Source organism: Drosophila subpulchrella, chromosome X (assembly GCF_014743375.2).
Source record: "Drosophila subpulchrella strain 33 F10 #4 breed RU33 chromosome X, RU_Dsub_v1.1 Primary Assembly, whole genome shotgun sequence".
Classification (NCBI taxonomy): Eukaryota; Metazoa; Arthropoda; class Insecta; order Diptera; family Drosophilidae; genus Drosophila; species Drosophila subpulchrella.
In genome coordinates, this window is record NC_050613.1 from 15520000 (window position 1) to 15742464 (window position 222465).

General features: G+C 39.0%; 16 protein-coding genes and 2 long non-coding RNA genes across 31 annotated transcripts; 8 read left to right on the plus strand and 10 right to left on the minus strand.

Moving 5' to 3' along the window:
* Positions 1-1482: 1482 nt before the first annotated feature.
* LOC119557593 lies at positions 1483-1971 on the minus strand. Its single transcript, XR_005220111.1, has 2 exons — positions 1818-1971; positions 1483-1741 (listed from the first exon to the last, which is right to left on the minus strand). It is a non-coding gene; the product is annotated as an uncharacterized LOC119557593 (long non-coding RNA).
* A 1232-nt stretch (positions 1972-3203) lies between these two features.
* LOC119557604 (proton-coupled amino acid transporter 1) lies at positions 3204-9799 on the minus strand. The gene is made up of 6 exons (XM_037870407.1): positions 9515-9799; positions 5922-6061; positions 4764-5124; positions 4245-4696; positions 4003-4175; positions 3204-3942 (listed from the first exon to the last, which is right to left on the minus strand). Exons 1-6 carry the CDS (start codon positions 9524-9526, stop codon positions 3686-3688), a joined length of 1395 nt encoding a protein of 464 aa, XP_037726335.1. The 5' UTR covers positions 9527-9799; the 3' UTR covers positions 3204-3685.
* Positions 9800-15669: 5870 nt separating this feature from the next.
* LOC119557643 lies at positions 15670-23784 on the plus strand. Its single transcript, XM_037870493.1, has 6 exons — positions 15670-18333; positions 19025-19475; positions 19605-20119; positions 22675-23036; positions 23109-23298; positions 23456-23784. The coding sequence occupies exons 1-6, from the start codon at positions 15687-15689 to the stop codon at positions 23617-23619; spliced, it is 4329 nt and encodes a 1442-aa protein (XP_037726421.1). The 5' UTR covers positions 15670-15686; the 3' UTR covers positions 23620-23784.
* Positions 20428-22511, minus strand: LOC119557644. Its single transcript, XM_037870494.1, has 2 exons — positions 21269-22511; positions 20428-21092 (listed from the first exon to the last, which is right to left on the minus strand). The coding sequence occupies exons 1-2, from the start codon at positions 22363-22365 to the stop codon at positions 20564-20566; spliced, it is 1626 nt and encodes a 541-aa protein (XP_037726422.1). The 5' UTR covers positions 22366-22511; the 3' UTR covers positions 20428-20563.
* On the minus strand, positions 23775-25301 carry LOC119557645. The gene is made up of 2 exons (XM_037870496.1): positions 25096-25301; positions 23775-25019 (listed from the first exon to the last, which is right to left on the minus strand). The coding sequence occupies exons 1-2, from the start codon at positions 25168-25170 to the stop codon at positions 24501-24503; spliced, it is 594 nt and encodes a 197-aa protein (XP_037726424.1). The 5' UTR covers positions 25171-25301; the 3' UTR covers positions 23775-24500.
* A 615-nt stretch (positions 25302-25916) lies between these two features.
* LOC119556352 (WW domain-containing adapter protein with coiled-coil homolog) lies at positions 25917-35588 on the plus strand. Of its 4 annotated transcripts, none has more exons than XM_037868457.1 (16): positions 25917-26108; positions 26309-26777; positions 27834-27870; positions 28259-29120; positions 30547-30913; positions 30984-31274; positions 31337-31411; positions 31480-31555; positions 31657-31742; positions 31812-31907; positions 32018-32445; positions 32507-32736; positions 32803-33278; positions 33364-33533; positions 33635-33762; positions 33828-35588. In XM_037868457.1, exons 4-16 carry the CDS (start codon positions 28908-28910, stop codon positions 33904-33906), a joined length of 2715 nt encoding a protein of 904 aa, XP_037724385.1. In that variant the 5' UTR covers positions 25917-26108; positions 26309-26777; positions 27834-27870; positions 28259-28907; the 3' UTR covers positions 33907-35588. The 4 variants fall into 4 exon arrangements, with proteins under 4 accessions (XP_037724385.1, XP_037724384.1, XP_037724387.1 ...); XM_037868456.1 differs by having other exon boundaries at positions 25917-26103; XM_037868459.1 differs by lacking the exon at positions 28259-29120 and having other exon boundaries at positions 25918-26103; positions 33641-33762.
* Positions 35589-36237: 649 nt separating this feature from the next.
* On the plus strand, positions 36238-38968 carry LOC119557027 (alpha-amylase 4-like). 3 transcript variants are annotated; one of them, XM_037869570.1, is made up of 4 exons: positions 36238-36426; positions 36875-36965; positions 37040-37288; positions 37423-38968. In XM_037869570.1, the coding sequence occupies exons 2-4, from the start codon at positions 36897-36899 to the stop codon at positions 38902-38904; spliced, it is 1800 nt and encodes a 599-aa protein (XP_037725498.1). In that variant the 5' UTR covers positions 36238-36426; positions 36875-36896; the 3' UTR covers positions 38905-38968. The 3 variants fall into 3 exon arrangements, with proteins under 3 accessions (XP_037725498.1, XP_037725496.1, XP_037725499.1); XM_037869568.1 differs by lacking the exon at positions 36238-36426 and having other exon boundaries at positions 36841-36965; XM_037869571.1 differs by lacking the exons at positions 36238-36426; positions 36875-36965; positions 37040-37288 and adding an exon at positions 37325-37340.
* Positions 38969-39627: 659 nt separating this feature from the next.
* Positions 39628-155376, plus strand: LOC119556381 (inactive dipeptidyl peptidase 10). 3 transcript variants are annotated; one of them, XM_037868555.1, is made up of 10 exons: positions 39628-39735; positions 60285-60384; positions 146983-147196; positions 147257-147351; positions 147462-147547; positions 148095-148649; positions 149338-150507; positions 150572-150766; positions 150830-150990; positions 151832-155376. In XM_037868555.1, the coding sequence occupies exons 2-10, from the start codon at positions 60298-60300 to the stop codon at positions 152176-152178; spliced, it is 2910 nt and encodes a 969-aa protein (XP_037724483.1). In that variant the 5' UTR covers positions 39628-39735; positions 60285-60297; the 3' UTR covers positions 152179-155376. The 3 variants fall into 3 exon arrangements, with proteins under 3 accessions (XP_037724483.1, XP_037724482.1, XP_037724481.1); XM_037868554.1 differs by lacking the exons at positions 39628-39735; positions 60285-60384 and adding an exon at positions 79818-80270; XM_037868553.1 differs by lacking the exons at positions 39628-39735; positions 60285-60384 and adding an exon at positions 138625-138765.
* On the minus strand, positions 90300-90879 carry LOC119556384. The gene has a single exon (XM_037868558.1). It carries the CDS (start codon positions 90855-90857, stop codon positions 90465-90467), a length of 393 nt encoding a protein of 130 aa, XP_037724486.1. The 5' UTR covers positions 90858-90879; the 3' UTR covers positions 90300-90464.
* On the minus strand, positions 91346-92357 carry LOC119556383 (protein bfr2). The gene has a single exon (XM_037868557.1). It carries the CDS (start codon positions 92339-92341, stop codon positions 91346-91348), a length of 996 nt encoding a protein of 331 aa, XP_037724485.1. The 5' UTR covers positions 92342-92357.
* Positions 155377-155994: 618 nt separating the features above from the next.
* On the minus strand, positions 155995-156801 carry LOC119557394 (protamine-like protein 99C). Its single transcript, XM_037870139.1, has 3 exons — positions 156555-156801; positions 156154-156497; positions 155995-156095 (listed from the first exon to the last, which is right to left on the minus strand). Coding segments are annotated over exons 1-3 (519 nt in total). The 5' UTR covers positions 156729-156801; the 3' UTR covers positions 155995-156094.
* A 2094-nt stretch (positions 156802-158895) lies between these two features.
* Positions 158896-173863, plus strand: LOC119557147 (E3 ubiquitin-protein ligase UBR1). Of its 4 annotated transcripts, none has more exons than XM_037869731.1 (11): positions 158896-159028; positions 159672-160105; positions 165964-165981; positions 166559-166893; positions 167374-167706; positions 167776-168463; positions 168532-169690; positions 169747-169858; positions 169921-170049; positions 170114-171512; positions 171575-173863. In XM_037869731.1, the coding sequence occupies exons 2-11, from the start codon at positions 159928-159930 to the stop codon at positions 172717-172719; spliced, it is 5496 nt and encodes a 1831-aa protein (XP_037725659.1). In that variant the 5' UTR covers positions 158896-159028; positions 159672-159927; the 3' UTR covers positions 172720-173863. The 4 variants fall into 4 exon arrangements, with proteins under 4 accessions (XP_037725659.1, XP_037725661.1, XP_037725662.1 ...); XM_037869733.1 differs by having other exon boundaries at positions 158913-159016; XM_037869734.1 differs by having other exon boundaries at positions 158923-159028; positions 159859-160105.
* Positions 164189-165124, minus strand: LOC119557150. The gene is made up of 3 exons (XR_005220048.1): positions 164869-165124; positions 164732-164812; positions 164189-164677 (listed from the first exon to the last, which is right to left on the minus strand). It is a non-coding gene; the product is annotated as an uncharacterized LOC119557150 (long non-coding RNA).
* A 314-nt stretch (positions 173864-174177) lies between the features above and the next one.
* Positions 174178-190417, minus strand: LOC119557148. Of its 3 annotated transcripts, none has more exons than XM_037869739.1 (9): positions 189895-190417; positions 181567-182284; positions 177304-179581; positions 177116-177242; positions 176407-177047; positions 175681-175776; positions 175483-175617; positions 174889-175412; positions 174178-174831 (listed from the first exon to the last, which is right to left on the minus strand). In XM_037869739.1, the coding sequence occupies exons 2-9, from the start codon at positions 182274-182276 to the stop codon at positions 174696-174698; spliced, it is 4647 nt and encodes a 1548-aa protein (XP_037725667.1). In that variant the 5' UTR covers positions 182277-182284; positions 189895-190417; the 3' UTR covers positions 174178-174695. The 3 variants fall into 3 exon arrangements, with proteins under 3 accessions (XP_037725667.1, XP_037725664.1, XP_037725668.1); XM_037869736.1 differs by lacking the exon at positions 189895-190417 and adding an exon at positions 182925-183053; XM_037869740.1 differs by lacking the exon at positions 189895-190417 and adding an exon at positions 182925-182945 and having other exon boundaries at positions 181690-182284.
* LOC119557149 lies at positions 182942-183271 on the plus strand. Its single transcript, XM_037869741.1, has one exon. The coding sequence runs from the start codon at positions 182945-182947 to the stop codon at positions 183269-183271; it is 327 nt and encodes a 108-aa protein (XP_037725669.1). The 5' UTR covers positions 182942-182944.
* Positions 190418-191546: 1129 nt separating the features above from the next.
* Positions 191547-193310, plus strand: LOC119557944 (zinc finger C4H2 domain-containing protein). Its single transcript, XM_037870964.1, has one exon. It carries the CDS (start codon positions 191822-191824, stop codon positions 192833-192835), a length of 1014 nt encoding a protein of 337 aa, XP_037726892.1. The 5' UTR covers positions 191547-191821; the 3' UTR covers positions 192836-193310.
* Positions 193311-193594: 284 nt separating this feature from the next.
* LOC119555894 (dnaJ homolog subfamily C member 22) lies at positions 193595-196093 on the plus strand. Its single transcript, XM_037867560.1, has 2 exons — positions 193595-193932; positions 194469-196093. The coding sequence occupies exon 2, from the start codon at positions 194487-194489 to the stop codon at positions 195705-195707; it is 1221 nt and encodes a 406-aa protein (XP_037723488.1). The 5' UTR covers positions 193595-193932; positions 194469-194486; the 3' UTR covers positions 195708-196093.
* A 343-nt stretch (positions 196094-196436) lies between these two features.
* Positions 196437-221773, minus strand: LOC119555893 (UNC93-like protein). Of its 2 annotated transcripts, none has more exons than XM_037867558.1 (6): positions 220756-221773; positions 205787-205912; positions 200604-200738; positions 199887-200292; positions 198645-199498; positions 196437-198005 (listed from the first exon to the last, which is right to left on the minus strand). In XM_037867558.1, exons 2-6 carry the CDS (start codon positions 205832-205834, stop codon positions 197829-197831), a joined length of 1620 nt encoding a protein of 539 aa, XP_037723486.1. In that variant the 5' UTR covers positions 205835-205912; positions 220756-221773; the 3' UTR covers positions 196437-197828. The 2 variants fall into 2 exon arrangements, with proteins under 2 accessions (XP_037723486.1, XP_037723487.1); XM_037867559.1 differs by lacking the exon at positions 220756-221773 and adding an exon at positions 209182-209351.
* Positions 221774-222465: the final 692 nt, after the last annotated feature.

Sequence of the window (222465 nt, forward strand, 5' to 3'; positions counted from 1 at the left end):
CTTGTTGCTTAAAAACGAGATTTTTACCATGGCGGTACTGCTGGAACTAAATTTTAATTTTAATTTAAACTAAAATATATATATTTAAAAAGAATTCCTTACCCTTTTAAAAAATATACGAAGTATCACAACAAGTTCTTCACAAATAATGAAATAAGCGAATTCCGCAGCACACAAGGGGTTAAGATGCGTGGGAAACTGAGGGAGTGTGAGATCTATTCCGATCCTATTATTGATAAATGTTTTGAAAGCCTTATTTGCAACTGGTCTGGCTGACTCAACGTGATTTCGAATTCACTTTCCCTCGAGGACTTGTCACTTGTGAGTGGAAAATTACCGTGGAAATGCATTGAACCGAAGGGAGGTGGAAAATAGCAGGTAGCCACTCATCGATAAAAGATCGTCATGGATCACTGAATAATTCTAATCCCTACCTAAAGCACTTGATTTAATAGCTAAGACTATTAACAGGCAAAATAAAACATCAAAACCAATCGAGAGCTTAATGAACATTTAGTATTCCGAGCTCAACAGAAGTAAAGTACAGAAAAACCCCCTTGAAAGCTTTTTAATTCCAGAGGAATACTTCGTAAAGTTAAAGATCAGACTAGTAAGGCAAACAAAAAAACTTATTTAATAGGGTTTTTATCTTTTTTAAAGCAAATTAATTGAATTTAGTTTCTAACCAATTCAAATTAATTTTATTAATTGTTTACCCAAGAAAAATATGAATTTTCGTTCTAAGCAAGTTAAAGTGGTTTATTCTATTGTCAAATCAATTATTTTTTAAACTTCTATCACTGCAAAAGTCTTTGATATAAATATGCTAATTGTTGAAGCAATTAATGCGGCATGTTACACAGAGCTTACCGGAAAAATCTGCTTTCAACTTACCTTTCTGTTCTTTATAAAGTTAGTACCTTGGCTAGACAGAAATGCAGTCAATCATTTCATATAAAGCAAATAAATATCGTGATATTGTACATTCACTGATGTACTTAAAACGCTTAACTGATCTATAAGAAAATACATTGTCCCAAAGTATATATATCTAAACATGGTTATTGTAATCATTACTAGAAACCACGAAACATACTGCTCTACTTTTAATATCTATGGTCGTCATGCAATGTTAGTTTATTTATTTATTATTTACATTCGGAAATTATATAAAACGTAATTGGAATTTGTATAGAAATTAATTTTATATTGTTTTGTGGCACGTGATCTACCAGAAGTAATTAGTGTGTAGTAAGTCTATTTATAAAAAGAAAAGTAATATATACTTATAATAAGATTACAAGCGAACGAGCTTTTAGATAGTTATTATTATTTAAAATGTGGCCCAGAAGCCGAGTATTTAAAATTTATCCATTTATTTTCCCAAATAAATAGGTTTTGTAAAAAAAACCTAAACAATCTCTAGTTATTTATAGGTACGACTTCTCCGTACATTTATGGGCAGTAAAAATGTTGTCATTCATCATTCAAAGATAGTTAATTTATTTATTTTCTCTCTGTCGGCTATTCAAGTGTATTTTAAGAGTACAATGTTGGATTCGTAACGCTGATTGCGTCATGACAATGGGTACTGATATACATGTGTATTATAAAGAAAAGGGTTGTGGTCGGGGGTTTCCACCGGCAGGAAGTGGTTCGATCAGGTTCAAGGATCCGTCCGTGTTCCGGAATTCGGTTTTCGACTTGATTTTAAACCCGCACGTGCCCATCGCATCGAATTCTTAAGCGTAGCATGAATATTACAAATACTATATGTATCGTTGAGCGCACCGCATTCGTGATCGTTACACCTTTACCTTAACCCCCAGCAGCCCCCTGGGGCCATCCAATCGAAGACGCACGGAAATTTACCGCCTTGATTGAAGAAGCGCCGGTTAAATGAATTGCACGGAATCAAAGTTCTCCGATATGCTGCTGCATCTCACTTTTACCAATCAACCGGTCGATCGATCGATCGATCGATGTTTACGGAATTCAGCAATTGGATTATATAAGGGGTACTAAAAACAAATGCATAACGAACGGCAGGGACGCCGCCCAGGGTTAATATATCTTTTAGATTATAACAAGATAGTTAAAATATTATTTCGGTCGTAGATCTTCAAAGGTATTCCAACAAAATATTTAAAATTAATCAAAAATATATTTTTAAAATTACTTATTTATTATTTTACGCTTATTTATGTATATATAATCTATGATTTTAATATTTTATTGGTACCCCTATTTTCGGACGCCCCTGACTTCCGCTATGCATATCCAACGACATTGCCCGCAGTTCCATTCATCGTCTGAGTTGAAGGTCGTTGGCAAAACGGTTTCGATTAGATTGATTTGGTTCGGATCGGATTAGATTAGTGTAATTCCCATACAGGGAGATAGAACCCGAGATATGATTCCCGGTATGGCTCTTAACCAGTTTCCTCCAGATGAAAGCGAAAGTTGAAATACGATATACTTCGAAATACAATTTATGGATTCTTTCGAAACGAGGTCAATGTCAAAACTAATTTGAAGCATTGGAGCGAAATTATAATCGCTGCCAGCTTAATACTTCTCAAAGAACCCGTTCCGCAACTTTTTTTGTATTCATCTTATTTATTTTATAACTATTATTCGCACGATTTTTCTTGGCGAAAACCTGCATTCGATTTGAGATTCAGTATTATAACGTGGTTAAGAATGATTAAGCATGTTTTAGCATGATTAAGCATAATTTGACTACCACAACGCGTATGGTTCGAATTGACCTATGTGGATTCCTTGAGAAGCGCAGAGAAGGGGTTAGTATATTTATTTCAGTATTTTATGAATACTTAACATATTTTTTCCTTATTTCTATTCTCTTGATATTTTCTTTCCCCAATAAATTCAACAATAATCCAAAGCATTGTTTTTTCAAGTACTTGAAACCCCAAAAATCATATCTGTCAATTTTTTGTCATTTTGCGATGACGTCAAAACGAACGTCGCATCGTTTATTCTCACTTAATATCTATAAAAAAAATAATCAATTATAATAAGTAAAATGCGCTGCACGCTTACTAAAAAATAGGCACTTAGATATGTATTTATGTATATAAATGGGTATTTTTTTTGATAATAAATTCGCAAACATGTTATGTTTTTATGTATGTAAGTAATTAAGGTAGGTACTTATTATATCGCTCCATAATGTTTTCAATTGTGATGCTGATTTTTGTTTTTTGGTGATTCTGTTTACATTATTTGTTATGGCTTGCGGTTCGATTTTTCATTAACTTTAACTAAAGCTTTGATATTGAGGTTTGATCGACTATCGACTATATACTGATGATCTTGTGCTTCTTATTCCTGTATTGTTCGTCTCAGGCGTCTTAACTGTTTCCTCATCTTTTTTACTTAAAATTTGGAACTCTGACGTTCAATTAGATTCCTTGGCAAGGGGGGTGAATAATCGTTGATGATCCTTTGTTGATTATTGTTGATCGTCAGCTCTTTTATGATGATAGTATTGTGAAGACGATCTCTGGGTAGTTCGAAACTAAATTTGGAAGATTCTCTAGTATTTAATGTTCGATATAATAATGATTGTCTTCAGCGAGGTTCAGGTCCACTCTCCACTCGTGAGGTCGTTGATGGGGATCCCAAGCTTTCGAAAATTCCTCTAAAATGATGTATCTCCTCAGTGCACCTCTTCCTCCCCGAAGTGCTTAACAATTTGCTTGAGACTCTCGTAGGAGCCAGTGAAGAAGCCCAGTAATGCCAACACCAGGATGACGAGGTTCTTTACGCAAATCCAGACGCCCGGTCCTTTGTTGAGCTCACTCCTAGCGATCAGCTCGATGACGGGTGGAAAGACCAAGGCCAGAGCCGTTGAGCATAGTGCTCCGATTAGCGAGATAAAAAGTCCCAGGGCCGGAACCATTTCCGCGATGGCAACTGCAGGAGAACCTTGTGAGTTTCCCCATTTTAAAATGGTCCCTCAAGGCGGATACTTACGAGTCACCAGGACCATAAAGGTGCGGAAGCCCAGCTCTCCGATCAGCGATCGTCCTTCAATGCCGCACATTTGCTTGGCACTGGGCCACATAATCTGAATGGCCACAAAGAATTGCAGTGGATAACCAAGAAGAACTCCAGCGGAGACCATCAGTTTGACGGACTGAGCCAGTCTGTGGATGACCAAAAGTTCCATGGATTCGGATGATCTAAGTAGCAAACCCCAGAGGCCCCTCACTCACATGGTATCACCCAGATTAAGGGTCAAACTGCCTCCGACCTGCTCACCCCACTTCATATAGCCCACGGATCCGGCGAACATGAACATGACGGAGACGAGGAACATGCCCACATTGAGCACACCCAGGGGTCGCTCGAACTGGTGTGGCTTTCGCATGGCGTTCTTCAGCGGCATCACCAGGGCAATGCCCTCGAAGGCAAAGATGGCGGTGCCGAAGAAGAGGGCCAGCTGGGAGCCGTTCGTCCAGAGGGCGCGTTCCTCCACCTCCGGCAGTCCGTCCTTTAGAGCATAGTACAGGGTAATGGCCAGTCCCAGGATCATACAAACATTTGCGAACATCGAGACGGGGGTAAGCCACTTCAGGTTCGTGATCAGTGAACTGAGGAGCACGGGCACAAAGGCCAGCAGCATCACCAGATGGACGTTCATGTCAATGTCGTAGGCTTGCAGGATCTTCGAAAATGTAACCCATCTTCAGTTTCCTCTCATCTCATCCACTGTTTCCATAACCACAACTCACCTGCTTCAGATTCGTGCTAATGAACACAAAGTAGATACAACAGAAGCCCAACTGGGTCACACAGATGAATATGTCCACCAGACGTCCCATCGTTCGGGACCAGCCCCTTAACTTGGGTGGACCATTCTCGAAACACTGCTCCACCGTCTGCGCGTAATCCGCACACACAGTATCTCCCTTGAGATCCCGCATCTTCTTGGAGCAGGTCACCAGGACATGTTGACAGTGGATGGACACCACCGCTATCACAATGGTTAGAAGTGGGGCCACCAGTAGACCTCCGTTCTTGAAGGCATCCCCCATGGCGAACAGACCGGGTCCAATGTTGCCCTTGAACAGGTGCACAATCGTCTCCAGGTAGCTTGAATTATAGGAACACAGATCATCTTTGGATTTTGGGTTCTTTGTTGGGGGAATTGGGTTAGGTGTTGTTCACTGCCGGGTTGATATAGTAAATCCATTAGTCATGGCATTTCGCAGGGTTATCGTTGGGATCAATGTTAGTAGGTTACAACTGGTGAAGACTTCGCATGGGATTCAAGACCTTAGCAAAGGTTACGTGCAAGGACGAATGAGAATAGGATCAGATGGGTTATAGGATTTCTTTCATTGATCATCTTGGGTTTAGGAGTGGTTGTTTGGATTCAATAGGTATTCCGTGGGGAGAGATATTGTTGGGATCAAAGGTAATGGGTTGCAATCGGTGATATTTTCATTATATATTGATGAAATAGTTTAAAGCTGGGATTAATCGGGTTAAATTTTTGGGTAAAGGATTGCTCGATGTCGTTTTTCATTACAGGAACGTGGTTAATTTCTTTTTCTTTTGCTGGTTGTCAGTATTAATATTAGTTGGTTTATAGCTGGGAGGCGGGATCGATTTAGGCAGCACTATTTTCGGTAGCAAGGTTAGTTGGTTAAAGCAGAAATTCAGGATTAGCTTAGGAGTTGGCAGGTGAGTAAGGTTCTTAGATGGTTATTTTATCTTAAGCTAAAGCATGTGGTTAAGCTTAGATCAAAGGTTAGTACAGGTGAGGCTTCTGTTAGTTGTGATGAATTTTGCAGGTTTTTGGTTGGGTAGGTTTATAAATTCGTTTACGATGAGCAAGCAGTTGAAGTAGCAAAGTTAAATCGAGCATTTTCCACAAGCAGCCATACCTTGTAGGCGGATGGTAGTCCACATCGTGATCCTCTTTCTCGGCGACCTTGGCTGCTCCACCTCCACCTGCTGTTTCACCTGCCGCTCCTTCAACCACAGTTTCCTGTTTTGGAACTGTCACAGTCTGATTTTTTGGCGCCTTTAAAGTTATATTTTTGATTGATGAGAAGGGACGACAATTAATATAAAAAACAAAGGCCTTAAAATTAAGTTAAAATGCATAGAGAGGGAAACACCATTTAGGGATAATATTTCTCGATTTGACTGTTGATGGTTTTCAATTGACCGATAAAAACGCAAGCCTCTCAAGTGTTTCCGCCTGTCAGTCTCCATGATCAAGTTCATAGACGGAGATCTTATCCGGGAATCACAGATCAACTCGTGCACATATTTAATTCCACATGACTGGACAATTAAGTATACTGTAATAAATTTAATCGGGGCTTTTCCATCACTGCGACAGATGGAAAAGTTCTCCCTACATCAGTGATAAGAATGCCTATGTTTCGGGATAGTTAGGGCCATAAATAAGGCCACAAACTAAATCAAAGGCAATTAAACGGATTCATAAAAGCCAAATACAAAGCAAATTAAATGCTATCTATATCTTCATCTATATATAGTGTCGGCTAGATAAGTGGCCTTTCGATGACACCCGAACGTTTGCCAACAGACCAACCGATATCTATATCTACGTATATAGCACGTGCCTGCCTCGAACATCGAAGCTCAGTGGGTCTAATTGAAATTTTCCGATAATCTCGAAAATGCGTTAACATTGTCATAAAACATTGACACCTGCTAACTGCGTTGTCAGAACTCCGATGATGAGTAAGAAATAAAAATGATACAACTAAAAAAAACCCTAGAAATTCAAAACAAAAGCATTAATACATTTTTTGAACGCCTTTATTTGACTATAAAGAAAGAAACCTGCTTGTAAATATGCCTCATTTATAAAATGTTCTTGAAATTCGTGCCATGTAATTGAATCCTGTCACGTTCTTTCGATACTTATTTCATAAGTCACTTGTAACTGTCATAGGAAAAACCCACGTTCATTCACAATATTTAAATCACCGTCAATAAGTTGTTATCAACGAATTATGACTGCAATATTGAACATATGATGCATTAATTGAGATAGATGGCTAGTGATTTACTGCCACTTTGTCAGTTGGACTACAAATTAAGTTGTAGAAAGTGTTTTTCAATCCCTGTTGCCAGCTACCTAATATATCTATATCTATGAAGGTGTCTAAGTGCATCTTAAGTGTCGTAAATAACGAGTTACTTATCAAACTGATTTTGCTTTCGCTGCGTATCACCTGCCTCTCGTCTCCCCTCTCAAAAGCACGTTTAGATTATCGTCCCACAAGTGGTATACGCAATCAACTGGAGGACATGGCGCCCCTGACGTATACGTGATATTTAAAAGGGTACTCATAGTTCACCTGAAACCTTGTGTAAATCTAGACAATTAATTCTTATCGGCAGTTAAAGTAGTTAAGACAAAGTAACTATAAATTGTTATGATCCTACACTGCCCACTAGGCATTGGGATTGTAATAGGAATTTTGAGTGATTGGGGATTATTGTTGGTAATATATTTCGAATAGCCTAGTTCTGCTTTACACTTCTTAATGTTAATCTAATTCAATATCCTATGTCTTAACATGAAATAAATTTGAGAAGTATTGTGTATATATATTATATATTATATTATATACTATATATTATAATTTAGATGGCTGTTTTAGGGTATAAAAAGAGTCGACCTTCGAGAGAAGGTTTTTGTGTTCAGTCACTAATTAAATAGGAAACAACTATAGAGGTAGGCCATGGGCGTGGGCAGGGGTATGGGGGGAAAGGGGGGCCACTAGCATACCCTTGAACAGCTTCAACTTTAATCTAGACCAGACTTCTGCCGTGGACAAGCAGACTGGCATGCCGTCAATTGATGACAGATAACACCAGATAGAACAATCTTCAAGTGCGTGGTGTGGTCCACCCCTGACACCCTCTTAAACACCCCCTCTTGGCCCATGGGCAGCCCCCATTGGCAGACTGTCAACAGGGCCGCACTGATATTATTTATGTGCGGTCTCATTTCCTTTCTTTTTTTGTATTTTTTGTACTTTTTTGCTTCTTGAATTGAGCAATATCTTTGAGTGGAAAATTTTCCACGGGGCCTGTATTGGTCGGTCTGTCTGTCGAGGGTTCACTGCACTTGGGAGCAACACAAAAATGTTTAATTTCTCTTTTATTAATGTTGCCGGAAATCTGGCAAGCTCAAAGGGAACCTTGATTGGCCTTTATTGGCAAAGCTTTTGTCCGCCACACGAATGCATTTGGAAAAAAATTCCATAAAAAGAGATATTTGCTTTGATTTTTCTTATATTTAATAAGTTAAATTAAGGAAAGAGGCTTTTTAATTTAATATCTTAATAACAAGACTTTCTTTAAATATATTCTATAACATTTGGTTTTCCTTAAAATGTTTAGCTGAGTGTACAAGCGTATAGATAGAGATAAATGTAAAATAGTGCTTGGTGTCTGGTCCAGAACAAGTTCTGACCTTGATCAGGCAAATGCATAAAAGTGTGTGAATTTTCATTTTCCATTATTTGCATATTCAAGCGGCAAAAAAGACTAAGCACCTCAGGCGTAACTACACAAAATTCAGGGGTATGAGCTAAAAGGGGTTTTTTGTTCGAAGCCATAAATCATTGGTAATCTTCCATCGACGATAAGTGACAGCACCTCCATAAATCCAAGCCATCAGATAAGCAGGAATTTCGCACTAATCAAAGGGTTCATTTAACGGAAGTTGATGTCAAAATTAAAGGCTTACGGTGATAGCAAAAATTAAGTCCTATATGGTCTTTTGCTTACTGGATTTTACTTTATATATAAGGTCTTTAATTAATTGGATTTTAATTTATACAGTTAAACTCCATTCAGAATTTTAGGAACGGTTTGATTGAACAGAAACACTCATAAGACCCTTTCGAAATATCTAGAAAATGTATTTGTATATTTATTTGAAATGATTGAAGATATTGTTATAATATTATATGTCATTAGTTGTTATCCCCTTTAAAAACCAAACTTCTAATCATCATTCTTCATTCCCATGTTTATACAATTGTTTGCATACCTAATGAGTTTCCATTAATATTATTTTACCACATTCCATTTACAAATTGCTGTTATTAAACTGGCTTATCGCTATTAAATACCCCCCTGAAAAAACTCTGCCCGCCCCTCAGTTTTTGACCAAGAAAAATGCAACAGCTGTCTAAAAACATTTGTTGATTTTTTCCTTTTCTGACTTTGCACTTCAATTTGTTTGTTTTTACCAAAAGAAGTTGTCTGTGCTTTTGGTTTTTAATTTTTTGATTTCTGACTTTGAGTTTTTGTTGTTGTTCGACAACCGGCAAAATTAACTCGTTTTGTTGTGTGTCGTAATTTTTGTCAGCTTTTTGTTGGCTCTTTTTCGGTTTTTTATTTGGGTTTCACTTTTGCGTTTTGGGTTTTCGTTTTTTTAGGCATGTGTCTTAAATTTAACGATTGCAGTTTAATTACACACCTCGGCATGCATGTTGTGGCTCTTCGATTTTCCTGTAGTGGTTCTGGTCCCCGAAGTCGGTCAAAAATTAGGCAAGACAAACGGAAAAAAAAAGTAAAGAAAGCACACACGTAATTTGCCTGTTCTTGATCTTAATGATTTATTTTCGTAGCCAGCATTGGGCCACCGATTTGTGCTGTCTGTCTTTTATTTATTTATTTTTTGCTGAGGATGCGGATGCGGTCGGATTCTGGGCCTTTTAGCCTTTGGCGATCTGTGTTCACTGTGTGTTAATCGCTCCACGAAAAATTCAAGACTGACGACCGGCAAATCGGCGACAATCGTTTGGTTATTCGGACTGGCAGCGAGTGGGAGTGAGATAGGTGGCGCTACACTCGCCGAAATATCACCAGCTTTTTGGGGATTGCTGTCAAAATTAAAAAAGAGTTATTAATTAAATAAGAAAGCATCTAGCAAAGGGAATTTTGTTTTGAATGCCTTAACATTGAAAACATTAAGATTGGTTTTTATTATTTGTTAATATATTTTGTACAATTTCTTTAAGTGTCGAAAAACAATGCTTAATTATATTCCTTACTCAAAAATATTTTATTTTTAAAAATACATAAAATATATAGTCAAATAATAATTAAAATACAAAAATACCTAGGGTATTTAAAAGATTAGATACTTAGACTTTAATAACAAGTGATTCCGAAACATCATTTTTCCAAATCAAATTTAATTCTCAGTGCTACAAACTATAATTAATTTAAAAGCATAATTAATAATTTAATAAAAATTATGATAAACCTTTTGTGCAAAATAACATATTTACAATTTTTTCATATAGCTACCAAATATTTTTTTTTGGGATTACTAATTTAGAAACAAATGATAGTGTTCGAATTTTCTGCTAGTGTACAAGTTAAAGAGCGCATCTACCCATTTCACCTCTTTTTCTCTCTCTCGCTCACTCCTTTGCTGGCTTATTATAAAAAATTTCGACAGATGGGAGTGCGAAAGAGAGGGCTGCTAACAGGTTGTCGATCAGCTGGTATAATTAAATTACATAGTTCCCATAGCTAGCCACAGGTGGCGCCGCCACAAGTGAATGAAGTCAATGAATGAATGGAATAAATAAGTAACAAAAAGATAACGAACTAAGAGCTTAGCTACTTACTAATTAAGCAATTCGAATAAGAACATACCAGGAGAGACTTTAACTTAATTTTATGAATAATTATTTTTATACTATTCGTTTACGCTAAAATAAAAAACAATACTTTCATCTTAGTTTACAAGCTAAAGAATAAAGTTAAATCATCAACATTTTACATTATGGTAATTAAGAACCCCAATCGAACTGGGATGATATTTAATAAAATTAGAATTACTTTAAGAAATAATCCACAATGATGTTCCGTTCAAACTGTGCTCTATTATTATTGATTTATATAAAAATCATTTAAAGCAAAAGGCAGAGGCGGTGGGAGACGAAGAATTCCATTAATAAATGTGCACATCAAAAAATATTGCCTTATTTAACAAAAATATAAGATAAATATTATGGATTTAAAATTGCAAGAAAACGCTTTTGCATAGTTTGAAAATACAAACATGAAAATATCAACAGACTTAAATAAGAAGTTTAACATTTATGAAAGAACTTTTTAAAATCACTGAATATTTTTCCACTTTAAAATTTAAAGTACAAGTTAATAAAAAGTAAAATTTAAATATAATATTTTAATTAGGAATTCTGGTTGCGTTGTAAGTCAGAGTTGGCACTTTCGCTTTTCTTCCAGTGCATTTCTCCTCCATGGGGTTCTATTGCGGGACACACGACAACTATTTGAGCAGATCGCTCAATTGACGGGCGGCAGCCTCGGAACACAAAAAAGCGACAGATCAACCCTGAGACCCTGTCCCTGGCCTTGAAAATGGATGGACACACCATAAACCCATAGATATACGCCTAGCCACCTCACAAGATCGAACATTGTCCTCTGATTTGGCATGATTCGCCTTTTCTTCGGATGATGGGTGGAATTGACTATAAAAAGAATAGCACTTTGGGTCAGCCGACCCAATGATAAATACAATCTAGCCAGAACGCATTTGGATCGAAAATGTATATACGTAATACTCTCACGAAAGATAAACACATTTGACAAAAGATGAGGCTATAAAATATAAGACTGTGCATTAAGTATTTCAACAAAATTTAGTTTCAGAGATCTATTTTTATTAAATCGTTAATTTTAAATAACTTAAGACATCTTTATGTGTATGTAAAAATTCTGCAAAATTGTAAACCAATGTGTTAAGCAAAACTTCCTATATTCATAGGGTATTCAATGTTCAGCAGCAATTCAATACTTTTTGCAATTCTCAATTCTTTCAAAACAAAACATGACAAAATAATAAAATGGAATGAAATGTGCTAGCTGGTAAATTATATATGTATTGTTTTCATTTAAATGTCGATGAACTTCTACTGATGGATTTCGAATATATTCAGAATTAGCTGCAAAAATATTTTATCTATTCAATATTTGTATCATTTTAAGCAGGATTATCTTTTGTGGGTTGAACATTCCATTAGCTGTGTATAAATAAATATATAGTTCTCTTAAGACAGCTAAATTTATGAGAGCACGTGAAAATTTTCCACTATCGCGTGCCAATATTTTAGAAACATAAAACACATAATTTTATTTGTTGTGCGTTCTGTTGCTGAAACAGCATTTTATGGAATGTGGTACAAAAAAGGTTAAATTAAATTTAAAACAATATTATGAGTCAAATGATAGTCTGTATTACAAACAGCTTTGAATAATGGTATAGTGAAAGATTAATTAGAATCGAAAGGTATTCTTTTCCTCTTTGAATACCCCCCAAGTAATGTAACCACCATTCAAATTCCTGGTGACTTTCGCTTTTAGCGTCGCACTAAGTCTTGCAACTTCTTAACTCATCCAAAACAGGTAGTTCTGCTTCTGCTATACCTACATATATAGGAAGTACTGTGTCTCGATATCTAGACATCTATGTGGAACCCCTGACATGCTTGGCTTCTGTTTAGATCGCCGACCAAAAAGAAAACTTGCAATTAAAAATGTTTTGCTTTTATTTCGTTGTCTTTCCCCAGCGAGTGCGGCTTTTGTTTATATTATTCACTGGATTATTGTTATTAAAAGTCATACGGACAGTCCCCCTTTTATTCGCTTGAGGCGTTTTCGAAGCGTTTTCGTCAATTGCCGTTGTCTTGAAACGTTAAACGTTTTTTTAGTAACGCTCCAGTAGGTACGAATAACCAGAGAATATTATTGTCTTAGTGCTGGTAATTACCCAGCGACAGATAGACATACCTGATTTTTAGGGCGGGGTCACCGCCCCTTTGGGGAAAGTCACCAACAACAAGCCAAAAAAGAAGTCGGCAGAAAATTATGAAAACAAAAAATATGATATTTAATTGCAGAATGCGTAGAAAGTGAAAGATCTAAAGAGTCGGCTGTGGATTAAGACATTGTCGCCGTATCCGAAACGGAAATCTCGATCTCTTAACTCATTCTGCTACTGTTCCAAGTCACTTCCCGCCATTGTCACCCTATCTGAAAGGGAAATTATATGCCAGGCGGTTTAAATACACCAAAATTAAGGTGGTATCTATAGAAACCATCTAAGAATACCAAATTCTAAGATTTTCAATTTTGAAATTGCATGCTGTGTCATCAGATAAACTATCTTACAAAAAACACCAGAAGATATATTATAATTAAAATCATATATCATATCATATCATATTGTATTCAAAGTATTAATTTTATTCAAAGTACAGGATCTTAATATCTAAGCTATTTACTAACATTTTGTTTTAATTTAATACCAATAAATTAATTTGTACTATGCTTCATTGCTTATGCTTGCGAACAGGGACTTGTACCCCCGATGGACCAATGTACTACAACCGATAATTGTTTCCCACATACTAATGACAATTTTCCTTTAATTTATTGCCTTGTCCAGCCATTCCATTCCAGTCCAAAGACAGCTGGGTGATCGGATGAGCCATCGGATTGAATTGTCGTCATCGCCAGCAATTTAATGTTGGCTCTTAGAGCCTGAGCCCGAACCCCTCCCCCACAGCCACCCACCGCCGGACAAGTCCGACCTGTTGGCCCCACCTCCACCGCCTGATCCTCCAGAAAGGCAAAAAGCGGTGCCACCTAAGTGGGTCACAAATGCCACGGCCACACCACACAAAAAAAAACAAGAAGGAACTCTATGGTCGATTGACTCGACTTTTAGATACCCATTATGCAGTTCACGAAATTCAAAATTTAGAATTAAACCTTCTAGAATACTTCATAATCCTACTTTTTCAATAACTTTTGAAATAATTGTTCGATTGAGAAATTTTTTTCTTTATAAATGAACACATATATGTATAGATATATATGTCTCTACAGAGTTTCGATATCGATTTCTATGATTTGCATGCTTAGTCCCAAATGCTAGCTCATTTAGTTTCCGATATTTAAGTGTTCATACAGACGGACAGAAATCGTGAACATTTTCTTCTGCCTTTATCAAACTTTGTCAAGAACACAATATACCCTTTTACTCTATGAGTAACGAGTATTCAAACTAGATTTAATTAATATCTATTTGATAATAAAAAAAGTCGATTATTATATTATCAAGTTGATATTGATAAATTTGACACTTTGTTTGACAGATAAAAATATCTGTCACTCGAACTTAATGACTGAATCTGTAGCTCTTTTTTCTGGCTAGCACAGAAATGGAGAATGTTTAGTAATATTAAAAATGAGTCTTATAAGATCGCTATAATATTATGAAATTGACATTGCATTTTTTTTGCGTGCACATACTATATACTATTCACATAGTTTAAACCATAAACAAATGACCTGACCGAGATTGCCACCACATGCTGGCTTATCCGATCTGCTGCGTTGCGTGCCTCCATAAAGCCGAATTACCTGGCGCACACTCAAGATCACACAGAAGAACACTGAGCGAAAAAAAGAGGTAGTGTTGGATTTTGCAATAAATTTAATAAATATTTTCATTATAAATTTTGGAAATTTGTATTTAATTTTAGAATCCAATTTTCATTATATAAGTTTATGGTTTAAGTTAAACTTGATTAGCTAAACTACTCATTATCAAATAGAAAGATTGCCCTTATAAGCCATTTTTATAACAAGCTAATCTATTTGTATATTTTGGTGATAGGAAATGTAAAAAATTGGTATGTAACCATATATATAACCAAATATACTATACAACTAATTTTCTTGAAATTATAATATTTTGGAAACATAAAAATTAAATATGTAAAGTATTGTGGAATTTTAGTTGGTCAGAAATATTCATATATTTTGTGGGCTTGCTGACACTGCCATAACAATTTCCTTTTTTAATTTTGATTAATATGGCAGTATTTCCTGTGCAAGCATTATTTTTTGATAAAAAGTTCACAAGTAAAAAATTATTTATTTTTATTTAATTTTATAGGAATTCAATTGTTTCGAATTTAGAAATATTTTTTATTATATATTTCGAATAAAATTTTTTTATATATATTGCTTATGATTTTTTGTTTACAAAAAATTAGGATATTTTTACTAAAATGTTATCCAAATCCAAATCTTGTCTTGTTAAACTGGATATTTCGCATAGATAATTTGTAGTTTTGAGTGTTTATGGTAAGCAATATAAATTGGCCACCTATATAGGATACAACGAAGACTTGCCCATATTTTCTGGTACTATTTCTTGTTGTACTTTCGATTCCATAATTTTTCCAGCACTTAACCCTTGTTTGGCCCATTGGCGATTAGATCGGCCATTTGGCATGCCTCGATAACTGTCGCAAGGCCAGTTAAGAAGATAGTTGGTGGTTGGGAGTTGGCAAGTGAACTGCGCCCAGAACGTTCGACAGGTTGAGGGGTTAGGGGCTTAGAGATGGAGGTGGCGGCAGCGTTACGGGCCAAAAGCCAAGTGGCCGGAACTGTGATGGCGAAGGGGCCCGACGACGGGGCTTTCTCCGACCGGCTGAGTTGGGCCTGCGACTTGGGGCTCGTTTCATTTGCCAACCAGCCGCGCAGCCAAACAGTCATCGTCTTGGTCGTCGTGGTGAATCGTCAGATCGTCGAGAATGTTAACCGGGCTGCCCGTTTTTCTCTCGATCGTTTTCGCGGTCAATGTCTGGGTCTTGGGCCATCAAACCGGCGCCATCGATTTTGGCTACCATCCGAGTGCCGAGGAGTTCGACAGCCTAGTGCGCCAGAGCTGGAGTCGCGATCTCCTCCAGCGTCGCGTCCAAGATCGCCGATTCGTCCCGCGCTACCAGCACCAGACCTCCATTCGATTCGCACCACCCGAGTTGGAATTCCAGCTGTTCGATCAGGATTACGATCGGGATCAGCAGCACTCGCAGCCGTATGTGTTTGAGTCCGTGGAGGATAGTCAACCGGGATCCTCCATTTCCGATCAATTCCATGTGCAGAGCGAACTGTTGGAGATCAAGGAGCCGAGTCCGAGTCCCAGGCCCAAACCAAAGCCACAAGCCCCGGGAAACGGCACCACATTTCCCATATACTTCACCCATCCAACCACCGGGATTGTCTACGCCATCAGCCAAGTGGGAGTGGGTCAGAATCCTAGTGTTACACCCACTCAAAGTCGCAACGATAGCAATGGCATTGCCATTTATGTGACCAAGGCGCAATACGATGCCGATCTGGAGAATCTGCGCAGGCAGTATGAACAGCATTGCCAATCTATACCGCCTGGCACGGTTATATCCACTCTGAATGCAGTGCATAATGGGGGGACCACCGCTAGACCTCAGATCATACGATTGAAGAAGCCTCAAGACCCAGCGACCAAACCCAATAATAAGTTACCCAAGCCCAGTCATCGACCACCACCTGTGATGGTAACCAGTGGACCCATCGATCACGTCAACGATCAGCTGCTCAAGCTGCCCCACCGCGGCAGCAGCACCACCACCAGCATCAGCACCACTTCAAGGCCAAATACGCGGAGAAAGAAGCGCAAGAAGAAACCAAAGAATAAGACTAAGGTGACCAAAAAGAGGCCGGGTTATGGGGGTAATAATACCAGAAATCCCCAGGGTCCCCTGCCCATTGTCTTGGGTAAGAGGCCCAGCACCACCAGCACAACCACGCGACCACCACCGGCTTATACCCAATTGGAGAAACCACATATGCCACAGGCCACGTTGCCCACGTCGAATGTCTTTAGCCAGCATCTACTTAGAACTGGCGAAGAGTCACCGGAAGAAAGTGTTTCACTGGAAGAACAGGAACCCCATGAGGTGGTCGAACCACTAAATCTTAGAAGACGGCGTTCGTCGGAAGATTTGGCAGGGAGAATCGAAGAAGTAGAGGGTGGCAATAGAGCAGAACTAGTGGAACCACTTTATCTCAAAATACCATCCTCTTTAAAGACACTGACTAAAACCCAAATGCCTAAAAGTGTTTTTAAAATGTCAAGGAATAGAGGATCATCAAAAAACTCTAAGCGACAAGGTTCTGCGAAGAATCTGGAAACAAATGAGTACCTAGAAGAAACTGAAACTGAAACTCTTCACCCTAGACATCGTCGCTCTTTGGATAAGCCTTATAATTTGGAAATTAGAAAATCTTTAAAACAAGAAACTGATGAAGCTTCAAAAGGATTACAAAAGGTAGTATCAAAGAAGTCACAAAATATATTATCAACGGGTCCCCAAAATGAAGGGGCAGCACGACGAGTGAGTACGCCTAGAAGACGATCCCCCAAGGGAAGCTCCAAAAAACGAAAGACCAAACAGGAACCACCACAAACCAGCCCTCAGAAAGATATGAACTCAGGTGGTGGGATCCACCTACCCATCGCTTTGCATCTGCTCCATAAAAATCACAGCCGAGATGAAACCCCCAAAGTAAACCTAAGTACCAACCAGAAAAATAAAACTAAAACTAAAACAAAAACAAAAGAACGCAAGGGTGGTCGACCCGAGCTGCCCAGTTTCGATATATTCCAACTCATGTCCAATGGGGACTACGAGGATGAGGAGGAGGAGGACGATGATGACTACTATTTCGAGGATGGGGAGAAAAACAAGGACGGCCCAGCCCCCAATCAAAGTGGCAGCACAGAGTCCCAGAGTGATCTTAAGGAAGACAGCAGTTCCGCGGAGGAAGGTGCTGATTTTGGAGCGATGGTCGAGGAGGAAACAACAACCACATCGACCATATCGAGCAGCGAGGAGGAGGAGGATACCACCTCGAGCACCAAGAACTCTATGGCCAAGAAGAAGATTCGCATCAAGAGGCGACCAGTGGATTCCGATGAGGACTACGACGATGAGGAGGAATCCGGAATAGGTGGCTTCTTTCGCATGATCTTCTACCCCGTCCAAATGGCCATGTCGCGACTCATGGATGGCTTCGGCAGTCCCGATGAGGAGGATGACAAGGAGCCAGTCAGTCCACCCGTTTCGAAGTATCCCAGCTATACCCTCTATCACAGTGCCCACAGCAATGAAGCCTATGCCGAGCCAGAGGATGAGGATGCGGATGATGACGAGGGCGACGACTCCTCGTCGCTGGGCAGCTGGTTTAGCTCCTGGTTTGGCCTGCAGCGACGCACCAAGAAGATTGGCAGCACCACGACCACCACCACGATGCCAGTGCCCTTGCCACCACCCACCAAGGAGCCACCCGGCTGGCTGGGGTCCTGGTTCGGATTCGGAGGGACCACCACGGAGGCGGACGCCGAGGATGACTATGACAGTGAGTACCACCAAGTAGAGGTCAAAACACAGAAAACACCGAAAAAATAAATCTTAGAAATGGTGAATTAGGATCACAATCATAACAAGTACGATAAAAAAAGTTTGGAACTGAATAAAATGCTTAAGAAATGAAAACCAATGAAGTTAATGAGATTGACTTCCACAAAAATAGAGTACGAAGCAGATCTATCTACAAATTCAATTTTTATGAGGATAGTATTCCATTTAAAAGGTATCTAAGTAAGTCATCGATTGATTATTAGATATAACACTACATGCAATATTCATAGGGTAACCTTATGTTAATAGATAAACCTAAAAAACAAATTCTCATGTCTCACTTCCGATTGAAATATAGTAACGATGATTTGACAATTTAGCTATATTTATTTCTATATATAGAATTTCCGTTTTATTTACCAACATCGTTTTTCTAATGTTCGCTTTATCATCTAATTACCGTGCAATTAAAAGTAAACTCTACAAAGTTCTTGTTATTTGAGTGGTTCCGTTAATAGCGAGATTGGCTGAATGAGCAGGGAGATAAAAGGGACAACCCAGAACCCCATTAATTGGCTAACGGTGTGGGCCTCGTGAGTGGGTTCTCGTTTACCTTCACGCTTTCTGCACCGCAAAGAAAAACGAAAGAAAAACAGCCCAAGCCAATATACGACTTTTCCCCTCAACAGAATGGTTTTCCAGCTGGTTCGATTCGGGGCCGAAGCGAAAGGTCAGGCGTCGTTCCACCACCTCCACATCGACCACCTCAACCACAACGACCACCCACACACCATCGCCGGCTGCCCAGGTGCCCATCCTGACCATTGTGGATCCACTGAGGAATCCACAAAACTGGATTGGCATACTGGCCCATCATATTGTCAATTCTACTGGCAATGCCATCTCCACAACCACCAGTAATCCGCTGCTCCAGGCGCTGGCCACTCGGATGACCACCAGGGGAACCACTAGCACCACAACCACTACATCGAGACCGGAGGGTCCCAGGCGCATCAGCTATGATAAGTACCAGATTTGGAGATTAAAGCCGCAGGATGAAGAGCAGGTTCGAGCGCTGGAGGAGTTCAAAAAGGGCGAGGACGGGGTAAAGATGCACTGGCTCAAGGGGCCAAGTCTCAGGTGAGTTGCTGCATAAACATATATATAATGCTAAAGAATCCACCTCTGTAAAAAAGCTTCACTTGGAAACCAATTTAATGAGCATAGTTTAATTTACACGAAATCTTTCTACCCCTCTCATCCTTTTAGAGGTCTCACAGATGTCCTTGTGCCGCCCAAGATGCTCGTAGACTTCCAGGGCACCCTGAACTACGAGGGCATCGTCCACGAAGTGCTTATGTTCGATGTGGGCAAGGCCATTGCCTACGAGCTGACCAAAGAGGATTATCTCCACACCACTCGTCCCTCAAAGCCGCGGCCCACTGTTCCGCCGCCCATGACCTGGAATCGCTACCACAACCACGATGAGATCATCAAGTATCTGGAAACGGTGCGCATGCGTCACCCGCAACTTGTTGAGCTTATCCACATCGGTCGCTCCTACGAGGGCCGCCCCTTGATTGTGGTGAAGATCGAGTCCAAACAATCGGCGGCGGCGGCGAATAGCGATGGTCTTCACACCATCAAGCGACCCAAGCGGAAGCGGAAGTCGGGCCAGGCTAACGCCGTGTTCGTCGAGGCCGGAGCTCAGGGATTGGCTTGGATCGGACCAGCGACGGCCACCTGGATGATAGCAGAGCTGCTACGCCTGATGAAGACAAACAGTGAGTAATAGCCATTTGTATTCCCAAAGGTGCACTACTAGAGTCCATTACTTCACCAATAGACCGATATTATTGCTCCAAAATTCTGCTTTCAAATTATTAGCTTTAATGATATTAAATTTTTTGACTCACTTGTATGAAATCATATTGTAAGTTGGCGATGTATTGCGAAAGGTGACACGAAAATGCATTGGTAGAGCTCATGACTTGACCAATTGGATACCGATTACAAAGTGGCGTACCTTTTAAAGCGTGAGGGTCATTTTTGAAACAATCTAATGTTGCGTATTCAGTTATAGAAAATTTATTGAACCTGCAATTTTGAAACAAATTTTCGAATATGTACCGTGTAGCTTGTAGAAAATACACCCAGTCAGTCTGCAGTAATTTGTACTTAGGTGTTCTGTTTCTGGCGCCCAACGTGGGGCAGTGGATCCTTGATGGTTATCGCATCATTTGGGCCACCGCGTCACGCAGCCAAAGCACAATGGTGGGCGGCTGCTTCATCTCTGTAGGTATCGCATATCGCCTGGAGCTCAGGAAAATGGCCCGTCCTTCGCAGTCGGTGTAGCGAGTCTTTCGGTGCGAGTGGAAATCCATTTTGGCTCCGCAAGTGCTCGCCCTCCTGCTGCCACCTCCATCGTTTGGCGCCTTCTTGTTCTTTGGCTTGTAAGCACAACTTTTGGTTCTTGAGCCACAACTCTTGGGCTTGGCCTTCGCCTTGGTCTTGGTGGACCTGTGGAACGGGCAAATGCCACCGCCCTTGGATCTGGAACGGGCTCGATCCCGTGAATGACAGCAGGCACCACTGCGGTTGGTCACCTGCGAAATGGCGAACGCGATGAGCAGCAGCCCGAATACAATGGCCACCGCTACTTGAACGTTGCGATCGGCGTTCTTCAGGTCCACCAGCAACTGGACGACATGGTAGCCCAGAGTGATCCAGAATGTAATGGTGCAGATGGCAAAGAATCTGGGGGTGGAAGGTTTTCACGAGTTATAAAGGGGGTAAGGTGGATCTATCTTAAGTCGGATAAGATGGATAAAATTGTTGTAAGCAGTGCATCAGCTGCAAAGGTCTTAAATGTCTAAGCCTTTGGTCACTCGCTTTTGAGACAGGGTGTATCCAATCGTTGTAAGAATACTCACACTAGAACGCCGAGGACCTCCAGCAGGAAGGTAATAAAGAAGTTCAACTGATCAGTGCCGAAATCTGACCCCATGGATCCCCGCTGTCCAGGGGGTCCCGGCTTATAGCCTCCTCCAGCGGGATATCCTCCAGCAGGACCCACTGCTGGTCCATGAGCACCACGCAGGGCGCTGTTTACAGGTGGACCTCCCGGTCCCTGTGACATTACCAACGTCGGGCCGGGATCTGTCGGTCTTGGTACGGCGAAGCTTCCGGGATCGATGCCATGGGCGTCACTGCATCCAGCATCGCACCCTGTCCCATAGCCGCATTCCTCATCACAATTAACTCCCAAACTGCATCGATTGTGACCCATAGTGGCGGTGCCCAGATGGATGGCAAACCCCAAAGTGTCCCGGCCGCCGTGTCCTGAGGCGGGCTGCAGTTGCTGCTGCGTCCAGCCATGGCTGCAGGCTCCTAGGCTCGGGGTACTGTCTGCCCGGTTGCCATTGGACTCATTGGACTCCATGCTACTATGCCTGTTCTCTTCGTAGTACGAATTCGGTGCGAAATTGATATTGCCCATAGTGGATTCATCACGAGCATCTGGAGTGGAATCGAAGCGCAGATTGCCCGTTCCCACCACGGATACAGAGCGCTGGGAGGAGGTTCTGAAGACCTCCTCCACCTCCTCCGATATCCGGGGACTTTCCGAATTTCTTGCATTGCTGCCGAACGCCACACCTACCAGTGGCCCGTGCACAGCCGATCCCCGGGGACTTGCCGACGCTGGAGCGACCATCACTCCGGGATTCACATCCGAGCCCTCCGATTGCTCGGAATCTCTAATCGGTGCGACTGCCACACCACCTTCATCGGGATTTTCGGTCACATGCATGCCCCGCGGAGCTCTGGTGATGCGGGAAACTCGCTTTAGACGTCCGCCGAGGAGGGATGTGATGGTGGGGGTTCCATTGCCATCTGGCTGTTGGGAACTCACTCTAGAGGTGGCTGATGACGGACCACCTCCTCCGCCTCCTCCTCCCCCGCCAACAGATGGATTCGATTTGGAGCGCAAGAAATGGCGCGAGGATTTTCGGGGCCTTCGCCTCTCCATCGCCACTTGATCCTGATCCTGGCCCGGATCTGACTGGCGGACAAGTGGCGAGCTGTTGATGCCTAAAGTTCTTACACAGCACTCTCCGACTTTCGGTGCTCCAAATGTATTGACTACCGGACTGAAAAGGGTTGACTAATATAAACTGAGTTGAGGGAATGGGGCTACGTGGATCGAATCAAAAATATGAACTCAACTAAGTAGAGAAATTTATCGTTTTAAGTCTTATAGAACTTTTCACATTGCTTTATATTATTTTATTATGTTATTACAAATATTAATAATTATTTTTGAAACCCAACTCCACAGAGACCAACGAGGAAGTGGAGTTCATACGGAACACCACGTGGTACGTAATGCCGGTTCTGAATCCAGACGGATACGCGTACAGCCACGAGTACGATCGGTTCTGGAAGAAGTCGCGATCGCAGCACCAGGCTCCGCCACCCAGTGGTCTCCTCGACTCGGCGATGACGTGGCTCCAGCAGAAGCGGGATCCCGACAAGGTATGTTTCGGTGTGGATCTGGACAGGAACTGGCTGTACCATTGGGGCAAGCGGGGCAGCTCCAAGGCGCCCTGCAACGAGTTCTATGCAGGTCCTGCGCCATTTTCCGAACCGGAAACCAAAGCTGTCTCCGAATTCCTCATGGACTATAGAACGCAGATTAAGGTATGTCTGGAAAATATGTAATCTGTAGTATCTGAGAATTTCCTAAATCTTTTATAATTATGAATCTTTCAGCTGTATATATCCCTACAGGCCTATGGCCAGGTGATTTCCTATCCGGTCAAGGCCAATTCCACATTCAATTCAGAAAGATTGGATGATTTTCTGGATGTGGCAATGGTGGGGACTGATGGATTGCGCAAGAAGGGCAGTAAATCCCGATATAAGGTCGACGCATCCAACGATCTGATTGAGCAGCGTTCGGGTGCGTATAAGAAAGTTTTTCTCCAAAAGATTATTTTTTTGGAAGGAATTTTAAGTTTTTAAGTATATTAGGACCTATTATCATAAGTTTTTATTTTATGTAAGTGAATTCCAGTGTTCTTTTCCACCTAATCCTTTGCTATCCTGGTTTTTTCTAGGCTGTGCGGATGCCTTTGCCGCCTACGAAATCGGAATTCCCTTCAGCTACACACTTCAGCTGGCGGACAATGGAGTGCATGGCTATCTGCTGCCCAGCAGCGCCATCGAGCCCACGGCTCGGGATGCCTTCGAGATCATAAGCGGCATGCTGGATTATATTTGAGACTCCATTTTGGATGGGGGTACCAACAGCGGGAGCCTTGGGGATTCTGGTTGGGGGCTACATGTGAAAAAGTTTTAGTTCCTTTTTAACGGGCTTTGGCGGCTTGTGTTCCGGAGATCCCTCGCCACATTTCCGGAATACATTCTCCAATAATATTACCTGCATTTATGTATTTTATTCATTTCTGAATTCCGCTTTCTTTTTTACACAATTTTCTTATTTTAAGATTTCTTTTATCATAATAATATTCTTGTTATGTGTATGTGTATTGTAATTAAATATTACCGGTTTTTTTTTTGTAGTTGTAAACCTGTTAAGAATAAATAGTATACCTAAAATAAAGTCTATATTTAATCGAGCACTCGATCTCTTGGTTTTCGTATACGTTTTGCATGGATGCCATGTAAGGGAATATGTTCACCGTTTAGTCTTTCGTTAGTTCTGTCGAAAGACTCGCACTGCCGCAGTATTATATTTTAGTATAATAAGGGTACAATATCTTTCAACATGTTTACAATTGCTTGTTCCTGATCTTTAGCCTAACAACAATTCCGTATGGTATCTTTTCTTTATTGGAAAGTGGTTTTTTCATAGCACTGAAGCATTTTCAGTGGAACTGCAGTTCGAACAACTGCTTGTTTTTACATAAATAACTTAAAGATTCGTCAATTCTTATGCGCAGGTGTTTCAATATCTTTGAAGCCGCGCAAATATTTGTCTGGCAGGGATGTTGACCAACTTATTGACTAAAATGCGTGAGAGCATACAACCAAATTTGAGTAAATAACAAAGATCATTGCCCATTGAGGATCTCGGGAAATGGAATACTTAGTTGAGAGCTCTGTAAGGCACGCTGGTGGTGGCAAAATGGTGTTCCAAGGCTAGTCGAATCCGTGGGACAGCAAAATCCTCGAAGAGAGCTGGGCAAAGTTCGTGTGACACTCGTTGCCATGGAAATAGAGGCCGATGAGCAGCTTGAACTGGGCCGGTGACATGGGATACGGTTCCTGCGACATGACCACAATGGTGTCGATGGGTTTCGCCGCCTTTTGGAGCTCCGAGCTGGCCAGGATTTCGCGGTAATTGACAAAGGAGGCCGAGCATTTGGCGATGTGGCGAACCATTTGGGACGTGGAGCACTGCTGCATCACGGGACGCAGAATGGACTCCAGGACCAGGGACTGCATGTCGAAGACTATGAGATCGGGGCAGCGCAGGGACTCGGCCTGGTCCTGCAGCTCCAGCATTCGGTTGGGGGTGCTCTCGACGTCCAGCACCTGCAAAATGGCCAAGTACTTGCTGCTGCTCTGCGAATTCAAGGCAAAACGCTTCGCCATTTCCCGCTGGCGACTGGTGATGAGGAAAACGCGCTTTTCCTTCAAAACAAAGCGTTCGCATAGCTATTTAAGGGGGAAAAAAAAACAAAACCAATTTATTCCTTTGAAAGCCGACTTAAGTCCAAGGCTCTCCACTCACCTTTGCCAGGTTAAGCGCGTAATCCTCGCTGCCCGTCAGGTAAATAAAGTTATTCACGCAGTCGCCCAAACTCATTCCTTGCAAAAATGCTTAATAATCAAAAATGTAATACTGAAGGAATTTCCAGGAAGCAGCCTGCCGCTCGAAGTGTTGCCAGTTCAGCTGTTTTGTGGCCAGATCTAGCTGTTTTCGGAGTACGACGCCGGCTTTTTTGTAGCTGAATTGGCTAATGTTTTAGCTTTTTCGGTTAATTGGGGATTTCATTAGGCGGCTAAATTGATAAATTGTTTTATTTAAATGTTCAAAATCTCCGAATTTGTTTATATTATTATTATTAACTTGTTTTTGTATTTACAACGGTTCTGTTATAGACTATCGATTGTGAATCTGTGATTATGCGATACTATCGGTGTTTTTACTGTTTTGGTTGCTTAAAAACCCAATTAAAAATAACATATACCAATTTTAGAATTACCATTCGCTATAGCTAACTAATATGACAGGATTGCTATATAATTTCTAAATCGTTTTCACTAATATAATAATTCAAATAAGAACGAAAATTCTGGACGAGTTGGCAGCCCCTGCCTGCTGTGAGACCGTTTGTCATAGTCGTCCAACGCCTACCACCGGAATATACTAAAAAATCTCACAAAACGGCGCGCCACCTGGAGTCCACCACACCAACTAAGCACACTAGCCATGTAGCCGGACTCTTCGCACGCCCGCCAAGCGGCCAGCGAAAAAGGGACAAACGCTGACACCGCTCCGAAAATGTGCGAGCAGGACGGCAACAGTGACCGATGGCTGTCAAACTCAACACAGCCGTGCCGACGAACAGACCGCACAAAGCGTAATGCGAAAGAATTGAAAAAAATCATCAAGTATAGAGGCCAAAAAGCGAACGCAGCAAGTCGGCGTATAATTAACCATATTGTCGTTCGATGCGGAGCAACTAAATGCGGCGATTACAGCGCAGCGAAGAAGGCGAGCGGCAAACGAATTGCGGTAAGGTACGAAGTAAAGGCGAAGCGAAGAAAAAAGTAAAAAAGTCAAACGAAATACGAATGAAGCGACACCACTCTCACACGCACACACACACGCGTGTGTGTGGCTAACGTGAAAAATTAAAGGCATTTCGTATGCTAATTGCATTAAGGAGATCGAAGAGAGGAAGCTGCTAAAGGATTGCCTTGAATGTTTGTACTTTTAGGAGGCAGCGAAATAAGCCGATAAAACGGCGACCGCAATTTGGGCAAACACTCATACAACACACACACAGAGTCACGGACCCCCACACACACACGCACACATGCCACTGAGAGCCTCCCATACAAGCAGACCACAACACACACACACACATACAAGCGCGCGTGCCTTGGCAGGTGAGAAGAAGAAGAAGTGGTGGTGGACGGAGGAGGAGGAGCAGAAGGAGCAAAAAGGAGGCGCCAATTGCCCCACAAAATTGGATAAAATCGGAATAAGGCTGCATTATCTGCACGAGGAGAGGAAGCAGCGGCAGCAGCAGCAGCAGCAGCAGCGGAAGAAGAAGCAGCAGCAGCCGAAGAAGGAGGAGCAAGAGGAAGAGGAGGAAAACCCAACAGAAGCAGCAGCAGCGTATTTGGCGAAAAACTTGCATTGATGGTAATGCATGCTAGAAAACCGCAGCGTATGAACGATGGGTAATATATATGCATATAATATAAAGGATAATGTACCGTAGTATCGGCAATAACAGTGATCCCCAACACACACACACTCGCACACACACACACACACACACCCGTAATCGTATATTTTTTTGTTTACGTTCTGCTCTATCGCCATCTCGCTCGAACTCGCAGCCTAGGCCACTGCCCGCTTTTCGTTTTTGGTCCTCAATTCCCTTAATTTACCCTTATTTAATGTTTTTCTTAAATATTTTGGTCTCCCCAAATTACGTGGCTTTGAGTTTTCCCCCTTTGCTTTTGACAAAATCGCAATATTTGTGTTTTCCAGCTTTTCCACCACACACTACTTGCCTCTCGCTCGCACGCGCTCAGCTGGCAAAAGGCAAAAAAAAAAATTCTTGCCACAATTACCGTTTGCTTTTTGAACTGCAAAATAAGTCCATATCCATTGTTTATCACTCGAATTTCCCTTAGTTTGTTTATTTACCATCGGTTTTTAGCCGGCCATCGGTTGTCCGTTGAACCCAAGGCAACTGAAAATAATCACTGTCAACAAATCGATGCCGGCATTGATAAGCGCTTTTATTGATAAAAGAAAACTCAATAGGAAAGGGAAATCGATTTAAATTGGGGTTTTCTGTTTGTGATTGTGTGTGATATTACTGCTGTTTATTTTTTAATAACCCTGAACCATTTTGGAAGACTGTAACTAATGGTGTTTTATCACAGAGCCCACCTTAAAAATTGTGTTGTGTTTTGTCTTGTTATTTGAAATAATAGATTATCAGTAATCCTGGTTAACTTTTTACTCATTTTAAATATAATCCGTACCATTTTCCAAGATGTGAAAGACTTTAAAATGTGAATAATTAAGTTTATTAAATCTGATTAATTTCTTAAACGAATGTCACCGTATTTGTTAGCTTAGAAAATCACTTAAAAATCTATTTGACATTAGACGAGCTTAAAAGATCTCGGTTTAAAATGCTTTTTACAGTACGTTTTCTATTTACACCTCAATGACAACCAAAACTAATGTTCTCATTTATGTTTCCCCTCTCCATTCAGGTACTTTGAGAAGCATACCAGCCACACATCATACCAGGTGAGCAGACCGATCCCAGATCCCTCCTCTAACCGCAATTAATCACGTTTTGTATGCCAGCTTTTAGTCTACATATTTTGTTTCGTAGTGCACCCATGAGCCAAAAAAAAAAAAGCATAAAAGCCAATGTAAATCGTAGATTCTTGAACCATCGATTTCCCCTTTGTCATTTGCTGATATTTTAGTACGTAGTTGTATCACTGAAAAATCAACAAAATTTCAATTGTATTGTCTGGATTTTTGGATTTTTTCTGTTCACATTTCTCTTACTTTCTCAATCGCTCTGTTTGTTGTGCATCCCAGATCTTACTTTTCCCGTAACCTCATCCATTTTTGAACTGACCAAATCGTGTTTCATTTTAACCCATTCAAAAACGCGGCATTGCAGCCTGAACTGATCTTAAATTGAGAAACGAATATTTACGCACCAACGCCAAAAAGACAAAAAACCAGAATAACCTAAACAAATTCGATTAATAGCTTAATAGGTCGGTATACAACAAAGCGAGAAGTAGTTATCAACAAATATCCTATTTAGAAAGAAATTATTCAATTACAATCTTTAACCGAACAGCACAAATATATATGCTTTAAATCGGAATATATATATTAATTGACTAACGAAAGCGAAGGTATATAAACATTTATCAAACTATTTTAAATAGAAATCAAATTCATAACCAATTTATAAGCGCTGCCTAACAAATAAAAACTTAATCAAATTAAAATAGCCTTACAAAACGACGTAGTAAACAATTATACACCAATATAAAAACAAAAAAACTTATGTGCAACCAAAAAACATAAATATTTTTCAAGAATATTTAACGAAAATATCAACGACAACAACAAAAACACAAATGTGCCTCAAACAAAAAGCAACAACAATCAATTAAGCCAAAACAAATAAATAAAATGGGAAGTAAATAAACAAAAAATAGCGATGAACTCTTATTAAAGTTGTGCCCACTGAAAAACGACCAATTGGATTACTAAAACAAGCAAAAGTAATTTAATAATTAATTAAACAAATATCTATGAGGAGCAACAACACTTCTTCCAGCAGCAGCAGCAACAACAACAACAAAATGGCTGTTGATCTCTCCCTATCAACAACAACAATTGCCAATTGCAATAGCAACATAAGCAACCACAATAATAATAACAATATCAACAACAATGCGAACAGCAAAAGCGGCGCAGCGGCAGCGACGTCGACGCCTTCAGCAGTGGGCCTCTGTCGCCTAGAAGTAAGTAAAATAAATAAACAAAATCCATTTTCAAATAATGGTTTAAAAATAAACAATAAAATATCCTGACAAAAAACACCCAAAAACCATTCAAACCCATCGCAAAACGCTTCAAACCAAAGCAAATAATCTGGCAAGAAATAAACCAAAATCAATATTATCGATACAAAATGAATACAACATCAAGTAATAAATAAACGTATCATAAAGGAATAAAAACCGAAGAAAATCGTAAGAAAACGGAGCCGCAATAAATCGTAATACAAATTTTTATTTTATAAACAAAAATCTGCAAAAACAACACGAGAATCGCCGATGAAAATTCTGATTAATTATTTTAAATTTAAATGCGAACATTACAATCCATGAAAAAGTACTGATTATTTTTACAACTATTTAAAACGAGAAAGTCCAATCTTAAATCAGTGAAATATAAAGGATTATAATTTTTTAAAAACTATATATGGATTATTATAAAATTGATGAACAATCCAGGATTAAAATTGAATTTATGAATTGAAATATTACAAAATGGAAAAATTGAATTCCAATCAGGAATAAAAAAATTGTTATAATTTGTGACCGATAAATATTATGATTTAAATTTATATTACATAACAAAGTATTAACATAATGCAAAAAATGATTTATAAATAATAACAAAAAACAAGGTTCATACTCATTTTTCATTTATAATATTATTTATCTGAAAATTGAACAAAAACGTACACTTATTTCGGATATTATAATTTACAGTCTTGGTAAGACGAAAAACCAAACCAAAACACTTGACATATTTCAAAATTCTTGTCGATAACACGTTTGTATTTCGAAACCATCGGAATTTCATTTCACTTAACTCTCATTTCGTTTATGTTCGTTTGCATTGGCAATAATCACAAGCGAGAACATTGGCAATAGTAGCTGGCATTTATGCATTTACTTATGATTTCACTATTGAGTAGATTTAGTTCAACTAACAACCCTGCCCCCAAAAAATAATATAACTTGACAAAACTAAACCGAGACCTAAATCAACCGCTACAAAGGATGTAACACTGAATATTACAGTGAATCCGTATTATTCAAGAGATCAGTGGAGATATCAAGTGTGGTCGAAAAGTTATATATTATATATATTTTATTTTTTCAGACTATTCTGAAGTTTTTATATATATTTAACAATAACTTGTTGCTTTAAATGCATAACCTTAATTATTGTATTTTTAAAACACGCTAAATCAATATTTGTTAAAAATTTGAGAGAGATTTTTCTAATATCTAACAACTTCTCGACCATGTCTTTAATCGCCACTGGAATTTCTTGAAAAGTACTTGACAAAAATTGTATTTTGTAGCACTGTGCAATTAAATTTGGGAATATAAATCGACTAAACACTGTGTGCGCTTCTATTTACCCGTGCAGAGCTCAAAGTACAGCAGTTCAAAGCGCGACTACGAACGCGATCGTTCCTCCAATTATCGCGATCGCGACCTGTCGCCAGGCGCTGGCGGTGGAGGAGGCGGCGGATCCGCTGGAGGAGGCGGCGGCGGTGGGGGCGGCAGCGGCAATGGTGGCGGACCATTGAACAATGGCAACAGCTACCGCTCCCAATCGCCGGACATTGATTCGCCATCGTCCCGTTCGCACGATCTGCGCGATCGCAGCGATCATCGGGGCGGCGGCGGAGGAGGTGGCGGCAATGGGCGTGGCGGCAGCGGCGAGAGATACAGCTTCATACAGAAGATGCGAGACCGAGATCGGGATGTCTACAAGAAGGACAAATATTCAGGTGAGTTCAGAGAGAGCTATAGCCGGTTAGAACTTGTATCTAAAACTCTTTATTATTCCCTCCCCGCTAGACAAACGTGATCGGCGTGGCAACGATCGCGACTCGGAGTCGTCGTACCGCACCAACCATGACAGGGATCGGCGTGGCGGTGGCGGAGGAGGTGGTGGTGGAGGAGGCGGAGGCGGTGGCGGTGGAGGAGGCAACACCAGCGGCAAGCTGTGCTCCTCACGGGAGAACGACAAACGCTCGGGGTCCGACGATCGCGATCGGGAGCGGGATCGAGACCTGCGCGACCTGCGCGACAAGCGGGATCGCGGCTCCGATCGCGACAGAGACATGTACAAGAAGGACAAGTATGCAGGTAAGTCCAAGCCGCTTAAAAGTTCCACAATTTACTGAGCTTATTCGATGTGTTTTTGTCAGACAAACGCGAACGCAATGATCGCGGCGAGCGGACGGCGCGTTATGGCGACTGGAGCGAGCATGTCAGCTCATCGGGTGAGTCCATCTCTATGCCACTTAGATTTTTCTCTAGCTTCAGAACAATAATGTTGGTTTTATTACAGGCAAAATGTATTACTACAACTGCAAGACGGAAATCTCTCAATGGGAGAAACCAAAGGAATGGGTGGACAGAGAAAGGTAAAGGCAAACCTCAATAAGAATCTTTAATTAGAATAATCCTATGCGCTTTTATAAGTAGTCACCATCAAAAACCCTGTTAACACGTTATATGTTTTCAGAAATTTGCCGCGCGATCAGCATCGTGAGAAGGACTATCGCGACAAGGATCGCGATCGCGACCGCGATGATCGTTTCTCCAGATCGAGTATGTATAAGCCATGCCATAAAAATACCATATTCTTTGCAATGTTTAAACGTTATTTACGCATTGCAGCATACAAACATTCCAATTCTTCGCGGGACAATTCACGACTGAGATGGAATTACGACAACGATGGCGGTCCGCCCAGCCATCGAAGGCGTTTGGATGGTGAGGACAATATTTCCAGTTAACTCTTTATCTTAAGAGCTTTTAAAGACTATATAGACATCTAATTCCAAGAAAGATACTAATGCCTTGTCCAAAAATCATTCCCACAGGTCGACACAACGACAATGCTGACATGGACATAAGCGGCGACTCTACCCCCACCTCGGAGGCCAGTTACTCGCTAAGCGGCACGCCCACCACCCATGGCGGCGGACCGGGCGGAGGTGGTCCCGGTGGCGGCGGCGGTGGCAACAACGATCAGCCCATGAGTAACGCCCTGCCCCGTTTGGCCTCGCACCCGAATGCCAACTCCTCCGCTTCTGGGGCGACAGGCGCAGGAGCGGCGGCGGGTCTGCACTACGGTAGCGGAGCGGGCGGTGGCCCGGTCACGGGCGCCACAATGCTGCCCACCAGCGGATTATCGTCGTCGGGAATGGTGAACAGCAACAGCAGTAACAGTGCCGGCGGCAGCAGCAACAATGCCAGCAGCAGCAGCCTAAGGAACTCTGTTGTCGGCCACATTGGCTCCACCTCCGGTGTAAGTCTGCCTTTGTCATAACACCTCCTGATGGTTGTCACCATACTCTTACGCATTGCAGACGACAGTGCCCACACTGGGGAGTCAGGATCCGCACCAGCACCATCTGAACTCGAATGCTCCACTGCCACCGGGTGCCAAGGGCAAGGATCAGGCGATGCTAATGCGCCAGAAAATGCACCTGGGCCTGGGCGTCCTCGATGTGCAATCACATCACAGCGTCAACTCGGTCGGTTCGGCGGCAGATGTGGCCAATCATGCCTTCAATTCGGTCATCTCCGGCAGCTTACGGTGAGTGAATGAAACCTTTATCAAATCTTATAAGTGAATTGCATTACATTTATATCGAAATTACAGGGACAACAGTGTGAACTCGCCGCTGTACATGCCACATCCGCACCACAACCTCTCTCCGTCGTTGAGCTACACGAAGAGTCCCATCCCGACGATTGTGGGCCACACGAATAACGTGAGCAATGCCTACACCTGCAATCCACCCTTCGGCCTCAAGACGACCCCCGATGGCGGAGTGCTGGTGGCAAACGCCTCGCCGGCCACGCCAGGCGGCAATGCCTCCTCCGGCTCCAGTGGAGCAAATAGCAGCCAAAGCATCGTGCCCGGCTTGGGCGCCGTCAGCGGAATCAGTGTGATCACCTCGATGGGCAGCAACAGCGGGGCGGCGGCGGGTGGCGAGGGCCCGCCCACGCCAACCCAGGAACTGGACTTGAGCGGCTCGGCGCTGGAGCAGCAACAGTTGGCCGCCGCAGCGGCAGCCGCGGCAGCGGCCAGTCTTCAGCTGCAGGCGGCGCAGCAAGCCCAGCAGCAGCGAAAATGTAAGTCTCTAAATTGCTATAAATGTTTCGGAATTGCCAACATTTCTTGAGCACACCAACTGGATATTAATTAATGTTCTTCCAGTGGATGGCACCTCGTCGGCCACGCTGAGCTCGCTGCAGAGCTGCGTGGGCTCCTCGGGGCAGGCGGCAAACCTGCGCGGTCCCGAGATTTCACCCAAGCTGGCCAAATACTTCCGCGCCGACCTGATTGCGCATGTGACCAACTGGCAGGCGGAGGTGCTGGAGCGTCAGGTAAGCTGTGAGGTAGGATTTGCCTGCGTATAACTCACTAACATCGGCATATAACTGAGGACTCGAACTGATTGTAAATGTCTTGTTGTTATTTCTCGAAGGCGCAGAAGTGCTGTGAGGATACGCACCTGTTTGGCGACATCACCTGCACGAGGATATGCGCAGAGCTGAAGTGCGCCCGCAGCCTGGTTCGCAGCACCGAGATCAATGCCACCCTGCAGGAACAAAAGTGAGTTTAGTTGTGCCAACTCAATGGGCGTTATGTTTTCTTATTCGTTTTATTACTTCCCGCAGAATCATGTATTTGCGCCAACAGATCCGCCGTATTGAGGAGTCGAAGACTCAGAACGCGTTCATGTCGGACGATACTTAGGATCAGGAGCAGGTTAGGCTGCGCGTACATCGCAAGCTGTCTGTCAGGCTCAAAAAGAGCTTCTTCTGGCGCAGCTGATGATGATTGCGATGATAATTGGTCCATTGGGGCCGCCGCCAGCAGCTAGCCTTTGTCCTCGTTTCGCACGCCCGGATCTACCCCTTAATATTATATGGGCATCTGGGAATGGATTGAATGATGACGACCGACGACTGGCGGGGCCCACGACAATGACTGAGAAACCGCGTGCATCCTGCTCCATCCTTCAACTTCTCTCCTCGGGGCGACGCATCACTCCCCACCACCACCACCACCAGCCCGCGATTCACTTGTGTTCGGATCGAGCTCCGGTCCCCAACCGCGACTATATGGTGGCAGCATGTAACTGGTTGGGCGGACTAAATGAACTTGGCACAAGACAAATCAGGATAAATCAACCAACAGCTGCAAAAATAACTCTAACAAGAAACACAAAAACTAAAACATAATTTATAATTAGCAAAGCGAAAATTAAAAACAAAAGTAAACTTAAATAAGCATGAAGCAAGTCGGAGGAAAAAGCCACGGAAAAAGCCACAAACACAGAAATACACCAAACAAGATAACTACAAATGGAGAATACAGCCGAGAAAAACCTATCAAGATCAAGAAGCAATATGGATAAAGCCTCGTAACGAATCGAAACGAAAGAAAGGAAACAAAAACAAGTTAAAAGAATAACAAAACAAAATAAACAAACAAAATAGGATCAACAACACCAGCAACAACACCAACAAAAAAAAAAGCAAGTCAACATAGTATACTCAACTGCAATAAAAAGCTAATTAAACTATATACAAATTATATATAAATAAATATATATAAATAGAGTATATGAAAGATTGTATATTTACAACAACCCAACATAATTATGAATGAGAATCATAATGATAAAATGATTACGATGACAACCAAAATGCGAGTCAAGGCGAGCAGAAAGCACGCTTCTCGGGACGAGGAAATCGACAATTTTATATATATATATATATTGTATATATATAGGTTGGGCATCCTACGACCCAACGCCGTTTAATGTTTATTTTGATTTGTTTATACGTTTGATTACTGGCTTACGATCCTGCTAATTGGTATTTGTACGATTCTAATTTGTAGTTATTTACCGGCCACACCCAAAATTGCAATTTAATTATTTTATATACACCCAACTATTTTAACCTCCGATTGAAATTGCAGCAAGATTTGTTTTAGTTTAATTATTTTGTATGCCCTACATTTACGTCTTACAAGTATATGACCATATATTTTTTTATTTTATATGCATATATAACTTATTTGGCAGAAGCGACAATTTTTTTGTTATTTAAGCGAAGCGAAAGCAGAAACGAGAGAGGAGCGCAGCAAAGAAGAACTAACACGTACATAAGCGAACTTTTGAGTTTTTTTTTAAATCTTAACTTGTCTAAAAACAAACCAACAAACAAATGAAATGGATCTGCTAATTATGCAGATTCGAAACAAAAAAGAAAGCAAACAACAGTTTAATAATGATAATGCTAATACCTATTGTAGATATACATATAAATATATAATAAATATATTAGCTAAGCGTCGAAAACAAAAAAAACCAACCGAAAAATAGAAACTTTTATTATGAATTAATTAAAAAATACAACAACAACAAATCACACATGGTTATTTCATTCACGAAGGGGGCAATAGTAATTAATATTTTAACATGATGTAAGCAGCTGTTTATACATTTATATTTGGAGGGTTTTACGATTTCAGTGAGAAGTTTGCAGCGCAGCATCACCGGACGAGTAGAAACTTATCTTTCAAACTAAACTAGTCTCTCCCCCCGTTTTAAAAGCTATCGAGGTAAAACTGGGGAAAAATAAAATCAGATTGTCTTTTACCCTGCGACTATATCATAAAATTAATATAAGTAATACAAAAAATGATAATAAAATATTTAAGACATTGTTTTTATTGGTCACCCTAAAATATCCGTGTTTGGGCTGCCATAATGCAAATAAAGGTCGGAATGAGGAATGTCATACCTCGCTGAGCTCGTTGATTAATTTCCAATCCATTGGTATTCAAACCTAGAATTTTTTCAGTTTTGTCATTCCACTTGCATTGAAACCTGAAAAATTTTAATTTTGCCCATTTTTCGCATAAAATCATGATGTAACCCCTTATAAAAATTCAAAAATTGGTCAAAAAATAAATTTCCTTTAAAACAATTGGGATTCTTAGCTGAGGATGTTAGCTGCTCCAAACAGTAGGTCTTTTAGCTGTACTCATTGATTTGGCTGAACTACGAAAAAAAGAGTATCTTTTACCAAAATCTGTATACAAAAAAAAAAATGTACCCCCTTATAAAAAGTGCAAGAATTGGTCAAAAAATAAATTTTCCTTAAAGTGATTGGGATCGCTAGAATAGGTAGCAAGCTGCTCAAGACAGTCGGTATTTTAGCTGTACTCCCTTGGTTTGGCTAAACATCGATTGAAAAACTGGTAATAATTTCAATTTTGACATATTTAAATCTGAATCCCAGTTTCTCTCCTTAAAATATCAGTGTTTTGGTCGTCATAATGCATATATTTCACACCTCATTGGGCTCGTTGTTATACCCGTTACTTGTAGACTAAAAGGCTGTACTAGATTCGTCGGAAATTATGTAACAGGCAGAAGCGTTTTCGACCCTATAAAGTATATATATTATAGATCATTATAGATCAGGATCAATAGCCGAGTTGATCTAGCTATGTCCGTCTGTTCGTATGTCCGTATGAACACTGAGATCTCGAATACTATAAGAGATAGAAAGTTTTAAATCCATTAGCCTTTTTCCTCTTTAAATTTTCATGTTAAGTGATCCTGGATACTAATGTCTTATGAGAACATTACCTTAAAAAGTGCTTTCGTGACCAGAAGTTATAAGAAAATTATTCAAATAAACAGGATTCCAGTTATTACTTGAACGATGGAAAAGAACGATAAAAGTGTCCAGAACCCGCAAGAGTGCAGTTTCTATTGCTCCTCATGCATAAAGGTGAGTCTCTGAAATAGGGATAACAATTCAGTTTCCGGTTTGTGCATACATAATACTTAATTTGCAATGTGCAGCACCGAATGCAGCTTTTCGCCGAAGAAGTGGGTCGCTTGCGTCGGCAGAAGGATTATCCAGAAGTCATTCGCCTAGTTTCGTCCCGAACTGAGCCAATCTACAAACGACAGGATAACCATAAAGAGAGTCCGTGCCCGTGTCGAGATCCTGAGTGTCCGTCTAGTCTCTGTCAGCGAATCCTTCTTGGACTGGACTCGCCTTTGTGGAACCCGGAACGGGTTTTTGGTATACTGGCACATCAAAGGCCGGTAATAATAGAGCTCAACTATTTTATTTATCTTCAAATGACGTTTAAAAAATGTTAGAAAAACGCGAATTCTTAGTTCTCTTTTATTTCACTGTCACTTACCACTAGTAAATCTCTTGTTTTATTTTGTTTAAGGAATCAAATCCCAAGGACGTGATACAAAAATGTTCCAAAAAAACACAATGCGATTTGATTCCCGAGCTTCGACTTCAAGATTCAGAAAATGAAGAAGAGGAGGAAATAGAGTGTCAGATCTGCAAGACCATATCGCGTAGAATGTTTTTAGAAGCTCAAAATAGGACACCTCCAGCCCCAACTCCGCATAATTTTTATAAGCACGAAGACCTAAGGTATTATGAAGGCGCCCATTCTTTAAGAACTCCAACGAATAAACGTCCAGCTCCAACTCCTCGGTATATTTGCAAGCACGAAGACTTGAATCATTATGAAAGCGCCAAATCTTCAAGAACTCTAACAAATAAACCACCAATCCCAACTCCGCATGATAATAAGCGCGAAGACTTGCAGTATTATGAAAACGCCAAATCTTCAAGGACCTTAACAAATAAGCCACCAGTCCCAACTCCGCATTGTATTAATAAGCGCGAAGACTTAAATCATTATGAAAGCTTAAAATCTTCAAGGACTCTAACAAATAAACCACCAGTCCCAACTCAGCATGATAATAAGCGCGAGGACTTAAAGCATTATGAAAACGCCAAGTCTTCAAGGACCTTAACAAATAAGCCACCAGTCCCAACTCCGCATTGCATTAATAAGCGCGAAGACTTGAAGCATTATGAAGGAGCCAAACCTTTAAGGACTTTAACAAATAAACCACCAGTACCAGCTCCACATGATAATAAGCGAGAAGACTTAAAGCATTATGAAAACGCCAAATCTTCAAGGACCTTAACAAATAAACCACCAGTCCCAACTCCGCAAAATATGCGCGAAGATTTAACCCATTATGAAGGCGCCAAACCTTCAAGGACCTCAAAAAATAAACCACCAGTCCCAACTCCACATAATAATAAGCGCGAAGACTTAAAGCCTTATGAAGGCGCCAAACCTTCAAGGACCTCAAAAAATAAACCTACAGTCCCAACTCCGCAGAATATTTTAGAGAACGGTGACCAAAAGAATCGTGAAGACTTAGAAGATCGCGGCAAGCCGAGCACTAAGAGCTCAAAACTAAAGACTGGTCTGAGGAGTGGCGAAGAGCTCAAAGCAACTGTTCTATTGCAGATTAAAGAGCAAGAGGCTTTGGAGAAAATCAAGCTTAAGTCAGTGGCTAAAAAAGCGGAGTCGAAGCCATCAGGATTACCAACTGTTGAAAAAACTATTCCCAAAACAACAGATCGCGACGTACAGAAAAATAAATGTGATAAGCCTGGAAAATCTATGCCAAAAAAACCAAGACCTGGTAAGATGGATTTCCGTATCAGTGCCGAGGATATTGCTAGAACCACGATTTATAATCCGATGACAAGGCGTTTTCAGCACTTGTTTTTAAATGTTAGGGAGAGAGCATTGACCTTGATGGAGGAGCTGCACAAGATACCCACACAGATCGACGAAATTCATAGGAATGCAGCGGCTGCAAAGCGCAAATGAGAATCGGCTTAATTTTTACACTTCTTCGTTTATGATTTATATATTTTGTAAAATAAATTTGGGGTAACAGGGAGTAAAAGATTTAATATTTCTCAAATTTTAGATTGACAGCTTCCGTCATGTCCTCTTTTTTAACTTTAGGTTGGAAATCACAGTTTGAGATAAAATAATTTTTTAATATTTAAATAGTTTTTGAAAACAAAGATACAAAATAAACAAACGGAAATGGTTGAATTCCAAAATGGGCGCCAAAAGTGCCAGCTAAGCTCTCTCTTTCTCCAAATCGCTCTCACATTCGAGCATTATAGCCGGCTTTTCCTTTGCAGCGAGCGCCAAGCTCGACCGGAAAAGCCACTGGTAAAGCTCGAAGCTTGAGAATACCCAACAGACGAAATGGCAGCGCAGCGAATTCATAGAAATGAATCGGAAAAATGAACTTTCCCAGGGGGCGGGTGAGGCGGAAAAGTACTTGCGCCTGTGTGCGTGCGTATCTGTGTTGTTTTCCTTTTTTCCTTTACGTTTTTTTTGCATTGCCCTAGCATCTCCGCTTCGTTTTCAGAGGACGACGGAACGCCAACAAGTAGCAGTTCAGCATTCGACGTGTTCGCTTGCCAGCGGACACAGGCCGAACTCAGCGGGTCAACAGCGAAACGGTTCAGTTTTCGAAATCGCCGAGTATCGGTTAACGGTTAAGGATATTTTCGAATTTTAAAATTGTTTATTTTTGTTTGAGAGTGATTCGTATGTGAAAAGCATAAGAAAAACCAAGCAAGTTAGGAATACTTGCAAACTAAACTTATTGTTGAAGTTCAAAAAGCAAAACTGCCAAAGGTGAGCAAAAGAATTTACAAATTTTTAAATTTAAAAAAAATGTGTAAGCCTTGGAATATTTTTTATGCTACATTAAAATACTCAAATATGTAGCTCCTTAAAATTGTGTTAAAATCGGTCAAATACATTTTTGATAAGGTCTGTAATTGTTTTAACTGTATGGACCTTTAGGCTTTTTAAAGAAATATGACAATATTTGATTGTTTAATGCACATTTTTTATGTGGGCCATGATTTGTCATGGAATTATTGTGTTTTTTCTATATTGCTATGTATGTATGTTCATAGCAACTGAAGATTATTTAGCTCACATTATAAAAAAATAATACTGTGGCTTAAGGCTTTTTTGAAAATGGTTCGTTCGACATGCATACCAGATTATATTTTATACTATTTATTTTAGCTCTTGATATATCAGAAAAAGTATCCGAAACTATGGTTTCGGGCTTATATTTTTAGAGGTTTGTTTCTTTTTTAACACTACCTTGAATTCCCTTTACGATTTACCTTTTGCAAAACATTTAAACTAGACAAAAAACAAGCAAAAACCAGTCGAAAACCTGGGGCAACAAAAAGGTTTCCTGCATACTTTATTTTGAATGCACTTTGAGACTGTCACATTCACCGAACCAGCGGGGGAATAATCGAATACATATTTATGGGTGGAGGCATGAATCGCTCCCTGCGTAACCCCTTTTAAAAAATGTTAAATAATGTATAAACGTTTAATTTTTAAATACATTATGTCCTTTAGGTGAAATTGTCATTTATTTTCTTAAATTGTTTTAAATAAAAATAACTATCCATTTATAAAAAGAATCTTTGTCTTATGATTTTGTCTATGATTTTGGAAATTAACTTTTATACCTAAACCTCAACATTTGGGTAAGATTAAGTAAATGTGGTTGATATACTATACAATATGGCTGAAGTAATACATCTATTTTAAAATCTTAAGGTAATTAGTCTTAGAACTAGAGTATAAATTACAAATTACACAATAAAAAAATCACATTTTCAAAAATTAATAGAAATAACTTTGTGTTGCCAATGGATTGCAACAGGCGATATTTGTGTTCAAAATGTTGAATACACCCCATGTTTTTTTTGAAGTGTGCCACCCGTGAATGCTTGTCGCGACCACTCATCATCTATCATTGATTTGTTTTCTGTTCCATTTCCCATCCCGCTCGATTCGCATCCATTTCTTGTAAGCTAATTAGAGTCGGGTCCAAGGATACTAGAATATCCTTCAGAGTGATTTGCGGCTCTTTTGCCTATTGTATTTGATTTTATGCACTTCTGGCTGCTTTCAAAATTTATTTCGTTCGCCCGCCAAAAATTGCGAAGCGTTCTTAAAGCGAAAAATGCGAAAAAATGGGGGCGAAAGGGGCAAAAGTGCTGGGCGGAAGGACCTTATTGACAATGGTGCATTCTGCATTTTGCGCGTTCTGGAATGCCAAGAGTCGAGAGTCAAGAGCCATAAATTTGACGCCGCCAAGTCCTTTTGGCATCCACAGCAAACAAAATGCGTCGATGGTCCCTCAGAAGGGACAATTTTCCAAGGGGCGGGGGAAAATGATAGAGGAAAATTGCAGGGGCGAGGGTGCCGAGCTGATGCGGTCATTTGAGTGCCAGCAAGAGAAATGTGCAGCAAACAAAAATAATAATATTATTTTCATTATTAATCTACAGCTATTATTTGTTTCCCCCTCTTGACCGGAGGGTCTTTAAAGATCATCCTTGAGTTTTTCCAAGACACTGAAGTTTTCTTCTCGGCCTTAAAGCTAATCAAAGACCAAGAACAAATATTTGTAGAACAATATTGACTTCGAATTTGATAGATACAGTTTAAAAACTTAAAAATTTTAAGGGACATAGAAATAAGAAATCAAAATCAGTCCTCGAGATAGATAAGATTTGAAAATATTATACTTCAAAGGTATTTCTTATCCTTATCTTGACTTTTTTCAGATTCTTTTCCTTTTCGCGGTTTTTAGTTGTTTTAAATGTGAAAAAACTTTCCCTTCATTTATTAAGTTGATTATGCCCCAAATCAAAAAAGAATCTTCAAGATAAGATTTTGAAAATATAATACTTCAAAGATATTTCTTATCCTTATCTAAACTTTCTTTCAGGTTTTTTCCTCACCAAAGATCCTGCTTATTTTTCCTTTATCAAATTAAATGTGGGAACGCTTTCGGCCATTTATTTAGTTGATTAAGCCCCCAATCAATTCAATTCCCAATCCCATATTATAACCACAACCTCAGTCAACCGCAGTTTCTAATTGGTTGAACCAAATTCTGGTTCGACCTTTGTCGAGAATCGGGAAATCAAGAGGAGGGTTCTATTAAAATGTTGTGCATGTATTTCACTTTCGCTTTCATTTGCGACTTTTTGTCGTTGGTTTTCTTGATGATTTAGATTCCTGTTCAGCCGGAATCGTCTTTATGGCGCAAACATTTGCCAGCATTGCGGTCAAAGTTTTCTAAATATGTGGATGGGGCTGTTGTTTCGTGCTTGGCAAACATTTTCATTTTCGTTGGCGATTTCTTATTGCTCTTGTTTAGGCAACTGCACTCAATTTTATAGCCCCTCGCATTTTATTTAGTTGGCCATTTTTTTTGGTTTCTGGATGGGGACGCTTTCAATGGGACTCCCTGGGAATTTCCCCGCCTAAAAAAAAGAACAGAAACCCCACGGCTCCCTGTTTTAATTTCATTTGCTGGCCCTTGGTTACATTTACATTTTTATTTCCTCCCGGACGCCTACGACACAGGCCCGAAAAAAATGGTTTTCTCTCTGTTTTATGACTTTTGGTCTAATGTTTTGGTCCGATTTAAATGAAGTAATAGAAGTGACCCAATGTCGAGGGCACCATTTCAATCCCCTGCCAGCCGCTTGACACTTACACAAATTGCATTTGTCATCTGGAGTTTTCCAGAACCAGTTTTGACTTACGAACTTTGCCAACTCCAAAGGAAAAGTAAGCGAAAATCTGCAGGGAAAGTGAAACGCAGTAAACACATCGTCAGCAAACTAAAGCCGAGAGGATTTTCGCCCAGCACCCACATTTTTGCCGTGTGTTTTATGAGGGTTTATCCAGACTTTTCTGCACCCTAACACCACAAAAAAATGAAAAGAAACACCCTACTTTACATACAGCTATGCTTAAGATAATAGTAACATTCAACCTTCATACTTTTAAATATACAAACATGTCCCAAAAACATTTAAATAGTTAAATGTTAATATAATATATATAATATAATATATAATATAACATATATATTTTAAGTTCTTTTTACATGATTTTTTTAAATTTCTTTTTAGAGCTAACAATTAATGGAGCAGAGTCCTTCATCTTGTTTTTTGATTTATATACTCAATGAATATTTATATTTTATTAATTTAATCTTAGAATATTAGACATACTGTTTGTGTTTATAAGTAGGCATCATTACTCTTTCTTAGTATTTAGATACACTACTATATTTTTGAACACAGCTGTACGGCTTGGACAAAATAAAGAAACATGGCCATGAAATCGTAAACATTTGGCTCTGATTTCCCACTTTTCTGGCCTCCATTTTTATGTGTGACTTTTCTTTATAGGCGGGTCTACAGATGTTGCTTAGGGGCTAGCATAAATATATAGAGCGCTGGGAATAGCCCAAATCAAGTGTGGGATAAGTAGGAATGAACTGTTTACGATTCTGCGAGGCGAGACAAGGCGGGGATTGTAAAAGAATCAGTATGTTATCGTTTTCGCACTGGTCTAAGAAAATAGTAAGGTCTAACGAGCAAAGCAAGGTTTTAATATTCTGGAAATTATGATAATGTTATTGTTTTCATTGGTTGCTTATGAATTATAGATTTATGGAGAACTAAGTCACAAACTCTTAGCAGTATGCCATTTTGAAATCGGATTCTTTTAAGTCAGTTTATGGGTCACAAAATTAAGTTTGGGGTCACCTTTCTGCAAGATATTGTAGACTTTTAAAAATATACCTGCAGATTTTTTGAGAATTAGATGACAAGCTTTTAGGAATTTTTCTTTTTCACTTTCGCAAACCGTTTAGTCAAAATATGTGCTCTGAAAGTGCAGTTCGGGGAAACCCATCAAAAATAGTATTATAATTTTTAGCAGTACACTTGTACACTTTAAATAAAATTTACTTAGCATATTTTTTAAATTTTTCTTCAATTTCTTATATCGATTACTAATCCCTCGATAATGGGCCTTCCTCACACACTTTTCAACAACCAGGTCTTTCGCCCGGATTTCCCTTATCTAAGATTGGTAAATTGTTTTTTCTTGCTGATTATATCTGATTGTTGTTGTTCTTCTGCTTCTTTACCATTTCCCACAGCCCCTCATGTCATGGAAAGGGGGCGTGGCAGTGGCAGCGGAGGGGGGGGGGCTGTGTGTTGTGGGCTGCTGATGTTTCGCATGTCATTGTCGTAAGTTGGCATGTGTCACCAAGGTGTTATGCGCATATATATATACTCGTATATCTCGTACATCGTGTACATCTTTTTTTTCTAAAACAACAAAAAATTGCGAAAAGAAAAAGAAACCCGGGCACACATACATTTAAAGTCTGCAAGGCATTAAGGTTTATGTGTGCGAAAAGCCAACTCGGAACATTTGTGTTTGTGTATTTACAGTACTAACTTTTGGGAGGTATATTCCATTGGTGGTTACTTTCAGCACAAAAATATTACTTTGAAGTATTCAAAAATCGTGTAAGTCTTTACTAATACAGTATTCATTTAATTTTTTCAGTTCCAATTTAGTTTTTCCCTTTAAGTATACCATTATTTTATAAATTCTAATAGAAAGAATTGTAAGATTTACTCTTATTTTAAAGAATTTATCAAATATATATTTAATATCTTGAATTGTTACCCTTTAATTTGTAAGGCACTCTAAATGTTCGTTGTGAACCCGATTTAGTTTGTTACTTTTGAGTGAGATTTGCAAGAGATTTGAGGGCGATGAGCAGGGCCAGAAAAACACTTTATCCGCTAGGCCATTACACGCCTTCACCTCCCATCCTTCCGCATCCCATTACTCTGAAAGTAAATTTATGTTAATAACGAAATCAGAAAATCCTTAAATTGTCATTAGCTAAGCCTTTTCGGTAAGTCCGCCGAGATTTTGTCATAGCGAATACATATATATATATATACATTGTTTTGTTTATTTTTTTTGGCGACGGTCGTTGGCTTGTTTTTTGGCCTAATCCCCCGCCCCCTGGCTTTTAATGGCTTTGGTTGGGGTTGGTGGACTTTCGACCTGGGCCAAAGTGCCAAACGAACACAACAAATGCTTTTAGCCCGGCCAGGACTAATTCCCGTATTTTGTTGTGTGCTGAAAATGTTGCAATTTTTGTTGAATTTGCATCTCAATTTTCGGGTGGTTTTAAGGGTTTTTTGGTTTTGTTCCTGAAAATACACTAAGGGAAAAACTCTGTGCTAAAATCAAGTACAAACAGTCATGCTTACCATTCTAAGACCGTTCGCACTGAAAAATGTCTTAAACTGATCACAATTTCGGATTTAAATATCTGTCAGTTATAAAAAACTGTTTCTTCTAAAAGTGCTCGGTATATAAGGTGCATAATCGCTGCACTTATATCGCTTACTAGCATATTATTAGAGCCCTATTTAAATTTATAATAAATGTATACTGATTTAAGAATTATTAGTCCTTAAATCAGGCCTTGAACTTTCTAACTTTTTAATACGTCTAACTTGTTTTTAGTAAAAATATGACTAGACTTAAGAGTTATTCATACTTGATTGTCGACCGATAGGTTCTAAAAACGTTCTGATATGGAGAATTCGTACTTGAAAGCTGCACTGTATTCTCTAGATTAGGATTTTCCATCCTTGGCGAAGTTTTGACACTGATAATACTTTTTTCAAGCACGAAATACTTGAGTTTTTCTCTGAGTGTAGAAATATGTTTGGCCTTGCCTACTTAACTGGACCGGAAACAGATTTTCTCTGCTTTTATCTCCATTTCCTTTGATGCATTTGTTTACGCCTCTTATCGGCCATTGTTGTGCTGTGCATTTCCGTTTCCGTTTGAGATACGCCCTACCTTTGGTCCAGGAATAAGGGCTCAGGGCTCAGGGCTCAGCACTCGGTTCTCTCGACTCAGGATTCAGGACTCAGGACTCCCCAGATGCCTTTCCATCTATGGACGAACAAATTATGTGCCAATAAAGGTCCGTCTGAGAGTGTGGTCCGCTCAATTCTTGCCAATAAAATCCATCTTAACTTTTATGGCCCAAGGGGGCCACCCCTCTAAACGCCCAAAGAGGATGCACAGCGAGAAAATGCAGTAGTGATCTGGCGTTTATTTGTTTTTATATCTTAGTATTATTGAGATATATGGTTTTTTAAAATAACTGAATTGCTTCTTTAATTATTAACCTACAAATTACATACATTTTTAAGATTTCGACAACAAAATCTACAGTTATCTTAAAGATATTTAAAGAGGTATGTCTGCAAAATAGGGAAACTTTTTAATATTTTTTTACTAACTGCTTAGATTAATATGGAACTTAAATGATTGTTTTATGATTGACAATTTGTTTGTTTTTGCTGTGTAGCAGCTTAGGGGCAGAAGCCCAATTGAGCCAGGCTTTTAAGGCTTTGTGCCCTAAAGCCCCTGTCAAATGTCATGTGTCCTGTGTCCTGTGTCCTGTATCCTGCCTCCTGTGTGTAAGCTTATCGCCTGTTGGTGTCTCTAAACTGCAGCTGAACTTGTTCGCACTGAGAGCCACAAGATAAACCCAAGTTAAAATAACAATTGAACTTTCAGTGGACATCCGGTTGGAAATGCTAAGAGAAATGTTTAGCCAGTTAGCCAGTCCAATTATCTTATCAAGTGCTGCTCAACTTGAGACATGGCAGGAAATGCTTTAAAAATCAACTAGTTTATGCACAGCCTTTTTGGAGCTGTAACAACAATATTGCATATATTTAAAAGCAGTTCTAAATCTCTTTAATTTGCATATTTTCTTTAAATATTGAGTATCTGGGCAAAGTAAAAGATATAGCAATTCAAAACAAACATTGAAGTAGATATATTTATATGTTATTTGATTTAGACATACAAAGTTCCATAATATAAGGTATAAGAGTAATAATAGTAAGTATTAGTAAGTATCTATTTAACAATTTTTAATAACTCTCCTGCTAAACAATATAAGGTGAATCTAAATGCAAGCCAAAAATTAAATAGTTGTCAAACATGCAGGCCACAGGAAAAAAAACATTCTTGAGGCTTTTTTTGCTTATTAAAAATTTGCCAAGAAATAGGATATATGACAAACTAGTTTCGTGTTGACCTGGCCAGTGTGCATCCCGATTGTTCCTTCTCAGTGGGATTCCGGTCACATATGTCCATCATTTCCAGGGGCGCCACCACAAAGAGCAAACGGGGGGTCCACGGATTTGTCAGCCGGAGTATTTGTTGTATTGGGAGGGGTGTGAAAAGTAAAGCTTGGGCATTAAATTCAATGGACAGGCCACAAAGACAACAAACTGGTTTTCGTCCTCCGCCCCCTTTTTGGAGCCACGCCCCCTTCGCAGCATGTGTGTGCGGAAAGTGATGCCCATGGAAAATCAACAAAAAGCGGGTAAAAATAACAACTAGAAAATAGAACAGAAAATAATATGGCTGGTGTGCAGTTGCCTCTTCTTATTAAATTTATTTTCAGATTTAAAATTAAAGGGCTTTTCCTTTTTATTTATTTTGAGATAAACAGATACATTATTAACAAGCTGTGCGTGTTAATGTACTGCTGTAAACCTTATAAATCGCTGTAAAAAGGAAATATTTACAGGACATTTGCGCAAAAATTACTCATACGAGACGTACGCCAATTTAAACAACTGATGTTTGACAACCCTGCGCATAAGTGATAAGCTTTAAGACCATATATAATATTTTTTGTGAACACTTTTTACAGATTGTTTTATTAGTGGATGTTAAATAATACAATTATTTCATTATATATGGAAATAGTATAGAACATAATATTGAATATTGAACATTATTATTATGTTTTTATTAAGTAGCTTAGTTCTAAGACAACCAGCTTATTCTCATTTCTTGTGTGGCCAAAACGCAACAGGAGAACGATGCCATTGTGAAAAAAGAGGACAACAGGAAAACAAAAGTATCCCTCAAGTGGTCATCATCAGAATTGTTTTCCCCTTTTTACTCCCTTTTCAGGTTGTGGTTCTATTTGCACTGAATTAATTGACCAAGTTTTGCTTTGAAACTTCGCCCCGCTTTGGCCACAAATTGCAGTCATCAAAACTGGAAAAGGGGCATTGGATACAAGGGGTGCTGGGAAAAAAGGGGTTGAGGATAATGGCCGAGAGGAGACAATTCAATTTATCAGCTTTAGGACTTTTGTAATGGCATTTCCTAAGTGAGATTGGTGGAGTGTTTAAGATGGCTTCATTGCACTCGTGGTCTACTTCAATTAACTTTTATTTCAATTTTATTTTTATTTTGTCAAAGCATTTTTTAAAATAATCTTAGTGCCACTCTTTATTAATAATTAATATTATATTTAGTTCCAAAAAATATTATTATTATTTTTAAGTCCAAAAATAATATTAAATTAAATTGTATTTTAAGAAATAAATCTTATAAATATGATAATTTGGCTAAGTAGATTTTAATTTTTTTTTCTACAACAATTTTCCTCATTTTCATTACGCTTGCCATTAAAGTTTCAGCTGACATTCCTGGTACGATAAACGATGCCAGCACTAAACAACAATATCTTGAATATTTATCCTTGGGCATAATTATCTACTACGCACCTCTCTAGCACACTCAGACACACATAGCGGCCTAAAGAATAACAATTCCCAGTAAAAAAAAAAGGGGGTCGAGCACTTAGTTAGGGCTAAAAGTGCCCCATTGTTTTGCCCACAACATGTGGGTGGTTGGGTGCTGGTGTGTCTCGGCTTAAATTGCTTGGAATTCATGCATCCTGTCAGGGGGGGGGGAGGCGGGGTGTCTTTGGGGGGTTACCGAAGGACCCCACAAGTGAGCGACAGTTTCTCCTGGGCTTATCCTGGCGCGTCATAAGTTGAGCTCATTAGAAAACCGTTAAGAAACAACAACTCTCAGGCCATTCTACAAAATTGCCGCTCCCTGGAAAGTGCGAAAACTCTGGAAAAAAAATCAGCCAAATGGGCAAAAAGCCAGCAAAAAGAACAAGAAGCCTTTAGAATTTTCCATCTCCTATTTTGTGTTTATTTATGTCCTTTCTAATTGCACAGAGCGGTAAATATAGAGAGAAAAACCAGCACTTGAAGGCCAAAAAGGTGAAATGCACAAAGAAAATTAAGTATTACATTTATTTTTAATAAAGTCAAGACTTAAATAAATGTTGAAAAATTATTATTTTAGAAGTATAAACATATTATTGAACAAAAGTGTAAAATAAAGAGGCAATACTCCTTTCAGTGACTTCAACCCATCTACCCCGAATTCTAGTTACAGGATCAGCTTGTCTTTTCCCCTTTCAGTCGTCATCTATTTTTTTTTCGAAGGACCTGAAACTGCTACTTTCTGGGGCGCAGAGCACTCAACTTTCATGACCCCGGGAATTGCAAGGCGTCCAAATGAGCGCTATTTTTATGGCCTAATGAACTTAAGCAGCTTAACCCCTAAAATGTGCGAAGGGGTCCTGCGTTAATGCATATGGAACAGGGCTTTGCTAATTGAGTGGCAAGTCCCGTTGCCCCCTTAAATGCAGAATGTCCTCTTCAGTCGTAAATAAACATTATTTAATTAATTGCGAACGGTAATCACAAGATGCCAATTCAATTTATGTTTTCCAGCTGTACGTTTAATGGATGCTTTCTGGGCGGCAATTCATAAATAAGTTATTAAATGAGTTTGGGCATCTATGATATCCCTTTTAAGTTAAAACAAATATTTAAGAACTTAACCATTTCGGTAAAACAGCTAAAAAATTTTTTTTTAAGGGAATAATTATTTTTATATGGAGGTATAGAATATTCATAATAATTCTGAATAAATAAAAAACATTTCTAAGCGAGATAAAAAATTCGTACAGATTGTCCAAAAAAGTGACCGGACAATCTGATTAAACGGCAAGCCCACAATTAAGTCTCAATTTGAAAATGACCCAAAAATGTTTATAATTTCACAACTTTTCAATGGATTATGGATGGATAATGGGATTTGTAGTTTGACTGGTATATAGAAATTAAAAAATAAAAGTTTTTGCGTCACCAACCTTTTCTATTTTTCAAAATATTATTGGACTACTATTTCACTTCTTAAATATCTCTAAGATTTTAGGAAAACAATAGAACCTTCAATTGGTACATAACTTGTTCTAATTTTGCGTATACATGTAATAAACTCACGGTGCGATTCGTCACTACGTGGACTGCCGTCCTCAGTAATATTTGTGAATCATTTTTGCTTCTGACCATTCTAAGTCAATTGACAACATTTTGAAGGCTGAATTTCTCTCACTGTTTTCACTATTTGTGTTCTGTTGATATTTTTAGAATTTTTCTCAGTGGGTCGAGGGTCCATCATGCCCAATTAATACCTTAGACGTGGTCGTCCTTTTGTCTCTTGCCGTGACAACTGTCAAACGTTTGATTTGTTATGCACCGAGTGCAGGCGAGTGGAAATGTTTTGACATTTATCAAAGGTAAGCAGCATGGGCAAATTTGTCGCTCGTCTGCAGGTGCAAAATGCTTAACAGATGAGTTTCAGGTGAGCTCCGTGCAGTGCCCATGATTGATTATCCCATACATGCGATGTATAGCCTCCCTGCCACTCGAAACACCTTAAATTATTGGCACAATATTTATTTTTGCAGCCCTCGAAGCGTTGCAATTTTAATGAGCTTTTGATGTAAAATACGAGTTAAGCTGCTTGTCGCATTATTTGTGTTAAATATGTTGAATATTTAATGGGCGCACATGCCAAAGACTATTGATGGCCGAAAAAAAATCAGCTTCCAATACCATATAGAGCCTGGTTCGCAATATCCCCGTATCCTAGAATGTTTACCAAAGCCATTGGCTTAACCGTCTGAGCTTAATTGGTTTGCCTTGCCAACGAGCTGGGCGGAATTTTCCGATTAATTGATGGGCGGAAAATGTGTGGCCAAGCGAAAGCCAAGCTGCCATTTAAATTGCGATTAAATGCAATCGAATAGTACAAAGTGATTGTGATATATGTATTGTGACATTTCCAAACTAAGTGCTTTTGGTGATTGAGGAGAACTGATTTTTGGTAAGAGTAGTGCACTCAAGAGTAGTACTAAAATGCATTTAATAACAATAAATCAGCAATAACAATAAATATTGAAATTGTGTAAATGCTTTAAATAATGCAAAGATTAATATTGAATGAGATCATTGCATGTGTGTGACCACATAAAAGTCAAATGCTGATTTAATAGTCACAATAAATATAAATTTAAATCCTTATCCCTGAATTCCATTAAGATAGCTTATTTAAAAGGATAACCCAGGCTAAAGAAAACAAAATCCCGAACATCATCCTTGATTTTTGCCAAAAACTGTGTAGTTCCGAATTTATAACGATGCCATTTGAATGTAAATTATTCAACAAGTGCTTTGGAAGTTGGACCCTGTGGGATATAATATTAAATGCGACGCACAAAGAATCGGAACAATCTCAGTTTCCATTTGTTTAAGGCCTTCAGCCCCGCATTCTCGTTTTTTTACCCCCCATCCTCGGCGAAATGCATTCAAAAGTTTTGTTCATTGTTCATTGGCTTGTTTTTGTGTCAGTTTTATTAAACGGTCTGTGGTGGTGCGGTGGTTCTGGTGGTTCTGGTGGTGTTCGGATGGCTTTGTTCCATTGTGCTGTGGTGCACAGAAATGGATGTTTTCGCTGGACATTTGCATAATTGAGTAGCCAAAAACTATAAATACCGCCGCCAGTCATATCGATTAAATGCTCTTTGTTTCCCTCCATATTTCTATAAATGCTTTGCATGCATGTTTCTTTTTTTAACAGGAAAGGGAAAAGTTTGAATCGCGACAGACGGCAAATGCAAATCGCAAAACGGGAGTTCGAATTCGAATCTGAAATGCTACGCCCTCAAAAAAAATGTCCTAACCAAAATTTGCATTTCATTTGGCTTAGCACATCAAAAGCGATCATATCAAATGAAATTCTAGTGTAGTGTTATTATATTCTTGGATGAATATTTAGGATTTGCATTTGAATTGGGTATTATAATATATCAAAATAACATAGTATCACTTTTAAATTTTTCAATTTAAAGTGCAGTTCCTTGCAGATCTTACATCACCTAAAATTAGTACATTTTGGCCAGCAAGAGGAGTACACGTTGTCGGTTGAGTTTGAAGACAAGACTGGATGAAATTGGGTGGGAAAGGTCAAAGGGGAGGGTTTTTGTTTTGTGTGGGTGGAATGGTGAAACCGGAGGAGTGCAGAAAATTGGACGCCATTGTTGACATTGTTTCGATTGCCTCAGCACACTGGATGAGCACTTTTATTTTGCCACATTTCCTCCTCTTTTTATTGTTTTCCAGATTTGTGATTCGAATTTGTTGCCATTTTTGATTTTCGGCCAACAGCCGCACACAGTCCCAATTGCGAGCTGTATTTGCATAACTCCCCCCCAGCTGGGATCTCCCCAAAAAAGGCATGGTAAAAGGGTTCCGCAATGGGGGGTCCTTTGAAAGGGGTTAGAAAGTGCGCAAAGTGCAACAGTTGCAGAGTTCCTGCGATGCCAGGCAAATGGCACCGAGTTGAGTGCCTGCTGTCGTCTGAAATGGGATGCTTACAACGGCACTGACAGAAATATTACATTCCCAATATAATATTTGACATTTAAATAATATTTGACATCCATTTCAATCATAAATCAAATTGCGAGCACCTTTATGGACTTAATTAGACATAGGTATTTTTAAAATTGTATAGCAATCATTTATTTTTTCCAATTCATTCTTAGGATCAAACCACTAGCAATTTTTATATTCCATTACGAGTGAATATTTTAAAATGTTAATTTGAGCATGAAAGTCTAACTTTTTCCCAGAGAATCTCTACTGAAACGTCTAGTACCTATAACCTATCACCTTTTTGCAGTTTTTTTTTTGTGTATTTAAGAGGGTAAGATGAAGTACAGCCGTAGATGAAGTTTGCATATCGCGTAGGCGACAAGTTGTGACTCCCAAAAATGAGCAAACTGCCGGCAGAGACAGGCAATGGAAATTAACTTACATGTGTGGGCAGGGTTCCGGGGGTATGGTCTATACCATATATATGGAGTAAAGCATATATTACTACCTGTATTATGTATGGTATGTCATGACCCTGACTTCTGCCGGATGCTTGGCAATTCCATTAGGGGGAAAAACTTTTTATTCGACTTGCCCTCCGCCGGCTTGCTCTATTTGCCATTTTTTCGAATCTTTTTTTTTCCGCATTTTCCCCGAATGTCAAGCAATTTCATGAGCCACAAGTTTCGTATCCTTTTCAACTATAAACGAACTGCGACCAAAAAGTTTGTTTCACCGAAAAAAAGAGTTTTAAACAACAATATTATTGGCTGCACCTGATGATGGAAAAGTTTCGGCCATAAACTCCCCCGCAGAGATATTTATACATATACTGATTAACACTTTTCAAATTACCGCCGGTCAGCCAAGCAAAAGATCTGAAGAGGGTAAACAAAAAAGAATTGCCCCTTTGAGGGATAACCCACAAAAAATGTAAGCAAATCTCACACAAAAGCGAACCGAAAAATTCTTCAAGCGAAGTTCATTAAGACAACAATAATGAAACTTACTTATGGGTCGGCAGGTCGAAATATAGCCATTATATCACTCGAAATGTGAAGAGAGTCACGACGTTTAAAGTACACTAAAAAATAAGTCTAGTGCGCTGTATCTTCGCATTTTATTGCTCTTTTCAAAATGCTGATGTTGTACTTTTAATGGCAATAATGTGTTTATAATAGCAACTAAATAATAAGCTAGAAAGCCAAGTTATTATATATTACTTAAATAAAACATATACATAATTTTATGGAAATTGTGAATTATTCAATATTAAATAATTTATGGTATTGGGAATGAAGCTTAGAATGTATTATATATTTTAAAAGCTTTCAAATTCACTAATGTTCTCTAATGTTTTGATTTCAAAGGGGAATCTCAGGAATTCTGTGAACTTCCATATGGTCATTTTGAGAAAATTTCAGCCCTAATTTAATTCCCACTTGGTTACCCGGAAAAGTATGCTCCATTTTGTCCATACTCCCAACCATAAATCAACCATACATACGATAGTTCCGCGCTTTAAGGGTTTCAGTGTTCTCCATTATTTCTCGTGTTCACTTTTTTTTATATTATTTACGATTATTATTATGTACTCGTACCCTCCCGGCTTTTCGCTCTAAGGAAAAGTGTTGTGTGTGTGTGTTTGTCTGTGGGAAAATGGGTAGAGGGAAAACAAGAAGGGCTTCCTGCCTGTTGTCTCTTGGTTGTGAAGCTGCCGCTATTTCAATTAATTTTTGTTTTTCACATTGTTGATGATGTTTGCAGAATTCGTTCGCCACCAGCGCCAGGAAAATTGACAAGAAAACTCCCCCAACCGAGAGGGGGGCGGGGAAATTGTGGGCATGGTCGGCGCTGAAAGGTGGTTGAAAAATAAGCATCAACGGGAGAACATTGAGCACCTGAAAATGTGGCTGGGATTGAATGCATCACTGCAAGGCTATTAAAATGCAAATAGAAATAGTGCAAAGCTCTTCGGTAACTATTTCTGGGGACAATTTAAAGATGTGATTTCCATCATTTATTTGACGGCATTTAAGATAGACAAATATGATATTCATGATCAGAAAACTGAAGAGTTTTTAAAAACAATTGCTTATTTAAAGAATTTAATAACATAAACTATGTTTATTTACCCTGATTTATTGCTATTTAGATTTACAATATTTAAGAGCAATAATTCTCATATATGGTGCTATACATTTATCTACACTCAAAATAAAATTAAACATAAAGTAAAGGAAATCGCCCTATTTTTGTCTTTTAAACATGCTAGCCATAAATTTTAGGTTAGGTTGTTTTCAAAAATGTTACGGTAATTTTACTGAGTTGTAGGGTAATTAATTAAGGAAAATTTCCTTGACCTTAAAAATAATTTTCTTGTATTTAAAAAAAGGAAATTTTAATGGTGATTTTCTAAAATTTTATTTTGAGTGAATATCCATATTTATTTATCTCTCCACGAGAGAATCCCACAACTCAATCAATAACAATTATCTGTGACTGCCTTCCACGACTGCCTTGATCCAATTTATAAAACCGGATTAACTTATTTATTCAACACTTTAGAGAGTCCTTCGTCCTTTTTTTTCATCAGTTAAGTTTCCCTGATTCTCCGCATTTTGCTGGCTCATTGTTTAATAGTTTCACGCCACCTCACGGTGTTTGCTTCATTTGTCAATCATTTGGTGGCAATCATCCTCAAGAACACGGAGTTGAATGCACTACACTGAGCACAATTTTCCAATCATCCTTCTTGGTCTTCTTAAAACTGCAAGTTGTGTTTGAAAATTTATTTTTTCCTGCTCAGTTTTTTTTCTACTGTTCTGTCTCACTCCTAACTCGTATTTATTTCATTTCATTTATTTCGTTTTTCTCATGGGTTTGGGCATGAAGAAAGTACATACACATTTGGAGCAAGTTGGTTGAGATGCTTAGAATTACACTAGTAAAAATAGGCATATGGAAAATACAACTTTACATTATACATATAATTTTATTGTTTTGCTTACATAACATATATTTTAAAATAATATAAATACATTTTCAAATTATAAATAATATACAAAATTAAAACAAAATAAATAATAATTATAAGACAAATAAGTAAGTAATCAAGTACATTTTATAATTATTAAAAAGAACTAAGTAAACTTTTGTATTAACATTGCAATATTCTAATTTTATTTTTAATTGCTATACAATAATGAAATATTTACACTGTAATTTTCTTTAGTTCTTTAGGCTAACCAATTTTTGGTTAACCAATGCTTTGGTTTTTAAATATGTTCTTTTTTAAATCACATCCATCACTTATTGTAAATATGCTGTCAAAAGAATTTTTTTTATATTCAATGCCAAAAGTTTTTTTTAAGTTTTTAGTGGAACTTTTATTTAAATATCATCATCTTGAATAATAAATTTTTTTTTTATTTTGGACCATTTCGTCGGCCGGAATCTTGGCTACCATGGGAGTACCTTTTTTTTTGGTACTTTGACGAGTTGTACAACATAAAGTATTTATTTTTAACTTCAAAAAATGTCACTAAAAATCTCTCAATAACACCAGTGTAAATTCTGATTCCAACGTTTTCAAAAATAAAAATCCCAAAATATCTGTAATAGCAAGGGAATGCACATGTGACAAGTGGGTCGTCCTAATTATTTTCTCTCAGTGCCGCTGAGCTGTTGGCCAGAACAGAATCGGATTGTCTTCGCATTCAGAGCCAGAGCGAAGGGTTCGTAATTCAGACCCCCCTTTTTGCTCGCTGAGCAGCTTGGCAGACTTGCTGCTTTCTTTGGATCTGGGTTCTTGGTAGTTGCTTGCAGTACTTGCTGCATCATCCACGCCCCCAAAAGCCCTGATTTCGCTTTACGCCCCTTGGTCACTTAAGCATGCTAAGATTTCCGTTGCGCTGGCGCTTGTTTTATTGCACGAAGTGGAAAAACAGAAAGAAAAGCCAAGGCAAAAGCAACAAATAAATATAAATAATGAAAAACGAAATCATTTTGCGCCACAATGACAATGCCAACTCCCAGAGACCATATTCCAGACTCCAATCTAGGATGCCACGCCCCCCTTCTTTCCTTCGTCGCCCCCTTAGCCCCCAGGTGGGCCTGACAGCCCAGTCATATGCTTATGATACCAAGGGACCCCCATTTACCAACTACTATCCATATCGGTTTCTGTTTCTGTGTACATCAGTATCTCAGCGTGTGCGAATGAAATATCCGAGGCTGTTTATTATCTAGACATGAATACATACATAGATACAAAGCTTATTTTGTGGGAAACACAAAGAAACCAAATCAGCTCAAACAAAGTCGAAAATGGAGGTAAATTTCAGTCACTCACCGTGATTTGTCAAGTAATACTATATTAAATGTTTTCATTTCATTCTGTAGACATGCGGGAGTCTGGTTTAAAAATTGATTTAAACTTAATCCAGAATAAGCATCTTAGTCGCTAGTACTAAAGATATACTTAGTATAAGAGAAAAAATAAACAGCAGCTTAGAATATATTTATTATGAAATTAAGAGTTTATAACCTATGCTTTAAAACAACATTTCTAAATAGTATTGGGGATAAAAGCAGTTAGTTATAATTTTGTAAACTGTATTTTTATGCCAACAGGTTTAAAACATCCTAAGCGAATAATTATTTACAAAAGATTTATTGTTATTCCAAAAATAAATTAAATTTTTAGAAGTTAGTTATATAGAAATAGGTATATCTGTGTATTTATTTAAGAATTCATTTAGAGTGATTTTCCTTATCAAAAAACCCTAGGTAGGGTATATTTTTCCGTGCTAGCCCTTCGAGAGAACTTTAACTTTAACGTGGATCGAATTAGGCGCGAATGGGGAAAGTGCGTGAGTGAATGGTGATTGTCGGCCCAGAATTTCCGATTCTACTCACAGATATTCGCCATTCGGCAGGGGAGTGGAGATGCAGGGACATGGAGGCATGCAGACACTAACCAGATGGAAATGCCGGATGGAGATAGAGATAGAGCCATACACATTCCGGACACGCACATCCATGCCGATGCAAATGCTGCGAATAATAGACAGTGGGTGGTAACTGTTTATGGTTTTGTCCTAGAGAAAGCCACATTATGGCCTACGATTGTCCTCAGAATCATCATGACAGTCGTGGAACGAAAGCGAAAGCGAAACTTAGACCAAAACTGAAACAGAAATCAAAAGTCGCCTCAAAAACCGCAACAATGCCCAGTGGCAATGGGCCAGTGATGTTTAAAGCCCCTCAAACGGAATCTTCCAGGACTCTTCCCAGAATTCTCTTCAGCATTCAGTCAGCCAACCAAAGTGAGGAAAATCCATCCGCAATCACTTATGCAAACGCATTCGCTGAGGCTCCAAAAACTGCGTTCGAAAAACTCGGCCAACGTCCGCTCAAATATGCAACGAATTTCCCTGCTGTTTGACAGTGGCAACAATTGCAACTTGATTGGCCCAAAGGGCCGTGAAAATGCGGCCAGAAAGAAAAACACTGTAAAATAGTGAAAACAATGTTGGTTAAGGGGAAACGGGAAACGTTGCATGCATATGCAAGTGGCTGTGTTCATTGTGTTCGTCGTGTTTCGTTTATTAAGCGAAAGTGTGGTCACACTTAATTCCTTTGCCCGGGGAGAAGTGCAGCCACATTAATAATGGCTCATGCTTCAATTGTCAATGGAAGGGAATGGGAATTAAATTACAATATAAGTCAGGAATATGTATTTTCTTTTTGCCTGAAGATATCTTTTCAATATATTTCAAACAATTTTTTAAAGTCTATAAAAAATTTAAGGTAGACCCTAGGGCTAATTAAAGCAAGCATTATCTGCTGCTCTCAGTTTTATTTAACCGTAATCAGACGAAAGCTGTACAATTTGGGAACCCTTTTTTCGTTCCTCGGATTGAATGAATACATAAATGTATGATTTTTCCAGCACTTGCTGCACGAAAGTTCAGCTTGCCACCCCAAGGAATTATTCCTTGAATATTTCCGAGTTCTCCCCTATTGAAGATGGCTTAGTCGGAGTTTTCCGAGGGCCAGCTTTGCCATGGTGCGATGCTCCGGGCGGTTGGGCAACTAAATTGAGCTGGATGCACAACTGCCGGCTTGTCACTCGGCTTGGCGGAAAATGGGAATTCCAAGGAACTCAGGGTTCCGGGAATTCGTGAATCCACGTTAAAGTTTCGCCGCCATCAAGCTACTGCATAAATAAAGAGGCTGGAATTAAATTTGAAATTTTGTTGCCACAAATGCTGCGAAGGTGTCGGTAAAGTGGCGTGTGCCCCGAATGGATTTGCCATGTCTGCACTTGTTGGCTGCTGTTAATCGGCAATGCGGTTTCTCGATTTGGCCAACAACAAAAAAGAGTGGAAAAAACAAGAACCAAAAAAAAAAAATGGAAAAATAAACCCCAAAGTGGATAAAACAGGTTGTCATTGACAGGTTGAAGGGGTTTTTCCTCCTTGCCACCTTGCCGCAACTTGCGGCATTCCGGAGGACATTCATTAGATGGCAAATGCAGAGCAGACTTCCGCCTTATAAACTGGAGCTGATGAAAATTGCTCACATAACTCCCAATGAATTTTTATGACATTTTCTTGTTGCGGAGCCACGCTTTACGAGAAGGCTTCTCGATTCACTCTGGGGTTTGGTTGGATGTCGAAGTGATGTGAATATTGATAACCAGACAAGGTGGGATTAATGTCGAAATACTTTGAATGCAAATTTGAAATAATTAATAGTTTAATATAATTTATGTTGGCTTTTATAAAGAGAAAGATATATATATTGTAGAGTATGACTTTAATTTTTTCCAGGCTTAACAATGAAATATACCAACATTTAAAAATATAACATAGAATATATGTTTATGATTATTCAGCACTGAAAATCTTCTTAGGGTGATTTGGAATATCTAGGAAATTGTATCACACTTCAATTATAGAAAAAGCGTATTAAAGAAGGATTTAAAACTATATTTAGTTTTGAAAATGTCAACCTTTTTCTTTACTGGAACATATATAAATTTCAGGAAACAGATTTAATAGGTCTATGCATGTATTTTAATCTCGGTAAAGTATAATTTACCTTACATTGATATGGTGTTTAATATAATTTAAACTATCAAAACTTCAACATCTATTGGTCAGAACTTTTGGATGTGAGAAGAAATTTTAAAACTCCAATTACCTAAACTTTAATCCTATTTTATAAATGTATTTTATAGTTTCTGTAAGCCCTTGCATGCAATTTGATTCCTCTAAAGTACCATTTAACACATTGGTTTCGGGTGCCATATGCCTGTCCTTTTTTTTTTGGGAATTTCTTGTTACCATGCTTAAGTTTTTCGCGACCTGTTCGCATAAAGTAAATTCTTTGAGCGGTTCCATTTGGTTTTTATGGCCGACATTTTCATAGGGCCATTTGTTGGCCATTTCACTTTTTTTGGCTCGTTGCTCGTACTTTGTTTTTCGGCATCTTTATCGGGAACACACATCATTGGCTCGAAGGCCTCTTCACACACCCAATCACGTAAAGTTTATGATGGGTGTTTTTTTTGGGGAATCCTGGGTGTATTTCACTTATGACCGAGCGACAGGGGCATGCCATAAATTCTCATCTATCTCGTAATTCTCGTTTCAGCAACGTATCCAAGATGCAGACGAATGTGCAAATCGACTCGAAGAATATACGCAGCACCGATGACAATTTCCGTTCCCGGGGCCATCACATCACCATCGAGGTGAGTGCCCACTTAACACATGTCCTTTGATATGCCATGGCCATCCAGATATCCTGGGCGATATCCTGCCCGGCTGCAGCAGTCAAAACATTTTCCCATTTCAGGCATATTAATTACAGTTCAAAGTTTGGGCCTTCATCCTGTCTGCTTTTGGGGCCATTAAATTGAATTGCCCGTTTGCTTTGGGTGATTCCTTGATGGCCAGCCAGACAAGCTTCGAACTTAATTAATAATGGTAGAATTATGTGTGTGCGGCTAATGATTTAATTTGTTTGTGCATACGAAGATGGACATTAATTCAATTTACCATATTTTCCAAACGCATTTCGACCGAAATTTTCACATTTACTTAGATTAAATTACGCCATAAATGCTCGCACGAAATGTGTGTTCATAAAAATATATTAATGGAGTTAAACAAGTTGTCAGGCATATGAATATACATGTGTAATTTTTTGTAGATTAAATATTATTCACGGTGTCTAGTTTATAATTTAAAGTTTATCAGATTACGGTTTGACTTTATGAGAATTTATTAAAATAAATCAATATATATAATATAATACAATAATAACATTATCAATATTAAAGATAGGATGCTGAAATTAATATATATTATTATAAAGATTGTTCGAACATCGAACATATCTGCATCATTAACTCATTAACATAATTTTTCTTAGTAAATGAGTATTATGGCACTCGATTGAGTTACAACTAACTGACTAAATTTAATTTAAAAAGTTATGGCAGCCTGAGGCATAAATGTAAACATGTAAATATTGATTCAATATTTCATAAAAATAATGCTAACGAAATCGAATTTCGTTATTATAAAAAAAGTAATACTTAATAATGAATTCATTACTTGAATTGATTAAATGATACAAAAACAGTGCATTACTTTTAAAAAAAAATAATGCCAAAGAAAGAGCCATTCATTACTTTCAAGTTCAATGAAAAAACAATATTTTATTACTTACTGGAAAAATATATCATTGGCCTAATAATTTTACATTGAAAATGATAATTGGATTGCAAAATTGTATTATTAATTATAAAATATCTGACTATAATAAATGGACATAGCTTAAATAAAGCTGAATCTATTATCAATTTAATTTGCACTAACAATACTTTTTAGTGTCTTTCGTTTATGCTTTAATGGAGTAAAATTAAAAGTATGAACAAGACGCCTTGTAATATACTGGGCCATCTCAAGAATTCACGTTAGCATATTTTCGGAATGAACGAGATATTTATATACATGTGAAATTTTCATTCCTAACATATGTTGACTGGGTAAATGGGTAAAAGCTCTTTGCAGGCACAGTCTGCAAAAGCTTGGCTGTAAGATATCACATTGAAGTCTAAGAAATAATAGTGTATGTTAGTGGTATGTTGCACTTAATTCAGGTGCACATTTTACACCATTAGTTAAGAAATCCTTGATGATTTCAGGAATATTTTCCACAATTTCTATGTACTTTCTTGTATATTTGAGTTAAATTAAGGGAGATGCAACAAGTGGTGCTCGCAGAGAGTGAGTCCTGAGCTTTTGCAGGCTGCGCGCATGCGCATTGGCGCAAGCTTAAAGCTGCGGAAAATGCAGGAAAAGCTGAAAGCTCGCGCACAGCATCAGCTGCTCGTGCAGATTTCTCGGCGAAAATGGCCATATGATTTTTGTTTTGTCCACCGCCCCACTGGGGAAAAACACCCCGCCCCAGCTGACTGGCTTTTCTCAATGAACCTTTCTCCGAAAGGGACGCCGCTGGGGAGAAAGGGGGGCCGGGGGGGGGGGCTGGGAAAACCCGAGCGTGGGCGCTGCTTTTCCTTTCGCTTTCCGCTTTTTTGCTCAGTCGCTTGCAACATTTTGGCGCGTGTTGACATGCGAAAAGTTCGGTCCGCGACGGGCGACCCCAACGCTTTTTAGCCGTTATCCATCTTATCCGTTCAAAAAAGCTGCAGCAAATCCAAATCCATACTCCTCTTTTTATCACATCCGCTTTTTCTTCGAGTGTACAACTGCTTGGTGTTTTTGTGGCAAGAAAGTAATTAAAAAAGTAAATTCTGCAACCACCGTCAATAAAGTTCAGATATATTCGGTCCGCCCATTTTATGGGATGCATGTACGGGCCGGCACTTCGAGTTTGGCGCGTAAATAAACTTCGCATCGTTTATCAGCTGACTTAAAAAAGAAAGGAGTCAAGAAGAAAAAAGAAAGGATATTTCATTGTTTACACTCGAGCATTGTAAGCGAAGAGTTTAACTTTTTTATTATCCCATCGCTCGGCTTCGAAATTTGATTGTTAATTTGGCCATCAGCCTTGAGGCCACTCAGTAATTCCATCCTAATTGTCTCTTTTGAAGGGCAGGACAATGAAATGCGAGAGGAGATCCTTGAGTGTGTGTGCTTTTCGAAATAAATATATAATATTTTGCCCGATAACAGCTGTCGAGCTGTTGAGCATCGTACCCCGTTTGACTGCCGGGCAATTGGGATTATTAATCAAGTCGGCACACTCGAGGTCATTGCATTGGGGAAAACTTAGTGAGTTTGGGGGAAAACATAAGCAGCAACAAGGGTGAAAGTGAACAACAGTTTCGAATGTTTCCTGAAGGCAACAAACTTCTAGGAGCAGATTTCAAGTATAAGTGGCAAAGTTCTCAAAAGTTGATTCGATAAATGCAGTGATTTGTTTCGATAGTCACAAGAGGGGAAACATATCACTAATATATAAGTTTTTTAAGTTTTATATCCTGGCAATGCAATAATTATAAAAAAAATACATAATGATTGATAAAATGTCTTTTTAAGTATAGACATATTTGGGAAATAACTTTAGTACAGTCAACTAAAACACGTTTTTGTGTATCTAAAAATATGTACATAATCATTTTAAAGTTATCTTAAACATTTTTGCACATTCCACAAAATTATAAAGCCAAATATCATGGACCTAAAATGAAATTCTTCTGGCTAAACGGCAATAAGACATAATTTTTTCAAACACACTGATTTATCTTTGAAGATTGATTGGCTAAATGTCCCGCAGGCGTTTTGATTTATTTAGCACACTTTGTGGGTCTCGTTATATTACTGCAGGTCTTGACAAACGAAAACGAAATCAAGCGAACCGTGATAAGTCCTTCAACTCCCAAAAACCGACAGATGACTTTGGCCCTGACCCCTGACCCCTGAAGGTCAACTCTTGCAGCTTGTTGAATGCAGTTGGCTGAATAATGTGGAGTTTAGTTGCCGGTCTGGGGGTTTTTTTGTATTTTCCAGTTCCACTGGCTAAAATATAGTTTCAAGGATGTCTGCTTTGGGAACTAAACTTTTACTCCTAAACAGACCTGCTAAAAAAATATTATCCACAAACAACAGGTCGTCCTCCTAAAATTCCCTGGTCAAATCTTCCTTCAGTCAATTTCACACAAAAGTGGCACAATCGATTAAAGTTTGGGCCTAAAATTGGCGACGAATTTCAAAGAAAGTACTGGGTTCCATTAGTATTCATGGAAAACGCTAAGCGACAAAAGTGACTCTCATCATTATACATTAATCCCATATAGAACGCCCGAAATTCTGGAATATTTAAATTAATAGGATTTGAAACAAGGACAATTTGACTTTTGTTTTTTGAAGACTAAAGTACTGGATAAAATGTATGTGTTCTATACACAGTTTATAAAATCTCTGTTTTTGTGTAGCTGTTTGAGAAAGATAAAAACATAAAGCCTTTTTGGAACAAATAACTCAGTAATTTACGCACAGTTTGTGGAATACCCTTTACATTTATTTGCATCTCTTTAGTTGGTTAATTCCTAAAATACAGAAATGTAATTTTGTTCAGTACTTGGGACTTAAGTTTTAAGCTTTTAAACCATATTTATTTATGATACTTTTGATAATAATGCAAGTGTATTTATTAAAGGGTAGGCCCAAGTCGACTCAAATTTAATAGTTGTTTAATAGACTCATTTCTGGCAGCACTTTTCTTTTACTGCTTTCGCATCTCTGCCTGGGCAAATCAAATGAAATTGTTTTAAATGGCCAAATGCTCATTGAGAAGGTTGCCAAGAGTTCGATCCTGGCCCCCCACTGCCTGCCCCCTTTTTTTGCACGCCCCTGGGCAGCGGGGGTCACTCAACTTGTTCGTGGTTGGCACTCAGTTTGATTATCATATTACGTTAGTCCTTTTATGGGCCAAAAGGAATGAAAAGGAAGCCGTTTAGGCCCGAGTTTATTATTGAAAGCCAAAGGGCATTTTGGCCAGTCCGAGACCCAAGCTTCAGCTTCCCTTTTAACCATCCAAGATTTGAGGACTAGTATACCTATTGAATTTTGTGTTGATTTGTTTGCACTCGGAGGCCATCAAAGTTGCTGTGAAATGCGAAATGTGGGGTGTTTTTTGTGGCCCAAAACGTGGCTAACAGCAAATCGCGTTGAGCTTGTGTGTGTAAGTCTCGGGATCCTGTATCCTGTATAAACATCCCCGCACATACACACAGGCCGGTCCTTGTTGGGACATAGTTTTAACCGCTGTTGAAACTTGTCACTCTACTTATAATCAACTCGATTAAAACGATGCCTATCCTTTGGGGCCACCTCCAAAGTACTCCCACTACTTCTTTCCTAGTGTTTTTGGCAGGATATAAAACATGTGCAGCTCGCTCTCAGGCTGACTGGTACAGTGGGGTCTGCGTAAAGATAATAGGTTTATCTCCTTTTAAGTTTATCAAATGGTAAGCCATTTTTATTTCACATGAAAACACGAAATTATCAATTTAATATTGATCGATTAGTTGGGTATCCTTTTATCTAACCATTATATATAGTGAATTTGATATAAAGGAATGATATTTCTTGGTTTCTAACATAAATAGGTAAAAATTCTTTTTAATTTCTATAGAGCTGATATAATATGTTAATTTGTACTTAAGCCAACTAGCAAGCAAACTCTTTATCATTATTATCTAGTTATGAGTTTGCAATCAGTTGAGTTTCTAATGAACCGCAATCAAGGCATCAACTTTTCAACAACTTGTGGCCTTAATGGCTAATATGCGATGTGAAAAGCATACAGTATGGCTTGTTGCCAACTTTTTTCATCGCCAACTTTCCGCCGGCCCACTTAGCCACCGGTCACTGTGCATAATTCCAACCTGCCGAGTGGCCAACAGGAGCATTCCGTCGCTGGTCCTTCGTCCTGCGTCCTGCAGACATCGCTGCCCAGCATGAAAAGTGTTTGAAAAGTGTGCATCTATTTTGTCTTCGGTGGGGGGGCTTGGGAGGTTCTATGGGAAGTGCTACACACACACACAAAGCTGAAAAAGGGGGGGGGGGGATTATGGGGGCCAGGACTACTGAATGCTGTCCATTGTTGTCTGGCTACCTTGGCTTGCCCGGCTGTTCCCATTGTGTGTTACTTGTTGGGCTGTCCTCTTCTCTTTGGCAAGCTGTGCGTCATGTGCCACGCCCCAAATGGGCGCCCACATCGACCACCGCCCCCTCATCCACCCACCCACCCACGCCATTTGTCCTGGTGGTCTTCTCCTTTTGGCCTTTGTCAATGTAAACAATTTAATTTGCTTAGTTGGCGTAATATTCGCCATCAATAAAGAACTTTGGGTCTCGAGAGTATGGGTATGGCACACAATGACTATCGATAACAGGCCAGTAGAAGCAGCAGCGGCATAAGCCGAGGAAGAGGAAGAGGAACGGGACCAGGAGCAGGAGAAAGCGGAAACGGAGGAGAAAGTCGGCCCGTCTCGCGTCACGTCCTTGTGGCTTTCACTTCGCCAGCGTCTGCAATCGAGTGCTGAACGCACTTGAAATAAATCGTAGCCAGAAAAAAATAAAGCGCACACACCCACTCGTCAAAGTATACAGTGAAAAAAAATTAAGTTCTATTTAAAAAATAGTTAATAGGATGTACTAGTATGAAAATATTTTTTTTAACTTTATGTTTTTACAATTACATTTTTGAAATACCATTTTAATTTAGGGTGGCATTTTCTTAAAAGGTTTTTTGGGACACACAAAATTTCCTTAATGTATGTATATAAGGTTTTAGGAACTCTTTATTATTTTTATTTATATTTTATCCCAGCGTTACAAGCAAGTACTTATTATTACCACTGTTTTCACTAGACGTAGAAAGTAAGGTATAAATAATAATGACTTAAAACTAATTCATGTTTTTTTTATAGTTAGATATTATTATAGATTTGTTTCTTTCTTAAAATAGGATTTTATTTCAAAATTGCTTTAAGTTTTACGTTTTTGAAACTTTGTGGACAATATTCATTAATAAAGCCTCTATAAAACCAACCTGAAATATTTTTTTTTAATGGAAAGATAATTTTATACATTTTTATTCACCTTGCATTAAAACTTAACAATTTTTCTGAAAGAGAATTATAAATTTTTTGTAGTAGTTTTTAAGGGGATATCTTAATTTTGTCTCCCTTTCTAACATTTTTTTATTTTGAAGAACTTATAATATATATAAGTTTTTTATTTAATATTACAAGTTATTTGTAATTGTTTTTCCCAGTGTTTCTCAGTGTTTTCAGCTATATTGTTGATACCGTAGTATAGACCAACATTAAATCGTTATGGCCAACGTCTTTTGTGCCTGAAAGTCATTCAGTCAGTCAGTCAGTCCTTTGTGCCTTCTCTTGTTCCACCTCTGAGCCCATTCCATTTCATTTCCATTCACTGGTGACCGCAATTGCGTGTAATTGTTAATCTCTTGCATTGATTTTCCACCCTGCACCCGCGCTTTTACACTCCATCCCCCAATTATCCCTGGGTTCCTTCATCGTAATGATCCGATAATCAAATTAGCTTACAGCAATTGACCAATTGAAGTTTCTCCGCTTTCGCGGGCTTTTTCCTTCGGTCCTCTCTTAATTGCACTCGGCCAACGGTGCGTATGATTAACATTGCACTCGCAGAGGAATGAGCGAAAATGAGGAATTGCCGGGTAAATTGGAATTAACTAGCTGCAATACAGAGCAGGAAATACGCATTATATAAATAAAATAAATATTTATGGTTTTCATTTAAACGGTGCAAGGTCGTGAGATAAAACTCACTTGCAATGAAATGAGTAACGATTTTTTAATTTTACCAGAGCTTCAATCAACATTAATTAAGGTTCATAGTACAATAATTCTATTTCCATATTCATAAATTCAGTCATTAAAATCATACAGCGAATGAAAGATGAGGGTTTATGTTTTAAGCGTTAGTTTCTAATAAAACGGCTTTAAGCTAGATAACAAAAGTTGCCATGGAAATAGGTATATGGTTACACAAAAAGTTTCCGAAAACTTTAGGCAAGGCCGCTTTTCATTTGATTTTCAGCAAAACAAATGTCCATCGATGGCAGCCTTCATGGCCAGACGTCCGCCCAGTTTTAAGCTCGTCCTGTTATTAATTCGATTCGAATGAATTGGTACATATGAATTCCAGCAAGAGGTCCTGGCATCAGGATTCAGGTTCCAGGAACTAGGATTCAGGATCCAGGATTGAAATGAGCTTGCGTCAGACATCAAAGACAGTGCTGGCATCTATGAAACATATAAAACATATCATAAATAACAAACAATTATGCGGGCACTGGCCAAAAAGGATTCCATGAGTCCGGATGGAAAGGGTGTCAGGTTGAGGATGATGATGATGAGGTTGGCCAGGCAACGCGCAGGTGGAGCAGATAGATGTAAAGGATTTTTGGCCCCGAGCAACTAGGCAATTCGAGAATGGTTTAGCGGGGAATCCAACATTCAGACAGCCTGTCAGCCACCAAACTGATTTATGCATTCCATCCAGGACCTCCGATTCCGATCCCTGCCTTTCGCATCGCCTCCATTCTGCGACTGCACACGAAAATTGCTTAATTATGTGTGCCAAGCTTCGTTTAGATAAAGTCAAACATTAATTCAGACTCTTTAAGCAATTCCATTTAATTTTCATTAGCACAAGCCGCAAATTAGAAGAAACTTTTCTCGCCGCCGCCATACCCCCATGGATTGCCAACAATTTTCATGAATATTAAAATATTCAAATTCAAATTGTTGGGGGCCCAAAAACAAAAAATAAACGAAAGGGAAGAAAACCAAAATCTTAAGACGGCCCGAAAAATACTCTCCGACCTGAGACAAACACGAAATTTGAAATTCATAGACTGCTGATGCTTCATTTTTGCGGCTGCAATTATTAACATTATTTACTCGTCGCGAATTTCAATCAGTTTCTAAAGACGGCTAGATATACACTTGGGAAAAAATTTAATAATAAGATTAGTAAAAGTAATGTAAGAAGTAAGACATGTGTTTCTTCATTCCTATAAAATTGTATTGGAATATTAGCACTTATTTAATATTTGTTTGGGCCACTTGTTTGTTCTAAACACGAGTTAATATATATTTTGTTTAATTTTTTTTTTACCCGAGATATAGCCTTCAAGCAATGTTAAAAATATCTTAAAGATGATTGCAAAACTTGTTTGGGTAATTATTTTTGTAAAGTGCAGGCACGCCCATTCGGTTAAAATGTTTCTGGGCCGCCACCACATTTTTCATTGTCAGCAAATTGGCCCGGCTTAAACGGCCGGCTTTAGTGTCGATTTTAATTAGGGCCCCCGGACCTGAAACCCTGGGCTTCGGAAACCGAAACCCAAGCCAAACTGGAACCGCAACCAAGGCCAAAGCCAAACCCTGCCCAACCCAAACCGAAACCAAAACCAAAACGAAAACCCAAACCAAAACCGAAACCGAAACCCAAACCCAAACCCTCGGGGCCAGTGGGCATCACATCACTGGTCAGCAGGATGGCAGGAAAGCAGGACAGCAGGATAGCAGGATAGCAGGACATCATTACCGCTGCTTTGACCCCCCGAAAATTCTTAGCCGCCCTGGCCATAAATCAAATAAGCGCCGACTAAGCTTGAAAACAAAACAGGACGGAAAAAAGCTGCTGCGAAATATCCACAAAGAAAATACACGAAAAACAGGGTAGAAAATTAATACCGGCAAGCCGATTTATATATGCTCTTGAAGTTATACGAACGAGGACAATTTTTTAACGGAATTTTACCTTAAATGCATCTTTCAGAACAACTAATTTATCTGTTCTATGTCAGTTGTATGGCTTGAAATGTCCCCTTACTACGTTGAAACGCCTTTTTCAGGAGTATGAACAGTGGTTACATTTACAGATATTTCTTTATAAATAATAAAAATCTTCGGTTTCTATTTTGTTTAGGGCGCTGTTTGCATAAAAGACCAATTATATATTCTTACTCGACTCAAAAATAATATATATTACTTTAGGTATAACCCATAGTTGCTTCAAGTATAATTTTTGCTTCGTTAGAATATAATTCATATTTAAATTTCTGGAAAGTATAGATCAAATTGATATAGTTATACTTGAAGACTTAAGTTTTCATTGTGCATTCTAAGAAGTCGCTTAAAAAACAACCAGTTTTCAAGATCTTTTCAAGGAATTGAATTCTTAAAGTTACAAAAATACGATTTTCTTTCCAGTTTTTCAATTCTAGTTAAGTCAAATAAAGGCATACAGCTAAAAGACCGGATGTTTTCAACAGCTTGCTATCTATGCTAACGATCCCAATCACTTTAAGGAAAATATATTTTTAGACCAATTTTGTCATTTTTTGTAAGGAGGTGCATCGTATTTTTTTCAAAAAATGTAAAAAATTTAAACATTTTCAGCTTTGAATGCCAATGGATTGGAAATTAAGCAAATTACGTCCTTAGGATGTCCTGTAAGGGTAAAGTCTTAATTTTTTTGAGAAACTGAGCGAGTGCGACTAGAAAATCCCCATGACCTTTCCCGGGAAAGGGCAGTCGACAAAAACAAGGCCAAATCCGAATTTAGGGCCGCAGGACAGGGCGACCGAGGTCGAAAGGGAAAGGGCTGCGATCTGGGGACTGAGGTAGGGTTTCCTTCTCTAGGTTCACGGCCGGAGCACATGATAAAAATTGACACCATCGGCGAAAGGACCGATTGCCCAGAATGCCCGGCCGTAAAAGGCCGTTGTACTTTGGACTCCTCACACTCCTGCCATTTTTGGGCCGTAATAAAAATGTCGTTGCATTAGAGTCTGAAAGTGCTTCCAGCTCAGACGCTGTGTGCGTGGCAAGTTGGGGGGTTGTAATAAAAATTTAGTATGTGTCACATTGTTGCCCCAGTCGCTCTGCGGGTTTCCGTTTTGCCACCCTTTTATTTCCTGCATTAGCCCTGACCGGAAGTCGGCACTTTAGAGCCTTACTTTTATTGTGCTTTCTTGGCTCTTATTTCTATTCATTTTTTTTTGTGTGTGGCGAATGTCGGTATATTTCGTGATTAGGCCATGCAGATTAAGTGTTTTTATACGTATTTGCTTGGCAATTTTTCTTGCTTTTCCCTTCCCTTGCTCCACTGTGTCTTGATTGATTCGTTTCGATTTGACTTAATTCTCGCATATTAATCATACGCCCCGAGGCCCCAAAAAACAGAAAATCACAGGCCAGTACAAGAGGCGGGGAAAACAAATCAAGCCAGAAATCTTGTTTAAATTTTCAAGGCATTTAGCAAAGTAAACAGCCCTCGAGATACGCTTGAAAAAGTAATTATGCATGGTATAGTGGAGCGAGTGGGTAGATGGATGGATGGTTGGTGGGTTGGGTTCTCCAAATGGGGAGTGTTGGGCATGGTTTATCGGTGGGCGAACTGGTTTTTATTATGGTAGACGGGCGGCCAAGCTAAGTGTTCAAACTTGATTAAACAGGAAAAGCCCCTGTTTTTTCGTTGGGGAACTATTTTTAAAGTTTCAAAAAAAGTAGTTATGTTTTATTTATAAAAAGCTCTGAATTAAAGTCGATTATTTTTGGATCATTCAAGTTTTTGGTATTCATATACTTTAATGTTCTATTTTACTTAAATTGTAACTTCATTCCATTCAATACTTAAAAATATTGACACATTTTATCAATCAGCTTCCCCACAAAATATTTCATATATTTTGGATTCATTTTGTTTCTAGATGATGGGAGTTTGGTAAACTTTTCTCGAGTAACTAGCTCAACTGCAATTATTTTTATTCCCAAGTCATGCATCGAACGCTTTCTGATTGAATCATAACTTATTAATGTTCTCGCAGAGTTTTCCCATTTTTGCCCAGTCCGTCATTCAATTAAGCCAAGATTCCCAGCGGAACTAGTTCAACGAGTTATCGATGTGCCACGCCCCCCCAGTCTCCTGTTTGGGGGGAGGGCGTAAAGGGCGTTTGCCGTTATTTATTGATTACGTGTCATATCACTCATACGCGCCGTTGTAAGCCCCCCGTTCGATTCGGTTCGATGCGATTCAAGTCGACTCGATTGAAATGTATCGCAAGTGGAACGTGCCCAGGAGGATGCGGGGGTACTGGAGGACCAGGCTGGCAGAAAGTGGGGGAGGGGGTTCGGAAAACAGGCAGACGGGGGCCGGAAAGGGGGCCAAAAGGACATGGAGGCATCAGCAGCCAAACGAAACTTGTGCAAATAATTAAGTGCGCTTAAGTGATTTGCTCGACATCGACATCGACATCGAGCGATGACTACATAAAGATGACGATGAGGATGATGGTGCACAGCGAGTAAAATATAATAAGAAAGACAATCAAAAATTAGATGACCGGATGAACTACTAATGAAAAATATAATTAAGATGAATTTGATGATTATTATTGGGTAATCAAGTGGGTTGAAAAACACTTGAACAGAAACATTTATAAAATATTTTATAAGGTCTGAGGCCAAAGAAAATTTTGGCTTTTCAACTTTATAAAAATGTTCGCGTTGGAAATATATAAAAATGTTTAAATACTCTAAAATATTTATTAAGCACTTAATGATCACTGGGCAATTTATTTCGGTATTATTAATGAGGATATTGTAGTCGATAACATTGCCAGCGGCATAAATGGGACAACAATTCGGCTAAAGAACTTCAAAAAAACAAAAAAAGAATACTTAATCGATTCAAAAGGAAAGAAAAGTATACCGGAGAAGGCAAAAGTAGGCCACAAGATAACGAGATGTAAATCAAAATGTGGAGCACACACAAAACCAATTTAATGCATCGTTCAAAATTTTACAAATTATATTTTGGTTTTGTAGGCTCAAATCTGCCGGCCAAGTTCATTCAAATGGCCTGAGGTCAACACAATTTCTTGATTTTTTGAAAGAAAAAAGGTTTATCTTAAAAATTTCTTAGATGCATTCACTAAAAAATAAAAATGTTTTAAAAACCGTTTAAAACACTTTCGTGCTTTTAACCAGCTCTGTAAGAAGAACATTTCATTTTTTAAATATTTTATGATGATTTCAAGATGATTTTATTTAATTTGTTTTAATGAAGGTTATTTTTCTTAAAAACAAGCTTACAATTGTTTGTAAAATTACTTTACAACTATTGTTAAAAATTCTAGAGACATTCACATGAAAACTTAACATTTTTATTAATTCCGAATAAAAACACTTTCAATTTTGGTTTTACAGAGTTTTTTAAATAATATTATTGACGTTAAAAACGTTTTTTATTTTTATAAAACTTTTATAATTAAGATTATTTTTTTTCATGCCCATAAAATGTTGCCAAATTATTTTGTTATTATCCATGGAAAAAACGTTTATTAATGTTTAAATAAACGTGTCTGTTTTAATATTTATTTAGTTGCCTAAAGGGCTAAAAGTATCCAATGGAGATGAAGTTTCCGAACATCTTTCCTATTCCCGCTTAAAAAATTTACCAAACATGCTCTATCGTTATATTTCTCTCAGTGTCTGTCTACGCTGGCACTGCAAGACGTTTGGGTGTTTTCTAAATTGGATCAAAATACCAAAAAAAACTTTCGCTTTCTGTTTGACTGGGCAAATTTGCTCAAATTGTTGAAACAATCCGTCAATGCCGACGGGTTGTCCTTGGTAGTCCTGGCCAATCCTTGCCCTGCCATCCTTGCACAAACCGAAACAGCATCTGAAGCTGTTTTTTATGGTTCTCCGGGTCTTTTTTTTGTTATTTTTTTTAGTTGTTTGCTGCTGCTGCAGCAGCTCTCGTAGAAAATCCCAAATGGCCCGCAGCTGCTGCAGGTGGCCAGGGAATCGAGCCAAGGACATGGAGTGGGCGGAACAGGGCGGTTCGAGACGGGCAAGGACGACAAGGGATAAGTTTCCATAAGGAGGAGGCTGAGGCTGAGGATGGGGATGGGGATGAGGAGGAGCTGCCGGCAGGGAAGGCAGACGAAGGTCGCTCGAAGGTTGTGGCCGAAGGTCACCCCGCAGAGCAATTAATACTGCACACTGCAGTTGACCCCAACCCAAATCCAAACACTCACACTCCTTGGGTGGTGTCACATTAAAAATGCATTTCTCATATGGCGTCAGTCGAGTGCAAATAAATATCTGAATAACTCAAAAGCGCATTTTAATTAACTTTCCCAGCAAATTCCAACCCCCCTCCCTTCATCCGGCGACCTTCCGCTCAATTAAGCGCCCAATTGCGGCATTCGCATTCGTGACATCCGAACTGCAAATCTGTGGCTAAACATGTCAAACGATCCAACCAGAGCGAAACTCAATTTGCATGTGGCATGTGGCATACGGCATAAAAAACACTGCCCGAGGAATGTTTAATAACATGCTGGCAATCAGTTTGCAAATCGGGGGGAAACTGTTAACGCAAACATGGTGCCAGAGGGCAACGAAAGAGTTTTGGTGATTTAAAATCAATAGAAATTAAACAACAATTACGGTTAGAAATATTTTGTATAATAACATAATGATGTTATGAAATAAAATAATGATAGATATAAAATCAAGTGATTAAGTCATATATTGCGTAAAATTATCAGAAACATTTCAATGGCTTTGGAGTTTCAGTTTAAAATCAATGTTATGGATAAATATACAAAATATTTAAGCTTCTCACTATTCTATTGCATTGTGCAGAACAAGAAAATTTTAGTAAGAGTATTTATTTAGTTGAATTTACGAGCATTTTTCGACCCCTTAAACATTTACGAGGAATTTAAGCAAAGTATGTGTAGCTAGACATCGGAAATTCAACCTACAAAATTGTTCGGGCTTTTAATAATTCTTTTATTACTAAAAGTTTTAGTAGGTTAAATACTTCTAATGTTTTTCGTACTGAACTGAAACTGGTTGCACTTTTTATCGTTCAATAATTTTTAAAAGGTAATTTGTATGACAAAAAGTGTTTTATATATAAAAAGTAGATGAATCTCAAGGGCTTATAGCTTAAAATTTAAAATGATATCGTTTTTTTTGTATATTTTCTTTTATAATATCCAAACAGATAAAATTCTGACGTTCTCATCTGAGTTGAAAATGTTTTTAAAAATAGAACCACATTTTTAAGTTGAAAATGTTTTTATTTTGCTCGAATCAATTGAATTGGCGGTATTTAAGTACATTGTATGTACAAATAAATTATTAGTTCAGTCCTTAGTGTATACTTATAAAAAAGTTGTTAAATAAACTCAATTTAACTTTTCTCTCATCACCATTTCGTTCTTATATTGACACCAAAATGTACTTACACGGTTTTTAAAAACGAATGTTCTCAATTCAAGAACAATGTTCTCAATTTAAGAACAATGTTCTCAAATCAAGAAAAATGTTCTTAGATAGTTTTCTCTGAGCAGTGGTTTTATAAAATAACCTATTTAATCCTTAAAAGCCTTAAAGAACAGTCTGTTTTTTCGATTAAATATATTTTAAGCTACATTAAGTGTTTTAAAATCTAGATTTTGTATTTTACTTATAATCAGACAATTGGGCTTGTGAAATCTCCTTTTTGGGCTCTTCTGGCCCACTGTATGCCGCCCTGGTGGGTTGAGTGTGCGCCAGGAATTCCCATTAAATGTTGTATTTTAGACTCGGTTTCCGGGCGACTGGGACATGTGGCTGCTCCGCCCTGCACTCCCCCACATTTCACCCTGCACTGCCCCAGCTTAAATTCAATCGATGTGATATGCTATATTCTTGGGACGTGGGCACTGGGGAACACTTGTAATTATGAGCGATTGGCGGGGCGAAGCCGCAGCAATTGAAAAGGAGGAGCAGTGTCGCCAACTTTGACACTTTAAGTGCTTCCTTCTAAGACCTCCGAATCCCCCGAATCCCCCGAATCCTCACCAGCTTCTCAATGCAATTTAATTAAGACCAACAAAGTGGAAGTTTCGCGCCCTACGAGGAGGGCAAGGAGGGCACCCATCCACAACTAACGAAGCGTGCCAAACATTTTTCCTCTGGCCCGCTGTCGAAAAATTTAAATGAAAATTAGAAGAAAAGCGTTGGAAAATAAAGCCAAGAATATAAAAATAAAAAAGGGAAAGAGCAAAATAAGTTGGTCAAAGCAGCCAAAGCGGAAATTATGTTGCGGCCATTTCTTTATTTCTTCTGATTTCGGGCGAGACAAAGCCGTGGGGCATGGAAAACAAACATAGCCAAATTAAGAACTGGCCAGGAGCTGCTTGCCACTGCTAATGGCGCTTGAACGAGGCCAGAAAATAAGTAAATGTACAAAGGAAAGCCACCAAATACGAGTCTGAATCTGAATCTGAATCCGTATCCGGCGGCCGGATCTTGGATCCTTGGATCCTTGGGCATGGCAGTATGGGCACTGCCGGGAGTCCCTGTCAATTATTTGCATTTTGCCATGGGAAACTTGACAGTTGAAAGCGTTCTCTCAACTGCACATGGTCGGCGTTTAGAGGGGGTTTTGCATTTTTCCACTTGCGGAGCAGTGAGGCGCTCATGCATAATTTCCCACTTCACTTTCTCCGGGACTGGCCGAGACCATTTGGTTGTTGGTTGTCGTGCTACCACATTTCTATTTCTGCTCAGCTGGATGGGTTTTCTAATGGTTATGGCACTTTGGGGATACCCCGCAAATTATGATCATCTTAAGGAGAAGTGATAGTTTAAATATATTATACTTTTTATTTTCCTATCTTCTACGCTCTTGCCCCTTTTTGAATTGGATTTGGATTGTATTCAATTCAAAATGATTTAATTTTATTTTTAAGATTAGAGGTTACATTTTTGACTGGTACAATATGGTATTTTAAACGTGGAATAATTTATTTAAATTATACAATTTCTGAAATTTTTGTAGAACCACTTATAAAAATTATAAAATAGTTTCCATTTTGAATGAATTAATTATTAATAATAAGATAAGAGGTAACATTTTTGACTGTTAGAATATGGTATTTAAAATGCAGAATAATTCAGCCAAATTTTTTTAGAACTACTTTTAAAATTGATAAATTAGTTTCCACTTTGAATGAATTAATAATTACCAATATGATATGAGGTAAAATTTTTGACTTGTATAATACGGTATTTGCAATGTGAATTAGTTCTTGTAAATTATACAATTTCTCGATTTTTAGGAATCACTTTTTAAAATAGTAAAATTTGTTCGATTATAAAGGAAAGAGGTGACATTTTTGACTTGTATACTATGGTATTTACAATGTGAATTAGTTTATGTAAATTATACAATTTCTCGATTCTTGGACCCACTTTCTTAAATGGTAAAATTTTAAAGGAAATCCTTGCGGGCTGTTTTCAAATCGATTAAAACCTTTTTCAAGACATATGACTATTCACAGGCCTTTTATCATATTCTTATATACTTTCTGTGAGTTAAATTAAATGAAATCCGACTTCCACATTGCTTCTGGGATCTGTGGGGAACACTCTGGATTTAATTACCATCTCCTGCCAATTTGCCTTGTATCCCCGCTCATTCCTCGCTTCCCTGTCGACTGTCCCGTGGAAAAAGAGCTCGACACGCATGAGGACATTGGAAAGGGGGTTCCCCAGGTTCCCCAGGTGAGGCCGAAATGGGCGGTGGAAGATGTACTTCAGTAAGATCTTGTGAATTAATAATTTTTAAGAGTGAATAAATATTTAAATAAAAATACTTTAAATGGAAAATGATATTAAGAGTTATGGTACTTCTTAAATTAAAGAAGAGATAATATTAAATTATTAAGTTAAAATGGGTTATTTACATTCTTGCCATGAGTTCATTTCACCTAAAGTCAACTTTAGATCATCTGTAAAATCATTAAATAATATATAAATGGAACAATAAAGGACTTAAAACATAATTTAAATGCTCCTAACTTGATTTAAATTCGAATTTAAACCCATAATCATGGCCCACTGTGCGCAGCGGACATGTATGTGCGAAATCCGTTGACTGCATCTGGTTTTAACTTGGCTGTGTCTGAATCCTTGCCCGAATCCGTATCTGAATCCTGGTTTCCGTTTTTCCGCGTTCTGGTTGCATAATTACGTATGCAGTGCGTTGCTGGGCCCATTTTTTGATTTGCATATTAATGCTGATGATACGGGTGCGTCCCCTTTTATTTTCCCTTTATTTTTTGTTTCGCATATCACGCATGCGCCTCGTTGTTTGACTTGGACCCATTATGAATATTGCGTATTAAAATGCAAATTAAAGCCAAATTAGCGAGTGCGTGGGCGGTGGATTTTTATCTGAATCGCCAACGGTGACAGACTTAACGCCTTTGCCCCTCCACTTGACCATCATCATTCAATTGCCAACTCGAATTGCTTTTCGATGGAGTGTGCACCCACACACTTCATAACTTCCCGCCGCGAATTGATAAAATTGAGAAAGCCATCGAGAAAGTTTTTTGCGGCAAATGAAAATTCTGTCAAAAGTTCAGTTAAGTTCGGTTTATTTTCTCACTTTCCTCCTGTTTTTCGATGGCCTGTTCAACTTGAGGTGACACATTTTTGCCGGCGCCAAGTGACTGTAAAAAAACAAATACAATTTCACAGCCGTTTAGTTGTCACCTAAGGTGCACTGAAAAAATATTTTGTTACCTTACAACTTATCAAACAGTGTTTTTGTGTACAAGTTGGCTAAGATAAATGTAGTTTGAGATATTAATATATATAAATATCTATTTTTTTAGTAGCTCTAAAAATATATTTTATAATAATTTTCCGCTTGATATGGGATGTGTGTTTCTTGATCTGATTATTTTTAGTGCAATCCACTTAATTTTTGTTGCCGTGTGGGTGGCCTGCTTGCTTTTGGCTCGTTCTGGCTTTTATTCCATCTCCCTGGCTGCTCGTAAAGCGTGTGTAATGCCGTTAATACAAATTTTCAGCGTTTACAAATTGCGCATACGACGCGTGGTGCAGGTGGAAAAGGTGGGCATAATCATTGGGGACAAACAGACGTTTCAGCTTTGAAAATGGGATTTTCAACGTGTCAGCAGCAGCCGCCATGGGCTATATGGCAGTTTGGGTATATGGTATATAAATATATATATGTCTGTACAGATGTATTCAAAATAATAATACCCTTAGCGTCAACAAATAAATGTTTAATAAATAAACTTTAGTTTTTAAAAAAAAACTTTGAAATCCAAACCGTTTTTAAGAGAACTCTTTAAAATAGAATTAGTTTTAATAGTAATTCTTTTTTTTATATTGAAAATCTTCTATTTGTTTTTAAAATTTGTATAATTTATAGTTAATGCTCAGAGCTATGAAACCAATCCGATATCCTGAAAAGATATATAAGAAAATGTTTTACAGCTATGTTTAAAAGGTTCTGAAAGTAAAGTACTAGCTATCTGTGCTAAAAATTAAAATATACTATTATCTTGAGCACTGCTGTCTACAGGGACTGTCAGTTGTCATATGTCTTATGTGTCTTCCCGGGTTTATTGACAGACGTGCCGGGTCGCTGCTCTTGTCTGCTTTCTCCACTGCTTTCTCCGCTGCTTTCTCCCCCCAGGGTATCGCTCATCATGTTTAATTAGAATTGCGGCTTATTGGAATTGTTATTTGTCAGCAGCCTGTGTTACCCTGTAAAGCTGCCAACGAAAAGCTCTAAGCTGGGTAATTTCTCGGCGAATTCAAATGGTTGAGTAAATATCTACACGGAATTTTAATGCGATTTCAAGCAGCTTATTCGAAATTGGAGCCGTTGAGCATTGGATTGCTCAAATGGAGATCAAAGGAGTGGATTTTTCTTTTTCTTAGTGTTACTTGATCTTTTTCAATAAATCTTTAAATTGTTTTACAAAGAATGAAGATTTGCTTGAGAGGTTTTTCACAATCTATTTTGTGTAGCATACTTATAAGCATGATATTTTGCGAGAAAGATTTCATCTTGTATAAAAAATACGAAAGAAATGTAATTCAATAAAAAGTATTTATTTTCTCACAGTAACGATAATCACTAACTTGGTTTGCTAAAAGTTTGCACTTTGCTGGCCCAAAAGTTGACCATAAAATCATATTTTTTTGCAGACCTGTCAGTTTTTCCTAATTGTGATTGGCAACTTTTCCGGGAAACTTGTGTTTGTCCATCGGCACGTGCCACAGCCAATTAATAGTCGAATATTCCACTTGGGCCTTGATTAACTTTTTCTCCATCGAGCTGTCACTAGCAATTAGTAATTCAATTAAAAGTTCCCTCAATCCAATTCAATGGAATTTTGCTGCAGCTTCTGTTCTCCGCTTTGCCAAAAACGACGACTGAGCATCCGGTGAATAATAACAATAATACTAGTAGTAGTCGTAAAATAATAACAACCGCAATATAACCATAAACGTCGCCCAAATAATACGTCGGCACAAGTACAACGATCGGGAACTACGTACGTTTGCAGTTGAGTAAAACCAGCGGCATGTCGGTCGATTTGAGTGGACAGCAGGAGCCGACCATATCGGTGATAACCACGGTTCCAGTGGCCCAAAACGGAGGCGAAATGGACGCCCTGCTGCTCGGCAGGATTGGGGTGAGTACCACGAATTGGGAATCACCCACGAATCGAGCACCCATCCACTGCCACCGCCCCTCATCCGAACAAACAGAGAACCACATACAAAAACATTGACTATTTCCCCTCACTAAGTAGCAAAGTGCGTGATGTTCACTACCAACAAAAATAAACAAGCCAACTACCAAAAATGTTGGAACTTAAAGATTCGGATACCCTTGCAGAAAGGCCTTTGAAAATGCAAACTAAAGTCAATATATGTAGAAATATTTCAAGAATATTGATCATAAAATTAAAGTTCCTCCACATCCTAAAGATGATTTATTCATTTAAAATTTTTAATGACATTATACAAAAGCAAGGTTATTGCAATATTATTATTTTTTGAATAATTTTTCATTGTAATATTTTAGAGTAGCACAAAATTCTGCAAGGGTATTGTAGAAAATGAAAGTATATAAGGCAAACCAAACTGAAGCGCATAACTTTCACTGGCTTTTGCATTTTAGCTAGACAAATATTTGGCTTGGCTTCCGTTTTCCTCAACTTTTTCTATTCACACTTTACCTCTCGAACTCTTTAACTAGTTGAAATGGTTTAGTGGGCGTCAGCAAACAGCAAGACAAAACAAAAAAAATAGTAAAAATAAAAGACTTTCCTCTGCTATTTTACTCTGCTCACACAATTTTTCTCATTAGCTGAAAAGTAGTTGCAAGCTCTCTCACTTTTTCCTATAACTAAGATACATCAGTTGCTTTTAGATTAGGCTTAAGCTAAAGCGTAAAAGCGTAAGTATTTCCCCATCCAACTCTTTATTTCCGCATATATATACATATTTTGGAGGTGTCTCTGCTATTTATTTGAATGAACTGCCTTTTTGGCCAGTTAGTTGCCTTCCAACAAGCCTGGCTAAAGCTTCACTTTCTCATCCAATTTTAACCTGCGAAAACCTTAAACTAAACAAATTAATAAATGTCGAATGGAATTAGTGCAAATGAAAAATGGTTCTGAATATCCACAACATTGTCGACGATGGTGATGCTACCGCAAATGAGACAAAGGTAAAATCGTTTAGCTTATTAAGTTGGTCATGCTGATGAATAAATCTGATTTTAATTTGACAATATTTGACAATATTTGATAGTTTTTGCTTATAGCTTTTTAATTACAAACATTATGGGCACCTGTAGTTGCAATATTTTAGCAAAGCTGCAAGCTTTAATTAAAAACCAAAGCCTAAGCCTTTAACAATTTATTTTGCCCCTGCCTCTTGTATAATTGGAAACATTTCTAAAAACCAAAATATATCTTTCTACTCCTGTCAACTTGTATGATTGGTAACATTTCTAAAAACCAAAATATATCTTTCTACTCCTGACAACGTTGGGTCGCATCGTTCTTGATTCGTCCAAGTCCTAAACGGATAATGAGAGTTTTCCGCTTTGATGTGGCCAACTCGATTTCAACTTGGCCCAATGTTAATTAAGCGGCAGGCTCTTGTTCCCTGTTTTCCGCATCCTCGGCCCTCGTCGTCAACCGCTTTCAACACAATGCACACAATTTCCATTTTAGTTTTCCCGCAACTGCAGAAAGTTAGTGAGCGAGGAAATAAATTGCGAAGGAAAAGCCACAAAACAACTGAAAGTAAGTGCAAGTCGGGCTTTATTGGGTTTGACTTTTTAATTAAAAAGGAAACAAAATTCAATCAAATTAAAAGTAAAGCCCCTGGACCTACTGTAAATTAATTTTTCGAATGAAAAATATGTTGATGTAAAAAAGTTATAATAGTGTAGGAGAATACTATGAACTGAGGCGATTAAAAGTGCTGATCTAAACCAAGTTAAATTCCTATCTAGAATAAAATAACAAAAATTCTTTGCTAAATTTTGTTACTGCAAAATAATAATGATGATATATTTTAGAAGCACATTCAAATAACATATATAAAAAATATTTTTGGTAAATCCCGAATAGAGCGAGGCGAAATTTGAAATATTTAATGAATATTCCAAAATTCTTAAATGGCCTTCCCCCAAAAGCATCTGTGCGTAGATTGGATGTTATTGTTTCCCTTTTTAATTAAAACCCCAACAGAACGGAATTCAATCAAATTGAAAATAAAGCTCTTGCCCGGGGTCTCCTGCCCATATCTCATTTCCCATCTTCCAGTTGATGTGCATGTTTTGCTTTTCCACATTTCCCCAGCATTTTCCTTAACTTTTTTTTTAGAACCAATAAAATGCGCACATAAATTTTACTGCATAGCGAAAGGGGATTAGCACCCCAGCTCAAAAACGCACCCCTCCAGTGGGAACCACTCTTTAGTTTGCCATTTCGTGGTAATATGATATTTTTTTATGTCTTCCATATATAGTGTGATTCTACGAGTGTGAGAGTGTGTGTGTATGGGCCAGTTGATGTGGAACAAGCTCATTAAACAGCCAAATCCAACCATTTGATTATGTGCCATAAAAGCGTAAAAAGAACATGTGTCGAGAAAAGTGGGGGTTCCGTCGAAGGATGATAAAAAAAAAGGCGATGCACTTGCATTCCCCTGTTCTACTAAGCGGCTTCCATTGATCGGGAACTCACTTCTAGGAATGGCCAGACATTTAGAGAGAAATGAATATGCTTTTTTTATAAAGATAACATTTTATTTAGCACTCTCGCAATAAATTAGAACACCCTTCGGTTTTTTAATTTAATATTTATCTAATATATAACTAAATCTTATATTAATTGCATTAACAAATTGAATAGTTTATATTCCATTTAGTCATATATGGTTTTATTATTTTATTTATTTATAGTTATCTAAGATGAATAGATATTTTTTAGAGCAGGGAACACTAATTTAAAGAGTATTTCAAAGTGCTAGGGCGACATTCACTGCGATTCGAGAAAATGTGAAAATATTAAAAGGAAAACGATTTCGCCAGTGCGCTGATGTGTTTTTTCTGCTTCTATGTTGGCGAAGGAAATCGAAAATCTGTAATCTTGTTCGTCGACAGGCAGCCACATTTTCCACTCCGGCATTTTCCACCGACTTTCCCGCAAAAAAGCGTGTTGCACAAATGTTTACAAGATGGGCAAACAGTTTTAATCGAAGCGCAATGATTTCCTGATTCGCAATATTGGGACAAATATGTGTATCAAATGTGCAGTGCCATTTGCCAAATTGATTTGCAATGTGGGTGGGGTGGGTGGTGGGCGGTTTATCTGTGGCAAGGTCGCCCGCTAACCGGGCCAATGGAGCGCAAATGTGATCCGACTTGACCGAGAGTATCTCACAGATACGTACTGCACACGTCTGGCAAAACAACATAATAGGCCACATTTTGGTGTTGCATGAATGATTGAGTTTGCTGTCCTCTGGTCTCCGGATGATGGATGCATTTGATTCTGATGGCGATGGCCATGTCGGTGGAACATTTGCTCGGCCCACCCAAGGGGATTGGGATCGGGGGACGTTAATCGAATCAAATGCAGTGCACGTTGTGTTTACAGGCAGTGGCCAAAGTCCGGGCCAAAGCCATTGTCAGGGCCACGAACACATGCGGATGCATTAAATCACGGCCACAGTGGGGCAAGTCAGGAAAAAAAGGGGCTTAAATTTAAAACACCATTTTCAAGCGGTTTCTTAATGTAAAAAACCCTTTGTTGGCTGAATAGCTTAGAGGAAAGTTAAAAAATAAGATTATAGAATTTAAAAAAAAAACATTTTTTAGGAAAGTTTAAGGCAACACAAAAAAAAATTTTAAAAATTCTAAAGGAAATCTTTAAGATAATATGTTGGTATTCAAAATTCATTTACACTGGTCGGCATATGTATTTTGACAAAATAAAAGTTAAGTATACTCATAACTTGAATTTACTTCTTGTAAACTATAGGCATCAATGGAAAGGTAATTTCAATGCCGTTTGAATGATACAATACATTTCTTTACCCATTCAGTACTTATTGAAAAGGACGAATTTGTGTAAATCAACTTTGAAATTTAAAAAAAAAACTTTTTTCCTCGTCTTGAAAACTTAAATTTTTTGATGCAAAAAGTTTCTTCAAACAAAAACAATAGTAACTGCAAAAAGAATTTTTCAAAAATCATTTTTCTTATATTTTTTATGATTTTTTGAAGGTGACAATGTCGGAAAAAATTTGTATGAAAAAGACAAAAATATGGCTCAAATGCCTGTTTTTAAGCATTTTCAAAAATTCATAAAAAATATAAGAAAAATGATTTTTGAAAAATTCTTTTTGCAGTTACTATTGTTTTTGTTTGAAGAAACTTTTTGCATCAAAAAATTTAAGTTTTCAAGACGAGGAAAAAAGTTTTTTTTTTAAATTTCAAAGTTGATTTACACAAATTCGTCCTTTTCAATAAGTACTGAATGGGTAAAGAAATGTATTGTATCATTCAAACGGCATTGAAATTACCTTTCCATTGATGCCTATAGTTTACAAGAAGTAAATTCAAGTTATGAGTATACTTAACTTTTATTTTGTCAAAATACATATGCCGACCACTGTAGAAAGGATGATCATTTTGTTGAAATTCAGTATTAATTCTCTCTAGATACATATCCTTTTACCATCTTGCTTTTGGTTCTCTTTTTCCATTTAAGATTATTTTCAGAGAGAAAAAAACCCAAACTTATTAGATGTACCACGCGAATTCTTGAGTGTTCTTGTTTTCTGTGCCATTTTATTTATTTCATTAGTTTTTCTACCGCTTACTTTATATTTTCAACAACCATAATTAAATGATATCTGTGGAGAGCCTTTCATCAACTTTTTTTTGCAATTCACCTGCACCACTGTGGTTTTCCGGTGGTTTAAACGTAACGGTGGGGGCGTGAATTGGGGCGTGGCATGGCCGTAACTTTTAGTCCGGCCCTGACACGCTTGATTGAGTTTAAAATCAGATTTGTGGGTCTTTCCCGGCTCGCATTGCAAATTGAAATAAAAACGAAACGTGACATTTGGTTTGGTTGGCAACAGGCGGACTGGGACACACACGAGAATGAAAATGAAACTGAAACAGAGGGCCCAGCAATCGAATAAAGTTTCGGGTTCTTCACCCCTTTTAATACCCTTGCCGGGGGTATTGTCGACCAGAAGTTGGTAAAACGGACATTTTCCACTCCACAAGGAATATATATGCTTTGTGTTTTGCAAGGACTTTGTTCATATCAAACATGGTAGAAATTGTAGCACTTTGCTGCAACTTTAAGTGAGTAGAATCTTCAACCTGTCGAGGATATCTTTCACTCGTGTTTCGTTCGGGGAAAACTCAAAAGGGGTGCGATTCTCGCTCTCGAAACGCATATCTTATTGTCAAAATCAATAGATGTCAGCGTTTAACAGTTGCCGGCGGCAACCCCTGATTGCCTGTCAAAAGCTTTTTCGTTTTATTAGATTTTCCCTGCCGGTGACTTTTGACCCAGGTAAGTCCTAGAATTTTCCCCATTGCTGTTTGTTGTTTTAGTGTATTTTTGCAGACCTTTGCCTGTCTCTTTCTAGCTTCCATGCATGCCCTCTAAACACGCACACACATACACACCCAACATCAACACAAAATCTGTCTCATGTTTCCCAGGTTTCCCACAAAAAAAAAAAAAAACAAAAAAAAAAATTATATAAAAAATCTCATTCTGCTTAATGTGCAATCATTTGATAAATATTTATATATATACAGATATGAAAAAAATTTATATATTTTTTTCTTTTTCTCTTCTACTCCCCCCGCCACCCCCTCGAAAACACGCACACACCCACAACACTCACACACATGCCCGAAATATATATATGTATGTATATCTGTATGTACTTATGTGTATATGTGTCACCACAAAAAAAATGTTAAACCAAAAATACTCACACGAAATGCCAAAAAAAAATGTTTGAAACTAACAAATAAATAAAACAAGCAGCATTCGGTAAGTATGCCAAATACTTTTCTTTATTAATACTTTAAAAAAACTGAAAATGTGGGTGTATTATTATTGATTGCCCTTAAAATGTTTTAATTAGCAAATAAATGTGTCCCTAGTTTAATAAAGGTTTTCGTTGTTTAATACATACCAATATGTGGTTTAGAATAATCAAGAAAGTGTTTTCATAAAAACATAACAAAGCCATTTATCTTATTAGCATTATATCAAGTACACTTACTTCTGTTTTTTTTATTCATAATAACGCCCATTCTTTCATCCTGCCATTATTGTTTACAATTATTAAGTACGCCAACGTGGTGGTAATAAAATTATTTAGAGACTTCAGCGGAAGCACCGGACAACTTTACAGTCTCGACGTATCCTGAAGGCCCGCTGAATTTATGAAGTTGCCCCACTCCTCCCAATCCCCCCCCCCCCTAGCTAAACGACCCCACCTGGAAATGCGTGGAAAATCCTCGGAACCATTTCCTTATAGACCGACTTTCGGCGACTTGGCTAATAGACAGCCCCTGGCGAAAAGTGGGAAGAAATGAAAGCGACTTCTGCGGTTGCCTAGGACTTCCAGGTGACCGTCTTTCTGGGCCCATCTAACGATGCCATTATATTGTCATGAATATGATTATGTCGGGCCACGCATATATATCTATATAAATTTAGGGCGGGGGGACTAAAGGTAAGGCGCGTTGGCGGGCATCATATTTCACTTGTTGTTCAAGATGTGGGGGGAAAAGTTTGGCCTTAAATAAATAGCGGAAAATATGGCAGAATGCTCGGAATTCTTGTCGTCGGTTGCTTTCCCTCTCTCTCTCTTATCTTTCTCTCTTTCGCCTGTTGTTTTTTTCACTTTCACTCGCTCTGCATGTGTCCCTTTCTTTGGGCAGCGAATTTATTTGCGGCGCGTGTGAAGAATTTGTAGCCTCGCCTCTAATTGCTTGGTGGTAACTGAAGACCTGTGCATTTTTTTTTTTTAGTAACCCCCCCCCCCCTGTTTTTCCAGTCCCCCGATTTCCCAGCGAGAAGCGTGCAAAGTGTTGTCTGCCATAATTAAAGCCGACTTAGCAGACAGCGAGCATCTGTTTTCGGTCTGACAAAGTTCAAGTTCAGAGCGGCTGCAAACGAGAACCACCCCCTGGATTTAACCCTACCTGCGCCTGCACCCAGCGCCACCCCCCGCGCTGACCTTGCCAAGACAAGTGCAAAGTGCAAGGCAGGCAAGTATTCTCTTGCTGCACTCTTAAAAAATATATAGCAATATTTATTTAATTATGGTGAGGTTAACTATTTACGTTTTTATAAAAGCCATAAAATATAAATGCATATAAAAAGGCAATTACTTTATTATAGAATTATTATACAGCTTAAAGTTAAAGCATAAATAAAATTAATTACAAGGCAAAGTTTATTAATTTATTGTGGGTTTTGAGTTAGAAATTTAAATATGATTACAAATTGTTCGTGCCAAAAATGGAATTTTTAACAAAAGTTAAGCCCATATACATTTTATATATCTCTGAAATACCTAATAAATTTATTAGGCATACTTAGATTTTTATTTTTGTAAATAAAGACATTTAAAAAAAAACCATAAAATATAATTGCATATGGAAAGGTAATTACTTTATTGTAGTATTATTATACAGCTAACAGTTGAAGCATAAATTAAATAAATTACAAAAGCAAATTTTATTAGTTTATTGTAAGGAACTAAAAGTGGTTTTTGAGTTAGAAATTTAGATTTGATTACAAGTTTGTTGTGACAAAAATGGAATTTTTAATGAAAGTCCATCCCATATAAATTTTATATATTTCTGAAATACTTAATAAATTTATTAGGCGCTCTTTAATTTGTATTTTTGTAAAGAAACACATTTTATAAAAACCCTAAAACATATATGTGCATTAAAGGGCAATTTTTAAAAACCTTATTATTTTTAAAAAACCATAAAACATAAATTTGCATTATGAGGATATTTTTGAAAAACTTCTTGAGGCTATTGCCTTGATTTTATTTCTAAGAAATAGAAAAAGGCTCCCAAATAATCCCAGTTTTGTTCAGTTTCTCTGTCGCAGCTGCCGCATTTTTCCACCTTTCGTTCATTCATAATTCAGTTTTGGCCGTCATGGTCCACAGAACGTCCTCCGCCCAGAGTCCCTCTCTTTAAACTGGCATTTAAGCTGCGGTTCGCTTCTCGCATTTCCCGCATTTTCCCGCATTTTCCCCGCCCGCGCTTGACACATCAAGTATACGCCATGTGGCGCGCTGCTATGCCAGCTATTTCTCGTTTATTAAACGTCGCGGGCGCAAAAATTTAATAAAAACCGACAGGCAAGTTCTAGATGCTTAGCCAGCCAAGCGTTGAGCCCTTGATAAGTTATTATACCCATGCCGGTCAAGATGAAAACGATACCCCCAAAAAAAAGGGCCCTTGTAAAAATAGGCATAGAAAAGGCGACAAAACAATTGACATGGCCATAAAACCAATCGGTTGCGGAGCGAACAAAGGAGAGATTTGTTTGTGTAAATCGCACTTTATCAGCGGAAATAAATCGCCGGAAATCCAAGGAACAAATCTTGCGTATCCTTAACGCAAGGGCCATGAGAACATAAACATTTTAACTACGCACCGGACATAATTGTAGGTGGGAATGGTAAAAGAAGAGCAAGGACATCAAATGCAGGCTACATTCTGGCATACCCCCACCCCAAAAAAAATGGGCGTGGCACTTGTTGTCGATTTACAAGGGCTGTTGTGTATATTTGCAAATCGATTTCGTTCTGATTGTGAAAACAATTTGAAAATTGCTTTGAGCCATATTGGGGCAAGTCGAGCGACAAGCGGTTGGCAAATAAGGAAACCCACAAGCACACACACATGCCAGCCAACGCACACACACACACATGAAGGGCCCCCACACGCACACAGAGACAAGTTCGGTGAAAGTTTGGAAATTTCTCTTTACAAATGGTCATCGGCAAAGGGTTTGGTAGGGTTAGAATGGAATGGAATGTTTTTTATTGAAAATAGATAATAATATTTATTTTATAAAATACATAATTTATGTTAGGCAAAGATTTATTAACTCTTTATTGATAAGTAATATATTATAAGGAGCTTAAACTATTAACGGTTTCATGTACAAAATTATATATATTAATTATTATTATAAAGAATCTTAGTTAATATATTTAAGGGTACTTAAATTATTGGATTTTATTGTTCAGTATTTTTCGCCCCTTTAAAATCAAACACCTTTCCAGCTTTTCCGCACTCACACTGCCACACCCTCTGTGGGCGGTGGCTGACAATAGGGGGCGTGGCAAGGAGCCATGACAACTGAAATAGGCTGCACTAATTTGACAGAACTCAGCCAGGAATCGACGGGTGGATTGGGTGGCCTGCAGCCGGGTGCACTGAATGATTGACTGGCTCTGACACCTCCACCAAAGTTTCCCAGCTCCGATTTGGTTCCATTCAACACATTTAGTCGAAACAAAAGGACGGGGGAGAAAAGCGGGAAAAGCACAAAAGGGGAAAACTTCCAGCTGACTCAACAGGGAAATCAGTCAAAGTTGATTCGATTCGATGATGTGGCAGAAAGTTGAGCAACAAATTGAATGTTCCCCATATGCGAATATGGACTGACATTTTGGCTTTAAATTTAAAGAAGGTGAAATTCACAAAAAGCATTGCTGTCAGAGCTATTTTAATGTATTTCCAAGATACCCATGTCTATTTTATAATCGAAATCGAATTAAATAGCCTATCTCGCACTAGAATTTGTTAATAAAAGTAATAATACTTTAGAAGGCGATAGAGAGCTACAAAAAAATCAAGTAGGTTTAAGAAGTTATAAAAGTTTTAAGAAATCGTTTTTTAGCGACTGTGACTAAAGATGAGCCTCTTCTAGTTGGATTCCGAATTTTTTAAGAAATCCAAAAGGAGAACATTAAAAAAATTAAATATAGTCAAGTCATTCAATAGTTTTTTTAGCCAAGTTAAAAATGTCGTAAACGTTTCTACCTCCTTATAGATATTATTATAATATATTATTATAATAATGCGTTTATTCCTCTGCTCTACGATTGACGGGTATCCCATTATATATTTAAACAAAACATGCGATATTGGTGTACTTTTGTGAATAATGATTAGAACATGATTATCCAAAATAAGGAAATCTCAAGAAGCAACAAATAAATTGGTTAGGGTTTGTTGGAATTGTATATAATGGAACTTGAGTGGTCTCTTCTGGATCCTAGTGCTGTTCGTCCTCCTCGTCGAGCCTCTTAAAGTGGGAACCCAAATTTTTCTCCTCCCTCATTTCCTCCTGACCTTCGCTGACCAACATGGACCAGGATTCGGGAAACTTCCTGGCCGGCTTGCGCTGCAAACGGTGCTTCTTCCGGCCAAAGCGGTGGCCCAGCCCGATTTCCAGGTCGGAGGTGTCCAGTGCCTCATCCATGGGGTCCTCCTCGTGCGCCTTCTGCTGCAGTTGGTACTCCGTATCCGAATGCCTCTCGAAGATGTCCGAATCGTCGTCGTAGTTGTAGTAGTTCAGCTTCTTCGATGGACGTCTTCCTTCGGCCTCCCAGTAGCCGAATATCACTATGGTAACGTATATGATTACCAATAGATACGTGGAAGTCATTTTGGATATGTTTTCTGTTCGATAACTATAGTCGGAATGAACAGAGGAGTGCAAAACGGTTGGCAGATGAGCTGTAGGCCTACTGGGGTTACTCGTTTTTAAGTTGGCTCGACCTGTGTTCGAAAATATCCTATCTTTTTTGCGAACACTATGAGAAACGAGAGTGTTTTTTCTAACTGCTGTTACCCTAATAATATAATAACAAATAAAATCTTGTGTATTTTGTTTTAAATAGATTCATAACTGTCTAAAAGCTTCAAAAATATAATATATATATATGAGAAATTTTTGTTTAACAAATAGTTTCCCGACTTTACTGAGCTAAGTTATTCCAGGTTTCTAAAATATTAATTACTAAATCATTTTTAATCTTCATTGATTTACTAGGAATTATTCAAAATGCAAATGCATACTATAAAATATTTTATTTTATGAAGAAATCTTGTAATTAAATGCTTATAACAACTATTTATATACTAGGAGGTTTCCTAACGCCGCGGGCTAATCATCTTCATAACATTCCGCTCGATGGCATCACGATTGTCCATCAGGTTCCTCAATCTCGCCTCGTATTCCTCGTACCGCAGTAGAGCTTTATCTTCAGGGAATGAATTTAATGGGGCCTGCAGGTCTTCGGGAGCTTCCCTCGAGGGCATCCAATATCTTGGCCTTGATCCCGTGGTCTCCTGGCGGCCCTTCAAGTGGGATTGCAACGATGCAGCGCCGTGGATCAATTGTAAAAGTGGCGGTACGATGATACGCTGATCCTCACTCAAGGGCTGTTGGTTGTGTTGGCTATCCTCGAGTTCCATGCTCTCCTGGGCATTACATTTTTCCTCACCACACGGCTCTTGTTCCCCGTAAAAATCCGGTTTCTTGAACCACTTCGCATTGGGATGAACCGAAAGCCTAGTGCCAAAGTTATTTTTCCTACACATGGTAGCCGGGGATGTGTTCTTCTTTGGACCCAAACGCGATTGCAGGATCTTGAGATTATCGGTCATTGCTTTGGTGTGCTTGTGGAGGGATCCCAGCAGACAGGTGATCCTCTCCACAAAGGCTTCATCCTCCATGCTGATTTCATTGCCATCCTCATCGTTCTCATCATCGCCATCCTCCTCGTCATCATCGTCGTCATCCTCATCGCCATTGGCAGCTGGATCGGCATCCTCTTCATCATCGTCCTCATCCTTGGCAATTTTCTTGGGTCCTTTGCACCGATTGTTCTTTTCGTATCTCACATCGTGAGCATTCTCGGCGGAACAGATGCCCGATCGCGACTCCATATAGGTATCGATCTGCCACTGATCCTGATCTTTGTCCTGGTCCTCCTCCAAGTCCCAACTTCTATGCCTCTTCTGCTGATATAATCTGGGGTTCAAGTGCTCAGGGCCATCGCCATCGTCAATGTGTACTACCAATTCGGCCAATTGGAGGTGAAGCAAAAGGATGAAAATAATGTTTACTTTTCTTAGCCAGGCCATATTCTTTTTGCTCTGAAGTCTGAGACGTTTAAAGCACATGTATGTTGATGTTTGTTAATTTATAAGATACACTGACACTTCTTAACATTTTGCATTTACACTTCTTGGAATATTAATTGTTTGTGTGGGATTTTGGTAACAACTTTCTCGGCACGTCTTTGAAAACCAATGGATTCATGTGGCTTTCTTCCGGCATGCCATCTGTTGGCATTCCTGCGGCTTCTGGCGGCTTCATCGCCTGATGCTGTTCACCTGTTTTCCCTGATTTTCCCTCATTTTCCTGCTGCCGCTGACGTCAAGGATGCGACTCTGAAATGTTCACTTACTGCGGTTTTTGTTTCCATTCTTTTGCCCCCGCCTGTTGTTTACAGCCTGGGCACGATTGCCCCAAAGGTGCGACCATGGGCGGGCTGGCTGGCTGGCAGGGGTGGGGTGGAGGAGGGGTCGTTAAGGGGGGCTGCGTCTAACGAATTCATCAGCGCTCACAAAAGATGTAGAAAAATGGCAAACTAAGGCCAAAAGATGGCCACGAGCGAAACACCTACGCAAGCGGAAAGGAAGTCGCTAACCATACCCTTACAAAACATTCAATACCCGCCGATGCACTGAGAAAAAAGACAATTTTTTATTTCAGAATTAAAAAAAATTATTTAATTGAGCTAGGATGTTAGAAACTATACTAAATGTACTTTTTATGCCCTCTAAGCGCTTTTAACAATTAAGATTTTTAAAAATGTTGCATACTTATCGTGCTTATAAGGACTAAACTTTCAATTTACTTCAATGGCAAAGATATATTTTAATTTTTCATGGTTTGACTAGCACTTCTACCTAACTGGCAGCTTAATCTAAAATATATATTAAAGCAGTGATTTTTTTTTTTTTCTAAACATAGAATAAGTACGTAAAATATCTGTTTTTTTTGCCAGTGCATTATCATAGCCCACTGTGCGTCAGCGTGGCGGAAGTTTCCAAAGGATGGAGAGGATGCCGACGAGGATGGAAATAGAAATAGAAACGCGGAACTAGAGCGGCAGACAAGTGCCCGATGATGAAGACGATGAGGGTGCAGCTGCGGTTGGGAAGTGGGGATAGTTAGGGGATTTTCCGGGGGATGGTGGCCGCAGGACGGTGAGTCTCGCTCATGGAAAATGCATTTCCAAAGTCTCTTCCCCTTGAAATGTCTTTATGCCCGAGCCAAATGGAAAAACATCCATGCACTGAAGGAAAAAGGTTTAAATAGTTTCAGTTCGTTACGGCCAATTTATTTTTGAATTGTTTCAATTAGAAAACATGAAACAACGCTATAGTCGGGTTTCTCGACTTTCAGATAGCCGTTTAAATTCAATCGATAGGTATTGACGAAACCAATTTATATTTCTTAAAATTATAGCACTAAAACTGTAGGATCCACAGTTTTGGGCGGCTTGTAGGCGTTATAGTGGGCATGGTACATTGGCTTGCCAAACGTGCGCTGCGTAAAAAGCTGAAGAATCTAAATCTGAAATACCAATTCAATATTTTAAATAGTTTTCGAGAGATCAATGTTCAAATTTACGATTTTTTGAATATTGTGGATAGTGATCCTAATAAGAATATATATACTTTAGCTCTGAAACCAAGAGACTAGTTTGTTTAAAATACATGTACTATATAGGGTCGGTTATATGTCTACTTCACTGCGTTGCACACTTTGGACTAATATTATAGTGCCCTCTCAAAGGCTATAAAAATGAAATAATTTATTAATGCCTATGTATTTTTTGGATTTTAATACATATTTTTTATTTTCGGCCCAATAATTTTTCAAGTGTATAGGTAAGCTTAACCCGTTTGCCCCACAGTTATGAGCTCTCAGTCCGCCCAGAGATTTGATTTAATTCCGCTACCCTATGCCAGCATTTTGTAATTGCACGACCAGGCGAGTTCCCTGCAATTTGCAATTAAGCTGCTGCAGTTGATGGCAGTCGACGTTGGGGAGTTGAATCTTTTTCCGGGGGAGACAGCACGAGCAGGAAAATGCACCTCAGTGGGGGAAAAGTTGGCTAGATGGAGCTTTAGTTCAGTGTCATTTCAACTATAGTAGCAAATGACAAACCTCTAACTTGCAGAAGCAATTAGCAGTAAAAAGTAGCGAGGATGAAATATATATTATTTCTAATCAGAAGTTTCTGAGGTTTGTTTTTTCTCAACTTCACAGTGGAAAAATATCCTTTGTGGTGACTATTTTGTCTTTTAACGACGACCACGAACAATGTTACAACCTGTTAGACAAAAAAATAAAAGAATTTATTCGGATCTCTAAATTGCAATGTTTTTTGTTTTATACATTCTTTAAATTCAGGGGCGAAGGAGTCTTAATGCTACTATGTGCAACAATGTGAAACATTTCTGTGTTTTAAATTAGTTTTGATAAGTTTTTATACCCGTTACTGGTAGAGTAAAAAGGGTGCCACGCCCACTCGAACCCACAATCGCCCAAAACAAAATAATCGCCCGTCTAGCGTCCACATTTGTTTATATTTTGTAAAATTGAAAATGACATTTTGTTCTTATTATCAATACGCATCTACATGCCAAAAATTATTGAAATCGGACCATTTGCTAAAAAGTTATAACCAAACAATAATAAATAATTAGCGAACTCAATGGAGTGTGATAGGGATGGAGATATATTAATATAAATCGGCTGCTTACGAAATTTCAATAGCGCCACCTTGGTTTCAAGTTATGTGGTGTGTTAGTAAGAACTCGTAAACAGCAGATAGGAATAAACGATAGGTGGCGCTTTTTTGTTAGCTGAGTAACGGATTTCTGCTAGTCGAGGACGTCGACCTTAGCGTTATCTCTTGTTTGTTGTTTATATTTTTCAGATATGATAAAGTCAAATTTAATAAGGGAAACAATTTTAGCACCAATTTTGATCAAAATTTTAAATTTAACCCCCTTTTTATTTATAAAAGCTGCGCTTAAAGCTCTAAAGCTGTTATTCTTGAAATCAAATCCTTAAGCTTAGAAAAGTTTTTCAACTTGCAGGCTTAACGCCAGCTTAAAAGCTTGCCATTGTCCTATAAGCTTTAATCAGCTTCAAGATCCTGAGAAGCTTTAAGGAGCTTGGGTTCCTTGAGAAAAGCTTAACATATTCAAATCATCAAGTTTCCCGCTACTAGAATTTTCCACTTTCCACTTTCTCTTTCCACTTTCTCCATTCTTTTTCTACCTTTCCCTGTTTTTTTCTGTCTTCGCGCAGCGTATAAATCATTTCGCTGTGGAGTGTTAAGCATACGCAGCGTTGCACAGCGTTGTGTGTGGTTTTTCCACTGCATTCGGAAAATGGCATTGAAAAGCTGTTGGCGAAACAAAATTTATGACCCCCTAGACTTTTTTTGACTTTTGGCCGAGGGCCTGTTGCTGAGTTTTCACTTTTCCCGTGTGGGTTTGGTTTTTAGCCAAGTAACTTCGCCACAAAAACGTGGCCAGCATCGTTTGTAAGAAATCCTTCAATTGGCAAAAAAAAAAACAAAAAGGAAAATTGCTTATTAGACATTAGCTGAAAAGAAAAACTTCACAAAGCTAAGCAAGCGGAAAGCATTTCGTATTTTTTTTTCTGTTTTTGTGTAGGCAATGACTTTCATTCAGCTGCCGTCGGCTGCTTGGTTATTCCATGTACTTGCCACAAAGGATTTTTCATGGCACAGGACGCAGGACGAGGAACCATGAAATATGCTAAATGGACGCCAAGTCAGGACAAACAAACAAACAAACAAACAGCGTCGGTTGATCAACGGCTTTGGTTAACCCTCGGTCCTCCCGGGGGTCCGTTGCAGATCCCATCTTTCAGTTTCCAGCCATCCCCCATTTTATGCCCAGGTGCACATTATTCATTCCTCTGACACGGTCCCAAAAAAACACCCAAATAGGGACACGTATGCGCTGAGAAAATGGACAGTAATCGAGTTGATAGGACCACGTGGGTATAAAAAAAAAGAAAGGTGTAGTCGCATTCTCAATGATTGCCTTATTCATTCATAATTTGCATTAATCTGTGTATTAATAAATAATTAAGTTACTGAACATATATTCTTTTCCATATACTTTATAAGCAATACCAAACTAAGTTGGAAACTTATGAAGTTGTGAAAGAACGATTTAAATTGGTTTATAGACCTATTCAACAGATATTTTTTTAGCCGAGCACAGCAAAGACGACACGAATACTTTGTTAATCATCACTTTCTGCACTCTGCAAAGTTTTAAACACGATTTTTTATATTAAATGTTTATCAACCGCATCGCTAATTCAGCGCCTTTTGCTGACTGGGTTAAAACTTTAAAAACAAGTGCAGGATGGCAAAAACTTTAGAAGTAACGACAAGAAAAACGCAACCTCATTAGGCACGTTCTGTCATTATACTCTTTAAGGAAAGTTTTTGGTTTGCTTAAAGCTTTAGAAAATCGCCAAGTACAAAAAGGAGAAAAATGAATAAGCAAACAATATTTAAGAACTCTCTCTCTCTCCATTGAAGCAAAAATTTTAAGCTAGTTGCTAACTTAAAAATACTAATGGTTTATTAAATTTCTTCAAAATATAAAGCAAGCAAACAAAGAAAGGAGGGACAGTACATTATTATTATATTATCGCATTATTAAATAAACCAAAATTTATTCAAATTGAAAGATTATGATAGGTTTTTCGGAAAATTTCTTAATAATTCTGGGGTTTTGCTTCAAATTCGGTTCTATTTTGCTTTCGGCGATTTTGTTTTGCTCGCCGTTTTCCGCCTTTGTCCTGGCACTGCCAGCCGAGTTTCCATTTCCACGTGACGGGAAAAGCTTGCGTGCCACAAACAGGCGGCAGCTTTCTTGCGGATGTTTTGAAAGCTCGCCAGCGCGCGGCTGCTGCGATAGTTCGGAAAATGTCGAATGGAAACTGGCTGGCCAGGCGACATGTGCGTGCGCGATTTTCCGATTTTCCGCAGCGTCTTCGCTCAGTTCTGCCCAAAACGCCAGCTGCTGAAGTCGCACGGAAAACGCGCGAGCGGAATTCGCGTCGCTCGTCCTCGTTGCTCCTTTAAATCCTGGCGCATCTCGTCTCGTCGGCGATCATCGCTGCCCGTTTGAAACTCTCCTCTCTACGCGCCCATTGCTTTTCCCAAAAACAAAAACCGAAAATCTCTTAAATCTTTGGAAAATTCCACCTTAATCAATCAACCACGCCCCTTTTGATTTGTTTAAATGTATAAGTATTTTTTTCGGTGCTATAAACCAGTTCAAGCGGAAATTCTGTGAGTGTGAAATAAAAATGCGCAAATTGCTTAATTGACAATTGGCCAACCGCGGCCGTAAAGTAATCCAATAAAAATCGTATAAAAAAGCCGTAACAAGATTTAAGGAAGGGAGATTGGGAAACAGATTTGAGCGGAAATCAGCGAACTAAAATGTTTCAACCTCATTCGTGTAATAAACTTACGAAAGCGACTCTATTAAATTTGAAAAATAATTTTTTGGAAAAAGAAATACATATTTAAATCGCTTAACTTAATAAATGGCTTATAGGTAATGAAATAAAAGTGCACAGCAGTTTCCAAAATATTAGTAACGTTTTTTTTGGCAAAATAAGTACATAGTATACATTTTATAGAATATAATTTTTAATAATTAGAAAAACTAATACTATTTTTCGGAGGGCTGTTCTGATTATTAGTTTTAAAAAACGATTGCATTTTAAAAATGTGTGTGATGTAAAGTTCCAGTTAATTAATTTTATTCAAGATATTTTTAACGATTAAAAGAAAGAAACAACTTTAAGAAGTATAATAAATAAATAACAATAACTAATAATATTAATAGCACCACAAAAAGAGGCTGCAGAGCCAGAAATCAAGTATACGCAGCGTGGTTGCTTTTGCCGCTTTTGTGTGAAACCTTTTGACTTAGCCTGTTGCCATCCCCGCAGAGATTTATAAAATATAAAGTCGACACAAATTTCTGAGGAATTCCGATTGGCAAATCTTTGATTTCTCTCTCGTTTGGCTGCGTGCTGATTGCCCCAAGAGCCCGTAAAAAGTCGTCGTCCTTGGTCCTTTTGTGGGTCCCCCTTTGTCCTTTGAACTGGGTTCTTTTGTACTTGGTGCTTTGTTCTTTGCCCGCCGAACGGTGAAAGCCGAATGGTGAGTGCTGAATGCTGATGCCTGATGCCTGGGCCTTACCTTATTTATTTGGGAATTGGCATTGCCTGGCTTCGGAATCGGTTACTTTGTCTTGGGCCAATATTTGCATGGCAAACAGAAGCCGGAATAAAGACACAATGTTCCCTGCTTATCGGTGATGTTTATCGTTTTTGTTATCGTCTCAGGCGTCTCAGTCGTCCCTTAGTCCCTTAGTCCTTTAGTCCTTTGCCCCTTGGCAATGGCAATATGTTAATAATGCCCTGGTAATTAGCCAAAAAGTCGGGCGTCGGGTAATTTGCCAAACAGCGTCAACTAATTAAATCACGTAGCAAATGCATAAAAACAAAGCGATTCGTTCTATCTCTAATTTCATCCCTGTGGGCCAAACGCCAACTTTTAGGCAAATTAATAGGCCAAGAAAAAGAAGGCTGGGCTCAGTCAAACAACAGCAATTAGGCCTTCGGCAGGCTCACATATGTGAGCATTGTCTAGGGTCTCAGACCCCCAAATCCCATAGACATCATACCCCTGACCCATTCCCATCAATGGCTTAAGGGTTCGAATAAATTGCCTTCATCATCTTTCACTTTTCGCCCGGTCTCTGGTGTGGAATCCCCATTTTGCCTCTGTATTTTTTATTTTTCGCCCCTTTTTAGCCGAAAGTTTCTTTCGAACACACATTTCTATGCCCGACACACACGACGAAGTTTATTAAAATTTCCTGTCATCTTGTGGCATTAACACACAAATGAAAAACTTCAAAAATAAAAAAAAAGGCAAAAAAAAGCGTGGCCCCGGAAAGTTTTGAAACGGAATTAAATTAAAGCAAATGCATGCGTTCTGTTATTGAATTATCTCCGAAAGTTTCCACGTCTAACCAAGCAAAACTCGCACTAACTTTTCATAATAAACACAATGACACTGAGTTGTGGGTTTTGGCCGCTTTTACCAAGTTTGCACAAATATTTTGGTTATCTCTTGGCAACATTTTGCATATGATAACTGCCATTCACGGCTATTGATTTAATAGGCCAAAGTGTGGGCTGCTCGAGAAATGTAGCCTTAAAGTCTTCATACTTCAAATGGATAAAATAGTCTATCAAAAGATTTTAAATATTTAATGTCTATCATAAATTAATAAATTTTTTGTAGAAAGTTGTATACCCTTTCTGAGGGTAATATAATTTTGGTCAATAGTTTTTAAGGCGTTAATGGAGACGTTTATATATATTCTTTATCAGCCATGTCCGTTTCTTCCAATACATTTTGCGAGCTCAGTATAAAAGCTAGCATTTTGAAATATTCCATAACTCTCATGGGAAAAATCGTTTAAAATATGCAGATTTTCCCAGTTTTTAAGAAAATTGTATAACCTTGAATGACACAAGATATTTTGCAAATCGTATTATTCTGTCTATACCCTAATCGGGACAAAAATATGGCCGATCGAGCGACTATATACCATAGCTACCATGAAATCCATAGGGTGAAATAGGTATAGATAATATGTTCCTAATTTTCGATGTTTAAAGTTAATTATATTGTATTTATATAAATTATGTAAACAAAAATTTAAAAAATGAATACCAGAAATTTTCCTAAAATAAACAAAAGTGGTTGGTAATGAATTAAAGAAAATAGATGCTCCCAGGCAATTATTTTTCGTACCATTTTCCAGTGGTTCTGTTAATTTTTTTCATGCGGATTCTGGGTAACTTTTGTGGAATTTTAAAGGACGCCATTCCCCTTTTGTTTTTGGATCCAAACACCCCCATCTTGTACCGCCCATCCTATCCACTGGGTGACAAGTCATGCGATATGTTGGCAAGGACGTCAAGTGCCCGTATATAGTTACATTAACCGCACACAACTGTCCTCAATGTTGTTGTTCTGCTGTTGGCTTATTTAAGTTTTAACTTCAGCTTGAGTTTCTGTTTTCTGTTGTCCGCCCAGCAAAGACATTGTATTAAAGGCGGACGACGTGCTCAAGTGTCTCATTCGCAGCACCCAGCAGCCCCATAAGTCCCCCGATCCCCAGTTAGTTGTGTATCATTAGCATGAAGGAGCTGTCAGCGCAACTTTCCCAAATTACAGCTGCAGAGAGAGAAAAATCAATTAAAAACTGTTTTTAGCAATGAACTATTCTTGGTATATACTGAAATCACAAATATCTATAAGATAAATGTTATAAATATTCCTTTGCCTACTTTTGGGCACCACAAAAAATGTTTTTTAATATTTAGAGATTTCAAGATGCCTTATTATGGAATTATAACTTAAAAGCATAAAAGAGTTCTCTTAGTGTTAAACAAGTAAGGGCAGTGATAAGTAAAGCTTAATTCGGCGCGTGCCAAAGTGCAGAGCAAAAAGATAGTCGGCGGCGAAAGCAACCAAATAAAATAAACCATACTCAAATAATGCAATAAATCTTCAAACGAACTTCAACGCAGAGTGCAAAACGAACTCAAATTACACATAAATTTCAATTGGAAAAGTCGAAGAGGAGGCCGGTCCGAAGGATTTATCACCCGACAATAATAATTAAGGCGACCAGCCAAACGTAGATACTCCTCGCCGACACACAAATACACCAGTGCCAACTCCGACCGCAGATACAAACCGTTGGAGATCCAGATCCAAATCCACACCCAGATACAGATACAAAAACCAACATGAATGCCGCACAGAGCGGCGGCCACACGGGCGGTGGTGGTGGTTCCATGGGCAAGAAGGGCTCCCAAATGGAGGTAATTATATTATATTTTATTTACCACCCACAACGACTGAAAGTGCGCGTCCCAAAGTACTTCCTTTCATTGCCTTCGATTTGGTCTTTTTTGGAAACGTATTACCTTTTTTCGCATACCTATATAATACCCTTGATTGTTTCTGGAAAGACGACCCTTTGAGAGTCGATTAAGTCATAGACTTCCTTGAATAAGCATGCTCGAAGATATCTGTGAAGTTCCAGTTTGATTAAAAAAAACCCCTTTTTCCTTAAGACAGCAAAAATGTGTATATTATATTATTATTATTATTATTATATTATACTATTATTATATTAATTATGTAGTTCTTGAGTCTTTGATGATGGTAAATCAAACAAAAACATCTTTTAACGAGGTAAAAGATCGTTACGATCGCTCATACAAAACTACTGATATCAAATTTTGTGACTAGAATTATTATGCATTCCACTAAATAAATACACTTCCTTGTCGAATGTTCAAATTTAAAAAGTGTATTTATATAGGCGAACTTATAATAATTTTTCTTCACAAATTTTGATATCAGTAGGTTTGTATGTTGATGGTGCGATCGTAACGACCCTTTTAACTTTATTACGTCAAGTTATCATAAAATAGGCAACGTTGAAATTTAAAAAATATACCTTAAATAATTATTTTAAAGAAAAATCGTTTAGAATATATAAGTGTAATACAATTTGAATATAATTTTGTAAGTTTACTGAAAAACTCATCTTTTAATGGGATTAAATATTTTATTTTTTTTTAATATAGAAGAGTACTAACCAATTCGGTATTTGCATTTCGTTGTGGTTATCACTACGTTGTCACTATTATTCAAGTTTTCATATAATAAGCAATGTTGAAATTAAAAAAATTTCCTTATATAAATATTTTAAAGATAAATCGTTTAAAGTATATATGTGTAATACAATTTGTATGCATCTAGTTGTGTAAGTTTACTTGAAAATGGGTTAATTTTATTTTTAATGTATTAGAGTACTAACAAATTCGGTATTTCCATTTCGTTGTGGTTTCCCTTCTTCATATTTGACCATTTTTAGGGTCCAATTTAAAGCGCTTTTGCTTTGTGTTTTTTATAGGCCTTCTGTTGGCCATCCCAAAAGGTGGGCTCGAACTCAGTGAGGGGGCGTGGCAGGCTTGACCTAAGTGTCGCCCTTTGTAATGAGCGTAAATTGAATTTGCCAGGCTGAATTGAAACGTGACGCCGCCCGTTTTAAAAAAAGAAAGGATATTAGGGCACAAAAAATGAAAGAAAAGTGAAAATAAAAACGCAAATTAAAATAAACCAATTCGATTAGCTTTGAGGCACGGAGAAAATCTCAATTAGGCTACGGGCAATCAAGTATAAATCACAATCAAACATTTTCCATGCCCAAGCCTAAATTCCATTTCATTAAAATAGGTCTACTTTAAGGCCCTGGTACATTTTTTATTATCATTTTTAACTCCGCTGAGTATAAAATCAAAACAAACGGCATAATAAAGAAGGGGGAGGGCACTAATTAAATTTCATTACAGAGAACAACACACCTCCGCTGGCCATAAAAACAAAACTATAAGTAAATGAATAAATTAAACAAAAGCAAACAAACAAGCGGACATTATAAATTAAATTGTGAGAATTCCATTTGGAAAGTGGCAATCAGGATCGCAGTGTCCTTGTTGCTTTTGTTGTTCCTCTGCTCCTGTAAACACACAATTAAAAACGGTGGGTGGTTTTTGGGGGGGCATTTAATGGGCAAGGTTGTCCGCTGCCATCGCACCTGTCATTCAAACGCTCTTGGCCATAAATGTTTTAAATGGCCATAAAGCAACAACAGCTTAATGAGCAAGCTCTCTACCGTAAGCCCCTCTCCATTTTCTTTTTTTTTGTTTGTTGTTTTGTTCATTCCTAATTAAGCCAAAAATTCCTCCTTTCATATTGTCCCTAGCCCCAGTTTTTGATTGCAATTTGCTGAATATATTTATTTTAGGCCATCGCACAGGGTATTTCACTATGGTCACAGCTTGCGAGGCAAAAAACCATCTAAAATAAATAATGTGACTTAAAAAAGAGACACTGAAATCCCTAGGGGCTTAAAATCACTTGTGAAGTGCCCAAAAGTGTGCTGTTAAAAAACCGTTGTCTCTTAAAATTTTGTTGCATACTCTTGGACTGCTTTAAGTGATTTAAGTGATTTTTGGTGCACCTTAATTTAAACCCACAACAGCATCTTAAGGCTGAGTCATTACCCAAGTACATGGAAGAGTGCTATTATCACGAAGATGCCCAAGTTTGGAAAGCAAACCACGGAAGTAGATGCATACAGGCCAATTAGTCTCTTATCTGTTTCGAGCAAAATTTTGGAAAGAGTGATACTGGTAAGTAAGTTAAGTATGATTGTCTGATCGCCCCCCGGTTCATGATAACTAGAGATATAGAAAGAGATCTAAAAATCCCAAAGATAGGCGATGTGAGTCGTACGCAATCCGAAAACTACTTCAGAAGTCTTGGCTTTTATCCTAACTCCCTGGCGAAGGGGCTAATATGAACCCCTTCAAAAAGAAAACAAAAAGAAGATACCACCCTCATGACCTTCAATTAAGATATATTTAACACGTTCCAAGTCTAAACAAGATATTAGATCAAACAAAAACACCTCTTAACGAGGTACAAATCTAGTGACGATCGCTCCTTCAACAATCAAAAGTTCTAATATCAAGTTTTGTGACAAAAATGTACTATACGACCTATTAATAATGTTATAAAGCCCAAGAGTCTATATGCCAAATCCCAATATTCTGGCTCTTATAGTTGCCCGTTAATTTTGAATATATATACACTTTTTATAAAAAAAAATGTAATTAATTAAAACTCAAAACATTCTCAAAAACTAAGAACATTATACGTTTGTTGTATATCTTTTTATGTATTACGCTGAAATACTTTTTACTCATTTATAAATGCCTCTGGAAAAACTGGAAACTTTGTTGCAAAGGGATTTTATAGTCGTGTTCTGCTGGGTTTTGGAACTTGAAGATTTTTTTTAACATTTCCCGATTGTGCAGGAACCGTGTTTTTGAGAGGGGCAGGCAGTGGTTTTGAATGGTTCGGCTTTTGTGGTCATAGCGAAAGCACGTTCGCGGCCACCAATTCTCGGGGGGAGTAAGTTCTGGCCTCAAGGCCCTCCCACAAAGAATGGCGCCCCGTCTCCTTGCAACCACCATACGCGGTGCGATTGCGATTCAGTCATGGCTGGCGACTCCATCATCCATTAATGTCACTCAATCTGTGCGCATAAATTTGCATAAAGCAAAATCCAATTTACTTTAACCATTATATGTGTGTATGCATACATTTGGGCACACCATCTTACACCTAGCAGCACTAATACCCGAACCCAAAAAAAACTTACATGATATATATGAAATTCCTTGGAATGCGACACAAATTTCCACTTTGCGATGTGATGAGGCCTGCGAAAATGCGAAAACGCCCAGTCGTTGGAGGAAAATTGCGGTGGGCATTCCTTTTGCGTGCCACATTTTAATTTGTTATGTGGTCAAATCCGCTTAGGTCAGTAGTTTCCAGGGCGAAAGCTCACAAAACCGGAAGGAAATATGGCACATGAAATTCACCAAGCCCCTGAAGAAATACCTAAAAATATGGAACGGAATATTAAAGGTTAGGAAATTATATATATATCCTAAAATAATTTGTATTATATTTAATTAAGCCCTGCAAACGGTATTATATTATATATTACCACCCGCAATTGATAAATATTCTCAAGCGTTTATAAATGAGCGGAAATGAGTTTTTTGGTTGCCATTTTCCCACCCACCCCAGGGTTTTCAATTAAACTATGCCGTAACCTGGCCTCACCTTTTACTTTCCCCAGGAAGTGCGTTTTATGGGTCGCTTCGAGTGGGGCTGACAGGTCACAGTTCACGTTGTCCACCCACCTATCAGCCACCCCCTCACCTATCATAAAATCCCGAAAAACTTAATACCCGGTGGGGTATACGCCATGCTAATCGGTGATTAACATGACACCGATTTCTCGGCGAGCTTTCGCAGTTCCATCTTTGTTTTCCTTTTTGGCGCATTGCGTATACGCCACGTGGCCGCAATGCCTTTTCACTCCCTTCACGTGGCGCTTCTAATTAAACACTAGCGAGAAATGCTGAAAATTCGTTATTTTTTGTCCTGACTTAATTAAATCTAGTCAAAAGGATTTCGTTTTTATTTTTACGACGGGCGGGGGAAGTTGACACAATTGCATCGCGTGACGGCATCTCGAACCCCTTTTTGGCGAGCAATCAAAGTGAAAGTGTTGACTGAATCCGGGTCGAAGGCTCTCAGTGAGCTAATTTCCGCTCCGGGAAAGCCTGAAAAACGTTGAAAACGGGGAAAATTCCTCAACCTTAATTTCCATTGCAAATGTACCGGGGATGAAAAAACACTTGAGCTATATTTTCAAGACGATCTCCGAGCAGGCAGCATTTAAGATCTTATTTGTAAGATGATTTAATTTTGGTTTTAGATACAGAGTAAATATGTTAATAGGAAAATTTAATTTAAGAGCCATTCTTTTTTGTCCTGAATAAAAACAAAGCTTCTATTTTATAAGATATATTCCGACTTGTTACGCAGATCTTTTCTGTTTGCATCTTGTCGGGCCTGTCATAAATCAAAGCTTGTGCTGTTTTACGAGGCTTCCCACAAATTTTATTATCACATTTATTACTCTCAAATAAATCCCGATGCCGTGGCATATTTTTGAGGAAATTTGCTGCCTACTTGGCTCTCTAATCCTTTTGGGGATTCTTTATAGGCACTATAAGCAAATCAAATCTATGAATTTTTAAGACGGTCCCTCTTACTCTTTCTGCCAATTTTTCTACGCCCTTTTTTGCGACTTCCTCTTGCTTTTAGCATTGTCACGCCCTTGGGCTTGGAGCGGGTTTTCGTCCACTGGTCCATTGGCAAGTCATGTCAAGAGCAAGCCATCAATTTTCTTAAATCACCAAAAAAACCAAAAGGAGGAAAAAACCACGGGGCCGGAAAAAGGGGGCGGCACATGCCGTTAGAGCACTTAAAAACCACAAGATGAGCTCGTCAGATACCGCCTACAAGTCGCTCCCCTTAGCCCATTCCAGAAATCCTCCCCAAACACATGTTAAATTTCTCTTCATGCAGGCATTTTATTCGATTTTTATACCCTCTTTGAGGGTACTTTAATTTAGATGGGTTTTTGAGGGCCTTATGGGATCGAGAATTTGGTGAAGTCATTTTGGGAAAGGCGATTAAATTAAATTCCCTGAAAATAATAATAACCCTTTTCTTAGAAAAATTTTAAAGTTTTTATAAATAATTTAATTAAAATCAAATTCAGGATTACTTAAAATTAAAACTTTTTCTAGAATTTTTGCAAAAATAGTTTTGTAAAAAATTAGTTTAATTAAAATCTACACATTATATCAAAATGATGTTACACAAAATCTGTCTGATCTTGAATATTGTATTATAAAATTTATGAATATTTAATTTATTGCCAGGGTATTTCTAGTGTCTGCCCTTGGCGCCAAATTTTTTCTTGTTCATTTTTTGGCCAACTCTGCTTTGCTTCCTTTCGGCCAGCCACAAAATAGGCCCGGGGGCCTGGGCCAAGATATTTTCTCTAAATATCTGCTGGCAAATACGGGGAAGGGAGACTCTGAGGTTACGTCGGTACAACATTACTTGAATTGCTCATAAAAACGAGCGCCGCAAAACGGAAAGAACGGAAAACTAATTGAATTAAATTTGAAAATTTTCTACTGGTCATACATAGTTTGACATGTGTAGGAGGGAAATGGAAGGGAAAAGTCGGGGACAGTTTCCATATGTCATATGCGCTTGCGGTTAGCCGACGATGACACACAGATAAAAATATAGACAGAGGCAGCAAGATGAAAAGATAAAAATCTCGTTGAGAAAGTCAATGGAGTTGCTGAATGTTGGTATTAGAGAAGGGAGAAGGGAAAATGAATATCCAGCAATTTTTGGGACCTAACGAAGTTCTTTCATCTTTCTTTGGGGATTTTCTTGTCGACCAAGCACTAAGTTTAAAAGGAAGAATACAGTTTTTGAATTTTGTTAGCTTAATGAATTGTCCTAATTGAGTTAATTTAATATAACACTTTGCTGCAATATTTAGTTTATTACTCTTTTTATTAAGGGCTATCCATTCATTTACTTGAAGCACTCTACAATGCTCTTGAAACTAACATTTTGTGGTAAACACACACATTTTTTTGCATTTCTGAAACAACTTTATGTCCCCTGGGATATTTGTCTTGTTCTGTTTTTCTTCTCTGTTTTCTTTCTACGAGTACATAGACGAAAAATTGGTTATCAAATTTCGCAGAATTTTTGCAGTACATCCCCATCGCATTTTCAGGTAATCAAGTATTAAATTTACATTTGCCAAACGAGGGAGATGAGGAGCATTTGACCTTTGGATTTTGATTGTTGGCAATTTATCACACAGAGGAACAGCGCCACGCCTAGGGAAAAGCGTGGAAAGCTGGGAAAACTTGAGAGTATTCAAGGGGAGGAAAAGTGGAAAAAAGAAAATGTCAACGCTTATCATTTGTCTTGGGCTGGAATACTTTCGCGTTTTCCCCCCCCCGATCTGTCAGTTGGTCAGACGCTCTATCTGTCAGCAGTCGGCCACCCACTTTTCCCAGCCCAATTTTCCAAAAACCCCCTTCTCAATGCCACCGAATAGCGTAAAGCCAAAAATGCAAAATGAATGTGAAGTGCTTTTGGGGAGGCTGTGTGGAAATTTATTGCAAACTACGCAACAAAGCAAAAAACATTATTGTAGCTGTCCACCCCGAAAACCACCCGAAAACAACCCACCCACCACCCATCGCCACCCACTGCCACCCACTGCCACCCCCCACCCAATGGCCTACAATTTATGATTAAAACAAAAGATCTAAAAATTCCTTGTGCCGTCATTTGTACGTGACCAACGAGAGATTTTGCGACAAAGGCGGGGAAAAACTGCGCGAAAATCCTCTGTGCAAGTCGCATTTTATTCTCTAATTTATTTCGTTTTAATTTTAATTTATTTTCACTTTTGTCCGATGTTTGTTTTTCTGCGCACAAAAGCGTAGAGCAGATGAATAAACTGCCGCCAGATGACCTTCATGTCTGGAAAAAAGAGCGGAGAAAGCGGAGAAAGCATTAAAATTTCGTGCTGCATACGCGTAGGGGGCGACACGTGACGGGCACATCAATTGGGGAAAAAGGGGGCTGGCTTTTCCGCTTTTCCAGGGAGGGGCCAGGGAAAATCCTGGCCAAAGTCAGGTGTAGACAAAGTGCCAAGGAAATCATTTGAGGAGCGCCGAAAAAAAAAACACAAGAAAGCAATACAAGCAAAATACCTTCCATCTGACACATAACACGTTTGGATTTTGCGAAAATCCTTAGAAAAAAATTACTGCTTATGAGTCACTGAAAACAATAATATATCATAATGGAAGCAATGTTAAAAAGTTGAGTTTAATATTATTTGTATAGTTGTGGATGTACAGCAGTTTAACTATTTTATTTTATTTACAAAAACCCTGATACTTAATCTGTTTTGGATAGTTCTTGTGAAATTCACTCCCAAAATCGTTAGTTTAATGTTCAAAAACTGAATTTAATACCATTAATTTAGTTGTGGTTGTACAGTAGCTAAACTGTTTTATTTAGCTTACCCCCGAAACTAATTCTGTTTTAGCATGGGCGGATCCAGAATTTGTTCGTAGGGAACATACAAAATATGTCTTGTAGTAGAAATCAAATATTTCAAATTAAACACATATTAAATATTCTTTTTAACCCAAGTGGGGAAACTGCGCATATGTTAGGACATTCCTTTTTAAACTTGCTCCATAAAATCGTTAGTAAAATCCCGGTTGCAAGCGAAGTGAGGAGATCGCCCGTAGCCAAGTAAACTTGCTAAGTAAGCCAATGGATTGTTGGCAAGCTCTGGAGAAATGCCGAAAATACTAGAGCAGGTTCAACAGGAGTGGCACAAGCGCAGCATGCTGCTGACAATAAAAACAATTTACAACTTTCGCAAGGACCTCCCCAGCTGACTGATCCCCGCACCCTTTTGTCCCCATACTTTCCTCAAACTTTTCCAGTGAGTATGTGCTATTTTCTTCCCCTATTTTTTTTTTTTGGCCAAAAAGTCGGATCGGAAAAGTTGCTGCCATTGCTGTTAGCAAGTTTTTAGCGCGACTGCAACTCAATCAGTTGCAAAAGTGCCCAAAAGACACGGATATGTTTAAGTACAGTTGGGTACAACATAATAGGGATAATTTCTGGATTAAAAACAGCTAAAATATTAACCTTTTTATACCTATGAGAAAACTTAAACTAAATGCCAGCACTGTTCTTATTATAGAAATTAAGGCGTTACTTAATAATGTTTTTAGCAAAATAAATGTACATTGCAATGTAATGTAATGGACAACATTACTACCATTTTGAACAATGCTGTAGACAGGAAGCGCACATTTAATTGCCAGGCGAAAATGTCCATAAACATGGCCAGGACCCGAAGACAATGGCTTAGACGGCAATGGGCCCTCATGAGCCATAAAAGCTTCAAGCGCGTAAATTTTCACGCGGCAACAATAACAACAGAAACGATAAAGCCCTAGATGAGGAAGAAAAACATTTAGAAGTTTATACACTCCCGCAGAGGGTCCAATAAAATTGGCTAAATGTTTGCGTCAGTAAAAAGTATTGGACATAAAAACATTCGATCGATCTAAGAGTTTTAGCCACGAATCAGATTTCTGATATGCGAAAATTATTTTAAAAAAATATAAATTCTCCAAAAAACATCTCTTAAACGTATAAAACATATTTTAATTTAATTTAATTTTGGAGTGATTTTCTAAAACGTTGGGAGCTTGACATTTAAAGTGCTTTGCTAATATTATTAAAACATATTTTATAAACAATTTTGTAGCCTTTAAATAATGTAAGCTATTCAAAATTGTAATTTTTGAAATACCCCAAATAGAGTAGTTAAATATTAGAATCCCCTTAATTTATGCAAGATATTTTCTTTAATTTTACCATCAAGAGTATGAAAATTTTCCTCTTATACTTTCAAGCATACTCTATTCTTTTTGTATTTTATTTTTATTTTTATTTTGGTATATAGAAGAAGGCAAAATTTATTTTAACGAGCAAAAGTTTTTGGAGCTGCCCAAAAGCGTCTGAAAGAGGGGGATAGAGTGGGGGAGCAGATAGGAAGTAGAAAGCCAAGTTAAGGGCGGTGGGTGGTGGGTGGTGTCTTTGGGTGGAGGCTGGGATCTTCCAGGGGGGCGGATGGCAATCCCTAAATGGCAATTTGGCTGCCGCAGTCGCTGGCGTTTTATTAACGCGGCTAATTCCATGCATGGCAGCTAACAAACGAACTGGTGGTGCTGGCCACTGCGCAGGCCACCCTGCACCACCAAGGACCAAGGACCACCCACCGCCCACCACCCACTGGCGCCCCCTCTGGAACTCTGAAGCCCCCCCCCCCCCCTGTCAATCCAGTAAGCCCCCTGCACTGGTCGTCATTTCTGCTTAGCTAATCTCTGACTGCGTGCACGTAACCAAAATCCAGATACAGCCAAAGCCCCTGCCAAAGCTACTGCCTCCCCCTTCTGCCACGCCCCCTTTAACATAAAAAAAACCAAAAAATACAGGAAAAACGAAAAAAAAGAAAGGAAAAAGCGGAATTCATAAATAAAAACGCTACAAATCCGCTTGGCTTGCTTTTGGCCCCGGCGAGCGTATAAAGAAAATGCTGCGGAAAAGTTTTGCGTTTTCCGTTTCGTGTTCTTCGCATGCATTTCATACTACGCCCGCGAATACCCCAAGGATACCCTATAAACAACAAGGATTAGGAGCGGTATGACATAAAACAAACTTTGGCTGAAAAGTTTTTTTAACGCCAAAACAAAGTAAAAATGTAATGAGCACAGTCTTCGGAATTCAAGTTGTTAAATTGGGTTTCGAATTTTTTTGAAAAAGCATAAAAAGGTTTACGTTAAAATCATTACTTTTTATATTTTATTTTTAATATACTTAAGATCTGACACTGTAAAAATCTATTAGAAATTCTATTTACATTTAAGAAACCTTAAAATTTAGTTTTTATTACCAGATAGCGGCATCTAAGGTATCTTAATGCTCATCTTTTATAAATGGGAAATATAATATATGACCTTAAAACACATTTCATATTTTTATTGAGGTTATTGTAATGGTCAAAAAGCCCTCGATAAAGCCAACGGCAAAAAGATACCGAAGTTTTTGCAACTTAATTTTTGACAGCAGCCGCGGAAGAGGTAAAGGAAGCTGTTGATGGCCTACAAAATAGGGTAGAAATATAATATATAGGGCAGGGGGTTATGTGCCGGTGTGTGAGGTCTTGGTAACCCCCTCCCCTGTTTTCCCACATGTCCCCTGCATATTTACTGTAATTTATGAGACCTGTCTTGTGGTGGAAAAACCGCGAGGCATGCATATTAATTAAAACGTATTTACGTGGCGTACACGCAATATGTCGGTACAATCGATCAAGGTTTAATCAAACGGATTAAAATGGCGATTGGGGACAGGAAAAGCAGTGAAGAATGGAAAGAAAGAATGCAAAACAAAGTGGAAAATCGGGAAAAATCCTGTGTGAAGCTGGGAAAATGCAAACTAATCTGCATCGCATGCAATCACATGCCACTCGGCAATTATCTCCATCTGGCCATCTCTGCCCCACTTTCTCTGCCTTCTCCCCCGCCATTTCACCTGACACTTTTCCCACCAGCCTGCAGCAATCCAATGGAAATCTCTCTAAAACTCTGCACTTGACAGCAGCATGTGAAATGTAATGGAAATGGAACTGCGACTCACAAATGGAGTTCAACGGAATTGCCAATGGAGGGAACTTAGAGTAATAATTTAGGATTTGGCGTATTTTGGAAGGGAAGCTTTAGCTAAGTGATAGTACGTACTCTGATTTTTAGCTGCCTATTTATGTTTCTTAAAATTTTGAAAAGGTCGTATCAAATCGAAGTGATATTTAAATAACCTTGCAGAGGGTAATTTGATTTTAGTCAGAAGTTGAAACGCACTCAAGAACCGACCCTATAAGGTATATGTATCAGCATCACTAGACGTCTGTTTCTAATCAAACTAGTCTCTCAAACTTTCCCAAATTTCTGAAATTAAAACATATTAAAAATAGGTGACAAAGGAAAGGTCAGAGAATTAGTTAGAATATAATAGGAGAACAATTGTAGCTTCGTTGATTTTAATCATAGTCTTTTTTACTTTGGGATACAGAGTTTTTTTAAATATTTCAGTATTAAGAATTATATTTTTGTAAAATCTGACCACATCTATGTTTATCGCATAGGAACGATCTGCAAGGCTTTATAAGCATCAACAAGTTAGCTTCTTTTCTTGTTACACCTTAAATACCACAAAATGAACCCATATTCCTATTTTTTGAATTTGCAACAAATATATAAGACTTTGTTTACTTTGTTGACCTAAAACATTTTTGACTGGATATAGAATTTTTCTGTTAGGAAATGCAAAACTTTTGAACTGTTCCAACCCAATATATTTCACGAAAACCTTTTTCCTGCAGTGTAGACGAGCTAACAGCAGCTTAGTTGAGTTAGGCTTAAGTGACACTGTGATGGGATAGGACGTGTATAATTGGGGCTAACTCGAGGGCAGGATGGCCGGAAATTCACTCAGATGCCTGCCACTCCAGCCCGATTTTGTCCAGTGTCCTTGGCAGTTGCTGTCCTGCTGCAAGTGCCATGCATTCCACATGAGCACAACAATGTGATTAAAATGCAATTTGCTGCCATTTACTTTGAGCATAAGGCGCGCAAAATGCTGCGAGCTTGAATTTGCTGCTGTTGATGGTGATGGTGATTGTGATGTGGATGTGGATGTGGATGGGGATGGGCATGAGGATCAAGATGCGGATGCGACCAGGAGCTAACTTGTATGACCTCTTATGCGTGTGTGCGAGGGCTGCATTCATTTCCGCTTAAGGCCGAGAAAATAATAAAATTTTATTATGCACATGCCGCCTGCCCTGAATGGCCATGATGACGATGATGCTGATGGTGATGATGATGATGGATCCTGAACAACAGCAGGATGTCTGCAGTGTGTGTGTAATTTATGGCAAAGGACCCACTCATGCCAATGCCTCGTTGGGCATTCAAATTACAAACAACTCAGAGTCCATACATTTTTAGTTGAGGAATTCAAAGCCATAAATGTCAGGGAAAATTTACAACACTTGGCAAAAAGAGAATTTCTACTTAGTAAGCTGGGGATGTTTTCAACGTTTTTTTACTGAGGCAGGGGTATATTGCAAAATGTATTATCACTGTGGACGGCAGTCTACGTAGTGACGAAGCGCACCTGGAAAGTGTGGGAAGGCGACTACTTTATATACACGAAAAAATTAAAGTCTAATTTGATAGGTATCGCAAAGCAACAAGTATTGCATACGAAGACTTTAAGAAAATAAATTGGTTTGGGAGGAAAAAAAAGCTCCAAAACTTAGCGAAAGCGTGCCGAATGAACATATTTATTATGTATTTATTTGGTCGAATGTATAACAATTTGTCATTACAAAATTTGATATCAGAGTTTGGATGTTGAAGGTGCGATCGTCACGACCTTTTACCTCCTTAAGAGGTATTTTTGGTTGATATAAAATACAGCTATTTTTTTGATTTTCTATCTTTTAGAGTATTTTAAATTTTCTTAAATTATTTATATTGACCTTAGATTAGAATATTTTTAGAAAGGGTTAGAAATAATTTGATCACTTTGCCAATACATATTTTTTTCAAGTATTTTGCCCTTACTTCTTGCCCCTGTAAATGATTGATGCTCGATTTATGTATTCCGCACTTTATTTTCGTCTGCGACTGCACTTAAAAAGCCGCACCGAAAATCGCTGGCAAGTGCAACACAATTTGGCAAGTACGTTGAGTTGCCAACGGGTTTAAGTGCCGCCCCCAAGCCAGCATTTCCCCAGGACTACGCAGGACTACCAAGGACTACCAGTATCTGCCAGGACTACCCAGAACTACCCCTCATGCGAGTGTGCCAGGGGATGGACGTGTGATGTGCCGCTTCGTTAGCCTGACAGCTTCTCGTTTCGATTCGCCTGGCTGCCGCAGAGATGTGCATATCGAATGGGGCCAGCAGATCCCCCCAAATGCGTTTATACCAGCTCTTTAGGCTTTAATTAATCCAGAAAAATATTTACGCAAGCTATGAAATCGAAACGCACATTATGCCTGCTTGAGAGAGCAAACAAATCCATACGAATGAGTTGCATTTAAATAAATGGGCAATTTAAAATTGTTGTCTTTTTTTGAAGCTTAACAAATAATTTCAAACCTAGACTGCAACTAAAAATTGTATCAATCCTCCACCAAAAACAATATCTTTTTAGAATTTTAAGCCAGGGATTAAAACCGAATGATATATCGATTTCGGTTAAAATAATGGTTAGGAATCCGTTTGGATACTCTGTATAAATTTTTATGCCAGCCATTAAACGCTGTTGAAAAAATATATATTTCATCGTTTAATGAAAAATATTTTTCTAGCAAATAAAGCCTATTCAGATAATTTTCATTCCCATATAGTACAAATTTGGTGGCTCCCGTTCGTGGAAAATATTTGGTTAAGAGGGTGTTCGATACCATCAAATGCTAGCAAAACTTTCATCATCAAGCTGGAAACTTTCTAGTTGATGGCTGTGCTCCTGCTTGTGGTTGGCTATTACCTATTAAGAGGGAAAGTTTTCCGGCTGATGAGTGGCGAAAGTAAGCGGACTGCCGACGTATGCGCAACGTTATCACGCATACGCCATGTGGTCCCCCCCTCAATGAACGAATTGCGACACATGTCAGCGATGAGCTGTCAATGCAAGGCTGCAATTGAATTAATTGGACGCTAATTGAAAGGGGAACCAAGCCGAAACTAAGCCCCGCAGCTTGACACTTGCCAAGGCCAACAGCCGTTGCCCATGCACACATACGAATATGTTTAATGTGGCGCAGCGACATGAGAAATTGCCTTTTTAAGCATGGGTATACTGCTCTACTCGAAATCCCCAGCCGGAGCTGCACTCTTCAGTGGCCAGGAGTCGGGGGAATCGGCCCATGACAGCTTGCCTTGGGCAAACACTCGAACCGCCTCGATGGAGCTCTTATCAAAAAAGCAAACGCCAAACCACAGAGCACCATTGTCGCCCCCTTTCAGCCATCGAGCTTCAATGCAAACAAGGCCAAAGTCAAGTAAAGTCGAGTTGAGTTTGGTTGAGTTGAGTTCTAGCCACAGCTAGCCCAAAAATAAATATCATCGGCAGACTAAAGTAGTGGGCCTGGGAAATGGGAATATTTAAATGCCCTTCAGGAGCGGTGTTATATAATATTCAATTTGTTTTCGAATTCGCTTGTATAGGCGTTAAACTTGAGGAAAATGGTGTCAGGAGGAGAGTTTTCTTTATTTTAGAATAAAAGGTAGTATTTAGTAACTTAGCATTGTGTACCAAATCATGTAAGATTAAATATAATTCAAAATGTTTTAAAATCATGAGAGAGTTTTTGTTTTTGAGCTTGATATTTATAATACTGTGTGAATGTTTATTTGAGATTGTATTGATATCATTTGGCACTTAATCGTATTTTGTATTGTATTTACGTAATGTTTTTGCCTTGGATTTTCTGACTACTCAAAAAGTATATTTTTAAAAAGATGTTCTGTATCTTTTTTTGATCATGATAATTCCTGATATAAAATTTAAATTTTAATGGTGTTTTTTTATGCATACTTTGCATCTTAAATTGAACTGTCACCCATGAAGGGCATCGAAGTATGTCCTCCGCTCTACAACTTTTTTGAGCAAGCAGTATGCATCGAATTTCAGTGATATCTATATGTACAACTTGCCGTATTCCAGAAAGGAAGAGGAAACGAACCGAGGTCAACAGAGTGAAATTGCAGCAACTGTTGAGTTGCTGAGCCAGAAGATTGTCGCCGAGGGTTCGGATGGGCGACAGATTCAATTCCCTGATTTACAGCCGAATGGGTTGGGGGTTTCTCGAGGAAACCATAAATCAGGGACGCTTTCATCTTTCCGTTAAGCCATTACAAATGCACTTTGACACTTTCGCCTTTCTTTTATTTTATCTCATTTTATCTGGCTCTTGATTTCGATTCCCTTTCCGGAGTCACCTTTCTGGCCCCGGGCGAAAATCAAACAACAAATCAAGAGTATGGCTAAAAAATGTATCTTTTTTTTTTGGTGGCGTACACTCCAGCCGCACAAGAAGATGCCGTTTGATAAACATTATTGAACATGTCCGACAATTTTTCAACAACAATCGGAGCGTGCCCAGGCATTTGATGGATACAAAAACGATTTAAGGGATATAAATGACAAGGCATTTCGCTTTTGGCAGCTGCAGAAGTGATTGATTTTCAACCAGGCCGAAAATCGACAAGTCGCAGAAAATGGGAAAATGGTTGGAAAAGTGGGCGGCGGCGGGCGTTGTGGGCGTGGCACCGGCGGACAGCTCATGCACATTTAATTGCAGCCGGCGGAAATCGCACAAGCGTTAACTCATTTCACATCTGTGGCCGCCAATCAATTGATTTCCGCTCATGTTCAAACTCATGCTCATTGCCGCACTTTTCCACTGGGATGAATCAATGAAAGAGCAATTCTCTAAGTATCGCCAGACGGTTCAAATTGCTTTGTTTTTTTGAGTTCCGATTGGGTACTACTGAAAAACCAGAGAAAATTGTAAATAGTTGGTATTTTAAAAATGTAACGTGATTGTAACTAACTCTTTTAATTGATATAATCTATGTTGTCACTAAAAAGGTATGAGCATGTAAAAATGTGGTGGCGGGAATATTTATAGTTTTCTTCCTATGGACTTCAAAATTTGTACATAAAAACACCTTCCTAGTCAATATATTTTTATAAAATTGTAAAGTTTGTTGCTTTTTTAATCAAAGTTATTAAATATTTTACTTACCAGTATTATGGTATATCGACTATCTATTCCTACTGTATTGATGGAACTAAATAGTTCATTCGGGAATCACAAAAAGTTTATTGAGTAAGAAATACAACTTTGAATAGCAGGTTACTATTATATGATCTCATCAGTATTCGGTTAGAGGGTTCGGCTAATGGGACAAATAAGACATTGCCCTTTGCACCACTTAGCCCATTCCTTTGCCTTCAAAAATAACTCTCGGCAAAGGCGTCAATTTATCAGATACATATATCGAAGTATATTTCCATACAAATTTGACAGATGCCCCGGACACAAGAGACAAATGTCCCAATCGCAATCATCATTACGTTATGTCATCGTCATCATCCCCAACCTCATCCACATCATCATCATCATCCATCCATTCGTGTCCAGTTTGGCTGTTCAACTTCCGGCTGGCGTCTTCCGTTTGTTTGATTGCTTTTTGCCCAGTGTGCGTGACCTGCGGATGAAAAGCGGTATCTGGGATCTGTGAGTTGGGAACTGGTTGCAGGGAGCTGGGATCTGGGAGGATGGTTACCCATTGCTCCACTGGAATTGATTGAGCTGTCCAGGGCGCCAACTGTCCAATGTCCCCTGCCCATCGATTGTTTGTCTTTCTGCTCTTCTGTTTTTGTCCAGATCCTCGCATCCTCGCATCCTTGCGGCGAGTCCTCGCTTCCTTCCGCTTCCGCCTGGGAAACGCGTCGCATAATTAATTTCGCCATCGGTTGCAATCCGTGTTGTGAAATTGCCCAACAATGCCGAATAAGTTGGGCATTAAGAAATCGATACAGCATTTGAATAAATCGAATGATTTATTCATACAATCGCTCAACCGCCAGCGGCCATCGAATATCGAATATGTTCATGGTGCCCATGCTAATCAGGGCCACCCACAATCGACATTAAATGTCCTCAAGGCGAAAAAAAGGTTTACAAGGTCCACTTTAAAAGCACATTTTATTTCTTGTCCCAACTAAATACAATTTTTATATCACCCTTATTGAGGGTTCTGTTCGAAAACCAAATATGTATGTATAAAGACATTTTGATAGCTTATATGCATGGTATAAATTCGATTATTTGTATTAAAATCTATCCCAAGTCTTACTTAGTTATTTTATTTGCTTATAACTGTTTAATGGATGTTCTGATTTCGACAATTTTTGACATGAAGATATATTGATTGATAAGCATTTTGTTCTAGGGTTATACCTCCATCCCCCTTTCGTAATCCTATCCTCTTCTTGGCCAACTTAGTTGCCATTTCGCCGGCCTTATGTCTTCGATTTTGATTTTATGTGCGGCACATGGATGCTTCCATTACGCTTTTTATGATCGACTGTCAACTGGGGCTCGTGTGTGGGCGTGGCACTCATTAATAGACGCCCCTTGTCTATAAAACATGGCATGTGGGGGTCAGTAGCGCAGAAAGGGGGCGAAATAGATGGGGTAAAAGTCAAAGAAAGCGATGAATTAAGTGGCCCGGAATCGGTTTCAAGTCCTTCGACCATTTCTCGTAATATCCTTTGAAGGTCAACACCCCAACATCCCAACCCCCCCTCCTCGATACTTTTGCGACTACTTCCATGCGCGCATTCGTGTCGCCATTGAGACATTTTGGCATCAAGTTTATTTTGTATGAATTTATGGGTCGAAAAGCTTTCTCTCGTCTCATGCAAATTTCTATGGCCACTCGAGGTGGGTGAGAGTAAAAGAAAGAAAAAAATGGGCGTGGGAGAAAGTGGAAGAATGTGGCAGAATGTGGAATTGAGTGGGAGACAGGGGCGTGACTGGGACCTAAATCAAGTTGAGTGCCTGCAAATGGCAATCAGCTGAGAATAATGGCGATTATATATGGATATGGATTCGTACATATATTATAAATATAAGCAGGCCAAGAAATGGCAATATGATATCGGGGCATGACTGCGATGGTAAAAAATGCCATTAAAGATTCCACTATATTAGATTTTTCTTAGTAACCATACAACTTCTAATTATTCGAATTATTAGGTTGTTTAAATTCAAGAGTGAAAGAAATTCTAGAAAATGCGCAACCGCAAAATGTTGTATACCTAGATGCTCATAAATCCGAGCTCGACAGCCATTTGCCTTGGCTTAAACTTTATTATGTTCCGTTTGGCACAATTGGCAGACTTATATTACCTGCTTTGGGGAGTTTTCTCCGGCTAGGTGGCCCGGACCACTCCTTGAATTTCTCCGGCTCATTTGCCATGCCATTTGGAGCTGGCCACGAGGGAGTGGGGGGGAGGGGTGGGTTCAAAGTGCATAGGAGGATGGAATATGGGGCAGTTGCTGGATGCAATTTCCAGATTTGTGCGTGTTTGCCCCCACTAAAACCCCCTCCCCTCCCACTCCGCCTTCATCCGCCGTGTGTGCATAATTGAGGGCCAGCACAATCAGAAAGCCACCCACCCCCGCCCATTTGTGAACTCGTTTATAATTCAAAAACGTGCCAGGCAAAAGCCAATTTGCTTTCGGGCCAAATCAAGCTCTACTCAAGAGTATGCAATAAACAAACAAACTGGAAAACACTAACTGAAAATGAAACCCAGTGCGAAACCGAGGCCAAAGTCAAAATAGCAGAGAAAATGGAAACTGTGGAGAATTGCTGAATATTTGGTGGAACGTGACATCGCCTCGAAGTATTCTCGGTTGGGCCCTCTTTTGCTGGCCAATTTGCGACAGGTGCTACGGATGCCCGGAAAGCAGCAATAAAACATTCGAAAAATAAAGTTAACACAACACAAATCTCGTTTCGATGCACTTGAAGAAAATCGAGTGGCTTTCTAGGGTAAAATACATGGGAATTATTTATTTTTAAGTAACAACGTGTTTTAAGTTATATGTTTCCTAAGTAATGTGTTACATAAATATATCAGAAATCATTAGGGTTATGAAATCACTTAATAAGTCCATTGGACTTTTGTATTTTAAACATGTGTTGCATACTTTTAGGCACCTTTCCAAGAAATTTCAAAAGTTGGCTTAATTTCTTCTGCAGTTTCCATTAGATAATTATAAGCAAATGATTGATGGAGATTATAATTTCATTACATATTTCTTATAAAACAAAATACTTAATTTATAACACCTTATTTCTTTACCTATAGTAAACCATGGATGTAGTACCCCTACTTTCTTTCCATATACTTCTCAATTTTTCGCACTTGGTTCACCCCCTAAAAGCGAAACCGAAAATCCTTCGGCAAATTGTTGTGTTAACCGGTCGTCTACGTGAGTTCCTGTGGAGAGGACGGAACGCTATGTAACCGTTGTGGAAATTGAGCGGTGTATAGAGGGCCACCCACCGCCCCCGAGAGTGAAAAGTGGGCGTAACCGGCTAAATGGCCAGCGCATGCAACACGCAATCGCTGGTGGACACTTCCGCAGATAATAAATGGCGGACGGAGGAGACATCGTATTTAACTCAAAAATTTACTCGGCAACCTTTGAACGCCCGATGACCCCATATCCGCTTCCCTAAAAAGAAAAAAGCCACTGGGTCACGCGATTTTCGAGACTGAAGTTTATTTTTAGACATCCCTTTTTTTGGCGGAGGTTGGAGGTATAATTATTACGTGGCAAAGTAACAACTTTGTTTGTTAAGAGGAATTTCGGCAGGCGAACTTGGCAGTTTTTGGAATGCAAGAACAAGCCTACAAATCTATTATGAGTTTTATACAAGCTTAGTAGTTTCTTAATATATTTTTAGAATATTGGGAGCCTTTTCAAAGGTAAAAGTTCCGTTTTTGAGGGATTTAATGATTCACAGTGTAAATAATGCAGGGTTTTCCTACATTTAAAATGTGTATCTATTATTTTTGTACCTTTTCTAACATTTACTATGTTAAATGTAGTGGTCTTGGGAAGTTAATCTTTGAACATATTACCTGTAATAAAATTATCTTACAAGTTGTATATATTTAAGGATTTAGCATATTCCTTTTCATACATGTTCTTTAATATTGGTATTTAAAAGATTTTCGAAATAATTTACAGGATATTGTTAAGCCGCTCATGGATTTTTCATCCCCCTCTTACTACCACTTATTTTTGCGGCCCATCTTGAATCATTTCTAGAGCGCAGTCTATTTGAAATACCCGCACGTGCCCATATCCACCTGGAGCCCCTTCAAGGACTCGCCTTGTGCGTTCGCGTGTGCGGGAATGTCCTGCGTTGGTTCGAATAGTTGGTTTGGTGCGATGGTCACGTGCCTCCTGTTAGTTTGCATATCGCATATCGCATATCGCACATCGCACACGCACCCCCCGGGGCCTTTGGTCAACTTTTGAGACTTTCGTGACCCCCTGCCAGGCTGATGTCATAAAGAAGCCGACTTTCCTTTGCTCTCGACCTTTCAGCCTCCTCTCCCCTCATTTTCCTTTCACATTCAATGCCATTCAACTTGTGTTCTGTGGTGGGCTTTTTTAGAAGGCTATTTTAGGCGGCTAATGACTGGCGCAAACATGGCCCAGCACTATGATTGAATTCCAGCTGAAGAGCGAAAAGCACGCTTTCATAAATCTGCAGCAGTCCATGTGGCGTATGCGCAATGTTGACGCTTCGCTTTCCAACTGCAATTAGCAGGGGCGTGCGGTGGAAAGGGTTTAAAAAAAGGGGGCAGCTGGACAGCTGGGCGGAGAGCATTTGTTATGCCCAGACCGATGGCGCCACACTGTGGAGCTAAATGGTCGTTGATTTAGAAAAGTTCATGCACACAACAAAATTTTGTTCAGTCAAATTGACCAATCCGAATTGTTTTGCAACCATAAAACATAGTAGTTTTCAGCTTGCTTGATTAACTAATAAATTTAGGATGAGTGCATTAATGAGTGCATTTTGTGATGGTACCTTTTAACTATTTTAATCCCTACCCTAATGTAACATTTCCAAACAGTTAGTGTACTTAATTTTATGGGTTGAGTCCATACTCAACCTTTTTATAGTAACCCTTACCTAATTTATTATGTAAGAGTAACTATTTTGTGGAACAAATTGATAATTTTATAGGTTGGCTTATTCCACTTTTATAATGGAAAATATATTTCTAAGAATACCTTTCCATATATCTTTATTTAAAATCTGACAGTATTTAAAAAAAAAAATTATAAATGTGTCTGAAACTATGCAACAATTTTTTTCAAATCACCATGATTTCATTCCAAAGGACTTCGTTATAAGTAAGTTTGGAAGTTGGATTATTTTTTGATTTATTAGTAAACTTTTATCACTGTGGAGTGCAGTCTTCAGTGACTTCCATATAAAACCGCAAAATTGAAATCCTCCCACGATCAAAGCAAGACTAAAAAGGTGTTTTTCTGGTAAATTTGTTGTCTGAGGATCTTTGCATTTATTTCTGTTATGCTAAGCAGCATAAAATAAAACATGATCCTTTTACCACTTTTTGAAGAGATCGTTAGTTAAGCGGAAAAATATATAGATTTTCATCGACCACAGTTTCCGAACTAATTAAGTCCCGAAACACAGCAAGAAAAATATCTAAATATAGCCAGGAACCTTCAATATTTGGCTGAAGTTGACAAAATGAGAACATTTTAGAAAACGTTTGATGCGATTTTGTTTAATTATTAGTTTACCAAGTCTTTCTTGTCCCACTGTGCCACCCCCACTACGTGGGTAACTTCTGCTTCCTCCGCGGACCGCACACGTGTGTCCATTCATTTATTTGGCCAGCGATGGCATGTCCTGAGTGTCCTGGCCCGACATGTCCTTCGACTGATGTCAGAGAAGCTTTTAGTGGCCACAAATCAGAGCGGGCGAAATTCTTTTGGCAAACAAACCGAGATTATTCAGGCGCCCCAGCTGCGCGAACAATGACGTTGTTTGCCTAGTTTTTACTAGGGGGGCGTGGCCAGAACCAACCCGTCTCGGCCCCGAAAAATATACCAACACACACAGGCAAATATACGCGTTACAAGCGGCGCTTATTATGTGTTTCCCCAGGGGCATTATTCATTTATGCATTGCCAAAGGCGAGTCAATAAAAATTTTCCCGTTCATTAATTTTTATTGCATACTTTTTGGGGCTAGAACAAAGTCCTGTCGCTATTCCAAATATATATATATATATGTATATGCATAAGTTTGTGTGTGTGTGTGTGCGTGTTAGCAATTAAGTCGAGCAAGGCCACAATTTGGAGCCTCAAGGGCTGGAAAGTTTAATTAAACGGGGCTGGCATAACGATTATGAACCCGAATTCGGGCTGTCCACCATAATGAGTCCGCCGCTGTTGCACTCTGCCGAATTGCGCCGCCCATTAATATCCCATTGAAGTTGCAACTAATTAAGCGCGACACAAGCGGCACAAACGGACGCCGCATAAATGGTTTCTCATTAAAAATTAATCGAAACACACGCGCCGACCTTGTGGCGTGGTCACATTGAGGATCCGTATCCGTGCGATATCGTGCATGTTAAGCTCACTTTTGGCCCGATGCCACACGGCCAAATTGATGGCCAAAACGGAATGACAACACATCAAAAGAGCACTTGTCTTAAATCATTCAAAATCAAGCCGAAACGCTCCATGCGTGCCATATTTCACACTAGTTTTTTTACGATCCCTTCATAAATATGTTCAGATATTTTTTTGTATGGCAACTTATATTTTTTTATTACCTATATATCATAATGAGGGTATTTTTATGTTTTTATATTAAAGCTTGTATGGGGAATGCTTGCAAATATGTGATATTTTATTTTCCACCTGTTACAAATTTTCCCATTAAACCATCCCATAAATTTACCTTTAGAAACCTTGTAAGGCGTAAAATCTTTACTTGTCTATTTTTTTATCAGCATATGGCCCAAAATCACTAGAGTTGCCTAAGCCTAAGCTTAACTTTGGCTAAGATAATTTATTTTTATGGGGGAAAATCAGTCACATAATGTAGTTGTAGTATGAACACTTAAGTGCTCTATAAAATCAGACATAAAAATAAAAATGCCTTTATTAATATGTATTTTATTCAAGATAAAAAGGCTGCAGACGTGAAAAATATATATTTTAATTTAATTGTATGCATAAAATTGAAATAAGCAGAATTCATAGTGAATATACCCCTTACGATGCCAATCAAAGGATATAAAACAAGTGCAAGCTGGATATGATTTATGTGGCCCACACTCAATTGCCATAATTTAGATGCAAACGACAGAACATACGAATGTGTGTGAGGTCACGTTTCCACAAATAAAACCCAGAAAAAGTGCATTCAGAATGAGAATGAAATATAGGGCACAGAAAAAAAGAGAAGGATGCTTGGGGGGAAATGTCTGTAAGTTCTTGCTCATCCAGTCTGTGTTTAATTGAAAATCAGGGGGAAATGGCTTAAAAACCGGAACTGGCTTTAATGCAGGTTACATGTGAATGACATTTCAGAGACTTTCTGGAGCATATAACATGTTAAGGCAAATTGCAAAATCACTTGTTAAAAGCGATGAGTACATGCAAAAATATATCTTCCATATGCCACACAAATCACTACGGTTTTAAAATGTAATTTTGGCTGTCTAAAAGTATGCAACAATATATTTGAAACATTGAATATATCAAGTTGATTCAGAAAGATTAAAATAATTTATTTACTGCATACTTATAGACACCCCAGACACAAATCACTATGGTCTTAAAATGTAATTTGGCTGTCTAAAAGTATGCAACAATATATTTTAAACTTTAAATACATCAAGTTGATTCAGAAAGTCTATAATGATTTATTTACTGCATACTTTTAGACACCCAAAATGACATTTAAAGCTGATCTCAAACCTCAACTGAGATCTGTGGCCTTGTTTATATTGCTTTTTGCTTTTATTTCCCTAATGAAATGCAGCCGCAGAACAAACTTCGATTCCCTGGCAATTAATCATGGTGTCAATTAGTATAAAGGAAGCCTAGGCTTTCATTATCAATTAGAGAGTGTCGCACGAAAATATTTACCCAGCTGCTGAACGCAAAGTGAAGGCGTGCCAAAGGAGTTCAACTGAGAGGCTGGTCGCAGCAGGACATCTGCCGCTGCAAACGGAGAGTCCTGCTGCTTCTGCATGCTTAACGAAATATGCAAATTGCCTAAAAGTATGCCACAGACAATGGCAGGCGAACAAACAACAGCATTTTGTAATTAGTGCAACTGTCAACAGGACATGGAAGACGACGAAGGCGAAGGATGAATGTGGGTGGATGGGTAGATGGGTAGAGGGGTGATTCGCGGTGATACTGGGTGGGTGATGGCTGAGTGGGTGGCGGACTGATGGGCTGAGTGACACGACAGACGAGGGCACCATGACCAATGCAAGGTCGTGCCCCATCAACGCCATTCACTCGAGCCCTGGCCCTCCGTTTCTCGGGTTCCCCGGTTCTCCAGTTCTCCGGTTCTCTGACCTGTCAGCCAGCTCATCATGTGGCCTAAGTGCCTTTTGGGATTCACTCGGCAGGGCAGCCGTATCATCCCGACCTCCTGACCCCGAATCCGCACTTCGCCGCCAGTTGAAACAGCAGCCACTTGATATTTGGGCCTTCGGCTTAGGTAATTTAAGTTGAAAACCAAAACAAAAAGTTTGTTCAAGTTTTTACTTATAGGCATATTAAGAAACTTGAAAGGGTTGGCTTGAAATGGGGAGAAAATTATTTGCCAACATAAACATAGGCTTCTGCTTAGAAACTTTTGTTTTGAAACCCTTTTGCGTAATTTTCAAAGATGTGTTACCATTATAATTAGGACTTTGAACTTGATAAGTAATAAAAATTATTGCAAAGATTTTTGCCAATCCAAATAACATTCCAGAATAAAAGAATATAATATATAAATAAATATATACAAAGAATATATAGGAAGGAAACTTACTTGGACCTGCCGAAGTTTCAATACCCTTCCGTTCTTGTGGGAGCATTGTATGTACAGAGCTTCCCGATTTTTAGAAAACTAAAAACTAGTAACAGAAATTTTAAGATAATGTTCCATTTTTAATTTACTACTGTATATGTTGACCGAAAAGAAAATAAAACGGTCTTTGTATTATTCTGACATTAATTATCCAATCATCACGTATTTTTTTAAATTTATTCGAAATCCTGAAATATTCAAAAAATGAAATTCCCAAGAGTAATATGTCAAAGACCACCAAAGTTATAGTATTTTACATTTTTGTAAAATATTTTATTGATCATTTCTAAGGGAGCTATAAAAAACTAAAACTAAATAAGTTTCAGAATAGAGTTAAGTGATTATACAGGCCAGTTCCAAAAAATTCCAATTATATAAAGCAATAAACACATATTTATCAAGATTTCATTTGGAGCCTATAAATCTCTGGGTAATTTAAAATAAACTTGATAAGTCCCCACTGAATTCTTGCTAATACAAATCAATGTTGACTTATATAATCTGGGTCCTTTCACCTTCTTCTAGGCCCTTTTGTGTGGTGTGTTTTATGGCTGCCCGAGTCATTTGGCTTTTAATTTGGCCTTTTGTGTTATGGCCAAACTTTAACTGGACTTGCTTTGGCTTAGCCCGACTTTCCCCGCCACTTTCTCTCCACCCATATGTGTATGACTGTATGTTTAACGCCCCTCTTCGTTTTGTTTTTTCTTTGCAGGTAAGCATGAGAGGGACATCCGCAGCCAAAGTTGGCCCAAAAGTTGCCTTGGTACAATTTCACGCCCCAGCTGGCTCAAACACCACCCCCTCATCAGCCAAATGAAGGCAAATAGCAAGTGCCCAGAAGGGATGAGCTGGGGACGAGTGGAACAGCTGATGAAAGTACTGAGGACTCTAATTGAATTGTGCATGTGTGCATGTGTGTAACTGTCGCCGGGAAACCCGGAAAAACTTTCAATAGCATTTCAATTTGAGTTCCTCTGCAGGACGAAACTTTAAAAGTTTACCAAGCGGGATAAGGGGAAAATACATGGGATGCGATCTGCGAGTGGGATTACTTTATCTGCACTTTGAATACAATACTTACAGCTTGCTTGTATAGTAGCTACATTCAAAGAAAGTTTTAAGGCCAGGGAAAATTTCGAAAAATTAAGTTAACATTTTTTTTAAAGGCTTTCCAAGCACTAAAGCCAAATACGCTGATAAATTCATGAGAGTAATTTTTAAGGGGCTCAGAAAAGGCACCCGTTCCTTTAATAAACCCATGCCTTTTGAAATCTTTTCAATTCCTTCTCCTGTTTTTGACCAATTCCAAGGCAAGGCAATTTATCAAAGCGGCTTTCTTCGCCGAGTGAAGGCAACAGATTCTGAATCAATGCCAGACAATGATGGATAGCAGCTGTTCCCCGGGGAAATTTCGCAGCAATATGCCAAATGTAAGGACTTTAGACCAAAATCAACCAAAAATGAAGCTGTGAAAACTCAATTAAATTGTGCAGCGCATTTGGATCGTCTGCATAATGGCCGCACAAGCAAACACTAATGCCCGCGTTCCACTCCCCGTTTTTATGGCCACAAAGTCGGCAAACATTTAAAACCCCATTCAAATGGCGCCATGTGGCATTTAAGTCCCCAGAGCATCGTATATGTGGGTCAATATGGTACCGGTGGTACGTATATACCATATAATACGCCCTCGTTTATAGACAATTAGTGGCACTCGACAATCTGCGAAAACTTTTCACAGTTCTCTGTTGTTGCTCAGTGGGAGAAAAAAGAAAAGAGATTTTTCGGGAGGAAAACAAACAAGCTACGCGCTAACGATTCCATCGGAAAATTCGTTGTTGGATGGCAAATTAAATTCCCGTTAAACTGCCTGGGCCACAACAGCAACAAAAACAATAATAACAATAAAAATTATAATAAATTATAGATTAAAGTCCCTTCAATGGCAGACTTCGGTTCGAAATAAACACAAAGGCACTTCGACCCAATGATACTTATTAAAGGTTATGACAGTTGTATTAACGTTAATTTATGGCCCTTTAATACCCCTAAGCTGAAGTTAATACATCTGCTTTAATGGAAATCTGCTTTTTTTAGTAAAAAGCATTAAACAATTATTCAAAAGTTACATAAATTGTTTAGAAATTGCCTTTAGTGCTTACTAAACGCAAAGTTGCAAAGTTCATTACGCATACGCGATGTTAACACATTTTGTTGCACACTGAGTTGAGGCAAAGTGAATTGAGAGTAATGCTTGCGGGCTGGCCAACAAGTTAAGTGCTTATAAATAGTTTTGGCACAATTTATTAACACAACGTTTAGCATTATTTTGTTTGGCACACGCGGCGTATGCGCAATTTTAAGTGTGTTTTATATAGCATACATTTTGTATGAGTTTGAAGTCTTACGATTTCCCCAGATATTTTTATTCATTAGAGAAAATTGTATTGTTTATAAATTTTAAGCAAAAAGGGATGCTTCTTGATGCTTCGAAATATTTTCTGTTTATGCCCCCAGTCCAATATACCATGGAAATTCTAAAGGAAGCTGGGCCAAATGAGTATCTTATCCGAGCGAAAGGAGCAGAGATCTGAGAACTGTCTAGGCCGATAAATACATGCTTATTATTCAAGTGCGCAGCCAGCTGCGACTCGCAAGATGTTACAGGTGCCACAAGCAGAAAGTACGCCTCCATCGCCCCCCAAATCCCCATTTCCACATCCTGTCATCCAGTTACCAGCATTTGTGTTAAGTTAATAAGGCGTTCGCCAGGGGGCAGAATTGGTGGGCAGGTTGGTGGGCGGGGCAGGTGGGCAGGTGGGCGTGGCATTGCCTCTTCACCTGGAATTCTGCCGCAGGCATCTCACGCATGCTGAGCTCAGCAGCTCAGCCAGGTGGGGAATCCCCCTGCCACGCCCCCATTCCCTTGGAGCTGCCTAATCAACTGCCGCTTATTTATTTAACTTTGGTTTCACATTCGCCAAGCGGGCAGAAGTAATAAGCTTAACTTTCTGGTTACCGGTAACTGCACTTGGAAATAAATGTATGGGTAGCAGACTTTATTTCAGAAATTTCAACTTTAAAAATCAAAATTTATAAATCTAATTGTTCGATTTTAAAAAATTTTTAGGAGGCATATTAGTTGTGAGATTTCAAAGTTTTACTTAGCTGATATACCAACCTTTAAAGTGATTGCAACGTCAGTTAAACTTATATACCTAATGACTAATATTTTAAAAAGGTGTTAAGTTTCAATATGGGATCTTGGGATTTTTTATATTTTACAATACATATTTTGTTAACTTTTAAATGTTTCTGTTTTAATGTTTAATGTTTTAATTGCTTCTGACATTTATTTATACATTTTTTTAAAGCCAGTTTGGAATGATCATGTTTAATAAAATATATGGTGAAGATATATCTTACATTGGCTTTTAAAAAATACAATAAACTGGGAAGCATTGGTTAAAAACAAAGTATGATATTACCCTAAAATTTGTTAGTATATGCATTTAGTTATTACAAATTAAATTCAGGATATACCCTAAATGAATGTTTTTATTAAAGTGTACTGCTTCGAAGTCAGGGACAATTCACAAAATCTCCCTGGCCCTTTTTTTTTTTGCTTCCGACAGACCAAGTTAAGTCATCAAGAAATTCCATCTGATTTCACTCCACATGAAATTGGCAAAAAATAAAGAATGCAGATATTCCATTTAATATTTTATATCAAGGCAAATAAAAATTCTATTTGCATCTGACTTTCATTTAATTATGTATAAACACATGTATGAAAGTGCGTGCTGGGCATTTCATTTAATTATTGTCAAATATTCGATTACAAATTTAACACACAATTAACGCTGATTAAACAAAAATAAAAATGGATTTGCGCAGAAAGGCGATTTAAATTTTCATTTTTGCTGCAGTTTAAAAATTGTTTGCTGAGTTCAACTTTAACTTTGCGAGGAAAATGGCGAGAGGGAGTGGAAAATAGGGGGAGGCCTGGTTTTTCTTTTCATTTTCCCTGTGCTTAATGTGGAAACTTACTCATGTAAATGAAAAAACGCAGGTGGCAAAACTTTTTTGCTCACCCACACAGACACAGGGCCACACGAGAGTGTGTGTGTGTGAGGGTATTTTTTTTTTGTATCACTTGTATTTACATGATATTTAGAAAACACTCTCTTCAAAGTTGGGGCTTAACATAAGGCATAAGACGGCCAGGACTCGAACATAAATTAACTTGGCTACCTGTCTCTTTCTCTTGTCGTCTGTCCGTCTCTCTCCCTCTCTCCTCTGCTCCTTTAAGCCCTGTTTTTGTTGTCCCTATTTTATTGCCTCCTTTGGCCGCATTTCCTATGCGCATAGCAATGTGGCATTAATTTCATTTTAGTTGCAACAAACTTTAGACATTCTCCAACGCTCTGAAAAAATTCAGTTTTCTATATAAATTGAATTCCTCTTTGATGGCCAACTGCATTCGATTATGGCCAAAAGCGACACCGAAACCAAGCGCATAACGATTAGGGAAAAAACGGTTGCCATTTTGTGCATTTTAAAAATTCCCATTTAACTGCTAAATAAATATGTCTTCTTTTTATGCGTTTATTTTAACCATTAAAACTGTCAAAATAAATATTATATTTCATAAATGGCCAAGCAATCATTTTTTTTTAGTAGGGAAATATTGACGTCAACAGAAAAGCTTTATGATAAAAATACAAAAATGTAGAAAGTTGCGCGAAAACCTTTTTGTTTTTTTATTAAACCATAGATTTATGCAGAAAAGGGGATGACAGAATTAAAATTGTAATTTTCTTCATGGAAACAAACAAGACAAATTCGATTTCGGTTTTGTTTAATTTAAGCGACTGCATAGTAAATTTCTTAAAATATAGGTATTCAATCCGTTGTTTACTTTAGGCTATACACTAAAAAATATTTATGGTAATACAATTAGTAATTACAAATGACGCCTACCAAAATAAAATCGATTGTTAGTCGCTTATCCATAATGTGTATAATATTGGTATTGCTTGCCTTTGATTTTTGACCTTAAATTGAATTTGAAAAGGTCATGGAGTTATTATAAGCCATCAATGGCTCTCTTGGTCACTTCAGAGATTTTGCCTTGATGGCTGTTGTTCCATAAACATGCGCATATATTTCACCATAGCATTTATAGGCATATACACGATCGCACTTCATCTGCATTTGCATAACAATATTTGCATGGCCATCGAGCATTTCCATGCCCCTTTGGAAAGTGGAAAACAATGCCCCACAAAACCACCCAATTCCAGCCGACTAGTTAGTGTTGATTTGGCCAGTTTTGCCATTTTGGTCTATGAGTTTGGGGCCAAAAATGCGGCCCTGTGGTCGTGCGGTTATTAAACATGTTTACCACAAGCAACCGCAGCAATGTGAGTGCCTGTGAAAAACAATAATCCAACTGCTGATGGTGATTTTCCCCCTCGTTGTTGCTGCGTGCGCCTGCATGCTGATTTCCGTTTCCTGTTTACGAGTCTACACCAACACACACACACACAGCAGTGACTGGGGAAAAGCGTGTAAACATTCGGGGAATTTTCCACAGTATGAGAACGCCATTTTCACGGCATACATTTTTAATAAACCCCAATCCCAGCTGCAGGCCCTTCAAGGCGTCTTTTAATCAACACCCCATATATCCGCTTCAATATGCAGCCGACTTCAAAATAATAGTAGCATTGGCAAGCTTTAATAAATAAAAAAATGTTATATATTATTTTAATATAGTATTTGCAAATAATGCTATTCAAACAAGTTCTCATTATAGATTCCGCAATTATTTATATAATCTTAAGAGCCGCAATCTTTATCCTTTAAGAATTAAATTTGTTTTGATATGTTTTATATTCATCCTAAAATATTCCTTTAAATATATGGTTTCACTATTCATATTTTGAAATCAGCTGTAATTCAAACAAGTTTTTATTATAGATTCCGCAATTATTTATATAATTTTTAGAGTCCCAATCTCAATCCTTTAAAAATTAAATTTATCTTGATATGTTTTATATTCATCCTAAAATATTCCTTTAAATATATGGTTTCACTATTAATATTTTGAACTCAGCTGTACATATCCTCATTCATATATGCATAGGCTGCGGCTGTGTGCGTGTTGCCATCGATAAATATAAATATGCTCTTGAGAGTTGGTCAACGGAATCTTTATATCTCTCACTTCAACGCCTCCATTTTTGTGTCTGGTTTCCGTTTCCACCTCGGCCTTTGTGTGTTACATATAGACCCAGCAACACCTGCCATCCAAAGATACAAAGGGTGGCTTTTTGACTTTGGGTTGCTGCTGAAAGTCTTACAAAATTTAAATAATTTAGTGTATCTTAAACTTATAATTATAAGACCGAAAGCTTATAACTATGATGTAATAGATTTTCAATACTTCGATTTTTAGTGAAAGTATAGGTATTTTGAATTGAATATTATCAAAGCATATATACCTGTTTCTTTATATAAACTCCTGAGGATATCTGCACTGACTAGAAAGATTATAGATTAAAGATCTATTAAAGAGCACCCTGTTCGGCAGCTGCTGTTTATGGCCAACAGCTCTGGCCGTTACATCTGTTATTGGTTGCCATTTCGCTTGTCGCTGGTGATTATTGTAAATCAACTTTGAGCCAAACCAACTTCAAGTGGTTGTAACACTTGTTGTAGCTCCTATTTCTAGTCGTACACCCGGTGTTCTTTCTGTTCTGTTCTTTCACCATGTTGTTGTCACATCTGTAATCGCATTGGATATCGCATTAATTTTGCAACATTTCCACGCCAATGCGACAGGGCAAAGAAGAAAAAGGCAAAGAAAATAAATGCTCGTGCAAAAAAGGAAAATAAATGTTAATCGAGTTCTTGGGACTGACAGGCGATTGAGGTGAGCCCGAATTGGATTGGTTTATGTGTTCAGGATGGCTTTGCATCATGCCCGACTGGCTGGGCTCCCTGCCTCCACCTAAGCGCCCCCCATTCATACTCATATCCCCCAGTCAGCGGTTTGTCCTTGCGGTTTCTGTGCGGCTTTCGAGTCCTGCATTTGACATATGCGGCGAATTGAAAAGTACTCAAGCCAGCAGGCGCTGCGTAAGCATTTCCAGCCACACAAACCACCAAGCACCCGCCTCCAATTTTCCACTTGGGCGGTAAGGACATCCAAATTCCGCTTTAATTTCTCTGCGGTCAAAACTTATTTGGGATAATATTTTAAAAAAGGAGCATAGCCCCAGAAACTGTTAAAAGCTCGAGCGTGGATTTTGTGACTTAAAGTCGGCGCTTTGTGAAAAGTTTAGAAAGGGCCGAAAAAAGGATTACGAAAGCTTTGTTGGGGCGAAAACTTTATCATCAAAAGACTTAAATAGCTTTGGAAAGAATCTAAGATCTATAAAAAATGAGGTGACTTTTTAAAGCTTTTAAGAATTCTGCAAGCATGGCTTTTTAAGGACTCAGCTTTTTGTTGCCTGAGCTTTTAATGTTTCTTCGAGCTTACTAAAAGCTATTTTCATATTTTAAAAAAAGCTGTAATATTTTTGTATAAAAAAAAATAAAGTTGAAGTGTATTAAATTAGTTTTAGTTGAAAATTTCAAAATATTAAAAGTTAAAAAAATGAAAATAAGGGTATTTAATTTTTATAGCACAAATATTTTCTTTAAAAAAAAAACTGAAAATATATACTTTGCTAAACTTTCTTAAACGTAGAAAGCTCTATACATTTTCCCCAGTTAAAGACGGAAAGCTTTCTATAATACTAAATGAATTCTAGTTCTAGAATTCTATATTAAATGAAAGTAATAACTAAAAAAATTATATTATTATATAAAAATATTATATAAATATTAAATATATTATCTTAAGACAAATCTTTTGATTAGATAAAAAAAAAATGGTTTAAAAAACACTGAAGTTCAAAACCTAAGCTTCTTTTTAAAAAACCCATGGACTTTTTCTGGAAAAGCTTAGCCAGGACAATAGAAGCTTTTTCCCTTCGATCAGCTGATTTTGGGGGCAATATCTTTTGGCGCTCAAAACACGCAGCAGTGTGTGTGTGAGTGCGTCGGTGTGCGTTGCTAGAAACGTAAACAATAACAACAAAGGCCCGGCCCCATTGACGCACACTAGTGCAAGCGAACTCCATCAACTCACACACACACAAACGCACAGGTCACACACACGCAGACGCAGCAGAGAAATGGCGGACGGAATTTACCGTTTGTTTCGCTCCGCCATTGAGTTTTTGGCATTCAGTTTCATTTTCACTTTCAGTCGTCGTTTGACTTCCGCACGGAAGCGTTCGCTCTCTCGCGTTCGTCTCTCTCTCTCTGTCTCGCCCGCACCTCGACTCTCGCTCGCCTCGTCATTATTGTGGCCATTATTTCGCACAGTGTAGCCGACGAAAATGTAATCAACCCAAAGAACACGACCGCAAAGAAAAAACAGAGAATATATTGTGACAAGAAATCATCCATTAAAGGTGGGGAAAAAGAGTGGGGAAAGTTGATAAAAAAAAGAAAATAACAAAAATTAGATTGAACAGCTGCTGTTGTTGCTGTTGGCCTTACTATTTTTGTGTGTGTGTGTGCCTTGCATGTGTGTGTTACGCCATTTAACCCCCTTCTTCGAACTATCTCCTCTGTTTAACTTGCTCAATGAAAGCAAAACAATCGACAAAGGAGGAGAACGAACGAAGAACAACAAATGAATAACCATTAAAAAGTCCACTGGAACAAAATATTTGATTTATCACAATAATTAATTAAAGTATTAAATTGAATGGAATTGGTATTTTTGATTCTATTATTACAAAAATGTTCTTGATTCTCCACAAAATGTTATTTGTTATACATAATTTAAAGATATTTCCTAAAGTACCGATTTTTCTGTTTTGTAATTTGAACTAACTGGGTTGACTAAATCATTAGTGAAATCCATAATCATATATCCTTTTTTACCCGTTTATATGCAATAAATGTATTTAAATACATTTTTTAAAGGATCTTGACGTTGCGCAATGATCTCCACATATCCTTTAAAAGTGTCATAAGAAAATAACCTTGCCAACACAATAATCTAGTATAAGCAATAGAAAAAATCTATATGTCAATGTTTTAATGGTTAATTTAAATTTACCACCCATTAAAAAATAAATATTTGATCATAGGGATCAGTACGTAATACGTTTTAAGGCCAATACACAGACCCTAAAACGCATTTTTATTTTGGTACTCCTTAAATGGTCCATGTAATTAAGAGTAAGATTTAAATATTTTCACATATGCATTTTTAAAGCCTCCTGATAAGCATGTTAAAATATTAAGAAATGTTTTTATTATTTAAAAAAAACTATGTAGACCAAGAAGAAAAACTAGCATTGGCAACCCATAGTTTATATACCCTTGTCCTGTAGTTAAAATCAGATTACAAAAACCATATAAACTGAATGTCTAGGTTCAGTTCCCATGAAATTATATCATTTGTGTGTCCGATTGTTTTTTAATTAAATAATAATAATAATTTCCATGATATAAGTTAAAATATGTAAAGGCTATCATAATTCAATTACCTATTTATTGGGTGTTCGACAGCAATTCGAATTACCTTGAAGCCTAAATGGAAACAAAAAATAATAATTAGCTATCCAATCTTCCTGATTTTTCGCGGTGTACCTAAGCTTGTGTGCGTGCCAGCCACATAAATCCATGTGGACATTTTTAATTTCCTGCTGAATGGCGAGCAGAATGCAAACAAACAGCTGACAAACTGGCAAAGTGTGTCAATGTCCGTGCTCATATCGTCAGGCTGCAGCAGCTGTTTATAACGCATACCCTGCATATGTATGTACTACCCCCAATACAGCCTATATGGCTGCCCTGTTTATGCGTCCCATCTCCATCTTGGGCCGCAGAAGACAAAAAGTTTGCCCAACCTAGAGCCGAGAGCTGTATATTTTGCTGGCTTTGCCGTCTTCCATTTTTTTTTCCCCATCCCATCTTGGCCCACTGGCAGTTCGCCTTTTGGCCATGTTCTCTGTTTGCACACAGCTTCAGAACCTGTCTGTAGTGCGGTGGTGGTGTGTGTGCCTGGCATTGATATATGCCAGTGCTTTGGTTGGTGCCGAGCACCACAGATTGGCCACTGATAGGACAGACGGATGAGCTGGGGGATAATATGAGGTTCAGGCTATTATCTCAATTTCGCAAAGCACTTTGAAACGAGGAAAACATCTCTACCAAGTCCTGCATATCAGAGTTTTTAAGGACATTATCTGAATGCCTAGGCCAGCTCAAGTACTTTACATATACTCAACATTTTATGATTACCAATATACCTTTTCTTTAGATTTCGTTTGTTCATTTAAATTATAAATGTAATTAAATCCAAACAGAGCTAGTGGAAATAATTAAGAAATATCTGAATACTCTATAGGAAGTAGCAACTTCCCGTCCTGGCCAAATTTCCGCTGAAGAAAACTTGCCAAAATTATATTTCCTTATTCTGCAAGCGAAAACTTTCCTTGCTCACTAAGAATGCGGCACCACCCTCCAGTTGGCCAAATAGTTTCCTCTTCCTGCCTCACCAGTCAGGGCGAAAAGTAATCTGGCGAAAATTCAACAAGATTGTTCAAGGCCAGAACAGGAAAGGGTTTTAAATTGAGAGCCACAGAAACCAAATTGATTGCCCCGAAAAAGGCGAAGAAATCGAAGGAGAAGCCGAGTGAACAGCCACATCAATCATACGCAGCGTTGTACGTCGGTCCAAACATTTGCATAGGCTCCTGCTCACTTGACCGCCTTTTCATTGCCAAACAATATGCAAATTGCCAATGTGGGCCAAGTTTTTTGCCTGGTTCTTCAAGTTTTCCAACACCCCATCTTTTGGAACATCTGGCGCTGTTGAAGTTTTCCCAGTTTTATGCTAATACTTTCGGCAAAAGTTCCCCTCGCCTCCTCACATGTGCTCCCCAACCGTTTCCACCCATTGGGTAATTCAATTCTTTTTTGGCATTCTGTGACTAAGTCGTTTATCTGGCACCAAACACTGCCGGCAAATTGAATCAACAGTTTAAAGTTACGGGATAGCACATTATAGTACATTATAATCATGACGTCGGTCGCATTATGCGGACGCGTTAAGGTTAAGTCGCTTGACATCTTCGCGATTATGCAAATTTCTTTGGGGCCAGGGGGAGGAGGTGTCGAAAAGGGCGCCAAAATTTATTGCCCAAAAATGCCGCCAAGGTTTTGGGCCTGATGATTGCATAAACAGCTCATTAAAAGACACACAACCAGAGACACGCACACACAGAACGGCATTAGGCGGGTAAATCTTTGGCTAAGATGGGCGGGAAAATCTTAACGACGCACATCTCTAATTTAGATAATGCCCAGCGTTCAACATGGCGTATGTGTGTCCAAAAGTCAGGGTAGGGAAATCCGACAAGCCAGCACTGGAGAAAATCATTTAAGATTATCGAAATAAAAAATCATGTTCACCGGAAAAGGTGTCAAAAAGTACATAATTATTTATTTTATTATTTTTTAGTCATCTATAGGGAATACAAAAATTATTTATAGGTGAAAATATAAACATAAATCTAGAATTAACAAATAAACATAGTTATACAATTATAAAATATGTATCCTATGCTTTTTTCTATTTTACTCCACACATAGAACTACTTTTTATACCACAGTTACTGATATAGGAAATAGAAAAAATAATTTTTAAGTGGAAATATAAATCTTAAATTAACAAATAAATATTTTTTTAAAATTCTGGAATATTTATTATAAATTTGCCTGTTTATTAGTTGTTTTTTACTCCACATATAGTAATACTTTGTATACCAGAATCACTAATATAAAAATTTAAAAATTAATAAAATGAAAATAAGTATAAAATATACATATATCCTATATTTGTATCCTATACAAATACTTTGTTCCAATTATAACTACTCCTTATGTTGTATTTATAATTTCCTCCTGTGTACCCCTAATGCATGCTAAAATGGCCATTTTTTATTTGATTAATGAGCCGAAAGCAACAGCAGCAGCTGAAGAAGCCCTCAGTCTGACCAAATTCAAGGCCAAAAGTCGGTGGCTTTTATGTCTAAGAGCTGGCACCACCATCCGACTAATAGCCATCTCATCGTCATAGTCATCCCATTTCATTCCCATTCCATTTGTCGACGGGTTCCTAACAATCTTATGATAATAATCGGCTGCAGCTTCATCATCATGGTGGAGATACAAAAGCCGCACTCGGCCCTAAAACGACCATCGCTAAAACGGGAAACGGTCGTTGTTAACAACAGTGCGCCGACCATCAAAAAGGTGACTCTGGTGCCCAAGGATGAGGTGAGAAATGGGTGTATTACAAGCCACAAAGAAAACCCCCCCCCCCTGAAATTCCAGCTAATTTGCATACATTTGCTGTGTGGGAAAATAACATATTTCTTGGGAAATTATTAGATTAATTGCGTCAAATTTATTGCTTAATCACTCAAAGGAGGCATTTTAATAGTTATAAGCGATATTAGATAGGTATTGATTTTTAATATGGCCCTTTATGTGTGTTTGTGCAATGAGATATTCTTGCTCAAGTAAATTCAAATGTTAGTTATATTTTAGATCAGTACATCACAAGGCCAAAAGCAATTTGTTGCCACATATCTGCCATATCATTTTTGGGCTACATTTGACACCAAACACTTTTCAGGGTCCTGGAATATTCTAGCCAAGTTAATTAAGTATGCAAATGCCTTTGCTTTTGTCTCTGTCTTCGAGAGGCAAAATGTGGAAAATGTCGAGGACCTAGACACGAATGGAAGGGATTAAGTGGCTTTCTTTTCCTAGGCTCATTTAATTGCTTTCAGACGCGGAGTCCTTGGCCCTTGATCCCTTTTTGTGTTGCAGAATTTCAGAATTCATAAATAAAACAAGAATGGCCATGAGACCGCCTTCAGATTTCACAGTTTATAAATTTTCAAATTATACACTCGAGCCTAAGAGTGGGCCAGCCTGGCATTCGATTGGCATTTCATTATTTCGGGTCTGGCCATAAATAAAACACAAGCTCGATTTGCCTTATCGAGAGTCCTGCGGCAATGCCATCAAAAGCAGCCGCCTCCTGGTTTTTCACCGTTTTCCCTTCAAATAAGTGGTCCGTAACGTCATTTTCCTGCCCTTTATTACCAATTTTCTTTTCCTTTCTTACTTTTTTTTCAGCCGGAAGTAGCGGACATAAATTAATAAAATAAAATACAAATAACATTTATAGCGCTGAGCAAATAATTGAGCAGTTCGCCTCGGATTCGAGCTGCCCAAATTTAATTTCTTCACTGATTCACTTTCTCTCCCTTTCCTCAGTTGTCAAACTCGTTTTAAGCTGACTAACTTTTTTTTGAGGCTGGCGACAAATGGGGGAAAAGTTTCTCCAAAGCTGATTACGGGTTGCATAGAGGGTTAAGGGGCTCAGCGGGCTAAGGCGTACTTTCCCCCAATTCCCTTTTAATTATCCTCATTTGCAAACTGTGACTGGATTGTGAAAATTTGAATAAAACCCTTCGGCTTTTTGGGTATTGAAAAGATTTAAATGGATAATTGATGGGTTACTTGAGATAAATACTTGGAACAAATAAATAACCACGCCTTCCCCAACTTCGATCCTTAAACAGACACATGTTTTTCCTCGACAACCCAAAGGACTTTTCCAACTTTCTCCGGTGTCCGTGAAGTTTTGCTGCAATTTGTGGCCACGATAAGGCGTTGGCGATGGCCAAAGTGAAAGCCAGCGGTGGTGCAAACTTGGATCAATAAATAAAAGTAGACAGTAAATTTAGCATGCCGGGCAAAAGTGGCAATAAGCATAAAGTCCGGGCTTCGGATGGGTAGAGTTTTTACCCTTTCATTAATAATTGTCAGCCATGAGCCACGCATGAGGGAAATGTGGGCCACGAATGGGTGATGGGTGATGGGTGCCAGTGGTCACCATATAAATGGGCCAAACGACCCAAAGTCCATCATAATGACATAAGTTTTCGCTCCGTGTGTGTGTGTGTATGTATGGTTGGGCAGTAAAAACTTTGTGTACCTTCCTCTAACACTCCTTACTTCTAATTCACCCCCTTTCTATATCTCTCCTAATGTACAGGGAAAAAATATAACATTCCTATTTTAACTTAAATCACTCATTGATCGTAAGTTTTCGTAATAATTTAAAAGCTTTAGGTATAAAACCTTTCCAAAGGTCTTATTTTAATAGTTAATTATTATATCCTATAGCTCCCATAAGAATGATACAAAAATTAATTTCTTAATGTACAAAAGATTATAACTTCGGTGTGTTTTGACACGTTAACTTCAAGTCTTACGAATATCATTCTTTTAATATTTAGAAATTTCAGAATAAAATTTAAAAATATAGGACCACTTTATCATATAGCTGCCTAGGGTATAAAAACATCGGCTTGTCAAAGCTAGCTTCCTTTCTTGTTTTATAATTCTTTTTGTAAAACTATTGAAAGAGTTAATTTAATACAATATATAAGATTTTCGGTTTTTAGAAGAAATTTACCTTTTTATGCCATTTTATTTAAATTAGATTTTTAAGTGGTCTTTAAAGGAGTAAATTAATTATTAAAATATATTTCTTATATTGATCCGCATATATTTTTTTGGTGTAGCATTCCGACATTCTCCGCCTTTGCCTTCAATGTTGCAAATGATTTTTTCCGGCGGTCCTCACGGGACCCATTTTGGATTGCTTCCCAGTTCCCCACCGCGTTTTCTATATCCACTGGTTTGCGTAATATTTGCGCCTATTCTTCTTCCTCTTCCCCAGCCCGGGGGCTATAACATTTTTTCTGTGCAATTTCTAATTAAAAGCCGTCAGTTAGTTGAGCGCTGACAGCCGAAAAGTATGGATCAACACGCCTGCCCAAGGCCTCGAATACGTTGTTTTTGCCTGTCCGGCTTAAAAGTCGATTAATATTAAGATTGAGTGCGAACATCGAAGCCTTTAGAAGCAGGAAGAGAATGCATTTTGAAGTAAGCAAGTAGATAAGTACTTCAGGCCTGCTTGAAATAGATTAAGCGAAAGACTGTTGAATAATTGCTAACCAAAAATGCAAATAAATAGGCTTTAATTACTCAGGCGAGCGAAAATTAAGGCAGAAAATCTGGCTAAAAGGCGTGAAAATGAGTTGTGGCACACTTTTTGGGGCCACCTATTATGACATCCTGTTGAGTGTCCATTGTGCGGCGAAAGGGTTTATAATTTCGTCCTCTTGTCAAGTGGCCATGAATCTTATCGTCGGGCAGCAGCCGGTGACTTAAACCAGAGCCAGCCACAAATCCGTCATTGTTTTTCGGCAAGCCTCCGGAAATCCAATTAAGCCCTTTACGAACGGACAGTCGGATAATTAAATCCACCCGAATTGCAGCATACTCAAATTCCGGCTCTTTGGCTGGGTTTTCGTGGGTTCAGTGGAAAATGTTTATGGTGGGGCCATAAAATGCAGCTGGCAAAACCGCAACATTGTCTCACACATGAATTTTTGAACGAGGACATAAACCGCTTTTATGCAACACTGAAAAGACCCAAAACAGTTGCACTAAACCATTTTCTAAATCTTATGGAATAATGTTTTGAAAATATTTATTTATAAAGAACTAGCAATCAATTGAAATTAAGAGCAGCAAAAGCCTTCAGCTCAGGTTTCACAATTTATTTGTTATTTTTTTAATTTATGTCTAGTTGAGGTAATCTTATTAAGGTTAAACCATATATGGTGGGATAGATTGGTGACCTTAAGGAACTGTAGAATATTTAAAATGTTTGATGGTGTGGGATTTAAAAGGAACTCTGTTGGGTTGATGTTTATAAATATACTTCTTCTTTGGTTCCCAAGGGAGTTACAAGTGGACAGCAGGTATTCCAATGATTGACTGTCGTTGCAAAAAGGGCAGGTTGTAGATTGGGTTTGGTAGAGGTAGTGTTTGAGTGTGATTTGTGTGGTCCATATATTTGAATTAAAATACCATTAAAAATATATTATTTAAAATATATGGGATATTTAACATATACAAATTATTATTTGGTTTGTCTTTTCCCTTTATTTATTTAAATAAAACACTTATAAGGGATAATACCCGCATCCTTAAGTTTTATTTTCATTTACTGTATCACTCATTCAAGTTGCGCACTTCGTTTTTATTTTTTTCGCCATTTTTGTATAATTACTTTACCTCTCTTTATTTTTTCCGTCCCTTAAAGTTTTTTCCCTCGCTCGTTGGATTGGCTTTTATTTCTTTATCCACTTCATCATATTTTTTCATCACGGCTTCTGTTGTCGATGGAACCTCCTGTCTGTTAGGCAATTATTTGCCATGGGGAAATGAAATGTTTAAAGCAGAATGCCGAGTTTTTATTTAGAAAAGAGTAATCCTGCAAGTGAGTTATCAACTAAAGAGCCAAAGCGGAAAATGCAATCATGGGCAGCCGGGAAACGGATACGGATACGTGGAAAACAAACCTTTGTGGTCCGACCGCAAAGGCAAACACAAGCACGGGCACAAACACCAGCGTGGAGGTAGAATCAACAATAACAATGTTTCCTCCCCAAGCATATGCACTTGTCAGTGGCATCTTCTCTGGAGTGGCAGTCCATAAAAGATGCATCCTAGCCCAGACCAGCCCAACCCATCAGAACATGGCTTTGTCAGCTGTCGGCTTTGGTTGCAGTTTAATGGAGCAAAAAAATAACAAACAAACCCCATTGAAAACGGCAAGAAGGTTATCCTTTTTTCCCTAGCACAAAGGCTGAAATACTTTTCAGCAATTGGGAACCCGATAGTAAAAGCCCCCATTAAAATAGTTTAAAGGGCAGTTATTGATTTTTGAGTTAAAATTGGCTTTCGTTGATGAGACATTTAATATCCATGAGATATTTTTAAACATTTTGCACAGGGTAACACAAAATTGCAATATATTTGTTTCAAAACGTTTAAAGTTTTAAATCATTTTAAAAAATATTCTTATTAACATTTGAAAAGCAACAAATGTTTCTACAAAATGGAATTCTTATAAGCCATTCGAGTGTGGTTCGAGTGAAAGAAATTAGGTTTTAGAAAACACATTTTTAATTGAATTTCATAAATTATTTTACATAGTTATTTATTTTCCTCTGTGCATTCGCTGGGCGTGCAACGAACAATCGATAGACAACTCGAGATGTAATCAGAGAAAATTACGGGAAAGTATGCGAAGCCGCAGAGTGAAACCGGAATCTGGGATACGAATGCAAATGCTGCTCCTGAATCGATAAAACGGCGGATGGGGCGGGCCTGTCCCTGCACTTTCTCCCAATGGGCATTTAATGAGCTGTGAACGCACTCACAAAGCGCCTGCATTTGGCGTCCTGCCCAAGGCCCAACAACAAAGGGCCGATGTGACGACAACCGTGGCCAGGAACAACTACTCGACCAACAACAAAGTTGCACATAAATTATGCGCACTCTTAGTCACGTATACGCCCCGTGAACCCGGCCTTCGGGTATATTGGCACAGCCAAAGAAAAGGCCGGAAAACATGGTGTTAATTGTATGTCAGGTTGTATTTTGTAACCAGACTTGAGGATGGTATTCAAATGTAGCTGAAAAAGGAGTTCTTTTAATGCTCGCATCCGGCTCGAAGGACCAAGTAGACAAAAAAAAGCTATTTGAATAGTATGAATATGAATGATTGTATAAGTCAATAATCAAATTAAATAAATCTATCCGGATCGAAGGACCACATGACTTCATTTAAATGATATGGCATTACAATGTACCTCATAAACGAGATTTTCAAAGAAATGTATCCGGCTCGAAGGACCACATGAAAAAACTACACAAAGAAATGTATCTACCTTGGATATCAAGTATTTACGGCATATTATGCTTGCTTTAAACATTCCAAAGATAAAGAGTGTGGCTTACGTTCTTAGAATACATTTATAGCCATCGTCGCAAGGTATCCCGCCAGTCGAGTGCCATTCACAGGTCCACTCCACTTTCGGCCCACTCCTATTGTTGACACCGACAATTGTCACACCTTTTTATGGCCAGGCTCGCATTAATAGCTAATGAAGGAACATCAACGGCCCGGCCACATGGCAGAGGCAATAAAGGAGGCCGCAGGACGAAGGATAATTGGCCGCCATCAAATGCCAGACAATTTGCCATTGTCGCCCCTTATTGCCCCTTTTTTGTGGCCATAAATTGACGTCGTCTCGTTTTGTGAATAGACTTTCCTCAGTGGCCTTCCCTGTCATTTTCTATTCCGCATCATGTTTTCCACAATTCAATTGCCAGTTTTTGCCACGTTTAAACTTCTCTTGCTTTCGGAAAAATTTGTTCACATAAAAACTCAACTTTAGCCCTTGGCAGCCCCTGTGTTTGCGAATTGGCTTGATGTTTGCGTAAAAGCTTGATTAATTTTATTAAGAGAATTAATGAAATATGCCCAATATTTGCTGGCGGATAAGTAATCAAATTAATTATGGTGCGGTTCTGTGTTTAACAGTTAATTAATGTTTTTTTAAATAGGTCATGGGAAATGCGATTTATGTTGTTTTTGTGACGGCAGATTTTATTTAAATGTAATTAAATAACTAATAACTGTCATCAAACAGGCTTTGTAATCAGTAAAAGAAAATAAATAATTAATTAACAATAATGGACAAAGAAATGAAAAATGTAACAAAAAACTTTCATGTTATTGAAGTTAATTGAATTCCGTATAAGTTATGACCCCTATTATTTACTCACTCCAAGATAAATGTCATTACGTCAGTCATAAAGTTCAGAAAGTTCGAAAATCGAGTTAATGCTGAGTGATTTAATGACCTCACATAAAAGAGGGACAACTATGAGGGAATCACACAGAGGTCCAAAACTTTTTGATGGCTCGTCAATGGAAAACAAGTCTGACGGCACTCTGCAAGACATAAAGTGGATTTATCATCCCGCAACCCAAAAATAAAATGAACGTGAATGCGGCTATAAAAGTGCAGCGATATCTGGTTTCGGGCAAAGTTTCCCTCCATGGCCAAACGAATTTTTTGTTTTGCAGCCCAGGCAACTAATTTCAATTAACACTTTCGCCCTCACACGACGGGAAACCCCATTTAGTGCTTTCATTTGCCGTTTTCCATCTCCACATCTCCACATTTCCACAGCCAAGTGCATATCCATTTTTAATTCAATTTCAGCACATGCAATCCCATTGATTGCGAGCGCAAACCACTTCGGGGACTACGGCCGGAATCGAATTTGCAAAATGCGAGAGGGAAAACGAACGGTCAAAACCAGAACAATACCCATAAGACCATACCAAATGCACAGCTCTGAAGTCCTTCGATAAGAAATCCGAGTCCTGGCTAAGTGGAAGTTGAGTGGGGGCAGGGGATTATGTGGGTAGGACAAGCGGGGGCAAAGCGCATTTAAATTGTTTGGCACTTTAGCAAGGTCACTTGCCTTACAAGAATCAAGAAAGAATATTAATTTAAAAATACATAAAATAGGTACATGTTGGTTGGATACAACATATTTTTAGGAAATACCAAACACCGAATCCAGGAAATAAAATAATTTAAAAACATAAAAATAGGTATGCACTTAAATATATAACAAAGCAAAAACATATTTTTGGAAAATTCCGAATCAAGGGAAAATATTCATATGAAAATAGGTAATCACATGACTTATACCCCTATTTTTAGGGAATACCAACCAAGTTATTAAGAAATTCGTTCAATAAATCATTAGTTAAAAATAATTGTGTTAAAATAATTGACAATATCACCATCTGTATAATTATTCCAGCTTAAATCGATGTCCTAACGCTTCCCTTGACAAACCCTCCAAATAATTCCCCCATGTTCACTTCTTCAGAAACTCTCAATGTCAGACCATTAGTTTAATTAAAACGATGGGACTCCGAAAAAAAGGCGTAGTCTAATGCAATTAACCAACTAAAAGTTGGGAAATGGGAAAATGTGTAAATGTGAAAGATGAAATAGGAAAAGAGAGTGAAAAGCAGGAGTTGGCTAACCAAATATTTGTGTAATGGTATTATGTATACCTTATTGATATGGACAGAATAACTAGCGCACTGCCTATTTATACAGTTGAACGAGTTTCTCAGAATAATAAAAACTATGATAAAAGCTATGCAAAGAGGTAAATTGGGAATACAAATATCTGAAAAAATCTATACAAAATAAAAATCATCCTTTACTTACTGATATATATAATTATTTAATATAACAATATATTATATAATTACTTAATAACAGCCCTTATACCTTATTGAGAAAAAAATGTATACTACATTTAAATTATTGAACTATGGAGCTTGGCCTTGAACAATACATTAAATTACTTACACATATCTATGCATTTAATGTTGAATAGAGATTGCATTTAAATATTTTACAAGATCTGGCGGCCATTTATCATTAATAAATTAAATTACCCACATATACCTTTAAAATCAACATTAAATTGTGACTGCATTTTGAAACTTGGCAGGAACTGGTGGCCATTTCTCCGGAGCGCCGCAACTGGCGCGGCATCTTCATCGCCCTGCTGGTCATCGCCGCCGTCTTCAGCCTGATCATATTCTCGATCTTCCTGCTGTCGCCGGAGGACGAGGGCCTGAGGATCCGGGGGCGCCGGATGCTGCCCAGCGATATCCTGGGCAGGAGTCTCCAGTGGAAGCCCTTCAACGGCACCTGGAGCAATGGTGAGGCCTACGGTCCACTGTATATGTATATTCCATTAACTCAAGGTACTTCTCCTGCAGGTCGTGATCTCATCTATCGAGATCCCACGGGCGGCCTTTCCATTCTCAATATGGCCGATCTCACCACACGCATTCTTATGACCAATTCAACATTTGTAAGTTTATTCTAAGATAGGTAAATGATATAATAATAGTCGTATTATTATATTATTATTATAATACACATATAATACCAATAATAATATTGATTGAATTGATTCTCCAGCGCCAATTGAATGCAGAATCGTTTCTAGTGGCTCCTGACCAGAAATACGTGCTCCTCCAGTCGGACTCCAATGCCGAGGGCTCCAGGTGGGTAAACTAGTACTTTCTCAATAGCTACAAATTTTATAAATATAAGCCACCTGATTTAATATTCAAATCAAAAAATAGTCAATGAGTCTTTAAATAAAGAATATAATATAATATTATATAATATAATGTAATATAATATAATATAATATAATATAATATAATATAATATAATATAATATAATATATTATAATATAATATAATATAATATAATATAATATAATATAATATAATATAATATAATATAATATAATACAATATAATATAATATAATACAATATAATATAATATAATATAATATAATATAATATAATATAGTATATAAAAAATATTTCAATTAAATATTTCATATTAGTTCTTTATCGTAGAAAGAGTCCTCAAATAAAATTTCTTTAATATTGCTTGTTTGTTCAATATTGGCTTCTCATAACTTGTTTATAAAATATCGATTATAGGCTTTGTTCAATTGTAATGACATATTTACTAGTTGCCATTGAAGCACGAATAAAGTATCATTTAATTATTTTCCGCCTTTCTTTCGAACAGACATCACGTATACGAGGTGCAGACGGCCAACACATTCCCGCTGGGACCAACGGAGAATATAGCGGAGGCGCCACGCCTCCAGCATGTGGTGTGGGCGCCGGCGAATCCGCCACCACCACTTGGAGCACCACCACCCAGTGGTTCCAGTGGCGCCAGTACCACCACATTGGCCCCACTGCCCAGTGGCAGCATAATCCTGAATAGCCTGGCTGGGGCGGCCAATGGTCCAGTTGCCACGGGATCCTCCGGCTCCTCTGGCCCAAATCAAAATGGCAAGCCAGGTGGCTACTCCTTGAACCAAGCCATCGCCTTTGTGCACCACAACGACATCTACTACAAGCCCAAGGTGCAGGGCGAACTCGTCTGCCGGATAACGCAGTCGGGCTCCGGATCGCCGGAGGGGGAATCATCGGGGGTGGTCTTCAATGGGGTTCCCGATTGGACGTACGAAAATGTGCCCGAGCTGGAGAGCCGGAGGAGCAGCATGCAGTTCTCGCCGGACGGACTCTATTTGGCCTTCCTCAGCTACAATGACAGCGAGGTCAACGAGTACAAGTGAGTGATAACGCGAATTCTTTAGCATCTCTAGCCATTCGCATAATAAAATTGAAAACATGACGAGTACAAGTGAGTGATAACGCGAATTCTTTAGCATCTTTTGTCATTGAAAACATGAAATTAAGCTAACTTCGGCACCCCGAAGTTTAAATACCCATTTATAGAAAACAAAAAACTATTTACAGATATTCTAAGATAATGTTCTATTTCAATTTACTACCGTAAATGTTTACCGAAATCGAAATATACGTTTTATGTGTTATTTGGACCTTAAATTGTCGATCGTTCCTATGGCAGCCATATGATAAAGATGTCCGATATGTTTTTAATTTTATTCGAAATTCTGAAATATTAAATAAATATTGTAATATTAAATCCAGCTCGTTCCAACTTGTATTTCTACATACCTGCAATAGAAATAAAACTTTGGGGAAGGTTTCATCCCGGTAGCTTTTAAACTGGGAGAAACGGACAGACGGACGGACAGACGGACATGGCTAGATCGATCAAAAATATATATACTTTATGGGGTCGGAAACGTCTCCTTTACTGCGTTGCATACTTCTGACTGAAATCATTATACCCTCTACAAGGGTATTACAAAGAGAGGACCGCGAATGCTTTAGAAAAAAAATTACCTAAATTTAGTGAGATCCAATATGCTGATACATTTGTTCTTTCTCAGATACACCTGGATGGGTGATGATATCAAATATCCGGCGGTGATGAGCCAGCGCTATCCAAAGACGGGTTCCCGCAATCCAAATGTGACGGTTAACGTGGTAAATCTATCCGTGATCAAGTACATATTTCCCACGCAAGTCAAGCTGCCGGGAGAGCTGGCCAATGGGAGCTACGTGGGCGGCTTGACCTGGGCCTCGCCGAGTGACCTTTCGGTGACGGTGACCAACCGGGAGCAGACCAAGGCCACCACGGTCCTCTGCCGCGCCCCGCACTTCCATTGCCAGGCGGTGCACACGGAGGTGACCATTAACGATGGCTGGGTGCTGCCATCGGAGCGACCCATTTTCTCGGCCCGCAACCAGATGCACAAGCAGTTGGCCAAGCTACTGCCGAATCCGGAGGAGGTTCAGCCGGAGAGTCCGAATGTGAGTGCCACGGAGGAGGGCCAGACGCACACCACGCATGAGATCAGCAATGGGGGCTATCTGCTGAAGCGCCTGCCTGTTCGGGATGGCGAGCATGGGCACTACCGCCATGTGGTCTTCATATCCTCGCTGGACCGCAGACCCGTTCCCCTGACCATGGGCCGGTTTGAGGTCACCGAAATCGTTGGCTGGGATGAGCCGCACGAGATTGTCTACTTTATGGCCGCGCCGGAGAAGAGACCGGGCGAAAGGCATCTGTACAAGATCAATCTGAAGCTCAATGTCACCGAATCGAATCGGACATACATCACCTCCTCGTCGCCCACATGTCTCACATGCGACAATACAGAGTCCACGTACCGGCTGCACAGGGCCAGAATCTCGCAGCGGGGCGATCGATGGGAGGATATTGTGGCTCGCTTGGAGCCGGATGACTGCCTCTATGATATACCCAAGAATTGCCTGTACAATCGGGTGCAGTTCAGCCAGGACTATAGCTACTATGTGCAGGAGTGCCTGGGCCCGGAGGCGCCGAGTGTTTACCTGGTGGAGACGGCCAGCAATGACAAGATCTATGTCCTGAATGCCGGCGACGTACTGCGTCATCGGCTGACCCAGCTGGCCATTCCCCAGTCGCGCACCTTCAGCGTGGAGATACGCCATGGATTCCATGCCCAGGTGCGACTCTTCCTGCCACCCGGAATGCGCGAGGAGGAGGACGTGGCCTTTCCACTGGTTCTCCATGTGTAAGTCTCTATTTCTGTGAAGCAAAGGTCCTTATTAATATGTAACCTCTTCCTGAATCCCCAGCGACGCCTCGCCGGGATCGCAGCTGGTGACAGAGCGCTTCCATGTGGACTGGAACTGGTATTTGGCCAGCCAGCGCAGCTTCATTGTGGCCCAGATCGATGGGCGTGGCAGTGGCTTCCAGGGAGAACTGCTCCGCACCCAGGTGCATGGAAAACTGGGCACCGTCGAGGTGGAGGATCAACTGGGAGTCCTCACGTAAGCCTGCAATCAGCTGGTACATAAGATATATGCTAATGCTATGCCATATGTGTTTTATAGATACTTGCGGGACAACCTGAAGTTCATCGATCCCCTGAGGATCTGCGCCTTTGGCTGGGGCTACGGGGGCTACGCCTCCTCCATGATGCTCATCGACGACTCCCAGCAGGTGCTGCAGTGCGCGGTGGCCATCAATCCCATTGTCAACTTTGGATTCCACTGTGAGTTCTAGTTAAGAGTTATTATAATCGATCTGTAAGTTACAAAAAAAAAAACAATTTTCCATTCGAAGAGTCCTATCAATAATTTATTATTTTATCCTATTTTATTTATTTAGCTACAAAGACTTAGATTTTGGGAAAAAACTTTGTTTTCCAGTTAAATTCGTCACAAATATACCATTTATAATCTTCGTCCGATTCTCTAGAACTCGAATCAATTACTATTTTTTCATTAAGATAATTCATTAGAAAAAAATCATGTCTTTGGTCGTTCATATGAACAAAGTCGACTTATAGAAGTCAGGGAGAAATAGTGTGAAATAAACTGACTTATAAAGTAATTTGAGTTATGGAAGATCGACTTACGGAGAAAGAATTTGTAAGAAATATGGTCGTTAAACCCTACACAAGGAAAATTTTGACGTTCTCAGCTAAGTTGAAAATGTTCTTAAAAATAGAACAACTCTATTGAAGTTGAAAATGTTTTTACTGGGCCTTAAGCAAATTGAATTGGTGGTATTTACATGGTATATCTCAATATCTAAACTATTAGATCAGTCAATAGCTTATACTTATCAAAAAGTTGTTAAATAAACTCAATTTAACTTTTATCTTCTCACCATTTTGTTCTTATATTGAGAACATTGATTCCAAAATGTACTTACACAGTTTTTAAGAACGAATGTTCTCAATTCAAGAACCATGTACTTGAATATTTATCCCTGTGTACTGATTGAGATTTATTCGGGCTATGAAAATAAAATAGTATATTTTTTAGCATTAAAGAAATGTTATTCTTAATTCCTAAGGACCTTACTAACGGGCATCCCCTCGATTGCAGATTCCTTCTTTACGGAGCGCTACATACCACTGAAGGGCGACTACCTGCGGGCCCTCCAGGAGGCGGATCTCACGATGAAGGCGGGCAACATCAAGGGTCGCAACCTGATGCTGATGCACGGCACCGCCGACACCCTGGTGCATCAGGAGCACACCCTGATGCTGGTGCGCGCCCTGGTGGAGCAGCAGGTGAAGTTCCGGCACCAGGTCTATCCGGACGAGGACCACGCCATCGCCAGGTCGGTGAGCCATGTCTACAAGACGATGGAATGGTACTTCGACGAGTGCTTCGGCCCCGTCGACGACAACGAGTGGGACCCCACGGGTCTGTTTGTGTTTAAACAATAATTAAGACCCCCCTACGATCCTTACGACGAGGATCCGCTGGCCAATCAGCTCAGCGACATCGACGGCATCGGCCCAGCCAGCGGCACGGATGCGGATGCGGATGCAGATCCGTCCGGCGATCCCGCCGGCAGCAACCTGTCCACCCTGCTGACCGCCACCACGACGACCGCCCCGCTGTCGGCGCTCGACGAACTGGACAACCGGCTGCAGTCCCTGGACCTGATCACCTCCTCCACGGCCACCACCCTCAGCAAGGTCGCCGGCAAGCTGTGCAACTACAGCAGCAAGCGGCGGCTCCACCAGTCGGAGGCCGTGCTCGCCCAGAAGTCGCGCATCCTCCAGCACTAGATCACTAGATCACTAGATCACTAGGTCACTGAAGCACTGGGGGACTCCTCCTCCGGGTCTCCATTCGGGAATGGGAATGGGAATGGGAATCCTCCGTGTGTCCAGCATTTGAGTGTCCGTGTGTCCCCGTCCCCGGGGGGCAGATCCATCCTCTTCTCACTTTCGACGGGAGTTTGCGGAAGCCTTGTACATTTTGCTTATATTTTTAGATCCAACGAATTCCAAACAAATGTATTTTGTTGCTGCCAATCTCAAAAAATATTTTTTTGAATTTATGTTCTCCTCAGATTTGAGTTGATTGGATTGCATAATATTTGAATTTTTAAATAATTTTAATTTCTCAAAAGAAGTTTACGCAAGTGTTTTCCACATAAGACATATACAAATAAGATACATTAGAAATTATAGTTTAGAGCTCCACAAATTATTTCATAAGGTTTTATTTTTTAAAGAATATGTATGAATTTAAATAGGTTCAGCTGGTAATGAGTTCAATTCGATAGAGATAAATTTATGCAAATTATTTATCAAAGTAAAAATATGGTTAAGGGATTTGATTACTTTATTTATAATTCATTTATTTCGCGTTACTTTAAGTTCCGCAAATTTGTAACGAAAGTGAAAACATGATATATTCTATTAGTGTGCAAGTGTTGATTCTCCCCAGGCATTTATATTAATGGGTTCAGTTGTTTGAGACCAGTAAAAGTTTTGATTGTCAAAAACTGCGTAGCTTAAAAAGCCTAAGAGGGTAAAAGAAAAAAATTTACTCATTGAAAAATTTCAGCAATGAAAATAGGCAAGATTACGTGTTTAAGATACTTGATGATATATTTGTTAGATTTTTGATATTATCTTAAAATGGTTTCGCATTTTTATATTGGATTTATATTGGTCTAAAGTCGTTCATATGAGTTTTTGTAAAATTGGGGATTATTTTAAAGATAGATGTCTAAAAGGACGCTTTAAAAACGCTCGGTTTTGGTAGATCACTATAGTCACTATAAGTGGATATGGGTTGTTCGTTACAAGCAAAATCAAAAGGTATAATTTAAACCTTATAACATTATATCAACTTAACTCCCTTTTTTGCCGGCGGGAATCACGTGTGAATGATTATCGAGAGAACAGAGGAATTAGGAAACAAAACCAAAGCAAGGTGATTTATTTATGCGACTGATTATTAACATATGTGTATTAAATAATTAACCAAACTCATGGTGCGAGGGGGGTGACGAGGCGGTGGAAAGTCGATGTCCTTGACGTAAGGATGCAAATGTAGGGGATATACCAAATTGCTAAGGGCAATTGCCAACCAAATACAGCGCGATATGTGTGTATGTGTCATGTATGTAATTTATTTAGGCCTCATTGTTGTTTCTTTACGTGTTCGTTTCGATGTGTATAAAACATATAGTTATAATTGACTGAACGTTATTTTTTTTGTATATATTAACGATTAAATTTTAAAACAAAAATGAATGTGGAAGCGAAACCGATATCGAAACTTATTGATATAATTAATTCATGTCCAAAATAAAGGGAGGGAGTATCCCTTAAATAGCCAACCAGTTTGCGTGTAGTTCGAGTAATCGAACAGAGATACCGAACCCCACAGCTTTTTGCCCCTTGAATGTTTGTGATAGTCGAGATAGTAGGCGACTATAAAATACCCTGTACTCCAATCGAATCGCTTAGATAGATTCCGAATCTCCATCTCGACCGACTTTTGGTGTTCGAAAGCTTTAAACTTCATATCCATTCGACGTTTAATGCTGTGGTTACAGGGTATTTCCAGGTGTCTAGCATCCAAAACAGACCTAATTTTAAAACTAAATTGTATATTGAGAGTGGATGGAGTTGAGATTGTGCCACACTAAAGACAAGTCCCAGGCTTGCCCAGACCCCCCTTATATCGATCGAATTGGATCCGAAATATATATATATATTATATGGTATATATGGGGGGATGCATTGGTGTGCTTAAGAGAGAACCAAAAAAATGGCAAAACATTTTTTTTTAGATTTTTTTACCATTAACATTAACGGAACGAAGAAGAACGCGAATTCCATATATGAAATGGGATTATGTTGTCGAATGCCTAGATGTTAAATGTTGCGTCAATAAGCGAAATTTTATTGTAGCGGGGCCGCCGAGGGCCCCCGACTTCCGGAACCCAACTAAAGCTAAGAAATCCAAATAAAACCAATATAGTCAAGCTTTAAATGTTGTACACAAAAAGAGGGGTCGAAACCACTTAAAACCCAAGTTAACTAAACCAAAACAAAAAACATAATGAGAAAACAAAGAGAATGCCCAAAAACAGACCCGAGAATAAATAAATGTTATACTTAACTAAACGATAAATGCATATTTATAAATGTTTAAAACAAGAATTCTATAATAAACTAATGGAAAACTATATATGTAATTGTGCTAAGGCAGAATTTAATGTATTCCAAGCTACCAAGGCGAAAAATAAAACCATTAACTACGTGGAACCAAACAATGTAAACGCAAAGCTAACGAAAAAAATACAAAACACAACTCATTTCCCTAAAGTACAAAGGAAACGAAGGAAAACCTATTTTTCAGTTGACCCAAAAGCAACAACACATCTAAAAAAAAAGACCAAAACTGGACAGTATTGAACGAAGTGATTTGGTTTCAAGACAACATCTCAGCATAAAGTATTCAAGCCGAAATCGAACCGAATCCAAATAGATTTAGAGAAAATGTACGCAGAACAGAACTATGTATTTCCAACAACCAGACACAAGTATACCAACAAAGAGATCCAAAGCAACTAAAAAACAAACAAAACGAAACAATAAAGACATTTTTGTGTGTATGCAAAATAAAAAAGAATCAAATGTTTTTAAATTGGAATGTTTTCAGGGGCTTTAACTTTACCTTGTTATTTTTATATTTTTATGTTCTTAAGTTAAGCTCGTTCTTTCGGAACTCAACCCTGAAGTCATTAAATCCTATCAATATCCTTAAAAAGTATACTTTTGGTATTTTATTGGTATTTTTTAGACCTATCTTCTGTTGTTATTGGATAACCAATATAAACGTTAATGTGGCAATTTCAAAATGGCGTAGTTACATGTAAAACAATTAAATTGAAAGAAAAACAACCATCAATTAGTGTATAATGGCAAAAAAAACCATTACCAAAACGGTTAGAAAAATTGTCCCGAGCAAAAAAGTTAAAAATATATATTAAAAACCCCGTTGGCAATTTCAGAGTCAATCCAAATCTATTTTACAGTGACATTATTGGAAAACATTCTAAAAAAATCTCATTAAAATATTTCATCAAAATTTGACTTTGAAGTTGAACAGACTTTCGCAAAACCCATTTAAATTAAAAACTATAAATGCGATGAAATCAAAACTAATACACAATATTGAGCTCGGGAACAATAAAAAGTAAAGCCCATTATCAAAATTGAAATCGTTTGATTTTTAGTTTTTTTTATTTCCAAAGTGTACGATCGTGAAATTACCCATATATAAATTTGACAAAAAATTTAATTGTTTCCTATATCCAGTTCTCACAATTCTGAAAATAATGGTAGATATTATTGCTTGCGTAAAGCTTTAAATAGAGATAACTTTACCAAAGAGGCTTCTCAAATGGTTTGCGCTGGCTTCTTTGCAGACCGCGCCAAATACGAATTGCCGCTTTCAACAAATCATTGGGAGTCAAGTGTTTGTTCATAATTTTAAACCTGCGCATAAACGATATAAAGCCACCCGCGTGGCCAGAAGAAGTTGGCCCGCGTTTCTTTGCCAGAAAAATGGGCGGTGCTGCTTTCTTCTTGACCTGCTTTTTGATTGACTTGCATGGCTTCCTATCCTTTTTGTTCCTTGAGCGAACAGGGCTACGTTTCTCCCGCTCAGACTTATCGGTACTGTCCCCATGGGACCCCCTATCAAAGACATGAGGTGCCACAGGTTGTTTCTAACACACTTATGTTAATAATTGCCATATACTTTTCATAATTAAGGAATTTCTTACCATTTTCTTATAGCGTTCCTTTTCCTGGAGGGTCAACTTGTTCCATTCTCTAGCTCCGAAACGTATAACGTCCTGTGGGGAAATTCCGCAAAATCGCTTTTTGTATTGGCACAGGAAGTTAAGGTAGCCATTGATTGTAATGCTCGCTGGTTTCCGGAACTTTTTCCCTTCCATACTTTTTATTTTTATTTATTTGTGTACAACTAAAATTTTGTTTTACCTACACGACACTGTTTTCAATTGAATACTAATGCGAACACTGATTCTGATTGAGAATCTGTTCTCCCAGCTACCACGATATATTTTTTTATTTGTTTACAACTTTGAATAAAAATCTTAAGCCGTAAAGAGTGTAGTGAAATTGTTTGTTACTTACTTTTCCGACCTTAAAAATCAGTGTGTTGGCTGCCATGGCGCAAGTAAAGGTCTGAATCATTCCTCATTCAGACCTTTACTTGCACCATGGCAGCCAACACACTGATTTTTAGGTCATATGTACCTCGTTGAGCCCGTCGTCTCATTTCCAATCCACTGGCATTCTAACCTAGAAATTGTTAACTTTTTGAATTTTTCGCAAAAAAAGACGTGCACCCTTACAAAAAATGAGAAAATTGATCAAAAAATAAATATTCCTAAAAGTGATAGGGATCGTTAGCATATCTAGCAAGCTGCTCAAAACAGTCGGTCTTTTAGCTGTACGCCTTGATTTGGCTAAACTACGATTGAAAAACCGTAAACAAATTTTGCATTTTTGACAAAAATCTGAGTTTTGCATTTTTCACAAAAATTGTAACCCTATTTTTTGCCATAAAAATTCAGTTTTTTGGCTGCCAGAATAAAAATAAAAGTCAGAATGCGGAATGTCATACCTCGTTGAGCTCGTTGTTTAATTTCCAATCGATTGACATTCAAACCTGATAATTTTATATTATTGCCATTTTTCGCAAAAAAAGATGATGTAACAAAAAAATGCAAAAAATGCGAAAATTGGTCAAAAAATAAATATTCCTTAAAGTGATAGGGATCGTTAGCATATTTAGCAAGCTGCTCAAAACAGTCGGTCTTTTAGCTGTACGCTTTGATTTGGACAAACAACAACTGAAAAACCGCAAAAAAAGGAGCATTTTTGAATAAAGTCTGAATCCCAATTTGCGCAGGAATCAATGTTTTGGCTGTCATAATGCAAATAAAGGTCAGAATGAGGAAAGTATTCCCTCGTTGAGCTCGTTTAGTTTCCAATCCATTGGCATCTAAGTAAATATATATAATCGATGTTTTTCCAGCTCTAATTCAAAGCTGCCCAAAAACGGCCACTCTTAACATACCAACAGGTATCCTGGGACACAAGCCACGGCTTGAGTCTTAAATATAATTCTTCAAATATTGGATAATTATATTAGGACTCAAGCCTTTCTATCGATATTTTGCGATGACTCGAATCATGTAAGTTTAAAAATAAAACGAATAGATAGTAGCCACAGAATTATTCAAGACATATGGGCATATTTATATTTTTATATATTTTTCGCATCCCTACTTTTGACACGTCGCTTAAAAAACAACAATGTTATTAAATTCATAAAACTATAGTTATCCTTGGGACATGGATCTAATTTGGGTAAGATTAAGCACGAAAAACCAACAGATTGGTAAAATATAAAATAAAAAATATAATTGCTGTTAGAAAATCGCTAGAACTTAACATTTGTGAGAGGAGGAGAACCCTATAGAGAATTTCCTGGATTCGGCGGGATTTGTGGGACTGGGAGCTGTGGGTTGTGAATTTACCGAACTGGTTCGATTTTAATTTCAGGGGCGGTTTTCTCACACTATTAATTATAAAATATCAAAAATATATTTTAATAAAATAACGATATTCGATATATCAGATGAAAAAAATATCACGATATAAATATTTATTTTTATAGATATCGTATTGATATTTGATATATTTCTTACTTCCCTAACTGGAGGCAAGTGGATTTTTTGTTGATTTTTCACTATTTTACCGACGCTAACGTGGCTCTACGATTGCTGACACTTACGTAGTATCAGGTTAAAAAATATCACGATATAAATATTTATTTTTATTCCAAGAATACCGATGTATTGTATTTTAATGTATTTTTCACATCCCTAACTTAAGGCAAGTGCGATATCTTGTATTTACTGACACTACGTGGCTCTTACGTTTGCTGACCCTTACGTTTCTGGCACTTACGTGACAGCCGAGCAAAAAATATCGAATAGTGAAGAAATATCGCGATATAAATATTTATTTTTATTCAAAAACAACGATGTATGGTATTTTGATGTATTTTTCACATCCCCAGTACCCACTTTCATTACGAAATTTGTAAAATAGCATAGCAGACAAGTTTTTTCGCTCTGCCAGTATAAATAGATAGATATAAACAACAACACGAGTGTAAATTACTAGTGAATTCCCCAAGAGCCATACGGTAAAGCGAAAAGTACGTGCGAATATTTGCGAAGGGGAAACGAAAGCGAAACGCAGTTTAGCGAATGTAAATGTGTGTGTGTGTGTGTGTGTGGATTTTCGGAAAGTGAAAAATAAGAAAAAGAAGAGCGATTTTGAATTCGAAGTGCCATGCACACAAAAACACAACAACAAAAAGGCGTAGATAATAAACGATTATTATAAAAATAAAACCGAAAAAGTGAATGTGTGTGGGTGTGTGTGTGTGGGTGTTTGTTTTTTTTTTTTTTCGTTTTTTGTCATGCGCTCTCTCTCTTTTTTGTTTTTGTTTTGCTGCCAAAACTAAAAGCAAAAACAATCACACATGGCGGATACACAGGAAAAACGGCAAAGCAACTGTTGCAAACTGCGCCTTGCCTTTTGTTTCAATTTCCTTGATTCAATTGTCAGTTTTGTGAATTTAACACAATAGTGAACATAAAATTATTGAGTAAGTGTGTGCGAGTGTGTGCGTTTTAGTGAGAGCTCCCAAAGACAAGAAAATCGAAAATTCGACCACGAAGGAGCAACTGAAAGGAGAGAGCGAGAGCGTTTTGCATTTGCATTATACAAATTTCTTTTGTCTCCAAATCCTTGCCTTACTCCGTTCTTTGTTTCTTTCAATTCTCTCTCCTCAGTTCTTGGTAGCAAAGTTTAGGCAAATAAATATAAATAAATAAATATAAAGCAACAAGGAGAAGAACAACTACCACAGGAACAACAAGGACAAGGACACAAAACAAGACACCCACGGGCAGGCCAGAGAGAGACGGCACCACACACACAAACTCACTGCAATTGTTTTGTTTTTGTCATCCCAACCAGAAGGGGAAAGAGAAGGAGAAGGAGCAGAAGCAGGAGCCAGTGCAAGTGCAAGTGCGAGCGAGAGCAACGATGGATCGCTACGACATGGAGGACGTCGTGGTGGCGCCCCCTGCCGAGTGCAGTTCGCCGCTCAAGGAGTGGCGCCTCAAGCGCCAGGCGGGCACACTAGCCCGCTCCGACTTCATCGAGTTCTTCAAGCGCGAGTCGCCCAAGTATTTTGATTACCAGACCGGCGGTACGGAGACAGGTGAGTCGAAATCCCCTTCCCCTTGTTATTATACCCAACATATAGGGATAGAGGTCTGTATCTGGTATCAGAAGCGCCACACGGCAGCGTTTTTGCACTCGGCAAGATGATATGCTAATGTATCTAGTGTTTACGGCTGGTTTTCATCTCTAAAAGGGTAATAAACGGACTACGGCAAAATTACTTTAGGAAGTTTGCAATATCATGTATTGAATGCGTAGAATGTGTTTGCTTTGAAATGATAAATTTACCTTTGATATGATATGACATTTCAGGTCCTTAAACCTTTGCTGAATATGGGAGTAATTGGTTTTCGTTGTGCGTTTTTCAACACTCCTGTATTTCGTTTTCAAACATTAATCCCTGTTTTGGTTTTACTCATACTTCCTCAAAGTTCTCCAACGATTTACTGCTGTTTTTTTAAAATCTCTAAAAGAATAATAATGAAATGTGTGGAAATTATCAATCAGAAAACAGAATGCCTCATTCGATTTAATACCTTCACTATTGAATTGTTAATTCTTTGAATTTCAGTCAGCTGCTCCATACAAATTCCGTTATCATATTTCAACAATTTAACAACCTTGTTTGTCCCCTTATTTCATCAAAATGACACGGAAACTGTATCATTATTTTTTACTTATTTACTCTAAAATATTATTAGTTTCTTTTTAACTAACATAATAAAAAAAAGCTATATGTACATGTCTTAAGTTCCAAAAAATTTGGCAGCTGTTTCCAACTGCTTGAAAATTCAACAGGAACTATTGGGGATGCTGAATTTTTCGACAATTCAACAGTTTAGGACATACAAAATGGTAGTACTATATGCAAAAAAAGGAATTTTAAAATGTTTACTTATTTTTCCTCTACACAAGTTTATAAGAAAAAATGTAGGCTCTTTGTGATGCCAGTATATCAAAGTAATGCAATCCTTGAGTTTTAGTGGCTTTATTTTTGAACTGTTTTAAAATTATTTAATTTCATATTTTTAATAGCATAGTATAGTAAATTCAGGTATTTATACACGTTACTCATAGAGTGAAAGGGTATGCTAGATTTGTCTCTTGTTTTATTTTAGATAAATAATTGTATTTTAGTTATTGAGTTATTTAAGAGTGATGGGTGAATATTGTCACTCTGTGCTTTGAATCATTAAAATCGTTTACCAAATATGGTAAAGGTAGTAAAGGTTCAACATTTACCAAACATTCTGTAAAATCGAATGCATTTTATTGAAATGTGGAAAATATACCATACTGTTTATCAGCAAACTGAGAATAATGGGCGAGTGTGCCAAATCGATGGGGCGTCAAAAGTTGGGTGAATCCTATTAAAAACTCTCGCTCTTGAATTATCATTATTCGCCGTGTGTTTTAGTGTTATTTTCGTTCTGCTTTCGTCTTTTGTTTATTGCCATTGAACAATTGCACGCTTTTGTTGAATTTGTTGTTGCTCTCATGTTTTGTCTATTTCGCATTTCCGCGAATTTGTTTTTTCGCTGCGCCAAGTTTTCCTTTCAATTGGCTCTCCAAGTTTGCCAGCTCTAAACACAGCCACCCACCCCACACCTCCCACCACCCACCTGTCCACCTTCTCGATTTTCTACCTGTCTCGCCTTCTGTGCACTCGCACAACTTGTGCACTGTGAAAAATATTGTAGTTTTGGGTTGAATTGGTTTGCGCCCAAAGTGGCATTAATTTCTGCAAGCCAGAAAATGCTGTATCTTAAGTAATCCTCCAAGTACTCTTTCAAAATAGATTCGTACATGTATTTCAAAATCCAGGTTATTTTATTTTTCCTCAGTGTATGCATGTTGTTTCAACAAAAGCCAAAAGCCTGGCCTGGCCTGGCTACAAATAAATTAAGTAAACAAACTCGTTTGCACCACATTCCGCCAGAAGTTCACATTACCCGAAGCTAAAGGCAAAACGCGACTGTTGAAACAAATTGGGAGAACCTAGGAAAACTTTTGCGACATTACTAATTTGGAGTCTAGTTTCTGTTTATAACATATTGATTTAATAGGAAATACGAATAAAATTGGGTGGGGGCAGATGTGCACTTCCCAAGAAAATGTTAGGAAACACTATTTGTTTGGATTCTATAGAATAAAAAAATGACGTTAAGACGCTTGCAATATCAAGTGCCAGTCGTATTAGTTTAAAAGTATTTATTTAGAACTATTTATTTGATGTGCCTTTACATATGATACACTTGGGTACATTTGATATAATACATTTATATTTGATATAATACATTTATATTTGATATAATACATTAATATTTGATATAATACATTTATATTTGATATAACACATTTATATTTGATATAATATGACATTTCAGGTCATAAAACCTTCGCTGAAACTGGGAGAGATTGGTTTTCATCGTGCATTTTCCAACACTTCTGTATTCAGCATTAAAACATTAATCCCTGTTTGGTAGTACTCATTCTTCCTCAAATTCCCCCCCACGATGTTTGCTTTCCGCTTTTGCTAATCGGGCTCTTACCCTTTTCACGGCTCCCCTTCTTATCAGCTGCCTAACATATGGAAGTCATGGCTACCACCGACGTTGTTGCGGTTGCCATAGCCATTAAGCCCCTATATATAGCTTCTGCTGATATTTGCATGCTGTCTAATTGGTCGTAGCCAAGCACTACAATTCAAATATTGATGCAAAATGACGAAATCCGAAGATGAGATTGTCAGGTTCCGCAGGGAATGAAAACGAAACACCAGACTTCGGCTGATGACTGATAAGGCAGAGAGTTAAATACATATAAAGCAATATGTATTGGGAGGCAGTTTATTCAACTTGCATTTATCTGGTCCAGTCGCATATCTGAAGAGCCCTTCACAGCCGCCTGACATATCCAGTTTTTGCAGGTTCTGAAATATTGATAATAAGTACTAAAACTTTGGAAACTGATGTATTATGCATTTATTTAATATATGTATTATTTATCGCTTAAACTAAAAGTTTTGGTATTTTGAAAAGGTATTTTTAGACATTGGATACCGGCATTTGGTCTTTCTTTTTTATCTTTCTAGTAATTTTTCCTCAAAGTTTAAATATGTGACGATAAATTTTGATAATAAGTACTTAAACTTTGGAAACTGATGTATTATGCATTTATTGAATATATGTATTATTTATCGTTTAAACTAAAAGTTTTGGTACTTTGAAAAGCTATTTTTAGACATTGGATACCGGCATTTGGTCTTTCTTTATATCTTTCTTGTAATTCTTCCTCAAAGTTTAAATATGTGACAATAAATGTTGATAATAAGTACTTAAACTTTGGAAACTGATGTATTATGCATTTATTGAATATATGTATTATTTATCGCTTAAACTAAAAGTATTGGTATTTTTAAAAGGTATTTTTAGACATTGGATACCGGCATTTGATCTTTCTTATTTATCTTTCTTGTAATTCTTCCTCCAAGTTTATATATCTGACGATAAATCTTGATAATAATTATTTAAGCATTGGAAACTGATGTATTATGCATTCATTGCATATATGCATTATTTATCGCTTAAACTAAGAGTTTTAGTATCGTAAAAGGGTATTCTGAGACATTCGCTCCCGATAGAGGTCTTTCTTTGTTATCTTCTTGTAATTCTTCCTCATACTTGCCATACGCAAATGTCTTGTTGCTTTTTCTGTTTTCGCTTTCGTTTCTTTGTGCAAAGTACAACACAGCTGACACAATTTTAGGCATATATTATATCTTACAGGGGTGTAGGTGCCCGTATTTATCGTGATTTATATAAGGTCGATCGCCCACCTACCCATGCAGAATGCAAAAATTCTCTTTGTAACGATCATTGGCGCTCTCGTTGCTCTTTTAATATTTATTTCCGATTTCCGACAGCTTGTTGTATTGCTTCTTTTCCCTGTATCGAAAAATATGCAATTCATTTAAATAAAGCCCATAATCATTCAGATTTATTTGTTCAAAAAATAACATTCTCTGAAACCTGTAATTACACGTAATGTGCCTAATTAGGTTCAATTCCGTTTAAATGTGTATATATTTTAAACTCAATCACCTTCTGATGACGTTTTGTCTTGAGAGTTTAATGGATTCCTTTATTCATTGTAACCCTAAAATATTTCCTATTAAATATATTATTATATTAAATTATATATTACTTCCTCCTTAGATAAGTATTTAAAAGCCAGTGTTGTATAACACATTAATTTCAATTCTTTTAACAACTGTGATCTTTTTTAGAGCTCGAACTTTAACAGTAATATATTTAATACAAAAAATTAAATAGTTAATGTAAGTACTTCATATTTTTTGATTGCGGCTGTAGAACTGCATGTGGGCTGCTCCCAAACAAATCGCTGTGATTCAGGGGCCGATGAGGTGGCCTCTTTCGGTGTTCTTTCTCTTGACAGCTCCGTTCAGTTTTTATTTAGTGCATTTGAGTTCGATTCTGTTTCTTTCTTCAGTTTTCCGTTCCAGACGCCTTCTTTGTTCCAGTCTATTGCGCCTCAGTAAACTGACGCACACGCAGTTTTATATGCATTTATATAGGCACCCATGTACCTGTAAATATAGCTAAGGTCAAAATCTTAGTTGTAAGATTTTTAAAGAAAATACAGATATAGAACTAATCGCATATCGAGTTACTCAATCGATTTGTTTGGTATATTATCCAAGAAGTTATTATTGCACCGCATCCTATAGTTCAAAGTCAATTATATATTTTCCAGATTTTTCCAATAATCGTTACTTACCGAGTGTGCATTGCAGACTTTGTAGTGAGTAGATATGTGGCGTTTATTTTTTACTGATAGCCCCAAAGCTACCTCAGATGCGTTGATAATAGATTATAATGGAAACTTATCGCTATTTATTCCTTATAACTTTTTCGATTCTGCGCTGCAGAGGTTGAGGCGACCTTGAACTGCATGTGTTGTAATTGTGTTTGGTATTTGCGTTTGAATGTGAATTCAAATCCGAATTCGTTTTGTGTGTTTTGAATTCATTCGGGTATTCTGGTTGCGAAAACTCGTTTAGCCCGAAGGTCTCTCTTGTCTTCATCTCCGGTTCTCTTTGCGGTCGCCCAACCCCGATAATATAGTAGTATAGTAGTGATCATGATCACGATCACGATCATTATCTCCATGCGCTGCGGTCCGACCTGTTTTAAGCATTTAAATGATATTTTAGCCGGACTATGATCGCGTTGCATTACTCACGGCCTCAAAGCGAAATAAAAACAAAAGATGACAAAGTTGCTTAAGTATGAGTCAGTATGTTTATTTATAAGCACAAGTATTATCTTCATAACCGAAGTCTTAAAGCCGACCATAATATAGTTATCATATCGATAAGTGGGCCTATCAAAACTACCTCCAATAATTATGTTAAAATATGTATTATTTTTATTGTATTGGAAAATAGGACTTTCGGGAGTGCCCCAGAAACCGCTTATCGTTGAATTCGAGTATAATTTTCATTGATGCACATAAGAAATCGAAGTCGATTGAGCGTATCGATTCTATCATTATGATACAACGTTTATTTTTTAGGCTAAAACATAAGTATATTTCAAAAGATATCCATTTTCAACATCACATGATGACAAAAAGGATATAAAAGGTCATCAAGAAAGGTAGAATATAAACAAGACAAACACATTTGAGTTTAGATAAGGCAATATTGAAGTGCCTGGCAAACTTGAATCACAGTTTATTTGTTCTGAAATTGTATTGTGCTCCTATTAATTAAATTGTTTGAGATTTAGTATTTAATGACATTATGTATTTATTTTCCTTTAAATCATCTTTCATTTTACTTATTCTCTTATATATCTTTTGTTCTTTCAGATACCAATGCGCTAACTCGTAAGTATAATGTATTTGTAATGTTCCGGAAGAAAGAAGGGAAAGGATTTCTGAGAATGAGTACCAACGTTTCATGGACACTTCCTTAAAGCCATAAGGACGATCACAAAAGAAAAAAACAATGGAAACAACCCACAAACACACACTATTTAACAGATCCGCACAAGCTCGCACTAATCATAACCTTCATCCTCCCCCACTAACTCATCCATCCATCAATCCACCAATCCAACCATCCAACCCCGTCCAACATCAACCATCCCATCCGATCCAATTCATAACGAGCTGGTAGTGGTGGGGCGAACTGTCTGGCGATAACTGGCCGTCAGATATCGGGATCGGATAACCTGCGCATCGGTGTGCTGTTTCACTTGACCCATCATCATGCAAACCTGGTGCCGGAGATCAAGCGGCTGCAGCATAGCAAGAACGGTCCGATTCGTGGCTCCCGTAAGTCTGGAGTGGATCAGCGAGACGCGTCCACACATCAGCTTGGCTTTCAATTCATTCCGCATTTAAACGAGGATACCACTTTGATTTGGCTTAAACTAATGGCTCGTGTCCTTTTTTTTTCCAGTCAAGTGCATGTTTAAGGAGGCGCTGGCCAAGGAGGAGATCATCGATGTCCTGGTGGAATTCATGTTGGGCGACAATCCCGCCTCCGCACTGGAGAAGCTCCGGCTGGAGGGCAACACGGCCACCGTTTGCGGCAAGGTCTTCAAGAACGGGGAGCCCACCTACAGCTGCCGCGAGTGCGGCGTCGATCCCACCTGCGTGCTCTGCGTCAACTGCTTCAAGCGCTCGGCGCATCGCTTCCACAAGTACAAGATGTCCACCTCCGGCGGCGGCGGTTGCTGTGACTGCGGCGACGACGAGGCCTGGAAAAAGGATCACTACTGTCAGCTGCATCTGGTCAGTACGCAAAGTAAACTTTGAAAGCCGTACACATTTGCATCAATAGAAACTACAGTGTATATGTTTTTTAAATACCACATTCAGGATCTATTCAATGTTAAACTATTTGCAAAAGAAGAATCTCTAGATCGTAAATATTCCTTTTATTTATTGTCATTTTAAACATTTCGCATCGATGCAATCACCTTAGATAATGAAATTACTGAATTATCAAAGTCAATATTTATTTTGTGAAGACTGTAGTTTGCTGTAAAATAATATTCATACCAAACGCTGTAAAATATGACTGGTTTATTGGTTTAAAAAGTAAAGATAATTCATATAACATAGTTTACTTTGGTAATTCCAATTTCTAAAAGAAAGTACATTTTTTTTAAATGAAATCCCTTGGCATGAGTAAATGGTCTTCACATTTCATAAGCCAGCAAAAGAGTTTCCCCTTATTAATCGTCACATTCTTCACACTTTCTCATCCAGGCAAATCGCAAAAACCCGCTGGAGAGCAAGATCCTGACCGACGCGGTGCTGGAACGAGCGGAAATCTGCTTTGGGGCGATCCTCGCCTTCTGCGTGAACTACTTGGAGATCGAGCCGAACGCCAGCCTGCAGTGCCTGGACGGGAACGTGGAGGGCGGCCAGGTGGATGGAGCGCAGTACTGCACGGTGCTCTACAACGACGAGTCGCACACGTTCGACCAGGTCATCCAGACGCTGACCAAGATCGCCAAGTGCAAGCAGAAGGACGCCATGGAGATCGTGGCGGCGATCGATCGCGAGGGTCGGGCGGTGGTCAAGTGCGATACCTTTAAGGTGGGCTTAACGTCATAACATGCCCCATAGAGCATCGCATTCATTTTTTTATTCGGGATCCTGTTTTAGGAGTGCAACGACCTGAAGTCAGCCATTGAAAATCAGATGATCCCGGCGTCCGCCCTGCTGTCAAATTCGCGCAACAACCAGTCACTAAGGACGTCGGTGCTGCATATCGGGGCCGTGGCCTGCCAGCAGTTCGCTTTGCAGCTGCTCGGCTGGTTCCAAGAGTTCCTGGTGCGCCACTACCTCTTCCGGAAGACGTTCACCGAGCTGGTGCAACGCAAGCAGGAAGCCTTTTGCATCCGGCACATTCTCGAGTACGACGTGAAGCTGTGGAAGACGGCGCGCACCTGCTGGCACCGCCTCCTCATCTCCGGCATGCTGATGGAGTACGACAACAAGATGGTCCTGGCCCAGGAGTTCTCACGCCGCTACGCCACCATTGTGGAGGACTTCATCAGCGATGACCACGACCACGCCTTCTCGATAGTGTCCCTCAGCGTCCAGCTGTTCACGGTGCCCAGCATCGCTCATCACCTGATCGCACATGAGGGCATCTTTGACAAGCTGCTGCACACGTTCTACCACGTGGCCATCGAGAAGTTCATCGTGAACAAGACGCTGCACTTCAGCAAGAACATCGCCAGCCTGACCTTCTTCAAGCGGGCCAACTACATCCTCTACGATCTGCGGTATTTGCTCAGCCTTAAGCCGGAGGTGCTTAATGACGATCTTAGAAGTGGCTTTCTAGAAGGTAAGCATTGGCAGCTAAGTCGATCTGTGACCGTATCTGAATACATTTTAACCCATTCTCATCCACAGGTTGCCGTGCTCTGATGCGCGTGCTAAACGTGATGCAGGGCATGGAGTCGATCACCAGGCAGACGGGTCAGCACATGGACTACGAGCCGGAGTGGGAGTGCGCCTTCAATCTGCACATCAAGCTGGCCACGACCATTTCCCAGGTCATCGAGTGGGCGTCCTGTGATGTGAAGCTGTTGCGCAAGCTCTACAAGATGACGGTGCGCGCACTAGTAAGCAACAGCTTTATTGTGGGCGGCGAGAAGACGGAGGCGCGGAGCGTGGCTGGCCACGTGGCCAGCTGCCTGATGTACGATGTATCGGTGAAACCGGTATCCATCCACCTGCCTCTGTCGCGTTTTTACGCCGGCATCTATCTGCATCTGGGTGCCCACGATATGACCTACGACAGCTTGCAGGCCGAAACGGATGCGCTGAGCATACAGCTGACACCCAGGGAAATCATCGAACCGGTCCTATGCACCCATGCTATGATCGCCCAAGTGGCCGCGGGTATGTGGCGCCGCAATGGCTACTCCCTGCTGCACCAGCTCTACTTCTACCGGAACGTCCGTTGCCGCGTGGAGATGCTGGACAGGGACATAGTCTGCCTGCAGATTGGAGCATCGCTGATGGAGAGCAATGAGTTCCTCATCCATGTGTTGAATAAGTTCAATCTAATTTCCTGGGCGCATTCAAATTACGAGACTTTGCTGTTGGAGAATCCTGTGGACGATGAGTTCATGCGTCAGCTGTCGATGATTGACGAGTTCCTGGAACTACTGATCGTGATCATCGGAGAGCGCTGGATGCCGGGCGTTTCGATGGTGACGGATGAGGATCGTCTGCGCAAGGAGATCATTCAGCTGTTATGCACCAAGTCTTACTCGCATTCAGAGCTGAGTCGCGCCTTGCCGGACGGTAATAGCGGGAATAGCGACAACATCTTTGAGGACGTCATCAACACGGTGGCTGTGTTTAAAAAGCCCGTGGGCGCCGAAAGCAAGGGGGTGTACGAGCTGAAGGAGCATTTGTTTGACGAATTCAACGTCTACTTCTATCACTACACCAAGGAGGACAAGTCCAAGGCCGAGGAACTGCAGCGGGAGCGGCGCAAGGCCAAGAAGGAGCTCGTCTGCTGTCCACCGCCGATGCTGCCACAGCTAACACCAGCCTTTACGTAAGTTTACCGAGCTTATGTAAATGCACGTATGTACTTATGTGTGGCCCTTTCAGATCAATGGCCAACATTCTGCAGTGCAACGTGTTCCTCAACACGTGCACCTTGATTATGGAAAGGGCATTGGATGCCCGCAGTCGCTCCTTCACCGAATCACATCTTCAGAAGGTAATCTTAATACATATATGTGTTTTGAAAAAAACTTTATTTTGTGTTTTATTTTTGCAAAGATCCTCCACCTGCTGGGTTTCGCCATTCAGGAGGAGTTAAGCGAGAACTATCCCTTCTTGAGCTTCTACGAGCGTTCCCAGAAGTACGGTATCCTGGAGAAGTTAGATGAACTCGCCCGCTGTCCCAGGGTAAGTCCTAGTTTCTCCACTCCAAAAAAATGTCTAATTGTTTTCATTTAATTCGCCTGGCCAGTTGGAGGCTCATCGCGACTTTGTGCTGTGGACCATCAAGCGGTACAAGGAGCTGCAGGCTAAGCAGGCGCCCAGTGAAGGCGGAGCAGGACCCAGTGGCTTGCAGCAGAGCTCCGGGGAGGAACAGCCCCTGAGTTCCGAGGAGCAGGCGCGCCAGGAGAAGGAGATACGCGCCCGTTTGGCGGCCGAACGCCGGGCCAAGATCATGGCACAAATGCAGAGTGCCCAGAAGTCGTTCATGAAGAGCAACGCAGAGATGTTTGCGGCCACCGACAAGGAGACGCGAGAGGAGACGGCACCCACGGGTGCCATGGACTGGGAGGATATATCGGACGAGGACGAGCAGGGGGCAGTGGCCCTCAAGCCAAACATTGCATGTTTGGGACCCGAGCGCAAGTTCTACCAGGGCAGCGAGGCGAACTTTAAGTGCATCCTGTGCTTCGAAAACTGTGCCATCAGCCGGAGCGGTCCGCCATTGGTCAGCTCTGCCTTCGTCCAGACCTCACGGGTGATCTTCACCACGCCCAATATGCGTGCCAGTCAGAGCGCCCTGCACATGAGTTGCTGCGGCCATGTGATGCACCACAGCTGCTGGCAGGAGTACTACAGCAACGAGGAGTCCAAAGAGCAGCGTCGCCCGCACCGCAATCGCGCGGCCCTAAGCCAGGCGAACAACGTGGAGTTCCACTGTCCGTATTGCCGGACCCTGAGCAACACCGTGCTGCCGGTGACCGAAGCGTTGCCCGCTTTTTCGCCGCTTCCTGCGGCATCCGATAGCTATCTGCCGTTGGACAGCTTTGTGGAGATCATGCTCACACTGGCCGCCGATCTGGGCGCCATAAAGGACGAGGATATGTGCCAGCTTCCGAGTGTGTCCAGCATCCTGCGCAAGTCCGGTGTGGTCGCGGATATGGCGCAGTTCGAGCGGAGCGTTCAGCTGATCAAGGATCCTCCCAAGCTGCATTCCAACTACAGCGATGTGATGGCGTTCTTAAACAAGGCCCTACTGAACGCCATGCAGGGTCAGCAGCCACATCTGAAGGATGGCCTGGATCCCGATAACATTGAGCTGGTGCCCATGCTGTGGGACACATGCAGCTACACGCTGCAGGCGCTGGAGATCTATCTGTTCGAGGTCCATAAGCCGCTGAAGGCCGAGCTACCTATGCGGCACCAGAGCTGTGCCACCAATTTGGTGAGAGCGTGCTCGCGCTTTTCGGCTGCGAATAGGACGGGCGATCTTCCGATGCCGCCGTCGATGCGATCCCAGGCGGAGTTCGCCGCCCGTATGCTGGACACCATCTTTAATCAGAAGGGAACCAGTGTACTCGAGTGGGACTCCTTCCGCGTGCTAGTGCCGTTCCAGTTCGGTGTGCTCAATCTGATGACCGCCGATAATGGTAAGTTTGAAATTCATCCATTAAGGGGCAGTAATTCACTTGGTTTTCCATCCCTTCTACAGCCGCTCAAACCATCATACCTAGCGGCAGCATGTTTGACTATTACATCCTGCAGATTATGTTCCTGGCCCACCTGACCAAGGCGGTCCTCTGCTTTGATGTGGATAAGGAGCAGGCCAAACGAGCAGAAGAAACGCCCAATGCCAAACCAGCCCAAGAAATGCCCCAGGCCAATCAATCGGTATCCGACTACTTGGAACAATTGCCGGACAGGATTCGGGACAATATAATATCCTTCTATCGCCGCTACAACATCCCCGCCAGAGTGTTACAGAAGAACATGCAGAAGCAGCTGGCGGAGGAGCTCAAGGATGAGAATCAGCAGCAAGAGCAGACAGTGGTGATACCATGCGAACTGCATCATTTGGTCCTTCTCCTCGAGTACGTGCAGCGTCAGATGAGCTCGTTCCTGCGCTGCGCCTGCCTGTTCTATCGCTGTCTCACCGACGTGGATTTCCCGGACACGTTTCCAACAGATCAGCCGGATCGCTTTGACTTGATGTGCCAGTACTTGGGCCTAGACCCTCAGCTGGGCGTGTACTTTGACATGGAGACGGTCTACGCCACGATGATGCACTCGTTCGCCTCGCATCCGGACATTACCCGTGAGGTGGAGCAGCGCTGCCAGCCGGAGGTTCGTCGGTCCGTGATGTTAGAGCCCTGTCTGCGCCCGCTGCCGCGTTTGAAGCAGCTGTACGATGACTACAGCGATCTGATCAACAGTGTGTCGGACATATTCTGTCCGAACAACGAGCGCGAGGAGATGAAGACGCCGACAATGTGTCTGATCTGCGGGTCGATCCTGTGCGGTCAGTCGTACTGCTGCCAGCCGGAGCTGGGCAAGTTGTCTGTGGGTGCGTGCACCCATCACGCTCACGCCTGTGGCGCCGAGGTTGGGATCTTCTTACGCATCCGCGACTGCCAGGTGGTCTACCTGGGCCGGGGCAAGGGATGCTTCGTCCAGCCACCGTACCTGGACGAGTACGGCGAGACGGATCAGGGCCTGAGACGGGGAAACCCGTTGCGGCTTTGCCAGTCGGCCTACAGCAGGATCTTCCTGCAATGGCTGGGCCATGGGCTGCACGAGGAGATCGCCCGGTTAAACGACAACACCAATGTGGCGGTGACGCAGTGGCATCACATGTAGTCCTTCGCAGACACCGAGGAGGGAACAGAGGGCAGGCGGCGAACAGGCAATGGCGGCAGTCAATGTGATTATTACATACTAACATTAGGAGAGCCTATTTATACGTCTAAGCATTTTACTACTTATCCGTTTTGGAAGAAGCGCCCACTCATCCAACCAATCAACCAACCTGCACCACCATCCATCCATTACACTCACCGGCAACGACCGCGTACACGCCACCACCTCCCAATCCTGTCCAGCGGCCCCTAAACAACAATTGTAACGATTGTTTAATTTTCTTCTTATTACTTAATATTAATGGATTATATTATTTTTTTTGAGCTAACGTTAGAATACTTGTTGATAGTTTGAGCGGCCCAGTGCCCCCCTCTAGTTATATATATATATATATATAATATCATATGCTAACTATATAACGACTAGGTTAGACTTTTGCCAGCACTTCAAATGTCGCAGCAGCTAAAAGAAGAAAAATGCGTTAAAATAAAAGCAAAAATCTGTATGTCCTGCTCTCTCTCACTATGGCTCGCGCGGCCCCACTTGATGTATATATATATAGACCCGATCTTTGAGTGCCGATCCTAACCGTGTTGAGGTCCTACTTTTGGCGTTTGTTGATTTGTACATTTAGTTAGTGTAAAAATATTGATACCGATTAAGAGTATGTCCGAAATTTGTTGTCCTCCATCCAGCTGAGGTTTAGATTCGTAGTCACCAACCAATAACCAATAACCAACAACCCACAACCCACCCCACCCACCTTCCCCTCCGCCCACCACTCACCCACACACTCGCTTTCTCTTTCAGATCCCTGCTTTTGTACCCCATCTCAGTCTAACCCAAGGAACACAGTAAAGTTAGTCAAATCATGTTTACTTGATCAATATACTTAACAACCCCTATACGACTATATATTTACATAATAGCAAGCGTATACATATATATATATATTATAGATACATAACACGCATATTTCTTTTTATGTATTGTACAACAAACAACAAAATCGACTATGTATGTGAAGTTCAAGCAAAAAGAAAAAAAAATGTTCTCGAAAAAGTAAATCTACAAAATGAAACAGCAAAAAAAAGAAACAGAAATAAAATGCAAAGTTTGCAAAATTTTAGTGATATTCATGAAATGTGTTTGCGTTTTTAATTGGTGACTTACCGGAAAGTATAAAAATTACTTTTTTATGGAGGGATAATTTTAATAGTTCCTATGACAGCTATATCATACAGTTGCTTTAATTTTAAATAGCAAAATTCAAAATTTTGAAATTATAAAACATTCTACGCCCAGAGAAGAGATATTCCCTATGCCCACCAAATGGACGGACTCGTGAATAATATATATAGTTTAGAGGATCAGAAATGTCTCATTCGGCTGTATGTCCCCATTTTAGCCAGGTTATACCTTGGGAACACTTTAAAAACATAAAAACACTTGACGAAATATTTGTAAATGAATTTTATTGTTTACTGATAAACTCTGGATTGTCTAGACAATCAATTGAATGGCTTCAAATGTAAATAAGCAATACATAAATGCAAGACCAATTGAATCGAATACGTATAAAAATTACATCAGACATTACGAAAACAGTAACTAGGCTAAAATTTGATGCTCTGCGTGGCCGTGTCTAACTCATATCTATTAAAACGGTAGATATTTTAGGGAACGAGCTATGTTGAAGACAAATGGCATATACTTAATGATACAAATTAAAATTCCTTAAGGTTATGTACAATTTGGTTTTAAAGAGAACATGATTATATACAGAAAATGTTGCAAAAAAAATGAAAAACCTATTCGAAATATTGGAAAACTCTCAAAATGTTTTGTAAAAAAAATTGCTAAATGTATATATTCACTAATTATCGCGAATAAATTCAGAATATCTACAGAAAAAAATGCACAAGACAGCATAGCAAGGTTAAACTATGTTTGGCAGCTGGGAGAGGGGCCCACTACTACTTGATGATGATCTCCGCCGGCGGCAGGATGTTGTCCCTGTACAGGCAGTACCAGATGCTGGAGTACCAGATGGTGCGATCCACCCACTCGCTGCCCGCCAGGACGTGACCAATGAACGGAGCATCACGCGATCTGTGGGGCAGAGAAATGGTTAATTAAGTAAACTTAAAGACCTGTCCAAAAGCCCACCTCATGATCTGCGCCTGCGTACGCTCCACGAAGGTGATGGCCCAACTCCAGGGAAAGTCCCGCTTGCGTTCGCAACCCAAGTAGGCCGTGCTGCTCTGCAGGAAGACCTCCCGGACGATGGTTGTCTTGTCGTTTTTGTCCTTCTTGGACACCACAATCTTTCCGTCCCGCAGCTCGCATTGCAGCGTTTTGAAGGTCTTTGTCCGCGAGTCGGCGAAGCGCAGCTCCTTGCCGGGCGTTACGGTGGCCAGATTCTTGACCGCTCGCTGGATCTCGCGCAGCATCTCAACCGGACGCACCACCAGATAGTTGTGCTTGCGATCCTCCTCCGGCCAGTAGGACCAGTTCAGGATCACATCGAACACCTTGGTGTCGTGGTGCAGCGGTCGCTCCAGGCTGTCGTTTAGGATCACCTCGTAGAGGGTCAACTGGTGGGTGGGCAGCTGCATCTTGGCGGAGTACTCGCGGCACAGCTCGTAGGCGGTCTTCGTGGGCGAAATGGTGGCGTTCACTTGCGTCTTCTCCTGCTCACAGAAATGAAAACCAAATTGATAAGGCTCTCCACTGCCGTGGTTAACTGGTCTTAAGTCTCACCTCTGTTTTGTTGTCAGGATTGGGATTCAGGCTGATCCAGATCTTGATGTCCCCAGACTGCTTCACTGCATCCTTAAGCGTTTCGGCAGCCGCATAATACTTCTGCAGACATGCCAGCATGGCCTGCTCCCGTTTCTGCATGGAATATACAATTTAACTATAACTCTAATGTATGAATCAAACTTTTGGTTAGCTCACCATTTCATCGGCACTGCAGGGGAATAGATTCTTGTAGAGGACTATCAGATCGCTCAGCACATCCGCCTCCTTCTGTGAGTAGATCAGCTCGTCGCTCTGTGGATTGGAATGTGGGTAATATATAAGTTAAGGTAATGCAATAAACAACCTTTTTTAAGGGTGTTGCTTCAATCCAATTCTATCTGATATATATATGTATGCCTTCCATAGTAAATCATTTCACTACTAACTAGAAGCGTAAATAACTTACTTAATGGTAAGTATATATCTTATGGGACTTTGAAGAACTACTATATATATTTTACAATTACTTTTTCAATGATATTTCACTTGACATTTTGACGAGGTAGGCACATTATTTAAATTTAAAAACGTTGCATTCCTACCGAGAATCTATGATTTTTAGTAAAACAGTCTATGTAACATGTTAAGAAGTAATAATGACAATAGAAATATTTATGACTCTATTTTTGTATAAGAAAGTTTAGCTTTGTACTATACGTTTTTCGTAAATTTTCGGTTATTGTAATATATATAAATAATTTTTTTTTAATCTTTAAAAACACCTAAAACAAGTTCGGGGTGTTATTACATTTATAAAGATAAAAACAATACCCAAAATGTTCGGACTTAATTCGTTTTACTATTTGGGGGTACTTATTTCCAGCACCCACTTTTAAGATTGCTCACATCACACCTCCCCTTAAATCCCAAACCCTTCTTTACCTTCTTAGCCAGCAGCGTGGGACCCCAGATCATGGTCAGGTTCTGGACGCTCATCTTGTTTTTGGCCTGCTGGGAGCTGATGAACACCAGGTGGCCCACAATCCGGCGAAGCGTTTCGCGCTCAATGGCCGAGAGCCTGTTGAGCAGCTCCCGGTAGATGGGGATCTTCTCGGTGGCCACCGCCAGTTCCGTGACAAAGACAAAGCTGTCCGTGAGCTTGCCCAGCAATCGTTCGGGTAGGTCGCGCATGAAGCGCTTCAGGACATTGGCCACGTCGTGCTCGTTGTACTCGTTGCGGGTGATCTCCACATTGAAGGCGTCTGCCCGGAAGGCGTTCATCAGCTTGTGCATGGAGTTCTCCGAGCCGGATTTGCGGTATATGCCCTCCGACATGGAGCCGTGGATGTACACAAAGTTGATGCACTTGTCCACGATGACGGGCACATCGTAGCGCGTTAGCTGTTGATCGCCCAGCGAGAAGCCATTGTTGTGGGCCACCTCCCGAATGATGTGCCGCCATATCTTCGTCTCCCGGGCGGAGCTCATGATCATGTAGACGGCGTACGGTGGACAGTCGATCATCAGCATGGGACCGCTCTCCACGTGCAGATTGTCAATGGACTCGTCGCTCTCCTTCAGCACTGTTTTGCGAGATAAGCATGCATTTAGATTGGGCCGGCTATTTGGTTTGCTCTCAAGGATCCCTTACCTATGCAGCGGGCTTTGCGCAGGTCCATCTTCTCCACATTGCCGTTGGCCTCGGTCACAAAGATCAGGCGTCGCTGGCTCTTGCGGAGCACCAACCAGGTGCCACTCCACTCTGAGGTGATGGAGTTCTGCGGATTAAGTCAATTAGAGACTGCTGATAAGTTCAGGTTGCAGAAGCTAAGTACTCACCTTGAGGTAACACCATCCAGCTCGATAGTAGTGACAGGTGTACTTCACCGGCAGGCTGTTGGTCAGGCTCTCGAGGATCTTCTGCATCCAGACGCCGCGCTCCGACTCCTTGCCCACGCCATACAGATGCGAGACCCGCTGCTGCTTAACATTGCCAGACGAGCTGCTGGTCATCAGGAGATTGGGATTCGAGGACATTGTGTCGCCGGCTCCATTGCCGTTCTTTGGCTGCGACGTGGTGATCTCGAAGCAATAGAAATGGGTGGCCGTGTCCGTGACGCGGCTGTTGCTCACGCATTGCAGCGTGGTGATCGTGTCCAGGGGTATCATCTCGCGGGGTGTCTTCATCTCCTGGTCGAGGAACGTCTGAAACTGGCGCTCCCTGAGAATGGCCTTTCGGTTCTGCATCTCCTTGAGTATATCCTCCACGACGCCGGATGGGAAGCGCACCAGCGGACCCTCGTAGCGGACCAGCAGGGGCGACAGACTGGGTCGGGGCACCATCTGGAGGGCCACCCGGACGTCCGACTGTCGCTGATTGGCTCCCCGAAAGCTGGCCTTCCGCTTCATGGCGTCCATCCGCAGCTTCACGTTGGAGATGGCGTTCATGGTTTGCCGGATGCGAGACCCGATGGTGGAGCGACCTTCCTGACTGCCGGCTGCATCCTTGCTGCCTCCGATGGCCTCCAGGTAGGTGGGTGGGCTGTCGCCCTCGATGGGCGGTGTGGTTTTGGAGCCGGACGGTGTTGCTGTCTCAGAGCCACACGCCTTTTCTGACACAAACCAATTGGTGCGGTTTCTGGAGGCACTGGCCAAGTCCACTGGTCCACCGCCCTTGCTCGACGCCTCTGGCATTCGGCTGAGATAGGGCTTTGCCCGCTCCTCGTCCCGGATCCGCTCCTGGTCCGAGTCCAGCATGTTCTCCATGCTGTCGCTAAGCAGGTGGGCATTCTGGTGCACGATCTGTGGTTGCTGTGGCTTCGTTGTCGTGGCAACAGACGTCGTGGGCTCCTCCTCGGAGGTGCACATGCTCACGTCGTCCTGCTCCGCCTTCACCGTGCCGTAGGTGTCCTCCTCGAGCAAATGCTCCAGCAGCAGCAGCTCGTTGCTCTTGTTGGACCTGGCCAGGGTGGAACTCTTGCTGCTGAGCGGGTCGAATTCCTCGATGAGCTCCAATGGCAGCGGAACTCCGCCCACAGCTCCCTCGCGGCAATCCAACTCCGCGTCCTCGGTGATGCAGGCCAGCTGCTGCTGCTCCGCCACCTGACTGGGGGTCAGCACATTGCTGCGACTGCTGCCTGCGGTGGCCATTTCAAAGAGCTTGCCGTAGGTGGCTTCCTGGTTGGCGTACACCGGTTCGGGTGACGAGTTGCCCTCCTCTTGTTCCTCGTCGTCCTCCTCGTTCTCGTCCTCGCCGTAGAACTCCCAGGAATCGCTGCGTTCGGGCTTGGGGGCCTTGGCCTCCTCTTCGGCATTCTTGGCGGAGATCATTAGGGATTCCTCGCGCTCCGCGGCCGCTGCCGCCCGATTGAGTTCCTCCAGCTGGGCGGAGTCGACGGGCGGACGCCGCAGCTCGATGTGTTCGTAGTTCTTGCGCCGCTTCTGACGCACCGGCGGTTGCAGTGCGTCCAGGCGGAATTTCTCCGGCTGCTGGGAGAGCCGGGGTGGCGGAAAGGCGGGCATGGGCAGGCGCGGCGAGTCGTCGCCGTTCGAGGAGCTGGTGCTCAGCTGGCGCTGGCTGCGCAACTGCACCTGTTGGGCGGCCTCCTGGGCGAGATTCCTGGCCAGTGGCGAGGCACTGGGCGAGGGACGTGACCGCAGCGCCTCGTCGTAGCTGGGCGGCTTGCCCTGCGTCTTGGGCACCTCGTAGCAGCCGTCATCCTCCTCCTCCGCCTCCTTCTGCAGCTTTGTCTCGCTTTCCCGCAAATCGGAGAGACCACCGTTTCGGTTGAGTGGACTCGAGAACTGTATGGCATTGAAGACCTCCGTGTTGGGCATCGTCCGCCTCCTGTCCAGATCCATTTCCGCCGATTCCTCCGCCTTTCCGCCGACTTCTGCCTTGTCCCGAGTCCTGCCCAGACTGAAATTGGAGCCGAATCTCTTGCCGGCGTGCTTCAAACTCCGGCCAGCGTCCGCGCCGAGGGTGCTGATCGCCTCCGTGGAGCTCTTCAGGTTCCTGTCCAGCCGCTTCTTAGCTCCCTTGGCCTTGAACTGGATCCGCTCGCCGATGGCTTCGCCCAGCAGTTTGGAAGTGGTGCCCAGCGACCGCAGCAGGTTGCTAAGGGTAAGGAGCAAATGATCCATTAGTTATTTCGGCTTTGGGTACTTAAAAGTATCCCGATCCCGAAGGTTAGTAAAAAAAAATCCAAGAAAACAAGTAAAAATTGTTAGACCACAAAAGGTTTAGATTTCAAAGGGGGGAGTAAGTCTTCAAACCAAGGTAATTATTAATATTACCATTAGTAAGAGACTTTCTTTAAAATACTTGTCAAAAAAGGTTTGAGTAAACGTTTAGTGTAATAAATAAAGATCCAAAACCAAGGAAAATCTTATCAAGAAATCTTTCCCTTTACCCATAAAAAATATACCTATAATTTGTAAAAAGTATTTTAAGTAAGTGAGTTAATAAAAGAGGTTGGGAGAAAATAACCCAAAGTATAAATATTTCGCTTTTCCCTTATACCTTTAAGTGCTTTGTTTATTTTCAAACGATTCCCAGATTGTTCCTTCCCTCAACGCGAATCCCCAACGATTGATCTTGAAAACCATTTTCGACCACACAAAACTCCGATTGGAGTGTGAAAAACGATCTTAAGATTTTCCGATCCTCTATTTTTAGCCACCGCTTGTCATTGATCTTGAACAGACGCTAGGCTATTTATAAGGACGGATCTCTTGACGGCCCCAACTTGATTTACCGATGGAGGGGGCGGCGGAAGTGATCTCGGAAAGAAATACCCAGAAATAGAGAGAAGACAGGGGCACACGCTACATTTCCGCTGGAACGTACATTAATCAAAAGGGATGTTACCAGTTCGGGGGTTTATCCTAGTCCCAATATAGTCGCTAGATAATGGAAGTGATACGCAAATGATTTGGGAAACAGCTGTCTCCTTGGGTTCCATTATGTAAAATATTCCACATTAAGACTTCCTCTATTTAAAAATACGCTTTTAACTTCCTCAAAAATTGTCGATAAGCCATAATATTCCAAAATACCAAATAAACCGATAAAAATTGTGGCACATTTGTATAGCAACGCCGAAACAAAAATGAGATTATTTTATAATGCTCGTTTTGCCTTCAAATATTTACTTAGAGCTAATTTTGCTTTAGTGATGCACATTAAATGAAACCATAACCAAAACTTAAAAACATCAAAACCAATGAAACCGTCATAGCACAGATAGAAAACATGTGTAATATATCTACTACAAGTATTGAAATATGTTCAATATTATTTTTAATTATTTTATAATGTTTTGTGCGAACTACATTTGCCTTGAAAAAAGTGTACTTCCAGCCAAAGTTATTTCTGAGTGCACCGAAATATTCCATATTTGTTATAAAATATTTGTATTAAAATGGGATAATTACAAAAAATATTTTTTTAAATGATGTAGTCATCCATTTATACAGCCAAATACCAAATAAAAACTTTGTATATTGTTAGTTTCCATTTCGAACCAAAAAACAAAGTGGAAACCCATCAAAAAACTAAGGAAATATTTAATATTTGTCTTAAATATTTATATTAAAATGAGATAACTACAAAGTAATATTTTAAAAAATGTTGTAATCAACCATTTATACAGCCAAATACGAAATATAAACTACAGAAAACAAAGGGGAACCCATCAAAAAACTAAGGAAATATTTAATATTTGTCTTAAATATTTGTATTAAAATGGGATAATTACAAAAAAATATTTTAAAAAAATGTTGTAATCAGCCATTTATACAGCCAAATACCAAATATAAACGTTGTGCATTGTTAGTTTTCATTTCGAAACAAAAAAACATTTCGAACCATCAAAAAACTAAGGATATATTTAATATTTGTCTAAAATATTTGTATTAAAATGGGATAACTACAAAATAATATTTTTAAAAATGTTATAATCAACCATTTATATAGCCAAATACCAAATATGAGCTTTGTATATTGTTAATTTCCAATTCGAACCAAAAAACAAAGGGGAAACCCATCAAAAAACTAAGGAGAGTGCAAGGCAAAGGGTGGAAACAGTGGTCAATGTTTACTTGTCAGCGTCGCCATCTTGGCTGCCGGAGGCGGAGGACTGTTCTGCGGATGACTCTGCCTGTGGATCCTCCCCGCTTGGATCCGGTGACTGCGGAATGGATGAATCGATGGCGTCTACGTACCCAGGTGACTGCGACTTGAACTTGCCGCTGTGCGAGCTCTCGCTGCAGTCCAGCGACGCATTGGATGCGTACCGCGATCCCTCCCGATCCTCGTCAGCCCTGCCCAACGTCTGGACACTGGTGGTGGACAGCTCGCTGCAGATCGAGGCCCGCGGGTCGAGCGGTATGTTAAGTGGTTTGGGCGGCACTTGTGGCGCCGCTCGCACAATCCTCAGCGGCACCTCATCCTCGTCCTCCGGATCCGCATCCGGATCCTCTGCTCGGGGCAATCGCTGGCGTGGCGCAGGTCTTGGTGTCGCATACACTGGCTCCTGGACATTCTCATTGGCATCCGGACCATAGATTGGCTGCTGACTGTCCGAATTGTTCTCCTGCAGGATCAATTTGTTTTGCCCACTCGACGGCAGCTTCTTCTCCGCCAGATTTCCGTGCAGATTCTCGGCATTTATGTTCAGTTTCTTGATGTTATTATTGTTTATATTGTTTCCTCCACTATTAGGTGGCCGGATCTCTATGTTCTCGTAGTTGGCGGGACGCAGCTCCGGATAAAGACGGCGGGGGGCGGGCACAGGGCGTGCCGGCTCCATGGCGGAACCTAAAAAATACGGAAAATAACTGAATCAATAGATATTTCATCATCTTGGTTATACATAGATAATACTACACATCGCTCATTTAATAAAGATGTAGCAGCGGTTTTTTTTGTGTTAATGATTCAGATAATATTAATTATTATTTTTATATTTTTATAATTTTATTATTATTATAATCTATGTTGTGTACAAAGTTTTTGTTGCTGCTTGATCGCTTTACTGGATTACTTTATCTCGAAAAGATATTTTTGAGAAATATCTCTATTCTGGTAAGTAATTGAAAGTACCCAGAAAATCGAAACCAGCAATATATAAGTAGGTAGAACCTATAAAACAAGCAGCAAAAACATGACTTTTGTAGTAACTCTAAGGTAATAAAGTGTTTTTGATCCATATTATAACTTCAAATATTACTAGCCTTATAGGGTAAATCCGTCAAATCCCACATATGGTAGAATCATGGTTTTAACCTAATTCCTGTTTGACTTCCAGGTTTACCTGGGGATTAAAGGGTTAACCCCAAAGAACTTTATGTCTTACAGGTAACTCCTTTAAGTTCTGCTACCTACCTCCCCGAGATTCCTTGGTAACCCCCTCTAGTATATAAAACCTAAAATCAACTTGAAACCTCACACTCCTCACCAGTTAACCGAACCATCGACATGTCCTCCAGCCTGTCCGAGCTCTATCAATCCTCACTGACCTTCTGGAGCCATCTGATCCATCTACTGCTGCAGTTCATCCAGATCAACTGCTGGAACCACACAAAACAGGAGCAGGAGGAGCCACTCAGGCATTCCAGTGCGATAACCAGGACCATGGAGGCCTTTGCGGAGGAGCAGCAGAGGAGGGTGCAACTGAAGGCCCAGGAGTACGCCAAAGTGGAGCTACTGCATCGCCTGCTCGTCCAGCAGCAACTGCAGGAACTGGAGCAGCGCAGACTCATTCGATTGGCCCTCGCCCGAAGGCGGCTGGACTACTCGAGTTAGACAGACCCAACAATTAGCTCATAATTTATTTAGATTTATAATTTACGCTTAGATTATGCCTAAGTATTTGCAATTTTGTAAGTGGCCACATAATGAGTGCCAACGAGGCAAATAAACAATTATAAGCGCTGAGAGTGCGGAAATTAAAGACACGTGTTTGCATTTCTTCTGGGACGATCAACAATCGCCTCTTCGATCGGTCATCATAAATTTTCCCCCCACTCACAGCTGCGCTTTCACTTTCCGCTTTGAAAGTCAGCGTTTTGAGCCGATTATTTATTCAGTTGGGATTGAACAGAGATTTGAATAAACATTATCCAAGCAGCTTGAGCGCAATTATCAGCAAATTTTCGACTGCCAGCACAAAAAGTCAGCCAATTTTAAGAAAAATAAATAGCAAGGGAATTAGGGGGCTTTAATAATCACAAATAAACAGTACAGTTCTCATTAAGAAGCTTATTTTAAAGAAATCTCATGTTACAATAAATAAATGAGGGGTTGAATGTTTATAAATTCATTCATAAAATAATACACTTCTCCATAGAATGTTTAATACATTTCTCAATTACATCAATACATTTTTCATATCGCAAACATTTTTACGAGTGAAGGATCTGGCATTTGAGACTTGTTTACATCACTACTCCATTGACGATCTTAATTCCTCGGGGCCTCCCATTGTTTTGTCGTGCCTCCATTGCAGTTCCCTGAACTTTTCAACTCTCGACAGAGTCCAAAGTGGGGGCTCCGAACCAGACCATGTCAGATCGTATCAGATCAGTTCAGATGGGATGGACCATCTGGGGAGCCCGGGAATTGCTGTCGTTGTCGCTTAAGTGGTCGCCCCACTTCAAATGGGAGTTGTTTTCCTCCACAAGTCCACTTCCCTTAACCTCGATGATTTTGTTTATAAACGTTTAAAGTTTAAACGAATCCATTGTTGCGTTTATTGTCGCTGGGGCTCTACTCTTCGCTTATTGCGCCGGATAAGTTGGATGAATGAACTTGATGGATGACTCACATTGGATGGGATCCTATATTGTTTTCCGGGAATATCAACTAGAACTACTTCTACGTCGCTTTTCGTGTCTTCTCTTCGATGATTAATCGAATTTCAAATTTCACTCTCTCACACAACGGAGAATATGAACTCGTATAGTATAGTATAGTGCTGACCAAGTGAATCAATTGTTTTGCCACTCACACTCATCAATCCATATTCCACTACCCAATTCTGAGTACAGTGCGTTTCATAGCTTTAGGCTTGGAAAATAAAATAATTTTCTTAGATTATACATTTTATATAAATATATATAAAGGTATACACTGGTCGGCATATGTATTTTGACAAAATAAAAGTTAAGTATACTCATAACTTGAATTTACTTCTTGTAAACTATAGGCATCAATGGAAAGGTAATTTCAATGCCGTTTGAATGATACAATACATTTCTTTACCCATTCAGTACTTATTGAAAAGGACAAATTTGTGTAAATCAACTTTTAAATTTTTTTTTCAAACTTTTTTCCTCGACTTGAAAACTTAAACTTTTTGATGCAAAAAGTTTCTTCAAACAAAAATAATAGTAACTGCAAAAAGAATTTTTCAAAAATCATTTTCCTTATATTTTTTATGATTTTTTGAAGGTGACAATGTCGGAAAAAATTTGTATGAAAAAGAGAAAAATATGGCTCAAATGCCTGTTTTTAAGCATTTTCAAAAATTCATAAAAAATATAAGAAAAATGATTTTTGAAAAATTCTTTTTGCAGTTACTATTGTTTTTGTTTGAAGAAACTTTTTGCATCAAAAAATTTAAGTTTTCAAGACGAAGAAAAAAGTTTTTAAAAAAAATTTAAAAGTTGATTTACACAAATTTGTCCTTTTCAATAAGTACTGAATGGGTAAAGAAATGTATTGTATCATTCAAACGGCATTGAAATTACCTTTCCATTGATGCCTATAGTTTACAAGAAGTAAATTCAAGTTATGAGTATACTTAACTTTTATTTTGTCAAAATACATATGCCGACCACTGTATGTTTCTGCAATCTAAAAAATAAATATCTATTATAGTCTTATTTACTAACTGGAAAATGTGTTGGAAACTGTTTTAACTATTTGTTTTCTATTTATCGTCCTCATAGATAGAACAAAAATGTGTCACACTTTAGTGTGGTGAGATGGTTACGAATTGTACCTTGTGCATATACCCCTCATAGTATAAAACTCTCTCCCTATATATACTCATTTGTTCAGATATCGCTCGTATTTTTAGTGGCCAGGCAGAAAGAGCGATAACAATGTCGAGCCAACCAACAATGATAATTACAGTGGTCGGCATATGTATTTTGACAAAATAAAAGTTAAGTATACTCATAACTTGAATTTACTTCTTGTAAACTATAGGCATCAATGGAAAGGTAATTTCAATGCCGTTTGAATGACACAATACATTTCTTTACCCATTCAGTACTTATTGAAAAGGACAAATTTGTGTAAATCAACTTTTAAATTTTTTTTAAAAACTTTTTTCTTCGTCTTGAAAACTTAAATTTTTTGATGCAAAAAGTTTCTTCAAACAAAAACAATAGTAACTGCAAAAAGAATTTTTCAAAAATCATTTTTCTTATATTTTTTATGAATTTTTGAAAATGCTTAAAAACAGGCATTTGAGCCATATTTTTCTCTTTTTCATACAAATTTTTTCCGACATTGTCACCTTCAAAAAATCATAAAAAATATAAGGAAAATGATTTTTGAAAAATTCTTTTTGCAGTTACTATTATTTTTGTTTGAAGAAACTTTTTGCATCAAAAAGTTTAAGTTTTCAAGTCGAGGAAAAAAGTTTGAAAAAAAAATTTAAAAGTTGATTTACACAAATTTGTCCTTTTCAATAAGTACTGAATGGGTAAAGAAATGTATTGTATCATTCAAGCGGCATTGAAATTACCTTTCCATTGATGCCTATAGTTTACAAGAAGTAAATTCAAGTTATGAGTATACTTAACTTTTATTTTGTCAAAATACATATGCCGACCAGTGTATATAGCGCTGAGTGCCGGTATAGATCATGAATGACTGGTGGCTCTTTGGAATTATGGTGGAATCCATACACAAATCAAAACTCTTGCTCTATCAACAAAATGGAAACTGCAATTATTTTGATTGATTCCCCCAATGGAATATATCAGTGCGCATTGTTGAAAACGAAACTGAAAGTCCAGATAGGTCATTTCAATGGATATTTTCCGATAAAAGCAGTAAATGCATTCTTGATTTCAATAGTACTTTTCAGAAATCTCTCTTTATTGATGTCACAAGATTATTTTCTTTTAAAGCTTTACTTTAAAGCTTATCAGCTTGTCATTGTTTTCAATATTATCAACGGTTTCAAAATCTCTGGCAATATTTACAAAGCATTTTCAATTGAGTTTTGAGTGTATGGCTTTATAAGTTTAAAGCTTCTAGTTTTTATAAAATATGAAAGGCCACTCTGATTTCTAACTTATAAAATAGTTTTTCATTTCGAAAGTTATTTTTTTGATAACAACTGGCATGACTAAAAATCCATTTTGAGCTGATTTAAGCCAACGTTGATACATATATATCGATTATCATATTTCCCTACTCTAATATTTTTCGCAATTATAAGATCTAATAAGGCATACTTCCGTTGCGATAATATTTAGCCTGGCCAAATATACCTAACTATATATATGCAATATATAAACCGACGGACTTAATTCATATTTATATGTTTGCATGCAAATAAAGTGATGCATTCATGCGCATTTGCAATTGGATCGTCATTTACTCGCATGAATCACTTGCGTTCTCCCCTTACTTATTTATGCTTTTCTTCTTTTGTTGGATTGTTGTTTTGCTAATTACAGCAGTTTCCATGGACCAAGTGCAATGGTTATACGATAGTACACCGAAAGCAATCTGAAGAACTTTATTTTAAATCTTAGCCTGAAGGAAATTACACATCTTGGGATATTAATGAAGTGTTAAAAAAATTACAACTAATAAGACGTAAGTTATAAAAAACAATTTATATAACAAAAAATAAAATACTTAAGATAATTCAAATTCATTCACCAAAAGAAATCCAAATAATTTGCGACTTGTTAGTTCGAAAGAAATTACACGATCATCAAAAAACAATTTCGTTACAAATACTTGAAAGTTTAAGTATAGTAATAGTTTTTATCTGGGAATATTAATGTAGTAATGTAGTAATCGTTTTTATCTGGGAATATTAATGTAGTATTAAAGAAATTAAATTAATACGACGTAAGCTTAAAAAAAGTGGATTACAGAATGTAAAATATTAATATTTAATACCAATAATACAATAGTACGCCAAAATAAATCTAAAGAATTTGTGACATTTTAGTTTAAAACAATCCACCATCATCAAATATCAACTGCGTTACAAATATTTGAACTTTTGAGTATAGTAAATTAATAAGACTTAACTTATAAAAAACAATTGATAGTACAAAATGTAAAATACTTAAGATAATACATATTGATAATATTGATATTACGAGTGATATCGATGATATAGGATAGAGATAATATAATATTTTCTCCGAGTATGCATGCATATATGTACATATAAGTACATTGTACAAATGTATGTCTGTGTGATTCATAAACTGCGTTCGAGCTTTGTTTTTGTTTATGTTTATAAGCGCGATAAGAGCTGCGACAGTAAAAAATAAGCTGAGTTAACTGTTCGTCCCTCATTCCCGGATCGTATTCATGGTGCAAAAAGCAAAAAAACTGGAGGAAACGGGCACAGATAGTTCCACACTCGACTTAACGCTTCCATGGCCCCAATTATATAAGACCGGAGCCCGAAGAATCGGGGGGCAAAGTGGGCTTAAGCGATCTCGCGACTCGATTTCCAAGTTGTTTGACAGCATTTTTTGTCGTATGTAAGTTGCCATCGATTTGTGATTTGATTTACACACAGAAAAAAGCAAAAGACAGGTAGACTGAAGAGTCTACCTAGTGATCGTTGGAGGGGAAGGAGTAGCAGAGGTCCCAGACACTTGATTACCTGGATTACCATTATGGCATTAAAGGGGGAATACGTGGAGCTACTCCTTTTGCCAGCGATCTTTAATAGAGAAATTCTATATGCTATGACATTTATGTATATTGGCAGTGAAAACAGATTTACGGTCAAGTTTCAACAGCAAGGAAAATAAATTATGATATGAGATAGTAGTATTTTAAGAGAGAGGAGTGCCAAAGTTGTACTTCATATTATATAAAACAGTTTACAAATTTTCAATAGCGATTTTTTATAATTTTTTTATAATATTTCAAAAGACATTCTTTAAAGGTTTGAGTTTCTACATTTTTATGTTGTTATTTAACTATGTAAGTAAATATTTTATAAAGCTGCAATATTTTACATTAAATACTAAATAATATATTAGGGAACTAATAATCCCAAAAGAATTTAGAATAGTTGTGAATTCATGGGTTATTTTATTTACAACATACTCTCCACAACTTATGAGTGTGTATTTATTTATTTATTATTATGGCTATGCGATCTTAAAAACGATTCTATTTGTTTGGCCCAATTTCGTGACTTTTCCCTCTGAATTGATGGGTTATTGGTTTGTCTGCGAAAGTCAATTTGAAAACTAAACTAAATCGGGGAATGTGTGTCGGCTGTCTTAATATGTTTATAATTGACTTAATTGCCAAACAATTAAGAACAGCAACAAAATGCGTGGAAAGTGAGGGCTGAGGGCGGGGGAAAGAGATAGAGAAGAGAAGCAACAGGTGGCACCTGTCTCCCTCACACACACTATCGCCAAATGGGAGCGATAAGCAGTTAGAAGCAAAATATATACACATGTATTTACAGATGTGCTCAAGATAATAGCAGTTAATATAATATGTTTGTTTTAAATTTTTGTAAATGTAAATAAATACTTTAAGAAATAGTTAGAACTAGCTAGCTAGTCCGAAAATATCTTACGTATACTAAGAATAATCTTTAAAAAATAGCAATCATTTGTAAAAAATATTATTTGAAATCTATGAAAAAATGTATTAAAATTATCTGGTAGACTTTAAATTTCGTAAATAATAACAACACTAATGATCCAGTAATTAAATTTAAGAGTTTCTATAATATTTCTAAGTGTTTCTATAGTATCTATAAATACTATTTTAATATATTTGTTTTAGATTTTTGTATATGTAAATAAATACTTTAAGGAATAGTTCGAACTAGATAGGTAGTCTGAAAATATCTTACGTATATTAAGAATATTATTTAAAAAATAACAATCATTTAAAAAAAATAATATAAAAATCTTTAAAAATATGTTTTACAATTATCTGAGCCTTTTAAATTTCGTGAATAATAAAACCACTAATAGTGCAGTAAATGCATTTTGGGTGTTCCTATTATTTTGCAGCGAGCTGTGTCAAAAAAGATCAACCAAACCCACCAGCCCAAACACACTACCCGTATATTTGAGACGAATTGATTAGAACGCATTTGAGAGATACAAAAACCTTACAAATACAGACAGCCAACAAAACGTCGGCTTTCAAAAAATCCACTTAAAAATCGCTTTTACCTTTCGCTTTTTCCTTGTCCAAATTTCGTATGCAATTTATGCGTGGTTAACTTAAGTTACCTTTTTTTATTCACAACACACAGCACAACAATAAAAAACGAAAACAAAGGGTGAAATAAAGAGTTGTTCAAAAATCAAAACGATTTCCCACACATATTGATATTGCACAGACACTTTTCGTAGCCAACTTGTTGACACATTTCCACAAACATTTCGCCCCAGTTCGCACCGCTCGTTTTATTTATTTATTTATTTATTATTTTTGCGGAATGAATCACTTGCGGAATGTCTCACTCACACACGCGCAGAACGCATTGTTTGCATCCGTCTCTCTCTCTCTCTCGATCGCTTTGGCTATTGCCAGCAACAACATTTACGTGTGCAACAAAAGTTGACAATTCGCGGATGGAAAACCATGACCAGAACAAGACTCTTTGTCCCAAGTCAAAGCCCGCTTTTCTATCCCAATCCCAATCCCGATTTTCCGACCGATCCGACCACCCAACCAGTAGCGTGACCGCACCGATAACGTTCGAAAATACCATATGCCCGAAGAATAGTACCCATAAATACCACTTCAGTTTTAGGAAATACCATTTAAATACCAAATTCAACGTTTCAGCAACAGCTTACAGAATACCCTTATTAACCATTGCGTTTTTTTTTTAATATAAGCCTTCTAATAGATAAACTAAAAGCGAAGGTTTTTAACAATATATTTGTAACTGAAGGTGTTACATAAAAAGACTTCTATTTTGGTTTAAAAAAAAGTCCCAAATAATATTCATTTTAGATGCATTTGCATAAAAAACAAAAATAGTTCGTATCCTTGACCTTCTTGAATACAAATCACAAATAAGTCTTATCAAAGATCTTTTGAAATGAAAATCAAAAATTATTTCTAGCTTGATTTATAAAATAAAAAAAAATAATGGTTATTTTGTGATTTTTAAAATAAAAATTATAATCGTTACGGTCCCTGATACAAGGAGTAGAAATTGCTAAAACATTTGGTAGCTGTAATCAGTACACTTTATTTCCCTTAAAATTATTTTATAAGGCTTATTATAATATACTATATTATATTTACCAATATTTCGGTCCAGCGACCTATGTAGTGAATTTCGTACTTAATTTTAAAAACTATTAAATTGCTGAATTTTGGCTATCAGCTATTCCATACAAACTCTATATTCAGAAATATCAGCATTTTAACAACCTCGAAACTGTTGAATTACTGAAAATCATAGTTTTCACCTTATTTTGTTAGAAACAATGGTAGCTCTATAAGTTTTAATATAACCAGTACACTTTATAAACTTTAAATTTATATTATAAGGCTTATAATATATATATATATTATATTATATTTGAAAGTTGGCGCCAACCATTGATAGACAACTCGACAGTGTCTAATCGAACTGATAGGATGGTCATACTGTTAGTGTTGCGCATGTCACCTCTTTAAACTAATTAAGAATTTAAACGAAGAAAACTTTTGAAGTATCATTTTCGAAAGCAACATGTTTTTGAATTTTCGAGAATAACTTTTTTTGTAATAGATTTGATATATTTTTACCGCCGATTTTTCTTAGAACATTGATGCACTATCGATGCATTATATCGATAGAACGAAGACATTGAGAAAATTGCACATCACTAACTACTATACACAAAACAGAGCAGCGAAAAAATAAAAAAAAGGGAAGAATTAAATTAAAAGCGGCCCATTGATCAGGACTACTGCCCCAAATTGAATCCACTGCGTCAGATGCTTAAGGAGCAGCCAAAAAGCCCCATCCGAAATCATTAGGCTAGTGAAAAAGTGCAAAATAAACATTCGGCCAGGGGAGGGGGCCAACCAAGAACACTCGAGAGTCTTCCGAAAATACACATTACTTACCACACGGAGCGTCTGGGATCCACAATGGCCACCAGCGAGATTTCGAGCTCGAACGAGCGGCACTACTACGCCAAACTGGAGGCCATCAAGGACATTCGCGACAAGACGCTGTCCCTGGAGAAGCTCAAGGTGCGGATCATCAAGGAGGTGAAGCTGAGCGACGACGAGGAGAAGTGCCTGGAGGAGTACCGCAAGGAGATGGAGCACCTGCTCGAGGAGAAGATGTCGCATGTGGAGGAGCTGCGCCAGATCCATGCGGACATCAACGACATGGAGAACATCATCAAGCAGACGAAGGAGAATCAGACGCGCTCCTTTGACATGGCCAACCGGGTGTACGAGGAGTACTTGGCGCTCAAGTATCAGATCGATCACATGCGGCGCGACTACCTTGGATTGAGTCCCCTGCGGGACCTGCACGAGGAGGAGGGCAGCCCCATCTCGAAGGATCGCTTTCAGACCAACTTCCTCAAGGTGGCTGCCCAATCGGCGGCAGCAGCAGCTGCTGCAGCAGCGGCAGCGGCCTCTGTTAATCAAAACTCATCGCTGGCCCGTCCGCATGCCAGGCATCCGCTGATGCCGGAGGCCACGGTTACCGCCTTGCCCTCGGCCGGTGGCCAGGGTGGTGTCGGCGGTGGCGGAGGAGCAGGCGGTGGCGGAGGATCCGTGGGAGGCGGCGGAGCCGGTGGCGGGAATCCAGGGCACGCCTTCATGCCGCCCGCACCGCCGGGAGCGGGCAGTGCTGCTGCCGCCGCCGCCGCAGCCGCTGCTGCAGTGCGTCTGGGCAAGGGCGATTTCTCAGCACCACCGCCGCCGCCGCCACCCAGCAATCGACTCCAACAATCGCCCTCCATCGGCATCGGCCACCATCCCTCGTTCCGCTCCGACTTCAATGTGAATCTCCGCCAGCAGCCGCCGCCCATGAAGTCCTGTCTGTCCTGCCACCAGCAGATCCACCGGAATGCGCCCATCTGTCCGCTCTGCAAGGCCAAGTCGCGCTCCCGCAATCCCAAGAAGCCCAAGAAGAAGAACAACTAAGCGACGACCGTTCAAGACCAGCAACTACACTCATCTTAAATCCGGAGCTGGTTCCGGAAAGTTAGCCCTTAAACGGATAGGTGTTTTTTTTTTTTTGCCTCGTCTATTTATTAATCCTAAAGGAAAGTATTACAACGCAAGTATGCAGGTGTGCTGATCATTTTCTGGAGATTTCGAAGGTCGAAGAAGTTTTGAAGAAGGCAAGATATTAATTCGCATGTTTAATGTTTGACACAAAATGTTTGATTTTAAAATCTCCAAAAGATTTTCATTAGACCTCTGCCATCAACAATTTCTCATAACAATTTTAGGTTGGTAACCTCAATGAATTTGATTTTTATTTATACTTTAATCATAGGCTAAGTTTATCGTAAAAGCTCTAATAATGTGTCAAATTATCAAAAACAAAAATTCTTTTTATAATGTAAGCCATGCAAAATATGCAAGTATGCCATATTAAGTGGAAAACAAAAAACGAGAATTAATAAAAGTATTTCATTTTTAAATGCGTGTTTCTATGAGAAAATGGGATTTCATATATATATGAAGTAAAAAAAAATTGATCAAATTTTATTTTTATTATTATTTAAAAATTTAAAAATAATTTATATAAATAACAAACCAATTTAAAACTACTTTTTTCGATAATTATTTTCATGTACGTATAATAATGTACAATAATAATAATACCACCAAAATAACTTTTTAGTACATTTAGACCTGTGGTATTTTTTGTGCGTTACACTTTGGCCACACTTGACTGAAAGCAGAATTTTTATTCAATTTTTAATTCCGGCCCGCAAAACAGCAAATTTATTTCGGCTGCTTTTATTTTAGTTGCTTTGATTTTTATTTCACTGAGAATCAAACTGGAACAATTTTACATTGAACGCATCAGTTAACGTGTTTTAATATTTGTTGTGCTTGTGGTTCCATTTGTTGTTTTTGTTGTGGCTGCGTGCGTAGAATTTGTGAAAAGAGAAAGTTCTTCGTCGCTTCTTTCGCCTCCTCTCTTTCTACCGTACTTACAGTCGTGGCCAAGAAGTTGCGCCTGCGCAGCGACAATTTCACAAGAAATTGAGGTCGATTGAGTGTGGGTAAGTACCTCCTGCCGAAAGTGACCCAAAAAGTCAAGTTATAATCCTATAATTCTGTTATTTATATGGATTATAAAGAACCTAATTATGAAACTGCAAATCTTTCTATTTTGTTTTAAGCATTGCATATATATTTTGTCTCACATAAAAAACTAGTCTAAGTGATCTTCAATAAGTTAAAGCCGGTATATTACACTAAATCTCACACCGAGCTGCTATTATTATCTTCCATATATGTATAAATATTGTTTAAAATAATATGTTAGGGGAGTTGATTTATTTTTATGATAACTCTACCATCTGCAGACTATATCATTATTAGCAGAATCTAATCTAATACAAAATCGTACATCTGCTTTGAAAAAAAGACTCCCAAATTAATATCATAATTTATAGTAAATCACCAAGTTTGCCTATAATCAGACATTACTAAATATAAAGTTCGTTTTCTCCACTGAAGTAGAGCCACCCAAAGCTCTCGAAATTCCATAGTACCCAATGTATAATGCAGTTTTTAACCTCTTTTTTTATTGCAGGAGTCCCCTTGGAGCACCATGGGCATCAAGCAGACGATGACCCCCGCGGGAAAGGCCAATACCAACGACTCACCCAGCGGATCACCCTCGAAACTGCAGTCCAATGGCAGCCAGATCCAGGGCAAGGGTAAAAACAAGGAGGTGAATGTTCTGCCGCCCCAGAAATCGGTTGTGGTTGCCTATCTGTGCTGGCTTTTCGGCGGGATTTTCGGACTGCATCATCTGTATTTGCATCGCGATCGCCACGCCTTCATTTGGTGGTGCACTCTGGGCGGCTACATGGGCATCGGATGGATGGGCGAGCTCTTCCTGATCCCCGAATATGTGCGGGATGCCAACGAGGATCCGCGATTCGTCAAGATGTTCGTGGCCAAGCTGCAGGCGTATCCGAAACCGACATACTCCTCAAAGAGATTCGTGGGCCAGGTGATGGTCGGTCATCTGTTCGGTCAGGTGTGCTCCATGGCCATTCCGGAGACGCTGGTCGGCGGCTTGGATCTGAGCTTCCTGCACTGGGCCATACCGCTCTTCGTTTCCCTGGGCGTTTGGCTGGTGGGCAACATTGGTCGGGAGCAGGGCGTGTGGTGGCACTGCCTTTTGGCCGCCTATTTGGCCTATCCGGCCAGGTATCTGATATACGACGAGACCTACTCCCTGCTGCTCACTGGACTCGTGTCGGCATTGACCTTTGATGGATTGTCCAAGCAGTGGCGTAGGACACCACCGCGACGTGGAAGCGCCGGAGAGAGAACCTTCAAGCTGACCACCGCCGTTGTCATCTATTGCGCCTTCTGGGGCAGCTTCCTGTACTTCAATGGCACCATTTCGGACGAGGACGGCGGCGAAGTGCCCATCCACGAGGCCATCCATAACTTCTTGGCCTCCGCCTGGTGGACAGATCTGAAGCAGGCCCTGCAGGACACCTATAACTATGCACAGCACCATGGCTGGTACGAGACCTGGAAGGAGGTGTTCGAGAGCATGGACGTGGATGGCGAACGGAACTCGTATAAGGTGCTGGGCGTGAGTGCCACCGCCTCGCAGGCGGAGATCACAGCTGCGTACAGAAAGCTCTCCAAGGAGTACCATCCCGACAAGGTCAAGGACGAGGGCTTGCGGGCCCAGGCCCACCAGCGATTCATCGAGATCCAACAGGCGTACAGTGTGCTTAGCAAGATTAAGTCCAACCGGCGGCGCAAGAACAAGCAGTACCAGGAGGACGAGGCCATCGTCCTTTAAGGACGGCTGTCCTCCATCTAGACTAAATCAGCGGGCATTTCAAAGTCCAGCACTCGTAGCATAAATCGAAGATTACATTTAATATAATTAAAAATGCTTGTTTTGAGTTGTTCTACTAAATAGGATCATTGACAATAACAATACCTTAAAAGCTGTTTCAGCACATGTTGCAAAATCTTAATATGTTATTCCTCATCCAAAATAATGAATTATGTTCTGTTTTACCATGCGAATGTATCATTAAAAGTAGATCATCGTTATTCAATTATTAAGACTGCATATACTATACAACGTTATCAAATGTTAAACCACCACTAAATCACATTATATATCCAAAACATCCAAATAAAACCTAGTACTGGGTATCACACAGTCGGTCAATTCGACATGATAATTGAAAACGTCCATATAGGTAAAAATAATAGAACCATTAGCTGCGCTTACGTTTCGCCCGTTAGGAAAACGCTTTCAACTAATCAGGGCGTGACGACAGAACATTACCAAATCACGTTTACTTTCCCCAGTAAAATAGTTTGTTTTAATTAGATTTATATTCATTTATTTATTTTATATATTTTATATAATATAATGAACTACTTAACAGGCTAAGCAAAAAAAAAAAAAAGAAAAATTATATTGTAATTTTTTTTTCTCACAAATGTGTTGTGTGTGTATTTTTTCCATTAATGTTTAAGTAAAACGTTTAAATAAAACGAAAAAATATATATATATTGTTTTGTAGATGTGTTTATGGTATATCATTAGATTTCTCTTTAATCTTAATTGCCATCGCAGGGAGTTTGTGGAAGAATAAGAAAAATCAAACTCGAAATTGAAAAACAAAAAATCGTAACAATAGGGTTTACGAAAAAAAATATAAACAGGAAACAATAACTCGCTTAAATTTAGTTTAAAACATAATACTGAGCAAAAAATGTGTATATTACATTTTGCCTACTAGATTTTTTGCTTTTTTATTTAAAGATATTTTTATATATTAATTAATTGCTCTTCGTTCTGTTTGTTTTTTCATTTTTGCACTGATCTTTAGTATATATATTTTTTAAATATATATCATATTAAGGCCAGTTTTATGTTATCTTTACAAATTTGACTATTTTCATATAATTGTTTTTTTTTTGTGACTGTTTTTGTGTTTCGTGTGGGCGTGTGTGGATTATCACGTTTTTTCTTCAAAAAACAAAAAACTCAATTTACAAAAAAGGGGGGATATTACAATTTTCGTTTAGGGATAGACTATAGTTAAAATACGTTTTAAAATAAAATAACAATTTGTTAGGCATCGTAAACACACACACTGCTGCAGTGTGTGTGCCTCGTGTGTAGGTGTGTGCGTGTGTTTGTATGGTTGTGTTATACCAAGTGTATACGAACGATTTATTTGCAAATCCTAATTTATCGATAATCACATTTTGTTGAATTTCAAATATCTATTTGCTATTTCATCAGTAAAAGCTTTTGGGGCGTACTTATTTGGAAACAAGATATTGACTTTGCCAATATAAATCGATAAAGTAACTACACTTGTTTCTCGATAAGTAAGTATCGATAAATTAACATTTGAAACTAAGGCGTGCATATTAACTAAGTACGAGTGTGCTTACACCTAGACTAACACACAAAAGTTTTGCATTTTTCGGGGTTTCTCACTGCCGTTGCATTATTTGCATTTCGCCCTTTTCGATCTCTTCTCTGTATGTACAAACTAAAGTTAAGCCAAACTCGGTTGGACTTTGAGCTAAATGGTTTCTTTTCTCGCTGGAGCGGGTTTCCGGGTGTGAGGGGTACAAATGTTCTACTACAAAACTACAACCACAAAAGTATGCAACGCGTTCCGGCCTTCTATCGGCGCTAGTTGGTATTGCTTATCGATCACGGAGCGTTTTTGTCGATCGATAGGTATGCTAGTTCAATTTTTATCGATAGTATTTTTCCATTATCTCTTTTTAAATCTTGTTGTCTTTTCATGCATTTGAATCGATGACGCTCCTGATATTTGCTTTCTTTCTCTCTCTCAATCTATCGATAACTTGATGGAATGTGGGGTGTGTGAGGGACTTTCGGGGCTTTGAGGGTGTACTTGGGGGGAGAATAAAACATTTACAGGCGCGTGACCACAATGTCCTCCTCGAGATCGTCCAGCTCGTCGTCGGTCTCCTCGACGCCACCAGGTCCTGCCTCGGCGGCGGCCAAGGCGGCAGCGGCTGCAGCGGCGGCGGCGGCCTCCTTCTCCTTCTCGGCGGCCTCCAGCCTCTCCTGCTTCTTGACCTTGCGTTGCTGCAAAGGATAACGGAAAGATGGTGAGTTCTCGGCGTGTACAAATTTAATAGCCTACTTCTTGGGGTACTTCAAGAATGAATACCCATAGCACTTGAAATAAAATAATCTTGCTATCTAGTACAGTCAGAAAAAAGTATACATGGTTGTATATAGTTTAGTCGATAAATTATCGAAAGCTTGCCTAATTTTGGGCACACTATTTAAGGCGAGACCGAATACAATCTAATAAACGTTTAACAAACAAATTATAGTCACAATCACATAAGTCATACAAAAATAATCACGTATAACCTTGAACTAGTTCTTATAAATGGTCTTATATTTGAATTTTCTTGTACAACAATTTCCCTGCCATAAGTTATCGAAAGCTTGCCTACTTTTGGGCACACTATTCAAGGCAAAACCTAATACAAACCAATAAACATTTAACAAAAAACAAACAAATGGGACATTAAATGATTTATAAATTAAGAGGAAAGTTTAAATTTAAAACGTACATTTTTTACTTTAATAATTTTTAAATACTTGCTTTAAGGTATATTTCGTGGTTTCTCATCAGAATTATAAGTAAAAACGTATACTTAAAATCCACATGACCCATTGATTCCCCGATAATATCACCATTTCCGGACTCACCTTCTTTCTGTAGAGGATCTCGACGATCACATAGCCGATGCAGCCCAGCGTGAGCACCGCCAGCAGGATGTAGAGCTTCATCTGCGTGCAGAGCGTGGTGGCATAGGCGTAGGCAATCACGAATCCGGCGGACTCCCACAGACGGTAGTTGGAGAAGGCGGCCTCCTTGTTCCTGCGGAAGAGCAACCCGTACAGTCCGTTGATCTGCGTCTGCCACACGGCATCGCCGACTCCCCAGAGTCCGGACATTGCGTAGAAGATGATGGGATTGTCGGGATTGGGGCGCCAGAACAACTCAACGGTGATCAGAGTGAAGTGCACGACGGCGCCCAGCACAATGATGGGCGTGCGTCCGATGTACTTCATCACTGAACCGAAGAGGATTGAGCAGAGGGCATTCACCACTCCGAAGCAGATCATCACAAAGCCGATTTTGTTCACTCCCAGGGCACATGCCACATACGCCTGGGTGAAATCGGCTCCAATGAAGGCCTGCTCCATGCCAATAAATACGGTAATGGGTATGAGGAGCTGCAGATTGGGTTTCTTCATTTGACGGAAGGTGGCGGACAGCAGTTGCAGTCCGGACAGCTCAGCCGCCGAGTTGGATCCCTTGCGCTTCTCACCATACCGCTTGAGCGGATCCAGGAAGAAGGCAATGATGCAGACGGCGGCCACAATGCAGGACAGGTAGATCATCGAGATCTCGAAGATCTCATCCTCTGGCGGACGCTCCAGGTTGCCGTGACCGCCGCTTCCGGTGGTGCAGAAGTTGGCACCGCAGTATTGCAGATCCTCATCGCTGATGGTCGTGTTTGAGCTGCTGCTGCCGCCATGGGCGCCGCTGGAGAGGACTGAAAAGGATACGGGGATACCAAGTTAGTAGGGTAAAAAATTAAAACAAAAATCTCTAGCTAGAAAAACATATTTCAGTATGCCCTTAAGAGGCTTAAAAAGCATTCTTAGAACTAATATTCATATTTTCTAGATTTCCGGTTATCGAAAACTACTAAAAATGCACCGTTATCGGCCTCAAATGACGTAGTTTCTAGTTTTATGATCTTTGGTAGCTGCCAAAATCAAAAGCTAATACTTTATTAATTTAAGAGTCTTGGCAATCTTTTCAGTTTTATGATTTGATAAGATTGTCAGTGAGTTTTTGCAATATTTATGACCATTTTAAAGGGAACTTCATATTGTTTTCCTATCTGGCTATAGTAATATGCTCTATTATCAACTCACCCAAGCTGGAGATGAGATTGCCCCAGAGCTCAGCGGATTGCCAGGCCAGGAAGAAGAAGCCGAAGAACCGCACAATAATGGCGTCCACCGCCTGCTCCGTGATCTTGGCATACACTTGTCCCACCTGCGTCAGGTAGGTGGCCTTGGACGCCCACATGGGGGCGGCGCCCATACCCACCAGGATGCCGGCGGGCACCAGGGTGTAGAATCGCGGGAAGAGCTGGAAGGCGATGTAGGGGGCATAGCAGAGCATGCTGCAGACCAGGGTCCACTTGACCGTCAGTTTCCGGATGATCAGCGTGGGCAGGAAGATGCAGGAGACCACCAGGGCGGCATAGATCGCACTCAGCGATACTGTGCCCAGACCGTCCTTTGCGTTTATGGAGGATTGCAGATTGGCCGTACCCTAAGATGGAAAACCCATTTAGCAAATAGTTTGGAAGTGTGATATATCACTAAATTTCGAAATAGTGATAAGCATGCTTTTAATAGATATTATTTATGAAATGTAGATTAACTTGGTAAAATATTAAAAATATTGTTTATACAACAGACAAACAGACAGTACATTACATAAAAAACATATTTTGATTTCTGTTTTAAATTGATTTCATAATATCTCGATTCGATAACAACTTTACTTATCACTTTTTCACAACGTTCGGCAAAAGATTTCGAAATCGTTTTTTTTTTTTGGACTGGCAAAGTTTGGCTCACCTGAAACGCTGTAAACTGCACCATGAAGGCGATCGAGATGATCGAGATATTCTTTAAGATGCGCCATTTCTCGGCCGGATTCAGCACAACTTTCTCTCGCAGCGAGGCGGTGTCGGGCTCGAAACCAGCTTTTGGCTAAAAATAAACGAAAAACAAGCAAAGAAAAGATATCGTAAGCAAAGTGGCAACAACAGATCGGTATTCGTTTTTGGTTGCCGCAGATCTTTGGATCGGAGATCTCCCATCTTCCATCTCGCATCTCGAGGAGGTGCAGCCAGGCGAGGGGCAGTGGATGGATGATCATGATCCTACTTTCTTTCTTATCTCCGCATTTTCGGAGCAGCATTAACTTTCTTGTTATGCCTTCAGATGTTAAGCAAATTTATTTAAATGGTGCTCAATTAAAACTTATTTTCTTTGGGCAGTAAAACAAAATGCACGGCAAGAAATGTGAAGGTAGAAAACTAATAAATGTAAAAAATTTTAATTATAGAAAAAGGCACACATTTCATAAATAACAATTTTTTTAACAGTATCAAAATTATTTAGGCATTTACAAATTTCCAAAGAATTTAAGGAAATTTCCTAATTTGTGATTCTAATATCCAAATTCTATATTTTTACTATATTTACTTATAGAGCATTCCCAGTTCGTCTTTCCCGTTTGCGTCTTTCATTTTCTGGTCTTGTTTGCTGCCCAACGCACTACACAATAATTAATTATTTATGTGTGGGCGCATTTTATGCTTTTAGTTTCTAAAAAAAAACCCCCAGGGAAGAAAAATTTGGACTGATCCGAAATCGAATTTAAAAAAGCCCGCACGCGTTTTGCTCGCGTTTCGCGCGCGTTTTTCGCATTGCGCATGCGTGGCGCGTCCCGTTTTTCGCCTCTATCGCCTGTATCACCTCTAAAACGGCCATCAAAATGGACGTAGTGCCCGGTGAGTCCCCAGAACTGACCGAGAGCAAGACCCGGGCCCAAAGCCACTCCGAAAATGGCGATTTCGCATGCACCGCACAGGGCAAGAAGGTTACATCGGCAGTCAGGGGCGTCGGCTGCGCAAGGGGGTCGGTATAACCCACACGCGTTGTTATGCAAGTCTCCCCAATCGATTACAATTTTTTTTTTCGCTCACTTGCATTTTTGTTTCCACTTGCTGGCAACAATATGGACTTAATTACAGCACATAATAGTTACCGCTGTTCACACGATTTTAAAGTTAAGGAAATCGGCAGATCGGACGATATGAGGGGGGGTTGTAGAGACCCCGTTTTGTTTGTATGCAAATTGCAGACAGATTTCAGATACAAAAATCCCCTCGCTGCCTTATCAGCATAATAAAATTGCATTTAAATTTTTATTAAAAACAAAAACCAAAAAAAATGGCAAACCATTAAAAACGTCAGCAAGCACAAGCACAGGAAAAAAGAGAAATAATACCTGGAACTCTTAAAAATCGCATTTAATTAGCAGGTAAAAACGCAGCAATGCTGAATTAAAAGTTAAGTGAAAAGAGCCAATAAAAGTGCAAGCAGGCTGGAGAAAAACAGAAAGCTTTCGGCCATCGCTCATACGCCCTGTAGTCAGTAATGAAAAAATTGCTAGCATATAAGATTCATAAAAAAAATCCATTATAATCTAATAGTTGTAAAACTCATTTAAAAGGCTAAGCATTTTGCATATTTAATATATTGAAATATATACTAAAAAAAAACCAAGTAATTAACACCCAGTTGGTCAGAGGCTGCATTTTCATGCGAATTGTAATTGAGAATTCCAGCGAAATGTTTTGCTATAATAGGGATTTTCTGCTATCAATTGCAATTGTTACACTGCAAATGCAATATATGCAAATAAATGTGCCATATGCTGTGGCAAGTAGGTGAAAAAAAGTGCATTTAAACATGACAATGCACCAAAAGCCAACTGGAAAACCACTCTCAACTGTCTGTGTTTGTTTTTCCTTGTCAGTGTGTTTGTGGCATGCTTTTCCCGCTAACAGCTGATATTTGATTTTGTTCACCCATTTTTTCTCTAGTTTTTTTTTTCTATTTTTTTTTCTTTCAAAGAAACGGCAAGCGGAGCTTTGAAACAAGTGCGCGTAATAATAATGCCAGTGCACACGGGCCATAATGGCCATAATGATATGCGAGAGTGTTGGCAGCGACGCCGCTAGTTGAGACCGAGACAAACAAAAACCGCCGCAAACCAGTTAAAAGCGGCCAGGTGAGCGGCCGTCGCTTCGAGTGTGGCCGCAGGTGTGCTTAGGTTTTGTATACATTTTCTGAAGTGTGCTTGTTTGTGTGCACCGAAACAAATTTCTGCTCCTTCTTAGCACTCACTAGGTGTTGGGAATTTCAACAACAAACTGTTTGAAAAAATATATTTAAACTCAAGCATGCACGAAATATTCAAGTGCTATTTTATATCACGTTTAGACTATTTAAAAAGAATTTTTTTTAAATTTTAAAATCTGTAAAAAAAAAATGTAAAGAGGAGAGATGATATTCGCCTATAGAACAATCTACCTCATGCTCTTAAAACCATCAGATGTGCGTTTCAGTTTATCTCTAAAATCAAAGAATTTATGCATGCTTAAAGATAGTTGCAAACTTAAACTCATACTCAAATAGTCAACACAACTTTGTTAATTTTTAAGTATTACATTTAAATTATTTATTTTATTTAAAAATTCTTTACTCAAACCGATGTGACTAACGCAATAAATATAAGTCCTTACTATAAGTCCTTAATATAAGTCCTTAGAATATAAATAAATAAATGAAATTAAATGAAATGAAAAGCAAAATTAAATTTTATATATATATTATTCTTGGACCAAAAACATTTAATTTTTTTTCGGTGTAAAGTCTATAAATTCGGCAACATGTTGCCAGCGACCTACTGCAACATGTTGCGCACGCGCTGCTCCGCACGAGATTTGCGTTTTATTTTTAAACGCGGCACGTTTCGTGTTTGCTCTGCCCACATTTCCCCCTGAAATCCCCTTCACTACACCATTTTACATGCCTTTTGGCTTTGGTGTTTTACATACAGCAACGGTCAGCAGAATGGCCTCAAAAAATCCCCGAGAGGGGATTCGTAGAATCATACATATATGACTAAAATTAGATCATAACAGATGATAGTGAAATAAGTGTTATAAACTATATTTTTTGGCCGACGTTATGTCAAGGTAAAAAATGATATATTTTTAAGACTCCTTAATGTATAGATATTTTTGTTTCCAAAAGTATCTAAGAAAATATCTTTAGTAGTTAGGCCATAGAAGACAGTATATCTTTTCCAATATCGTAGAATTATACAAATATGATTGTAAATAGATTATAAGAGATAACAGGGTAAGAATTACATTTTTTTAAGATTCCTTATTGTATAGATATTTTTATTTCAAAAAGTATCTGAGAAAGGTTTTCTTTAGTAGTTAGACCAAAATCTTGGTCTGCTGACCGACGTTGTAAGTTCGTTGTTTGCTGGACGTTCTCTGGTTTCTTTTATAATCTTGCATTATTTTTTTTTGGCTGCTGCGGTTCTGCGTTGACCAACGCGAGGAAAACGAGTTTGGTTTCGATGTCTCTCAAGAACCGATTACAGGGTGGGGCATGGGTATCTCTTGCGAGGGGGTGGGGCCTTTGCAAATTGGCAATATTTTATTATGAAACCTTGTCGGCGCTTTAATTGTGCAATACGTTTTTGTCTGTCGTTAGTTGCTGTTTGTTTGCCTGGTTGGCTTTTAGTTTCTTCTGTTTCTGTTTCTGTTACTTTATTTATTGCCAAATCGGTTGGCCATCAGCTGGCTGGCCAAGTCCGTGGCTAAGACATATCCATAAATATGTGTGTGGGGAGCGCTTTCTGCTGTCACATTTCTTTTTCTGCTTCTCTGCCTTCTTGCGTGGGTCTTTCGAATTTGTGTCTTTGGTTTTTTGATTTTCAGTTTTTGGTTTTTGGTTTTTGGTTTCTTGAGGTGAAATTTATTTCGCCTCATTAAAAGCCAAGGAGTGGCCAAACGAAATGCTAATGATCATCGGATTCAGTTCGCCCGGGTTTTTCGGTTTATTGGACACTTCCTCCCCAACAGGGCCATCATAGAAACTGTGACGCGTGTCATTATAAAACATGATTTCTTTCGCGAAGGCAAACACAGTCATTAACTCAACATCAAAACAATACACTGCTATACAGAAACCAAAGGTAAAAAAAACAAAAAACAAGCAGCCAGACACTCGATAAGTGTAATCCAGCTTATAAGCCATGTGGCTATGGCCAAATGCCTGAATGAATGCCAAAAACGAGACGGCCAACTATGTGGGAATGTGACAACAATTTTCAAGTGGCAGCGCTTATGGTCAATTCGAAAAGTTCTATGCGAGCCCGGGAAATACCCGGTCTGTTTGACTGAAACTTGATCTGGGTGTGTGCAAATGGGGCTGATACCTCCAGCCTGGGTTGGGTATTTCCACTCTAGTCCACTGCTTGCAGAAAGTGCCAAGTTCTTTCAGCAATTAAATCTGATCTAATTGAAATGACTTCCTATATGCTGGTGGGGACTTAAAGACCATTAAATTGGTAAACCAGTTAAGATAACTATGTGCAAACTAGTTGAATTCATTGTAATTACCCTACTAAACCTAATTAACCAACTAATGGACTTCTTCTGTTAAACAACATGGATGAAATGCTGTATTACAGTAGTGCCACTATTTAAATAGTGATAAACTAAGACATTCTATTGGAACTAAGGAACCTTGTTAGCTAGTTTTATGAAACTTGGCGTCCGAAAGCCTTGGGCCGCGCAATAAGAAAAATACAAGGAATTAGTTGGTTATCAACCAACTGAACTAAGTAACGAACTTGGGTTCCCGCCTTATCTTTGGTATAGGATTTTCTGATGCTTTCAAATGTAAAATAATGAGGAAGAGTTGTCATTTAATTATGCAGAACTCGAAATAATAAGCCGCATTTCGTGATTTCTTTTCGCCAGCCTTTGTTTTCAAGATTTGTGGGCCGGTGATTTCATTATGGGTACGTTGACGTGTCCAGCACTTGTTCAAGATGAATGAGGAGGTGGCAGCCAGGTAAGCACTCCCCGGGCAGAGAACTACTTGGGACCCCGGAATCCAGACCCAACCAAAAAAAAAACAAGGCACTACGGAACACTCACCTTGACGGGCTCATCGTTCTCGAAGCCGGCGTTCGTAAAACCAGTCATCTTGCTGGCTCTTTGTGTTCTCCGCTCCCTTTTGTATTTATTTGGGCCTGGTTAATCAATTAACCCAAGGGAAAAGTGCTGCAAAGAGTTAAAAAGAAAGACATGTAAAACCATTAGACGATTATAAAGCCATTTGTTGTGAATGTGAGTGTGCAAAAGCACCCGCCGATCTACCTGTGTGTGTATTCAACGAGGGTAATAACAATAAAAAATAATAATAATAATAATAACATCAATACAGAAAGATTTTCGTTATTGAAAATTGCCTGGACCAAGCCATAATTGTTGGAAATTTCGTAGGCAAATTGATGACACTGACTGCTTGACTGACTGACAGTGTGTGTACATAGTACACAAACATATATATTATACCCCCAGGAACAATTGCGAATCTGTTTGAGATTCAGAAGCATTCTGCCAAAGTCTTCCCCGCTCATTTGGGCCGCGTTCCCATCGGTTGGTTACCAATTTTGCCATTGTCTAATTGTTTTTTATTTCCAACCCCCGCCCCCGTTTCGGCCGCAGTTCAAGTTCATGTTCAATTAATTGCATATTAGGCGGTATCCGAAACTATTATTCAGACCCCTCAACTGAAGCGACAAAACACAATGAAACCCCTGACGACACAAACTAAATACATAAAATACACACTCACAAAAAAAACCAGTAATGATATTAAAAAAAAATTGGGTAAACTTTTTATGGCCAGACATTGGCATAGAAATTCTCAAAGGAAGTAAACAGCAAAAACTAATGATAATCACAATGCTAACAGAAATAAACAAAACTCCAGCATAAAAATGCTAACAACTTTATGACTTATACTGATCGCCGGGTGTGGGTTTCTTTTTACAATTCTCCATAAATTAATATTCATTAATGCTAAGTAGGAAAACTTATAAAACTAAAAGACGAAACGACTTTAGCTGGTGATTAGGATGTTGGCCAGAAATATCGATGGTCTAGCTAGTGATTGCTTTTTGAAGTCACGTGTGGATCAGTGAACTGTTACTAAACAAAAGTTAATTATCTTTTTCGTAGAACTTGATGAATTTTTATTGCCCCGAGACGATAAAGTAAGACTCGTCTCTGTATTTACAAATTTGTATTGATATTTAATGATCCGCTATAAAATTGTGGGTCAATATATTTAGGGGTTCCTTTGAAACTTTAAATGTATTTTCCATATTTAACCTTGAATCCAAGTAAAGTGGGATTTTCTTTGTTAAGTGATTGGCTTAACCATGACATTTTACCATTGTAAAAAGTCAAAAAAGCGTTTTTAATTGTCTCACTTATTCGTTTTCCCATAAATTGACAGACAATGTAAGCTATTACTCTATTAGAAAACCTTTGAGTTATTAGTTCGGACACGACTTAAAACGATCATAATGCAGTCCCAAGTGTCCCAAACATTTGAAAAGTCACCGTGGCTATTCCCTGACTTTATTCGTGATGCAATCCGTGACTCGTCACTGTCCGGCATGTGACTTCACAGCCATTATATATGGGGGGACTTAGTGTTATGACAGTGACAGTTGAGTTTTGGCAGCGTGAACACTGCATTTGATCTAATATTTACATGCATTTGTGGGCACAAAAAGAGTGACTGAAAGGGGGTTAACTATATCCCCACACTATAATCGATTATTGGGTATAAGTATCTGTCTGAAGCCGATTCGGTTCGGTTCGGTTATTATCGCAGATAATACGTCAGATAATACGACGTAGTTTTGGGCCTTTTTGGGGCTTTTTTTTTTGAGTATTTACGCAAAAAATCCAGAAACGAAATCACACGGAACCTGGCCATAATTTATAGTATAACAAATCGTCTGACGTCACCACAACAAACTCGGCTTCGTCTAATGCTAATTATCTTAAAGCCAAACAGCTGTAAAAAATCTATATACATGTGCACAATAGGTATGCCAGAATATTCGCACAGCACGTGTTGGATTTTAGAGCTCTTCAATTAGCCGATTGCCAATACACTATCGGTGGATTTCCCCTGATGATGTATGGGGTAATGAAACCGAAAACGATGCCGGCGATTATATAAAACGTGTATATAGATACACATATGTCTACTATCTATTATCCGCATTTGGCCGGCAATTGCCAGTTCTCCACATTTGAGCCAAAGATTTGTATGGCTGCTGCGTGTGGGTTAATTTGTTATATATATATATTATATAGATATACATATAAAAACGCGACACGCGCCAAACGTCATTAAAAAAAAAGCATTTCAATTTCAATTTCAATTATTATTCTAGCGAAATAACGCACTCATCAAAGTCGGGAACTCCATAACACACGACCCGTCGTCGTCGTCGTCGTACGAGTATTTCCCTTTCCATCGCGTTTCGAAATCGGCTATAGACAATCTGCATTATCTTCGCCGCGCGTAGATCGGGACTTAAGTGGCCTACAAATTGGCTGGTGCCAAAAGTTGTATTGTTATTCGCTCGCTTTTATTTATTATTTCCATTTTGCTACGGGGCCCTTCACCTAAGCTGCCTCTTGGGCTCGAGCTGTGCACGTTTTGGGAATACTCTTAGATAAGCAGAAATATGGTAAGATCTATAACTTATTTTGACTTTAGATTGGTATTCTATAGTTCGAAGGAAAAAGGATTTCAAGGGGTGAAGTTTGATCTTTGTTTTTATAACAACCATATACCATTTAAATAATTTTTTAAGCAAGTTATTTCTTATTTTGATTTTAAATCGGTTTACTGAAGGATAAAACACAACTGTAAAAAAATTCTAAAATACAAAGTAGCTGCTAGAATATTTGTAAAGTCTTTAAAAAAAAATTAAGTATCTGCTCTTTATACATAGACTTATTAAAATTATAAGTCATGAATTTAAATACTTGACACAATTTTAGGCAAGAAATGTATTTGGCAAATAATAACTAATTATTTCTACACAAGACTAGAGGCTTTTCCCCCAACACACGGAACTGTTTCAGTTACCGGAATCAAAAAAAAATCTATGGCATTATTTGTATGCCAGTGGAAAACCTAAAACTGTATACTTTATAGCACTTGTTCAACGAGTTGTATATTTATTTCGTTATAGAGTAACTCAAGTTTGTCGGCTTGCAAATGTCTTGTTTTGATTTTTATTACTACATACTACAATTTTGTTCAAATTGTTATTTTTTGTGCATTCGAATTTGGTTTTTTGTGATGGTTTTTTTTGTTTCTCTCTTTTCAGCTTCGTTTTGTAGTTATAAACTTGGTTTATTGTATTTATAAGCTTTAATACGCTTGAGTTTTTAGGTTGATGGGTTTATGCGACTTTGGCAGGATCTTCACTTTTGCAGAGGGACACACTCACAATTTGGTTTTGGGCGACAAAAAAATGCGGATCCTTCGGGTCGGGACACGGAACTCGTAACTCGGGAACTCGGGAACTCGGGAACTCGAATTTTGGATTTTGAGTTTCGGCCTGAACCTGAGCCTTAACCAAACAAAAGGGAACTCCAAGTGGCCAAGTGGCTGTCTCAGAGCCTCGCAGTACAATGCCAAGAAACTGCGACAACGTGCGAATTTAAAACGAAAAGCACTTTCTAGCTAATTGGAGTGATTAGTGGCAGGCGTCGCTGCCGACGTCGCCGTCGCCACCAGGTAATCGCAAATGGCGGTCCAAGAGCTGGCCAAGATATATGTGGGCAAGGTTATCGCCTGGCCGGAGCTAACTGTAAATAATCGGACAGAGATAGAGATAGGGCGACGACCATACCGCCCCAGCCGCATTATTATATATGTATATATATATATTTTATTTCATTTTTTCCCCTTGGTTAGCTCATTTTGGCCAGATTTTTGTTGCCCGATTTGCGTTTGCCAATTCTGCGAGATAACCGCCGGCGAGAAGAAGCAGCGGCAGGTGTGCACTGGCTGGCAGGTGGGCGTGGCACTTAAATCTTCACTTGCCCACGGGGCGTGTGGCAGGTTTCAGGAGCGGTTCGCTCTCAAAAATAATCTTCTTGAGATGATACATTTCTTTCTTAAATTTTAAGATTTTTCGGGAATTTACAAAAAATATATCATCTTTCTTATAAACGTAGTCCCTTGTAAATATTATAATATTCATATCATCCAGTTCCTATTAAAATGAATTTCCCAGAACTCGAAAATTCAATAATAACCTATATCTGATCATGAAGTACTTTGTTGTCTTGCGTATTCATGCGAACCCTTTCAGATAAATAATGCCGTGTATTAATCGCTTTGGTATCGGCCAGATCTCGACGGATCTGACGGGACAACCGCTCCTGGGCGATAGGGAGAGCTATGGCTCTTCAGCCCGTTTGAAGAACTGAAGAGCTTAGCCGAGACGATAAGATAGGGCGGTTCCAGTTCCAGAAACATATACAACGGCTATTTATTGTCTCTATATGGACGCGACAATAACCGGACCATAAATTCTAATTAATAAACGCGCGCGGCTTGATCGAAGGGCGTTCGGAGGGCGGTGGGTAGTTGGGGTGGTGCGGTTTTCGGTTTTTTGGATGGCTAATGGCTCATCCTATCAAAGAATTCGGTAGCCCGTCTTGTGGTCAACTTATCGCGGTTATTAGCGCGTGATTATGTGGACTGTGATTTTGATGCCGCGATGCCGTCGATCGTAAATATTCGTCGATTCCATATTGATTGGAGCAACGTTACGCGAAAATCCAGGTAATAAAAATTGTGAGTCCACGGGTTTTAGGGACTTTTTTACCTACTGCCACTGGCTACCGTTTTTTCTTTGTTACGTTTAATTACATTCGGTTTATGGCCATTAGTTTCGTGCTCTACGTGGAAGTGGCTCAAGTGCCTATGACTAAGGGGATATCAATAATTTCGGGCACTCGAGAGTCAAGAATCGAGTGACAGGCGCTAATGAAGAATGACGGATGAAATTGCCCCGCAGATAGGGATCAGTATTTCAATAAAAGTGCACTGTCAGAAATAGATGGCAATAATGGCTATTCAATTCTTAAAAAAAATATATATAGTCTGTTTTATATATATATACACTGGTCGGCATATGTATTTTGACAAAACAAAAGTTAAGTATTCTTATAACTTGAATTTACTTCTTGTAAACTATAGGCATCAATGGAAAGGTAATTTAAATGCCGTTTGAATAATACAATACATTTCTTAACCCATTCAGTATTTATTGAAAAGGACGAATTTGTGTAAATCAACTTAAAAATTTTTTTTTTAAATTTTTTCCTCGACTTGAAAACTTAAATTTTTTGATGCAAAAAGTTTCTTCAAACAAAAATAATAGTAACTGCAAAAAGAATTTTTCAAAAATCATTTTTCTTATATTTTTTATGATTTTTTGAAAATGCTGAAAAACAGGCATTTGAGCCATATTTTTCTCTTTTTCATACAAATTTTTTCCGACATTGTCACCTTCAAAAAATCATAAAAAATATAAGCAAAATGATTTTTGAAAAATTCTTTTTGCAGTTACTATTATTTTTGTTTGAAGAAACTTTTTGCATCAAAAAATTTAAGTTTTCAAGTCCAGGAAAAAAGTTTAAAAGTAGATGTTTACACAAATTCGTCCTTTTCAATAAGTACTGAATGGGTTAAGAAATGTATTGTATCATTCAAACGGCATTGAAATTACCTTTCCATTGATGCCAAAGTTTACAAGAAGTAAGTTCTAATTATGAGTATATTTAACTTTTGTTTTGTCAAAATACTTATGCCGACCACTGTATATATATATATATTTTATATTATATGTTCTTTATTATATTTAGAGTATTTACTTATATAAAATAGTTTGTTATATTTCTTATAAATTCTTTTAAATTATATAGAAAGAATAGGGATTTGTTCGCAGTGCAGCTGAATATAGCATAACGATTAGTTGCCAAAAAAGACCATAAAGCGAAGGCATCCCAGACAGCGCCAACTGTCGTCGCACAGCAGTTGTGTCAATAAAAGTATGATGCCCGCGTCGAAGGGTATCGCACTTGACACATGCCTGGGTTTATTCACACACCGATCGGATCGGCCGTAAGTCGGCTATAAAGCTATCAGCCATTAAGCGGATCTGGCCCGAAGGGAAGAGCCAGCTTGCGATCGCGACTCGAAGCCCCACAAAGTATTTGCTATTTGGCTGACCCAGTTTTCGACCCAAAATAAAAAAAAAACCAAATGAAAAATGCCAAGACTGAGGTAAAAAAGAAAACAACACACATCGATTGGCATTGGTGAGCATTTGAATAAGCCCACGATGGCAGAGAAAATTGTTCGTTAAGCTTGGCGTATAATTTCTTAAAAAATAACTGAGCTTGATGTGTAAATCAGTACGAATAAATTCCAAAATATATCTAAGAAAGTGCCGCTTGATAGCTTAGCTTGCAATAATTATTAAGCTCTGCGCTGCAATTATTTAAATGACTTAAAGTGGAATGATCTAATAAATTACAAATTGCGTTTTTATGCACACTCTTTATGCCGTATTAAAATGGTGAAATAAGTGAGTGCCTTTTAAGTGATTATCCTAATGTGGGTGTGCTTCTTTTCCACCCGTACTTTCGATTTAACCACTCAACAAATGCACTTTTACCTGCATAAGTTTTGACGGACCTTTGAGCCAGTTTAGCCAAGATCCCCTTCGAAAACCCATAAATTGCAGTACCACGTTTCATACCACCGCCGTATCAGTCTAATAGATCGTTTAAAATCAATTAATCTTCGATTCGGTGTGTACTTAAGCCCTAAAGCCACGAGAGGCCATCGACATAAGTCAATGGCTGATTGATAGAGACGGCTTATCAATCCGGGTACAACAATGGCAGTCCCATAACGCTTACAACAACCATAGCAAATCGAAGGCTAAACCATTGATAGACGACATAAACAGGAAAAGCCGCCAACTGTGAAATATAATAATGTAAATGGCTGTGTTACCAGGTAACCAAATGGGTTAAAACGAATAACAAATGATGAAATGGGCTCAAATCACCGGCTATTCTTGGCTCCTGCAGTGCGACTTCTATCGATATTGATATTTGATTAATTAAAATTTGTTCGTTCGCTTTTTTTTGGTTTGTGAAGTAAAGTAATCAGGTTTATTGCCAGAAAAATTCACACAATATCCACACACATATGACAATTTTTTGCTGGTCACGTGCATGGATCTCGAGGGGGCTAAAAACAAAAAACGCTGGGAACCCAACTGGTTTTGTCGTCGTCGTCTTACACTCAATTGTGGGCATACACTTTTTGCCCATTTTGCCGCTTTGCTTTTTTGTGGCCATTTGCCTATTTATAGCCAATATTTTTAGCTGCTGATTTCATTTCATTAGTGGAGTGTCCGATACTCGAGTCGCCTATATATGTATTTTAATTAAAGTAACAACACAAATCGCTTAAGTGACCAGCGAACCGCCGACCAGCGACAAATTGTCTAAGGGGATTTGCAGATTGCGGCACACACGTCGTATGCGCGATTTGTGTAGATCTTTTGCAGATAGACCCACACATTAGCCATCGGATTTTGGAGGGTGAAATTCCAGTTCTGATTAGGCACTCGATGGACTGAATTCTACGAGATGTTTCTACAGGAAATTAGAATTGGCCAGCCAACCAGCCAACGAAATTGATAACGGAAAAGTGGTAATTAAAAATTATTTATAAGAGTTGAAGACTCAAAAAACACAGGCTAAAGCGAAGGTAACAGCTTTTATATATGTTATAATATCTGTATGTTATGAGCGTAGCCAAAATAACCAGCTTCAAAGTTGGCCAAAACCGCAAAATGGTTTCGCTTTGTTGGCTGTCGGCCGAGTTGATTGAACCGGCCAAACGCAATTGTATGACAATTACTTAATAACAACACGGTTCCACACATTTGGCTGTATCTCAATGTGATACAATTAAAATCTTGGCTTTTAATTGTTGCCGAATGTCAACGAGATTGCCACAAAGGCGGATTGATTTTGAGATTTGATACGGAGGCCCTAATAACAGTTAATCTGCGAGGGGGGCCAAAGCGATTTGCATTGTGTGGGGCAAATTGAAAATGGGAAAAAAGCGGTGAAAAACCAAAAAAAAAAAACATTAAAAAAAATATGGCCACAAATCAGAGAGATCAGAAAACAAAACAGAAAATAATAAAAACATCGAGAGAAAAAAAGATTCTCCCAGGCAAAAATCACAGTGAAATTAACACGCAACTGTGCACACAATAATCGTATTAATAACAATGATTTCCAGAGTCCCTCGGGCCATACATCATATATATATGTATATATATATGTTATGTATGGGCATTATTTTGTTTTTCATATTATATGAACTAAGGCTCGGGTTAGCCAATTTCCGCCCCGCCAATTTGAGCCTCGTCGAGTGGGTTCGCGTGATTTGCCTGGCCATAAAATATTATATTGGTATAACCAGGCTGTAATCGGCATGCCCCGTCGTATTTCATATATCATATATGCCATTTGCCATTTGCCATATAAATACCCAGTTCGCCTGTGCGGGATCGCAGGAATCAGAAATCAGAAATCACGACTTAATCAAATTTAAATTGATTGATTTGGCGGCGGCCGTAAAGATTACTGCACGCGGCTATAAATCGATTGATTCGTATCGCATCGCTACTGATAGCTCGTTTATAGAGCGTTATACAATAAAAATGTGCCATAAATATATAGCCGGGATTAGGTCCCAAAGAGGAAGTGACTCTTAAGAGAGACCCATGGTCTGGGGGAAAATCCGGCACTCAAAAGGGTTCGGCAGGTGTTCAGCGAAAGTGAAAGGTTCTAGAAAGTGTGCGAGCAGCCTTTGGAACCAGTCTAGTCTCAAGAAAATAATATATCACCTAGTATTGGCCGCACGAAAGGTCAAGTTCCTTCAGTTTAAAAATAGTTTCGTCTTTTACTTTGCTTTTTTCCTGCTCTTGCTGAGGTTCAAGAATACTTCTCTATAATTTTAAATATTTAAAAGCGAACCCAACAAACAAATGCATTCGGCGTTCGGTAAGAGAAATCTCTTTCTCTTTGCATCAAGTATACGCAGCGTTGCGCTGCCCGGGCAAACATTGCTCATACGCCGCGTGTGTTTTTTGCACATCTTGGCCAACTGCTTCCCACAGCAGCGAAAAATAAACAAAACACAAAAAAAAACCCAACAAATCACCGCATAATACAGCAAACTGAACTAAAAATGGCCAAGACCGAGACCTTCGTCCGCGATTAGAATGCAATTAGTGGCAGCAAGCGCACAGCAAACACACAAATAATAAAAATAAAAAATTGCGAAAAAAGTGTTCTAACAAAACATTGCGTTGAGCTTCATTTTCATTCTGTTCAATTTCAATTCAATTTTTTACCCTGCCCGCTACAGTTTCGTTTTCAGTTAGTTGTCGTTTTCCTTTTTTTTTTCTCCCCATTTGCTCTGGCTTTTTTTTTTATCTGTCATAATAACTTCCGCTTCAGTCTCTTTACGATCGTAAGAATAATTAGAGGCGACTATACGAGCGATACAGAACCGAGTTCTTTACTTAACCCACATTGTTTTGCTCATGAAATTTATTTTCGGCAAAGAATTTGGCGTGAAAAGATTATGGTTGGAAAATAATGCCTTGTCACCTGTCTGCTTTTATTTTTGTAGCGAAATAAATCAGAAATCGCTAAGGGTCTCTCTAAAATACACTCATTATATAAGAATGCATACGATTTTTATTGTAGAAATAATCCTAAAAGTAATTTAAGGGAAAAAGTTTTCAAATACCAATTTTGTGGGTATATTTTTTTTTTAGGGCTGTCACAAGGGCAGTATTATCATCTCCCCGAACGAAACTTATAAATGCCTCCTAAATAAAGTGAATGCTAGAATTTAAGCGTGAACAGATTGCTAGAGAAATAATGCCTTGTCACCTGTCCGTTTGTATTTATTCGACGAATAAATCAAAAATCACAAATCCGCCTCTGCCTTTTTTTTTGGTCATTAAGTGTTTGCTCAGCCTGCGGCTTAAACTCAATTGTTTGGGTTTTTGGTATTTCTACGCTTTTGTCTGTGTTTTTCTGCGTCGCAAAACATGGGTCTTTCCCAAGCCGGTTGATCAAAAATGAAGAAAAGAAGAAAACAAAAAAAAAAAAAGGGGGCATAATGGGACATAATGAGCGCTGTTATATAATCGCAGAGCACATCAAAGTTCAATGTTTGTCATTGAGACGCTTCTAGCACTATCATATCACTCTGTGATATTATGAAATGCGAGTGGGAATACGAATACGAAATCTTATCTACCAGCGGGCACGAGTTTGGATGCTATATACCCGTATTCGGATTCCGAATCGGATTCGGGCTCATCAGCTACGTGGCCGGTCATATGGTGGCTCTTATCGCAGGGAGCTGGTAATTATTTGGCTATAAATAACAATAAAAACCTGATCATAAAACTCACAGCGCACCCCTTATCACGATAATGATCGCTGGCCGGTTGGCTACCGTGTTTCTTCAGTACCTCTCTATTTGTATTCCCCTATATCATTTCCCCCATATGTGAATTAAATCCGAGATTGAGCCTGTTAATGGAAAGTTTTGACTCGGTCTTGGAAGTTTTCCCAGCGCCTTGAAACTCCGATTCTAGAGGTTAAAAGCGGGCTCATGTTTTTTTCATTCACAAAAGAAACTCGTCAGCGTCAACAAAAGGAAACCCACAAACATGTATGTGATCCATATATATCAACATATAAATTCGTATTGGATGTAAACAAGTTTTAGTTTTATTTTTGTCACCGATCATGGTTGCCGCCGTTCGAGCCTTATGCAATGATGGCTTTGGATTGTATCATCAATTTTATCAAATATCATCAAAAATAGCCAGAAAAAGGGTTCTAAATCAATGAATTTATAATTACCATTGTCTGTATTAAGCTTAAGTCTAGTAAAATAATATCTTCAGGATGTTTCATAACTAAATAAATTTAAGAAACGAGATTACCCCCTTAACAGCATCTAAATAAAATCTTATCAAGTGTTATAATCCATTAAAATAATAATCTCAGCAATTGTTTGTCTAGAGTGTTAAATTGTAGAATTTATCTGGCAGCCTTGCAAAAGTAGGTATAACATTACAATTAAATTAAATATATAGAGCAGCCATAAATTATGTAATAAATAAAAGCGGGGATTAGAGCTAAAAAGCAGTGTGTGCGCGTTTTAAAAGAGGTGAATAAGTGGCGCATTTTATCAGATATTATTCTCCTTATTTAATCATTCTATAACGAGTTCCGGGAAAATAAACGATTACGTGCAAACATGAATTTCAGTGAATTCTATAGTTCGGGCACGATTGTCAAGCCGCTTTTTAGCCCAGTTGTTGATATGTTTTTTACCACGACCACATTGTGTTAACCAGTTTCGCTAACTTCTTTATCAAGTTGGGAGTGGAGTGGAGTAGAGCAGTCTGCGATGCAAATCGAGGGAATCGCTTGACTAATTACACCATGATGTCTAGATTCAAATTGACGATGGTGATGAAGATGGGCGCGCCTGTTTGCCGTGTTGCCAACTTTAATGAAGTGATAACACACACACAGTGTCCGGGCCAAGAAGACGCTCCAATTTGGCATTTTTGCGGCGATGCTAATTTGCAGTTTACATAAACTTGATTTGCCCAGTGTATTAACGAGACGGCAGTCAATATTTGCCGGCCATTTGGCACTGGTCGTGCCAACGAGGATGCGTCCACGGGGCGGATGAGTAATAAAGTCAAGCTGCCTTCGCTTTTTGTCTTCGGGCTGTCATTCAAGGCGAAGTCGTTGTGTAAACGATCCCAACACGATATCAACAACAGATATAGCTGCCATATAGCAGATATAGCAGCCACAGAAGTCACTCGCTATTATCAGCATTGTGATTTTTGTTTTGTTTTTTGTTTTTTGTTTTATATCCGCAACGTCAACAGCCCCAAAAAAAGTGAGTAAATAATATATATTTACCTATAGGAAAATTATCAAAACAATCAAAAATTTTAAAAAAATGAATGTTTAGCCAACAACAAGGTGCCAACTATATATAAACCCATAAGCTCCAATTTTTTCCTAGTCGAGTCCATAATTTAAGTTGCCGCCATTTTTATCGCTTTGTCGGCTATATTTTTGATTGATTAATGACCGACTATCTGAGAAACTCGTTCGTCATTAAGAACAATAATTCGGGTATTTGTTTTCATCTATTTTAAATGATGATTATTCCAGGGGTGTTCAATTTATGGCCATGTTTGGGAGTAGGAGCGTGTATTTATGGCCCAGTTCCTGATCCGCAAGTTGATATTTTGAATGACAAGAATTTATGATTGCTTATTCTAAGGATTTTTTCATAAAAATAAATTATGTTTCTTGATTTGCTGCATTAATTAGTTTCCAGTTTGCTTGAAAATAGTTTGCCATGACAATTGAAATCTTTTTGCTACAAAGTAACCCGATCAAGGTTTGATAGTTATAATATCAAGATGTTTTCATCGTAATAAAGTAATTTGATTTTAATTAATTTTCAGCAATCAACAAAATTGTTAAATATTTCAAACAATTGTTATTAAGAATATTAACTGATTGCTTGCAAAAAACTGACTAAAATTCCCATCGTTGAATATTCAGTTATGTAATTGTTTAGTTTATAGTTTAATTAAGCAACCAATTTTAATTGCCTGCAAAGCGTTGAATTAATTGCTCGGATATATATTTTTGGTTGGATAATTATAAAGCGGATAATTAAATAAGTCTTAATAAATCTGGTAAGTATAATCGTGTTCTATTGCCCATACCGTTATGAATTTTTACAATTATTGCGCTACGTATTGTGCCATAAATATTTCATAATTAAAAATAGAGTTTGATTTGTATCTGTGTTTGCCTGTGCTTGCTGCTTGATGTTTTTTTCTATACTTTTTTGCGGAAGTGCATTGATTTTCCACTCAAGTGGGCACTTGACTCGCCGCTGTCGTCATGAATTGATTTTCTCACCTTTATTTACTTAACTTTTTCAGCTTCTCCTCTCGCTGCGCGCGGAGCTCGAAAAATGTTAATTAGTTTTTTCCCCGGCGGCCAGCACTTTTAATTAGAACTTAGTATTAGTATTTCCGTTTGTCAGCGGCAGTTGTTTCTAGGTGATTTGTTATCGCAACATTTATGCAAATTGCGATTGCAAGTGGGCAATTTGTGTGCGGAAATCCGCTTGCAACGCATCTTCATGCGACTTGGCTTTCGGGAAAAAACTCGAAAAAAAAGCGAAAAAGGCGCTAAAGCGCGCTTGTAGATCTCAGTGAAAGTTTTCTATGCTGAGACGGGGCGCCAGATGTGAGCTGCCTGCCATATAAGCCATATAAGCCATACAAGATATATATATTTAGGCCCCGTAAGCCACCGACGCCGATTGACAAGCTGCGCATGCGCGGCCATCGCTTAAATAACGCCCCTGTATCTGCATCACGCATGCCAAAATTCAAAATCCCGAGTCCCGCCCGAGGCCTCCAAGTCCCCCGATCCCAGATCCCAAAAAGTATCTATCAGATACACCGCGTCACACTGCCATAGATGGGCGTGTGGGTGTGGACCACCCACAAAATGCCATTTGTGCCAAATTATCCGACATAACGATGTGAGGTGTACGTAAGGAAATTCAACTGCCTGTTTTCAAAACTGATCACGACCCAAATATTTCCTGCGGAATCTTGACATGATCCAGTTAAAAAATTTGATTTCAATTTGTCTATGCTCTATCTGGCAATCACTTATAATATCTTTGATTTTATTTAAATAATGTAAGTTTATATGGCAAGTATTTATTGAATATTGTATCTAGGACATGAGTTTTGATTAGTATAGCTTACATTACTGTTAATATTTTCAGTGTCATTAACAAAAGTCGCCCTTCATTTGAAAGTTGTTCACTTTCTTTAGTTGAAAGTCGTTTTACAATAGGCAAGTGAAAAGTGATTATCGTAAGCTTGGCCACAAATAAATTGGGTGCAAAAAATTGGGTTGTAACACAAAGTGGCCGTATTTCAACATTTTTTAAGGGATTACTCAAAGCCCACACATAACTCAAATGTTTTGTGTGTGAATAATAAAAATAGCGAATATTTTAAGAGAATGCTGTCCCCAATAGGCTAACATAGGCCGTATCGGATCGGTCTAAACCAACTTGTGCGCCTCACTTAAGGGGGGAACAACCCCATTTGCCACGCCCACTTGGCTTTCATTAGAATTGCCTAACAACTTCCACTTTTGCTTTTTTTGGTTCCATTATATTTTTATTTCTATTTCGCTTTGTTTTGGGTCCCACTAAGCCGCAAAGTTTATGCAATTTGTTTATTTATATTTGCGACAGCCAGTTGTTTTGGGTCTTGGGTTTTTCGCCCCTGCAAATGAATTCTCATTCTTAAGACGGTTTGCTGTATTTTTACAAAATGATTAATAGTTGCAAATAATGTCTAAGTGCTTTGATTAATCTCAAAGAATTGCAATATTGAGATAGGTTATTTAAATGTATTCATTTTTGAAAGAATTTACACTTATATAATTTGCTTGCATTATATAAGGGTCGTTTTATGTTTATTGTCAGGTACTGAATAATTTGAATTATAACATTTTTTAAAATCAAAAATGTTTTGGGCTTACAAAATTAACTACACCCAAAAGAATGTCCTAAATTTGACATGTTATTTAAATTAAAATATTTATAAGGATAAAGAAATAAAATGTAGTATTATTATTATACGAATTTACAAAAAGTATCGCCTTTACGTAACACATCTAATATTTAAGGCCCCAGAAATTGTATTCTTCTCTGCAATGCTATCGAACCCGCCTTATAAGCTAAACCTTCTAAAAATCCCGGGGGATCCTTGTAATACAGTTAAATAGGCCCCTCGACTTACCGTTATTTGTGGATCTCTTATACGAGAGAGCGACTCCCAGGCGTCACTGTGTGTGTGTGTGTGTGTGTGCTTGTGTTCGGGGTGCGTGTGTGTGTGTGCGCGAGCGTGTGTGAACGGCCCAAAAAACAGGATGCGCTGCTTTGCCGCTTAACGAAAAAAAATGCACTTCCGTCTTTTAATGCGTTCGCCTTTGTATGGGTGAGCGCGTTTTGGGATTCCTGAATTATGATGTTATTGTTATTATTTTGTTTATTGTTTTTATTTTTGGCAATTAAATGTTATGTAATTGGACTTTGTCGCTTTTTTTTTTTTTGTTTTTGTTCTGGACTTCGAAGCAGGAAGCTTAAGAGGGGGCTTTGGGGCGAATGGTTTACATTTCCGTTCGAAAAAAAAATGGATCCGAAAAAAAAAGTCACGAGGATATCGGAGGATCACCAAGAAAGTCACATTCGGCTATGTAGTTTACTATTTATTTATGGTGCGTTGGATTAATTTTAATTTTTTTTTTTTATTTCGTTTTAACGGAGAGAGGCAAAAAGCACACGACCAACTTGAAAACGCACTAAAACGGTATTAAAAGCCGAGACTAAAATTAACTTTGCAAGTAATTTACAAGCCGGAGCCGAAAAGCCGAAGTTGAAAAGCCCGAGCCGAAGTTTGCCGAAAGAGCGAGGCGTGAGAGGCGCGAGAGGAGAGACGAGACGAGACGAGAGGCGAGAGCGCCCGAGAGTTCACTTCACTTCTTGGCTTGTTGTTGTTGCTGTTGTTGTTGTTGTTGCCTTGTCTTGTCACAGATCGTTATTATAATTGTTGTTGTTGCGGGGGAGAGCGATGCGATGAGATGCGATGCCCTTGTTGTTGTTGTTGCTGTTGTTGCTGTTCTTGTTGCTGCTGCTGCGATGCCAGATAGTGGATAATGGCAAAAAATCAGCTAAAATCAGGCAAAATCAGCTGCTCGTTATCGCTCTCGAGTGTGCTGGTGGGCCAAACGTTGATCGCTGGCCGTTCGCTTGGGAATGATGTTGGCTTAAAGCCCGGCGCTACGTAATATACGCTCAGATCCTGTTTGCATGCCGTCGACGTCGCTGCCAGCGTCGCTGTCGGCTGCAGAAGAGCGCGGCGCAAAGAGATCCAAACGAGAGGAGAGAAGAGAGAGCACAGAGATCACGAGCTTTTTTTTTTTTTGTCTTACATTTCGGCCCACCTCGCACAGTGGGCCAAAAGCGGAAAATGCCAGTTGGCCGTTTGCCCAGTAAAAAAAAAAATTGAATCAAATTGTTTTGGTAAACATTAGCCACTTGGCAATTTGCCTATTACGTTTTAACGAATCAAATATATAAATGAAGAGCAAAATAACATGTTCACAAATATTACAAGAACCTATTTAAAGAATCGTAAGAATTTGAAGATCGCGAAGATCTTTCTCTTTCGAAAACGAATTTCGAATTTTACTGTCTTATTTGAGATTCGTAGAAGATCATCAGTATGTTTGACCAACAAATTAGTCTAATCAAATTGATTTGGCAAATATTTCCTAGCTGGCAAATTGCCTATTACGTTTTACAAATCAAATATAAATAATATAAAAATGATTAATTTTAATCAGAGGCAGAGCGTTCTGTTTTTCTCACATTTGCTTGTTTATTAGACATTTGCTGAACAAATTTAACTTAATCAAATTGATTTGGTAAACGGTAGCCACTTGGCAAG

Bases quoted from the DNA above. Each gene is read 5' to 3' on its own strand.
- LOC119557147 (XM_037869731.1), top strand. From the start codon at position 159,928: ATGGATCGCTACGACATGGAGGACGTCGTGGTGGCGCCCCCTGCCGAG. The intron at 166,894-167,373 runs GTCAGTACGCAA...TTTCTCATCCAG, and splicing joins ACTACTGTCAGCTGCATCTG to GCAAATCGCAAAAACCCGCT. The intron at 167,707-167,775 runs GTGGGCTTAACG...ATCCTGTTTTAG, and splicing joins TCAAGTGCGATACCTTTAAG to GAGTGCAACGACCTGAAGTC.
- LOC119555893 (XM_037867558.1), bottom strand. From the start codon at position 205,834: ATGACTGGTTTTACGAACGCCGGCTTCGAGAACGATGAGCCCGTCAAG. The intron at 199,499-199,886 runs GTGAGTTGATAA...TATCCTTTTCAG, and splicing joins CAATCTCATCTCCAGCTTGG to TCCTCTCCAGCGGCGCCCAT. The intron at 198,006-198,644 runs GTGAGTCCGGAA...TATCCTTTGCAG, and splicing joins AGATCCTCTACAGAAAGAAG to CAACGCAAGGTCAAGAAGCA.
- LOC119555894 (XM_037867560.1), top strand. From the start codon at position 194,487: ATGGGCATCAAGCAGACGATGACCCCCGCGGGAAAGGCCAATACCAAC.
- LOC119557645 (XM_037870496.1), bottom strand. From the start codon at position 25,170: ATGAGTTTGGGCGACTGCGTGAATAACTTTATTTACCTGACGGGCAGC. The intron at 25,020-25,095 runs GTGAGTGGAGAG...CCCCTTAAATAG, and splicing joins ACGCGCTTAACCTGGCAAAG to CTATGCGAACGCTTTGTTTT.
- LOC119557944 (XM_037870964.1), top strand. From the start codon at position 191,822: ATGGCCACCAGCGAGATTTCGAGCTCGAACGAGCGGCACTACTACGCC.
- LOC119556352 (XM_037868457.1), top strand. From the start codon at position 28,908: ATGAGGAGCAACAACACTTCTTCCAGCAGCAGCAGCAACAACAACAAC. The intron at 31,275-31,336 runs GTAAGTCCAAGC...TGTTTTTGTCAG, and splicing joins CAAGAAGGACAAGTATGCAG to ACAAACGCGAACGCAATGAT. The intron at 32,737-32,802 runs GTGAGTGAATGA...TCGAAATTACAG, and splicing joins GTCATCTCCGGCAGCTTACG to GGACAACAGTGTGAACTCGC.
- LOC119557394 (XM_037870139.1), bottom strand. From the start codon at position 156,728: ATGGAAGGGAAAAAGTTCCGGAAACCAGCGAGCATTACAATCAATGGC. The intron at 156,498-156,554 runs GTAAGAAATTCC...TAAGTGTGTTAG, and splicing joins AGGAACGCTATAAGAAAATG to AAACAACCTGTGGCACCTCA.
- LOC119557604 (XM_037870407.1), bottom strand. The intron at 5,125-5,921 runs GTATGGCTGCTT...CTATAATTCAAG, and splicing joins GACTACCATCCGCCTACAAG to CTACCTGGAGACGATTGTGC. The intron at 4,176-4,244 runs GTGAGTGAGGGG...GGTCATCCACAG, and splicing joins CTTAATCTGGGTGATACCAT to ACTGGCTCAGTCCGTCAAAC.
- LOC119557027 (XM_037869570.1), top strand. From the start codon at position 36,897: ATGGAAAAGAACGATAAAAGTGTCCAGAACCCGCAAGAGTGCAGTTTC. The intron at 36,966-37,039 runs GTGAGTCTCTGA...TGCAATGTGCAG, and splicing joins ATTGCTCCTCATGCATAAAG to CACCGAATGCAGCTTTTCGC. The intron at 37,289-37,422 runs GTAATAATAGAG...ATTTTGTTTAAG, and splicing joins TACTGGCACATCAAAGGCCG to GAATCAAATCCCAAGGACGT.
- LOC119557643 (XM_037870493.1), top strand. From the start codon at position 15,687: ATGTTAACCGGGCTGCCCGTTTTTCTCTCGATCGTTTTCGCGGTCAAT. The intron at 18,334-19,024 runs GTGAGTACCACC...TCCCCTCAACAG, and splicing joins CGCCGAGGATGACTATGACA to AATGGTTTTCCAGCTGGTTC. The intron at 20,120-22,674 runs GTGAGTAATAGC...CCAACTCCACAG, and splicing joins ACGCCTGATGAAGACAAACA to AGACCAACGAGGAAGTGGAG.
- LOC119556383 (XM_037868557.1), bottom strand. From the start codon at position 92,341: ATGGCCTGGCTAAGAAAAGTAAACATTATTTTCATCCTTTTGCTTCAC.
- LOC119556384 (XM_037868558.1), bottom strand. From the start codon at position 90,857: ATGACTTCCACGTATCTATTGGTAATCATATACGTTACCATAGTGATA.
- LOC119557149 (XM_037869741.1), top strand. From the start codon at position 182,945: ATGTCCTCCAGCCTGTCCGAGCTCTATCAATCCTCACTGACCTTCTGG.
- LOC119556381 (XM_037868553.1), top strand. From the start codon at position 138,646: ATGGTGGAGATACAAAAGCCGCACTCGGCCCTAAAACGACCATCGCTA. The intron at 147,548-148,094 runs GTGGGTAAACTA...TCTTTCGAACAG, and splicing joins TCCAATGCCGAGGGCTCCAG to ACATCACGTATACGAGGTGC. The intron at 150,767-150,829 runs GTAAGCCTGCAA...TGTGTTTTATAG, and splicing joins GATCAACTGGGAGTCCTCAC to ATACTTGCGGGACAACCTGA.
- LOC119557148 (XM_037869736.1), bottom strand. From the start codon at position 182,946: ATGTCGATGGTTCGGTTAACTG. The intron at 175,777-176,406 runs GTAAAGAAGGGT...TCCAATCCACAG, and splicing joins CCACGCTGCTGGCTAAGAAG to AGCGACGAGCTGATCTACTC. The intron at 174,832-174,888 runs GTGGGCTTTTGG...TCTGCCCCACAG, and splicing joins ACGCAGGCGCAGATCATGAG to ATCGCGTGATGCTCCGTTCA.
- LOC119557644 (XM_037870494.1), bottom strand. From the start codon at position 22,365: ATGGAGAGGCGAAGGCCCCGAAAATCCTCGCGCCATTTCTTGCGCTCC. The intron at 21,093-21,268 runs GTGAGTATTCTT...TTCCACCCCCAG, and splicing joins GAGGTCCTCGGCGTTCTAGT to ATTCTTTGCCATCTGCACCA.